The 207,534-nt window shown below is 38.0% G+C and overlaps 1 protein-coding gene across 6 annotated transcripts; it reads right to left on the bottom strand.

The window, feature by feature from the left end:
• Positions 1 to 2,735: 2,735 nt before the first annotated feature.
• Positions 2,736 to 138,960, bottom strand: PTPRZ1 (protein tyrosine phosphatase receptor type Z1). 6 transcript variants are annotated; one of them, XM_026112984.2, is made up of 31 exons: positions 138,536 to 138,959; positions 99,792 to 99,857; positions 66,828 to 67,007; positions 64,825 to 64,976; positions 63,221 to 63,316; positions 62,895 to 62,961; positions 59,990 to 60,147; positions 59,251 to 59,401; positions 51,732 to 51,916; positions 50,826 to 50,952; positions 44,049 to 44,092; positions 38,107 to 41,680; positions 34,276 to 34,420; positions 27,053 to 27,144; positions 23,654 to 23,739; positions 21,530 to 21,550; positions 21,271 to 21,367; positions 19,034 to 19,116; positions 18,149 to 18,283; positions 16,674 to 16,808; positions 15,732 to 15,895; positions 14,954 to 15,037; positions 13,039 to 13,174; positions 11,961 to 12,107; positions 9,757 to 9,850; positions 9,365 to 9,438; positions 8,219 to 8,347; positions 7,170 to 7,316; positions 6,394 to 6,536; positions 5,634 to 5,769; positions 2,736 to 3,777 (listed from the first exon to the last, which is right to left on the bottom strand). In XM_026112984.2, exons 1-31 carry the CDS (start codon positions 138,591 to 138,593, stop codon positions 3,637 to 3,639), a joined length of 7,047 nt encoding a protein of 2,348 aa, XP_025968769.2. In that variant the 5' UTR covers positions 138,594 to 138,959; the 3' UTR covers positions 2,736 to 3,636. The 6 variants fall into 6 exon arrangements, with proteins under 6 accessions (XP_025968769.2, XP_025968771.2, XP_025968770.2 ...); XM_026112986.2 differs by lacking the exon at positions 14,954 to 15,037 and having other exon boundaries at positions 138,536 to 138,960; XM_026112985.2 differs by lacking the exon at positions 21,530 to 21,550.
• Positions 138,961 to 207,534: the final 68,574 nt, after the last annotated feature.

The raw sequence follows: 207,534 nt of genomic DNA on the forward strand, positions 1-207,534 counted from the left end.
CACAAAAAAAATCTTGATCCCATTTTTCAAAGATGTCTAACTTGGCTAAGGATACATTATAAGTTAACCCAGTGGACACTTGCCCTTAGAAGCCATCTCTCAGTCCCGTTCTTCCTGGACTCCAGAATTAGCAAGTGTGCAGGTATGACAAGGATCATAGGAAGAAACTTGTAGAACCTAAATAGTGATGTCTCAGCTCAGAAAAGGAGGTTTCTCCATTTCTATCAGAATTATTCAATCAATTGGTTATGGCTCTGAACTGAAAAGGCAGGTATTAAAATTGACAGGCAGATAGCTAGTCCCTGGCCTGAGGTTAAGCTGACTGAACAGATCCTGAGAAACTGCTGGGCATGACATGAGGAACTGCTGAACAGAACAAGTAAGAGTGAGAAGCTGACAAATGTTACAGATACAGCAATGAAGGTGGGCCACATTGCCCAGGGCACTAAGAGGGAGTTATCTGAGAGATCGCCAGACTTCACAGATAATTGGAGGGGAGTACTGGAGACCATTTGGAGGAGGAGAACTTGCAGGGCCAGCAGGGATCTAAGAAATGGTGTCAGAAAAAAACAACTTTGGGTACAGAGGTAGCAAAACTGGGACTAGTGAGGAAAAGGTAATGAGGGGCAGGTTGTTTATCTGGGAGGAAACAAGGAAACCAGAGTGGAGAAACAGAGGGCTCAATATGGATGGGGGAAGAACAAACATGGGAAAATGGAGAGAGGAGGGAGTAAAAGAGCCTGCTCACGTGCAAGCAGGTTGCTGGTCAGTACCCATGTCTGGCTGTGCCCTGATCACTGCAGTCTCTTCTGTCTTCTTATTAAAACCCTTTTCTAACTGTCTTCTGTGTGATGAATCCTGTTTCTAATTATTTGCTGTGTGATATCACTCTAGTGGGGGCGGGGGGGAGGGGGGTGATGACAGGTATGGGCGCCAGCAGCTGGAGAAGGATAATAAGGAACTGTAGGTCTGGAGGCCAGCCTGGAGGCCAGCCTTTGGATACACTGTGTGTCCAGGGCCAGCTGTAGGGTGTGTGTGTGTGTATGCAATGCACTAGCAAACTTCGAGCTGGACTATCTAGCTGGTAGGAGGAGACCCACATCTAGAAATACTCAAGGTCTGAGCTTATGAGGGCACAGGGATCCAGGCACGCATACTGGGACAGGGAGCCTGTGCCAGTACACAAGGGACCCATGACTGATGTGCTTGTGAATCTGGAGTGTGCATACATGCATGTGTGTATGTGTATTTCGCTATTGAACTTCAGTCCTGATCAGCTGAAGAGGAGGAACAGGATCAGGTCACTTGCATTCATGCTAGGTGAGTGCAGCTCGTGATTATGGGATGTCGATAAAGGCACTGCTCTGTCTGTGTTGCTGTGTGTGGCCAGGTGTATGTGTAGGTGTTTGTGTGAGAGAGAGAGATGTATGTGCCTGTGTGTGCATCTCCCTCTGTGGAATACCTGCCCAGCCTGGCTCCTGACTGGACCTGCAAAGAGGAACAGCACCAGCCACATCCATTGGACTGGGACAGAGAAAATCTCCTGGATTCAGTTCAGCTCTGGTGGACTTGGAAGGAGAAATCCCCCAGGTCCCAAAATCCAGTGGATTTGGCCACTCCATAATATCCAGGACCACATAGCTATGGTTATAAAGAGAAGTGGTCAAGTGTAAAAGGGAATTCAAGAGCATTAATACATTGGCACACTTTTATAAGACAAACTATGCATTAGTTTCAATTATTTCATCTGTATGGTTAAAAAAATGGTCAAAAGCAGGAACTAAATCCACGTGCCATTCTGTTTTCTTCACACTGACTTAGCTTATCAGCAATAGTAGGATTTTTCAAGTTGTTATTCTCCAGATTCTTCTAGACTTATATTTGTTCACCTTTGCACTTTATCATTCCACATATCCTCTCAGGGAAGTCCCGCACTGCTGAAGGGGACCTACATCTATCTGCTGACACATACTATGTACTGAGATCCCCCACACCCTTGTCTCAGGGCATTAGTCAACAAAAATCTCCAAGCTTCGTTTTCCCATGTCCTGGGTTTTCAGCTAAACCATCCATTGGTTACCATGGCCTTCTGGTCCAGAACCATATCCCTGCTCTCAACATTTTTATTTAGCAACCAAATGCACTAAAGTGCATCATGGTCTATGTTAGTTTTAAACAAAGATTCATTCTGCTTCCGGTTCCTCCATCCATCTAAATGCTGCAGCCTTTAGTACAGGCCAGCATCTTTTCTTGCCAGTTGCGAAGGTTGCAGAAAATAGTTGAGTGGCCAAGCTGAAACTTTTTGCTTTTGGCCACGTGGAGATTACTCCTTTTATTTTTTCCCAGCGTTTGGCCTTTGCCTTGCAAAAGGAGGCAGCAAAGAGCTCATCAACTGAATGAATAATCTGAAGCAAAACCAGCATGGAGAAGTTTTGCTAAGGGGCAATTAAGGCAATTTGGAGGTCTGCGACAGCCTGTCAGCCTGCAGCTGACAAAGCTGGGAGACCTGCAAGGGAAGGTTAAAACAGGCATTGATTTGGACACTACAGGTATGGGTAGAAGTGAAACAGAGATTAAGTAACAGAATTTAAAGCATTCCAAAATTATCAGAACTCAGAGCATCCATAGAAACAGTAGGTTCTTCAGGTCACCCTTGAGTCCTTATTCTTGTAAGTAAAAGCTCTTCCCTATGACAATGCAGACTGATTACTGTATGTGGTAGATTGCTATGCACAGACTGGAATATTTATATTTATTTTTGCAATGCCATAGGTAAAAACAATTTAACAATGCCAAGTACAGATGTTATTCTCATAAAAACTTCTCATTTCAAAACAAATGATTTCTATTATTTCCCACAAAAGTTAAAATTACATGCAGCTATATGAAGGTTAATTGCTTAAGATGCACAATTATATATCAGAAGACTTTGTTAAAATAAAAACATACTGGACTACATCATTTTAACAAGGCAATTACACAGAACTAGAAAACTGACTCTGTAGTAAAATATAAAAATCTACAATTATAAATATAAATTTGGTCCATGGAATCACTATAGAAGTAGCAGTATTTACAGTAAGTATCAGATTACTATTCTAAATGTCTAATTGAAGTCTTAAAATGTTGAATGTTATGCAGAACAGTATTTTATTTACATTCTACTATATTAAAAGTTATATTTCTAGCAAATGTAAGGTTGTTATAAATACAGCAAATAAACTGAGTACTAAAACCATGATGTGTTTTTCTGTAGTTGAGAATCCCCTAACATCTATAAATATGGTAGTTTTAAGTTAAAAGTAAACCCAGATAAATCAAAAACTAATACTGAAAAAACATACCACAATTCAATTCTTAGAAACACTGTAAAAGTCAATCAAATTAGTCCAGACGTAACAACGTATTACAAGAAATCTTTCAAGAAAAGGCACACATTGTTAATGATGTAAGTTGTGCAGTAAAGTCATATGCAACAGAAATAACTGCTTGAATGAAGGATGGGAACTGATTATATATATAATGACTGAGAAGATTCCCCTCCCCCCCCAAAATATAAAATTGAAAATAATAATGGTAAACTTCCGGTATGACTGATGTATTGTAGGTATGTGGGTGTTTAATTTGCTTCGTTAATTAAACTAAAGATTCCAAACTTTCAGCTGCATTTCCGTCAGGTAGAGCTGAGCCATTACTGTCCATAGATGCTGAGGGATTTTCTTCTTGCCTTGTGCTAACAAGGCTGAGAATAGCTTTGTACAGAAACTGGTACTGTTCCTGGAGAAGAGAAGAGGATATTTTCAATGTGCTTTCACAAATAATAATGCTAGATTTTATATAACACTGTTACTCAATTAATAGCTAATGTGTCAGTCTGGTAACATACAGTCCTCCACAGTTGATTGACAGTGTTACTCAGTAGATTTATTAATTTTCTGACTAATCACTCCCCCTGTACACAGTGTGGACCACATATTAAGGAACACAGTGCACATTTGTTAGGTCGGGGAAAAACAATGTATTTCATTAAATATAAGGGCGAAAACTGATCTTTGTTTAAGTCAGTGGAAAGTTCCCATTGAAGGAATGGGGTCAGGATTAGGGCTTTATCTGTTTGCTTTTTCTTCCTTGAATGTGTTCTCATTTTCTGCCCTGTGAATCCTATCCTGGCAGACTTTACTTTTTGCTTTTTCTGTTTGGTAAATGTGGTTGGTGCTTATGATTTTGAAACCCCTGACAAGTGTAGAAGGAGAGACTTGATTGCATTGGATGATGCAGTGAAGAGGCTGTTGCCTAGCTGGAATGGAGGTCTCAGCTAGGCACAATAGGAAGTGGGAAGTGCCAGCAGCACCGGCCAGCAGCCAGCCAGACTGGGTGGGAGAAGGAAACGCAGGAAGCTCAGTGCAGGGCAGCATCTGCGGAGAGCAGGCACAGCAAAGGCAGTGCTGCACTAGGCAACAGCAGATGCTCTGAAAGGGCAGAGGAATATTTTGGGTTCCTGGATGGATACATGAGGAGAATAAAGAATTCCTGGGGTGGAAGGAGCGGAGAGCAGTAAGATAGACTAAATAGAGTGAAGGAGATTTGGAGCTGGAATATTACTTTGGGCTCAGAGATCTGCGGTGGAAAGAGCAGGGAGTTGGAAACCCTGCAGCTGGAAGAGGTGGGAAACTGGAATCTGAGATAAAGGACCCAGGCCTTTGCTGCAGCCTTCTGGGACAAGCAAGATGAAAGAACTGATGGTGCTGCTGAGGTGGGAAGAGCTCTCATTGCACAGCACTGTCTGCTGGGTGCCTCAGTCTGGGCTGGCCGGTCAGGGGAAGGGGTGGACACATTTGACTAAAATCAATGGCAAAGTTCCCATTCTTGGAGTGGGGTCAGGATTAGGGCTATTTATCTGTTTGCCTTTTTTTCCTTGAATATGTCATATGCCTTGAATATGACATGGATATGTCATATATGAACATCTGCCAATCCTGTCATGTCCTGTCTTTTCCGTCAGAAATGTAGTAACACTATCGCTAATGTTTTACTGTTCAGGCGTTCTCTTTATCACACCCATTTAACTCTGCAGTACTTGAACTAGCAGCGGTGTGACCAAGGGCAGGATTCATAATTTCTGTAAGGCATTTTCATCTTTATGGCACAGACTTAAGTAGGTAACTCTAATTTGCTATAGTGGTTTTTTTTTTTTTTTTTTTTTTAGTTCTTCCCTTCTGTAAGTACAGTGACACTGGTGTCAAGTGATCATTCAACAGATCATGAAAGTTCAAAATCAGTCCTGGACTGGAAAACTAGGGCAACTACTTCAGGATCTACTCAGAATACAAATTTACTTCTTGATTAATTAAAACCATTATTTACATGACATAGCACAGACTTTTTATGATGGCGGCCATTCTGCACATTTTGAATAAGCCCACTTGATAACCAACTAACCAGTTTTTCATGTGAAACACTTTATTTTGGACTTAGCTATAGGTCCACTACCGCACTCCTGGAAAACAGGTCCGATTAACTCATGAAGAAACTAACTCACGAGTGGTGCAATAAAGTTGCCCTAACACCTAAGCATGTTAATAATACTACACATATATATAAAAAAATATGTACACATTTTGCTTATTACTTACGATATCTGTGAAGACTCCAGGCCTCATCAAATTTATCATCTTAGCTACTTGATAAACATCCACAGAGTTCTCATTTTCTAGCTGATGCATGAGTGTTGTTAGTGCACAGAAAGTACCTGCTGTCACCCCTCCATGCCTTTGGAAAGGGAAAAAAAAACCCACAAATAAAAGTCTATAAACTGGGCCAGATTCCCACAGCTGGAGAAAATACAAGGGCGAGGGTAAATAGGTAAGATGAATTTCCATGATGTGATCTTAACACCTGTCTGAAACAGGGCTGCACAGCAGTGCCTTAACATGACCTTCACAGTATTTGGCTACAACTTCTGGGGAGTCTTTAAAAGTCAGTCTTAGAAGTGTTTTCCCACAATCAAGTACTAAGAGCATCACAAAGGCTTTAGGGCCCATTTGCAATATTTCAGTATTTTCGGCCATTTTTCAACAGCCGGGGCAGGGTAGGGCTCCTCAGCTAAATAGTCTTATTTCTCTCAATAATAAAGAATGAAGCCCTGATTGATTTCATTTCCAGTGCCCAACTCAGTAATGATCCAGAGTATCAAAAATGATCGAACTGAAAAGACAACATTCAGTGTGTTATTAGACTCAAATGTGTCTCTTGTTGATGCACTTGAAACGGAAGCAGCAGCACTAGTGTTAGGTGCAGACTTTCTGCCTTGTTTCAGTGACTCTCATTCTAAGTGAGCAGCAAATATGACTCTGGAGAATAACATCAAAACAAATTGAAAGCTGCGGTTCTTACTCATCATGTACAATCATGGGTCCATCACGGTTGGATGTTTCCTCTTTGATGATGCTGATCAGTTCAAAAGTTTTACTAATAGGACTATCAGGATTTGGCCATTTTGGACACTGAAAGTGCCTCACCTCGAGTACATAGTCATCCTAAAAGAGCAAAAAACCCAAAAACATAACTAGTGCTTAACATTTTAAAAGCAAGAAGAAAGGAAAAAAATGACCTTTTCCCTTTTGGGGCACTGTTTAAAGAGACCAGAGTTTCTAGGGATCCTCCACATTTTTTTTTAACAAAAACATGACTTTTTATTCAGGATTAAGGACTCAGCCTTCTAGCTCTGGTCCAGCTGTAGACCAAAGGCTACAACCCTCCAGGACACTCCCATTCCCTTCTCTTGAGAAATGGCAACAAGGTGCCCAACACCCAAAGTTCTGCTCCGGTAAGTGCAACGCAGTACAGAGCCATCTGTGCACACCTGCTATGCTGAAGGGGTAGAAGAGACGAAAGCACCTCTACCCATCAGTAATCCTAATGTTATACAGTAAAATTTGGCCCCTCATGCCCCACCAGCTTCTGCCCTCCCCATGCAGGCAGAGCACCCAGCAGCTCCCTAACTCTGTGCTTGGCTAGCCCAGGCTCCCCTTTCCCTTTCTTCCACTCTATCCAGCCCCGCTTTCTTATAGCCTTCATTCCTCTCACATTTGCCATAGAAAATATAACAAAATGTAGGCATTACCTTCAACAAATCAAATCCTGAGAATTACAAGATTTATGACAGTTACCTGTGTAGCTTCTAAAATAAAGTCTTGGATAATGAGCTTTTCCTCGTTAGACAGACACTTGTGTTCTTCAGCAATCATAGTAACTTTAAAACTCTCACAATTTATTGGCTCATCTTTGTTTGGCCAGTAAACAAATTCATCTTCAGCCTCAGAGAAGAAAAACAAAGTAATTTTCAGACATCAAAATAAAACTTAATCCAACATAATACATAATGTGCCATGTATGTAATCAATGCACCCAACTAGATTTAAATTGACAAATCAAAATTTGAGCAGGATTACAAATGTCTGAAGTAATGGTTTTCAGACACCTTCCTTACTATTAAAGCTAACTTAAAAACTGATCCCTTTTGTAGGAAGTGTAACATTCATAATGTGTTTGATGAGGGGACAAAAATATAAATTGTCTTGGCTGCCCTTGTTTTTCCAGCCATGCAAGACTTCCCAAAGCATTTGCATGGCTTTCCTCCAAACTCATCATCAAACACGATGCCCTGTAATGCCTCAAAATTTCTGTAAGTACCAACCTAAAAGCTCTCAGATATTTTTATGGCCACATCTCTAGTAACTGAAAAACACATTCATTGTTTATTAAATTATGCATACAGTATCAACACTTGAGTTTCTTTCTTAGTTTAGAGTCAGATAAATTCCAACTACAAAACCCTTTATTTGGAACTTTAGGACATGAGCTAGAGAAACAACATCACATTTGCCCCTTACCTAATAATAGCTGACGGGGCTGTATTACACTAAAGTGTAAGTCTTGCAGCAAAACTAGACTTGCTAAAGATGACTCCTGCTGTTTAACTCTTTTTATAAATGATATAGGAATAATGAAATATCTTCTCATTCCAACTGAAATCTGCCCAGATGAGGAACTCCAGATCAGCTAGGTGACTTTGAGTATTTTGCACTCAGTACAGTATTATTAATTTTTAATTGGGTTTGGCAAAATCTCAGACATTGTCTCATGTTTTTCATCTCTTAAAATGGTAATGCTAATAAAATTCATAGATAAAACTATACCAATCAGCCATGAATCTTACCATATTCTGGCTGTCAGGAAGCATGACTATCAGTTGGGCATTATGGTCCCATATCATTCTCCAGAAATCCTTGATAGTGTGTAGTAAAGGATGCTGGGTAATAATGAATTCATTACTCTGATAATAACCCTGGAAAAAAAACCTGCCGTCAGACTCAGAGTTGATGTCCAGCTTTCAACATTTAAAGGAAACTTTTACTGGGCATGTCCAGAAACCTAAAAAATAAACTCCAGAACGATGCCCCGTTTTGCAGAAAAGATAACTGCCATCACAGTATTTTCCAGATGAACAGAATAAAACCAATTACACTGAAATAACTTTTAAAACTTTGAAAAATTCAAGCAACCAAACAAAAAAGACAAAAGAAATCAGTGGAGAGTTGACATTGAACAGCCAACTCAGAATGAAAATACTCAGACAAACATCCTAGAGGATGTGACATGAAACAAATAAAAGAAAACCTCTTGAAAGATCTGAAAAAAATCCCAGGAAGTTTTTTGATTTGTATAAATGTCACAGACAACTTCTAACCACAAAAGATACCTCCTTTGCACTCATGCATCTGATGAAATATCATGCATAAACAGCACTGCAGGGAGCTTTTCCCTTTCTTTCCTGAATGGACTTTTTCCACGTAAAAGACAGGCCGTACTCCTTCCTTCAGCCAAGAGGGGAAAAGAGTTGAAGGAAACCCACAGAGCAAGAAAGATAATGAAAAGATGATGACCTATGGTGCCTGGGCTCTGCCAGTTGCAAAAGCCATTTTAGATATCTGCAAGCAGGTACCTCTGTAAAAGGAGGTAGGAAGGAAGTTTGGTTTCACGGCACAGCCATTAAAAAGTAACTTGTTAGTTAACATGTGTTAGTTACTGTCAGAAGATCCTTCCATAGATGATATTGAGCTTTACTGGTTTTTAAAACTATGATAGGACTTCTGGTTCTACAGATACACACTTACATGCACTTAAAAACAGTAGTAATAGTAATAATAATGCCAGGAGAAGGTAAAGAGTAAATAATGGAGGAAAGTTCGGGAAAAGTTTTCAAAATCAGAATTATGTCACTATAACGCGGACCCTTGGCAGCTCTGAAAACAGCTATACAGTGGGGCACAGTATTTTTCATCAGCCCAGTTAACTGACTTACCATGATATAGGAAGCATTGATGTAGTCTGTCCCTTCACCAGACAGTGATGAGATACCAACTCGAGACCTTTCCACTGTAAAAAAAGAGTCATAAACTAGTCTGTTCATTGAATAACACATATTTTAGTAATGATCTCATACATTATAGTAATGTTAACAAAACTAAGATCCATCAATCAGGATGAAGTGCTATCCAGCCATCTCTTTCGTTCTCCTCAGTGTAGCTATTTCGCCAAATCATTTCTTCACTGAAAGTTCTTTACAAAACTTAGGTACTCATTGTCCCACACCAATGCAGAAGTCCTCAGACCATGCTGAGGAACAGTTAAACATTTGACACACACTATTCATAAAAATTTTGCCACCCAAGAAGCCAATTTGAACCAGCTTACCAGGAATGATGGATGAAGTTCTGTTCTTTTCTCTGTTACACTGTTTGAGTGCAGTAGAATAATCACACTGCTGTATGTTAGATTGGCTCAGTAACTGAAACAAGAAAGTTAAAAAAAATCAGGTCGCTGTACAAGAACTATTCTTTCATTAGCTGCATTAAACAGAGGGGTGCACATACTGCAGCTTAGCTGTATTGCTTAAATTTAGGCATCTAGCTATCTGGCTACTAAATCAGTTAGCTTGTCATCAGAGTCCTTTCTGTTTGCTGTTTTAGCATTTCAAATGATTCTTGGTCCCTGGGTCAGTGAGGCACTTGATGAATTGCCAGTTTAAGTTGTTCCTATGGCCAGCACCTCACCGCTTGTTGCCACCCCGGTGTCACTTCTTCCATTGTGCCTGCACAGCGTTAAATAGTTTGTGTAGCTTTAAATAGTTTTCTCAAACAGTAAATAACTTGTCTGAATTGGGTGCAGAAAAATCTGCATTGTTACTCAGGCAATACAGATGTCAGTACTGATGTGACACCGCTCTAGATATCCCAGTTGTGAGCTTCCTGAGCTCCAAATCTAAGAGCAGTACGAGACTGAAATGGAGGTCATATTAGCCTACTTGTTTCTACTAACACAATTCAAACAGACAAGTGTGAGAAGGAATGAGTATAAATGTGACAATGACCATGCCTAAGCAGGAAATAAGTTTGAAAATCAGCTGTTTCCTAGTTTTTAGTTTTCTGATTGCTAGTAAAATCAACTAGATTAATCAGAATGTTCAAAAGAATTCAAAGGACTTTTCTATGATATTTTGTGCTGACCATATGTAGCCCCCAAAAGCTACTGCTTTGGAAGAACAGATAGCAAACCAGAGAATTTCCATCAAAATGAACTAGCCTACTTGTTTTTTTTTTCCATCCAAAACAGTTCTTACATAAAATAATGCTCCACATTTATATTCATACATTAATAATTTTCGCTTTCAAGGGAAAATGAGATTGAAGCAGACCTGCCCCTGTCTGATATTATTTAATCTCTTATAATTTGAGCTCTACAGGTGTCCTGCAACTTACAGTGCATATTATGTATTTTATTTTTTCATCTGTGTAAGAATGGTGGGATGTTTATTTCTCCAAACATATCACAGCTGTGACAGGAGAACCTGCTTCTCATTAGAAAAAAAAAAACCAGTACAACACTGTGTGAGCCAGGACAGTAGCAACTGTGAAATCCTTTGACTCTGTTCTGTAGTTCATTATCCTGCAGAAATACTAGTTACTGTGCCTATGTGACCAAAATGCTTCAGAAAAGAAATATATTAATATTTATCATGGCCTCATTATCTACCGACATTATCCAGTGACTTATCTGCTTGAGTTTTTTATTTGTGATCCAATAGTTAATTGTGGAAAGAATATACATCATCCCACACATTCCTTATCAGAATTAAAATATTTAGAGACAAAGCTTCTAACAAGTCCTTTCCTGGTAAATTAGGGAAATAAAAGCCTGTTATGCCACATAACACAGAAAAAAAATAACTGTTATTTACTTCCCTGAATTCAAATTCATTTGAAAAGGTAAGATTTTCCATCTTTATTTCTTAAGTCACCCCAGTGAGCTAGCTAGATTTCCCATTCTCCCCATGAGTGAATGTACTGTTTCTCTCCTAGGTCCTGGGTTGTTATCTGCCCGGCTTCTGACCTCTGGTCTTTCTCTGGGTGGCTGAAAGTCATTGGCATGTACACATTGATCTCCATATATACAAACACTGGATCGTCTATTTATTGCCTACTGAGGAGATATCTGCCTCTACAGCTATTGCTGTATATTGAGGTGACTATGTCGATTGACCAACATAGAACATGATGTTTTCTGCCAGAATGACACTGTTACAGATAGTTATTTTACCTTTGGGGATCTTCATGCAAAGGTATGTAGTAGTTTTATCCAGCATCTGCTTACTGGACTGTTTCTTATGCTCTTGTTTTTATTAAGAAATAAAAAAATCCTGTTTAAGAGTATGTAAATAATTCTTTTGTCCCAACTGACTGCATGCATTTGTGAAATTGCTCTGAATCCAGGTTCAGCAGTTAAATTATATGGAGAGAAAGATGATGAAAGTTGAATTGAGATACCTACTCTAAAAATCATTCAATTTGAGAACGCTTACAAGCCAAAAGATTTTCATTCTAATATCTCAGAGAGCTCACCTTGAATTGTTTCTCCAGCCTGGTCTTTCCTGTTGGTCCAGGTATCAAGAGCGAATTAACATAGGCATGAATGTGAGTCTCAAGGACTTCTGTTTCTTTACCGAGTATCGCTTCGACCAGTGCGTCATGAATGAAGATGTATTGCTCCTAGTAAAACAAAACCAGACATCTGAGCTCTAATTATTTTCAGATTTTTCCTGGGCATCTTCTTCGGCTAAACTGCCACTTCTGACTCGGTCAGTATTTCTTTGCGGTTTGCTGCTATAGTAGTGTTTTCTCAAATGTGGTCCTCTACAGTAAAGGCTAGTCCTCTGTAGCAACAGTATATATTTACAAGTGCAATTGAACTACACATGCAATGTATATGTGATATGATAGCCTCGAATCAAATTTCCAAGTCAGCTTCTTATTCAGCACTCCTCGCCTCTTCCTTACAATAAAGTGACCACTCCCAGTTCCTACTCCTTCCATTTTCTCTCTCACATCCTTTTGAACAAGTGCTCATGCTGTTGTTGATTACCTGTTCTTCTATTGAAAGGCACCAGGGAATCTAACCCCTGTTCTTGAAATTTGAAATAGGCTTTTCAATGCCCTGCTGTTGTCCTTATTGTTTCCTTCTGGTCTTTTACCATTCTATATATAATCTTCTGTTTAAAACAGCTGTATATAATCTTTGCTTAAAACAGCTTTTTTCCTACTTATTATTGTCTGATATCAACTGTTAGATCTGAGTCAGTAAAGATTCCTAAAAATGATGTTTCCTTAAAAAAGGACTATAACAAAAATGCATGTACTGCCAAGAAAGTGCTACTGTGGGAAGCATGATTTATATAGACTTTCTCTCTTCTGATTCCTCCCTAATAAAGAGACAAGAGCCCACAGATAGGTCATTCGCTAGCTCATTGCTTTGAGTGAGCCTAGAAGGACTGCACTATGGAAATGGGGGAAGCAAACAGGAAAGTCCAGTCTGGTGACTGGTTCCATTCTGCCTGGTGGCACCAAGAGGGTTGTATCATCTCTGCTACTGCAAACAAAACTATGGAAAGTAATATTCTCATTAAATACATTTTAGTCTTACCTCAGTTTGCACCAAGTAGTTCCTTTGGGTACGTATATGTTTTAAGAATCCAAATATGTTGACTGTCCCTTCATGCTGAATTTGCTGCAGCATGCTGTCTAATACTATGTATGTGCCTGTCCTTCCAACACCAGCACTATAAAACAAAAAAACATTCTTGAGTCTGAAGTAAAACAACCATGAAGAAAACTGTTTCTTATATACAGCTTTTTCAACAAATTGGTGTGTGAGGAAGGCTTTCCTCTGCAAATTAGATTATTATATGAATATATTACTTTATTAAAACTTCAAGATTGGTAAGGAAGAAAAATCTTTCCTCATCTTTTTTTTCCTTATGCAAGAATAGGTCTAAAGATCATTTTTTTAAACCATTTTTTTTTAAAGTATCAATTGAAATAGAACTAAACGGCTTCCTATTAGACTGCAATTTTCAGGCTGCTGCCACTTCCGATACTACCGATACATATGGAACTTTGTCAAAAATGTTGAGCCAGTTAGAAAGTGTGGCGCATGTCAGCATTTGGGCACATTTAATGTGCCCTGGTTCTATGCTGAAACATATGCCACTTTAAAGGACAAGCTGCATTATGCCACCCCTTACAGATACTGCCTATGGCGCTTTCAGAGATACTGGACTGGGGAAAATCTTAGGAAGTGGCAGAGTTGCAGAAGGTACATCTGTGAAAGAAAAAACTTAGTACTCTTCAGACATGGTTAAGAGGGAAAGCAATGGTTGAGACCCTTCTTAAAGAGAGAAGATGCAGAAGAAGAAAGGGTTAATCAACAGCTGGTGTCATGGTATTGCCACCATTTTATGCTAGACAGATTTTGCCATTGTGTGGGAAACTCCCAAATGTGGAAAGCTCTGTATCCTAAGTATATCAGTGTTGAGAGGAGAACTTGCCTCTGAGAAAAGTCAGCAAAAAAAACCAACAAAAAACCCCAACCATTTGGAGCCATGTTGTATTAAAACACTTAGGCCTGTTATGAACTCAGACTCATTTAGCATAATGATGACTGTGTGGTAAGAATCTAGACTAACAAACAGCTTTTTCTTTCATAAAATATCTCGGTCAGAAGTATTAAGTCAAGAGGCAATTTTTTGTTATGTAGTCACACATGGGAATTAGTCAGTTGTAATTCCCCTGTAAGTTATGTGGAAATGTTATGTGTGTTGGTACATAAAACTTGGCAGAAACAATATGATGGCTTTACATGGTCCTTTAGAGGCAGATCCAAACTCAGTCTGTCCACGCTAATGCAGCCACCTCATTTCTTGTTCAGAGGTGGCACAAAGCATGGGTAGATTGAGCTCAGATTGCCTGTAATTCATTGCCTAAGTAAACATGATATAAAGCGGAAAAGTCCAGGTTATTGCCACACTATTACACACACAAAATTACAAAGATTACCAGGTACCATCTGTACTTGTTAGAAATGGCAAAGGCAAAATATGAAAAGTATCAAAACACAAAAATAACTACATAAGCTGTCAGGAACTTCCTCATATTTGTCCTCCATATAGCCTGTAAAGATAAGTAAAAGTCCACAGTCCACAGTGACAAGTGAACTTAAAAGCCGTATAAAACTGTCTAATAACAGAAGTATTTGAATTATATCTATGACCCAATGGAGAAGTCTGACTGAAGCCATACAACTTACCACTGTTCATTGTTTAAAAAAATTAATTTACTTGATTTATATCATGTTGCTGATTTCTCAGCCCACTGGCATAGATCACAGTCTTTCAGGGAAGCTCTTATTTTGAACTTCCCAAGAACAGGCAGGGTGCAAATATGGCAGAATAACCAAAATGTGAAAATTTCATTTGCCAAGCTAAAAACAGCTTTCAGTCATATTAGATCATCCCAGAAATAAAATATCTTCATTTTCAGCATTTGTGAGGCAACTTTACCTGTTGGCTTCCTCAGAGTCAGCTCCAGAAGGACAGAATTCATGAGGAGGTTCTCTTTCCAAATGTTCCATCAAAGGTGAGGTACTACAGTGGAAAACCAGAACCTGCTTATATATTTTACAATAACCCGGTCCTTCACGGGCATTGTGAAGCCATTCCAGGCCCTACAAGCCATTTTTAACCAATTTTCCCTGGGCTGCCCAGTTTTAAGGAGCACTGACAGAACACCTGCCTGCACACTGCAGCACATGCAGACCTCAAACCGATCCCCAGAATGCTCCTCCATTGCAATTGAATGCTAGAGCGCAGAGTAATGTTAAAAACGGCAGAGTTGTAGTTCAGCCAGGAATACAGACAGTCTTCTTTTGTGCACAAAGCTCCTCTTAGGATTACAGAGTATCCCTGCACCAAAGAAAGCATGAACCAAAAACATCCTAATGATATGTATATTTGCAGAAATTAAACAATTACTGCTATATACGTATCTGGTAAGCTCATAGCAATCAAAGAATAGTATAGAAGTGTGCAAGAAAGTAAAAAGAAAAGCATTTTTTGCAGAGCAGCATCACCTTGTTTATAGCCATTATGGAGATTTATAGAAGTGGCACAGGCAGCTGATTAGTTGACGTTACCGAAGATAGAAATATCAGCCAAGAACTTAATCTTCCTCCATCAGCAATTGTTAAATATGAGTCAAGTTTTGCTTAACCCACCACTGAAAATTCATTTTTTCTGCAAAGCAAAAGTGGAGTGAACTTTACTACTGTAAAAACCACACCTGCAATGAACCACAACAGGTCCAACAGCATGACGCTTGGCATGCGATGCCTTCCGCACAAAGGTGAGCACAGGTAGCGTGTACTCTGGAACGCCCATATCAGGCCACTGGGTATAATGGTACTGAGTTACTACACGTCCACTAGACCTCCCTTTCTGTGAACCCTGCAATATAAAAATAATGCCATGAATAAGTATCCCACATTTAAAAGGCATTATTTTTCATAAGCTTATTTATGTAACTAATGGTTCTTTACTTAAATTAGTACAGTCCCTATTTCGTTAAAAGCAAGTCAAACATGCCAAAATACTTTCTAGTGCTAATATTCCAGTTTTCATAGAGAACAGGAAGGGCAGGTGCTTCTATTAGTGCTAAATGGAAAAGTGATCTGGCACTGCCCCTTAGAAAGACATAGTGAAAGGCTAAGAGCACTGGAAGGATAACAAATACAGCTGTTCTTAAGATCCACCAGTTATTTCTGCCACTCTCCTTCTCTGTCAGGTAGACACAGTAGAAATCATCTCATCCAGCTTTACTGATCAAAAAAGGAATTAGTTTCGTGTAGATTGGATCTACCTGTTTTGCAAAGGGGTTAAAAATTCAGTCCTAAAAAAGGAAAATTCATAGGTGGAGGATTTAAATCATCCCATATTTTCTACTAGCTGCTGTCATTCTGAGAAGTCTTCCTCCTGCTCATCAGGAAGGTAAAGTCCACATCAGCTGTCTAGTGTGATCATAACCTTTTCCCTGCATCATACCACCACAGGCCAGAGCTGATCAAGCCAAATTAACTCCGAAGTTGATGAGCATCTTGGCTGGCTGAGACCTACAAGATTCAGCTTTATCTCTACAGTGGAAAAGAGCTGCCAACTGTTTTAAAATATTCTGAGCAAATTTCAACACTCTCTTTTGACCAAGGTATGTTTTCAGGATGCCACAAACCTTTTTGACCTTGGTGTTTCTAATAGTAAAATTCCTCACAGTGTGATAGGCAAGTACATGAACACTCTTCTGAGTAACCAAGAAGTTCCCATATTCTTCACTACCTTCGACAGGCCAGTACTGGTCACATTTTCTCTGTTAGAAAGACAATGAGAAACAGAGAAAGAGAGAAGCAAAACAAGTGTCAAACTATCAAGGTGAAATGTTCAAATTTAAGAGCATAATCAACCACAGAAATGTACAGGAACTTCCCATACACCCAGTTTATAATATACATGGTCTTCATCTCTAGAGAACAAAGAATGTTTATTTGTTTTGTACTGTAAAGAGATCTGGCTGTGTGAAGATATTCTTTATTTGGAATATTCCAAAAAACAGAGGTTTAAATCATGCTATCAGAGCTAAAGAATTCCAATATTGTAGAAACTGCTATTCTAGACACTCTAAATAAAGACAATACCAGATGACCTATAGGAATAACAGGAATACATTCCACGCAAGGGTGAGTCTGCTCTGCCTTTGCTTCAAGCCATTAGTCATATGTGGCTTTTTGGTTGGGTCACAGAATGGGTACAATATACTTATATCTGATCAGAGGGGAGAAGAGTGAATCTGTGTGTGGCCAGAATAGAGCCTTTTGGCTGGGCAGCCATTTAAGCCTTCTCTAGAAGTACTAGAGTACACATTTATAGTTTGGTATCATAAACGAAACAGTACTTACTGTGTGGCCTCTGGTATCGTAAATGAAATAGTACTTACAGTGTCTGCATCTGCCGTGTCTTTCACCTGACAGGCACTTAATTGGTCATATGACAAGAACGCATGCATTCTAGGTCAAGTGACAGGCACACTTGCTGCCAGTATGTGGCAAGTGTGATGCAGTGACTGCTCATGTGACCCCAGTGGGCATGCCTATCCCCCTCAAGTAATCAGATGAAGACACAACCTGTGATAAGAGATTACCTCATTTTTGCTCATGGGACTAATGCATATCTAGTCAAATGATGGGGGAGGAACTGTGGGTGCCATGGAATGTTAACAGGGAGTAGCCTGTGAACATCCAGAATACTTAATTTCATTTAAAGTTGTCTCCTTTCCAGAGTCTAAGGTACCCTTGGGAAAGAGACTGACAGAAAACAGATTGCTATCCGAATTTGGCCCATGGTCCACAGTCCGGCCACTCCTAAATATATCCAGGAAGGCATTTTCTAGTATAAGACAATTTTTTATTTATAACATGGTATTTTCAAGACCTCAGTTGTTGTAAATGGAGTTTGAGTGCTTTCCTTAGTTTCATACTACAAATCCTCATCTTTATATTTCTATGGCCAATTCTAATACAAGCAACTACTACAAACTATTGCTTTTTTTTCTCAATAAATGCCTAAAAAAGACTTTTAAAAGAGAGGAAGGAGCCTGCTAGAGGTAGATCTATCAATATCAGAGAGATAAATAACAGACAAAGGTACTCATACCCTTCCTTTCTCAACAAGATTAGTTATCATCACAATAACTTCTACGTTATCTTCCCATATCATTCTCCAGAAATCTTCTGCTGTCGATTTTAGTGGCCCTTGAGCTGCAATGTAGGCTTTTGGCTTGTTGTAGCCCTAAATTGAAATATAACAAATGACACTTGTTAAATCACAGTCCGCAAGCAAAAGAAGGTTGGGAGGAGTACATGACATTTTATATATCTATTTTTAAAGAATCTCAAGAGCTTTTAAGTACTTTTGAATTTATAACTATGCAATTCACAGAACACCTGTGGTACCAGATGACATATGAATGGAACTGTTATGTCAATGTTTATCATTCCAACAAATAGGATATATATTCAAGTGCCCGTGTTCCGGGAGAATGTTGACATGATAGTGATTATGAGACATCTGTTATGATAGTGGTTTAAGAAATGAATCAAGATCATTCACACGTTAACGCTACTGTGTAGCGAAAACTGAATAAATGGTATCTCTATGAGGCTCTCAGCCAAATACCATCTTCCCCTCATGAGATTATCCCAGGGAGAAGCATTAACCACTTACCGAAAATGTATAAAAGAATAAACATTCACAAGTGAAATGCTTCTGAAACAATTCAGATGTGAAAGAACATTTTATGCTTCATAAAGCTCTTCACTAAGCTGTAGCTGCTACAATATCAAGATGGATTCAAGAAAGAACTGGAGATTTACCTGCACTTCACTTTGTGGGTTTAAGTCAGATCAAAAAGTTTTTTTAACAAAGCCTTTAATATTATGATGCATTTTTTATTAAGTCTATTCACCTCCATGCCTCAGTATTTAGAGAAAAGACTCTTCTGACAGATGAATGGATTGGCAGATAGAAAAATGCACTTACATCAACGTAGTTGGCATTAATGTAATCAGTCAGTTTTCCATCCTTTTCTGCAAGTTGTGCTAATTTAACCCTAGTATGATCATCTGTATTAAAAAAGGACAAAATAAGCATAGTTGTCTGCAAGGATCATATTCTTTCTGTAAAATGTTTAAAAAATACTTAAACAGATTTTTACAATATTTATAAGCTAGTACAGTGACAATCGCATATGCAAACACCCTGCACTTAGGTATGAATCAGATTCAAAGTTCTAGCTTGCAGAAATATAACCTAATCAATCCATGGATTCAGAAATTTATTTCAGAAGTAAATGGTAACACTTTTAAAAAGAAAAAAAAAAGATCTTCTCTGCATATGACAAAAGTGTACAGCTCTGTGAAGACCATGGAAGTTCAAAATGTGCAACTGTTGGAAATCTGAGTCCCTTGAGAAAAACAGTCCTACTGTGGTAAAGATGAACAAAAAGGATGATAGTGTAAAGTGAGTTTGTCATAACTGTACAGTAAAATGTCATGGTAAAAAAGCCTAATGTTATTTGCAGGTATTCAGTATTATATAGTGTGTACAGTGATATTGAGGTGCACAATTTATTTGCCTGAACAGAAGCATCTAGGGTCATTTTAGGCACTGTTCCCCTATAACCTCCGTCTGCCACTTGTGAAGGGTACAGGTGTTCTCTAAGTCCTGTGTTATGACTGCCAAGCCTGTACAGCAGTCCTGGATGCCCTGTGATATCTCAAATGATGGTACGCACAGTGCTTAGGTAACTGATTCCTTTCTTGAGAGAGATTCATTTCAAGGTAAAGAGAGTGGAGCCTGGAGCCTGGCGACCTATGGGAGCCTATGGAGCTGGTCAGCTGAAGAGCTCTCAGCTGACTGTCTATTCAGTCAACTAGGTGACTACTTTAGGGTCAGCTAAAGCTTTCTGTGGCCTCCATTGTTTATAGGGACCTGATTCTGCTGCACATGGCACTTCTTGCTACTTCAGATGCCCTAAGATAGCTGAGACCTCAGAGAGGGGCTTGAAACTGTAACGCAGGACCTGTGGGAGATCCACACCCCCTGGAACGACAGCAGAAAGGCAGGTACGATGCCCTAGGATATCTTGGATGGCCCTGGTCACCTGTGCAGGACAATTGAATGTGCCCAAGAACTCCATTGACTATAATGAGAGGTCAGACACTGACTTGCATGTAAACTCCTACATGTAAAGACATTAGTCTCGAACTGTATCACATCCACCATTTCACAGAGCCAGTGGGCAAAGCTTTTACTCCAGACTTGACCCTCCTTTGGGTCAAAGTATGCCAACATTCATAAAACCTTCACTCATAAAACCTTCATGAAGCCAAAGACTGGTGCAAAACTTGATAAGAAGAAAAGCTGCCACAATACTCTTTCCCCATCCCACACTGCATGAGCATTGCCCTTTGATAGCAAAGTCAGGTTACTGCTCTCCATACCATCAGGTACAAACTCACAGAACGGCAGAGGAACCTCCCTGACCTCCCCTCCCTCTAGAGGTATCTTCAGCCAGGTGGAATGGCTGCTGCTGGTGTACAATTTCCTTTATCTTTTGCCAGATGGACTGATCATGTCTCTTTATCTATAAAGCTCTAGTACCATTGAATGTTGAACATATATTTAATTCAGAGCTTCTTGTTAGCAGAACAAAGTTGAAATACTATAGACAGTTGAGTATATTAAGACACCAAAATGATCAAGAGGTCAGAGACAATGGCTTCAAAGAGAGGGCAAAGAAACTGGAAAACGTGTCCTGGCTAATGAAACGGATTTATTACATCATGGCTGGGCACAATACAATGTAAAACTGGTAAATTTATATTTATATATGTCAGTAAATATATCCTGGGATTGTGCAGCTTCTAGAGAGGATAAATAATCATTATTCCAGCTTAAAGATAGATTAATTTTGCAATCAAAACACAGCTTCTTTGGCTTTATAATGGCATTATAAAGAAATCTCCCATTCCCTTTGGGTCATCACAAAAGACACAAATATGTTTTGCTAACAAATGTTCATCCAAGAAGCAGAATGTCAGAGGCCTAGCTTGAAGAAATGTGAGATCTTGGTCTCTTCCTTTCCAGGCATTTTGCTGAGCAGTACTCAGAGTTTTCAGTCCAGAATTTTTTCCCCCCCTCCTCTAATACCATATAAGTCTATACTTGTTTACAATGATTTCTTACACAAAATACCAAGTGAAGCATTTACTTACAAGCAACAATATTTATATATCGATTCTTATTCTTGTTGTCTGGGTGATTAGAGCTGTCTGATGTAATACCTAGATCTACAGTACAGCTCTGGATTTCCTGAAAAAAAAAATGTACATCACAGTATAGTAAATATTAAGATACACACAGTGTCTTAAAATACAGTAAGCTAGCATGAAAAACCACAACCTTACACCCAATTATCTATGATATTTTACAACTACTTCATTGCTAAAGAAATGCAGTGAAATAATTCCTTACCTGATAAAACTCTTTCAGTGTCTAATGAGGGAATGAATGCAAAAAAAGTAAAAAAAATCAAATTCCACAGCACAGAACAATGGATAAAAGTGTTTATATAAATTACAATTACTATATGGAAAACAGTTATGGTCATGCAATATATATCTCCATAATAACAACAAAGCTGAATATTTTGACATAACTCTTAAAAACAAAATAAATCATCAATTCTGAACTTTGAAATGACTTTCCTGTTAAAATACTGATATCTGTTTTCTTATCTTTAATGTTATACACTGGGCCTGGGAAAGCGCATGTATGTGAGCAACATCATTGACTTTAGTCAGATTATCTATGTATTTAACTGTTCATAGGATTTATGAAGACTTATTATTGGTCCTTATAACTGCATTAGTTTCTCTGACGAATGCTCTTGCTCTCTTTGAATTCAGTTGCAAAGTCTTCACTGGAGAACTGTTAACTACCAGCAGTTTCTCAGTGTGTTTATAAAAACTGCCTGCAGGAGACAGGCTTGAGAAGGAAGGCACAAAGTCTATAAAATTCACAGAATTCCATTCACTTTTTTGTATTTTATTGATTACTTCAATTCACAGGAAACTCAAGCATTTATAAGGCTTACAATGTTATTTAAGAAATATGTTGCCATGAATAAAAATACTATAATAATACTTCCCAATGTTTTCTCAGATTTATTTTAAGATAAAATATCTTCCTCATCAGCTATTTAAATATATATATGAAAAGTGGTTACCAGCTTTGCTACAGACTGCTAAATTAGATGTTAAATATGAACTGTATCATGCAATATAAATAAAGAACTGAACATGCCCATGCCCCCCTCTCCAAGTGTATGCTGATTCTGCAAAGACAATGGCTATATTTAAATTCTTATATAACTTGTAAGTTCTTTATTGGTAGAAAAAAGGTCAGGTCACTAATTCTGGGGTATTCTGTAAATCAAAAAAGGATTTCCAAGAGAAGAAGAGAACAGTGGGTTCTTTGTCATAGTTATGATAAGGATGAAAGATGGTATAGGCTCAGTGAAATGCATTTCCTCTTATTAATAGCCAGCCTATATGGAGCCCAGTCTTGTCAGTGCCTATGCACATGATTAGCTTCACATATGAGCATGTAATAGACATTTACAAGTATTTACAAGTTTCATCCCACAATCAGATGGATATTCTGAATGTTATATGAGTTGGAGAAGAAACGTTGATGAAGTAGCTAGTTTAGATAAATGACACAGAGTTTTTGGTCTCTTAGATTACAATTCATTGGATGGGGAAACAAAAGCAAAACCAAAAGATGTGAAAGTATGAATTACTTTCAGTATTGTCTTAGCAGCAGGACTACTACAAGCATATTTCAAATTAACAGAGATCTATACACAATCTTGTTTCTGTCTCAGTGGAGTGATTTTATTAGAAAATACATGTCAAGAATTTTAGGAACACAGCTCTGATTACAGAGTCGGGATTTATAATGTTTATTTTATAAATGACAAGGTAGAACAAACATCTATCTTTAACTTAGTCATAACGTGTATGAATGTGAAAAATAATGAAGTTCATTAGTTACTTTTGCTGATATTGACATATTACATGATAAGAGTATATGTTTCAAAGTTTTGAAATACCTCATATGAACCATATACTTTAGGAAAGGAACTGTAAAGCTTTCACTACCATATATGAAGACTCTACATTAGCTCCCCTGTTAATCAGAAGTCTTGTCATGTGTACTCATTATTACTTCCATATTTTTTTCTCTGTAAATGGAACAAGCAAATGTGGGTAGCTTCTGCAAAATTCAATTGGCATTAGTGTTGGAAAAGCTTAAGTCTACATCTATATCTGATGAACTATTGTATAGGTTATTCACACAACCTTTAACATTTTTTCACAATGATAACCATCCCCCTCTGCATCCCAATCCTGTTAGCTTTAATAAATCGCTCTAGCTTTTATACATGAGCAGTTCTACTGGGCTCAAGGTTACACGTTTGTGAAACTGGTCACTGAGTCAGAACGTAATGCCCAGTTCTTTGTTTCCATCTGCATTTAAATCTAAAGTTATTTGTATGTGCTAAAAAAGAAAGATGACATCATAGAGCCATACCTCAAATTCTTCAGAAAAACCATTACTTGCATGTAAATCTGCAACATGTTTTGGAAAATGCTTTATTGGAATTGCTCCAACATCATCTTAGGAGTGGGAAAAGACAAAAAATATATTTATGAAGAACAAAAAGCTAGAGTGACATATAATGAAGTTCATACTTAGGCAATCCACAAAACATCCTGAAATAAAATTTATACCATGAACTTTGGATATATGTCTCTCCTTAAAATTAAAATCACTCTCTAACACTGACAACATTTCTAAAACCATTCTCTAACACCTGTACATTTCTAAAGGGCTATTCTGAAAGAAGACATGGAAAATGCCCACATAGGTCTTTCTCTGTCTTTAAACCTCCAAAATCAACACGCTGACTCTGCAAGATGATAAGTTTGTCTGGAAATTGAAGAGCATGCAAAACTCCCTGCGAAATAAAGGAGAACTGAGAATCTTAGCAATTTTCTGCAACGTGTTGAAAGGGAGACAGCAGGAGCAGAGCTCTGGATAATACTGGGAGAGGAAGAATGATCAGGCAGAGGAGTCAGGATGCTTTAGGTTGATTAATGTGACACTGGGACTCTGAGAGACTATTTACATAGTCCCAAGCCTAGGAAATTAATCCAGCATTATGACAGCAGCACAGTTTTTACTGATGTGTTGCATGTTTGCATTTAAATCCAAAGGAAACAACAGCAAACCTTCCTCTTTTACTCCAAGAGAATTTCCAGTAGGGAAGTTCCCCCCCATTTCCCCCTTGATTCTATGATATTCTAATCATTGGCAATAATGCTTGATCCTGGGAGTATCAACTACAAACTCTTACTTCAGGCATTATACTTCAAGTTTTAAGTGAAGATCATTTTCATCATTTAATCTATGTAAATTGGAATTGACATGCATACAAGAACATTTTCTGGATACCCACAAAGAATATGTCTACATTCTCAGCCTATAAATGTGCCCAGTGTGTCCTGATATTGAGTCTGAATTTTCAGTCTGATGTTTACATTTCAGGAAAACTCCTTCTTACTTTATATAAACACAGAAAAAACACTTTTGTGTAGAATATTCATTAGGGATCATGTCAAAAACCTTTGGGACTTTTAATCTTTTCTTTCCTGCAAATATGTTATGTAAACAGAGTCATCTGTTCTGTTAATTACCTGTTAAAGACCATATTATTTTACCTAGTTTTGGCTTTCAAGAATAAAGATTTTCTTTAAGTGTTTCACAGATTTAAAACATTTCTATTTCACAATTTGCAATTTCATCACTGTTTCATATGAGAAGGAAACATTAAAAACATTTTACAGGGACCTGTTATTTATATCAACAGATGTTCATCATTTAGGCCATAAAATAATTTTAGCTTTCAGTTACCAAGAATTTGTTGATTTGTATTGAGATCCATCTGGTCTTCCACTTACATGAATGGACCTGAATACAAAAAGTGAATTTATCCAGTCAAGCCTAAGAGAAGCTGAACAAATGTGTAACACTATCTCACACTCCGGAGAAGGAACCTGGCATAAAGTGTTTATTCTATGATATGCAAACACAAAACCCAAAGGGAAAGTAGATGACCCAATGAGCATGGACAATAAGGAAAAAAGAGATCTCAGGTCTGATGCTATTACTATTTTATTTTCTGGCCAGTGCTAATTTCCCATTTAGTCACCTCTGGCTCCAGGAATATATTCGACTTCTGGATGGTAGGTATCACTTGATACTAATTAAAGGTTGATATTGGCTCCTAATACTACCCAGTAATTCATTATTTATAGTAAATGCCTCCTTTAATGATATTATGAAGTGCATTTTCTCTGCATAACTGTGAATCTTCTACCTCTGCCAAGAGAGCTCCACGGAAGGAAAACTGAATATATAATAATAATATCTGTGGAATGTGTTTGTGGTCATAGTTATAATAAAAAATAAAACTTAGCAGTTACAGAATGCTCTTCCTAGGTTCTTTGCCAAAATAATATCATGGTTAGCCTCAATGGTTGTAAAATTATACTGCTGAAACATTATGCGGTAGAAAACACGAAAACTGCTCACTTGACATCTGCTGCACACAAAATGAAACAAAGATATTTCCTTGGCACTTGGAATTTTTCCATAAAATACTTCATGTGCATTTCAGTCATTTAAAAACACTTTTAAGTTAATATTTATCAGCTTTGTTAGAAGTAAAACCACCAGCATCGAAACACATATTTTAAGCACTCAAAATAGCGGTAAGTGTAATTCTGTTTCAATGAATGGAAAACACTATCTCCCTGAGGTGAGTTGGTCAGAATAAATTGCAAGGAAATTACACAGTTGTACTGCAATACAGTTACCGATAGAGACTAAGAACAGAAATTTCACATAATGAATGCCACTTGACATTCATACATAATCGCATATTCTCTGAACATCAAGCTATGTCCCTGCCTATTAACCATTTAGAAAAAGGTTATGTGTCTCTAACAATAGCAATCAATGCAAGACACATTTAAAGATGCCTACAATTTAGTTACAAGAGAAAACTAAAGTTTGGAATTTATTTAATTAAATGTGTTCACTAGATACCTACACAAGGGCTGATTTTGCTTCCTTTAGTCATTCTGAGGGCACTCATTTCCCCATGTAATTGCACCATTTGAAATAGCGTTACTTATGCAGCAAGATATTCTTTTCTCATGTGTGAAAATGTAGCTCGGGATCACCTGCAGAATTAACCTATTTAATGTGTTTTTCATTCTACTTGGCCTGAAAGGGCTGGGGAGTGCTGCATAGCGCTCCTCCGATATTCTTTGAAGAGAGAAAGAGAAGAAGCTTCTCCAAATAACTACAATGGAAATGGAAACAGGAGGGGCTAATATTTTGCATTCGTGTATCATACTTTATCTGAGGCTCACAGAGAATTTTACTACTGGCAATATATACTAGTAAAATATATCAGCGAGTTAAAAACACCCATGAAAAGCAGACAGGTGAGGCATGTGCTGATCCTGCTGGTAAAAACAAAAGGTAACATTCTATACATAGGTTATACATTCAATGATTAAGAAGAAATACAGCAGAATATGTTCGTGGTATAATCCTCTGCTTTGGGACAGTGAATTAGAGCTGACTAGTGTAGCTCAAATGTGGATGACACTGGCTAGAAGATGCAGCATCTCTCTGAAACGCTGTAAGGGAAGGATATTTCTCTTATGCGTTCCTACAGGAGAGAATATTAGTATCACTAGTCTCTGCCTCCATCAAGTGTACCTGTCTTTATTAGTGTAAGAGGACACAAATATCTGATTTACAGATGTTAAGGTACGTGAAGAATTCATACTGGCACATGCAAAGAGCATCTTTCAATAACTAACACCAATCCACAAAATAGTTGACAAAAAATACCTGCGACTGGGAAGATTGGAGCTGGTGGAACAGAAATTACTCGAGGTGATGTATTATCTTCTAAGTAAAAATGAGCTGTCTGGAAACATTTCCTAAAGGGTAAGAAACACAAACAAATATTGCAAACATAAAACATTAGCTGAGATCTCTTGGAATTCTGTCGTTATTAAGTCACAATAAAAATCATGGTTTTGAAAACCAATTCCCATGGAACGTCAAATACAACTGCTATAATATAAATAGCCCCTCAATACCCCACCAAATTATGTATACAACCTGAAGATACCACATTAGCTCAGCATGATATACAGTTTATGCATCTTTACTTACACCGGAGGCAGAAGATAGAGCACACATCAGACATAGTGGAGGCTGAGAGGCACTCTGTATCAGGAGCTACTGTACATGCTGCATAACAATTTCAAGTATAATAAAAAGCCACTGTCTTCCTTGCTTATCCAAATTTGCCCAAATAATCACTGTCCCCTTTCCTGCTAGCCTGAAGATGGTGCAACATATGAGATCAGTTATCGTAATTCATGAATAGATCCTACCACAGACACTGAAATGTAGATGGCAACATGCCCTGCAACATTAAAATGGAGGCTGTGGAACTACCATGACTGGGACTAAATGATCTTTTCATAATGTAGTCACAACACTGAGGGACACCTTAACCAAGGAGGATTTCCAAAAGCTGACAGACAGAAACAGGGGAATTTATGACTCCAGGAGGTGCTAGCTCTGTTGCAGAAACATTGATGTAAGAATACAAATGGAATCAACCTTAACCCACAATGCTATTTGTATCCATACTGCAATCCAGATGTGAGGATAATAAGAACAGCATCTGTTAAGAGTCCAAGCTATTTAAGGGACTAAATAACCAACTGCTGCTGTAAGCATTGCAAAGCCTCCTTAATTAAAAAATCTCCAGATGATTAGACATGCTAATAGCAATCTTTACTCTGGGTCACTTAATCTGTTTGAAATATTATTCACAACTGGTTAAAATTAAAAGGAAATATATGCATCAGGAAAATATTAATCTCATTTTATATTTACAAGATTCTGTTCTTTGAAAGCTGTTGTCTTAAGCTATTGTATGATCACTGGTATTTTATGTAATCAGTGTTATTGTAAATTCTCCTTCCATACTGTTCCCGTGAATGAGTAGCACTGTGCAGATAAAATCCCCCATATGGTTGCTATAATCAAAGAGAAACATTGAGGCTACTTTGAGAAACAGGTGGAGAATAAAGGTTTATGGGGATATTATCATTATTTCTGGGACCATTAATGTAAATCATAAAGACTTTGCTAAGCTTATTTGAATTAAGCCTCAGGGAAACACACAGATACTCCTGGAATGTGTTGGGAATTTTCTGCCTTTGTGTACAGTGAAGATTCTCTTAAAATGCAAGAGAAAGTGGACAGTTACACAAACAAGAAAATCTGGGCATGCAAAATAATTCTAGTGATTCACATGAAAACCATATTTGTAGTCCAGCTAGAACCCTCTGAAAGCATATTTATGACAGTCATGGAGGGGCTTTTGATTTTTCCATGACACACTTGGAGTTGGACTATTGATTATGTACTTTGATATTTTGAATGCAGACCAAGATCACATTCAGGATGTGCTAGGGAACATCCTTCTACATTTAAAGAGGTTCCAAGATAAGCATCCCACAGAATTAGCAGCTCGAATGGCTACTGGGGTGGGAGATGCTGTCTCTCAAGGCTAGCATAATACTCAAGAGGCAGTCTCAGGAGGATGTGAAAAATGGTAAACATACTAAAATACTTCAAATCACTAATAACTTTTGGAAAGTCTGACCTCCCGTGCACTGGGCACTGTGAATTCAAATCTAGTATGTTTACTAAAATAACAACAACAAACTAAACATACCAACCACCCCAACACTAAAGCACTAACACAAAAAAATGTGCTCCATCAAATAATAGAATGCTTTTGAACAATGGTCATACATAAAGTTTATGTAATAACATTACAGAGTTATCTCTATGCATGAAAAAAGTTTAATCTAAAAATAATTTAATTAGTGTAATGATTTCTCACATCTTAAGCCTTGCTTAAAACGCCCTCATAATATGCTGTACATTGACTACACCTCATTGAGCCACTGCATCTTTAATCTTTAACAAGTTAATTGTGGCTGAAAATAAATTACATCCTTAACACATTTGGGAGACAAATTCATAGCAGTTGATTTAACCTATAATAAGACTCATAAATAGGTACTCCATCTGCTTCTGCGTCAGCAGTGAAAACCTTCATGACTAAATCTAATGTTAATAATCATGTCTCCTGTTAATTATCACTCGTCGTTAATAAAAAAAGCGATGACTGTTTCAAACTTGCAGACAAAGGTCCCATTACTCAATGTTAACCCGATTATTTAATTTACACCTTATATCACAGCATTTAGATCTCCAATCTAAAACTGTAATTCATAATTTAGACACTGCACTTCTTCAAACACATACTTTATTCATGAGACAGTGCTAAAACATTGAATTAATTACAGTCTGTATCTGTACAGGAAGCCATGCAGCGACAGCTCATCAGTTTAGCAGGAGGGATACTAGATCTGAACAAACACGTAAATGTGAATTGTCTGGGACAAAACCATGCCTCAAACTGCAGTGAACATCCTTTTTCTTGTGTGCAGGCACCTTGGCTGAGGATATGTGCTCCCTACTTCACCCCTGGGCAGGGATTGCTCTGAGCTTGATCCTGACAGTCAGGGAGTTGGGCAGCACAGCGTGGTACTGTGTGGGGGTGGGCGGGTGTGCTTGTGCGTGTGTAGGGTTTACTGCTAGTGCACACTGGCTGGAAATTGCTCCTCGAAAAAGTTAGCACGGAGGAAGAGAGTCAGACCTCAGAAACATGCCTCTGACACACCCACTGCTCACCCAGAATGGCTTTAGAGGAATTATTTTTTTTTCCTCTGAGAACTTTACAAACTTTTCTGCTCATAGAATATTGGCCAATAGGTATTCTCAAATACTTATTAGAATTTATTTTTAAATGATTACAGATTATTGGCTGGAATTTTAGTCTTCAAATGTTATTAACTCTTTTATTTACAATCTGATGTTATATAGTTGAGCAGTTTTTTCTTTCCTGGATGCAACCTATGTAAGTTTAAATCCATTTTTAGCATGTCTCTGCATGTACAAGTTTAAATATCCTTATAGTGGGTTCTCAATTCTCTTTCCATAAAACTAACACAGGATTCAAGGTACAAGCTTAAACCATGGATAAGAAAATGAACATTCTCTAATAGCTATGTTTCAAAGATGTAGGATGGTAGGGGATAGCTAAAACTGCAAATGACTGCTCAGGGTGTTGTCTGCCATTGGGTTGGCAATTTCTGAAGCACTGCTGTCATACAGCTTCTAGGAGACTCTGTGACAGCTAGCGGATATCCAGTGTCTCTATAGATAGGCACGTAGCTGGAACTGTATTAGCAGTTTGCTATTCACAATGTTATAAGAGCTCGTCTCTTACTGAGATTCAAATATACACAAGAATCCTGGATGGTATAACTCCCACTGACACCTATTATTTTACTATTTTCCAAGCCCTGCTTAAGATAACCATTATGAAAACTAACTTGCACAAATAACCTGATATCTTCCATAAATCATGCCATCAGGTTCAATCTCATTGATCAACTCTATGGACTGTTTCAAAATAATACACACACACTTAAGCAATTTCCAGTATATGTCAGCACAGAGATACTTTCAAGTTCAATCACCTCAACAGATAAGGTTAATTCAGCAAAATTGGAATGATGATGCCATCAAGAAGTTAAAAGAACAGAGAAGAAGATTCAAATATTCCTGATTCATCTATGTTACAAGGACTCAGTCAAGTAGACAGATATATAGAGAGATGGAAAGACTCTAAGTTTGAATAGAAAATTCTCTCTAAAGCTGTAGAAAAAAATCTATCCAGAACACAAGGCCATTAAATGGGCAAAAGAATCTCCTTGTTATTCCACTGTAATCTTAAGCAGGCTAGAGAAATGAAAGGAAAATGACATTGCTGGAAAATTGATCAAATTACAAAAGATTTGATACACAAAACTAGAGTAGTTTAAAACTGTGTGTTTTCTTTTACTACCTGCAATTAGACATTCTTTAGACAATATCACCATTAAATTCTTTTATCCCTATCAGATAAATGAGTATTTTATCACAGAAAGACTGTACTTGTGTTTAATGGGATAGTGAAGAGATTGGAGAATTTCCTCAAGTGCCGATTAACAATTTCATGTTAAAAAAAAAAAAAAAAAACAAACAAACCCAAACAACAGATGGTACAGAATTATTCTCCTGATACAAATCATTTGAGTGAATAACAAAATAATTTTGCTTTTTTTAACCTTGAAAAACTGAAAACTGTAGCTCTTGCTAGTTATTTGCTTTTTTAAACCTTTTTTTAAAAGAACACACCTTTTTCATATTCAAATCAGGAGCTATTGGTGGAAACAACTCAGAGTACTATTCCCTCACTCACACAGCTAGGATATACCAATGCAGTTTTTACAAATACTGTTGCCAAAGGAATATATGATACCTCCTTGCAAACCTAAACTTTTTATGAACTTTAAAGAGTGCAAATAATTGACCCACATAAAAGAGAAAGCTTTTAAAGTGCATTTTAAAAAGAAAGGTTGATAGCTTCTACAAATTATTTCAAAATTTGCTAAAATTAACCATAAAAATGCTTATATCTTTTATATAAATATTTTTCAAGCACAAAGAAAACAATATAACACTAAAAATAATGTTCTAATTTTTCCCACATTTTGAAACAAGGCCACAAAGTCTTACCTACAATACATACTATTTATATTTCATTCCTCTGAAATAAGAAATATGCTGCTGATGTTATCATAATGCCCAAGAAAATTTTCTGGAGGATTAACAAAAAAAGAGCTCCATATTTTATTTTGTAGTACACAAGAAATACAGGAAAGATTAAATTCAACTTCAAGAAGATATTATTGCTAACGGGATTTTTGTTTTATTTTGAAAGACCTATGTTACTGAATTGTTCATTCCCAGAGAAAGAATACTAAATGAACACAATGTTATTTGACAAAAACAAGCTTGTAACATGTGTAGGATTACTCACTATACAATCTGGGTCTTAAAATGGATGGTGTTCTTTGGCAAATAGAAGAGATTTTAAATACTATTTAGCTTCAAGGATGAAACTCTTTGGAAGATGAATGCTCATGTTGCATAATGTAAAAGAAAAAAGAAGGTTCTCAATATGAAAGTGGTTAACTGGTTAATCCTGTGGTAAGAGCATAATTATCCAACTAGAAATAAAGAAACAAATGAGTTGTGCAGTTCTTCCTACAATTAGCTACTTTTTTTGAAAGAAGAAAAAATCCTTCTGAAAATTGGTTGTTAAAAAGTGTCTTTAATCATGCCAGAGGCTGGCTGACTAGTGAGCATGCTTGCCCGGAACAAAGGCATCTCACGCTCAGTTTCTTAGTCCATTGAGGGAGGAGACATGTCCTGTCCCCCTGTGGGACGTAGCCTGCTGGTCTGACAGAAAAAGCAATGTCAGGAGACAAGGAGAAAAGCTAGTAAGCACAACTTTGACACCATAACCTAATGATTCGGGTAGTGGCTGAGACAGGCTGGCTGTGTTCTAGTTCCTGGTTCTTCACAAGTTATGCATTTTAGATTAAACAAGATTGGGTAGAGAAAAAGAAAAAAAAAAAAGAAAAACCCACAAAGAAACGGTCCTGGAAGCATCTGCAAGATGTTCGAGCCTGCCTTTCCTCTTGTTCGTATAGCACCTAGAACACGGTCCTGCTATTGCTGTTTGCACGTTAGCACTGTACTGTACGAGCAACGTTGGAATCAAGTTCCTGACAACCACGACATAGCAGGAATCTCCACAGCAGCAAACTGTTTTAACTAATTCCCCCTTTCTGGTCCACTGCCTTTCCTTCTTGGCAAGCAACACACTAAGGAACATGCTAGGGTTCTGCGTGGATTTTGAAAGCTCTACGACAGCACGAAAGGACTGTCGCTAGGAAGACTCCACCTTTACGGACAAAGAAACAGAGCCATGCAAAAGCTTGAGCACTCTCACCCAACTCGCGATACCATCACATTGCTAACAAGCTTCCTGGTATGTTTTTATCCCAGGCCAACTCGCATTCTTCCACACAACCCTAGCCATAATTTGAGGTTAGCACCTGCCAGAGACCATGCCCATCAGGTGATTCGTATGCAGCCACCCTGTTTTTTGAGGGAAGAGACTTTAGCTGTATGGAAGTGAGCTGTGGCCATGCTGGTTGGCCTCAGGGCTGGAGAATGGTCCCTGGTTGATTTTATTTCACAGGATACAGTCTTTTATCCTCACTGGATATGTTATCAGGGTTTTCTACAGCTATCACTTCTCTTTAGCTTAACTTCTTTCTTATCTTCTTACCAACTTAGCAAATCATGGAGACACATACCCATGAAGGAAACTGAGTACGTACGTGTACATGAAACTCATCCTTAGTTACCTGCTGAATGGTTTGAATAGTTGAAGAACAAATTTTGATTCTGAGATTGGAAGGATCCCACATAAGGAAAACCTTCTAGTCACATAACATGGTAAGGGCTACTTAATAAGTGATCTTAGACATTTATACACTATCCTATTCCTAGTTCACACAAAGTGTGAGCTACAGCATACTCTTACAGTCCTTTGTGAATTGCTAATTGCTGTTGAGGACCACAGATTCTTGTCTTAAATCAATAATAACTGTTTTTTAATAGTTTCATGAATTGGAAATATAGGAAAGGAATCCATGTTATTTATTTCTCCTCCCCCTCCTCTTTCCCAACTGCTCCCTCAATTCATTTGGTTTCTAAGCATTAATAATCATAAATCATTTATTTATTAAAATCTCTCGATATGGAAATAAATTATTTGAAACAGTTCACCCTCTGCAATCAAAAATGAGAACTGTAGCTGAGCACTTTCGAAAGAAACCATCTCATTGCTTTATGCCACCATAGCACATCTGGGAACACAAACACATTGTGAAAGATAGGATCTAGTCTGGTGACTAGATTATTGAGCCTGTTCAGGTCAATAATGTCAATCACTTTTTAAGATCAGAGCTCTTTAGAACTGAAACAAACAAACAAACAAACAAACAACTTACCTCCAGTATATGAGAATACCCACAAGAATCACTAGACAGATAAAAGTCAGGGCTGATACGACCACAAGTGGTATAACTGTCTTCTTCTCTGATTCCAGACTCTCAGCTAGACCAATACGAGACTCATGGCTACTATTACTTGCCTCTGCAGTCAGAGAAAATTGAAACAGTCCACGTTTAAATTCTGACAAATGCATAGCACAAGTGACTGTGTCTTATAATGAACCTACTTAATAACACTTACCTCTCTTTTTTACTATGCACTGCAAAGAATATATGCATTTGCAAACCAGCTTACAGAAAAAAAGCAGACAGAGAGTAAAGCAAAGTATTCAAGCTTATGTGACTCAGCCTTCCAGCAGCAGACTTCTCTTTGTAAGAAGAGCAGACTGTTGTTAAAATATAATTAAGAGAAGAAAGCTTTTTATTTTCATCAATCTATTAGCTGAAAGTTAATGGCATTAAGGGATCCGAATATATAATATTGGAAAGTGCAAAGAACACTTTGATATTAAACTGCCACTCATAATGCAAATCACTTCTCTTTGACTAACAATGTAATAGGACATTTTTACTACAATGGAAAATCACCAAGCAATCTCTGTACTGCAGTTATGGCTTTTGTATTTTAACACATTGTCCATTCTGTAATTTTCCATATAGATACATGGAGAAATCCTGCTTCCTTTGTATTCAATTACAGTACTCCCTCATGACTATACTGGAGCGAGAATTTAATTTTCTCCTTTTCTCCTTACTGGGAATCAAATTATTATTTAAATAGCTATATTGTCTATAATTCACATTTCTGTCAGCCTTCTAATGCTGGATGACAGAAATATTTGGGCATAGAAATCTACATGAAGATTAACACAATATATTTTATAATCTCATTAAAATGAGAGACCATAGTGGGGAAGAGACTAGTCCTGGGATCTTAATTTTGGCCATCCCCCTAAAAATAAAAACAGTGATTTTGATACAAAATGACTGTTTTTTTTTCTCAGTCTGTGCAGCTTATTGTGACTTGTGGCCTTTACATGAGTTAAAAGGCAGAAATGACCGTTTGCACACTTCTTGGAATTTAACCTCAGGATTAAAAAAATAATAATTAAATGGTTTCTACATTTGCGTTCAATCGTAATTCAATCAAAATGCTGTATGAGAGCAGAAGTTTGGTGTCCAGAAATTAGCTGCACTCCACTGAGATTTCAAGGAACCAATTCTAATTCATACAGGGATAAAAAGCTTTCAGACAAAAGGAAGGAGGGAATGGAGTTGGATCTGAAAAAATGACAACAAAGCAAGTGTCCTAGTTAAGATGTCAAAAAACAAAGAGCGGTTAGCTGCTTCTATTTTCTTGAATTTAGGTGCTTTATGTATAACAATGTTTTGCAGACAAGACCTTCTGCATTTTATTTCAAAGTGCTCAAACATCTAAATCTCTCATTGCTCTTTAAATCCTGAAGCTCAATGTGCAAAGCGATTGAAGGCACAAAGTGGTAGCCAGTGTTAGAAGTTGCTTCTGAAAATCTGTCCCCAAGTTTCTAGTGAGTATGCTAAAATTAGTATTTCCTAGTGATTTCAGTGGAAACCACATATACGCAGGAGAGATCAGAATATGATCCCTTTGAAGCATTCATATTCATTTATCCAACTCTGGACTAATTCACAGGGTAAAACTCGGTCATATCTGTGTGATGACAGGATTCCTTCGAATTGCATGATAAAATTCCATTAGCCTTCCTTCTATGGGGAATGAAAAATGGTCAAACCTTCTCTTTTAACAGGCAGCTTCTTGCCTACTTAGCCATTACTCCAACGATGACTGCCGGAAAGGCAGACTCATTTATAGTGGATTTCTTTGACCTTTAGTAATCAGCATGTTTAGAGCCCTTGTATTACTTATTCTCTATTAATTTCTCTTACTGCTTTAAAACTGAAATTGAAAGGTTTAGGTAGCCATAGAGGTGCTATCAAGAAAGTCGTAAATCAGAATAAGCAAGAATATGCATCAACAGCTAGGAAGAGTTGGAAAAGTTATAAATTACAATTTTTCTGAAATATTAAATAGTCAAAACAACAAAACATAACTTCTGATGAATTTACTCTGATGTATACAGACATTCTCAGCTAAGAGTTTTTGTTTGTTTTAATTGCTTTTTAATTGAATTGAAGGAAAGACGTCTTTGATTTGCAGAGGACTTCATGTTAGACATGCTCACATATAATTTTCAGTCTATTAAAAGACAATACTTGGCATCATTTATTGGAAAAAAGTAAGGTACATGGAGTGATGCTGTATAGCGTCATTCAAAAATATCTGGAACACAAACTTTCAGTCAGTTCTACTGCTACTCCAGTCATGTATAATCCTTTTGAATTACTATCAGTAACAATTCAAGCTCATGGATAATTGAAAATGACACCTTTTATGTAAATTATAAATCTCTTATGATAATATCCATTTACTTCAGTAATGTAAGTTTTGAAATATTCATGTTATTTTTGCTGAATTTTAAAGAAACATATTATGTGTTTTATACAACTTGGTAACTACTTACCTACTGGATTAATCCACTTATAGATTCAGTTTTACAGTGACTACCGTGGTAGGAAGGTAGGACTCCTGTTAACTTCAGTATGTTTTCTATTTTATTTCACATTCCATTAGCCCCAACTACACAGAGTGCCAGTCTATCACCTTGTCATATTAGTATTCTTTTACTTGTGAGTAACATGACCTCATGTGATTTAACTGGGTATTTATAGGACTAGGCTTAAAATATCACATACTTTATGGATTCTTTTCCTTAGGTGGAATTAGTTGGATGATGCTGCCCTCTACAGATACCCTGAATATTTAACGAAATTCCCACATTCAATTTATTTTACAAAACACCACTTTAATCCTCTTTTTTTATTACTATAGATATTGTTTCTGACTTTATTCTTGGATTTTCAATATTCTTATAAGAGGCAATCCAAATATGTGTCTGAATAGTTCAAGTTTTTCCACAACGTATTTTTAAATGCAAAATAAATGCTTTAGATTTATTATGTTCTTATCCATATGAGGTGCAGTTTTGCCTTCTGTACTCATCCTTGGAATCATTGTTCACAACTAGTTTCACTAAGTTTACGAGGACTAATTAGAGAGGAAAATGCTAATACATATAAACAGTGCAAGAGGATCTGGCTCTAGTGTTTTGCACATAAGCCGATCTAGTATGAATTGTCGGCATCTTACAGAAATTTGAAAGTGGCAAAAGCACTAAGAATGAAAATGAAAGTTTTTACAAGATGAATCAGAATCTAACTGAAACATCTTTTTCCTTGCTCAATACAACTGGGAGAATACAAAATAAAACATAATGAGAAAATGTGCTGCCATAATAAAAAAACCCCAGAATCTCAGAGGTATCTTTATTTGTGAAAGATCAGCACTTATCTTTGTGCACAGAGCCTGGGGCCCTCTTAAACCTTAAAAAATAAAATTAGACAACAGTGAAACAAATTCTGATTTTAGATGGTGCACCACCCAACTTCTGCTGACAGTATACATCTATCCAAAGGCAGAATGGTAACCTTATCACTGAAGAGTGTTTCAGGCGCTGTTTTGAGTAGACAGAAGTAGCATCTATGAGATAGCCGGCCCAACACGCACCCCCAGTTCCCCAGTACTCCCCTTAATCCCCTTAATCACACCCACTGGCCCTGTTATGTTCTCCTTTCATTATAATATATGTAGAAAAGCTTCTCGTTCTCTATGGCACAAAAATATCCCCTCACGACTTTCCATGGTACGCATTAGACTTATCCATAACTAACCTGCCTCAGAGATGTTGAATACTGATGAGTGATCGCTAGTTACAGATGAGGCTGATGACTGTGATGATCCAGGAGTTAATTGTGAGTTACCTGCTTCAACTGCCCCTTCAGAGTCTCTCTCATTAAGGTCAGGAAAACTGAAATCTGTTGAAGTCTCATTATCATTAAGGCTATCTGAGGTACCTTGGCCAGAACCACTTTCTTCATCACTTGTCAAAACAGCCCAAGACTTAGACTCTGATGTGTTTTGCAATGAGACACTAGGAGTTTGAATGTGGTTCTCCAAAACTCTTGTGTCGTTGCTCTTCTTAGGTATCACACTTGCTGTCAAAGTTGGTCCTGATGTGTAATTATGTCTGTCCATGCCATAGTTTATCTGACTGTCTGTTGCAGTGGTTGAAATTTTCTCTTCTTCTTCAGGTTTCTCAGAATGTGAACTTATAATTAGGTTACTCTGATCCTTGTTATTGTTTACCTTTGTGTTTTGTTCCTCTACTACCATGTCCTGAGTTTCTCTATGGGAAGTGCATGTAATACAACTACTTACAGGGAAGCCATCATCATACTCATCGTAGTCATCCTCAACTACAGAAGGCCACAAATCAGCACCGGACATGATACTGGGAGACAACCCAGAGGATTCTCTGGAAGGAACCAGCAACCTACTCAGAGTTACAGGGATCTCACTTTTGGAAGAAACAGCCATAACAGAAACATGTACATTTGGTAAAGGAAGTGTGTGATGAATGGACACATCAGAATCAGAAACAACTGCAGGCATATGAACAGAATCAAAACCAACTGCAGGACTCGAAGAGAAACTGGTAGCCTCACTTCTTTCAAAAATGCTGGAGGAGATATGGCTGTTTGGAGGAGCAGCTACATTATCAGCTGTTAGGAAAGGAGCTGTTACAGCACTTGCTGCCTGGGGGGGAAAGGCATTTGTATTTTCTAAATTGGTCAGCTGGAATGAAACATCACTACCGTACAACGAAGGCATAACCTGCTGAACTTCTTCACTGTTAAAAAAACTGGATGAAACATATTCCTCACTCGCATAAGACACAAATAAACCTTGAAGTGATGCTGTGGGCTTACTAAAAGTGTTTGACAACATGTCAGCAACAGTAGGTGCAGATGTAGTATGCAGCATTGTTTCATTTGTAGCAGAACCTGGTGCCATTTGATGCAACATTTGGTCAAATGTAGAACTATCTTTATAAACCCTGGAGCTTTCAGCCAATATTGGATCACTAGGCACAACTGCAGCTGTGTTAAGTAGAGTGCTATTGCCAGAAGATTGAAAGGAGGATTGAAGTAATGCTTCATTATATAATGTAGCTGAGGTCTCATAAAGGTACGGCTGAGTTGAGGGTAACATTTCACTATAAGCAGGGGCAGAGAGAGCTTGATCTGAGATTGCACTAAGCATAGGCTTAAGCAAAGTGTCATCAAAGGCTGGAGATGTAACATGCAAAGGCTGAACGGAAAGGTGATTTTCGGTAAGTTTACTAACATCAAGATCAAATATCTTAGTAGTGGGGAAAGCAAGAGAGACTGGAAGGATTCCCTTTGTGCTAGAAACAGGAAGTGTGCTTTCTTGCAGAGGCATATTCTGCTTAATTATATCATTATTAGAAACATATGTAGAAAGCTCAGGTGTCACTTTACTTTCAGCACTGGAAGCCATTTCACTTAAAGAAGAGGAAATCTGCAGTTCTCTTTCATCTCCATGTATAACATCACTTTTATGAAGCATCTTATTAACATCACTAAACCCAGATGATTCATATGTAATTTCATCTACAAAATCAGATGAGGAAACATTAAGTATGGTCAAAGTATCTGTATCAGGCAAAAGGGACTCACTACCAGAGTATGCTTCAGACCAATCCATATCACTAGATAGAGAGTGTGTAGGCTGCAGCAAAGTATCAGCTTGTGATATTACAGAAGAAGGTTTATGCACCAGTACATTGTTATAGCTGCTAAATAAAGGATCTTGACGAAATACATCAATAGAATCATGCACAAATTCTGCAGAGTCATAAGAAACAGTAAAGCTTTGGAGGGATCCCACATTACTAGATAAAGCATAAGGAAGTTCAGACATTGTAGACAGTGCATGCATACTTAAATCACTGCTGGATGGTTCAACTTGAGAAAATATGTGAGTTCTATTATGACCAAATATCAATGTCTCTGAAGCAGCATGAGTAGTCTGATGTGACACCACATCAGCATATTGAGCAAGGCTTGGTTGTATTAATGTATCACCCTCTGCCAATGTCAAAGAAGCATGCAGGGACACCTTATCACTTGTAACAGCTGGAGTAGCACTTTGCAGAAACATTTGAGAAATTGTATACAGACGGTGAAACATTTTACTACTGGATGAAGCAGAGGAAAATGTAAGCAAAGGTACATCATCATAGGAGGACAGGGTGGGTTCAAATGACACATCAACACTGGGAAATACAGGTGTAGCATGCAAGGTCACATCACTACCTGATGCAGCAGGGGTAGTGTCGAGCATCTGAGAGTCAAACAATAAAGGGGTGACTAGAGGAAACACTTCACTACTGGAGGAAGGTTGAAGAGGTATCTCACCATTATAGACTGGTTGAGTTGTCTGAGAGAGTACCTCACTGGCAGCAGAAGCAGAATCATATTCTCCAGAGCTTGAAGAGAGAGAATGAGGTGGTAACTCAGCAGAGGAGAAAGCAAAGGTAGAGTAATGTGGCAATTCTAAATCCGCATCTGAAGCGTCTTGTGAAACCACTGGGCTGCTGGAATAGGGTATTGTAGCTGGCTTTAATCCCTCAACATAAGCATCAGTATAACTGGTCTGAGACAATTGCCTACTATCCGATGTATCAGTAGATTGAGCTGTCAGATCTGTAGCATTATAAAACCATAAACTGCTGTCAGTGGAGTATGCACGCTTTGGAGGCTTATCAGAGCTTGTGGGTGCTACACCTTCCGAAACATATTTAATGGAGCCTTGGGAAAGGACTTCATGCATGCTTATATCTGGGCTTCCTGAAGGAAGGATGTCTTCTTGGGAGGTCTCCTCTGTAACCAACTGTGCTGAAGAGGTGGTAAGCAAGGAACTCCAAAAGTCATCTGATTCTTCATCAGGTTTAAATGTAGACAGTAAGAAATCTTCCTCACTATGGCCAGTAGTGGTTATTCTTGTTGGATCAGTGCCTGAAGAAAGGTATATGTATTCTTCTTCAATATCTTTGGTGGAGTCAGTGAGTTGAGGAGGGGTTCCAGTAATCGTGTGGGATTCCAGAAAAGGATCTTCCTCTTCTTCAGAAATTTCACTAACAGGTGGAGAAGTTGGATAATAAACTGCTTTGAAAACATCATCCTTACCATGCAATTCTTCTTCTCTTGTTAAGTATCTACTTGTTTTAGCTTCATTAGATTTTGCCCCCATTTTCTCTTGACTGTAGCTGGGTGTAGTCACCTGGAAATCTTTCTTCCTTATTTGGTTTATTGCACTATCACTGCTAGGAATCACTGCAATTTCTTCATCCACCTCTGTTTCTTTTTCATCAACTTCATCCTTTGAAAAAATATCATAGCCAAAGAGAGCTGAAAATGTCTATAGACAATACACAAACCAAAGCCAAACACTGCAATAATACATTTTCCTGGATCCATAAAAACAGAAAACAATGGAGACAAAACTAGAGAAACCTTTGAAAAGGTTGTTGCTCTTAAAGAAAAATGTTTAGCTGCAACAGTATGTATCCTGTATGTATGTTTCTTTCTTGAAAAACACTATTTAATTGCAATACCATCAAAAAAAAAAAAAAAATCCTGTCACAATAACTTCTAAAATGTTGTGTTACTTTTACTCTGTTTGGGAGATAAAAACCACTAGCAGTATTTGTATGCTTTATTCAGAAAGCTCTAGCTTATTTTCCACTAATAAAATGCAATTGTAGGTGCGGCACATCTCAATGAAAAATAATTTTGCTATCAGAATATCTCAGAGTTTTGTATGAATATTCTGATATTGATTAAACTGTCATAATAACAGATTTTTTAATGCGTTTATGGTCTGACTTTAAATCTGATGAATTTTCCTAGTTCCCTAGACAAGAAGATTTCAGGATGCACTTATCTCACAAGATGCAATTATCTCACAAGTGTTGTAAACAATATCACCTAGTCCCTGTTATGGCCCTTTGTTTGCTGAACACGATTAATGATAATTTGTGAAAAGTGTATGTTAGGGTTTTGACTTCTGAAACCATATCCAAAAAGAATACATATGTCTAAATACACTCAGGATTTAGGTGGAGTGTTCAAGACCTAAGTTCAAAATCAGCCCCTCCCTCCCTCCACCCCAACTCCAAAAATGTAATCTGGAAGCATCTAAATTGTTCAGTGGTCACTTTCTTTTTGACCTAGACCCAGCAGTATCTGCAGGTCTGTGCTGTGCACCCATCCAGAACTGCAGCAGAACGAACCTTGTCTGAGCACAACTCTAAAAACAAGATTGAGCGTCACCTTCAGTTTTTGAAGGGACCTGATTTGATAGGCACACAAAGGCCTAACAGACACCAGCAGCAGAGATCCTCTCACAAAATACAGTTGCAACTGTTGTTCTTTTGAAGATATGGCTCAGAAAAGATGATGTAGTGGTAACACCCATTTTTTTTTGGGGGGGGGGAGCATAATGTTTAGAGAAAACACCCATAAAACAGGAGACAGTGTTCTCCTCAATCTGAGAAATCCTTAGTTTCCACTATAGGTCTTGCTGAGCAGACCTCCCACTCCTGCACTGAAGTGAGCAAGGCACAGCACAAAGACAAATGCAAAACTAACAGTCTTGGAGAGAGAGTCAGACAGCAGCATCTAGATTGTGTGTGCCCAAACCTTTTATTGGACTGGCCCTTGTTTCTGAGAAACAATTCTCTTAAGGGCAATGCCTGCACTTTTAAATTATCTTGATTCAAGTAAAGTTCAATTGATATTAACTGGCATTCAGCTACTGTGCTGTTAGAGGCAATATAATAATCTAGATATGTAGCTTACAGTACAGACTATCTCTAACCAAGCAGGACTTGCTGCCCATGAGAAGACTGTGGATACAGTTTGAATCTATAAAATAAAAGTTCTGAGTGATCACTTGATACAAACACAGATCTTACTGAAGGAACTGGCCATGTTATAAAATCAGTATTAGAGATTGTTAGAAACTTTATTGTGATATTATCATCTCTTTCTTTGCATGCATGCCAGAAAGCTTGTCACCAAAGGTATCTATGAAGCCTGCAGAAAAAAAGACAAAAAGTCCAAAACGGTGTGGAATAGAGATATACTGTAATAAACTTTAAAGTCTAACTTGGGTTCAAGAAGTAAGGGTGACTGACTCTCCATGAATTCTGGAATTTTCTGGTTTGAAATGACAGCTGTTAAAGTCAGTTAATAGCAGTCTGAAAGGCACACACAAATCTCACTCTCTTCCTCAAAAGTGCCTTTCTCCCTTACATTAGTTTACCACAGTGCTAAGACTTACTTGTTATACCAATACCAAGACACAGCACTCTTCAAACAGCACTCAACACCAACTGTGATTCTCCTAAGTGAACAGTTTTGTCACTGATTTTGCTCAGAGTTAAGACTTTATCCAGTATCCTCATGTCCCATTTTCAAAAAATATTTAGGAATATCCTGTCATTTCCTTAACTTCTGCATGTATCTCCAGCTCTAAAGAACTATTTAGATGGTCTAGAGTTATCTAGGGAGATACACCTGAAGGAGCAGGCTGCATATGCATGCATGTGTATGTATATGGAAATGCAGATAATATGTTCAGTTGGTAACATAGTTTGGTAAATTTTCACACCACAGCAGCTTCATTTAGTTTAAATAGATGCATTACTTTGAAATACTGTTTTAAAAAGAAAATAATGCTGTACCTCATATTCTTCAGTTTCGTTCAGTTCAGGAATGAGGCCAGCCTCTACAAAACAAAAAATATATATGATATCATCCAACATTTAAAATTCACAGAATTATTAATTCTGATAAGACTCAATTGACTAGTTAATACATTTATTGAAGCTCAGACTAAGATGTTTTAGAGGATTCTGTCTGAAGAAGTGGCCAACCGCTTGCACTGAGGACTAGCTGTGAGGGTAGCCATGCTTGTCCAGGCAGGGTATGCTTAGCCACAACATTTCTGACTGGCCTCATCTTGATACTGCAACTCATGTTGAATCTGCACTGAGGAACCACATCCTGGCCAGAAGAACTAAGCTTATGAGAATGTTTTCTTTGGGCAAGTGGCGTTTAATGCAGAAATGTCAGAAGAGAGAGAAAAGGTAAATCTGGGAATCAACTATTTCTCTACATTTAATCTGAAAGATTCATACTGCAAATTCCTCATTTGGGCACCACGCTTGGAGGTTGGTTCTAGTGCAACAGTCATCCTATCATATTCAGCCTAAAGACTGGCATCCGATCTATTGCAGGGCAGATCGAAGAGATCCACACTTATTATAGCCAAGAGTTCAGTGCTTAAGGCATTCACATAATAGCTAAAGGTCCTTTCTTTCAAACTCCCACTCTATTTAATACAAGGACCTGAACCAAGTTGTATCGCATCTCACAAAAGGTCCCTAACAAACAGTTACCAGGCACTTTGTGAAGAGTTCCTCAAAAGGCTTTGAGGCTTCCTCACTTTTTATAAATAATAACTGAAGCAGGATCAAGATATTAATCCTCTACAACAGGTGAAAATCCTTATCTCTAAAATTAGAGGCAGTCTCTCACCTTCTTCCTCACTGTATTTTTGGCCAGATCCAGTATTCTGCTTCTGATGGTGCTCAGCAAGAGAGGCTTCAAAGCAGGTTGCAAGAAACCTTCAAATCTCTGATAGGAACTGGCATGGGCCTTGAGTGATGAAATCTAATACCCCTGGCACAGCATTAACTCATTTTACTGCTCCTTTATCCACAGAAACATCCATTCTACATTTGAATCTGAGACTGTCCTTAAGTAATCAGTAGAACTGAAGTTCTACTTCAGTATTTATACTCAATACTAGTATATATTTTGAAGACTGATTTGTATTAAAAGAAAATGTGAATCTTTTAGTCTGAGAAGTCATTGTAAGCATAGCATCACAGAGTTCAATGTTTGCTTCTACTTCACGATTCCCAAACGAAGTTTTCTCAACATGCTAGTATAAAGATGTCGTCTTTGTACTTCTCATATCTGTGATGTCAGATGGGCATCTGTGACTTAATTTGTATTCTCTTTGTACTGTCCATATCTATGTTTCAAAATAAACTGAGACATGCATCACATGCACCATACAGTTAGATAAATTTATCTCACTAACAAGCTCAGATAGTTTTATCTGTAGATTCTAGAGCATAAAAAAAGTATTGACAGAACAATCCTACACAAAAATTTTATAAGTTTTCTTTTATAACAAACTTCTATACATTATCAAGTACTGAATTAACCACTTGAGATATTTCATGAACAATATAGAGAAAAATTATCTTACCTTTCCTTCTTGGAAGCCTAGGAGGCTCCAGGGATGGGGGAGCGAGGAAGGGGAGGACAGATAATGATATTCCCTGGCTTCTCAATGATATACATCAAAAATTGTAGACATTAATTTGAAAAGTCTTTCTACAGTAGACCCATAATGTGTATTAGGCACTTAACAGACTTCTCTGCATAATATTTTTAATAAAGAGAAGTGCTAACTATGCGTTTTGTGGTCATTATTCTTGAGCAGAGCTTTAATCGGACAATCAGAAAAATAAAATGTGGTGACTCTATTAAATTATACAATATAGTATATGCCCTCTAATTCCACAAGCAGGAAACTACAGTTCCTCCTGCTGTGTCCATGGAGAGGCATTTATATATATATATATAATACATATATAAAACCATACATATTAACAACACTAAATGTCCAGGCATTTTACAAAGCCTTCTACAATTTAGTTGGTCACAAAAGAAAAGTATTTGTCAGAAGCATTAGATGCACACTTATAGAAGTTCTATTAAATCCTGTTATGGAGTTTTTGATTGAATAGCATATTAGTAATGTGGTAACATTCCCCAGCTAAGGAGAGGAAACTCCCTCCTCCCCCCAGAAAACAACCCATTGATGTAGGTCAGTAATCAGGCTCTGTTTATTTTTTTCTGGAACCACACATTGATTATTCTATAGCTTACATTTTTAAATAAAATAATTAAATGATTAATTAGAAAGTTTTAAAGAAGTGTTTTCACATAATAGTGCATTTTAATGATAGATGAAGAAGTGATAGAACACAGACCAAAAAAGGGTAACTACTTCCCTACATTTAAGCTCAATACAAATCTTGAAAAAAAATTAAAACAATCTAATTTGTAATTGTATAATAATTTTCATACCACGAACTGTTTTCAGTTCTGTACTATCTTATGTAATAAATGACACTGCACGAACAAAAGTAAAGCCTCTTTCTTCCATTTAAATTAAATTTCAGATACCCACATTCATCAGTACAAAATTACAAAAAGCATCCCCTAAGTGAAACATTTAAGATATCTCAGTGTTTTTTAGGACAAAAAAAACACTCACAAAGACAAGTTACAATGAAATTGCATAGTTAGATCCTCACAAAGCATTGCTGACAGCATGAGTTCCCATGTAGGAGACAGCTTTTGAAAGCCATATCCCAGCACGGGTTTTTTGATAAACTCCAACCAAGGTCTCCATAAAGAAGGATGAGAGGAGAGATATTTATTTATTTTCATTTCCTGTGTCAGTAGAAGCATGTAAGCACCACTGGTATTAACTACACCACAAACTACTGCAGAGCTTTCAGCACTATACAAACTTTATCTAAAGAGTCAAAAGCACACATTTAGATAAATATTCAAAATCTGATTCTAATAGCAAAAGACAAGTTGGTAAATAGTGGTTGGACTTTTCCCAGAGCTGACTAAGACATTATGCAGACAATTCCCCTCGATTTCAGTAGAAGTTGGGTAGCTAAGTCACGTAGGGCAGCTGATCACTGTCACTACTGGGAAACTAGTACAATACCTGTGCACAGGCATACTATATGCTACCACTCTGAAAAGTTTAGAAAAAAAACAAAACAATGATCATTTTCACACTGTCACATCAGAGCTCCTTACGGCTCCACAGATAAAACCGATTTTAGAAATCAGCAGTGGAGACAGAAGGTTGCAGAGGGCATGGCCCAAAACAGGTCCCTCTGCTTATGAAGTATTCCCGAGAACAAGAAGGTTTAAATCTGGTCTGTGGATCATCTAGAGCCTGCAAAGCCCTCACTAACCCTTCACAGCATGACAGACACGGTGGGGAGAAGGCATGAGAAATGCTTTCTCTTGAATGCTTTTCAAAAGGAAAAGGCTAAAACGATGGTAGAAATAAGTTTTCTGAAAATCAAATTTGTGTTGCGTAGTGTACACAAACTTCGTTCATGTTAAAAGTAGCCACTCCAAGGGCAGAATTCTTCCCAGAAAAGGGCCTTTCTATTGCTTCTGCATGATTATGCTCATTTAAGCTCTTAATAGGTAGATTAATTGATCTGGAGGTGACTGCAGTGAATTTCATCTTAATTAAATTGTTTTACTCAGAGTAATTCTTGAATATGAATGTTTATTTTATGCTTTATATGAGTCAATTTTATTTCATGTCTTCATGGTGAAGATAACTTTTCTTTCATAAATTCACAAGCAGGAGTTCCAAGAAATCCCCTTTTGCCTCAAGATCTATAAAGCAGATCACAAAACCAATTTGATATTACAGTTGTAACCAGCAAGTTGCTCTGAACAAATCTTTCTCATTAGATATTTACATTCCCGTATCTCTGTTGTTTAATATTTGCAATACAGTTAATTCAGATTTAAATAATTAGTAAAAATAAGTATGTAAATAAAACATTAATATTAGAAATGAACGGAAGTTTATTTCTTATTTTAAAATCATATCCAAGAGTGAGACATCATTTGTAAAACTTATGTATAGAGCAATGTACAATCATAGTAATCATACCAGTTACATGAGAGGGGTTTTTCCGTGATCTTTCCTAATCCACCACTTTCAGATATACCACTGTGGGAGAGTCAAATTAAAACAACACAAAGTACATTTAATAACTTTGTGTCAGTTTCAAAAAGGAAGCATAGCAAAGGAATAAATTTTCTGAGACACTCAAAACTGAGACACTCATTTTGCTCTTTCATTTTTAGTTATAAATGTCTTCCTCTTTGTTTCTTTTCTTTTTTTTTTTTTAAAGACGTTAAAATATCCCTGAAACCAAGTTTGCAGTTTTCATTTAGGGCCAAACAAAGCTCTGCATTTGACCTGAAATAATTCTCCTCAATTTTACAGCTCTTGACAGATTAAAGGTTGAACTGAAACAATTAAAAATTTCAGAACTGCTTCAAAATTGAAAACACAGGTGTGTATATAGTTCTAATATGCAGATTATTTAACTCTTCTCTTTATAATGCTTTATTTAAAAGAAGAAAACTTAATATAATAATATTCTTATATACATTAATTTGCTTTAATGCAACATTAAGGAGACACTTAAATCCTCAAATGAAAAGAAATGCAAAAAATAACATTTTCGTAATTATGCTAACTTGTTCATATTGCACATAAATACATGTTTACATTATCATGTCCCCTAGGCTGTACTGTCCCATTTCTCTTTCAAAATAAAATTAGTGATGTGCTTGTGTAAAAAGGCAGGAGAATATAAGACCTTTTCTCAGAACTGCTAAAAATAACATTTATTGCACCAAAACTTCTCTTATCAGGTTTGTGTACACAGCTTAGAGCAGTTTCTGCAGACATACTGGAAGGCAAAATGAGTTTTGCGGTATATATTCCGAAGAAAGGCACTCGCTCATCCTTCTGTTGAAATTAATGCAAAACTATTGCTGACTTCAGCAGAAGTACAACAGGGATGCAGTTGCCAGTGGCTGTGACTACACTGCTGGACAGTTGGGGGCTGCTGAATGCCCCCAGTAAGCCTCTTCCCAGGTTTGTGCCCCCGCAGCACGTCAATGTGTGGTGGGGGCACCGCATGGTGCTCTCCACGGTGCTGCCTTGGTGGCCATGCAGCCCAGGAGCTGCAGGAGGAGCTTCCAACTGGGTCTCACTCATCCCTGACGGAGGGACACAACCATGGAAGAAAGGCGAGGTGTCCTACAGATACTACCTGTGCAAACCGGCAATTTTTACAATGTCCATCTTCTGAGTTTTGGAAACACTGCACTAACTATGACTATTGAATTGACTATTGTTTAATAAGGAAAATGCTAAGCTGTTTATTTGTGATCAAGTGTAGAAATGGATATAGGTACATAGATGAAACCTCTTAGACAATTTTTCAAACACAAAGTGAACAAATTCTGGAAAGGAAGTGGAGGAATGCAATATCAAAGAGGTAGGTAAAGGATAAACAGAAAAGTGAAACAGGCAGAATGGCAGAACCTTGTCATGGACTTGCTACAAAAATGAAGAGAAATATGAAAATTCTGGCAGATATTAGCATGAGAAGACTCCACAATACCCTCCTAATATGTTGTGTTTGAAAGTTAAATGTTTCTTAAAAGTTTGTACATGCTATACCCTGAATTTTCCCTCCCCCGCTGCTTTCAGCCAGACACTCCCATGCTATTTTAAGCCCACTGTGATCATTAGTTCACAATTCATGTGGCAGAGATTGTCAAGAATCATATTATTTCTCACTGTGAAAAAATGTGGTTCCCTTGAAACAAAAAACGAACCTGTTTTCCCACGTATATCGCAATATCACTAAGGACTTTGCCATATCTACACAGACTTAACTAAATGTAAAATTAAACTTATACAACCCACAAATGAACAACAAAAATAAATAAAAAAGTGGTTTGTTGCATGGTCAAAAGGATTTTGATTTGTTCCTACAATTAATTGCAGAGTACTTAATTCAGAAGACAGCTCTCACTAACTTTGATAGGAACCTCGTCTAATGATAAAACTTCCACAAATTTTAAGGAATTATTAAAGACCAGATCAAGCTTCATGTTATGGCTTCAAATTATTTCATATTTACCAGCAGGCTGAAAAGGTAAATCTGGCTTTGAAATCAGTAAGATTTGATTGTTAGGCCTTTTGATTTTTGCGAGGCAACATTAAGAAGCAAGGGAATTCCATCACCGCACATGCTTTGAAATCAAACTCCAAGTAATCATAAGTAATCAAATTTCAAAATCAATTGATACAGATTTGTAAGTTACATATTTGGTTTACATTACTTGTTACCTTAATACTTTAGTTATGTGGATTCATTTTGGGCATCAGAGGGATGCTTTAACCATAGAGAAATAATACCAAACATGGCTTTATTTCCCTATATTATATTACTAAAAGATTTACTTGTGAGATTTGAAATCAGGTGGGTGTTTTTCAGAATATTTTTAGAGTTAAAAATTAACATGCAGTCTCTCACAGGTAATGTTTACAAGGAATGGAGAATTACATCATGATAAAATATCAGTAGCAAAGAACAAGCTGAAGGTTAACTGCAATGATTTTGAAATTTCATTCAAGCATATTTTGATAGTCACGCATTTTAACTGGTTTGCAAACAAAATACTTCCCTGAATACAAATTTTCAGCTAAAAGTGAGCACTAAGCTCAGAACAACACTTACCTGGGTCTTCTAAAGGCATATCAACAATGACCTGGTCACTGTATTTTCCATATAGACCATTAGAACAAACAGCAACTATTTGAAGAACATAACTTGTATTGGGCAGCAGATTATTTAGAATAGCCCCCTAAAAGAAAAACATTGTTTAATCATTTACTTGTGAATATTCATCAAATTTTTGGAAGCTAATTTTTTCATAACACATTTTTCGCACAAACCATAAAATGCTTTCTACCAGTATTCCAACCTATGCTTTTTACATTTTATTGTCAGAGATATTTGTCAAGTAACTTAAAAAAAAGCATCTTGCAATTTTTTTAAACGGAAGATACCAAACTGCAAAATTATTTAATGCTGAATATTAGTCTAAGTAATATTATCACCAATAAGTTTATGCCTCTTTAAAGAGGGTAAAGGGAATTGGTCACATAAGTTAAATATCATGAAACCAAAATCAGCAACTTAATACTTGTACAGTACCACGCAGATTCTGATTCGTTCCTCAGCTGCTTGTGTGGATCATTCTTTACACATCAGTGAACACTGGAGTACAGATCACTATTAATTGACTAAGGGTTTTATGGCTAAGGAACTCTGAATTTGACATGCTCATAAAGTTTTTTGGGAGATGCTACAGGCAAGTAAGAACAGCTGTTTAAGAAAGCTTTCTCTCTCATCTGGACAAAGGGAGGCTTTCTGCATGTGTTTTTCCTTTTCTTTTCTTTTTTTTTAAATTGTCTCTGTGGCTGCACAGCCAAAGAATGCAGTATGGCTTCTGTGGGTTGCAGCCAAAGAAATAAATTTCCATTGAATCAGCTCCCAGCTATTGTTTAATCCCTTAAAATAATTAACAGTGAGTGTTTTGCCATCACTACTTTGTATGAAACATGAAGAGTTTACAGTTACCAAGTCCTGATACCCATCTGTCAGAAACTCATGCTTGGTCTGGTCTTCTCCATCCAATTGTTGATAAAAGACAGCAAATCTCTCAATCATGGTATCATACACAACCCGAGGTCTTTCCCATGTAACAAGAAGACTAGTATAATTCTTTGGATCAGATTGGACATTTTCAGGTTCTGAGCTGCAAACTGAAAGAAAAAAAAAAAGAAAGAATATGATATTCATTAAATTACTCTATTGAAATCCTGATCCAACTCCTGCCAAAGATAGTGCAGGTCTTTCACGTGCCTAGGTTTTGGCTTTCCTCTAAAATATTTGAGATGCTGGTTGCACTGCCTATTACAGCAACAGAGCTAGGTTTTTAAAACTCAAAAGCAAGTTAATTTGAGGACTGAGACCCTACCCCCTGCTCTTTTTTAATTCCATATTTTGAGAAAGATTCATAACCAGTCCCCAGGAAATAAAATATAAAACACAAAACATGAAGGTTCATATGTATGTCCTAGGGGGAAAAAAAAATCTCTATCATCCTGCGTCTTCATGGATCTACTGGAGAAGTACTAGAAGAGCTGCATGCTCTCCCCGGCTTTTATAACAGATTGTTTTTAAAGTTTAAAGCTAAACCTCTCATACTTAAATTTCCTTTCAAGGGTGTCTGTACTTAAAGAAGGGACAAAAAGAAAATAGGAAGAGGCTAAGAAATGATCAGATTGGCTGGAGGTGATCTCATGCTATTAAACTTCATGGCACCATCCAGACAACTACAGTGTGCAAGGTTACAAAACCATCCAAGCCCACGTCCCTCACCCTTTCACACCTTCATCCAACCAGAACCTACTTTTCCTTATATTTTAGCTTGGCAAACACATGCAAGTAGTGATAGCTGCAAAGAAGCTGGCTGAGAGGAGTGAGAAGGAGGAGATGTGAGGCAGGGGGAGCTTGGGTTTGGTGAAATGGGAATGCTCTCTGGGCCTTCCCAGCCTGTTCCCATTACGAGGTTCCAGGCACGGCCCTGCCTATCCCAGCTTCTTGCAGTCTTGGCCCCGGTTAACATACACTGCCTTTGTGAGCCTGGAACTTGCGCGCTAGAATAAATCTCGTTAGGCAGCTAATGCCACATGTCTCCCACTACTTCCCACCCGATACCCTTTTCATATTATTCAGGTAGGCTGAGCATTTTGATAAACTTCCAGTCATACAGGTGTACTGACTATCAGTATGCTATGAATTTACTGACACTCTGCCACTTGTTTTTTAAATTACCCATGTACCTTCATGTGGCTTAAACATAATATACAAGGTCAAAGGCAGATAAAGCTTGTATGAATAAACTGCATTAGCAGAAAATGCAAATTATTCTGGCAAAGATCACTGAAAAATGACTGATAGATTGTGATATGTGAAAGATTAAAGCAACATAATAAACAGCCAAAGTACCCTATAACATTCATGGCCAGTTTGGGTTTGAACTGAGAGTCCATTTTCCTTCCTTGTCCTCATCATCCCTTGTGCTGGTTTCAGACAGGGAGCTGAAGAATGGAGATGACTGACTGTCAAAATTTTCACTCAGTTTGGTTCCCAATTTGAGACCACACTGACTAGATTTGTTCTCATATATTAGAATGAGAGCTAGGGGTCCCTGATATTTCCATCTATTTAAAAGTGCACAGATGTAGCGCTTTGTTGAAACTCTTAGACTGGATATCTGTCCTGGCCTACCTTTTGGAAATTTCCTTTAAAATGAATGACATTCATATATACTGAAAAGGCATATAACTTAGTCTTTTGCTGAATTTATTACATCATTTCTACTGCTTTATTCCATCTATTAAACTTCACAAAATCACTAATTAGATGTTATGAAATTTACAATTTACTTAAATCGTATATATTAAAATGACTATAAAATGGATACATTTTTATTACAAACTTTAAATCTTGGCTATTTTGCACAGGTAATCATATCACCATTCCCTATTTGGAGTAAATGAGGAAAAACATTTTTCAAATCTAAAAATCTGTTTAAAATAAACTGAGTGCCTAGCAAAAAGCAAGCAAAACAAATTACCTCGCTAATTAAGAAAGCAAGAGTTATAGATTCTTAAGAGCTGTCTTAAAGAAAGCAGCACCCTGATAACACAACACCTTTGGTGGCCTGTACTACAGTTCTGAAAGGAAGGGAAAAAAATGCTTTCAATTAACTTTGCAATTTCCCACTTGAACACAGGAGGGCACTCAAAACTAAATATTTTGCCAGACCAGATTTCTGTAGTTCTGTGCGCAGGTGGGAAGTTCTGTGATGCTCTAGTCTAACCTAGTCACTGAAAGGCAAGCAGTGATAATTTTGGGGGGGGGGGGGAGCTAACAGTGGAGGCAGTATTAGTCTCTGTAATTTAGTTTGAATTCTATTGCTATGGCAGGTTGCATACTTTGAATTTATAGTGCTATGTATTGATGTGTTATTATATTTATTATATTAAATTATTTTAATAGAGATATAAAGAAAGAGCGAATTAAAAAGAATAAACACTCGAGTCCGTGTACGTGCTATTAACTTACTAAACCTTGTTTTCCCACCTCATTTCCACCAGATGGCGCAAGGAAATCATTAACTCAGCAAAGATCATTCCCTTCTCACCTCTAAGCCATACCGGAGGACCTAAGCGCTGATATTTTTTTATTTTTATTTTTTTTAACGAATTAGAACACGCTTTCCAGATATTTATTTTGGAAGGTGTTTAAAGTAACTCTTAAAACTCTTTTTCATAATAAAAGTATAAAGTTTCTCCCTGTTCCAGACTTGCATTCCAAATTCTTCTCTGCTGTCCTTTTTCCTCTCTTCCTCTTTTTTTGCATATGAGTGAATTTGTTTCTAAAAATCTTGGACTATGCTCAGGCTGAAGTCTCCAATATAATTTCTTTCTCTTTCACTCTGCCTCCTTTCCCAGGTGGTTCTTACAGCTATTTTTTTCCAAGCGAAGAAGAAATGTTATCTCCCCTTTTGTTCTTCTCCTTTTGAAGCTTCATTTTGTTCTCTGTGATCATCCCAACAGGGACCAACAATATTCCTACACGATATTACTCTCCATATTTCACTCTGATTCCTTCCCAAGCTGTTGTCCTTTTCCTTCCCTTCAATGCCTTGTCATCACTCATTTTGCCTGTGCTGCTCCTTCCCTCTTCGGACAGTCTTACCCACACAGACACTCCCCAGAGCTACTTTGCTCCTGCCTTCTGCCATTTTCCCTCTGGTCTCTCTGGAGACTGCGGAAACCCAGGAGATCACTTATCAACTTACCTAACTAGTGACTTCTGGTCTGACACTGGCTTTTTTGAAAATCTGGGCAGAGAGACTGCAAAAAAGGAACCTGTTGCTTAGTCTGAAGTCACAGATATTCAGTTGTGTTTTCTTGGAATTTTTTTTTTTAAGTTGCAAGCACTAAAGAAACCCAGTTTTAGGGTAAGGAGTCATCTGTGAATAAATGCATAATCTTTGCTTTGCAACTAAGCAGTGTACTGGATCAATTCTCCCCACTCAGAAATCCCTGTGGGCAGAGGGAACTAAAGGTAGGGAAAAGTGTGCAATGGGTAGGAAGGAACAGGGTATGTATTCATACAGCCTACTGTATGCAATGGAGCCTTTTCCTCTTCCCATGAGAATGCAGACCCTTTTCACAGTGGACACAAAAGAATGCACTTGTGTCTAGCATGTGTTGCCTATATATTAAATGGTTAGCAACTCTATCAAATGAACACAAGGGAACAAGGATTTTGAAGGATCTAGGGATGAAGAAACTTTAGTAAGTTGAAATAAGACAGAAATGTATGAGAGCTTTCACCTTTAACCTGGAAGGTGTTTGCTTCTCTTAATTAGATAATTTGTGATGTGTTAACTGGAGATCAGGAAGGATTTAAGCTAAATATTAAAACTGTCTGGATACCTGACAACTGTTACAACGATAACTTCATAAGGCTGAGATGTTCTAACTTCAAATGTTTGATACATATCTGTAAGGTTAAGTAAAGTCATCTTATGGCATGAATGATACTGTAACATAAATGCAAAGAAAGTAATACTGAACCACCAGAATAAAGATAAAGCTCCAGAAACCCTTTCTGAGTTGAGCAAGGTCAGCTAAAGCCACTCACAGGCTATGCAGTGACCTGGTGCAGTGAACTAATCTGTGATAAAAGTAATTTCAGAAATTAAGCATAAAACTACTATTATTGCTTGCAAAAGCTTAGATTCCTTTTCCAACACACCTTGAGCTTAATGTGAGGTCACATACACCATAAATCATTTGATAATGAATATACAAATTAGATGCATAGGAGATAAAAGGGATGTGAAGGGATAGTTTTTGGAGCTATTTCTCCAAGAAGATATTTCAGTGCCTATTACTTGTTTTGTTCCTGCCAAACCAACATTATAAGAGAAATTACCTGCAGGTTTTGCTGCTAGAAAACTGTCTGTCATTTTAGCAGAAAAGATAACTATTTCATTACTAAAATAAAGACTAATAATAAATAATGAAATAAAATTACACCTGTATTTAAGCTTTCTCTAAGCTCGACACACAGTTTGAATAAATCTAGGTATAGTTTAGAGGGAACATTGGATAACTCAGGATTTTTTTCACATTTGTTGTTTTCTTTTACTAATTATTTTCTCTTACATACTTTTCAATTCACAAATAATGCTCTTGGACCCAAAAGACTGTAACATTATAACCATAGAAATTTTGAGATTTTGCTTGGTTTGAGTGAGAAGTGAATCTCTACAGTTTTGGCTGAACGTGAGTTTGAGTTTTTTTCTTTAAAAAACCGATTTTCAACTGTGGAAGCCGTGAAATCACTGCATATAAATTAAGCCATCACTGACTTTATAGATCCTATGTCACAGAGTGTGGCATAAAGTAGTTTTTTTATATTCCCAGGTTACTCTACCTCTGTGATGGAGGTGGAGAGGCAAGGCAGATACGTCAGCAGAAAGTATCCTAAACCAGAGGAAATGTCTTGAGTTCTTGAGTCCTTACCCATGTTCTCGCATGAGAATTTACTGAAAGTAACTGCTGAGTTTGACGCATTTCCATTTTTCAGGGCAAAATGAGTGGACAGGTTGACAAATATTTTTTATCAACATGTATTGTCAGTCTTCAGTTTGAAGAACCCATTTTTCATATATCTTTGCTAAATCCAGGAATATTAACAAGAATCATATTTCTACACTTACCCATAGGACATTATTATAAGAATACAGTAGGTGAAAAGTTATGTAATGAGCCCAGTATCTATCAATATGGTTCTCAGGTTTATAGGAATAAATGATGATTTCTAGCTATAAATGGATTTCCATGCAAGCTGAGGCTGGTGGAGATAAAGGGCTAAAATTTCTAAAAGCTTTTTGAATTGAATCGTCAAGGATCTTTTGTCAGGATTAGCCATTTTAATCTAGTTCTTACACACATACATGCATATATGCATATCACATAGGAAAATTACATGTATCACTATGCAGGCTTGGAGAGCAAAATATCTCCCATATCCTCAGTAAAGCAGTTCTTACACACCAAAAATATTGAGTTTGTCCTGTTTGAAAATTTCTTATAGTATATTGCTGAAACTTGTTTAATTAAACAGAGAGATGATTTCAGCCTTTCTAAGAAAACTTTGCTCTGCTTAAGAAATGATATATATCAATAACAGCAATAAATTAAGCACTTAGTCTACTGCCTAATAGGAATCTGCATTGAATACAACAGGGGAAAACTGGGATCCTAGGTTTCACAATATAAAAATCATTTTTCAATTAGGTACTTGAGTAAGTCCGACTCTTGCCATTTCTCTTGTGTTGTCTAAAGGAATTTCATTTTTTTTTCTGTTGACTACAAGAACTTAGTTATATCAAATAAAAAAAAATGTAAGCCTATTCACTCTTAGAGACTTATGGAGGTTACAGTTTTTAACATCTTGGCATTTAAGCTTAATGATTCCTAGGGCTTTTTATTTACCTTCCATTAAAATGCAAATGTGAAATGAAAATGTAAATGCTCCTCTAATGCTGTATATTAAACAAATCCAGTAATTGCATTTTGTGTCTATATAAGCATGCGGTATTTTGTGTCTATATATGCATGTCTGTGTACATATATTTGTATATGTATGCGTACATGATGTTGCACATACATAGTGCATATAAATATTAACATACATGTGAAGTATATATAAACAGGAAGATTTGAAATTTTAGTGATCTCCTTCTGTTCCCCGTTGCCTATGGCCAAAACAGAATTTTTAACCTGCAATTAGTTACTTTAAATACCTAGTTTGGAATCTTTAAATACCCAGTTTGGAATAAATGCTACATGTGTTTGTTGCCAGGGTGATATGAATGCAGAGCACTTTTTCTTAAACTCAGTAGATTGAAACCCCTTTGTTCTGTGTTATACAAGTCTAGCAGTCAACCGTGAAAAAGCTTATTGTCTACCTTGAAACTGGAAACTATAGTAAAAGAAAAATTCTGTGCTCTTGATATGCTAAGTATGAAATTTTAATTGCACACACAGAGGAATTTGGTATGCTCTGTACAACTTATTTAATCATTACATGAAGCTGAAGGTACTGCCAATTTTAAATGGTATAACTGAATGCAGAAAGGTATCCTAATATCTTTAGGCTGGGACATTCCTTCCTTATCTGTATGGATACTGAACTCACAGAAAAGATACCAGACTCACAGAAACTCTCTGTCACAGTGCAGAAACGGGCCTGGTTAGAAGCAACCTCCTACACAGCTTTAACTCACACACTGCTGTAGGGAAGCTCCTTCACACATGGGAAGCTCCTTCAGGTGGTAGCACATGGAATGATAGGAAAGGAGCAGGGGCCCTTTGCACACAGTATTATCCAGCTTTTACCCGTGTCAGTCTCCATACAAAACTAGGTTAGGGTGGCACAGCTGAAAGTGGCTTCTTTCTATTGCAGCTCCTGAGGGGTCAAGGCCAAGGTCAAAGCACTAGTGCAGCTATCTAGGAGGCAAGCGGATTAAGAAGGGCAGCAGAAGTCATGGTCTCTGTCTTCAAAGTCCTTTGTCCGTGACATTTCTTCACTGTACACTGACTGCTATTTGCAAAGGACTGAGAAGATTCATTTCTTTCCTACAGCCGGGACAATAGGAAAGGTGGTCTGCATTACAGCATGACTTGTCTCCCAGAGGCCTTCATTAAAGGGAGAGATTTAGGGAAGGATTCTTTTTCTTCAAGTAAGGCCAAATCCGCAATATCCATGGGAGATATATTTTGAAATAGCAATTTATTTGTTATAATTTGCTTAACTGTTGCAGCTCTATTCTGACATGTTTTATGAGTGCTAGCTTTTTCCTCTGAAGTGATAGATTTATGAATAATAATAGAGTGTGCTGCTTTCTGCCCAATTTAAAATGAGTACCTTGATACTGGAATGAATTTTGTACTTAAAATTGTCTTTCCACCTGTGAAGACAGGAATGACTATTCAGTAAATACCTGCTTCATGAATTTCTTCTTGTCCAGTGTAAGAGGAAAACACTTGCCCAAAGAACTTATATTGCTGTTCTCTAAAGTTGTTTTGCAGATAGTCCATCAGCATAACATAGCCAGACTGCTGCATTGTAAGGACTTCACAGAATACAGCTAACTAAAGAAAGTGAGAAAAAAAGAAATGTCAGAAGTCATAGCAAATTAACTAGATTCCAGCAACAGGCAAAACCCTGGAGAGGAAGTGTTGTGTAAACTCTCCTCGTTGATTTCTCTCAGGCGGTACTGAACTTTTTTTGGTCTGTACCAGCAGTGAATCATTACTCCAACACCACTCCACTTCCCCAACCACTCCACTGCTGGAGCTGTTCCAGGCCCGTTCACCACGATTTAGCCAGGGGAATATGGAAAGAGTGTTTTGCACTCCTCTTAATTTGGGCCAAAAGTTGTGATAGCCTTTGGAGTTAGGAGGTACATTCTTACTGCCTTGTAAGGAAAGCAATGACTCAGAATCTAGTCCTGAACTCAAAAAGGCAAAAGATAACATACTTAAATAATATATAGGTATAGATATAGATGACAGATATAGATGTATTTAATGGCTTCATGAAAAATTAAAAACTAGATAAAAGAAATGTCAGGTTGTTGGTCTAGTAATGAACACCATGAGCTTTTACCATATACATAAAAAATGTTTTTCTTTGGAGTTAAGAAGAATTGTTTAGATTTAACACATTAAATGAATTACCTGGTCTTCTGAAATAGTAATGGTATCTTTAAACACAATCCATTCAACTGTTTCAGAGCAGGGAGGAGTTGATAAAGATCCATTATATGTGTAATATTTGTCTGTTGCATTTGGTAAAAGGTTCAGCAAAATAAATGGCTCTAAGGCAGCCTGCTTTCCTGAAAAAAAAAAAATCTTTCATAGTCAGATAGTTAAAACATTGCAGAAACACTGAATAAATGGAATTACAACTCTCCAAAAGAGCTTCCGTTATGAAAACAGGCTAATTTTGAGTCTATTCAAAATTTGACTTCCAGGGAGATTAGCATACAAACAAATTATTGGGCCTTTCCCATCTAGTTTGAGTAAATATTGTTCAATAACAATTTTGTATAGTTGGGAAGGTCTGATAAGTTACATCAGTAATAAAGTAACCAGTTCACTGGTTCCCAGTAACTCCCTCACCGGTAAGTGTACTAGTACATGTCCGAGATGCCAAATCTTTGTCTCACTAGTGAGCTTCAAAGAAAAAAGAAATACTTTAAGTCCTTGTGCTTGGTCTCATGAGAAAGTTTCAAACTCTTCCTGAATTTGGGCAAGCTGTTGTAATCTCACAGGATCTTAACCTCTGTAGGAACTCACTGCCTACAGAAAAGTCACCATGTTGGAACTGAGTTATATCACTCTTGTCTATGGAAGCATCCCTTCTACAGATCAGGGAGTTTTAAAACATTGATAGTACAGTGAAAAGCTGCAACAGCTTTACACAAAACGAAAAAAGAGGAAAAGACGTCCCCCAAGAGAGTATGATGTTTCTCTTTGTTGTCCTGTGAAAATAATGTCAGCTTTTTCATGTCGTCGGTTTACCTGGTATCTTATCAGCTGGGAGTGTGCATGAGGAAGAGCTGAGCGTCCCTCCAGAGAAGGCCAAGTTCATGTTTGTATGGCAGAATTTTTCAGTTTGGGACTATTATCAAGGATCTGTTTTATTGTCAGATGCATCCAAAATAGTATTTGTTCTTTACATCTTGGAATAAATGTGGATCCTTATATAACTCATTTCAATTCAAAGTCAGTGATTTTAAATTTCTCCCTCTTTAATAAATATTCACTTATGAATATTAATACTGTGTGTTAACTTGCGGTTTTCCAGATATATTTCTTCTTGAAACCCTTGGATGGATTTCTGACCTGTCCTTGTCTTCATAATTCCTTCCAAATTTAGTGAGAACAATGAATTACATCAACAATTTATTATAAATCACTGATGGTTTTTTCTGTACAGTAACTGTTGTTCCATTGCGTTAAGCTTTAGAAGCTAGTTCTTCTCTCCTCTCTTAGCCACATATAATGAAAGGGAAACATATAACAGTGTTGAGCAAAGCACTCCTGTTTCTGCTGTTTACATGTTAGCCACCTTCAGACAGCAGCTATTATTGCTATCTGGTAAGTGTATAGCTAATGCATTTCTCTTTCAGGAAAAATGAATGGCTAACCCATTTTACACAGAGGCTTGGGGACATGAGACTTCTCATTTATACTAAGAATCCTGTTACAAACTTTGCACCTTTGGATTTAAAATGCCATTTAATTTGATTGACAATCTAGAGTCTAAAACCAAACATCTAAAAAGAATTATGAGAAACAGACAGTTTGTCTAGAAGGAACAAGACTGTTCCTCTGTAGAGATTGAGAACCCAGCTACTCTAACTCAAATATGCAAAATACAAGATACGACTGACAAGGATAGATCACGTATATAGCAGACAAGGATAGATCATGTGCTATACATGTTTCTTGAGGATGAACAACTTGATTTATTCATGACCTGAATTTTCAGAGCTCATTCACATTTTATTCAAGAAAATCTCATTTTGCTCATTGTTGAAGTGTCATGTACTAGCTGTATTTTGAGTCTTGGTGCTTATTGCTCCACCCAGAACTGTAGGACAGCATCTGCCTTGATGAAATATTCTTTCTCCTCTGTGTTTCATGTAAGAAGACCCTGAAAGATAATGAATCCTAACTGCTTTATGTGCCCAGCCCCTCTGTTTTTGTAAGTTACAAAAGTTAGTCCTTGTAATATTTATTGAACATTTGTTTTCTGGAGATGATCAGCTGCAATTTTAGCATCATACCTTCAAAAGCTTTTAAGATAGGGACACTAACAGCCTTTAGCACTTTAACCTCATCAGCTCTTAAAGGGTTTTACAAAACATAAGTATTATTAAGTATAGGGAAACTGAGGCAAAGTTAGCCTTTTACATAGGATCACAGCCATGATGCAAGTAAATATCCCTGCTCAAAACAGTGCACATTCATGTTTTTCTTTGAAGCCACAGTGAAACTGAGTTAGAAATAAGCCCAGATCTCATTATGCACTACCCCATAATCTCTGTACTCTGATGTAAAACCATGAGGAATTTTAAAATACCAAAGTGTCAACATTTGGTTTCAATACTGCTAGTGTAAATATAATATAAGTGGATTATTTCAGATTTACACAAGGGTTACTGCAAAAAGAATTCATCTCCACAGAGTGTACAGAATACTAATATTCATACAGACTCACACTTGTAAGACATCTTGGATTGTTGCAACGGTGTTATTTGCCTTCCAACAGTATATAAAATTCAGAAATGTATGACTAAGAAACCTCATAAAATAAATCAGACATTTCTCTTGAGTTAGCATTTAGAGTGTTGTAAATTCCTTGTGATAGTTATTCATTTACACTTACTGCTGTTAATACAAATACTCAGTTTTGGGGTAAACTAAATAAATAAATATTCTTGTTTCTAACACAATAGATCCAGCTAAGCTTTAGCAATCTGTATACAACAATCCCTTCAAGAAGGTTTGCATAATTATGCTGAAATGCAACTTAGTCTAATCAATAATCAATAAAATGCAGGGATAAACTTACCAAAACGACTAACACTATCTACTCCATCAATGATTGGATTATAATCTGGATTGTCTTCTGGCCCAATCTGTTAAAAAGAAATTTCATTTTTTTCTTGAAATACAGGCTTCATGAAAAAAACTGAAGGTCGCATTTTACCACCAAAACTATAGATGATATAAAGCAAAACAAGCATGTTTGCCTGTTTGCTTTTTTGTGAAAATAAATTAGAAAAATATGTGCAAATTTTTGACTCACTGATCATACGCTGGAACCAGTTAAATTCAGTTTGAACATCTGCTGTATTTCAAAGCTTATTTAATGCCACAAAGATATATTTTGTTTACCTCAAACAAAACTGATAGAGCTCTTAACTTTCCATTTCCTTTAATTGCCTCTTCAAAATTTGTAAACTGATCTGCATCATAGCAGTATATTTGCATCTGTAAATAAAATATATTCAAATGTTACATACATAAAACATATATTTAAAAAAATAATCAATGCAGTTCCTTATATTCCTAGTCTGAGAAAAATCTTCAAGCAATGAATTTGATATGAGTACATGAATTTGTTACACATCTCACATGCATTATCCGAAGACACAGAATGGAATTCATCAGCTTTTAGCTATCTACAAACTATCTGTCTTAGAAAACCATTAAGTTTGCAGGAACTATCCTTTCAAGGAGCATGTCATTTGCTACCAGACATACAGTAAGTCTAGATAACTAGCTTATACTGGACATCTAACCTAGGGATGAATCTTTAAGTCGGGGTAACCCCCTCTTAAGTTTCAGTAAGGCAGAATTTCCCTACGGTATCTGCCTCACAGTAAATTTAGAGAAGCATTGGTAGTAAAAAATTGCCACATATTTTGGGACCTCATTTAAGTGTAGTCCTGGGCATTGGCCTCAGCTCAGCCACCTCTCTCTGTTCTGATGCAGTTGGGAAATCTCTTTCCACGCAAGGTCACCAACAAGGGGTGGGAGTTTGCTACTCCTACTTCCTCTTCATGAGATGGTGACGGAGGAGAATCTTCTCTTCGATGCCATGGCAGGAGTGTGAGTGGAAATTTTTAAATGGCTATGAGGTAGAGAAAGCCACACCATCCAGGGGATGATCCTGGCCACAGCTCTCCATGGAGCAGAGGAAGAGAAGAGACCACCATGGGCCCATGGCTTTGCTCTGACAGACAAAGCCACAGTGCTTCGAGCGAGGAGCAGCAGGGCTGCGTGCCACAGCTGCACCTTTTTGATCTGAAAACGATCCCATAGCCACTTCAAGAGTTAAGAGTATGTATTCAGAGTGCCCCCGTGGCACTCAGCTCAGCAAGAGCTGCTCCTCTCCTCCTCCCTGTCCCTGAACTTCTGCAAGCTGGGAGGGAGAGTCACTAGTCTGTGGGAAAAGCAGCCAGCCAGACCTTCTTCAGCAGCAAGGCTGCTGGCGTGGCCGTGCTGGGCTCGGTGGGAGCCCCAAGCTCTGCTTGCGTGGTGGCTCCTGGCTCGCCCTCTAGCTCCCAGGTCTGAGCTCAGCCAGGCTGACGGGGCTTTGTCTCTGCAAGGCACAGTGGCTCCTCACTCCTGCTGACTCTGAACAATGCCCCAGCTTTGAAAAAGCTCCTTCACACTTTAAATAACCTATTACTGTAGAATAAGATGGGCCAAGCTCTTAGGAGTTTAACCATTAGTGGGAGTTTAGCCTTTATCGGATTAGCTGGACCAACTCCTAATGCACTGTTAAAATGCATGTGTGAAAATGCACAGTTTAAACATCTTCAGTGTGCCTTACATTTTCGTTTTCAAATGCATCATTTAAATATTATCAATTTTGATTTAATTGATGATTATGCACAGAAATAGACTTGAAATAAGTGATAAACGAAGTTGTTAAATAAACAATGTGATTATCCGCAGAACTACAAATCCTGAAAATCTATTCTGTACTTTACCTCAAGAGGAAATTTTTGTCCTTCCAAACTATGTTCTGATCCATCTGATGATATGTTGCATTTTCCCCAGTGAAATGTGATCTTGCTTGCTTTAAATATTGTGTCTAAGCCACCTCCACTTACATAATAATCATTTGTCAGGTTTATTTCCACTGAAGAAAGAGAGAGAGAGAGAGAGAGAGAGAGAGAAAAGGAGGGTCAACATAAAAGCCAGCCAAGGCATCTATGACTCTAGTATTTCAGTGTTTGGTGCCAAAAGGTAAATACGTTATAGTTCTTTTCCTGCACTTCATAAGCAATTTGATGGAAAGTTGATTATTTAAACCAAGTAAAAAGTGTGTTAATCTACTATTAACACAGAGAAATATATTTCATTTCATTTCATGCTGCAATTCATAAAATAATTATCTAGTGAAGTGAAGTATTTTTATGAACTCCTATCATCTGAAACTAGCCACAGAATCACACTAAACCAAAGCTCAGAAAAACTGGCTTAGCCATGAAAATGTCCTTCTAAGAAAAGAAATCCCTAAAATACAAACCTTCCTGAAAGCATATGCAGTTGTAAGAAAAAGAGACCCCTGCCATTAATTATTAGTATAATTCTAGATGCATACCATGAAGCAACACTACAAAAAGAAAATCTTATTCAGTTACAAGGAAGACTGTCCTGTCTGGGAGAGCCCATAGTTGTGGAACATTTTGGCACAGAAATAAGTCATGATGAGTCTTCATCACACTGTAGTAGTATGCAAACTGTTAAAAGCCTGTACATTTTTCTACTGGAGGGAATTAGAAGGGTGGAAAAGTCTGAAACTCCACATTTGGCTTTTCCACCTTCAGCGATTGTGGATTGTTTGACCTCTCGCTAAAACAGTGATAGTGGAGTTCAGCTTCCTTTCGTTCCTCTCCTCAAGACCTTGAAGTCAAATTTAACTGAAAAGCTTAGCAGTTCCTTTTATAATATCTGAATTGCTATAGGGGACAAAAAGCTCAGATCACTTTTATAGACTTTAAAGAGTTTTTCCTCAGAGCTCCCTTTAAAGGAGAAATAAACTATTTATCTTAGCTAGGAGGGCAAGAGGGCAGTAAACAATTTGTTGAGTGGTATGTAGGAACTACCTGATGGTGCCAAGAACAGAAACCAGGAATAATGACACTAAAATAAAATAAAATGGCTGGCCAAGGGTCCTACAGGATTTGGTAGAAGCTTAGAGACAGTCATTAAGAGATTCCTTATTCCATACCTATGCCTGAGAGAAGAAAAAGAACTTCCAGCCAAGCAGTCTGTGGTACTATTCTAGATTTATACAGCGAAGTCGTTCTAAAAAGATTCATTTGGCAATGCAAATGCCACCATAAGCTTCTTTTATAGTTGGTTAAAATAGGCACTTGTAGGCATACTTCATCTCTTCCTAAAATACATTTCTAAGATAGGTTAGACCACTGGACCATAAAAGCACCTATTTCTCTTCTTTGACTATAACAGGAAGCTGAAGTGAGTAATTTAGATGCAAGTGTTTACATTATAGGTGTCTAAAGATAGGTGAGGTGAATGCCATACTTCATGTTTGAAACCACAGCTAGTCCATGAAGTGCTTCTTGATGGGTAGGTAATTTTATTCATACTTTAAAAAATCATTTTTGCATTCTTACTGCATATTCTAGATATGTAGTAGTAGTAATCATCATTTTGCAGCAAATGCTACATTACTGTTTAGCTTCAATAAAGTACTCATGACGAGATGATAGTAATCATGTGATTGCCCTGGTTCTATCTGTCTGTGCGTATATTTCCATTTGTGTTTTGTGTTTGAGTGACTTCTCTCTTACGCTTGGCCACTGTCATCATCTGTTTTTTTTTCTTTTATGGATGAACTCAGAAACGCAAATGCTAAGGAAAAATAAAATGGAAAATGAAAAATCATTAAAAGCCCTTGGTTGACTGTCCTATATCAGTTTTCTGACTCATTTAACTCCACACATGAAATCTGAGATTTTACCTGTTTTGCCAGTATTGTGAATGAAAGTATCTTCCAAAGTTTCCCTTTCCCACCCATGGAATTTAAGTTTCTTCAGATTCACATTTACTTGGGTAAGATCTTCATCTATATTAATAGGAGATTGTTTGGCACCATTGCAGGATGAGTATTTCTTTCCCCAGTTCTTTTGGTTCAAAGTTCCTAAAATGAAAACATTTGGGGTAAACAGTTACATACATTGAATGGGACATTTAAAACCTAAACTGGTTCTAAATACTATTTAAAACTTATTTTTTTAACATAGGAATGTTAAGACACAGTTTGCAATCTGTGATCAGAACACTTTTCCTTCTTAGGCCTCATGAGTAGCAAAATACTCAGCACACAAACCTTGCACCCTACCTTTCAGAATTAGGTCACCTTTTTGATCATTTTAAAAGTCAAGCATGTACGATTATGAATGCCCAGGGAAAGAAGAAAACAGAAAAACTCACATACAGTACGCAAAAAATAAAATAGGAATGAAATAAACTTTCAGATGAAACAAACTGTAATTCAAAAATCTTTGGGAATTGCTGCAAAACCTTCCTTTCTAGACAGCTGTTTTTATCATAAGAATGTTGCTAACATCCCTTCTGCCCGCGGAAGTCAACCAACCAATAAGATTTTTAAATAAACAAAAGCAGTAAGATCTTTAAAAAATCCTTATGCAAAGGAAAGAAGGATAAGTCATTTCACCCTGAAAAGGGAAAAGGTTAGTGATGCTATGGCTAGAGAGCGTGGATATATGGCCTGGCTTTGACCAGAGAGAACTCTGTGCATAAGTTCTCCAGCCACTTCTCTACACTGCAGCCAGGTGAAAGCGGATGGGAAGCCTTGTGCTTCAGCAGGGCACATTTGCCAGGGGACAGGGGACCATCATGGCATTTCACTGCAGACAGTTTTGTACACAGAAAAGATGGACACAGACTGCAGGTCCTTGAATTACACCAAAATTTTTTAAGAAAAATGCTCAGGTATTCAAGAGCTTAGTGCAATGGGTTCAGAGCTGTTCTGAGAATCTTTTGATTACATATTTATATAATACAGTAATATATATAACACTATATTTTTTGTGTATTTACATATACACACACACATAAAAATAAATACTTTTTCCTGGTAATTCTGGTAACACTTCAAGAGGCTAATTAAAAACAAAGGTTGACTGTGCAGACTTACAAAAATATAATTGCTTCAGTTAGCTAGTAATTAAGAGCTAATATTAGTGCATCCAATGCACACATCTGAATGCTATTAGATGTGCTGAAATGAGGCAGTGCTCATTTATAGGCTGCTGTAGTACATCCCAGTCTGTCAGCAGAGGATTTGCTGTATTGTACCCCAGGCAAGGACAGGCCTCATATTGCACACAGAAAACTCAGAAAAGGAGGCGAGATGCAGCCAATACTGTAACCATGACAATAGGCAGTAATACAACATGCTCATCTGGATAGCTAGCTACCTAGAAACAAAGTTGGGCTAAATTATTCAAGTATTAAGTAAAGCAAGTTACCAATATCACCTTGCCACACCAGAAGTACTGCAGGTCAGATGGTACGTAAACTCATTTATGTCTTTCAAACAGGAACAGAAGAAACTGTTAGGCATAACATCCGAGGGAACCAAAATGAGTTTTAGTCATAAAGTTATGAATCTGAGTTTCTTGCAGCTGACAATTACGGCTCTGTACTGGTGCCCTTGGGAATATACTGTGTAAGATTTCCAGCTCCTCCTCAAGTAATGCTTTTCCTGGACATTAACTATGAGTTACAGTTTATCACCTGGGAAAATAATGTAAGATTCTGATTTCTAATGTATGTGTCATAAGAAAAGAGTGGCTAATAATATTCCACTTTCTCTCTCAAAAGCTCCCTGAACAGATTTTGAGTTCAAGTCAACCAAAACTTGGAGATGAATCTGCTAAGATCTCCTATAGCAAATTTCACAACAATTATTGATGGCTTTTAAACCCAAGAAATCCAATTTTATTCAAATATAACCTAGAATAATTAACTTTTTAAACAGCAGAGCTTTCAGACAGGGTCAGACAGAACAGAACAAGCATTTGTGCAGAGTTCTCATCTTGCCCCTTGCATCCTTTCAGACAGGCTCTTGTTTCCAGGTTTGGTTTCAGCCAACTCGGTGATTTTCCAAGCTGCAGCAAACTCTTCAGAGCCCTCCCTGGCTCTTTGAAAGGCGCTGCCACTTTTGGCCTGGCTGGCTGCCTACGGCCTGGCTGGCTGCCCACGGCCACCCCTCGGAAGTCAGCCTGAGTCCCCCGCTCTGTGTGGTGCCTCTTTCCCTCCTTCCTTTTGCCACAGCCCATGATTTCCAGAGGCTCCTGCAGTATGCCCCAGGGAAGAGCGATCTCCTCTCTCTTTCCACTGACCTACTCACTCTCCTTGCCCACATGCAACCTCTCCTTTAGAATATCATCATGAATCTTTTTCCAACATGTGTTTCCCTTATTCTGTTCTTTCCACCAGTGACATTATAATTGATCAAGAATCCTACTTGTTTCTCTGTCTCTCACCACTGCACTTTCAGGCACTTTTCTTCCATGTTTATTTTGATGAATGTAAATTTTGTATTTTCCCTTTAAATTCCCTGCTAACCACCATCAAGTTCAATTGAACATACTAAAATTAAAGACATTATAATCTCCTTCCACTTTTCCTAGTTTCATATTTTGTATTTCAGGATTTGTTATGTAGAATGCAAATTCTTTGACTCAGTAGTACTACTACTATCTGTGCCTCAGCACATTATACAACAAATCCCTCGTGCAAAGTTAATAATAACAATAGTAATCCTCACACATCCCAGAAGACAGTGTTGTGCCAACACTATAATCCATCACAGCATCTCAATTCAGGGTATGTGGAATTATGCAGGACGCTAGCTGTAGGCAGTACAGTGATGCCTGTGGCCCAAGTGAGGAAATTTGTTCTTTCATTCTGGATGTGAAGTATTGTTAGTATTGACAGGAAGAAAGCAGAGAAGTTAGAAGGCATGGTCTGACGAAGAACGTTATTTCCTGTCTCCCAGGAAGACCTCAGTCCTATGAAGTGGACTTGCTAAAAAAGATTTGATAATCTGCTTTTTCTTCTATGTAGAAACAATGGCAAATTAGTCAAGCAACTTACTGTATAAAGAAGATTCCCCTTTCATAAAGAGCTTTGCAGTTTGCCCCTTATTTATGGCATCTGCGAATCCTTCTGCCCCAAAGAAAATTAGAGCAGTGACCTTCATGTAACTACATATTGCAATACACTTGCCAGTAGTCATGGTACGAAGCTGATCTGTGTATGCTATGAAGGAGATGCAAATACAGTTTGTGCTACTCTCTGGTTGACAAAAAGAAAAATACCTATTGCAGTTCTATGAACATTAATTAAAATCATCCAAGAATAAAAGAAAAGTACTTTCACAGTTGCAAAAGACAAGAGATAAGACTTCCCACTAAGACAAATTAACCAACCCCCGCAGTGTTCCTGCTGGCAAATTTGAATAAGTATTTGACAACTTTTAATCAGTTTTCTTCTTTGTGGTCCAGCAGTTGGTGTAACTGAAAAACCAAATAAGCAAAGGACAATATTATTGCCTACAATTGCAGAATTACACACAAGTGACCTTAGCACGGAGTAACACAGGCAACATGGAAGCTCTTTTTTGCAAGTGTGATGCAAAAACTTCTCTGAAGTAGAACAAGCTATAGAAAAAAATGATACTGAGTCACTAATGGGGACCAAGATTCCATGTTCATTCCATATGTCAAGAGCAAAAACAGTCGCATAACTACTGAGAAGTTGTATCATTATGAAAAGCTACAGAATTAAACATAAACAGGCCTGTAGCAGGAATACAGGGAATTCCAGAAGGAACTGGAAGTTCAGTCATGTTGGTTCACATTATGTTTGGACAGTAAAATACACTTTGTTGCATAAATCCTGCAAGTGTTGGAACAGATATTGGCTGTGTCAACGTTAGCAAGTAGCGGAGACCAAGAGAAGTGGATTTATTGAGTGAAACAGTGGGGCTGAGGACCAGGTATCCACAGTATTTCAGAAGGTTTTTACCTCAGAGACTAGCTCTGTGTGGTCCCACAGGCTGAATGCCCAGTAGCAGTTGAAATGCATTAGGTGCACATTTCCTGTTTAATTTCAGCTGAGATGAATCCAAGTCATACACTTTGAGACAACTTTGCCTTGTGAACCAAAGCCTGGTGAGTGGGGAGCAAGCAGGAGATATGCTTCATAAGTCCACTCCTGATCTAAACTAAAACATTGTAAATGCACTCACTGTAGGCAGCAGGTGGTGAAACTGCTCTAGTTTACATGACTTGCACAAAGCCAAAGAAAAAGAGAAAGAACCAAATGTTTTTAAACAAGAGCAGATTGTTTTACTGTAGGTGTTATAATGGAAATCATAAATCAAAGCAATGATGTGAGCCATTTTGAAAAATACTGTTGGAACTGAGCTTTAAAAATGAATTCCCCCAAACTGTGCTTTGCTCAGGAAGAAATCCGAGAAGAATAAAAATGTACATGATACAACTCGAAACGTGCACAGAGAAAGCAATGTTTGTCAAAACTGTCAGCTCCAAAGAAGGAACTGACAATTCTCAGTGAATGAAAATGAGCCTGAACGCAGTAGATTACAGGTTACATGGAAGACTGCTTATACCGTAACACCTCTTCTTGCCGAGGACAAGATGTCCAAAGAAAATTTTCCTGCCTTTTTTTTCTAGGAATTGTTCATACGCAGCTCTGTGCCTCATCCTTAGCCCCACTGATCTCAGCTCTGCAATGAGAGTCCAATTCCTGCTTTGTACTCCGCTCTTTTCTGCTGCAGTCTTTTGAAAATCTGGCCCATAATACGTTACCACACTTCTGTCTTTTGTTAAAATACTTGAAAGAAAAGTGTCTGTCAAACAATTCTGTGTGTCAGCAACCTAAGCAAGTAGAAAGAGAGAGCTGTGAAGCTGCGTGGGCTCTGGTCCCCTCAGCAGTTTGCCAGGAGCGGTGTTTCTCAGAGTGCTGACATGCTACTGTGCATATGTCCATTGGGCTGTAAACCATCTGTGAGTATAGCTGTTTACTACCATGTATTAGTGATGACTGCATAGAATAAATAATTTACACAAAATGGAAGATACCCTTTTAAATCGGTGGAAGATATATACAAATAATGGAAAATTTAAACCTGAAACCAAAGGAATCTGATTCTGAATACATTAAACAAATACTCTGCATTTCTTCTTCTTACTGAACATACTTGCTGTAGAAACAGGATGTTAATAACAAAGCTTTGGCTTTATGGGACTAATAATGATGTCAGAAAAGTGTATTAGTGAGGAGACAAGTTATACTTGGAAGCACTACCTTTCAGTAAGTGTTGTTTTCACACCAGAGTTTGCATTCTTAAGTCTCATTAGGATCATGTTTCTTGTGAATGAAGGTACGCTTTGCATGTGTGCCCTGAGGAACTGTAAGAAGCCTTAAAGTTAATGACAGTTACAGAAAAAGAAATGCTTTAAACATATGTCAAAGGGAAGAAGCCATACTTTGTAAGCATAAGCTTTGAAATACTAAAAGGCTAAAACCATTACGGTTACGAATAGTTTTAGTTCAAAACTCAACTCTTATCCATTGCAGAGTCTCTGCCTCTTGCACTGCCCCTGCAAGTGGCAATATAGCTCGAGTAAAATAAGGGGTAGTACAGAAACAATCATAAGACTGATTCACGTTTTCTATTGCTCCTACCTCACTATTTTGCAAATTAAACTGATGAGAACCCTACGGTTTATGTTATAGATGAAAGAAAAAGGAGATGGATTTTTTACCTCTACTTAATTTGTTCCTACTCCATTTTGCATCGGCTTTTGCTTCTTCCATGAATATGATTACTTTTATATAGACAGTTTGAACATGTATGGGGAATGAAGGATGTCCCCTCTGTGTGGATTGCTAGAAATGGCTCTGCCTTAGCAAAAACCTTATTGACTTACCACTTTGAAACGGTTAAGTGATTTCAAGGGTGTTTTTCTTTCTTTCTTTTTTTTTTTTTTTTTCCTGAGTAAACTCATTTTAACCCAAGATAACAGGAATAAGGTCATGAAAAGATGCGGGTACTTAAAATGGGACAAAGTTTAAATTTAGATGTCCAATCAAAATCTGTTCTGAATAACAGACTTCATTTCTTACCTCTTTGTTTCTGACTCACTATTTAGATTGTGCATACAAACTGGATCACTAGAGCAGACAGAGAGCAACACATCTCAGTATGCCTCATATAGTAATGGCTAATGTGTTCAGCTTGTTACGGAAAGGTGTACAATGTAGTTTTTCATCCTCCGAGTTAGAAGAGTAATTTCAATTCATATTTTGGATTGAGTGCATGAAGAGTTGGACCAAAAGAGAGGTGCTGCCAATACCAGTCTTGTGATTCTAGCTATAGCTCATATTATAGCGGTCCTAACATGAACCATTCTATCTGGGGAACCAGCTTGGTCTTCAGAAATGAAAGATCTGTTTAACATACTACTGAGTAAAAAATGAAGTTTCTGTTTCATCTTTACGTGCATTAGAAGCATTCTGGGGTTTCATGTGTTCCCCCCTCCCCCAATTTGGCCACCTAACCAAAACCCCAATGATCCTCACAGCCCTCTCCATTAAGCTTTCTACAAGTCTTTCGGATTGAAAAAAGCCCAGACTTTAAGGGGTGAAAAGACTTGCCAGGACAGTGTCACAACTACAGAGAAGAAATTTTGGCTTCCAGTTTTCAACTTAGCCAATTATTATGCCTGTCTCAGCTATTTGATTGCTTGTGGGTTTTCCAAGATGAGATTGTTTGCCAGCATGTGGGTCAAGTGTTCAAAAATGAAAGTAATTATACTGGTTATGTTAAGGAGAGTCAGATCAAAGATTAACCGCAAGAACACTCTGAAAAACTTTCATATTATTTAAACTATCAAAGTTCAACACTAATAAAGTAACTTGCTTTTAAATGAACAGGAGCCAAATATAGTTATCCCACAGATATTTTTTCAGCACATATACAGTGACAGAAAAAATTTACACATTTTTACACATTTCACTAGTGTTAAGATTTAATAATTCAAATGAAGCAAACAAATGAACAAAAAATTCTTGTTACTTTGCAACTAGATGCATTCAGGCAACCAAAACATCTAATTTACCATTTTGTTTAGCACCTTATTTGTAATTTTCATATCTAAATATCACCATACCTACTTTTTATGTTAATATACTTCAATATGTGCACACAAAAAGACAATACACACTTTTCAAAAACAGACAAATATGGATTTAACTTTAGGAGAACAACCTGAAAGATGGCACAACACAAATCTGAATTCTGATATGTTCATCTTCTGTGTTCCTCATATAAAACATGCTTGATCACTTACCTCTTATTGAAATCTAACTTGCAGGTGAGAAAAAAACTGATGAAACTTTTTTTTATCTTCAGATCATCAGACCTATAATTTTATAGATTTTAGTGGCAAAACTTTCTGGAATATTATCCAGAGCAGCTCCAGAAACCTGGTAATTTTGTGTGTTTGCAAAATGTTTCCACAAAAACATTTGCAGAAAATAAACAATGGTCCAGTGACATAGGTGCCAGGAAGGTTAAATTAATATATATGTACATATTCTGAGTAGAATAAAACAAGTAAACAACACAACATTTGTTTTGCATGAATGAAAACATTTTTTGCAACCTCAAATGAAATATTGGGATTTGTATTTGAATTTTAACCTTTCCCCCCTGATTCAACGCTAGCAATTTTCAAAATGAAAACTTTGTTTCCAGATTAAAAAAATTACTTTTTGCTTTGATAATAATGAAATAAAACATTCTGGATTTTTCCATATTTTTTCATATTTCTGTCTTACTTATTTGCACCTTAACTTTGTGCTTCCTCCACATCTCCAGTCACTGAGACATTGCTCAATAAAATAACCCAAAACCAACTGAGGGAGAAAATATTTTCTTTTTTTTCATTCCATCTCATAGAATAAACATCATCAAATTATAGTTGTTGAGATAAAAAGGAAAACTGTAATCAATATTATAAATAAGGTGGTTGTCTGGTGATTTTTCTTCCTGGAAATCAATCTGAAAATGATTCATAGTCAGACTAAGCAAATTACTGAGCAAAATGTGTAGGAGGATAAATGCCAACGGACAGCTTTCTTTCAATATAGTAACTATTAGCTGTTCTTCTTCTCCTTCTTTCATTCCTGTATAAATCTGGCTATTGTTGGATACTTAGAAAATACATAATCAAACGCTTCTATGCTAGACACATACAGGAGATAATCACTGATGCTCCATTTGCAGTGCACTCAGTGGGATAGATGTTTAGATTAGGAGAAAGATTATGGGAGAAAGTCACTCAACCATTTAAGATACCTCCTCTCCATTATTCTCATCCCATTGCTCCTGAGCTTGCACATAAATGTTGCCAGAGAATCATGTAGCTATATAAAATGAAAACTTGCCAAGTATTTTTGATAATTAACATAGTTCTGATAGCTTTGAATCATAGTTTTGATAATTGACATAGATCTAAACTATATTTTTCAAGTAAGTTTTAAGCAGAAAATTTGGGACAGTGTTTTGATAATTAACATAGTTCTGATAGCTTTGAATCATAGTTTTGATAATTGACATAGATCTAAACTATATTTTTCAAGTAAGTTTTAAGCAGAAAATTTGGGACAGTGTCAATTGGGAAAATGCCCAGTTAAAAAAAAAAAAAAAAAAAAAAGAGGAAAAACATATTCTGCCTTCTGTTTTTATTTCTCTTTTGACAATATGGGAAGTTCAATGGAAGCCTTGATTATATCTAAACCTTGTTTTCCTTTACCTATAGTAATACTTCAGAACATGAAACTGAATACAACGTTGTTGAGTGACAAAGGTCATTTTAAAATCACAAATAATCAGAGCTGAAAACAGAACTGGAATACATGGAGCTGATTCACTTTCAGTTTAACAAATACACGATGTCTTTTGGCCGGGTTGAGGAACACAGCCTGTGATTTCATTTCATACACCTTATAGTTGCTTTTTTATTTATTTTATTTATTATTTATTTTATTAGCTGTTTTTTATTTATGTTTTCATGCTGGGTATCATAGATGTCAACTAGATGCCATGGCATTGTCCAAGGCCTTTTTGGTCTCCCACAAGGAAAGGACTCCCTACCTGTTCCTGAGGTGTTGGGCATACCTCTACTAAGGAAGGATGTAGAAAGTGAGATGGCCACTTTGTCCCCTAAAGCCCACCTGATTTGCAAGATACAAGCAAAAAAGCTTTCCAGTGCAGGAACAGCCTCACCACAGTTCAGCCGTTCTTCCTGGAAGTAGACCTAAAGCTTACTCCCTTACTGCACAGAGAAGAAATGGATATATATCATTCTTCTATTGCTGAATAGGGGGATTAACGGAGTTCTTTTCTCCCTCTCCTCCATGTCATACAAGTAACAGCTTATTTGAAATGTAATCACTGCGTATGACAAAAAACGTGTAGAATCAAAGCTTGCACCAATTTTAAACAGACCATAAAAAACGCTCTTTAAAGGACCATCAACTAGAGCAAAGAAAGAGGAAGCAGTAATCAACTTCAAGTGCAGCATTTAGCATCTGTCTGGTAAGTGACAGTTGATGTAATCCCAGGAGATGAGCACAAAGAAACCCATCTTCAGTGGCAAGGGAGTTCATTTTAACCAGAGTGCGGTTCACCATTTAAGTCTAATGAATTGCACGAGGATAGTCTTGGCTTTTCACTCCTCATTATTACAAGGTAGATTCTGCTGTATTTTAGAAATGATTTTGGGTGGTAGAACCAGGCACTCGGTACAGAAACAAAATGCAACCATGTATTTAAAAAGAGATCTGCCATTTCCTTCTCACCTTCTCAACAGATTAACAAATCTAAAAATGTTTGTTTCCACTGAGAAAACTGTCTCTTTTTCTCTCCTGTTTTGGTGTGCCCTCCCTCCTTTTTTTTCCTCTTTCCTTCCTTTCCTCCCTCCCTCCCAGAACATTAAATTTTAATAAACAGCTTCTTTAGTTTCATGAAAAAGTGCTCTGGTATAGCACAAAGGCACTTTTTCCTTTTACCAAAGACTTGCACTATTATGTTGTTATCACCTCCAAAAACAATTTCTGTCAGTACTGACCTATCTACAAGACTAATATTTTTAATAACAGCCACAGTCAAAAGTTATGATCCGAAGCCTGTTAAGTATATAAATAAATGACAAGCAGGTTCAGTGGGCTTTGGATCAGATATGCTATGCATTCATAAAAATCTCTACTAAATAATACTATTGGAACCTTGGATGCAAAAATTCCACAAATAACCATGAAAATGTTGGCATTTACCCTTGAATATCAAGAAGGCATTTATCTCCACTCTAAAGAATAATGTAAGGATCCTGAAAAGCAAGGACTAGACAGTAATAAACCAAAGTAAGACAAATATAAGGATAAAAAAGAATACTGGATTACATCACTGCTCAGTCAGCCCCAGCAGCTGCCAGTAGATATATTACCCTTGCATCCAAGAGAGCATAAAAGTAATTCTCTTTTTTTTGCTCCCTGGATTCTCATATTACAAAGCATTAATTTTTTTATACACTGAAGCCCCTATGTATCTCGAGAACAACATACTAACATACGAAAGCAAGCTCTTCTAGCATCTAGAAGACATGATGAGCAGGAATTTGCTTTATAGTACTGTACTGCGATATACGGATTTCTTACACAGAGCTATATCTGTAGGTGTGCTAAAGTACATGTTTCCCTATTGTATATTATTTTTTACCTCACAAAGCCAATTCTACTTCATAAAATGGCTCTTAAGCAAGAACTTCAATTGCAATAGCAAAAACTCTCTTCCCCCTCCCCCCAAAAAATTAAAGACAACCTTTTGAAAATGTTAATGAGCACTAACTTTTTAAAGCAACAGCAAAGGACTCTTTGGAATGTACTGCAACAAGCTATTGTCATAGCTAGGCAACCAGCACCATTGGAAAAATAAAAAGTTACACGTTTGTAAATAATAATAGTGCACTACTCTCAGAGGAATACAGAGATACCCAAGAAATTTAAATCTTTATGTTTGAGGAAACGAGCTTCATACACCCATAGCTATGATTCTGTGTGTGTCCTTTTTAAGCAACTTATCCTTTTTTTTCTAATTCAAAGTCACTAAGATGGATCACTTAACTAAATGTATCACTGAACTAGCCGGTCTGTAATGCTTGTATTTCTAATGATGCCCTGAGTTTGCTTTTGAACCGGGTTTCCAAAATCAGTGGGTTATTTTGACTGGAGAGACAACCTGAATATTTTAAAATGTACAAAAAATATATAAGTGGCAAGAAAATAAAACCCAGCCCCCTCCCAGTATTCCACAAACCTTTCTGGACTAACACTGGGCTAAGCATAATTTCAGTGTTATTGTTATGTTTCCATTTTTCTGTAGATATTATAACTGATTCTTTCAGAACTGCAACAGCAGTATCAGTGGACGCATATAAGATTCTTCCTCTGATAATGCTCCGTGTTACATTTCAATAACGCTATTATGTGAGTACTCTTTTTTTCAGCCTACTGTATCTTCAGAAACACTCCCTACCAACTCTTCCACTGAATGGGGTTTTACCAGGCTTGACATGACAACAGCATTATGTAAATTACACAGTAGAATTTCTTCCAAGTTAAAATGTGTTGTATGAATCTATTTTTTTCTTCTGCAAATCTATAAAAAGGCCTAACCGGGTTTTAAAAATCTTTCAGTATTAAGAACTTTCAGAGTTACGTTCAGTGCTGAGCAATTGTTCTTAATTATGCATTGTTAAAAGCAAATGAGCAGTGGGTATAACTCACCTCAGATAGGGAACTCACGGTCCCTGAATAGCATTTATCCTCACAGCTTTTCCACTTTATCCTGCAGTACAAACTATGCTTGTAATGGATGGAAGCAGCATTAACTGCTACAGAGATGTGCACTTAATGCACCTCTGGACAGCTGTGCCCATGCATCTCTGGGCAATTGTGGTCTTACATCTACCTCAGTCAGCTAGTAAGTTCTTGTCCCTCTGTGAGTCTTGTGGTGCTACATGTCCTAAACGGGTTTGCTGCTGTTAGGAGCCCTGATGTTTGCATCATATTTTCTGAAACTAAGAGTTAAGTCATTGCATAGTTTGTATAGAGAAAGAAATAGAAACAATAGCCTAACCTACTCCTCCCCGGTCACAGGCCCGCAGTGAGGAATCCAGTTTTTTATCAGTACTCCTTTAAATTCACTAAACTCTTTAATGGCTTGGCAACTGTATTTTTCTTTCCATCTATAGCTAATACACAGAACAATCAACTTCTATGAAGATTATGTCATCATTTTTCTCTTTTATTTCCTCTGTGAAGAAAATATTTTTTTCCTTTTATTTCTACAAGTAGAAAAATAGAAGAGGATCAGAGGAGCATATGTTATTTTCTTTGTTCACATTGTTACCTAAGGATCAAATGTAGGGCACTTTTTATCATTTTATCAAATATACTCTTTAATTCTTTTCACTAAGCCATTTGAGGAGGAAGAGATCTAGTGTGCTATACCAGAGTTGGACAAATTAAAGGCGTGTTTCTTGGTTTTTATTATTTTAAGCAGGAAGCTGCTATGGCAGAAGCAAGAGGAATTTATGGTATTCCTCATGCATTAACATCATCTAACCATCAACCCTCTCCCCAGTGCGGAGGAGCACTTTCTTTCTACCACAGTCTTACCTTATGCTACCATTCATACAAGGGAAATCAAGAAGTGCTAAAGGGAGATTGGATGCAAACAAGTGCATTTAGTATCCAAGGAACCCAGCAGTTCTAGATTTGTGGAGGGCTTCTATTTAAGGAGATGAAGATTGAGCTTCATTCTGTGAAATTTTATCTACTATTTCCTCTTCCTCCCTTTCCCCTCTTGGTGGCAAGTATCAATTTTATGCCAAAGGAAAAAAACTTATGCTATCTAAACAATCTTAAAAGTTTAAGTTATCTTGAACAATAGACTTATAATTAATGAATTACTCCAGAGTAAAAATTTTCTGACAAGAATCTTCTCTGTTCAGACTGCTAGGAATTGGACAGCCATAACTAAAATGATGATACATGGAATTTCATGTACTAAATAATCAGCTATCAAAGAGGGTCCCTCAGGCCAAAATGTCCCCTGAAGTAGACACATGTATAGTGTGCCAATCCACATTAAGACCAATCCATATTAGAGTTTCTAGGTTCTCAGATTTTCACCAAAAGTTTCCTAAGTAGCTAATTTCTACCACAGTCCATTCCCTGAGGCACTGTCAGTTTGACTAAACTGGTGATCACCATCAAAGCCCATTCTGGATTCACAAACTATTCAGCCCTTTCCTCAGTCTCCCAAGGCATCTATCTAGCTGGCATGCTCCAAGCGACACTGGGCCAACAGCACTGCAATGAAACCAAAGCCCTGCAGCCACATGTTTCCATTCAAGAACATGGGATGTGGACTCCAACTACTAAAATACAACATCTTTGCAGCATCAGGCAGTAGAACTGGGGACCATGCATCAAACTCCTTCCTCAGCCAAAAAAAAAAAAAAAATCCTATCCCACATTTTCCACTTCCCAGGAGAAGGCCTGAAGTACCAGGCTACAGATTTTTTAAGATGGAAGGGGAATGAACTCTCTTCACCCACTCCACCAACAACACTATGACATGGTGGGGCTAAATACTCAAGGGTCATTGGTCCAGAAGAAGATAAGGAATTGGAAGTTTGATTTTGTAGCCCAGTAGTTGAAGTATTTAGCAGAGAAAGGGCAGGGATCAAAACAAACAGGGTGACATAGACATCTTCCTGCCTATCAGTGAATCTCATTCTGAAGCAAATAACTCCACCCTCCTGCTGCTTAGATGACTAACCTTTAATTGTGAACTTCAGGCACGATCTTTATTCCTTTTAAGATCTGGCCGTCAGTCATCAGTGCTTTCACAATGGGATATGCTAAACCTTTGCGCACTGTCAAAGTCCATACAGCAAGTTACTGCAAAGTATCTGTCACATTTCAGATTTGCACCTTAAATTATATAGCTTCCTTGGGCACACAAGACCTAAATCATAGTCTAATTCTTCTGCAGTTTTTGTCCAGTCTTTTTGTTCTCATTTGACTTAGGCCTCAGTCCCACAAGCAGATCCACACTGGCAGCCAACTATTGAGATCACAGAATGTATATGTGGCTATAAAACACTTCATATACCATTAAACTATTTATATAAATAGGTCATATTTCTGAGGCAAATTAAAAGTTCATTATTATTAAAGCAATTAAAACATTTAATTTCTATCAATAATTAAATATGAAAAATTATGAATTGTTTTGTGTTTGCTACTCAAATGCTATGGCTAGTGTTTGCTACGTGGCATTTAGCTCCAAATAGCAACACATGCATCAAGAGATTTCTGATGCAATTGCATGACTATTGACTGAAGTCTGTATCAAAAGACAATGTCTAATTTCTATATTGTCAAACAAGGAACTCAGAATTCTGGTAAAAAATAATAATATTCAGGAAAATGAGTGATGAAAACTTCACCTAGGTTATGTAAATTCTAAACCAACCAGCTACTTTTTTAAAGCATTTTTTCTATTTCTTTTTCTAGATTAATATTCCTTGTCCTCACCTATATGCACTGAATACCACAGGATATGTGTCACAGTCATAATTCAGTGTTCCCATTCTTTGAGGACCTATGTATGACTTGTCCCTAACCAGAGTAGGTGTGGATGACTAACATAGTTCTTGATTGCAATGCATGGAAAGTCTGGCAGAAGACTGTGATGGTTAAAGGGAAGGTACAAGGCTGGGTTGGAGATGCCCAGATGAGCAAGGACAAGCTTATGCTGCAGCCCAAGTACTGAATCTATATCTCTCAGTATAATTTTGAAGATATGAAAGGATTAGTCTCATTCGTGAATGACTTGCATGACATATACACAGAGATTTCCATCTGAAGAAGCTGATCAAAAAACCCTGCAAGTGAATTATATGATTCTTCTCCATCAATTCTAAGATCTGGAATAACAGATTAGAAGCAGGTGAAAGTTCAGGGGTGGAATAACAAGGCAAAAACATTATGTAAATGAAAGTTGCTGAGAGAATGCCGAGACAGCTTATTGCAAATGCAACTGCGAACTCTTTTTTTTAATAATTCTTGTTGGTTGTAGGCAGCAATAATCTTTCCCTTCATCAGAATCACCTTTATCTTGGAATAAAACCCAGAATCTCATGTTTCCAGTGCAGCCTATTCCCCTGTGGGAAAACATCAAATCTAGAAGATTCAGTTTGTGGAGTTTCCATGGAATTGTTCCTGCAAGATAAAGGAGTTTTGGGCTTCACAGAAAATACTGCCAACCAGTTGCCTAAGCCTGTAGGTCACAGGAGATCAGCTGAAAATGAGCTATATTGCCTCCTTATCTTAACTAATGTCCTGGCACACCATCGTTCTGATGAATAATTCCTTGCCTGGTGATTGTCCTTCAAGCTCTTACTCTGTGGAGACTTGCCATGAAGACTTGTATTAAGCAGTAAGACTCCCCTTATTCCTATAATCTCTCAGCTTGTCCAGGTTCTTGCATTTCCTTCCTTCCCTAGTTTACTAATGATCTGTCTTTTGCCTGAGAATCTTACTCTCCCTAATGGGGATAAGCAGGAAAAAAGCAAGTGGACCAGAGAGTAACATCATCTTTCCTGTCTATCCTGGACCTTGCATAGAAAGAATAATATGGTCTTGAGAAGCCAAGTCAGAGAGAAAACCTCTTCACCAGAGTTGTATATGCCACACCAGGGTGTAGAGCTTCTGGAGCATTGCAAGTCTTCTGCATGGCCATCCTGGCCTCAATTAGGGATCCACAAAACCTGAGGATGCACTGTGCACACTGCTCCACAGGCTGGAAAACTATATTCCATGGCCACATCGGGAATGTCAGTAAGTGGAGCCTGAAGAGCACTCTCCTTGCCAGCCCTTGTACTGTTGTCCTGGAATATTACTGCCATCCCACCAAAGTGAAATATTGAGGGACGTTCTGAGGCACTCATGACACTAACGCTCAGCCTTCCATCAAGAAGAGATTTTGTTGACAATTGTCTCCTTCTTAGCTGAGTAGAATGACTGAGCTGAGTGTCCCACTTCTTAGTTGAGCAGAATTTAATTAAAATGCATTTCATCAGAACATTTGGTCACTGTTCTGGTAACCCTGAGCTTAGAGACACAGACTTTCTGCAGTCAGAGGAGGAAGCAAGGGAGCTTTACTCCTTGCCCTTGCCTGCTCAGCATTCCTGTGTCATTTGACTTGATTGCAGCTGTGTTTCTGCATAAACTCATCCCTTCAGATTAGGTATGACAAGTCCCTGTTCTATAACAAATAGAGCACATTTAAAGATATAAGGCATAATCTTGCCTTTAATTGGTATGTAATTTAATTTGGTATTAGGACAAAGTGTTAGTTGCATAAAATAAATTTTGCAGCTACACATACCATAATGGTTCTCTTGTTAATGCTGCTGCTGGTGATTGCTAAAAATTTGGCAGTTGTGTGTCTCCAGATGTTCTAGTTAAATGGTCATATAGGACAGAGAGTTTCCATCCTCTATCTTGTACTGTTTTATAGTTCTCATCCATGTACACACTGGGGATTTGATGGGGTATAAATAAATAATATCTTACTTTATTTTGATGGGTTTTGAAAACAAAATGTTTCTTTACAGAAATTGCTGGAAACAAAGTGACATCAGCAGTACAGTGTTTTCTTTTCTGTATCTGGCCAGGACTGAAATGGTGGTAGCTGACACTGAAAACAAATTTACAAATTTTCAGCTCTGTTGGTCTAATGAGTGCTTAAGGGATACCTTGTGAGGGAGCCAAGGAAGGAAGAACTTGCACTCAAGAAAGGCGATTAGTGTTGTGGATTCCTGTGAAGCATTAACCTGACAGCCATGCACAAGTCAACAATATTCTGGTCTCTCCTCTCTGCTGGGGGTATTGTTTCAAAGAGGGTCATCGCTCTGCAAGCCTGGCATCTACTTACATTGTTTAAAAATCCTATAAGGTCCCCATTAGAATAATGGGTCCTGACACATATTTCCTAATTTGCTGTATGATTTAACTACTGTGGACAACTGTAATCATACTCCAACTGCTGCTTCAGAAAGAAGTTTTTTTTTTTTCCTTAAATTGCTCCATTGATCTAAGATGTAATCTGCATCTATGATGGTATAAACAACATGTACTGTGGGATGACAGCATTAATATTTTATTAAGATCTCCTTGTACTGCCTGCTACATGAGCTGTGGAATGTAAAACAACCTTAATTTAATCCGTTTTATGAAAAATCTGAAGTGGATTTACAAACAAACTTTAAGAAACATTATATCTACATAAGCTGCATATCTGCGAAAGGTTTTGGCTTTTCAATTGCAGTTTTGCTGCCCTGCATAGATTTTAAAGGATGCTTACTGCCACATTGAAATCTGGTCAGTTATTTTCAAGAAAAGCAGACAACTTGGTTTGAGTGATTACATTTGCCAGCCTTTAAGGCTTGACAATCACATTGCTTATTTTTACAGAATGTTTTTCTCCTGAGCATCCATATGTTGCAGTTTCACTCAAAAAAAGAGGAAACTGAGAACGGAAATACACTGACATCTCTCTGTGGAAGTGCACAGGGTTAGTTCAATACATCTAACATAACTGGTGAAATATGCTACGCAGGGGAGAAGACCTACAGGGGGAGATCCAGTGTTTATATGTTAAGTGCCTTGCTCTCTTTACTGACTATGTTGAATGGAAGTGCTTTTCAGAAGGCAGTCCAATCTGTTGAACTCAATTGGTTCTCTCCTAATGGTGATGGGAAGAGGTTCACCAATAACATAGTGCTGCCTTTCTGCACAAGTGGTTAGAGCACTGTGAGGAAGCAGTGACTTCAGTTCTTGGCTTTATTCTTCCTGAAGCAATTATACTAAGATATGAGGAAAAGGCCTAACCAGTAAATGAAACTTTCTGAAAAGGATGGGCTGCTGTGGCTCCTGCATAGCAAGATACCTCAGGTCACAAGGCGACATAAAGGACCCTGACTTTCACTTAGTGCTTATAGCATTTAGTGGAGAGGAAGGAGGGAGAGGGAAGAATCTGGTCTCTGCTTCTAGGACTGTTTTTTGCTATTTTTCAGAGATAATCTAATTTGAGAGGCACAGAAGCTGCATCTGGAACCTCAATTCCAGTGAGCTGTGCTAATTTGCAATAAAATTGCACCACACTCAAGGAAGAAGAAAGGAACTGTAGGATACAGTCACAGTCCATATATGAGCCTGCGACTTTGGAGCTTGGTGTGTAAGATGGAGCATGCAGATATGTAAAAAGAAAACTGAAAATCTTTCAAACGGACTTTTTGATGGAAAAATATTGTTTGACTGTATTTTTTTATTTCAGTTCAACTAAATAATAGCAGTGGATGCTTTCTTTGAAAATTATAAAAACCAAGTGATATTTGAGCCTGATGGACATGATGCCCTTATGCAGATACAGTCAGCCCTGCTCCTCATACACACCAGCATTTATGTGCTCTGCCTCCAGACAAAAGCCAGTGATTTCTGACAGCAAGTATAGCCACTTTATGGGTTATAGAAAGATGTCATAGGGGAGAGAAAAGATGCTTGGGAATTGACAGCAGCATTTTTTTTCCTGACTGCATCTCTGTCTTTAAATCAGCCAGGTGCATAAGCCAGTAAATAAATTGCAGTGTCTTCAGCTCCTGGCAGTCCTCAAGGGACTGCCTAGCCAGAATCAGCTCCTAAATGGGTGTATTATTATACCTTAGGTTAAAAGAGCACCTACTTAAATGTACTGCTATAACATACCAGTTTATTATAAAAGCATGCAGAAAACACACAATTATGTGATCATTCTGAGCTGCTCAGCAAACAGAAGGTGGTTTGTGTTTTAAAAGAACACATACAAAAGGGTGATGAGGATATGCAGGTGCAAGCCTGACATTTAAAAAATGTGATTATGACTGTTTTTTCTACATCTGCTGTTGCTAGATTGATTTTGTTTGTAACTATTCAATCCTTGGGTATATATTCCAGCTCCATTATGCAGTATCATTATGACACACAAAAGAAACCTAACATTACACACCCGGGGACACAGATTCATCACAGAACATGGTGCAGTCACCTCTAGGAATGTTACAAGGAGCTCATCAGCTAGGCAGAGAGCAAAAAAAGCATGAAGGAAACTGATTCACCAAAGACAAGTGTGCTAGCACCAATGCACTACATAGCTTGAAGAAAGCTGCGGAGGTGTCGTGGCAGGCTTGCAAAGCTGATTTCTCATACTCTCACATTAATATAAATCATGGATGCTAGGACAAATACAAAGAGTCCACTAGTACTCATTAGTTGGCCAAACGGGTGATACAGCTTGGCTGCATTGCTATGCAAAGCCAGTGGAAGGCATGATGAAATGGCAGGTGGTCCCAGTCCACACTGTGCCCATAAATATAGTGGAAGCTAAAAGCAATACAAATTCAGAACATAAGACCCTAGGGCTGCTCTGACAGGAAAGTCAGTAGGTTCCAATTACTGAAAATCCAGCTGGTTGGAAGTTCTCAGCAGCATGAGGAAGAAAGTGCTCATAGCCCTCAGTTCTCTACTGTAGAAAGCTTTTGCCTCAGACAGAAGTAATGAGCTAGCATTACTGCAGTCTTGCAGTAGTCCAAGAGGCAGAAAACGAAATCAATTTAATCTCAAATTGTCTGCAATAAGTGTCCAAAGAAGAGCAAAAAGCTTTTTAACACCCACGTAAGCCAAATGAGTTTGAGTTTCAAAATCTGCAACATGACCTGAACAGAGTATGGGATCTAAAAACTTTGGAGGAATAAAGGATTGAAAAAGCCACACTGAACTGCAAGCATAGAGTCACAAAAAATCTGCCTTGTTAAATCTTATTTGTAGGCATAAATCAGCCAAGCCCTGGAAATAAGTTTGTGTGGCTTAAGAAGTTACTACCCTTACACAGAAGCTTCTGCCACCTCAGATATAACGCTGTCCTCCTTTTTTTCCACTCAAAGTAAATCATATTAGTTTAAATAACTTTGATAACATTGTATTAACTCAATACATATTTTGTTATGTGATGACTTGGTGACAAGAGCTTGCCCAGGAAACACTTGCCCTAGACGGAAAGTGAGTTGATAAAATAAAAGCTACCTCAGTCTTTCATGTTCCAGCTCCAAAACGAGGACGTATTCGAGCTTTCAGAGAAAGACTGTCAACATTTTTCAAAAAAGCTATGCATTTTTTCTGGGTTTCCTTATAAAGAATATATTTGTCTCTGGAATGCTCCCTACGTCCCTCCTCTCAATCTCAAACTTCAAGCTGGGGAAATAACCTAGCATAGAAAATCACTCTCTTAGCTAAATGGTTGATGACTGACAGAATAGTAAACAACTGAAAGTTCAGGCAACTTTAGGAATAGGTGATCTATAGACCACATATACTAGGCACTATTTGAAAGGTGATTAAACAGGTTTTTAAGTGGCCCTAACATCACAGATGTGTAAGGATGAAAGGTCATCTGTTTTTTTTTCCTTCATCACAATATCAACTATAATTACACTATCTTTCACAAATCTTTGTGTTTGCTGTGTAAAAAAAAAAAATCTTAAGTGAAAAGGATTCCAAAGTCTTCCTTAGTAACCTGGTCCTGAGTTCAGCTATTCTCATTGTTAATATTCCCTATGATTGCACCTAAATCTTCTCTTGCAAATTAAGCTGTAAGCTGATTCGGCCTTGTAACTTCAGTGGAATGGAGAACAATTGATCACTGTCTCCTTTATAACAACTTTTAAATAATTGAAGACTATTATTATAACTCTTCTTTCTAAACAAACAGTTCCTTCAGTTTTTCCAAGGAGTTCAGACTTTCTTAGATTTCTACCTGCTTCTTCTCTGGACCCTTTCTCAGTTTGTCACCGTCTTGTCTTCAAGTGTGAGGCCCAACAATGAACAGAAAAGTACAGCTGAGACCTTCCTAGTGACAAGTAGAGCAGAATAATTGCCTTCCATGTCTTACATACAACAGTCCTGTTAATTTACCCCAGAATGGGGGTGACAGCAGCATATCATTAATTCAGATTCAATTATAGCTAACTGCCATATAGGTGCCTAACCAGGCAGCCCCCAGTTTGCATCCATTGCTTGGTTTCCTTACACAATTGGAGTATTTTGTACTCATTATTATAATTGTATCGATAAAATCTATTTGATTGACTTCAGACCATTTCTCCCATTCACCAAGCTCATTCTGAATTTCAATTCTATTCTCCAAAATTCTTGCAACTTCCAGCTTGTTGTCCTCCATGAATTTGTAAATCCCAGATATTGAACAATACTTCATCCAGGAAGAAATTTTGTCTTGATAGGTTCTATTGAATTGTTTTATACTTCCACATAACTGTGAACTGTGTAAAAATCTCCACTTTTCTTGGTTGCATAGAAAAAGTTACTCATGTGGACTAATTTGGATCTGGTATTATGACAGATTGAAACAATGGCTTTTCAAAGTGTAAGCTGCCTCATTCATCTTAGTGAAATATTAAATATGAAGTCTCAGGACAATTAAATGTCAATATCAATTTTCCCTGATGATCAGCTTTGTAGAATCAAGCTAATATGCTGATAATTTTTCTTTTAATGTCAAATAAAGAAGCGCCTGCACAGGGACAGGTAATTACTTACTGAATTACCAAAATTTCCAAGTTTTCTCATTTCAATTTTTCCAATCATTTCATAATTTTTGCACTTTGAAAGCAGAATGAAGGTTCACAATGCATTTCTGAGTACTTCTGATACCTATTCCATGACTGCTAAAATCCATACATTTAGATTTTGTTTATTAACATACTCCATTGCTAATGAGACATAAATTGATTTTAGCCATAAGGTAATAGTTCAAGTAAGTCAAGGGATACCTTTCCATTAACTTCAATTGGCTTTAGCTCACTCTGCTAGACAAAATTTTGAAATCTGAAAAAAGGTAATTAGTCGCAGTTGTAAAATTTAGCAACTTCACAGCATAATTTAAATATTATTTATACTGAAATATATAAAGTTGAGATTTACTTGTGTGTGATAGCATGCTACTAACAGAGCTGCTAACAAGGTATTTAATATTCATACAAGAATTTATTTGAAGACTATAATAATCATTGAAAGTTCCTACTGCTTGGACAGGAAATAAACTTTGGACATAAGAAATATTCTGTGTAGGATACAGAGCACTTTATAACTTCCCTATATTGATTCATGCTCATAAAGTCAATCTGGTTAGAGCAAGGCTGAATTTCCCCACAGAAGATGAATGAAAACATAGTTAACTGTTTAGGTATCCAGGTTCTTCTATCTTGGAAAAAAAAAAAACCCACCACCACCAACAAAGGATAACTATAGAAGCTTTTGAAAAATTAGAAATTGTGCTGGATAGATCAGTAAATATCCAAAATTGTTACCACAGTACCTAACAAATCAATGTTTTCATTTGTTTAGTAAATATTAGAAAAGGAGAAAACAGTAAGTAGTATTAAAAGGAAGGAACGAGGGGTGTGTGGGGAGGAACTCCTGAGTGACTGGAACAGAACTTACTGGTAACTTAATATTTGGAACAGAGGCATTTATTCATGTTTATGTTTGAAATTGTTTATGAACTGAATGAAATCTTGAAGGGAAAACTGTACAACTCATTTACATGAGATTTTCAAATTAGTTTTATAATCTATTGGTATTTTTAAAAGGATCATGCTGTTTCAGCTGCAAATGTATGTACAGATAGCTAGCTATAAAGCTGATGTTAAAAAAAAAAAAAAAGCTTTCCTATGGCTGGCTGCAAGATGCATTAAATTTGTACTTACTTTCACACCAGGAAACTATATCAAATAAATTGTTTTTTGTTAAAGATAATATTTCAGATTGAATAATCAATTATAAGGAATCAGATAACATCTTCAAACCTTCTTAAGGAAGGTAGTGAAGGAATACAGCACAGTGTGCATATCATTGTTCTTCAGCATTTGTATTTATTGATTGATCAGTTGAGTTGACAAGTTCACCAGCAGGCTTATGTATGTATCATGTAACACATCTATATCTATATCAACACACTCACAAAGGGAGGGACAACGAAAGAGACTATTCTGAACTGATGGATGGCTTTCAGACGGCACCAAATTGGGGCCAACTCTATATAAAATGTGCACCAATATGCATCTTTCGTTATGTTCTATTTAACTGTGATACAGTAGGTAAATGGCTTCCATCTTAATATGTTCCTGCAAATGTGCAGTTGATTTGTTGGCTTTTGTGAATTCTCGCAAGCGTTCCAGCAGAAAGCACCATGGTAACCACACTGAAGAGTGTCCGTGACATTTAGGAAAACGCAGCAGGGAGAGACTGAGTGCAAGATAGTCAAGGAAACACTCAGCTGGCTCTTTCTCCATTAGTTTCTTGGGAGGAGAAAGAGTTTCTCCTGGAAACACAGGAGACAAAGTAACAAATTGGCAATTATTTCATGCATCCATTAATGAATGTCAGGGAGAAGCAGGCAACAAAACACTAAACAACCATTTGATCTGTGGAAAGAGAAGAATTTTGTCATGCAAAAAGGAAACAGAAATATTGGAACAAATAAGACAATTTGACAAAAACTGTCAAATGGAAAGGGTAAGAAGATTGATCTAGAGAAAGGGATGGCATAAGAAGACATAGGGAGTCATCCCGAAAAGCTCTTTTTAGAGCTTTTCCACAGCCTCTCTAGATACAATGAAGAATTTCAAAGGGAACTTCAGTAAGTCATCAAAACACTGCAGTAAATTATCACCTGTTCCTTTTATGCTGAGGAGGATGAATATTGTTATTTACTTGAACAGATGCACACGGTACGGTCACATTAGAACTGACAGATGTACAGTTCCCTCCTCATTATTTCAAATGTGTTGGTAAAGATTAGTTATGGTAAGACACTGTTGTTCTATTAAAAGCAGGTACTTATAGTTGAATAAAATGTATGGTTGCATTATTTAAGTATGTGCTCCTTCCGCAATAAAACATGTTACACAGCATCTGTTCTGCTTTGTGCTTGTCTCCTTTAAACTGTCTTGGGTATTCTGAAAGCAGCTAAAATACAGATTAAAGAAGTAACGAGCTAATGCTCCTTTTTAGCTATGACATTACTTGAGATTTCAAGGCACTATTCACACATATCACAGCTCCTACCATAAAGTTAGCTTTCATAAAGATGTTTTCAAATTAAAAAAGAAAAAAAACCTTTGTGCTTATAATTTTTCACTAAACAGCACTCCAGCCATAGGTATTTGCTTTCATGAAAACTGTCAGGAAAAAATATAGATGGAAAAAAAGAAACCATCATGTATATATAGAAAGTGGTCAAAACATGTGAAAACAGACAAAAAATCCACTATATTCTGAAATAGTAGCACAGAATTTATGAACTGCTGACCCATGGGTTCCAAAATACTCCAGCAATAGGGTTTTCTTTTTTCAATTTTTCCTTTTCAGGTAACCAAGCAGGGTAATTCAAGGTGGGCTTTTTGTTGTCTGCTTGCTTTTTATCATTAGCAAAACTAATATAATTAGCAAAACTAACTCAGCAAAAATAATTATTGTCAGTCTGTGGCCATCTGCCCATGCCCTGAATTGACTCCTGGCATAGCTAGGAAACATCTGAAGTTTGAAAAATTTCTCAGTCCTTACATATCAGTAATTCTTCTTTCCCTTTTCCAGCATTTAATACACTGTCTCTCTCTTTGCTTTTCCATTTTTAATATCTTCATTTCCTTAACTGCCTTTTAAAAATTTCTCTAGTTAACACAGTTTTCATCAGATAAAGATCACTGACAGGGAAGGCACTGACAGAGAAACACCACATTCAGGGGGAAAACAGCTTAGCTCTGACATGCAGAATCTATAATAAAGGATGGAAGAAGACAGTCAGTTGTTTCTGTGGCTCCTAAAATAGGATTAGTGCCAGGCAATATCAGATCAAGCCATAGTTTAATTTCTCATAAAGAAAGCTCCTGCAAGAGAGCAAAAGGAGGCCCGCACAGGAAGGATAGGGAGTTTGTTGCAAACACAACTGTTAAAGCATAGCAGGAACCAGCTAAATCACCCTGCAGCTAGATGCCCTGGCCTGGCTTGTTAGCAAAAAGGACTTTATGCACCTTTCACAGCTAGATGAGGTGATTGGCTGAGAACCGAACTTCTGCAATTCTGGCAACCAAATGATGGAAGGAACAGCTTGGCTGACAAATCCACGCAGTGCATATGGCCACAGCCAGTGCCCAGCAGACTCTGCGGCAGGAAAACAGTTTCAGACTTTAGTAGCTTTCAGCTGGACTCTATACAAAAAGATCACTTTGAATGGGGAAGAGTGGTCTCATACAAACCAAAATGGTAAAACAGGGCAAAGGGAAGTGAAGCTGTGAAATTCAAGTACAGATATAAAGATACAGAGCCGTCATTTGTAATCACATACTTCCTTTGGGATATATACAGTTTTTAGTCATGCCCCACTATTTCTTCAGGGCAGAATTGAAAGCTTGTCACCCTGGCAGAGAAACAGGGCACAACCTTCTTCAGAAAAACTTCTTAGAATGGATCTTCCCATTGGAAATAAGCTGTATAATTCTCCTGAATAATTCAGGTTTCTTAGAAGTTTGCTCATGTGCCAGTACAAGTCACGACACTACACCTAAACTGTCTGTATATAAATAAACACCCCAGATAATCATCCCTCAGAGACTCCTGACAGAAAGTATTCTGTGTACAAATAAAAATTATTCACGGCCCTTGCTAATTTATCCTGCTTTGTCGTGAATCAGTACCACCTGCAGGAAGCCTGCAGATCAAACTAGCTATTGCTGATACTTAGACAACCACACAGCCTACATAACAGTGAACAGGTGGAAAGAAACAAAACAGTTGTGCTATTGCTTCACAAGGGAGCACAGAGTCCAGTCACCTAGCTACCAGGTGCTGGTTCTGAATGTACAGCTGAAGAGAAGTAGTAGCTTATTTTTGCCTCTGAAACAAGAAGGTGACATTCTTCATATACAACAGGGCAGACCAGTGGAAATGAAAGTGCCATTTCTACAAATTAATTTTAGAAAGGTCAGTATTTTTCAGTGATTTAGTTTTTTCAGCAAATGCTGATTCATCCAAAACAAAACTGCTGTTGGGTCTCTTTCATGGGAAAAAAACTCACATTATAACATTTGAAAATTAAATTCCAAAATACATTATTCCAGAATGGAAATGGATTTTTAAAGTTCATTTACAGCAATTTGCAGAAACTTAGCATTCAAAATTTAGGAATTGAACTATTATGCCTCAGAGTGAAATGTTCCAAATGGACCAGCTTTGGAAAACAAATCTATTTTCCTTCCAAGTTCATAAAACTTGGAAGTGCCTATTATTTTGTTCAGTGTCTATTATCAAAACCCACTCCAACCCACTCAGCCACTGTTCCTCCTCCTCTCTGCTTAGCTCCAAGTCCAGCATGCTGAAAGATACCAAGCGCACATTCCTCACTCAGCTTGCAGCAGTTGTGATTTTATGGGCACCTAAGCCTACCTGGGAACTTTCTGCTGCCAAAAGGGGAGACCACACTCCTCCAGGCTCCTCCTCTGGATCCTTTCTCTTACTCTCCATGTTTCTTTTCTCATGCTCCTATCCAAGCACAGTTGCCTTTCTCTTAAGTTGGCCCTGAATTTGGTAGAGCTGCCTTAATCGTTATCGACCCACGGAAGAATGATCTAGAAGGGTTTTCTACTGAATTAGTGTGTTGCAGCAAGTCATGAATGGCTTCAGTGGGTGCTAGTTCAAGGTAACCAGTGGAAAGGCATTGTCAGGGAAAATGATCCTTTTTCAGTGTTAGCGAGCTGTTAGAAGGGTTTCTTGCATCTTCTGGGAATACATGAGTTGATGATTGCCTTAAGAGAATTTTCAAGGCTTGGATACCAGTCTGTACCATTGGATGTTAAATTCGCGAGTAAATTACAAAGACTTACTGCCCTTAGTTCACCTGGTCTGTATTCATGCAAACTGGGCATGATGAAATGAATGGTATTTGAGTACAGTAGAAAAAAACTCTGAAGACTATTATAAATACAGTAGAATAGTAGTATAACTAGAGTAGAATACCAATTTGAGTAAAAATGTTCAAAACCAGGTCCTAAACAAATAGGCTGTAGCAAGTGAATAAAACAAGGCCTTCTTTGAACATAAGCAGGGGCAGACCTTATTTTCTGGGCTCTAAATTTCACAGATCCATAAATCAACTTGATACGGTGGTGATGATGATCTCAAAGTAATCATCTGTGCATTGCTCAAGTACATACCCTTCCCACCGTAGCACAGATTGAACGTGCTCATAAATGAGAAATCATTCAGTGGTATATGTATGATGATAGATTTATGATTCTTTTGAAGGGCAAAGATGCTTAACTAGAGGCTGCAGTCTTCTGTGAGATATCCTCTATCTGCTTTTTGCCATTTATTTTGGTGTATTCCCAAAGACAGTAGTCCTAAAAGAGCTTTTAATTTCAAATCACATTTACTTAATTGGTAGACTCTACATCTTTCTGACCCTTGGGTCACACCTTTTCCTATCAAACAGCAATTTCACACTTTGTACAAAAGCCTCATGCTTTGACTCTCTGCCTCTCATAAACAGACCCTGCCACATCTGAATAATCCAATCAGTGTTTGGAATGAGATGATGTACTGTTTCTGAACACAACCTCACAGGTTCCTTTTTTTTATGAAAGGGAAAAATGTGAGAAGGAATAGACCTTATCAGTGCTGGAAACTCTGGCAGACAGATCTCTGAAATCTTTATTGTGAATTGTAAAATGATAAAAAAGGGATATGATTTTATCTGTTAGGAACCCAATATGAACATCAACATGCCATTCTTCATAACTGTGTAAAGGCATCCAACTTTAAAAGGTCCATGAATATGAGGTCCAACTGACAATCTATTCAATACATCTATTTCATATCTATTTCATATATTCAGTTTTCCACACAGCTTACCCTAAAAATGTTGACTGAATCAAAGCTAAATAAATTGCACTTTGCTGATATCAGCCTACTAATGTTCAAAGATCAACTCTCCTATGATTCAAAAGAAGGAAGGCAGCTGATGCTTAAAATAGACTCTTCTGAACCATAGAATTTCATATGAATTCAGAGGCCTGAATATAAATATACTGAATAGCTTTCTGGGGTTTTTTTTGAACAACATACTTTGTGTTCTTTATTCAGTACACTGAGATATCTTAAAAGGGGATTTCTCTATGTCCAGCAATGCCAGCATGTAGCTCCCTGCTTGAGGACACCTTGTTTCTTTGGTGTGGGCAGATGCATAACACTGTAATTCCTGTTGCTGAATCATCAGCCTTCCCAAACCCATAATAATGTTATCAGCTTTTTAATTAATGAGTCTGTAAATTTAGTGACAAAAGACTGGAACCATCAGAGACTGTGTGATCTGGGGGAAGTAAACACATATAATGAGCTATCATGCAAGAAATGGTATGACAGCCGCTGAAGCTTAAGGTCTACTGAAAACAGACACCCTCTGCAGAATTACTTTTATATGAGTTAATAAAAGAATGCATGTTATTTTGATTTCATATGCTGTATCTTTTATAGAAGGAACCCCCATAGGGCCCAAGAGCATAAGCTTTTCTTTACTGTTCACAATTGATTATTCATTTATTATTCACAACTGATACAGCACATCACTCATGATTATATTTTGGGATTATAAATCACAAAGTGATTTGTTTCATATGAGGTGATAAAATCAGATCTTCTCACAAAGTTATGTCAATACTGCCATGATAGTTAGCTAGCAGGAAAAAAAATGAACTTAATTTGATATGCATCATCTCCCCAGAGCAGTTTTTTCTGGCCAATGATGCTAAGAGGTTTCATCAGCTTTTGGCCAGGGCTGTCTTGGAGATGCTTCAGTTTGGTCTGGTAGAACTGTTTATTAAATCACAGACAGTTCAGCCAGCAGCTGCTGGCTTCCACCTCTAGCAAACTCCTGCTGGTGCTACCCATGCTCCCACACAGCTGGTCTGTCAGGATTTGGCTCGCTAAATGGCTCCTCTATCAGACTCCACCCTGACCTGTAAAGGATAGGATCCAGACCCTGTGACTCTAGCCTTTAACTCCTTTTGGAGTTAATTCCCTCCCGGAATTGTTTCATATTCTTTTGGAAACAATTCCTTGCCACTGGCCATGCTAAAACTGAGATTCTCTTATACCAGCACTCCAGCATCTAGCTCTTTTCCATGTTCCTTTTGACACAGCTACGCAGTTCTGAAGCATCATATTCAGCATTAAAAGCTTCTCTGCATAGAAGGGACAAGACCAAGGAGGCAGGACCATGCATGTGTGTCCATGTTCACACAAACACTGCAACACAGCTTCTTCTCCACTGCAGTTGCAGGGCAGAAGGCAACACTTGTATGCCTAGTGTTGTGCATCCTTCCAACAGATGACTGCTGAATAGGCAGACAGGGTGAGGATGAGGGGAGAGCCTGAAATTTTCCAGTTTACATGGATCAGATGGTGGGGTAATAGAAAAGGGGTTCCTCTTATAGGATAAATAAAATCAGCTGCCAGTGTCAAAATTGTTTTCTTGAGAAATAGTTCAATTGATTCAGATCCTTACTAACTGAAGTTATTTCTCTAGTTATGTTTTACTTCAGTCTCATAGCACCATCCTAGTACAAAAATGTAGTGATCTACTCTGGAAATTTCTTATTTGATACAGAGAATGAAACCTGCTCAAACTCAGACAGAGTTAGTTTTTTCTAACTCATGGCTGATCAAACTCTGTGGTTGCACTTATAAAACTTCACTGGCACACAGAGGTTAATGTTTCAGGTCTTTCAGTCAACAGTATATAAGACAGAAGAATATAATTGGTGTCTGAGGAAACAATGAACTGAGAAAGTATAGGCCATCTACTCAAAAATGTGCATGTTGATTTACATCTCAAAACCATAAATCCCAGATTGGCACAGTAGTTATACATACTAGTACCTGCTATTGCCAACACTTTTACTCTAAATGTTCTGAGCAGAGCACCAGGAATAAAATAATGAGATTAAAATATATGAAATAAATAAATTAACATAAATGACTGACATCAGAATAAGTATGTCTCAGCCTCTGGACTTTTGTGTCTCTAATATACACCCATGTTAAAATTGCAACTTCACATTCATGAAGACTGCATATTTTTTAAATGAAAGTTGAAACATTCCTGTAATCTTTTTGTGCTGTGAACAAAATACATTGCATTTAAGAAAAATACTATGTATCGCAAGGCCTGTAATACAGGTGCCAGAGCTAGAAACTGAGCACCTGACTTCTATGCAGCCCCTGAAAAGCTTTGAAAATCCATGTCCTTCTGAGATTAGAGCCAGCTGTGATATGAGTCCTCAGGGCACTCAGCTTCTGCTGATACAGCCCAGGAGACTCCCCATGCAGGGCCAGGTGATGAAGAAGGACCAGCAGCAGGGCACTGCAGTGGCAGGGAGCATGCTGCCTAGCAAGACTTCCCTCACATTTGGAGACCCCATGCCCCAGATGCCACTGAGTATCTGGGTCTGGATGGGGAGAAAAGCTTTGCCAACATCAGTAGAGGGCAAGCAATGTGAAGTGAGATGGCCAAATGAAGGTGTTTCACACATTAAGTGAGAGAAGCAACAGGTCTGGATCCTCTAGCTTGCAGAACCTGTGCAGTCGTGCTGTGCTTGGTGGTCCCAGCACGTCTGGGTGTAATGCTCTCCACCTGGGTGGTACAGCTCCAGCAACAAGAAATACCCAGCAAATGTGACCTAAGGCTGTTGTAGCACCTGCACAGGAGGCGCATGTTCTGTGTGGGCTAGGAAAGAGCTCAATCCTTCTGTGATACCCTATGCAAAATCCATTTACTGATTCTTTAAAGAAAACTCATAAATAGCGCTCTCATCGCCTGCAATCCTAGAGGCTTACTCCTGCATTTCTCTAACTGTAATATTAAAAATGGATAGATTTTGAAAAGGAAATATTTTATTGATTGATCTTATGCTTGGATTTTGCAGTACAATGAGTGTAAGTGGGAGATTTCATTATAAATCTCATTTTGAAGGGTTTATGACTTGCCTGTTTCAATTCTCTCTAGGATCAAAACTTGTTAGATGTTTTACCTTGAAGAAATAAAACTGTCTCAAAAATGAGAAATAGAGTGAGAGAAAGAAAAAGAATGGTGTAGCTTTCTTTAAGTTCAGGAACGTATTTTGAATGAAATATATAAAATGTGGAAAGCTGACAGTCCTTATTTCTTCCTATAAATTGGTCTCCTTTGAAACTGAGTAACTTGAATTATTAAAAATGTCAGTACCTATGCACAACCACAGGAAGTCACTTTCTATATTCATAATTCATTCTGAGTAAAATATACATATCATTTGAAGATAAAATTACTTCTTTGGTATGACTGAAACTGGTTTGACTTTTACAGAAGAATCTAGGAGTCAAATTGTGAACATCCCATAGTCATTCTGTAATTAGGAAAAGGTCATGCAGAATTTAAGGGTATATCTTTTTTTACTGATACAAATGACTCAGTGCCAAAATGTCAGATTTTTTAGGATAACTGAGGTGGGACCTGGTGTGAAAAGAATGCTGAGCTGTTCAAAAGCAAAGTGCAGAGGTTCATATGCAGTATACAGATATATCTTATCCACGTACTGTGCTGTGCCTTGCTTCAGCCTTTCTGTCTTGTTTTCAAACTTGCCAGAACTTGCCAGAACTATCCTGGAGTGCATTAGGTAGAGTATTGCCAGTAGGTCAAGGGAGGTGATCCTCCCCCTCTACTCAGCCCTGGTGAGACCACATCTGGAGTGCTGTGTCCAGTTCTGGGCTCCCCAGTACAAGAGAGATATGGAGCTACTGGAGCGAGTCCAGCTGCTTAGATGATGAAGGAACCGAAGCACCTGACATATGAGGAAAGGCTGGGAGAGCTGGGCCTGTTTAGACTGGAGAAGAGAAGACTGAGAGGAGATCTTATCAATGTATACAAATATCTGAAGGGAGGGTGTCAAGAGAATGGGGCCAGACTCTTCAGCGGTGCCCAGTGACAGCATGAGAGGCAACAGGCACAAACTGAAACACAGGAAGTTCTGTCTGAACATGACGAAAAACTACTTTACTGTGAGGGTGACAGAGCACTGGAACAGGTTGTCCAGAGAGGTTGTGGACTCTCCATCCTTGGAGATATTCAAAAGCTGTCTGGATAGGCTCGTGGGCAACATACTTTAGGTGACTCTGCTTGAGCAGCGGGGTAGGACTAGATGATCTCTGGAGGTCCCTTCCAACCTCAACCACTCTGTGACTCTGTAACAGTAATCTTCATATGATAAAAGACTGTCTAACAATATATTGGCTCAGCCTTCCTCAAGTAAATCATGTCTCAGGATTAAGGCCATATGGATGAGGACTTGCTCTTTCCAAAAGTTATATATATAAGAAACAAAAGTAGTCACTCCTGTCGTGCAGTATACAGAGGAATACTTGTTCCTGCAATTTTTCAGAATCTATTTCCTACTTAACATTTCTGCTTTAGCAATGGTTTAGGTATATAGGTTATACATATATAACAGGCTCTTGAAGTTCTAACAATGAACATGAAAATATCAAAACAAAATAAGTTCTTCAATAAGACAATGTTGCCTACCTGTATATGACCAATCAATCTCTTCAACCAATTTCCGTTGTTGTCTATAGTATCCGTACACCAAATCTGCAAAATATTAATGAATTTACAATATCAGAACCAGAAGCCTAACAGGAATAAGAAGTGTAGATGACCCCCGCACACACAAAGAATAAAATAACTATTTTGATTACCAATAAATTACTTATGTCACCCTTGCCTTGGACTTTGAATGATAAATATACATTAAATAAAATGCAATTACCATCATCATTCAGGTCACAAATAAAGTGAACAGAAGAACATAAAATGTGCAGGTTTTTTGTTTTGTTTGTTTGTAATTTGTTATTTAGTTTTTAAATTTTATTTTAAGACTCAACACATATATGCTAGCAGGATGAATGTTCTTTCTGAACTTCATTCCATCCAGGTTTCTTTCTTTATGTTCACATCATGTCTATTTTCTTTTCTTCTTTCCATTTTTCATCACAACCATATTTTCCTTTGTAAAATTAATACAACTAGAACCAGACATCCCACTTGAAGAAACCATCTTCTGTACTGTCCTTCAAAAAGAGCCAGTTGGGGCTATTTTAAATTCAGTGGTCAAGACATTTTTTAATATATGTAAATTGGGTATACTGGTTTTATGAGACTGTCATATCTTGGGGCATAATCTTAAGAAGCATTAAGAAGTTCTAAGGAAGCACAATATAACCTGTTTCAGAAATAACTGCATATGAACGTGTTTAGCATACATACAGATTATCTCCTTGAGAAAATTCCACAGAATTCTTTTCATATTCTGCAGTAAATATGATTTCATGAAACAGTCCATAGCATTCATTTCCTTTTTCCTTTAAATGTTTTTCTCCTCCCCTCCCTCTCCGTGCCAAAAATACCCTTGCAACACTTACACAACATTCATTCATAACGAAGATTTTTGCAGTAAGATCAAACCTTTTATGCGAGTAGTGTAACTGAAGGCAGTGGCAAAGGGATTTGTATGTACTAGCATTGTCTTTGGACCATATTTTCAGTCAATGCACATTGTTCCTCTTTCTTTAATTAATTATGTAAAAGAAAGTTGTTTAAGTTCTGATTCACAGGTGTTAGCTGCTGTCTCCAGTTTCCTCCTTTATCCGTTGTCCTCCTAATTGTTACTTCAAACAATCAGTCCAGCATTCATATGCTAACTAAGCAGGGTTTGGGCGTGAGAGCGTCCCACCACTTTTTAAATTCCACATGGAGGTCCGACAGACAAGGAGTGATAGCTTCAATGAACAAGAAAAAAAGGGGCAAGGTTCACTTTTTTGGTGCATTACACACGTATAGACCCAGTAAATCTTACGGAAAGCCTGTATAAATGCCAGAAGACTTTGGGAGTGCATACACCTTCTTTACTCCGCTATTCACCTATTGTGTCCGCACAGTCTGTTCACAGCACACTCACAGACTTGTGCATTCTCACATTTGCAGTGATTGCCAGTGGTTTTGGTATTGCCTCTTTCCATTCAAAATATGTGGCAAAAGGGGGGAAAAAGAAAGCAAACTTCATGTGCAGATGGAAGTGATTGAAGAATCATAGCTATCAAAGGAAAAGTTGTGCATTTGTGTGTGAGTGTATGGGCACAAGTCAAGGCAGCAATTCTTCCCCTGAACTACTGGTGTAACATTGCAGCCACGCATTGTATAAAGTGTTGTCACATAAATGCTCAGTGTTGACCAACTGACAATGCAGAGACAAGATGTAAGGAAATTATTTTCTTTTCAAGTCAACAAAATGACATCCATTTTGCTCTTGGTATACAGTAGATACCTGTTTTAAATAGTGTATTTACATGCCTTACATTTAATTTAAACAATAATAGTGATAATGTGAGAGTCTTCACAAAAGAGGAAGAAAAACTGCAAATTTGCCTTTTAGCAGAAAAATACATCAGGCTTGGGCTTTTAAAACTATCAGCTTGACAGCCAGCATCACCCTTGTGACACTGACTGTCTTCAGCCATTGCCTAAAATAGTTTTAATTCTATTGGTTAAGGAGATGCTTTATGAAGCAAAAAAAAATCCTTCATCTTCTCTTGTGCTTCCAGGCTTTCAGGACGCTGGTGAACATGTTTCCATAGATTGTTGATTTATTCATAGAACAAGGCAGTTCAGTTGCAGGATCATGTGTTAACTGATTGTATGGTTATATTTCTATGCAAGTCAAGGAGATGTGCAAGATATCATTAAATGCTTTTTGTCCCCTTTTCCTATCCTCTTTCAAAGCCAGAGTCTTCTGTATGAGGCTGTGAGACCTGTTTCCTTTTATATTCTGTCCAGCTAGTACACACTCCAGCCCCAGAGGCCCATAAGGTTAGGAAAAATGGCAACAAAAACTCTGCTGTTCGTAAGAGTCAGCTGGACTGACTTATTTATTGCTGACCTTCTCTCATGTTCCACTCTACAGTCATGGGAAGAAAATGGAGAAGAGAGGTTTCTGGTTAAAGCACAGTGCTGGGAGTAATCAGATCTTGTAGGTATTTTTTCCATTAAAAATATATAAATAACCACATTCTCTTCCTCCTGACATATTCCTTTTGTGAATGAAAGAAACATCCAGGTCCTCAATATGTATTTATTCATATGCAAAAGTAAAACAAAATTAATACTTCTCAAGATTAAAATAAAGAAATGTCTGTGAGTGACAGCCTCTTATTCGGCACTCTGTACCAGGTTAAATGAGTCAAAGGAGTGGAAATGTGATCTTAAGTCTCTGAATTTTGTCAGGGAAAATCCTCTGACAGATGCTAAGGCAACAAGCCTCAATATCCACCAGAGACTCCTCTCTAATAAAAAGGGTGTTCTGAGGACAGTGCCTTAGACACAAGGCATGTTTGGGGATGATACACTCAACATGCTGCATTGGTAGGCAGGATTACAGCTCAGGTGTAATCTGGGAGTGCAATGCATACCAGGCTGTTGTAATTTTACCAGGCCTTTACGCTTGTCTGCTGCGCCACTGTGGTGTCAGGGATATCAGTTGCTAGAACCAAGAGGCCAAAAGGACAATTGAAAGCCAGTTTAGCCTCCTGTCAGCCTAAACTATGCTCTGATGATACGTACAATGCTTTTTCCATAATCATTGTGTCTTTATTTTAGCTCCTTCCAGTGGTAGGAAGATCACAGGACCCATCTCTCTATCTTTCATCCATATTATGATGGCATAACTTTATTTCCTTAATGGAAATAATTCTTGATTCATACTGATGGAGAAAAGAGAAGATTCAGACCACAACCTGCTAACAGCCTAGAAATTCTCATTGAGAAGTATCTGTAAATCCCTTTGAGGCGATGAGCTACATTGGTGTGAATAGGGTTCTACAGATTCATTTATTTTGGTAGTGTTATCTGTTATCTATAAAATCCTTAAGAATACCAAAATGATTTAATAGCTCACCTCTACCTTCTCATATATTCTTTTTCCTGAAAGTCAATGCATCTTTAAGTCTTTTGTCAAGATGGGTCTGAGAATTCTAACAGCCTCAGAGAAATGTAAAAGCTTTTTTTTAAAAAAAACAACAACACACAGTTCCTTCTGTGTAGGCTTATTTCACGCATCAATACATGTCAGGATACATATAGAATCAGTTCTATTCATTATGCTGGAGTATAGGTTGCTCATTCCAATACAGACTGAGAAAACGGAGTGAGACTTTCCCTAAACCAAATATAATGCCAAAGCAAAACTCTTCTTACAATTTGACAATTGCCAGGTTTATTTGCTAATAGTGTGCATTTACTAATAAAAAAGTGTTTGTATCTAACAAAAAAAAAAATGATTGGGTTAATTTAAAAGCACATATCACTGAGCACCAGTAAAGAATGCCATGAATTAAAAGAATAAACCCTATGGTATCAGCTAAGGTTTATAAATCACATTTGAACATAATTTTCTAGTGCATTTGTATATGAAAAATGCAACTAGGACTTTAATTTGCCTAATAGACACTCCACCTCTGGCATTTGACATGCCTATGGCTTACAGAGGCCCCTAAATCCCGATGCAGTCAGTGGAAAGAGGGAAGAATCGCAAGATACTGCGGAGTATAATGCAATTTGCTTAAGTTGGCTGCTGACACATTCACTGTTACTACAGGGAAAGTAGTAGGAAATGTTAGGTGTCTCCTTCCATCCATGATCCCGTATCCCTAGCCATCATCTGAAGATGGAGCACAACAGTTTGATAGACTTCCACTTCTCAGACACCCATTAGAGGCCAGCTCTAGCATCAACTACGTTAACGCTGAGAATTTATGTAGCATTCAGGTGCCTGCTCACCGAAACCTAGATGGCAACGGAGCTTTTAGGTTAGAGACTGGCGCTTGTCTTTTCAGAATGGATATTTCTCAACATGCATGGGTGACTGAAATTAAGGCCCTGTGAAGCTTTCGGGCCAAATACAAAGATATCTCAATAATTTAGGTACCTACAGAATTAGATAACTCAGGAACACAGGATGACTAGCTTGCTATTAAGGACATCAAATGGATTTTAGGTATCTAAAGCCAAATACAGAAGTGACTTAGGAAGACTGTAATCTTTCCAAAGATGCTATATTATTGTCCCATGTACATACTGAAGAATGTATGAAAAAGCAACTATTTTAGCAAGACTGAAAGAAGAGAACTTCTGTATTAAAAAGCATATATCTAGCAGTGATTTCCAGAAGACACTTTCATATAAGATATAATGCTCTACCCAGATAGCTTTTCCCATGCTTAGAAAGAGGCTACATGTGTAAGTTAATGGAATGGCATAAATCAAAAGTTAGGAATAAATCCAGACCAGGTATAAACAAACACAAATTTAATCAAGTCAGTGAACCGCAGGCATTTTGTTTCAAAATGAATTTACTTCTCTGATATCACTACCAGAGAAGCAGAAAAGACATATGATTCAACAGAACTGGACTTTGATTAAACATAAAGGGACAATAATAATCTATTTTCATGATCCTCTTCAACCTTTTGGATATTCAACAGACAAACTGAGGAAAACTTTTAGGATTTTGATTTCTGGAAAAACTGTATGCCAAGAAATATATTACATATAATTAGGAATAAAATATATGTTTTACTTCTTACATTTAGCAACCAGGTGTAAAAATATTTACAATTTCCTTTCCAAATTGGAAAGTTGGTGCAATGGACACTTCAGAATTGCAATGATAAGAAAACACACATTTTTTTAAAGTCCTATAACAAAGATCTCAGAGTTCACATTTAACAGGCTTTTGGAAAGGTTGTAAAAGATCTTTAATATCTTTCTCCAATGCCTTCCCACCCCTTAACATCTGTAGATCAGTAAAGCACTACAGCTTTGATAAAGTAATATCTACCTAGATCTCTCATGAGCAGACCTTATGCAAGTCATCCCAAAGGAACATTTACTGAAATAAATGCTATTCAACACAGTAGGGGTTGTAGAGTAGAGCTCTTAAAAACTTTCTTTTGCACACTGTTTCAAAATTTAAAGTCATATTGCATCTGTAATGGACAGCCTTAGACTGAAGCCTAGGAAGGTCAGGGGGAGACAGAAGATGATATTTGCTGCAGTAGGAAGTCTTTAATTATTAAATGTTTCCCTTTCCCAATTATTTGATGCTGGAATTGCAAATTCTACTCAACCATTATCCCTCCAGTCATGTTCCAGCAAGTTTCCAGAAATGAGGCTCTTCAGATATTCCCCCCCCCCCCCCGCCCCAACCCGGGAGGTATTTATGTGAAATGTCTTAGCAAAATTCTTTTTCAGTTAAAAAAAAGGGGGGGGGGAGGGGGCAGATTGCCCTGGATGATTTTGGTATAAGCATTTATATAAGTTTAGAGATTGTATCATCTACCTTAAAAAACAAAACAAAACAAAAAAACAAAAAAAACTTTGAACTCCTATACAGAAACCTTACAGTTGCAATATTAAGACTGAAAACCAAAGCACCTGACTGTTAGGAAGTTCCAAAGCTAATGATGGACAATCAGTATCAATTGCAGATCTATACAGATACATGTCTCATTATTTGATAAATTATATATAAACATAATGCAAACAATACAACGGAAATCTTGTAAACAATGTATGTATATATACATAAGGATTTGTCAGAAAAAGTACATGATTTTTATATATATATATATATATAAAATATATATAATTGTGTGTCTCTGTGTGTGAGAGACACAATTTTATATATATACACAATTTTTATACATACAGATATTGCAGTTTCTTGCAGTTATATCGGGCCTAGAGCATCCCGGTCCTGCTGAAGTTTTCTTCTGCATCACTTAGACTCTTCTGCACAATGGCACAGCTTTAACAGGAACATGGGGAGTACTTCTCACACCTGTTTCTGCAGATAGCTTATGTCTACATTTTGGGCGCTGTTCTGGAGCCTTTGCTATGTATATTTGAACCTCACCAAGCAGAGGAAGGAAGTGAACCTATGCCTCCCGATTTCAATAGAGTTGAAAGGGTGCAGTGTAAAGGAGAATTAGCATCAGTAATACCTTACATAGAATTTAACACTACAAATGTGTGTTCGAGCATGTTCTTACAAGGTTTAGTCTTGAAAATGTGCCTGAAAGATGATCAGTTCTTTTAATTAGAAGCATGTTTTAGGTACGAAATAGGTTCCAAGCTGCTCCATAATATCTAGACTGAGAAATTCACAGAAAACCCTAAAGCAGTCGTTTAAGCATTTGAAAGACTTTCAGGTCAAGAGTTGGGATATCTCCGAGGTCAGACAGCAACAGCACAAATGATTTCAGGACTTGGGTAATTTTGGATTTCGGTGTCCATCTTCTGCTTAAGTCTCACTTTTCAATCTGGCTCTTGGCATTTAAAATTACAGAAGCCTTTGGGAAACTCACTGCTGAATAGATAAAATGATGATTGTTTGTTCTGAATATATTCTGGTACTAATAAAGATTTCATCTGGACACACAAGGCTGGAATTTAGCCTTTAAGGCACAGTCCAATATAGAAATGATTGGAAAAAGAGATACATGTCACATAGCATCAGAAGAAAAATCCTGATGTGCTCAACGAGAGTTTTTCCCAGATCTAAAACAGAATATTTTTTCTTTGAATGGAATAACTAGTCCTTTCCTATTTAAGCTGGCTCTTACATGGAATGAGAACAGCACTCTCCTTCACCTCACCTCATTTGGGATCATCATTACTCTCCTATTACAGCCCTGCCATGTGGCTGGCTCCTGAACAAGGAACAGATGTGAGACCACTTTGTGGAATCTCCCATGGCATAAGTTCTGGATGTGTGCTCTGCAGCAGCAATGCCACCCACATTAGTCCCCATTAAATTCACAAACATGTGGTAAATGCAGAAAGACATTATTTGGAAGACAGTAAATATCAGGGCTGAGCACTGCATATACCTGTGTAGTAACTTCTAGGAAGTGCTGCTTTTTCAAGATTGACTCTCTCATTTATGGCTTCATTTTCAACTGCTGTATGTGCTAACACAGTGCAATGTAATCTGTTGCCTGGGGGCTGTACCTATCACGGTCACCTCCTTGTCCTTAAGGGAGGTGGGAGTACATGCAGCCCGCAGCACTGAATGCCCCTTCTTGCAAAGCCACGTTAGTGACAGAAAAGGAGCAGTGGCAGCACTTGCTCTCTCCTTCCTACATCAACACTGCTACACTGTGCCCCTTGGCTGGAGCCCCACCACAGTTCAGAGTTTAATTAATTTAGGCCTCTGCTCTTAGTGGCATAAGTAGCAATTTCACTAGAGCAATTTTAGAGTTTTTTCAAAAGCTTATGAATCAATATAAACAAGTCAACATGTACATAACTTTATTATTCTACAAATTTGGGGGAATGTTATATAATAATAAAAGAGAACACAAAAAGGATTGTGAAGTTCCTTTAGGAATCAAGAAGTAATCCTAGCTTTTACAGGATTTATGGAAGAATGCTAACTCCACAGGGAAGTGAATGAGATGGGCTTTCCTCTACGTATTGCATAGGGCATTGGCAAGGCAAGTAGAACACCACACCACAGCTGTATTTTCACACATTTCCACCAGTTAGTGCTCATATTAGGCTCTTGGTATCCAGCACATTTTGTTCTTGTTTTGGAAAGCAAAAAATAAAGAATGACCAGTATCTCTGCTCCATTGAACATCCGCATGTGGTACGTTTTTATATAGAACAGTATAGAACAGTATTGTTGCTTTTACAGAATACTGGAAACAAGAAGGTGTACTGATTGCTTCTGGCAGTGTTGTAATTAGCTAAAACAAATAACCAATGTTATTAACACTTGAGTGTTTTTCCAGTCAGATGCTTTAATGAAATATGAGAAATCATCCCCTCAAAAAAACATGTCATTTTAAAAATCTATTTTCTTTGAATTTCTTTTCCTCAGTGTTTATTATGTTCTTCAGTGTTTGTTATGTATATTGCTTTTACCATTTGGTATAGTTTTGAGATGAAGTTCTGTTTCATATTTTAAATATGTTCAAGAGAGCACCATGAGACAAACAGTGAGGCCCATCCCAGATCTGCCCTACATCACCCACAAAACTGGAACTTCACAGACCCTTTCTGAATTCAGATACACAAAAATATTCAGCGGTGAGGAGACAGGAGTTTGTCAGGTATTTGGTGTGATTTGTGTGACAGCTTTGTGATTTCAGGGAAAGAAAAAAAAATTTTTTTTGAATGCTTAGTTTAATTCATATTTATCTAATCTCTACTGAATTCTGCCAGCGCACACAAACCTAGTTGAACAAGGTTTGACCCAAAATGTGGAAATTACAGCCCAAAAAGATGATATACACATGGTTTAATCAATCACTGTAAACATGAAATTTCACCTTACTGCAATAACCAGTTTCCCTGTAGAAACCAACCTTTTGCTAACATTGTAAAAAGCTTTTCTTCAGGTCTCAGGTGGTGGTGGCCCTCTATGAGAAGCCTTAATTTGTGCACTGAACCACAAAATGGAGGTTCTGACCTCTTGTTACTTGCAATCCTATACTAAGTGTATAACATGGTTTGAACTGAAAACCTCATTGCAGTAATCCTCTTCCTAGGTTCAGATTAGTTCAATACAACTGAAAGTTCATATATTGTGGCAGTCAGCTGTCAACACTCAATAACCAAGCACAAATGGACTGCAACTTTCTAGCACTAAGAAATTTAATCTTTGCAACAAAAATCATAAAGCCTGTGAATGTCCTTATAATTCATAGGCAAATTTTTACCACAAGCCAAACATTATAACATGAAGAAATTAAATACAATGTACCTATTAAATTCATTTCCAGTTAGTTACAATGACTCATCTATCCAGATTAAGTGATGTTTATTGCCAATTAATACATTAATTCCTTTGTCAATTAACTTCAGCGAGAATTAGAGGAAAAAAAATTACCTAAAAATGTATAGCAAGTTAATGGTTTGACACTCTTATATCTTATAAGTACATTTCAATACACCTAAAGTGACTTGTAAATTTGCAGCTAGACTGACAAAGTCATTTCCACATTGGGAATTTACACACTTAAGGTCTTTGCAAGTTTGGATCTTAACTCTCCATAGCACTAAGAGCTTTAGGCTCTTAAGTGATGAAGACTTTATTCTACAAAAAGATTTTAGCACTGAACTGCTATTTCATACTCTCAAAGGAACACAAGTCCCTTGCAAACAGACACCTGCCCGTGGTCTACATGCAGAGCACTAAAACCCTGGGTAAAGGCATTAATTAGCAGAGTCTGAAGCATTTGCCAGTCTCTCCTTCTTATGAATATGTATTTAAAGGTTTTATGGTATGGAGAATAACTTCAATAGGCTGGATTGAGAATGTCTTCCCTGAATATTCTTTGGCCAAGTAATTAGGATGCTTTGTACTAGAGCCATTTAGGCACTTCTGCCATTGTGCTAGGGAGGAAGCCTGGCTTTGTGATCATGTTACACATCATGCCTAGTAATGGAGAGCTATGAATAGGGGATGGCCTGGATGTTTACATAGAGACTTAGAAGAAGCTCTCTCAGTAGCTGTTTTCTTGTAAAATGCTTCCAATTAAATGTGCAGGCCCAACTAGACAAAATGAACAGAGTGCTAAAAGCTCACTTCCTTGAATGAGTAAGAGGAGTTTAAACTTAATAGACCCTGGAGAATATCTTAGGGAAAAATAAGACTGCTGAGAGGAGTGGAACATACAGCTGAATCTATATAAAAGCTAACTCTAAGCCCTAATAATTCTAATATATTAGTATGTCTATACTACACAGAGTCTAGCAAAGAAAGGCAAACTGAATTCATAAAAGGAAGCAAGATCAAACAAACAGCACGATCTAACAAAACAGTAAGATTTCGATTACCACATGTAAAATGGCCAAATGGTCTAAGACAACAAATTGACATTGGAGAAACAACACAGGCACAAATCTTTGAAAAGTAGCTCTTGAATACAAATGAGTAGAGGCCTTTCTTGCATACTCATAAAACACATGTAGTAGCTAGGTCACAAGGCAACAGCAGCTGAGCCATTAAATAGTGACGAATGCAATATAATTTGACATTAAATAGAGAGCAAAGGTGCCAAATTAATGCACTGACGTCAACCTTTAAGAAAGAAAATGCACAAGCTTGTTAAAAGGCCCTAGAAATAAAAATAAACAATATTCCCTGGTTTGATAGGGATGCCACTTGCAGAAATGTTTCCATGTGCCAATGTCTGTTATTAAGGTTAGGCAGGACTATAGTTTCAAGGATGCTCAGAGAGATACAACAAGTAATGTAAACATAAAACAACTGCAAATGATGTTCTACTTCAATATATACATAGAAGCAAAAAAATAAACAGAAAAATATGCACACTGAAAAAAAAAAAAAAAGAACTACTTTTAGCTTATTGGATTTTCAATTAATTGTATAAGCTGAGAGAAGAGACCAGGGCATCCCCTTGGACAGCTGAATGAAGATTTTTATTCAATGTATGATTGTATTCAAAGCTGAAAATGTGGAATTATATAAGAAATGGTGAGGAAATAACATTATTACCCCTTAACATAAAACAGTGCAGCTTCATCTGGAAAACTGTGTTCTGCACTGGTCTTGCCTTCTCAAAAATAATTCTGCAGAATTACACCAGAGTGAGCAATGAGCATGGGCATAGAAAAAAATCCAAATAAGGGGAGATTGAAAAGATTAAGAATGCTTGTTTTAGGGAAAGAAACAACTATGAATAATAATCAATGTTCTTGATATTAACATTGGGAACTTCTGTTCTCCCTTTCTCTTGAAGAGCCAAAACATTGCAGGGCATTCATGAGAAGTAAGAAAGCAAGAAAAAACTGTGAAAGAATATATTTTTTATTATATATGTGGGACCTCCAGAAACCGCTGAGGCTAACAGCTTCATGAAGATCAAAATAATATAAAAGATATCATGACTATTTGAAGTTGCCCCATCCTATTTTTAAGGGGACCTGACATACACCAGTATATGTGTGAGGAAAGACCAGGGAGTATATCACTTTTACCTACTGCGGGATTTTGTACCATTCTTCTGAAGCATCTGCATTGGCCTCTGTCAGGCAATACTGAATTCAGGTCTGACCCAATATGGCTATCCCTGCTATTTGCATAGTGAACATGAATGATCCATGGTATTTGGAGCAGTGATTGTATTTGTCCTAGATGAAATGCAGTCTCTATTAAAGCCTTTTAACATAAATATTACTTCTTATTCTGCAACAGACACACATTACTTACCTCTAAGTAAGCGAAGAAGTAAACTTTAATAAGCCAGCTGGAGAAGTGGACATGACTGGCTATTCCCCTGCTCAGATTTAAGTGTGTGCCTAAATGTTTTTTTTAGAAATGTCTCCCTTAACAGTCTGAAACAGCATAAGGGATAGCAAAACATGACTGTGAATTGATATACCCAGTAAGCAAGAAAAAGACAATTTAAGCCTCCAGTAAAAACACCGGCCATTATAGTACTTGCCTAACCATTCTTCCTCTGTTTTAATGAGATGTTGTTGTTGCTTAGACTAAGACCATCCATCAGTGGCTTTTATCCCTGTACCTTGGGGTGTTACTATGTCTCCCACTATAGCTTTAATGGCCAAATATCTCCACTGGTGAGCATGCACAGGGCACAGTAGCTCTTATGAAAATAATTCCTGGAATTTATAGCTCTTAAATGTGATTAGGGGCAAGTACCAGCTGTTCTTGCTGTGTTAATTCAGAACTCTGCACTGAAAGACCTGTCTCTTCCCACTGGAAAGCTGTTGGATAATGCCATTTTCAAGGAAGGTCAGGAAATGTAGTTACAACGCTCTCTAAATGCGGCTTCACAAAGCAATAGAGCAAATTTATTTAGCCTACAGTGGTATAAAATGCTCACAGTAGCGCTAGACAGATATCGTAGAAAAACTGACATGAATTATATGGAAACTTTTCATTTTGTTACATTATTTTTAATCTTGTCATCCTCCTACTCAAAAGCGAGCCATCCCTAAAAGCAGTCTACCATCAAACTGTGGAATATATGATACCAGTATCATATTAATTAAGATACAGAGCAGAATGATCTTTTACTTTCACTGGCTAATAGAGATGAAGCTAAGACGGGTATTAAATACTCTTGCAAATTAAATCTCTACGGACTATACAAATAAATATAGGTTGCCTAATGTTACTCTTCCTTGTACTGTAATATAATTTACACGCGGGAGAACCCTCCAAATGAGGCTGCTAAGTATAATTTCTTCTTGTAAAGGTGAAAGTAAATATAGTTTTAACTACTTTCATCTTACTTGAGCACCTTACCAGCAGAAGCATTTGTGTCTAAGGAAGAGTAAGCTAAAGTGGCAGAGCTGACATGAATTCTAACCATGTGAGGTCTATATAAGACAATGATCTATATAAGGCAATGGTATGGAGAGGTTCTGAATCCTCATGTTTGAGGAAGTCCCTCTGCACCTAACCTCTCAGGTCTGATGGTCACCCCTGAGCAGGACTCCCACTCCACCCAGGAAGGCAGCGAGGACAGGACTGCTATTGCCAGACTTCCAGTTCCAAGGAAATACTGCACGAATTCACTGAGTTTCCAATGGCAGAAGGCAGGTAACAAGCCTTGATCGTTATGGCATTTTCATGCTTCTACTTGCACAAGTAGAAGTTGTAAACAACTTCAGGATTTTTTTGCCTTTTATTTCAGGGATGTATCTGTTCTTCCACTTTTTTTTAATGCCCCTTTACAGATAAATGACATATTTTGACTGTAACAGGTGACCAGCATTAGGCTTTTTCAAAGAGAGACTCTTAAAAAAAAATGTAAAAAGGATGTCTGGCTCTGATCAAGTTGGTGATCTGAATGCAAAGCATGTCTTGACTGTTTTCCATGAAAACAACTGATTCTTTTCATGGGTTAATGCCATTGTAACTTCCTCCACACATCGAACAGATTACCATGGACACAAATTCAGACTCCTTCCATTCACGCAAGGTCCCTACAAATTTACATAAGTCTGCAGAGAAAACAGGCAGCTAAGCTTTCACTGGCATGAATATTATGATGAAACTAACAAACAATACATACTTTTGTCTCCTAAAACACAGTTTACAGTCAAAAACTGCAAATTAGTTAAATAGTAAAGAAAAATATTTTAGGTGATTGTTTCAAATGGTCTTTTTAATAAATAATCACTACTTAAAACTAATTTGATGCAAAACCAGTACAGTTTGGAAATATAGTTATGGTAAAAATGCTATTTTGCTATGCCACGATATCAACTTTTTTAACATAAAAATATTACCTCTGTAGTCACAGTGGTGCAATTGTTATGAACAAAACTACATAAAGATACAATACCCACGCTTTGACCAATAAGGTACCCTCAATACAGCTTGACTTTGCTTACCTTTTTAAAAATGACAGACATTTTTGCCATAATCAGATTCCTCTAAACATAAGGAGGATATTATTTTTGCTCCCCTTCAAACCCATTTTTATAAGTCTTATTCAAAAAATTTCCCTGAAATCAGTTTTGGTCACTCAGTCATCACCGTAATTTTGCATTCAAAGATTTTGCATGAGGAGAAGCTAGGACAGGCTCTTCCAGATGTAGGATTTATTGCAACTATATTTCCATATCATTATTAAGAATTATTCTTAAAATGAGCCTAGGAGATTTCAGTCTTCCACATTCAAATGTTCCTACTAGATCTCATGCACCTAAATGACATATCTGCTTTTTTGGTTTTTTTTTTTCCTCTTCAAATGCTTCCCCTTGCAATATCCCTGCTGTTATAAAACGTCTCATGAGGAGAAAACCAAATCTTTCAGAGGAACCCGTATGGGTCTTACTGAGCTAACCTTTTGGTGAATGATAGGTTACATGATTAAAAAAAAAGGTCAGTACACTTACCTGAATAGTCTTTTACTCCACAGGAACTGAAAGAAGCACAGGCTATCCCAAATGCTTCAGTTTATATTTCAGATCTGATCACCATCTAATCTTTACTCTCTCACCCCTCAGCTCATTTAAGACTGACCTACAATCTGCCCCTCCACAGAGCCCTCCTACTGCTGGCTTCAAAATCTTTCTCTCTGCAGCTTCTGCACCTGCAAAACCCTTCCTGTGACTCCGTTGTGGTACCAGTAATTACCAATAATGAAACACACATTTGTTTTTTCTAATACAATCACACTGAGGTTTTAAATCTACCAACATTTTGATGATAATGCCCTTTCCAGGGAACAAACTCATGGCTTTTAATGAAAGGAATTCTATTTTTTCTTAATCTAGAATCTACTTTTACAGTCCATAAAGATAATTACAAATTGAATACATTTCTCTTTTATATTTAAGGATGAAAATTTTCAGAGTTCAGAGTTAATTGCTAGTTTCTTTGACAAGCTGTGAAATATTTTAAGTCAGACTACCATATAACAATTCTAATCATAAAGCTTGTTCTTGCTTTCCTGATGCACCCAAGCCTCTCTGTGATAATTTGTAGTTTCATCAAAGGAACAGGAAGTTTTGCCACTGATTTTGGTGAAAACATTAAATTCAGGTGTGATTTTAGAGTACAAAGAACTCATAATGTTATCAAAAATGCCCTCAACTAAAACAAGTTACAACAGAGCTTCCTCAAATAAACTGGAACCAACATTTCCTTTTGTGTCTTTTGAGTGTAACAATTATTTCCAAAGCACAGTGAAAGAAAAGATAGTATTTAGTAAGCAAAGGTAATTCATCCTTAGCATCAGTTATTCTGAGTAAATTATTCAACCATTTTCTCAGTGTGTGAGAGAAATCTAATAAGTGAAAATCCTTAGGCTGACATCGATAATCATGCACTGCATATATGTGGTGACCTTCATCTGGGAATTCAAAGCTAATCTCAAGGCTGTACCTTAAAGTTTGCTCTTAAAACAATCTGGGAAGAAATTAAGCATTCTGACACTTATGTGAAAAATATGAATGATTTTTTTCTAAATGATTTTTGCCCAAGGGCATGCACAGAAGAGATGACAGTTTGGAGTAGAAGCTAAAACATCTTCCTTTGGTCCATAAATCCCTACCACTAACAACAGATATATTTCATACACCTTTATAGCCTTCTGTAATTCAGCATTCAATACTTCATGCAATATTCTCTGGTACTCCATATCATTAACATGTTACTTCAGTTTTACCATCAACTTCAAGAGACTTCCATGAAAATAAGTTTCTCCATAAAGAGAAAATAGCTTTGCTGTGAACAAGCAATATATAACTGTTATAATGCTTCATTTATGGGAAATGCAAATTCCCAAGTTACAAGCATTGATGATTTGAAAGTATATATATAATTTATGATGAAAAGTACTGCCTCTTTCCAAACCAGAGGCTTCTGCACAAGTATATCAAAGCAAAATAGGAGCAGAAACTGAGAAATCAAACACTGTTTATTTAGAAAATAGCACATGGAAGTAAGCAGGAAGCCAGTGATATCTTTGGAGATTGAGTAAAGCTTACCTGTCGGTGGTGGTATTCCAGCTATGGTCTGTGCTACCTGTGACTTTCAAAGGTTCTCAAGCAGTGCATGTTACAGATAATTAATTCACCAAGAAATAGATAACTCTATCAAAGTCTACATTAGAAAATAAAAGTTCTAATCTTCATCCCAAAGGTGAAAAATATTTGGTCCTTGAATGCTTTGAATACATAGATATGAATTAACTTTTCCCTCTGAGGCACAGCAGAGGCCTGTTCAGAAAGGACCCATGGCAGCATGAGTCATTTAGGCAGCTTACAGCTGAGGTTAGAAAAGGAAAACTAGTAAAGGTCTAGCCTTCTGCTGCAAATTCCAAGTTTCACATAAATGTGTCTTGGCTTTCATTAGGAGAGTGCAGCATTATGAAGTTCTCGGGGTACCACAGTTTTTCATGGACCCCTGAACCCATTCACTTTGAGGCCAATGTGCAGAGTAAATACCTGGCGATTTTTATTTCTCTATTGGTAATGTTTACTCCAGGGCTGTAGATCAACATAACACCTTTCATCACTCCTTTCTTCAAAATAGGACATAACATTTCATATTCTTTGTATTTTCTCCTTTTCCTTCCTTGCCTTGTCATCTGTGAGGACAAATTACACTCTAGATACTCCTCCTATCCTCTCTAGAAACGCTCCGTGATATCTTTTTCCAGGCCTTGATAGGGCTTTCATGGAACATTTTCATATCCCTTCACACTTCTAAAATTTCACTTTGAAAAAGTGCAAACAGAAATATTTCATCAAGTTAAAAGAAAATGCACTACATGTGTATTCTAAATAAATGAATTTAGATAACTGTATTAAAACAAAAGATAATAAACTGTGGTCTTGATGTCTGGATACAGATGAATTATGTACAGGATTATTTTTTTAATTACTTATTATATTGCCTCAGTTTTTCCTCAAGGTAGAATTCACGAAATTCCAGCCCAGTGTACTGCCGAGTATATAGGAAAAATGAGAACTAGTTAAGAAGCTAGGCTATTAAATCAGATAGCCTATTATAGTCACATGATGACCCAGAGTCAGAGACAAAACAGCCAGAATTCCATCAGCTGAGTGAAGGACAATATACAGTTCGGAATAAAATTATCTTAAGTGAATTACGATATGGACTTTGAACTGGTCCTTGGAATGAAGGAATCTCTTTCCAGAGGAGAGGATTTAAAACTATAGAGAATATGTCACTTTTGTGGAACTTTTAGTCCAAAAGAAAATAGAGCTTTGGCGGGGGGGGGGGGGGGGGGGAGTGTGTCTTCTGGAGGAGGAAGCTCTTTGTTAATTCAGAATGGGACCCAACTCTTCACTCTCCTCTCTCCCAGTTTATTTGCTTCTCCTCTTCTCTTTTCCTTTCATTCCCAGTTCTTCTTTTCCCTCCGTTTTACAGCTTATAAATTTTTATCTATTTCTTGATAGCTTCAAGTTTTAACCTTCCTGCCAGCCACCATTCCACATGCACTTCTTTCCAGTTTTCTAATGCATTAATTGTTTTATTTCATCTTTTTTCACAAATTTTATCATGCAAAGCCTGACCTAGTGGGCAAGTCCCACAGCATAGTCTGCTGTAAGGGAAGGTTCATACAACACTGAAGAATCAAACCTGTAAATGCAATTGCTGGAAGATGGCTGCAAACATCAAAACAGACAGATTTTTTTTTTCTAGGTTCACCTTGGGATCAGATCAAGAGGTTTTTATTGGCCAAATGAATTCTCTGGTCTGCTCCTAGTGGCTATCTGTGCTCAAGAGTAGGAAGAAGCCTATTTATGTGCATGAACTGTGTCAGGCAAGTGTAATTAGCTCAGCATCATAGAAGGAGGCTTCTCAGCCCTGGTAAAAATGACAGCTAAGGGCAGGCTGCTTCCCTCAAATTAACTCTCTACAGAAAGAAACCTGCCAGGAATGGGCTGAATGATGGATGAATTGTTCTGTGGGGATGCATAGAACACATGGTCAATGGCTTGAACACTCCCTTTTTCTTGTATCAAATTCAAGCTCCCTTTCTCACGTATATGTTTGCGCCTCAGCCCCATCTCATATTTGATTTACCCATCAGTATCTGCTTAATCCCCAGGGTTTCATTTGTATCTCATAATTACCTAGATCTTTACAGTTGTCTTTTCTCAGCATACTCTTAAACTGCTGATTTGTAGGCTGAGCTCTGTCATCATCAGCAAAGCAGACTCCTTCATATCTAAGCCACTAATTTATTAATTGCCATGCACTTACTTTCTCAAGGCTTGCCATTATTAATTCTGTCATAATTAGATTAAAGGTGAAGGAAGATCTTATCTATGCTAAGTGCCAACTCAGTGCAAACTAACACTGTAAAATGACAGAGGGTTTTTTGAGTAAATAATAGAAATTCTATTATCAGCTCTAATTCTGCTTGCTATGAAGGTATGTAAATGAAAGAGAGATTAGAGGATTAATATGGAGAAATCACACTCTATATTCTCTAATACGTTTGGCACTTTGATATTAACTAAATGCTAAATCAAGGAGTGATGAAAGGGTTGCATTTTAATCTATCCATCAATACCTAACTTATTGCCAAATTAATGGACTCACTGCTCTTTTACTGGCAGCGTACTAGTTTATTCATGTCAGGATTAAGTCTCATTTATTCATTCACTAAAGTATATCTGGTCTCTTATGGTATTCAAAGTGACACTGGAGGGAAAGAAGATGGGAGAATACAACTGTAGGAAGAAAGTTCTACTGGTTTTATGGGTGTCTTCATTTTTACTTTTATCTTTATAGCACATGGGATACCATATACACTGACTAATAGGTGGTTCCGATTCAAATAATTTAATACTCCACATTTTATGGCCATGTTTTGGACTTTCCTACGTTAAAGAAGAAAAAACAGGTGTTTACATAGTCTAAGAATCAAATATTGTTCTTCAAATTTAGTTTGCTATATAAACTGCCATTTGCATTAGCAGTTATATTTTTTCTAATTTCTTTCTAGATATAGGAACCACTGAAATCTAGCTCTGTATCTGAGAACAGAATGAGTTTCTTAGGCTGGTACAATTTTCTTCAGTTCCTACTGAAGGTGTTAGCAGAGCATGAATCTTTAAACATAAAGATATAATGAATTGACTAACGTAGTATATAGCTGGAAACAGGTCTTGTGAAATTATAACTTTTGTAGATGCCCGTGTCTCTTAAGGCATTATTTTAAAGTCCCAATGCTTCCTATTCCAGTAACAAATGGAGAAGAATCTCACAAATATAAACCTCTTAAAATACTTTGCTACGGAACGTCTTTCCTCCACCCTAACCAATTTTCCTGCCCCCAAAAATTTTCAGCCCATAGTACCACTGTATGGAACACTATATCTATTTTCCATCATTTTCTAAATGTCTACTCTGCTAAATAACAACATGACATGAGAAATATTGGAAAATTATACATAACACCTCCCCTTTTTGTCATTCTCCAAAAAAATTAAATTGTCACCTTAAAATAAGAAGGTAAGTCAAAGCTGACTTTTTGCAGATGTACATATATCAGTGTGAGACTGGTGACTGCAAGTACGAATGTATCAGTGATATATATCAGAAGAAGAAAAACATCCACTCTACTCCAAATGCTTGAAATAACATGGGGAAGCTCTTCATGCACTTTTTAACTTTTTGACAAGGACAGCTGAGTATGATAAGATATCATCTTGTTTTTTACTGGGTTCTTATTGTATAGACTAATATTCTGAGAACAACATCTGTCTTGCTAAATTAACAATAGAATACCTGCTCTGTATAGTGTTCTGCATGGGGGTTCTATTTGTAGATATTACCAGAAGTTAGACTCAAGTGCAAAAACAGGGCTGCTAAAAATTTGCTCTCACCATGCTATGTGCCATTGTTTCAAATTCTTCCCTCTGTTCGACACCACAGTGAAATACAGAAATTCTGCCTTGGCCATCACGCAACAGTCTAATTCTAGTTTAGTCTATATCATAACCCTTGTTTCTCACTGTAACAAGGTCCCTCATCAGAGTTGATGCCGAGAGCCCTTATCCTTCTATTCCATCCTTTGGGAGTTTTCCCATGGCATTAATAACGTGTAACAACGCTTGTCTCTTTCAACTTGTCATGCTATCAACCTGTTTTCATTCAACACTGTTCTAATATCTCACTTCCTTAGTGATGCTTGATAACTAACACACCTTTAAATTATTTATTCACTTTTGTGGTGTTGCCAGTGTGTCTCCTCTACTTCATTTCTAGTAGCTCATGCTAAATAAAAGACTAAGAAATACCAATGAGAATACTAGTTATTATCTTACTATTACCTTAGTCTTACAATTTTATTTCTTTTATAACAGATGTCAGAAATCTGTAATGCCTAATAGATGTATATCAGAAATTTTACAGATACAGCTTAGAACTGAGTAGAATTTCATTTGATTATGATTTGCATGAGAATGATTTTTCCCTGCCAATATCATTCTAGAAAATTTTTCTGCCATAGGAAATGATGGTTTGTTTCTCTTCTGACTTCTTCCATAAAACTAGGATATTCCTAGCAGCCACCAGGGGATTCTGGCTTGGAGGAAAAAGAACAAAGATTTTCCCTTCTGAGCTGCAAGAGTAGAACATTGATTTTATTTTCTAGAGTGAATGCAACCAGTCAAGCACATGTTTCTCAATGACTAGAGTCCTGCATGGATTCTTTAAATAGTACTCATTATAGATATTGCATCAAAAAGAATTTAGAGTTATTTTAATTCAGTTAAAATCGTTGTGAAATTTAAGTAAAACATATTTCCAAATATTATCTCCCTGAGGAAGAACCTAAACTTAAAGAACTTTACACGCCGTTCAAGCCTGTCTATGCCCACTTGCAAGCTAAAACTCTTCCCAGCCACAGACAAGTTCAAGTTTTTAGTTCTCCTTTAGATGTTCTTCCCACAAAACCAGCTATCAGAGAAGCTCTATACATTTTGGGGAAAACCAGCAATGTCCCTGTTTTATCTATAATGCACAACTATGTTCTGTCCATAGAGGCACCAGTCTGCAATACTCAGGAGTTGTGAGTGTTACAATCAATTCCTGGTTTTGCATATTGTACAAGGGGGCAGCATTAGACTTGGGTACATTCATTATAGATGAAATGTACTATTCCAACCAAATCACCTTTCAGCATAAGCATACACATTTCTGTATTAAAAAGAATAAGGATCCTTGATTTTTCGGGTTATACTAATCATTGTGGCCTTCAGGCCACATCAGCACATCATCACTGTCAGCACTCACTTATTAACAACTATTACTGTGATTTATTTGTAATATTGCTAGCATACCCACAGAATTCGAGCAGACAACAGGATGCTGGGACAACATGTTGTATAAACAGCATTTAAATAATAATCTCATACACGGATGCTTACCATAGGGAGCAAGTGACAATAACGCAGAACCTGTTTTGCAGGGTTCCCCCCTTCCCTTTCAGGCAAGAGCTCTCCTTGCCACTAGAAAAACAGGATTTTCTGAAGGGGAATCTGGGTCACATGCGGACCCAGGAGAAGGAAGGGAAGGGGAATGTGTAAATTCACATGTGAGCAGGAGAAGAGAGGAGGGATTTCAGGTCACACACAGATGAGTGTGGAAAAGCAGTGTGCAAAGCAATGTGGAAGTGTGGATATGGGGGGTGGGGGTGTCTTACTTTCCCAAATCCATGACTGCTTCTCTCATTATATCACTTAACTTCTCCTTGCAAGTCTCAACAAGTGTCTTTCTTTAATTGTTCATTAAAATCTTGTTAAAAGTATTACATACCTATAAACCTTTAAAGCTTGCTGTGGTGCCAAGAAAGTTATACAACCAATTCCTTTTAAAAGCAATTATAGACAAGACTCCTCATCTCTTGCTCTGGCCAGTTTTCACTGCTGTGGTGAATGAGTATCTCATAAACTGCTCTGCAATGGACTCCACCTAGCTGGTTTAAAAACAAATAACAAAATGGTAGCATTACCCTGCTCATTTCTCACACTCCTTGGAGGAGATACGTTAAGAACAGTTGAGAGAGAAAGTTTGGGGCTCAGTCACTTCACTGCATTTCTCTCTCTGTTTGATGACATGATGCCTGTAAAAGTGAAAGTGGAAGTTATTTAACCGCCTTCACTGGTCTACTTTTGTAGTAGTTAAAAATGGTGAGTAGATGCAAACTGAAGCAGCATAAAAATTTAGAAGGATGAGATAAACAGAAGCTGTACAAGTGACAAGTGTCTCTCATTTGCAAGCTTTTCTCTTCTTTTCATTTCTTTCTTTTCTTCTTTCATTTTCTTACTTGCTTGCTTGCCTCTTTTGCTTCTTGGTTTCTTTCTTGCTTTCTTTATATTTTGCACTTTCTCTTTCTTTTTTCTCTTTTACCTGTCTCTTTTTTCTCCCTTCCTCTCTCTTTCTATGAACTATTGTATAAGGGCTCTGGAAACTACAATTAACACCTTTTCTCTTGGCAACCACTCAACTCACCACTTTTTTGGGGCCATAAGTCATCAGTTACTGGAAGATATTAGAAATCTGGAATGGTCCCTTTATTAATTTTAAATGCATGTTTACAGAATAAAAAGAAAGGCATTTTTTTCTCTGCTGCCTGCTTCTGCAATTTAAAGCTTTTGTTCACATCAATATTTGTCCTTATGGTCACAACTGAAAAGTCAACATTTACTACTGAATTTCAATTATCAGTGATGGATACAGAGCACCACCTCCCTGCAGTCAGAATTAGAGACAACAGTCATGTCTCAGGAAACCACAGTGTGTTAACTGGTAAACACTGAAATGTGAATGGTGACCCATGTCCCTTTTTACCTGATAATATGGATGGCAAAAAACATATAAACTGTACAGACATTAGGAACTACCTAGACAACATGTGTCCCGAGACCCTGTGGAACTGGGATGGTAGCTAATGGAAAAAACAGCCTACAGTCGTCCATCCTATGCCCATATTCACATACCTTTCCTTGTAGCATGAAGAAAAATGCTATCAGATATTATTATTATCAACAAATATGACACGTGTGGATCCAAGCTGTAACAGTAGCTGACTGCTAAACATAAAGAAAACCTAACTTTGTAGGATGCTATGATATCCTACCACACTTCTGGCTATGCACAGCATATGTATATTAAATTAGAGTAGTAAAATAAAATATCATTGGGATATCCCATTCAATATAACTGTTTCTTTTAGTGTGCAATAACTATGTTGTGATATGTTAGAGTTTTATTTTATATAATAAACGCATATCAGATTTTGTTACGTTTCTGCATGCTGACTCTTAGATTGGGGCTATGCGGTAACAGGGTTTGCTGGAATCTACAATTTCTGATATCTTTGGGTCACACAGGAAAAGCACTTCCATACAGGAATACTATCAGAGAGAATCCACTGTAAAATAAAGATCAGATCAGCTGTTTTGACCCAAGTCATCAAGCACAGTACATGCAGTCTCACATACGTAAAGCCATACCTCACTAGGATGTCTGCACTCAGGTTAAAAGGACTATGGATCATCAGAAGCAGTATATCTCAGCCCCTTACATGCCTGTGCTCACAGTATAATGTCTGTGCTCTCTAAAATTTATGTAGTGCTTTTGTTCTTGAAGTGATTTCAGAAAGCATGGGGATATTATCTCAGTTTTACAGAGAGTAAATTGAGGCCCAGGAGGATAAATAACATGCTCATGTTGGCACTTGCCTGCCAGGTTTAGTTCCTAGGTCTCATGATTTTCAGTTCCCTATCAAATCACTAGTTTACATTAGCTCTCCACGTGCATGCTTTGCCTCAAATATAAAGTTAATTGGGGCTTACATCATATTTAAGGGGACTGCAGCTACAGGAACCATTCAGCGTGACTATAAACCAACTCACCTGCATGTACACATTAGGTCTCACAGAGACTAAAGATGCCAACCTACATGATTTCCCAGCAGAGGGTTTCTGTTCTGTGTCATAAGGCTGAGACTTAACATACCATTTTTCCCTTGAAAGAGCTTTGGAAATAAAAACATGCTCTTGTTCACACAATACATCTTTGAGTAAGATTTACTATCATTATCTTAGAGATGAGGAACTTAGACAGAAAATCTAAATGACCCGTTCTGTACTTTTTCATAAATTATCATTTGCAGGAACGGCTAAAAAAACCCACAACAGACTGCTGCTTCATCAAGTCAATGTCTTTTTATACTAATACATAAAATAATTTTTTAATAGCCTCTCCCATCTTCTCTGTCCCATCAGAGTTTTTTTTGTATTGTGCTATATTCATAAATTACTTACAGTAGGGACCATATTCATGTTCTGTGTTTGTACAGTACCTTACACAGTGAAACCCTAGTCAATGACTAGCACACTGAGGATGTTAGTATAAAAATAATAAATGATAGCAATCTCCTGATCATTCATGAGTAAATTATTCAGCACCTCCACATGTTAGTTTAACCTCAGATCTAGTTTCTGGTTAAATATCCAACGAGTGTAGAAGCCCAGTCAGGTGATTCTTCCGTTCATAGAAGGAAATGGACAGACACTCCTACGTGTAATTTAAATGACTATATTTCTCATAATTAGCTATATTTCTCAAATATTGGTAAAATGTCTAAAGTATATTGGTATCATATAAATAAGCATAGTAATAACATTTTATTCCTAAGTAGAAAGTCTAATGGGCACATAGTGAGAGAATGTTTTTCTCACATTTTACTTGGACATCACTTTACTTTTTAAGTAAAATTTCAAAACCAGTTAAGTCCTCATACACTGCCACTTGAGACAGTAGGAACCTCCACAAGAAAGCTGCACTTTTTCTTCCGTAAAAACATTACAATAACATTTATTTCCTCAAGGAACAATTTGAAGAATATTTTTCTCTTAGTCAAACATGCAATAGGCAGAATTTATTAAGCAATTAATCAAAGTAAATAAAATGTTTCTGAAGAAGCCTTCAACTAGCACACATTATTTGCATGTGACAGGCCTACACTAGCTTGAAGATATCCATACATGCTTAAAATCAGAGTGTTTCTATAATGCCTTTTTTATCATCCTTAAAGATATGTCAATAAATAACTCTGACTGCTTTACACCAAAGAATCTCTTAATTTTGGTAATCTCATTGAAAATTAAATAAAATAGTGAAACAGTTTGTGGATGCTATTGCTGAACCCACAACCAGCACTAGTTAAGCAAAGAAGACAGCTTCACATACTTTGCTCTTGGAAAACACCACAGCAACATCAAGCTTCCAGGGTTTTATATGCATTTAGTTACAAAATATTCCTACTCTTGAAAAGGAAAAAAAATGCTGCTTTCAGAAACCTTTTTATCAGTACTTTTTTTTAATCTTATCAATTTTCTTTTTTAATCTTACTAATACATCCATTTTGGAACATAAGATAGGACAAGTCAGAACAGTTTATTAGGTTCATTTCTAGCACCGTATGGAATTTAGCTTTGTAATTGCATAGAAATTAAAAAAAAGAAGTGAGTAGGACATGAAAGTAAAATTTTCCAGGTATGTCTTATCTTCAGACCATAAGTACATGTTAACTGAAGACTTTCTAGGGCTTTTCACAGTCATTTATGCAATACAGAAGTTTTGAAATGGCTTCAAATTGAGTTTTGGGAGGAGCAACAGCAAGTCAGTCTTTGGTCCTCTGCCATGTCAGGGTATTTAGCAGTTTGCTGTTGTTCTGTCACGGTATCTCACCCATTTAAGTCATACATCCTGTTCCAGAGTGATCAAAGCTTTTCCATCTGAAACAGAAAGTTATAATTGCCAATTTCAAAGGTTTTTAGGGAGATGCTTCATAGATTTAAAATCATCAGCAATAGCCTTCATGCTCATCTAGTGAGTTATATCTTCTAAGTGTTACACAAATGTTAATTAATTATGGGTTTGATTGAGCCTTTAAGGTTTTGGCTGTATTGGGAGCAATGTAATATGCCTCACCTCAGCTGAAAGCCTTGGAGATAGAAGGCTTTGAGGAGACTTAGTAACTCACTGGGAAAACGAGTGTTATGTCCATGCCAGCTGAAGCAGCTGATGTGCTGCACCAGGGAGCACATGCTGTGTTCTCTCCCTGGACACGCAGCTGTTGCTCGTGCTGCTGCCATACCTGCCCCAGGGAGAAAATCTCCTGGTATTCCAACAGGGGTGGTGTAAATGCATACATTTCCTACATAGGCTAACAACACAGCTTCACTGTTTTCTTTTCTGGGGGAGGTACAATACACTTCTGTGGCTAGCTGGCTCAGTTTCTGCTAAACAAAAATAAAAACTGGTCCAAGACTGAAGGATGCATAGACTTCACGGACCAGGAGTAAGTAGATGGCTATTTAGAAAAAACAAAAAGATGTAGATGAGCATCAGACCAATCTATCCAAGAAGTAAAGAGAGCAGAAAGATAGCAATGTGGTGAGGTGTTGGAGGGGCAGGGGGCAGGCAGCCCTACCAGAAGTAGGAGCTGGGGATTAGTTGCTTGCAAGTGGCAGGAGTTGCTGCTTTTGCGGCAGGCTGGTGCGGATGCATTGAAGAAACAGATGTTAAAATACAGTCTGGCTCCTGAAATTGCTGGGCTGGACCATCTTGATGTACCCATTAGATTGGATAGTTCAGCTTTCTCTTTCAAACTTCCCTACTGTTCCCATCTTCAGCCTGGGTCCAGACAAGCACAGTAGCCCATCTTCAACTAGAGAATGCTCGAGTGTCCAGTGGATAATACTGCTTTCCACAGTTGTGGTTCAAAACTCCTTATGGCAGGCTTAGAACTCCCATCTCCTATTTCTTTAGCAAATCTTGTACTATTGATGATTATGAAAAGTATCTGGTATCAACATCATATTCTATGGCTGTTTTGGGGAGAAAGAAGCTTACCAAATTCTGAATTCCAATATATTCTTGTTGGGTCTAGGCATCTACACAAGAAGTTTCAGCTTAGGTATTCCCATATGCAGCCCTAAGAGGCACTTCACATTTTATTAATTTTTCAGACTTTATTATCTACACCAGTCTTCATTTTACCAATCAGGTTTGCACAGCCCAGCACCGAACACACCGGCTTCTACAAATTCCAATCCAGGTGCCTTAAACTCTCTTGTGGCTGGCTCAGTATATATGATAAATAGGATGATAAAACCCACCATTTGAATTCCATTGCAAGGTGACTAAATCTCTTCTTTGATCTAGCCATAATGCTGCTCTGAGTGGGTCAAATATCCTGTTGCCTCCAAGTGAGCAGCAGATTGCAGGGAATCAAGGTTTCATATGCTTAGAGAAACTCGTCCATATCCAGGGAATTCTTTAACTAATGAACAAATAACTTCTATAATAACAGCTTTCCCAGAAAAACCTGGATTAAATTTTTATTCACATGCACTGTTTCCAATAAGGACAGAATACATCAATCATATTAGATAAAGCTCATTAATTCACATCATCTTACATTCCAAGAACAAGACTACATTTTCTCATTGCTCTATATGCATTTTTTCTATTTCACTGAACTGCATGTAACCTGAAACTTTCCATTATGCATCACTGCATTATTATCTTCATCTGATTTAGCTGAACCCATCTTCTTCCATTCAGCAGGGCAATGAGGGTATTTTTAATCTGCTCGAAATTGCACTTGTAATTTGTTCTCATATGATAAATTCTTCTTCCCATGGTAAACATTTAAATAGTTGCAAAGCTAGTCAGATTGGATCATTTAAGATGTGCACATATTCCCAGTGAGCAGTATATGTCCTTTCCGGGCTGCATCTTTCCCTCAAGACTTTTTCTTAGTAGTATAGCTACTCAGACAAATCTTTAGCAGATTGTGTGTCACAGTTGTATCACCTCACATAAAAAGGCTGGAAATCCCCATACAGATGGAGAAGACTTGCTACATGGAAGTATATTTTCTTTGCTGATTCACACATTACAAATCCTGCAGATGATGGCACAAATCAGAAAAGACTCAAAACCACTCAGAGTTAAAGGGTAGCTATCCAAAATCTTTTTGCATGGATCAATTTTTCACTAATGGATGAGAAGAAAAATTCCTTTGCTGGTCTATATTTAAGTACTCCTGAATGAATTCTACTGAGTGTAATACTGACTGATCTCTGTTGAAATATATATGTTGACTACAGAAATCTGTCTTTACTCTCTATTCAAGAGATACCAAAAACTGTAAACCTCTAACTAAGTGATTAAACAATGGTGCAGAATATAAAACTCACCAAGAAAGAAAAATAAGGAATTTATATTTTTTTACCTACTATTTGGTTAGTTCTAAAAAGTACTTTATTGATGTGCATTATTTTACTGTACAGACAAAAGAGTAAGCAAAATATGAACACCTCTCTCTTCATCCCAAATAAAGAAGGAGAGAAAGTTAGTACCAATACAAAACGTATAAAGAAACACTGAAGAGGAATTGTGTCAAAAAAAGTAGGAAATGCACAAAAAAGGGGGCAGAAAACCTTTGAGGAGGAATCTTACAAAGTTTCAGGAATATTTTTGCATTAGCACATTAAAATGCAACAGCGTGTGTATTTGGAGAAATGTACATGTGGACAGGAGAGAGGTTCATTAGAAAATGTCATGGAGGTCATACCGTACATACGAGAATGTGAAAGAGGACATGGCGAGGATTAAAGAGAAATGGGCAGAACAGCAGATGAGCCTGACAATAGTCTCAGAATTTGGCCAGTGGTAAATTTGACAATGAAATATAACAATTCAAATAATGGTGCATCAGCTGGAAACATGAAAGAGAGGCAGTATTTAATTATTTTATAATTACACATACCACAACCCCGTTATCCCATGTAAAAAGAACTGTATATGCAATTGTTTTATCCAGCATGCAAAAGTTACAAAATGTTGGCATTTGCCCATGAATCTTGTACTCAGCCATTCTTCTGCATTACAATAAAGCTTTTCAGTGCATTATTCCTACTCTGAATTTCCCGGTGGAACTCCACACCTTCCAAGTCTGCAACAGCATTTTCTACTTTTTTGGTCCTTCCATTTCACAATGCATCATATTGATTGATTTGGAAAAAAAGTGCTTCTGAGGCAGAGGCAACTGTCCTGTATTATGAATAGAATACCCGAGTATAGACAAACCAAAGGACTCGTACCAGCACACCATGGATGTTTGTGGCAAAATCCCACTTCTAGTGCATTAAGTTCAACAGGATTTTACCCATCTCTCTAGCAACACATCTGAGCCAGCCCGGACTTTATGGGAGGGCTCTGCAGAATGGGTGGACATAGGTAACTAAGGAATCTTCCTTCCTCTCAATTTGCTGTGGTGTTATGTGAGAAAGTGAGAACATTGCCAGTTCTCAAAGATCTTCTAATAGTTAGCATTTTAATTAAAGCCCTAGCTCCAGGAGTCATACAGCCACCTGAGATTTCAAATACTTTTCTTCAAAGGACATCTCTTACCTTGTGCTCATAGAAATAATTTTATTTAAAATAGTGAACTGTTAACAGCCTCAAAATGCAATGAATATAACCCAAAATGCACATTTTAAAATCTCCTGATTTTATAAGAGACTTTTTTTTCTGGATTGATTTATGATATTTTAATGCTTAGTGCAATTTAAAATGCTGAGTCGTAATGGAGATACTAAGTGACCACTCAGTTCTCTAGTACCTTGGCTTACAAATGTATCCGTCCTGAGTAAGGAAGGACTGTTTTATGTTGTTTCAGCTGTAGACAGCTGGCTGGCACAGCCAGGTGCACATTGCTCAGTTTTCTTATTTGGCACAGCTGAAATAATAACAGAACTTACTGAAAGTGATTCTTACGTCACTGATGTGATTTTTTTTTTTTGTTATTGCAAAAATTCCCCAAATCTCACTGCTTTAATGGTTAGAAGCCTTCTTCTAATTTTCAGCTTAAATTAACACATTGGCAGTTTACACCCATTTGTTTTTCTGTCAGCATTATCCTCTAACCTAAATAGCTTTTCTGGATCTTTGCTCTGTGATGCTCATCCAGGACCAATTCATGCATAGTTCCACTGATATGAGCCAAAAGTAAGTCTACAGTGGCCAGTACAGCGATACAGCAATACAAGCCTGAGCTGTGTAAAAAAAGGAGAACCTGAATCCCTGGGATTTTCCTGCAACAAGCTACCACTGCATGATAAATGAAATGAACAGTTATAGTCCCAAAATCAAAGCAAGTTACAGAGAAATAAGTAGGCACAGACCATACAGGAATATCCCCAGTCTCCGTGTGGATGATGGGTGGATGGCATCATGTAACATGAAGCACTCCAGGTACCATAACAGAAAGTGCTGATGAGTAGGGTGGGAGTAGGGAGACTTCTTAGCCTCCCAGGAAATCCCAGCCTGCCAAACTTGTTAACTATTACATCTATAAGTACTTATCAAAATAAGAGTTACAAAGGGAAATTTTAGAAACAACCTACATAAACTTTGAACAAAATGGTTGTTTGTTTGTTTGTTTGTTTTAATGGGGAGAAATGGATAAAACACAGTTGGTCAGTTTGGGGATGCAGCTAGAAGATAAATTGCCTAGAGTAATATTAGGTCACTTTTATAAAGCCAGCTGTTACTCTGATCATTAACTATTTAGTCTAAGCAAGCAGCTGCTTTTCTTTTTGGGAAGTTCCGTTGAAATCATGGAATTAGGCATATAAAGTGAGTGAAGAATCAAGTCTTTTTTTAGACACTGATTTAAAGCCTTAATTTTCCCTCAAATACTGGCTTTAGCTTTCAGAAAGCTTTCAGTTTCCTCTATATCAGCTTCCTGTGTGGAACACTACAAATTTTTTCTTTTCCAAGGCTTTGACAGCTTTCAAAAATAGCATTATATTTGGAAAAGTATTTTTTCAAGTATTATGATACAAACCAGCCTAAATCTCAATGAAGTTACTAACTCCTTCCATTTTCTTCAGGCAAATTTTGGCTTTGGCCTGGATAACTTCTACAAAACACAAAACTAGTCCCATTAAAGAACATGTCATGATTTGTAAGGAGATTTTAAGTGAGTTAGCAGTTCTCTGTGAAATTCAGTTAGGTCATTTGCAGAAACATAGGTCTTCATTCATTAGGGTACATTTGATTTCATTTATTTTTATACATCTTTTATTTACATTTCAAAGATCTAATCTGTAACACTATTTCAAGACAGAAAAAGTACTCCAGATGTCTCTTATTTCACCCTTTTAGAAGCTAGTGTTTAATCAGATCCTCACGGCTTTTACTGTTACCACCATCTCAGCAAACAGACAAATAAGGAAGTAAAGATGGATGCCTCTTCTAATGCTACCTGCTCTATATTTCAGGCATCAGGCATCTAGAATTCAGCAAAATTCTTTTGACAATTTGTAGCCAAAGTAATAACATATACACTGCTCCTGAAAACTCTCAATGAAATCTCCACTAATCAGGTAAGTAGTCCTAATATCTTCATAAGAAATATTTATCTCAGCAGACACTGGACACATATAAATTTAGGCTAGGATTTGCCTTTGAAAAATGAAATAGAAGCTCCTGTGGAACATCCAGTATAGCATTGTATTTGTTACAGGGTTTCCCTTCCCATTATAATGATCTTCATAAATGTTTTTAAAAGATATGAGTGTAGGTAATAGGCTGAATGGCTATGGAATACAAGCAATTAGAAAATCCTCATAGCAGTGTGTTGGTGTGTGTGTGTAAAACATATACAAATACTCCCCCAAAAAAACCCTTTAGATCACTGGAATAGCCCATTTGATTTAGAAGCAATACTAGCACACTCCTAATGAGTCTGAAGGAGTATAAATTTATTTCTTTATACTTAGTGTGCTAAAACAGAAATGTGAATTGCTGAATGCCAACTGCAAAGTAGGATCTCTAGTATTTCAACATCACAGAATTTTCCAAGTAACTGAAGTCTACAAATTTAGAGAAATACCTTAGTCTTTAGCACTTTTCCAAAGTAGTAATAGCTTTGTCATGTGAAACATAAAGGACTCTACCAAAACAATTGCTACATCATATATTTGACTGGATGCTATACAAATCTCTACTTCTAGAGAAGTAAATACTGCTTATTATACACCCAGTAGCCAAGCCATGTCTAGCCTTTCTTTCAGCTGCTGAACCTGAAGCTACAGAATGAGCTATGGATTCTGGAGTCCCGACTTAAGCAAAAGCTCAGGTGCTTTCGGCTGAATCACCTGGCTGTTCAGCATCTGAAAGAGAGTCCAGAACTTGAAGTACCGGCTACCTTCACTGTATTTAGGAGGCTTAGGCATCTAAGTGCAGTAACAAGCCTGTCCAAACAGTGTTCAGCTGCCCAGGACAGCTCATGTAAAAAGCTGAGTATGGGTAAGCACATCCAAAATCTGTCCTCCTTTGGGAGCTGGTCTTTCAGAAGCATTACTAGAATTTCCTCCTGAGAATAAGTGTCTGCAGCTTTCTCCCAAAAAAACAAGCGGAAATTATTCTTTTTAGAACAGCCAGAGAAAAGGCAGTGGCAGTAATTTGTACATTGTATCCAGTAAGTGAAAAATGAAATACAGAGAAGTAGGAATAGGCCTAAAAACTCAGATTTCCTCCCTTGCAGTATTATCCTACTGATTCAGAGTCCTATATACGAAAGCCTGAAGCAGATGCCTAAGAAATAGTAAGAGAAGGGCAAACTTACATGATACATTTGAAAATTTCCTTGCAAACTCTCCAAAGTTCTATTTCCAAATCCCCAAATTTCTGAAATAGAGGTGGTTTCTATCTGCTTAGCAACCCTCAGCAGGCTTCTCTTTCAGGAACTTGTCCAGTACCCCTTCAAAACTTTTTGCTTTCACAGCAACCTGTAGTAAAGACTTCCACAAGTCTATTGCCTGTTGCAGGAAGAACTACTCTTTTACTTTTTTTAATTCTGGCTCCTACTGGCTTCATTCCTCAAAACAGATATCTGTGATCACCCCTGTTGTCCTTTTCTCCAGTCCTCTCTTTTCTAGTTCTCTCAGTTTTCTCTTTTCCAGTTCTACTCTTTTCTAGTTCCACTGTGCCCTGTACGAGACGAGGGGACCATAAACATACACAATATGTCAGTGGATTAGCTATGATTTTGTTGCTTTTTATTTTTTCTCCCCAAGGCAGAATGCTTCAGCTTACTCAAGAAGTCTGAAGAGTCCAGAAACTAACGCTTACAGACAGGAGAATTAGGTTAAAACCCCTTTCATTCAGAACAGTTCTGCCCTCCAGAATAGCTTTCCTTGGTAAAATGCTTCAATCACTGGGCAACAACATGAGAAGGGGGCACAGCCATCACTGTCACATCTAGAATAATCCATGATACTTTAGACACTGCCAAAGTTCTTCTTAGAAAGTCTGCTATTTAACTTTGACCAAATGGTCTCAAAATATCACCCTGTGAAGCAGTGGGATAAAAAAAAGTAAAATATACCCTCACCTCATTTCTAAAATCTCCACTAGATCCCTCATTTCCACCTGAGCCTCAAGACTGAATTGACTGGCATCAGTAATTTGTATTCAAGAAGCAACCTGCACCATACCTTCCTACAAAAGTACTCTACTGCCAGCAATTCCTCAAAAACCTACTGGAGCCAAGTTTCATTTATAGCCCCAACCTCTCTGAAAAGAAAAAAAAAAGAAAAGAAAAGAAAAGTTACCTTTCATTTAGTGGATTTTACTTATTTAATACAGTAAGACCTTTTCTTCCTGTTGATATATCTTTCTATTGCAGAACCCTTGACATGTATTCAAAAAGGTAACTTTTGTCTTTATGGGAAAAGAAGCTAACTGAATAGCCAAAGGATGTCTCATACAGGAAAGCCACATAAATGGTGCATGATGCTGTAAGAATCAAGCTGCTAAGTGGAAGACCGGGGCTCCGGAATTAACTCAGACTTCCAGGCCCTGGGGGGAATACTGAGAAGCACTGCACATTTGAAGGGGAATTGAAATTGTCAGCGAAAGAACAGAATCTGTTCATCCTTAAGTTCCTAATTAGACAACTCATAGTGGGAAGTGACCACTTAAATGATGAGCACAGAAGATGAAGGGAGCTGCCTTCCTTAAGAAACAGGCAAATGCCTGCATTAATAAATTAACATCCTGATTTATAATCCAGATTATAACTCGAATGGTGTCAATTCACACACACAATTGGCACAGCAATTTTATATTTATTATTTTTTCCATGAATTCAGACAGAAGAGTATATTTAAAGGAAAAAATAATGCTGAATGCAACTAAGAAAATTTTCTTTTTATATTGTGTTGATTAAATGTTGAAAATTGCAGCTTTAGCTTCTTTAGATATGACCCATAGACTAATGTGCTGAATAAATCTACACTGACGTTAATTTTTAAAATGTCATTAAGTTCTGCACAACTTTTCATATCTGCCAGTATTTGAACTTATAATAAATCCATACTGTATATTTATATTGTGGCTTATATCAATCCGTACAGTACCAAAATCCATAACATCAAATATAGATGGTTAAAATACATGGCTAACCAATCCTAAAACTCTAATTTTTGTTTTATCTCATACATTTTAGATATTGCAGGACTAAATTTCTCCACAGAAACTAAGTAATAACAAAAGCCTATCATCTTAGTGTAAAATAAACTACAGTATTAAAAGTAATATACAGTAATTACACTCTGATGTAATTTAGCTTGAAGTATGCTGCAAAAATAATATCACTGTAAGAGTTAAGAGATAAAAAATAGGATCTGATCCGATGTTCCTTTGACAGTCCAGGGACTTACTGAATCCAAATGTGCCTACATGAGAATGAACAGAATGTGTGAGTGGATTTGGAAAGTGTAGCCAATGCAGTCCTTCACATTCAGGTTATTATTAATTGGGGCCATTCAATAAAGAGTAGAGAAGTTCATTTTCTTGTTGGTAGTGAAAAAATATGCTGTCTGCTAGCTTAGAAATACAGTCCTAATGTCAGCTGTATAATAAAAAATAGAACATTTAGGGAAAAAATACTACTTTTGTCTGAATAATGCCACACTACTGGGATGCCAGAAAGAAACCAATAATGAGAGATCTTTTCTAGATAGCAAAAACTTAAAGTGATACATTACTAATTAAACAATTAGTAGAGTTTAATTAGTTGCATTTTGAGATGCAAAAGCCTGGCTGAGGTCAGACACTGATAGCAATAAAGTGTAGATGAGCTAATTTTGCAGCAACTTTTTATATTTTGGGGGGAAATCATGCACACCTTTGCCAGCGAGACTAGAGAATATTTCTTAGGCCTTGTCTAAATATTTACATCTCTCTGATTCAAATTGAGCTACATTTATAATGAAATTTGTTTAAACATCTTCCTGTTTCTAGTAACATTTTATTGCCTGTGGCCATTCATAGATAATCTAGTTATTGAAAAGACTCCAGATATTTTTCCGTAAGTATAATGAGACAAAATCTATGAAAAAGATGTACCCCACTGACTTTAAGTCAGTTGCATGGAATACATCAGTAAGTCAGGGCAGAATTTCAAAGAGTATCTCCAGCCTAAGATACTACTGAATAAATGTAATTACAGATTCATATATTTCTCATTAAAAATAAAAATGTAAAAAAGTAAGTGAACTGTCCACAAAGGGATTTTTTTTCTTTAATCTTAATAAGAGCAATAACTTCATAGGAAGTTATTCCTATATTAATTAAGTTATTCCTATATTAATCTATTCGAACTATTCAGTAGCATCCGCAAATAACCACACTACTCGTGCCCTTACTTATGATTGAAAAGCACCTGCCTCCACAGCTTATCCCATTGAACTCCACTGAATGCTCTCACTGCGCATACTGAGGTAATAATCTACTCCACAAGTGATTATATCAGTGCTGCTCTTGGCTTCAGCGACACAACGGAGGAAGGTGCTATTCATAACTCAGGAAGGATATTAGAATCAGGCCTCTAAGCATTTCTTCAGTAATACAGGGAACAAACTGTCACTGTCTTGTCATTCCCAAGGGAACTTATTGCCTTAGTCTACTCTAATAGTTTTTTCTTCGGTGAGGTTGATTTGGCTTTCTCATCTTTTCTAAACACATATGAGGCTGAGATTTTCCTGCTGAATCTACCAGAGGCAATAACAAAACCCTCAAACAGATTCACTAGAAAGAATCTCCTATAAGGCTTTGTATATGACCAGCTAACCACTCAACACCACTTTGAAATTACAAACAAATGAGGCTGCATTTACAAATTGACTTGCTCTCCTTTGGGCTCAAACTCTTAAACTAGTAAGTGTAGTCTCCAGGCGCACTGGAGATCGCCACACTCTTCAGCAACGACCCATTCACAGACCCCTGATTCCGATGTGACATGATTTCTTGCATACCAGAAATAACACCTAATGATGAGAACCAGTCTGCCCAACACGGTCTTCCTTTCTCACCAAGTCCTAGGAACCGTAACACTGGCAATACACAATCATGTTATTTTTGTCATGAGAAAACAAAAGGAAATTACATCAAATCCTAATAAAATATTTAATCTCGTGAAAAAACAGCATCAGGTGAGAGCATACCGAGCTAAGGGGAGATATTCAAAGAGGAAGATATTCAGATGAAATCTGATTAAATCTGTCTAATAACCTGTACAGTGTATTCATTCTTGGGAACAATCATGTCGTTGAACACACGAAGCAGTCTAGCTCATGAGTGTTCAGAACGAACTACCATTGAGACCAAATCATCCATCACATCTAGAGAGGGTGTCCCCTTCAGGTCAGGTCTGAAAACAATAGTGTATCAGTCTAGAGAAAAAAAATGTAGCAGCAGCTTGTATTATACCTCATATGTGAGTAAAAAAATGTTGGTTTCCCATACTGATGATCTTTTAAATTCATGAGTATAACATACATAAGCCCACCAAGTATTTGAATATTACATTATACATAAACAACTTATCTCTAAAAAGATAGGAGATGAAGTTACTAAGAAAACAGAAGTTTTATTAGAAAAGTTATGTTTGTGTCTTCCATTGCTTAAAACATGGTAGGATCATATTAGGCTCAAATACGGAATCATATTGTATTACATTACATCATAGTATGCTGACCTATATCCACACATTTTCATATACCTGTGCACACATACCATAACACCTAGTAATTTCATCCTTTAAATAGACTTGGGGGTACATTTGATTTTAGCAAACAGGCTGGGAACACAAGAAAGACATCATAAAAACTTATGAAAAGTTTTACGATAAGTCGTTCTTTGCCAGACTAGTATTAGAAAAGTGTAGTAGTGTATGTTTCCTGATTTCCTGGTTTTAGAAATACGTAAGTTTAGAAATGACATTAAAATGCAATAGGACACATCAAAAGTTAGCAATGCCTTTATAAAGATCACACATTTTCATTAAAGGTCAATCACATTCATCACATTTAATGTTGAATTATTCCATGAAACTTTAGGAAAGGAGGTACAAACCTTTTTTCACATCACAAAACATAAAAAATAGTATCTACTAATTGGCAGAACTTAGTACGAAATTGCTTTCACTCTTAGTAACCTAACACCGATCTTTGTTTATAAAGCTTGTGGTTTCAGAAGCAGCACCACCTATTGGATGAAGAATGTAGGTTAGTGTCTACTTTATCACGAGAGACCTATTGTAAAACCAGTTTTGTATACAGTGGGCTGAAGATCCTAAGTTCCTCGTACTCCAATACAAGCAAACAACTAATATTTTCTGGTGACCAATTTGATAGAAACTCATAAGTTCAAAGCAAACATTCAATACAACCCAAAGCCGTCACTTAAGCTCTTCATATTTATTTGACAAAGTATTTAAGACTGCGCTTCCAACAGCATCAACCGACTCACAGGGTTTATATATAATACTGAATAGCAGAACGCCACATGATTTTTAGGATGGACTCCAGTTGCACAGATCTGAACGAGTTTACAACTAATTGGGCTATATTAGCAGTCCTCTAAAATCAGTATAGGAATGCATATTCTAGATGGAATCTCTGTCCCGTGTGAATGAACGAATGCATCGTATTTGACTTTCAAATGCAGCAGCTATATCTCGTCTTAGGGCAATCACTCACTTCGCCAGTTCTTGGAAAAAGGGGTCATTTTTAGCCTGAAATGTTGCACCCATCGCTGGTTCTCTTAAAAACAGTTAACGTAAGAGGCTAAAGTAAAATTTCGCACCCCAAGCCGCAGAGGCAGGCGAAGCCCGATGCCAGCACCGCCTGGCAGGCTCTCCCCTCGCCGGGCTGCGCGGCCGGGTGCGGGGTGCGGGGCGCGCGGTGCGGAGTGCGGGGCGCGGGCTCGGCACCCCGCGCCGCGGCTCCCCGGCAGCGGCTCCGCGGGCGCGCGCGCCCCGCGGGACCTTCCCCGCAGGCGGCGTGGGGCCGAGACAGGGGCTCGTCCCAGCCCACCGTGTCCCCGCCGCGGGCGGCACGGATGTCCCCGCATGCGGGGAGCGCGGCAGCAGCGGGAGGAGGTAAAAAGGGGCAGGAGATGCATTCCCATCCGTGCTGCTGCCGGTGTGTTTCCATGGTGCGACAGCGACGGCGATTGCGCCTGGACCTCCAAGCAAGGGGCGTCAGCGGGAGAAATCCCCCTGGAGCCAGGGGAGAAAAGTTGGTCTGAAACGCAAAGATTAATCCATGCAAATCTCACTCACCCACTCGGAGGATACAGACGAGCTGGATACAGGCAACCAGGCGCCCTAGAATGAGCATGTCCAAACCGTCCTGTTCCTCCGCCGCCCGCCTGTGCGTCCGCCGGCCCGTCGCTCCCGCCGGCCGTCTCGCAGCGCGCCCGCCTCCCCCGGCAGCTGCGCCTCTGCCCAGGGGGAGCCGGCTCCGCGCTGCGCCCGCGCCCGGCGGCCGCCCCCACGCCGCGGGCGGGATAAGCTGCGCTGCTGCTGCCGGGGTCGCGGCTCAGCACATCGCGGGGGCTCTCGCGGAGGCCGCCCTGCGCCCGCGGCGCCGATCCACCCCGCGGAGCGGCCGCGCTGCCGCCTGCGCGGGGGCGTGCGGGGGAGCGCGCGAGGGGAGGGGGGCGGAGATCGCGCGGTGCTGGGCGGGCGGCGGGTGTGTGTGTGCGCGCGTGTGCGTGTGTGTGTGTGTGCGCGCGTGTGTGTGGGCGGGTGTGCGCGCGCGCGCGCGGGCGGGAGGGGGCGTGAGACGGACGGGTCCCCCGGGACACCCGTCCTCCCCCCTCCCCGCCCCCTCAGCTCATGCCCAGGAAAAGTTTATTTAGGCGCGGAGGTGGGTGGAGGGCCCGCGGGTTGCTGGGATCTCGGAGGCGGCGGCAGCCGCGGGGCTGCCGCGCAGCGCGGTGATGCTCGGCGCGGAGACGGGAAAGCACCATTAAAAAGCTATCGGCTGCCAGCGGTGATTTAAGGGCCCGGTCTTGCAGGCATTTAGTGCCGCGGGCAGCTGTGCAGGACCGCAGGGCGTCCAGCGGGCTGTGGGGAGGTGGCGTGTGCGGGCGGACCAGGAGGCGCGGCGGGATGCGTGTCCCTGGGAGCTGGCGGGGGAGCGGGGGAAGGGGCTCGGAGTAGCTGGATATCGTTATCCGCGGCAGAAGTGGGTCAGGGCGCGGGCACTGGCATCATTTCTGTGGGAAGATAAAACAAGACCCTTCCCCCACCAAAACCACCCAAACCCCGGGATAGACAGGTGAAACATTAAGGGGAACAAACACCACGTCCAGCGGCGGGGGAGCTTGCGGGGGTCCCGCGGGGCAGCGGCAGGGCGAGCCCACCCGGCCGGGGCTCCCCGCATCCGGGCCCCCGAGGCTGCAAGCCGCCACAGCCGCCCGCTCCTGGCGCAGCTCAGCTCGGCACGGCGGGGCTCGACTACGCGAGCCCATGTCGGACAGCGAGCTGGGCTGAGCCTGCCCGGGGCAGGGGGCTGAGCCGTCTTCACAGGGGTGAGATACTCGGTCTTCAACATGCTGGTGCCAAAATGCAGTTTTTAAAGATTTGAGTTTCCCTGCACACCCCACTCAGGGGTTAGAAACAACTCTGAATAATAATCTAGGCTTTAGGGCTGTTATGAGACACACGTGATCCTCTGCTTTAGCCTACGTCCTCCAAAGTGCAGCCCAGGAGTGGTGTGAATGGTTTCTATGTTTGCGAAACTGAACATCCCGTCTGAGTGAAACCATCTACTCAGCACGGATGTGATGTGACTTTTAATGGGGGGCAACCTAAGTGTAAAATCACTTAGTGCATTATAGGTAGGCTGCTCTGAGGCCTCTCACTCCTTAGGCATAGGAGCCACTTCTGCCATCTTCTGCTTCAAGGAAAACATGGAAAAGAAAAATCCTGTGTCAATTTTTCATTGCAATCTCCGCTTACTCTACCTGGCTGCTTAGGAAGCTATGAGCTCTCTTGACATGAAGCAGACTGGAAATTTCTGAATAAACAAAAGTTAAAGGAGACATTGCCAATGATGTTCAAGGAGTTGATTGTGTTTGGAAAGTAGACAGTAGACGTGTCTACTCATGCAAGGTCAGCTTCTTTCAGGGTAGCACAGAGTTTGCATACAATAGGGGTTGGTTCATTAGCAGAAGGATTAGCTTTGAATGACAGTTCTTGTTAAACTGACTTCTGGTATCATGGGAAGAAGCAAGTTCTGTGTGCTGAGCTTCCCCAATAAAAGACTATTTTAGAATAGTCCTAAGGGAAAATATCGTTAAAGACTTCAGTCAGCTGATTTTGATGTTATTAAAAGAACCCAGATGCCAGGAAATAACTGTAATGACCTCCAAACCTATATACATGCAGACAAACACACTGGCAGACATATGCAAGACTGTAAAATATTAATACCAGTAGATAATATATTCAAGATAAAACCCCAGCTCCAACACCATTGTACAATTTGTTTATTTTCTGAGTAGAAGTAAGAATTATACAATACTGCAAAGCAAAATGTATTATTATAATATACAATGTAAGTGGGTGTGCGCTATATACATCTTTGAAAGCCTACTAAGGAAGAATATGTGCTCAGAAGATTTTGTTAAAGGCCACAGATGGGAAAGAAAGCGTATGTTCAGACACTCCAGAGGTGATGCTGGCAATGCCTCAGGGACTGCAGTAATGCATGGCTCTCAGGCAAATCCTCCACTTGGCTTTCTCCCCAAGATGGCAGGTTGGCATAGCTGGATTATGCTGCATGTGAGTATGCATGAGCTTGCAGAAGCTGACTTATCCCTTCATCCTGGTGGGAACCACCTTGTCAGTGCTGCCTTGTGTCTAGGTCCTAAGCCTTGGTCAAAAGCTTTGTGACCAGATCAGCCCTGAAGGATCACCTCTAACAGCTATTAATTTGGCTATCATGACTGAGTAGATGTTGGAAAACCTTCAGGTGGGGTGGTGTGTTCCCTTTCCTACAGGGTTTCTTTAAGAATCCCCTTTTATTTAACCATGAAGAAGTTATCCATCATGAACACACCCACACTCAAGCACAAGCACTGCCTTCGTAAATGGCACAGCTGTTTCCAAGTTCTCCACAATAAATGGCTCTACAGATAGAATCTCGTCTTGACAGCATCTCTATGTCAATAGGTAATTTTAACTTCCAATAGCAATACACTGCAATATTTTACAAGGAGAAAAGTAAACCTTTAGGACAGATCACCAGTGAATGTGTCAGATATTTGAAAAGCATATGATATCTTTATATCAAGAATTTAGTGTCCTCAAAGCAAGACCACAAATGTGGTCTTGCTAAGTAACTCATGCAGTTTTGTAGCCTGTAATATATAGATAATAAGGATGGATTATAAGGGTCGCCTCTGGCCTTTGAGTGTCTATATACACCTGGTCAGAATAAGAATAAAAAAATAGTATCCTGATGTGATGGTATTTTGTAGCTGCTAGGAACAGTTGTCCATGAATTATAAAAGATACAAGACCAGAAGGCAATTCTCTGGTTCTTGCACTGGAAGGATGATTGGTGGAGAAGCTTTCTGTATAGTTTAGGAAACACTTGACTATGGTAGGGTGATTCAACTGTTCTTCAGCTTTAACCATAAGTCATGACATTTTAGCTTGTGCTAATGTATAATGACAGGTCAAATTCACTGAAATTTATTTGGAAATAAGAAAATCTGTCAAGCAAATCAATTTCTTAGTTATAATTACATGATTGCTATTACTGTTTCTGCTTGTTCTTATATAAAATATAAATAATCCACAACATGATACAGTAGCAAGCAGACATGAAAAGATAGGTTTATATTTAACATTTCAAGTTTCAATTTCTTTAAAACCTAAGGCTTATTTTCATCACTATAATTCAGTATTTTGGGATTTATATAGTACTTCTCTTTCATTAGTTAATATTTCTACTTGTCTTTTTGACAATATTAGCAAATCTTAGTGAGAAATAGGTCCCTCTTTTATTTCTGTGTTAATATTTTCCCCTTTTGATATTTGATATTCCCTTTTTATGTTTTGTGATTTCTTTGTTTAATTTTCAGCCTTATTTTATTCTTCTCATCTGATATTGAGTATTTTCTTCAAATCTGCTCTTTTTATCCATTGTTATGTTTATTCTCAGTCTAAATGAATCTCTTCTCAGTGTTGATACTGTATTTTCCCTTGTATTGTGACAATCTCGTTATTTTCCAGGGTGAGTCATTCTGTTTCTTGTTCAGCTTTTTTCTAGCTTGTTTTGAGTGCTTATGTTTTTTAGAATAATGCTAATTTCTTGTTGCATTTATCTTCTGTTTTTCTTAAGGTATATATTTTCATTTTCAGCACTGTCTTTGATACTTGTCATATCGTATTTTGAGTTTATATGCATCTTTTCTTTTTCGTTCTTTTCTATATGAAGGCTACTTCCTCAGCATCTCTTGATATAATACAGTATGTTAATGGGGACTTCCATTTTTAGTTTATAATATACTGGAGGAACAAATCTATAGATTCAAAATATTAACAAGGTGTGTACAAAATGTTGTCCTGACAATAGTCGTGATTACCCTCATTAGGAATGTCATCCAACCACATATTACAATAACCAAACCCCAATTAACTAAATGCCATGTTTAAGTCAAATTTATCAGATCTGTCTGGTTAGAATACTGTTTTTCAGGGAACTTTTTACCCTGAGTAATTAATGTCCCTTTACACAGAGGACTACCAGCACTGGATCTCAAACCGTATTTTTTAATATTAAGACACAAAATGGAAAATAAAAACAATACTTATGTCTCCCTCATTTTTTCATGTTTCCAGAGTTTCAAGATCATTAAAAACTTATAAATAAAATTTTTAAAAGGTGTTTTTTTGTATCATAAGGGAGTTCCATTTTTTATACTCCATGTGAAGTTGCATTATTTCCACTGTTTGGATTGGCATTACTCTCCCAAATTCAGCTGCCTCCAGGAACATGGAGAGAGAAGAAAAACTGTGACATTGAACAGCACATTTGGTCCTTTGATAAACAGAAGATCTAACTGAACTTCTTTTTATAGCTAAACCTCAGGACAGTAGATTGTGTATATTTTCCTCTCAGAGAAAAAACAGAATTCTAGAGTTTGGTAGTGGGCAGATGCCGTCAAATAATGGAAGAGCTAGGGGAGACAAAGTCTATTCAGATAATCTAGTTTTATTGTTTTAGTTCTCAGTAAGAATCAGCTGAAAAGAGCCAGGACGTTAGATGCACTAAAGATAGGGCAGTTTAAACCTGTTTTAGCAAGTATCTATCTCAACTAGCTATGGAAAAGGCTTCAGTACTGTCTCTTCTGGCAGAGCAGATGTCCCGATGAAAGGTTTGTGGCTAAAAATCTTATATGTTTTTCCTGGCTTTATCAGTTGATCTCGTAATAAAAACCATATCTCTACAAACTTTTTCTGACATAAACAGTCATACTTAGCAGATACCTTGAGTGGTAAAAGGGCTACCTCTTGTTTAATCTGCTGAAGAACAACCTTCTAACCCAATTATGTACAAAACAGAGTGGTTATGGAGATTAGTGGCATACAAGAAATAAGCAGTCTTGGGCTGAAATGCAAACTTTGAACAGTTTAGTCATATATATGTGTACATGAACACCGAATCAAATTTGTCTACATTCCCTTCATATTCATTTGTGGCTGTTCACTCTCAATTTACTTCTTTCCCTACAATATAGTAGTACACTTGGACAAGCTGTAACGTGTTCCATGAAGGCTGCACACCGTTTTTCCACAAAAAGACTAGCTGTGAAGTGAAAGATATACCACTGGCTGACTTTCTTACTGTGCTTTCAGTTCTGAGAACTGTGGACATGCTGTAAAATGCTCTAACTCCAATTACAAATCTCTTCCTATGTTCTAAACAAATGGATATGCCTCTAGGGGCATTTGGTTATTTTACCATCCTGTTATGCAGCAATAGACAAAATTAAAATAATATTTCATACTCCTATTTAGTATTCCTTTTCATTTCTGCTTGGATTATTAAATGGAAAATTGGAAACACAAGCACATCTACCACCACACTAGCATATCATCTTACTGCGTAGTTACCTGTTAGCAACACAGTAGTTTCCCACAGATACAGATAAGATTAACCCTGAAGTGATAACTAAAGAGTGAGGAGTACAAGCGAATTATTTAATGATGGATTCCTCTCCCCCAGTCTCCCAGTCCTCAAGCAGATGGTAGCATGACCTCCTGAGAGGTCTAATTTTTGCTTATCTTCCTATGAAGGGATAGATATGGAGGTAGAATTAGGTGTGTGTAAATGCCAGAGATGGTTACAGTCTAGTACAAAACCAGTCTGTTCCCTGCTTCTCTGTGAGAACCTGGTCTCTGAGACATGATTGCAGCCCACCATCTTTCATTCTATCCATGCACTGAGCTGTGTCTACAAGTGGCAGTTTCACTGGTTTGCTTTCCCTCCAGCTCTTACTGTTGGCAAAGCTCTCATTACAGTGTATACGTTAGCAGTTTCTATTCCAGTGAAAAAGGTTTTTTGCTCAGTAACTACAGAATAAGACACTGTTTTCAGAGGTGTTGGTGGTTAAAAAGGTTCTTTTCCCTGTTGCCTTCTTTTTAAAAGATAATATATGTCCTGATGGGGATTTCAGCAAGTCAAAACAGAATGAATATTTACAAAGATAATGGAATCTTTTCCAGAGTGGAAAAATCCAGTGCATGTTTAAAGTACATATTTAAGGCACGCATGCAACCAAATACTTGATCATTCAGACTAAACAAACAGGTTGCTAGGTATGTGACATGCTTTAACAGTAGCCCAACTGATTCTTTCAATCAACAAAGAAATTCCCCCCAAACCACCCATCAAACTGAGATTTACTAGCTCAAGCTCCAGCCAAAAGCAAGTTGTTTTGCCTCAATCATAAATCTAATCAAATAATATTTCCTACATTGATCTTACATTTACCAATTTTTTTCTCTTTCATTTTTGAAACTAGTGCCTTCTTATTACAGCAGCTGCAGTTGTACAAACACAATAGATATAAAGTCCCTGGAACAATTTATCATAATCATCGTGCTTGGGTAAACATTGTTGATGATGCTGCAGAGAGGAGTTTTCAAATAATGCATATTGAACAGTAGAACTAGTTTACTGCTAGCAAATGAAGCACTGACTTTCTTTTTCTTAAATACATTTATCATTTTTTTCTGCAACTGCACTGCCAGCAAATTGTACCACTGAGATAGATTTTAGAAGGCATGTTTCAATTTTAAAATTGGAAATAAAAGCAACTTAGATCATGGAATTGTCCTACTATCTGACTGCCATTATTCTTATTGTTTTTAATAAATCTTTTTCTCTTGAAATCTACTATTCAACTGGCCATAAAGAAAAATAGCAATAAAACAACAGGAATATGCTGATATGCAATAACTTATCTCAAAAATAGCCACTGTTTGTCAAAATTCAAGGCCTGTTTTGACAATATCACAGAAGATACTGTTGCATAAATAGGAAAATAAACAGAGGCAGAGATATTGGCTTCTAGCACATTAAAACAAATGACACAACTTTCTCAAACAGGAAAATGAATAGCTAAGTAAAGAATATTCCTCTTTAATATCTAAAAATATTCAAGGCAGTCACTCCTTTGCAATGGCTTTTGAGATCTCAAAAGGAAGGAGTAGCTTCCTAAATTTGAATGAAATTTAATTGAAAAACTTATACATATTTTAGTTTGGCTATTAAATCTTCAGAGCTGCCTATCAGTTTTGGCAACTGATATCTATAAAGTTCAATGTAAATAGAGAAAAATGTGATGCAGTAGGGAATAATGTTAGGTTCTGATAGAAAATGGCAGGCTCTGAGATTACTATTGCCACTCAAGAGTGAGATTTGGAGTCATGGTAGATAGTTCTATGAAAATATTAGCTCAGTGCTTGTTAGAAGTCAAAAAAAGCAAATATAATCACAGTAATTATTAGAAAGGGAATAGAGAACAAAACAGAGAGAATCACTTATGCAACTCTAAAAATCCTTTTCTGTATATATGGCACTTCTAATTCAGATTCTGGATACAACATGATTGTTTAGAAGTTCATTTTTTTCATTGCACACGCACAAATCACTATTTTATATTCTACATGTGCAGTTCCTGTCTTCTCACCCCAAAAATGACATAGTAAATTTGGGAAAGAATAATAGAAGAACAACAAGGGTGATAAAAGGTGTGGTGTGACTTTTATGCTTGAGGAACAGTGAAGATCTATATTTGAGGAATTTGAGTAAAAAAGAGTATAGGATTCCTCAGACTGGAAAATATAAAATAGATCCTAGAGGTCTGTAGAATCATAAGTAGTGAGAGGGTAGATGGGGATAGACTATTCACTTTCTTTTCCAACATTAGAAACAGTTGGCAGCAAATGAAGCTGGTATGAGCCAAGTTCAAAACAGACCCCCAAAACCAAAGATCTTCCTGTAATGACAATCAATCAGACCTGTGGATGTCCTTGACAATGATATTATGGACACAAAGAATCCACATGAGCTCAAAGGCAGACCCACCACTGTTTGGAAGAAATATTTATTACATGTTACTCAATAATATAGCATCAGTCTCAGGAAATCTCCTGAAATGATAATGGTTAGAGGCTGGAGGTTACTTGGGGAAGTATCATATATATGTCCGGTTCTTGCTCTTTCCCAGGCATTTGCTAACTGTTTCTGTTGGAGTAGGAATGAATGCCAAAAGACACTTTTGGATTACATTCTTATAGCTGCCGTCATCGCAGACAAGTGAGACCTTTAGAGGTCTCATTAAGTACAGGCATTGTCCTGGGTGAAGACATAAAATACAACACACTTGAATATGCCAGATAAAAGATAACAATGGTGTTTGTCATCCAAATGTCAAAGTATTTTGTCAGCAACTTATGAAGGTGCTATTAGATTATGCTTTAACCAAATGTCTTTTGGGGAGAGATCAGAATTTTGAATATTTTAAAATACAACTGGAAAAAATGTAAACATTTCCATGGAACTAAATTTCAGGAGAAAACAGAATCCTATAGGTAAATTTTATGGTTAGAATTAGGGTTAGGGATCAAAGAAACAAGAGCTAATCAGCCAAGTGTAAGGTATGCAGGGAGATGACAAGACACTGGCTAGAAGCTCAGCTACTTAAACACAGAAGAAATTGTGAGACATAATGAACAAGAGAACGAGAAGCTGACAAAAGTTACAGATAGCACTGTGAAGGCTGGCTGGATTTCACAGGTGGTTAAGGGAGAGTTATGTGAGAGATGACCAAACTCCACAGGTAATTGAGGTGAAGTAATGGGGATCTTTCAGGGAGAAGAACTTGCAAGGCCAGCAGTATCTGGGTAACTGTATCAATAAAGCCATGTAAGGCCGAGATTACCTAGGTAATGGTTTCAGAAATACCAAATATGGGTACAGATATAGCAGAACTGGGACCAATTGGAAAAATAATTAGGGTTGGGTTGATTATCTGGGAGGAGATCAGAGGGGAGAAAGGGAGAGATCAGGTGAATGGGGGAAGAACAAGCATGATAAAATGGAAGGGGAGAATAAAAGGGTCTGGTCACATGCAAGCATGTGGCTGGTCAGTCTGAGCCCCATGTCTGATCACCATAGTCTATCCTATGTTATTAAACCCTATTGCTAGCTATTTTTCTGTGTGAGTTCTGTGTTCTGTCTGTGTTTGCATATGAGACCACTAGTGAACTTCAAGCCAGACTAGCTGGCAAGTAGGACAGCATTCTGGATGCCAGCAGCTGGAGGGACTGGTATGCAGGGGCCAGCCTGTGGATGGACTGACTGTCCAGGGCCAGCTACAGGAGAGATCTGTGTGTGTGGATGTGTGTCTGTGTGACCACTACACAACTCCTACCCTGATCAGCCAAACAGAGGAAACAGGATCATACCATCTGCCTTGTTCACATTTATGTGAGTGCTGTTTTTGTTTAGGTGGGTGCCAGTAAAGGCACTGATGTCTCTGTTCATCTATGTAGTTAGATGTGCGTGCATGTGTGTGTGTGTGTGTGTCTGTCTGTCTGTCTGTCTTTGGAATACACACTTAGCCTTGCTACTGGCTGGACTGGAGGTAGGGGAACCACAACAGCCACATCTATTGGACTGGTCCCAAAGTTCACTGGACTTGGCATCCCTTAACACCAGGGAGATTGATCCCTGTTAGCACACCCGATTCCCATCATGTCTGGCTGATTCCTGTGAAACCCTCTTAGGGAGTAAAATAGTTCCCCAGTGAAGTTTGTTTCTGATTAAACATAATTTTTATTGGAAAACTGTGCCATCAGCATGTTTTCAAAGAGCTGTATGCAGAATAATAACTTTCTGACACATGCATGCTACTGACCTGTGTATGGAAACATAGATTCAGAATAAATATATAAAAGACTTCATTTATCCCACCTTTTTAACTGCCTTACAGAAATATCTTCTATAGCCTAAAGAATGGAAGACTGAAAAATGGTTTTCACACATACCACAAGTTGCTGCAAGGAATGGAGAAGAATACAGAGGAGCTGGGCAAATAAAGACACCTAGATGCAAGTGCCTCCAGGATGACTCTGCTCCCATTACAGTTAACAGAGAAAAATGGTTGGTGTTGTCTGACCAAATGCCTGTGTCTACTTTCCAGGGTCTGTTGAATAGCTCTCTAAATTCCACTGAGTGTATTGATTAAGTGGTCATTGAGTACAGTGAAAACTTTGCTTGCATACATGGAGATATAAAAGGCCTTGATTCAGCTTCCTAAATATAGTCATCTAGTGCCAGCTGAAAACCCAAGAATCCCCATTACCTGCACACTGTCCTGTCAGATCTGTCTCAGGATTTAGACAAGACATATGCCTTCAGGGAGTCACATGATAGCCATAAGGCATCTCAAGTGGTATCAGATGCTGTATATGGGCAAATGAACTCATCTATCATCTCCAAGCTGAAACCTCTCCCTGATTTGTCTCTTTGAGTGAACTGCTAGGAGGTAAATCCACAAAGGGGAGTTGGTCCATAGGTGCTGAGTTTCACTCTCTATTACCTTTAGATGCCTGGCTGTTGGAGTGAGATTTATGGTCCTGGGATAAGTGTTATGCCCTGCATGAGGTGAGGATGTGTGGATGTTCATCTCCCTCCAGATCTGTATTCCTCTGTGCAGGACTGAATTTGGTGCCCATACATGATCAGGATCCCAAACTTTACACGTATCTAAGATCAAGGATACTTCTGTCTGACCTCCTGCCCCTTCCCTGAAGACAAGAAAGATACTTCTCTCATCCTGCTGTGGTGCTTGACAGAATGGGATTTGGGTGCTTGTGAAGATGACTGGGAGAGAATGCAAGCAGGCTGATGGTGCCAGAAAAAAAGAGGAAGGAGGGAAATGCAGGCTGTTTGCACAGTGGGGTTAGAGAAGTGGTTGAACAGAGCACTGTATACAGAGAAGTTGGGCTACCCTGTATGAAAATGGGAAAATAGGTCAATGGAATGGCAGAACTGTCCTCTGGGAAGAAAGGGAAGGTGTAATACCTGCATGGGGGAGGAGGAAGAAATGGGCTGCTCTTGGTCTTGGAGAGAGGAAGGAGAAAGTCGGCTGCTTATGTATGTGGATGATGCAGGGAACAACGTACTTAAACCAGAGATGAATAAAGCCTCTTCTGGGTTCTTCTCCTTTTTCTGCTCTACAGGTCTCTATCTGCTCAGGGAAGATGATGGTGCCTGTCTACTGACATGGGGATTTTGGAGATAAGAACTCTGAAGACTGTTCAGTAACAGGAGTAATAAAGGTCTTTAAGATAAATATAGTCTGTGTAGTACCTCGTACAATTTGTGGCACTCCAAGCTCTATTTAGATTAAAGACTCTGTGAAAAGGAAGATTACTATTGCTATCCTACACCTATATCTAGCACAATTATATATAAAAGTATGAATAACCTTGTTGAAACATCTCATATTTAGCTAAATTGTTATTAATAGAAGACAGAAAGGCTTAATAAGTGGGATTAGCATGCATGAATAGCTACATTAATGAACCGTTAGCATAAATGAAATACTTTGAACTTTCATCATTTGGAACAAATAAGCTTCTTCGTCTCTTGAGTGATTTGTGAATGTACCAAAAAATACCCTCTAACCTTTGATGTGTGAGATAACTACTTTAAGAAGGAAGGGTGGAGAGAAAGGTGAAGGATTGTGTGTGTATATGTCTGTTTTGTGTGTGTATGCAGTACAGCAAGCTCACACACTTTTTTTTTTTGCCCTAATTCCAAGTTAGCTTTCAGACTCCAGCAACAGTCAAGAAAATGGGAGGAAAAAAAAACAAACTGAAAAGATTAGGACAGAACTGTAGAATTCTTTCTCTACGACCTACAACCAACTGTAGCCCAAGTGACATGCGTCGCTCCTACACTTCAGTTCACCCTGAGAGGTACTGAGCTGGACAGTCACTTTTGGTAAGGTCTCCTTTATCTGCTAGCTGTCCTGAAGTTGACAGTAGCTTAAAAGACTTGCTGTGTGTAAATGTGTGACAGATTCCATTAACAGAACTCTGAAAATCATGTCCCTTTTTCACAATCCTAGAGTCTCCACATGCTAAAAGCTTCCAATTAAAACGAATCATGCAATAAAACCTGTGGTTTGCGATCTACTTCTCAAATTAACTGGAAATAGACAGTACATTCCTGTATGTCAGAAAACAGGCTCATATCTCCAATTATTTTATTAAAATAAATACCACAACCCCCTTTATGATACTGGCAAGCATATTTGCCATGAAATTAATGATTTTTTGTAATTCAAATCTTTTTGTGAGGCTGGATTGTGAGGCTCCAATTGTCACAGGCAACAAATATGCAGTACCTATAAAACATCTTGGCTTTTTCATGAAAAAACAGTTGCATAGTTTCTCAGCATATATGGTAAGTAGAGGACTGAAATGTTTTGCTCTCAATTTCTTTGTACTCAGAACTGTGTTTTACAGCATGGATTGCATACATTGAGCAGCTAAGGGTTTTCTTCTCCCAGCTGCTCTCCTCTCCCCAAATTTCTGGGGCATACCTGACTGTCCAACTTTTGAACTGGCTGTGAATACATGTAATGTAAACCATGATAGTTTATGTTAAAATGCCACACTAATATACTTACTGCAGTGGCTGTGCAGTAATCTCCACTGAAGAGGGGACAGATGGGGAGGACAGCAATTTCCTTAGTTGCCCCAAGCTTCATCTTCTGCAGGCACAAGCAAAAGTCCTTATGGTAACTATTGTCTACTCAGCCATTGTGGAACATGGTTTTCCACAAGTGGCAGATCTTACAGCCATAAGGCATAGATATAAATAAGAGTGGAGGTAAGGGAGAATCAGGTTCCTGGCCTGTTAATGGCACTTATGTTTCAAATGGAAAATACTCACATGAATACAGCTTGGTGGATTTTAAGTCTTTAACATCCTGCTTTAAGGAAACATGTTCAAGAATGCATTGATGTGGCCATCTGTTTTGTTGCAGTGTGTAAAGGGAGGAACATTTTGCTTGGTGACGTCAGACAGGATTAAGGGTTAGAAAAACGGATATCTGGGAGGAGTAGAAGAAGCTACAAGAATGTGGATCAGTTAGCAGGTCCATCAGGAAAGGATGAGGTGGAAACTAGAGGAAATCTTTGAAATACAATGTAAAGTAACAAATCCCAAATGGTAAAAAAACCCAGCTATGACCATAATAGCAAAAGGGGAAACATAAATCAAGGGGAAAGTGTTGATCTTGTCTATATCCCCCAAGAAACATTCGTGTCATTTGTAAAGTTTTTGACAGTGATATGGAAACAAAGATAGTCAGTGGTAAAATTCTACTTATTCTCAGTAGGTTCGTGATTTAACTAAATCCATGGCCCCTGTAATGTGTATAATTATTATGTCAGTTCAAAATTGAAAACATCCTTTCTTAATACTTGAACTATTGAATGAATGGTTGCATCTGCCTTACCATAGGACTTTCTATAAATGATTCTGTGATGCACATAGATTACTGGGTAAAAAGGCTGGGTTGAAATGCTGTTGTGCCTCATACATCTCTCTCCCAGATACTAGAGGATTGTTTCTAAAACCAAGCTATCCTACTGGTGGGGACTGTTGTTTTTAGTGCTGCCTCTATAGTAGGTCAGGTCCGGAATAAGAAGGCCTCTAAAAATATGGATGGCCTTTTGTCTTCCTGATATTTCCTATATTATTATATAGAAATAGTCTCACAAAGTTTAGATAGGACAATGCCATGGGCAGGGTCTATCTTGTGGATCTTTCTTTTTCTCCATGCAGATAAGACACTCATTGTCTAGTCCCAGGATATATCTGTAAAAATACACCTCTAGAGTTTCAGGAATGGGATTGACTACATCTTCCCACTCCAAATCCATCTCCACTTTATTTCCACTCAACAGAAAAGAGAGCATTGAGGCTTTACAGGTTGCAGATTCAGAGCAGGGTGCATAATTCATGTTTAAAAAAACAACTCAGGTTCATAATTTTATATGGAGTACAGAATTTACAAATATGTTATGGGATGCAGTGAACATGAAATCCTGGCCTCTGGTGAAGTTAGTGATACAACTCCACCTATTTACAAGGGTTCATGGTTTAATCTAATCCCTGTTCATTGTAAAATAAACATTTGTGTATTATGGGTTCCTTTTCTTTAATACTTAGAGCCTTTTGTTCACCTTTGAAAATATTAGTAGATAAGTGGCTGTGCTTACCCTTTTCAGTGTTACCACTGCCTTCTGGCTTTGAAGAGTCCAGGTGTGAAACATGTTTTTAAAAGCCAGGTTGCAGCGACAGTGAAATACTCTCTCTAGAAAAGAGAGGAAGATTTATATACATGCCGAGACAGGTTTTTGTTCTTTAACAGCAAAAAGTGAAAGCATAGGAAAAACACCAGTGGAAGTATATATAATATGACTTACCCCTCCCTGAAATTTCCACCCAAAACTCTTATCTTTGTTTATTTTCTCCAGTGTCTCTCATATACTTTAGACAAAAAAAATCCATTTTTTTTTTTAATCTAGAGCAATGTCTGTATTATTGGATTTTCCTTCAAGGCAGAAGTATCAAAGAACAACTGGAATTGTTCACTGACCTTCCAAAACAATTACAGAAATCCTCAAAGGACAAAATTGTTTTTGTATTTTGAATATACCAAAGAGAGCTCTTGAATCAACACTTTTCCTTTCACTGCCTCAGTACTTTTTAAAAAAAATCTTCAATATGTAATTCTGTAATTCACAGAATCACAGAATTGCTGAGGTTGGAAGGGACCTCCAGAGATCATCTACTCCAACCCCCTGCTCAAAGCAGTCACCTAAAGCATGTTGCCCAGGACCCTATCCAGACAGCTTTTGAATATCTCCAAGGATGGAGAGTCCACAACCTCTCTGGACAACCTGTTCCAGTGCTCTGTTACCCTCACAGTAAAGAATTTCTTTCCTCATGTTCAGACAGAACTTCCTGTGTTTCAGTTTGTGCCTGTTGCCTCTCATCCTGTCACTGAGCACCACTGAAAAGAGTCTGGACCCATCCTTTCTACACCCTCCCTTCAGATATTTATACACATTGATGAGCTCTCCCCTCAGTCTTCTCTTTTCCAGGCTGAACAGTCCCAGCTGAAATTCTCTGAAATTTAGGAAATCAACTAAGTCTTACTAACATTGAGTAAAGGAAACCCATTTGTAGATTATTTTTATGTCAAGAAACAGATTTTGCTCTGAAAGCAAACTTAACAAAGTCATTTTTTTGCCCAGAAATGTTCAGTTGGTGGTAAGTCTTGTGTTGTTTCTCTGTGCATAAAAAAGGAAATATTTCATAAACTGTCCAAACTGAAATCACAAGGAGTTTTATAAAGATTGGCTCAGCACATGCAGAAGAAAATGCATCAGACTGTAGATTTCCTTTTTAATCTTAGAGAAGAAGTTATGTTCCCTGAGCTGAACAGTATTTAACCCCTGTGGACACAAGAGACATAGAAAAAACATGCAGGTACTTTATTCAATTTTCTTTTAGTTGGAGAGTCTGAATAGAATTAGTGTCAGTGAGATGCTTCAGCTGAAAGTGGACAAATGTGTATTTTTAAGCCTACTATCTCAGTAAAGGCCAGACTGTTCAAGCCTTTCTCATGCTAATGAGAAGTTGAAGTCAATGGGACTTGACATGTAAGTGCTCAACAGCTTCAGCAAAGGCTTCATAATCTGGCCCTAAATGCTTTTGCTTTGATAGGTCTCTGTCCCTCTGTCTTCCTGTCTCTCTCTCTCTTTTGAATACATGTTATCTGTAAAACTTTTGCTTGTGATATGAGAAGAGAGCCCAGTAGACTTCCTGCCACTTCTTGAAAACATGTTAACAGCACATATTAATTGCCATTTACTCCCAATTCATTATAAATATAATTTTATGCTGATCTGCAAGCTCCATCTGACAGTACTGAGCACCGTAACATCAAGATAGCTACAGCATCCATCAGTATGACTGACACAGATTAGGCAACTGGGCTTTTTATCAACAAGGTTCCTATCTCTGAAGACACTCTCAGCGTTCTGCAAAGCCAGACTAAATGCAAATAATGCAATGCATTCTACTAAAACACTGAAAAGGAGAGTGCTTCAATGTCTTTTTGTGTTTTTAAGAGAGTTAAACTTTGATCCTTTTAAGAATGAGGTTAAATGTTAAATGGCCAAGGAAGGTTCTTGAGATGAGATAGAATCATTCTGTCCTGGAGCTATATGCTATTGCTCCAGTGATATCTTATCTATGGGCTGCATGAGATAATAATGACTGGAAAAATGAAATTCAGTAAGATGCCTACAGTTAGATATCATGACCCTTACTCACTCTAAGACACTCTTCACATTGGAAGCACAAAATCAAGCCCTACTCTGTTTAATGAAGGGCAGCTCAATCTAACCTGCAGGACTAAGACAGTGAAAAATTAAAGTAATTTCACTGATGGAACCTGCTACTAATACCTGTGGGCCCTGCCACACCAAGCAGGTTGTGGGCTCAGATAGCAGTGCTGCAGCTGTGCACTGGGAGCCTGCGAAGAATGTATTCTATAAATCAAATCATCAAAGAAACTTAATTTTACTGGCAAGAAATGGGGTGCACCTGCAATTGCATGCTCCGCACTGAATGCTTAATGCAGGGATTAAGTGATATCTGTGCTGTCAGCAGAGATTCTTTCACTACCATCAGATTCAGTTCAATCCGTAAATGAACTCCATGTTCTTGGCCTGTATTTTTTCTCTTTTTTCTGTGACATAACAGCTGAGGTCACTATCAGGGCTTTGCCACCTTCTTCGTACTATGGAGCACCAGAAGGGACTCCTGACTGCACAGTGGAGCAGCTCCAGACTCAGCATTCTATATTTTCTTGGATAGCAGTATTTTTGCCCCCTCCCTTCACTGAAAAACAAAGGTAGAGTTATTGCCCATATCTCAAGCCATAGTAATCTCTTTCTCAATCCATCTGAAAGATGCAGGGGTCAAGCCTTGATGACATTGTGACTGTAGAGCAAATATTTGAAGATATTGCATAGTTCTACCAGAGACAGATTGGTCAAAGTGAGAGGTGAGCTGGGCTGCTGGCTCTGCTCAGGAGGCTTTCTGAGCTAATGCCACTTCCTTGCACATCCACTGGAGCCCAAAGATCCTGGGGACTGATGCTTCACGCAGCAAAGAGATTTAAGGATTGGTATGAAAAGTGAGTGGCTGGTCTCTACTTCACCAGTGGCTAAGCTGTGCTGCTTCCCAACCAATTTGCTGTTCAGCCATATCCCAATCATCCACATGCAGTGCTGCATATTTACAGACACTGATATGTCAACTACAGGAGAAATATACATTTAATAGGCTAAATTGAAGATCTAGGTGAAAAGCTTTCATAAAAACGAGGAGAAGGACTGCTATTTATTGCAGTATTATAGTATTATTATAGTATATATACTATACAGTGATGATGACTTCTTTTAAAAGATCTTACAAGTTTTTGCTAGCTTAACTCCCAAAAGAATAGAAAATGTTGAGTATATTTCCAAATTAAACAAGAAACAACCTCCTCTGCATCATCTGGAATCATCTGCATCATCTGGAATAGTCCTCTTTGTGTATTCATTACTGCAGTTTTACAGCTCCATAACTTAACTGAATTTATTGTGGTTTATAGTGGCATGAAATTGATGTAATGCAATGAGTCACCAGTCAGGGCAACACAGCCACAACTGAAACTCCACCTGCCCAACACAGCATACCACCGTCCTCTGTTCCATTCTGTATCCCAAGAAGTCCTACTGTCCTCATTCCCTTCCATGGAAAACCTTGGAAAACTGTCCAGGCAGCAGTTGAATGGCAAGGCAGTACATCTAGATTCTATATTTGCATTTCTAATCAGAAGCTGATTAATTAATTTAATAGCAAGTTAATTTACACCAAACTAAATTCAGGATGTTACCGTTACTATCAGTGGAATTACACCACATGAATGCTAGCAGAGCTGTCTGTACGGTTTTGTTTAAAGAGATTTCACACATGGAAAAGCCAGTGTAAATTGTAAGCACTTAAGAGTGCACACTATTCTTGAGAACTTTTTCTGCTTTTCAATGGTTGCTATAAGAATAATGAACTTAGTAAAAAATGGCTTTTTTATTTAGAAATACTGCATAAATCTAAGGGGTACAATTCAGTAAGCTTCCAGAAGTTAGAGAAGAAAATAAATATCTATTTCGTACTTTTCTTTCCAGGTATCATTCACTGTTTTTTAAATCTTGTATTATTAGGACTATCCAGAGGAAAAAAAAATCACAGTGAAAAAAAATATAACAGTTCTACAATTTATTTCTATCCTGAGGCAAAATGAAACCAAAACAATAGAGGACAGGGAATAGTAGGGCACTTTCCTTCATTGTGGGACACCAAATCTACATCTCTGCTGAATCAGATCTGCATCTTACACCTAAGTCTTCCACTTCTGTGAGAGAGACGAACCCACTAGGCTACTCTTCTGGGCCAAAGCTGCATCAAGACATCTTAGCAGTGTAGATGCAACAGAAAGTTACGCTTCCAAGGATTAAGTGCTAGACTGCTTCTCCACAGGAAACTAGGGATAAATGGGTTTGCTGCTCCTGCAGTGAAGGAAGATTGGATATAGGAGGTGCCAATTGCTACCTCTTCTTCCTCTCAAAGCAAAAGCCATTGCCCTGGCCCAGTATAACCAGGCTACTGCCTGAGGAGCTGCAGCAAACTCAGTTTGCTAGGGACAGGAAAAGGAGGCAGCAGAGCCCTGTCTATTTGCCAGCCTTCATAGTTGTCTGTTGCAGGTAACCACTTCCTATTCCTGAGCTCATGCCAAGGTGAGTAGTTCTCTGTTTTGACCAGAAATGCTGTGCTGAAGCTTGGAAATCTTTCTAATGATGAAGAACATCTGTACTGTAACATTTCTTCATGATTCCTGACGTGTATCCGCAAACAAGAAAAGGTATTGATAGACCGGTAATCTTTGATGAAAAAGATATGGCAGAAAAAATCCTGAGCAGCACTGGTATTTATCTTTAACAGCAAAACAATAACTTCTCTACTCCACGAGCATTTGTGAAAGCTTGATTAATGTTTGTCAAGAGCTTTGAGAGTCTGAGATGGAACATCTTGTATATCCTGAACATTGAAGAATACCTGTATTTATTAGATACTCAGCTCCTACCAGAGTTAGGATCAATGGGAACTTTGTCTATGTGATGACTCAGTAAAAGCTTCAGAATCAAAGATAGAGCCAAGGGGCACAAATCATGAAATGTTTTGATTAGAAAACCATAGAAATAAATTTTGTCATCTTCATATTTTAGAAAACAAAGAATTGGAAGAGATACAGACCATCAAATATATTTCATTGGATGCGTTACTTTTTATTTCTTAACTGCCTGTGACAAAATGCTGCATACACTTGTTTTGTGTCTCTAGACACACACGAAAAAGACTCTAAGAATAATTGTAAAAGCTTTCTGCAAGTTATTATGGAACTAGAAAAGGTCCCAGGGAATGCCCACAATATGTGAACTTTGGTGGCATATCATATTTATTTATTAATTTCTAAGATGAACATTTGCATAAAGTTCAGGTAGAGCTATTCCTATGAACAATCTTGCATAATGACATCAGACATCTCTACTAATCCTACAGAACATCAAAAGCAATGCTGGCTGTTATTCAGGACTGGGTTCAGTGCCATGACAACAGATGGAATTCATGGCTGAAGGGTTAAAAAAAAAAAAGACTTCCATCCCCCTGTCACTTTTTGTAAGAATCCCTAAAGAGAAAATTATGCAAACTAGTAGAAACTGAATGTAGAACAGGAATGCCTGTGAACGTGTGCTATCTGCCTTTACACAAAACAGCTTGTTTGTGAAACAGAATGTAAGTGGTAAAAGTAGATATGGAAATCTTCTTTAAATTCTTGCAAAGGGCAAAGAGGAGGAGGAGTGAGAATGGGCTAGATTCCTCTTCCTTTGCATTCTGGGGGAGCAGACTTAAACTCATAATATTATGGTCACAGGCAGATGACATGAAATTGGAATCTTGATGTTGTTAAAATGAATGTTTCTGTGTTTTGTGAAGAAAGAATTCTGAGACAGTTTAATCTAAATATGTATATTTGCAATAGCATTTTATTTGGCATTAGTGTGATATTTTTAGACTGAAAATGTTGGACATTGGTGTCCTATTGTGTGGCAAAAACTATGAATGAAAAGGTATCTGTTAACGTTACTTATTGGTTTACATCTTCCATTAAAAATAAAACTGTTGAGATGAATGGGAACTGCCGGTGTAAAGGAATAAGGATCTTGGATGAATTTTTGTTGTTGTTCTTTTCTTTAGTCAACAGCCCACAAAAGTATGGTGATGAGTCTGATGTGTCTACTATGTGTCTACTGAAGACCACTGTTACTTCAAACAACCAGGCAGCCTGACTTACCAAGTTTAGAAGAAAACATAACCAGACTTTCTGATACACAAAAAGATCAAGCAACAACAGGCTCAGTCTGGCAGGTGGAAATGAGAATTCTGGGAATTAAGATGAATGTGATAAAAGCAAAGGGAGTCTTTTAAGGGCTTGATCCAGCAATGTATTGGCCAGAAGGGAGTTTTGCCATTGACCAAAATGTTTGCATTATTAGATAATATATGTGAAATAGAATATGGAATAGAAATGGCAGCTCTTTAAAGGTACTTTCTGGTTACCTATCCCTGCATCCAATAGAAGCACAGTATTGCTTAAAAAGATTTTTAGAATTGTCTTCACATTTTCCTCAGCGATAATAAATGTGGCTTTGCATGAGGCTGTCTGTCAGAACCATCTGCAGTACAGAACAGAAGCATGAGTGTTTTTCTCTGCAAGATGGTAGTCAGAATTAACCATATGGTTCTGCATTCATTTTATTTTGAAAAGCTTATTTGGTACCCTGGTTATAAGGTAGTGCACGAAAAAAATGTTTTACCATTTCCTGGTCTAACTACGAAGATAGTAATCAAAGTTGCAGTGGTCTGCCATTCAATACCTAAGGAGCAAAAAGCCTAGGGGAATATCTTATGCCAGTATCTTTGACCTTTGAAGAAGTTTAGCTCTAGGTCTTCTTGCTTTGTGTCTTCAACTGCATTCTACTCAGAATTTTTTTATTTCAGTTTCTACATATGGTGAAAAGAAAAAGCCAGGCTTTGATATTAGGTGCAAAGTTGTTCCTTATTTTATTTTTCTACTTATTTTCTAATTCATTGTTAGCAGTTGTGCTCCTGAAATACAGTGGTAAAATTTCTTTCTGAGATACTCAGTATTTGGGTCTCATTCTTTGATCTGACCCATAGCAAGACACAAAAACAGATGTGAAAGACTTCTCTGCCCAGATAGTGTAATTAGATGTTCAGCTGTACATAGTTGCATTCAAGACCATTCAGTTGCAGATGGAAGATTTGCAGAGCATTTTGAAAACGTGGTCAATATTATCAACTGTGTGTCTGCTCTGGTTTAGATTCCCATCTGATGTATTATAAAAGCATTTATTTTGCTTTTAGCAGGGATTGCCACTCCTCCTGATGTTTTACATAAAACTTTGCATATGACTAAAGCACAGCCTTGTTAACCTTGAACATCAGCCATGGGAAGATCAAAATTAATCATGATGGACTAATAGATAAAGTTACATTTGTTTAAGACTATGGTGGAATTTAATGTGCTAATTAAAAAATGTATTCACTAACAAAGTTAACATTCTCATACAATGGAAAATGCCTAGTTCCATGATACACAATGGGGCAACCAATTTAGAAAGGGTCACTGAGTGTCAGAGGTCTCTTTCCTCCTTTCTGGAGGGGATAGTTCTTTGGAAACCTACCTTTTGAGGAAAGGGTGGAAGGCAGCAAGACCTATTGAGATGACAATGAGATCAAAAAAGGAGGAGTGATTATTCAAATCCCTCTGAGAAATAAAAGGCTGGAGGAAGAAGAACTGAACCTAGAAAGGATCAGGCAGGGTGGGGAGCGGGCAAAGGGAATGAGAAGCAGAAACTGAATGCAGAGGGCAAGGCCTGAATGGGAAGCAGTGAAAGAATTAGAAGTTGAAAAGGAAAGGAGGAGGGGAGAGCAGGGCTTGAGTGAGGAGAAGAAGAAAGCAGTGAGAGACACATCCCAGTGAATGAAGCAGAAATAGGAAGTTTTTCTTCTTACTATGTAACAGCTCTTTTGGAATACCTTATATGATAGGTTCTATGATGCTGAAACATAGCTTAATAATATTGCTTTTCCTAGGATCAGAGTTATCAAAGTTACCATTTTTACATCTGTTGTCAGAGTGGGCCACACGGACGAGTGGCAGGTAGTGTAAAGTTTCAGAAGGCAGAAAGTTTCATGAGACAGCATATCCAGTGCTCTGCTTGGTTGCTTAGATATGCTAACAAATTGTATTAGGAATTTCTCACCTCAGATTTGCACTCCCCTATCTTTTAAATATTGCATTTTGGATAATAAATATGAGTGGACTTCAGGCATATAAAAGTAACCTTTTTTTTTTTTTTTTTAATGAGGATGACTATGTGTAGAGCTGCTACAACCACAACAAGCATTTTAGCAATGTGCAGATAGATTGACTTCCTCATCCTTTTTCTAAACTCTTCTTTCTGCAAGCTCTGTTCCTTCCTCTAAATTTCATGTAGGTCACAATAGCCCCATTCTAGACTGACTGCATGCTGGAACAGTCTTCAAAAATAAATCAGAGCAGGCTTCAGGCCCATTGAAATATATGTCTGATGATGGGTGCCTAAAATAGGAGTTGGTGATGAGCACAGCAAAAGGAACCAATGCCTTCAATGCTTTGGCTATACCAGTATATCAGCAGCAAGTACACTGAAGAACATGTTGTGCTATCTCTCTGAAGAGAGCTAAGATGTTATTCTAAGACTGTGTTTTACAAATGGATTTTCCTAGAAGGGTGTCACAGAAGTGGCAAAACATATAATATTCTGTCTGTGGAGAAACTGTTAATATGTTCAGAGAAATATGGGGATTCAAGGAATGTGAGTTAGTCTGAAAGTATTGTCTTCAACGCAAAACAGAGGACAGATAATCTAACAATATGCACTAATGGGTTAATATTAAAGAAGTTTTTTTAACAGTTGTCCCTTTATGAAAAGAAATGGATTTATTGTTTAACACGATAAAGTCAGGTTCCTAGTGAAGTGGAAACCATATTGGTGGTTTTCTTTATAAGTAGTTCATGATTAAGGCAAAATACTATCCATGTATTTATGTCCCAATTGAGTTAAACTTAAAACAGTTAAAAATGTTCACTGTACTTATTAACTAAAGAAAAGCTATCTTTATCCCATCTTAATTTCCTTCCATTTTTTGAGCCTAACAGTACAGCAGCAAGTGCAATTTCCCATCTAGTATGGGAGTGTAATGACATAGAAGTCTGTGTCATCTCAATACATGGGCTGTAGTTTGCAGCGGTCTGACAGTCAACATACAGAAGACTTCAGGCTCCAAACACAGGTTAGTTCCTTTTGCGTCATTTTCACATATTGCATAATTTGGATCCGGATCACTCTCTTTTTGGCTGTGCAGAGTTATGCGAGGGTAAGACCTCCATCTTCATGAGTCCTGAACATAAATTGAATCAAACCTGTGTTAAGAAAGAGAAGACAAAGAGGAAAAGGAAGCTGGGAAAGGGAAAGGGAAAAAGAAAAGGAAAGGGAGAGGGAAAAAGAGGGAGAGGGAAAAGGAAGGCGAGCATTTGTTCCAAAGGGGTTCAGCCAAGACAATGACAGGAGAAATGATGGATTGTTTGGCAGTGAAAAACTCTTTTACAAGTGCTCAAAAACTAATGTTTTATTATCTCCTGTGAGTTTAGGAAAATGCAAGGAAGAAAACTTATTTTATTGTACTCTTTATAAATTTATTTACTTGCAAAGAACCAGCAACACTGTAATGGAAGTTACTAACATGTTAGTGATAGATGTAAAATATATTGAGTAATATAACGGGAAAAATGAGATAAAGTGAAGTCTCTGATTCAATGTGGGTTGCAAAGTCTCTGGAAAAACAAGAAAATTTGAGCATCCTGTCACAGTTTCTGACAGGAAAGAAGTTAACAAACAATGAGTATTAAAAAAGAACAAATGATTTACTGTAGGAAGAGCTGGAGGAATAAAATCACCTACTGCAGAAGTATCTCACCAAGTCAGCTTAGGAAAATATATTTTTAGATCATTATACAATATATTTTTCCATAGGTAAGAATTCATTCTCATCTCTTCTGTAAGATTTTTTTTTTTTCAAATTTACTTAAACTACTTAAGGGTATGTTGTGCAATCAAATTCTACAAAGAAATATTGGGAAACTTGTGTGAGATTTCAGTCTATTTACCTTACTTGAAGGAACAGCTGATGGCTACACCTCCTGTTCTTCTAATTTCAGTTGTAACAAGTGCAGGTACCAGTTTTCTGCAACAGAAAGTGTGCTTCAAAGAGCATCAAAGATTAGCATCCACAGACTTTCTTCTCCCTGTTAAAAGAAGGCTCTCTCTCTCTTTCCAGAGAAATTCCCTAATTTCCATTCATTACCAGTCTCTACCCACAAATTCTGCACTATATGTTCCTCTGTTCCTGCATGTTCATGAACCTAGAATCAGAGAAGCCTGACAGGGAGTCTAAACTGAGTATTAACTGCTTTTTTCTTACTAACTTGATTTGACATATGCATAGATAAAGCTGTAGTCATCAGTAGAAATAAAAAAAGGATATTGTCTAGAAATTTCTGAAAGCCAGTATTTCTTTTTTTTCCCACAGGATATCTTTGTTTGTTTCCTATTGATAGCAGGCATTAATAGATAGGTGGTGAGTAATAACTTGCCTCCACAGAAAAATTTTTCTGAGTGGAATTCCCCATGGCAATATCACTGCATGCCAAGGACTCCACAGATGTGTATACTAGGAATAAGGCTGCTGAATGGTCACTCTGCAGTGGCAGCAGCCACCCTTGAGAGTATGTATTAACTGGATTTCACAAATCCCTTCAGTCTTCATAAGCCCTACACAATAAGGTCCATTCTGTCTGTTCTGCTTGAGATGTATATAAAATACTTTAATAGACTGCTTCATTGGCTTAACTAATTTCTAAGCCAAGGAGAGGCTTAAGCAATCTTACAGCAGTTTACTAAAGGTATAATGACTCAGGGCTCCCACACCCCATCACATTACTATACTTAACAATTGGCCAAGCATTGGCTGAGCTGCAGTAATTGCCTATGTGCATGTTCTGGGAATAACAGGAAAAAGAAACATGAGTTGGATTAGGCCACAAAGAAGGGGTTGCAAGCTAAGTTGAAACACCTAATGCTTGTCCTGGGATCAGAGCATGCATATCGACTAATACAGCTGCTTGACTGACAAATGAAGTCAGCTGAGGTAACCTGTATATACACCCAGACCTGCAGAGTAACTATTGCTCCCCTGCTCCCCATGGCTTCCGAAAGGAATGAGGTTACTATAAAACTTCGAAGGATGCATGGCTGGTGTCCTAACCTGGTGAGAGACTGGTAGATGTGGAATAGAAAGGGTCTGGTCCTTGTTCAGCCTGCTTGTCCCACCCCTTCCAATTGCAGACAGAGGGAACCCCAAGGAAGGAAGAAATTGTCACCTACGCCAGGCCTGGATGAAGAGGAGCACAAGTGAAATAGGTATTTCATTCTCCGGCTCAGCCAGAAAAAAATACCTCTAACTTTCAGAAGCTTAGGTCTTCTAATATGCACCAAATGCACATTTGCTTTGCAAAAACCTACCTGCCTACTAACACTTGCCTCTAAAATGTCTTCAGTGAACACAGTTTGCCTACTGAGAAGGTATATCTAAATCTCACCATTCAGAAAGGGGTGCTCAGGTACATATAGGCTTCTGCACAGAGTTGTTAGAGACTTGACTGAAAACATATGGTTAAGGTCTAAAAAGCAGGAATTATTTATTTAACCAATGGAAACTTGCAAACCCTAAAAGAAAGACATCTGAAGACAATCAAGATTTGGGAGATGGAAAAGGTCAAGCAAAACTTAGGCAAACAGGAAGACAGAATGTGTTGAAAAGAAGGAAGATCTAAGGAATAAAGAGCTATTTTCATTCCTGTTTTATAGAATAGAGAAGTCTATAGGACAAAAATATGATGATTTTGGTGAAATAATATACTCCTGGTAAGGTCACCGTGTAAATAAGGTATGTAGCAAGTTATACAGTCTGTCTTTTCTGTGTGACTTCCATAAAATCCATATTCAGCAAGTCTTGTTTTCTAGCAAACAATGGGACATTCAGATTATATGTGAAGGGTGAGGGCATTCCAGTGAAAAGAGAGGGCACGGAATGGGAAAGAGAAGCAACTTTGGCACAAAAGAGGCAAAGAATGCCAATTCAGAAGGCGGGTGTGAAAGTAAAATCTGCTTCCATGCCTGCTACAGTATATATTACACAACTGGCACTTACTTGGCATATCACCCACTCAGGCACTGACCTTGGCAACATCACAGGGGTAACCTCTATGTGAGGAGGGACTGTTCTTCAACAATGTCTCCAAAATGTTTGGCACCAAAATACTTTTTTAAGAAAGCAAGCATTTCTTCCACTTCTTATTTCAGTTGAAAACCAGCATTTTCTTTTGGCTGCAAAGGAGACTTCCTGTCCATGACTTTCGGGATATTCTTCATATAGTGTTCCAGATTATTTGATATTGCATATAAATGCCATTTCACAACCATCCCATTTTGTGGATGTTCCCATGTTAGAGAGCAATGGGTGTATTCAGAGACTTGCACAATTAAAATAATCTCCTTGTTAATTATTTGAGGAGCAATGACAGAACGCTTGGGATTGCAGTGCCCTGGTAGAAAGAAACTGAAGCAAAAATGGCAAGCATTCCAAATACTGCAATGTGTCTCTCTGACATTCTCTCTTGTGCGCTGGGGTGCAAGAAAGATAGGAGATGTTAGTATCAGTAGTAGTCTTTCATTGCTTTAACAAAGTAAATCTGCTCTTCACTTTACTGTTTTGGTGGAGGTTATATACTTGTATTGCATACTCAGATCATGTAGAAACTGAGAGCCCAGTTCTACAAACATGAGAGTAAACTCTAACTATTTATTATTTGTGTGAGAAAAGTTAGGAACATGCTTAAGGCACCACAGTTCATGCACCCTTTGGGCAGTTACTTTAAAGAGAGATGGAATCACATGGATCCTAAAATGAGATGATTGGATGAGATTTCCTGAAGCACTTTCCAAGAATAAAAACTGGTCTTTTGGATGGTGACCTAAGACTTTTAGTGAAATTTGGTTTTAGTTTTAAAAATCACTGGAATTTTTATTGCTAGAAGGGGATACTTTATGACGAATTTTGTAAAGAAGTGTGAACGTGAATGGAGCCAGAGATGTTTGTTACAAAGAAGATATTAAATGAATTCCTATAGGCTTGATCTTGGTTTGCATTTGGTCTTTAAAGAATGATTGAAGATTTTCAGTGAAGGCAAATACTAGGATATCTCCTTGCTATGCACAACAAATGCAAAGTATTTGAACCAGGAGAAGGAAAGTCACATACAAATATGCAAGTGTTATAAGGGATTTACACTGGAGTCTGTCCCTTCCCAAAGTACTGATTTAGATGGAACATGGAAATTATTTTTAAATAATGTAGTTGTAAATGACGTTATGATTTTTAAAGGATGTACACTGAGGTAGTCAGTCTGAGAACTAGTCTGGCTAGGAAAGATTGCACTAGTGTACAAGCAGATCTTTTCAGGTAAACAAGAACAGTGTTTTTTACATATACATTCTCACACCTAATGGCATAAAAACAGCATAGCATGTTGATTATCTTCTATTCTCTTCTATTTTTCTCTTCCACTGTCACTCCTTTTGATGAATGGAGGGTCACAGCCAAAATGACAAATGCCTGGGGTCAAGATGAGGAAACAAGGAGCATATTTCAGGCCCCCAATTGACCTCCAGTTTAATGAAAAGGAATAGTGCTCAGACTTGATCAGATAGGATCTGCTGCTGGCTTTCACCACCTTCCTGACCTAGAATAGATATGAATGTCTATTCAACCTGGGGTGGGACCTTTAACATGAATTTCTCTGTGTCTCTGTGCCTGAGACTGCAATATGCCCTGTGTGGGAACCCAGGACTTCCAGACTGGCTGTGCAAGCCTAAACAGAGCTGGCTATAGGATTCCTAGAGGATTTTGTACATTAATTTGATGCCATTATCTTCAGAGAGAACATCTCTTTCCAGAAGACCAGGAATCTCAAAGGATTTTTTTAAAGGATGGGCAACAGTTTGCAGAAACTGGCTCTAAAACCCTAAATAAAGGAAATCTTAAACTCTGGAGTTTTGACAGATGAAGACTGCCTTTGTGGCTGTGGGAGAGACATTTAGTACCTTTCTTGCTGTGTCCATGTTGGAACTGAGAATATTTCTTTTACAATGACTCACAGAAAGATACAGTATCTTTGCATTTATGTGACCTGTCCCTATACTGGGGTGTTGCAAATTGCCCTTTCCTGTATCTCAGATTTAGAGGTCTCCGTAAGAAGTAATGATCCTGTACGTTAGTGTTAACACTACTTGCCAGATAAATAGAAGAGCTTGCCCTATCACAGCTACATTGCTGTGGATTGTAACTCTTGAACAAAGATCTTAAAAGAGAAGGTTTCTCTTCTCTGCCGAAAATAACCAAATTCAGCTTTTTGCATTACAGCTTCACAACCTAACAGCCATAGCAAACAAAATATGATGACATGAAATGCAACAAAGATTTTGATGAACGGACATCAGCAAGTAACTGTGGATCTGAACATGAGTGTTTAATGCTGCTATTTTAAGTTCTTGGGCTGCTTTCTTTACAGTCATTTCTATGTCTCATCTCTGTGGCATCAGAATGGCTCACACAACTCTCATGAGTGAAGCAAAGAATTATCCCATGGGGGGGGGGGGGGGAGAGGAGAAGAGGAGGCTTAGAGAAGTGGCAGTCACGCAGAGCGTTTGCAGAATAGCCAAGATCACAATCCATCCTTCCTTCCCTTTATAAGTTCCCCATCCTTCCTTCCTTCAACTAGATTGTTGGCCAAATAAATATGTGCCTTCTATCCAAAGGTCTTTCTCCTGGTTTTATCATCATGATCAAGCTAATTGGGAGCAAGAGGGTAAATGAGCCATAGCTGATGTACATGGCATGATGCCCAGCTGACGCTACTATTAAGCTGATGCCGGAAAAGTTAGGAAACCGTAGCCTGGCACTGAATAATAGGCCTATTGCAACTCAAGTGTGGGGCAGAGTGAGATTTTCCTGCAGCTGGCACCTTGTCTACAAGTGGTGCACAAGAAAAAGTAATGAATGACATGAGTCTTTATGTTTCCTATGAGTATTTTATTGCAGTTCATTGGGCACCCATGAGTCTGACTGATGACTCTGTGCAATGTATAAAAATCAAAAACCATTTTCCTTAAGAGAAATGAGCGACAGATGAAGAATAAGCTACAATCATAATCTCCCTATTCATGGGTTAGGCTGGCAATTTAACAAACTGTGCTCATTAACTGATTCAAATTCCAGTTCCCTGTTTTTATATCTGATATGACTATCATTAAGGTAAACACTGGCTGTGATGCAAGATAACAGCTTATAGCTAACATCATAAATAAGGAACACTGGAGTGAAACTAAACATTCATTTCAAAATGAATTTGCTCCATTAAGATAAGGTAGCTGGCACCTCTTTCCACTAAGAGCCCATGTTTGCTCAAAGGGGAGCATCTGTTAAGATCAGTGCTGCCACATGGAAGCCTTTTCCCATATGTACCATGTACAAAATGAAATGAGGACATTAATTTTTTTCATTGCAAATGAAATGCATGTGCTAAGTGAAAAAGAAAAACAGCTATGTAAAAGCCAACCTCCATCTGGTAAACATGGGTGAAATTTGCCCTTTCTCATTTATAGTCTGATCTTCTCCAAATATACTCTTAAGTACCTGACTTTGGAAGGGCAGGGCTGAGAGAGTCAAATCGCTGAAGATTTTTATGAAGCTTCAATGCTGTTAGTGGGTATGCTACTGCATCGTTGGAGATAGTGATGATTTAAAGGAAACTTGTGGATAATTAAGGGCTGCACAGGATGGTTTCCGTTAAAAAGCAATTATTTACCATAGAGTAGCATATTATGGTGAGGTTAATTAACCAGCGGAAAAACTTTTTTGGGGTTTTGACAGATTCTTCATTGCTGGGGATATTCTTTAAGGCTGGCTGTTTTTCTGAAAGATAGGTGCACATTCAGGCAGGAAATCATACCCAAAGTATTCCTAGCTTCCTTTTGTAAGGGGCTGTACTGTGAAAATACCACAGTATTTCCTTCTGGTTTTATTTTCTGTGGTGTTAGAGTTGTTGTAGCTTTTTCTTGTATACCCATAACAGAAGATACTGCAACATGTATTTGGGTGGCGTAGCCTCTGGTAAAGGGTTATTCTTTAATACTGGTTGTTCTGCATACATTTCCTTTTCTCCCTCACCACAGGCAGGTGCAGCTAGGGATTGAAGAGTGCAGACTGAGAACTGTTTCATGGCTCCTTTCTGCACAACCAGCAGCAGCGACTGCTACTGCTAATTGTGCGCCACATATAAAATGTCTTCTCAATGCAGGGCTATATATAGGGAACTTCCATATCAGGCTCAGAACTGGTTCTTCAAGGTTATTTCACCATCATGGGAATACACACATCATGCCCACACCATGCACATCATGGGGGGAATGAAGAGCCAAGGAGCAGAGACAGGACAGGGAGAGTGCAGAGGTTCTTGGGGGTCAGAAAAGTCATAAACAGGAAAATACCCTTCTGACCTTGCACCACTCCACTGTTGTGTCTAACAGCAGTGATTAATCCATGCTCAGACCTCTAGCAAGAATTTTAGTGGCACGAGCACTCCCCATACCATAATATTTTCCTACTCCTGAGCTTTTTCAGGTGTTCCCTGTCCCTCAGTTCCTTCCAGCGGCTGCTGCTGCTGCTGTGGACTTGCAGCTGTGCTTTCTATGTGGGTTTCTTTGCTGCCATATGGCACCATAATTCTCCCTTGCTCACCATGGCTCTGCCCACTCTCCTAGTATCCATGGCATTAGTGAATACTACATCACTTTCTTCTCTGAATAGAGTGGTATCTGTTTTGGTTATTAATCATCAATACGGTGTTTTTATTTCACAGACCTGAAGACTCAATGAAAGTGATGCTGGGTCTTTTGCTTTCAGTCCTCACTCCTTCTCTGCAGTATTTGGGAAATTTTTCTTTTCATACCTATCCTTACCCAGTCTGCAAAGCTCTGCTCAGTAGTCAAAAATATGCCTCCAAATCTGCCATCTCTGCAAAATATAGTTTTCAACAAAGCATATCCCAGAGAAAAATTGGAGTTGATTTGTTCAGCTGGGCTGGGAATGTTCACTCAACATGCTGTCCTATAAAATAAAACATCAGAGCTGTAGGTCATCTGGGCTCGTCTTTCACAGTCTATTGGTGCATTTGCCTGCTGTTTAAAATTTGTGATGTCAGGGTGCTCTGGTTAGGCAGAATGGTTTATCCACCTCTGAGTCTTGGAAATTTTCCCTAGTGCTACAACACCCAGAGGAGAAGTAATTCTGAGACAATAATGAAAGGTAGGGGAATTGAACTAGGTTTTTCTCTCATTCTCCTATGTTGTATGTTATGGTCCCTCTTAAAGTTTACCGCATGTAGTTAAACAGCTACAACCTCTCTTTTCTTCTGCAAAGACCCTCTATTAATGATGCAGCTGGCTCAGACATATAAGCAAGTGCTTTTGCCTGCCGACCTGAAACATCTGATATATCAAAGGCCACAGCAAGAGACACTGATATTGACCTGCTAAATCGTTATGGCCTTCTCTAGAAGAAAGGAGAAGACATTGTGTAGTTTTAATGCCAACCATCAGTAAAATGAAGACCATCATTATTCTAAAGAATTTCTTGGGCTCATTTGGTCACCTACCATAGGGTTAAAACTATTAATTGGACAATGAAACTCCTATTAAGCTGAGAGCAAGCTGCCTGAAGGCCACAGGATCCAACTTTTAAACTTTATATTCAGAATTATAAGATGTCAGTTGATAGTTTCTTTGCTTACTGCCTCTGTTGCAGCGTGAAGTGCTTCATACAGAAAACAGGGCTGGCATATGAATAATAAATATTGTTCAGTAACAGCTGGAGTTTCTCCAGGCGCCAGTGTCTTCTTCAGTGAAATGCTTCTCTGTATAATTTACTAGGTATCTCTCATTAAAAGCAAAGATAGTATATACAATTACAGTTAACAAAATGATACCTCTGAACAAAAAGGGTCACTGTGTTGCTTAGCAACTGTTTGTTAGTCAGTCTAAAACTAAGTACATACTACTGCAGACCTGTGTTAATTTGTGCTGCCTGTGACCAGAAGAAGCTACGGGAACTCAGCCCATGACCGAGGTGCTTGTTTGTCAGGGAGAGATGCTCTCCCAGAGCTAGGCACTGCTGCACTTTAGCCTGGCTTACAATATTTGCAGGCCTCCTGATTCTTCATGCAGGGTCACCTGTACAGTATGGCTGAAATTTTATTGCAAGCCACACTGCTACAGAGTGGCAGTAAATCCTTGATTCTCTGCATGTGAGAGTCAAGGGGCCTTTTATGTGCACCTGATATTATAAAAAAACATAGTTCTAGAAATGACATGGCTGTCAGGACTCTGCTTGGGATAGTTTCCTTTAGCATGAGCATAGCAGCAGCTTCAGCCTCTGAACAAGAGGCAGGGGTTTAGCTTGAGGATATTTTTTGTGCATATATTAGCATGCTTGTTTCTTTGGTTCAATGGTGGAGGAGCATTATGAACTTTTTCTTTTGATATAATGTCACAATTAGTTGTGAGAACCACTGAGCTTATTATAGGGAATATCTCATACAATCATGTTTACTGAAAAAATTTTCACGCTTGCAAGAACAGGAATATGTACACGATTATTTTTAGAGTGGCAATTTTCTCCACATGGATTTAATTAGAAAATGAATAAAGAGAAAGTAGTTTTTTGTTTGTTTTGCTTTGCTTTTATAAACTCAGGTTTCAGCAAACAAATTGCATAAATGTTGCTGCCTTGGTAGCCTTTAAAATAATAATAATAATAATAAAATCTTGTTCTCAGAAGGCCGAGAAGGCATTTGATGTAAATAGACTCAGCTCCATGGAAGCTCATGGATTTGTGCCAGTTGATACCAATTTAGAATCTGCTCTGACCTTTCATTCTGGGATATAAAAGTGCTTTGATGACTGCTCCAAATTTTGTAAACTGCAGAGTTCTCTTAAGACACATTTTAGAGAATAACTGGACCTTGAAAAGAGGAGGATTCAATGATAGAAAGTCTATGATAAGTGGGTTTTTTTTGGGGGGTACAATGAATCATACTTGCTTGAACGCCATGACTGTCACTCTTAATTATATTGAATAGAACCTCAATATGTGAGAAGACGTGATTGATTTTGATAGATTTACTCAGATTAAGGTGCTTATTCAATGACAGTGAAGCTGACAAAAGTGGATCTTGTGATAAGTACAATGAAAGGGTTTTTGAAAGACAGACGGTGAAACACTGTAGTTTCACTTCTGTCTGCTTACCTACCTAACTGCCAGGGCACTAATCTTCCTCGACATGTCACTGAAAGAAGGTTTGAAAAACTTCTGGACATTCACGTACACTTGTTCTGAGGAGACAGGTATCTATTTCCCACCCACAGCTGCAACCAGCAGTCATGCCCTTTTTTGCCTCATATGCTGCCCATTGGCATTCATTCTGAGGAATAAGAAACTATGAATCCAAATCCCTGTGAGTTAAAGAAGGCCTAGATTCATGGTCTAAAGCAGGCCTTCTTTAACTGACAGGAATTTGATTTCATTCAGCCCATACAAAGGGTGGCCAGCCTCCAAACCATGCAATATTCCAGATAACAGCAAACCTCGAAGCTGCATCGTGCAACCACTATCGTAGTTCCTAAAAGGCAAGCAAAGTCAATACTTTCCTCTGCATAAAGGGCAGCACCATGCCATTTGATGCAATCCTCTTTTACTCCCTCCTACCGAAAGCAGGCACCCAAAGTGTAAGTGCACCTATGCCTAAATTACATGCCTAAATTGGGTGCATAATCCTTGCATTAAAAAAAGAATGGGGATAAACTATGTGTCCAAATGGTAAATCCTCCCTCATATTGTAGTTTTTCAGAGGAGTTTTAAATGAGAAAGTGCTCTATATTGTTTCTTTGTAGAAGAACTGCCTTCATACAGCAACATAGGTCAATCTTTGATCCTTCTCCCACTTGCTTTGTTTTTCTTTTCTGCAGTGAAGAAAATTCATTCTCTTGCTTATCACTTCAGCCTCAGCCTTCTCTCACACTTCTGCCCGTTTTGTCTCTCTTTCTTAATATAATGCTTCTTGTTTGTCCCACTCTGCTAGGGCAACTGAGGACTTAAGAATTGCCTGAAAGCCCAGCTGTGTGCTTTGCAAGGTGGTTTGATAACAATAACCCGAGCCAGTGTGAGGTTCCTCCTATGAATGCACATTTTCATGTCTGTTTGATATCTCTTCATTTGCCAGTAGTCATGCCGAGGCTATGCAGCTGGAGAGGGGTAGTCATGGGTAAGCCTTATTTTGCCAGTCACTCCCTTGCCACATAGAGTAGGGTGGCAAGAATACCCCTGGCATAGGTCTAGTGATGAGTGATTTTCTGATTCCTGGCTTGACATGCAAGCTGTCAAGGATAGTGTCTATATCAAATAATTGAATGCACAATGTATGTTTTTCTTAGTTCTCTGGTTATAAAAACAAATCCTGAAAAGCTGTGGGGAGAAGGACAAGAAAAACAATGGGAATTAATTGTGGAAAATATCTATTTTAGCAGCTATGACATGAGTTGCAGAGTGGATGATTTCAGAAGCAATTAGAAGATTCTGTCTTTGAGAGAAAAATGACTTAATAACAATAGCTGTATGTGTATTGGTTTTATAAGTGAGCTGAAAGCTTTGGAGTTTGGTATCAGAGAGATGTGTTTGTAGTAAGACTGTGGAGTCAAGTAAGATTTATCACCAGGAAGAGACTGAACACAGAAAAACCAAGTTAAGGCAAACTTGTTGAAGGAGTTTTAAAGAGAAATAAATCTTGTAGTACCTAGGTAGATAGACTATAGTATGTGCAGACAGCATCATTAAATGGAGAAACATACAATGAAACATAAAGAGGCTGCATTACTCCATCAACAGATATTGCATTACCTGAGAATTTAAGTATAGGTAATAATGTGGTACACTAGATACCAGAACAAAAATTTAATTGCAATGAAGCTGAAGTATTGGAATAGAGCAGTGAGTAAATTCTATATTACAAACTAATCAATTTAGAGTTTAAAATTAAAAAAAAAAAAGGAAGAAAGAAACATAAGGAATACAGAATTAGGATAGTGCTTCATAATAAAGCATTGATTTAACAGGCTTCATCTTAACTCTGCTTTGGAACTAAAAAAAGAAAAAGAAAAAGGAAAAAAGAAGCAGATCTTCCCATATGTAGACACAAATATAATTTAACAAAACAGACTGAATCATGAATTTAATTACATAGCAAGTGCAAGTAAAGTGGTTGTAATGCTGTTATGGAAATGTGACTGTGATAAACTTATTCACATTACATTCTGTTGCTAATTCAATTTCCATGCACAAACCCAAAATGCTAGGTTTAACTCTGGCAGTACAGATATAGCAAAACCAGTATAAAAGAAGACATGTTTTCTAGCTCTTTGAATAGCATGGTATTAAAAAGCACTATGTTTTCCTTTCTAATAAATAGGCTATCCTTAACATTAAACAAACAAAACCAAAATTTTATAGCCCATCTTTGTGCCCATAAATGATAAATATTGCATTAAAAATAATTAAAATATTCAGAGTGTAATTGCAGTTGTAAAATCATGCTTAATAGGAAAGAGAGAGAAAGAAACTTGAGATTAGGAAATCTTTGGAAAAAGAAAATTCTCTCCCTGCCTGACTCTGCTTCTCAGCTCTATCACGGGAGTATTACCATACCCACACATCACAGCTACAATCATGTAACTAATTAAAATGTTAATAACTTCTTTAAATGAGTCTAAGTATCTGATACTCTTTGATTCTGTGCACTGTATGAACTGCAATCCATCACTGCCAGTTGTGAGGTTTTGCTACAGAATGGTAAAAGCTCTGGAAAATTTCTACACTCTGATGATCTGATTAGTTGTAGAATGAGCAGTTTAGGCATCTCTTGTCAAAACAACACAAAATTTGGTAGGAATACCTAATTTTGCCAAAAAGTGACAATTTTAAGCTCATTTGACTCCTTCGTTTCTAAGTTTCAGAGTTGGTGGTAGGGGTACACAACAAACAAGCTCCTGCTGCAAGAGCAGTGCATCTGGTAAACAGCCATGCACTCATATTCATCCACCAGTGGTATCAGAGGTAAATGCAAACAGAGACTGCACGTCAGCTGCATACTGTACCTGCAGTGGAGTAGCTGACTTTGGTAACTTCTTCTCCTGAGATAACTTGGTTATATATGGTTATATGCTGGTCATACCTCTAGGTCTTTCATAGAAACCCATTTGCAGTCTTAATGTCGGAGAAGCTGTGGAGGCCACTTAATATCATCATAACGTTGCTGCTGATGACTAGACTTTCCAGTAGGCTCTGTGAACTGTTGACTTTGTATTTTATAGGACTTAAGGCTGGCTAAATAACAGCTCTGGTTCCTCTGCAATGATAGGCCATTGGTGAACAAGTCTCTTCAAGGAAAAGACATTAATACTTTTGACGACAATATAAAGCTTCCGACCCTATAGTAGCAACAGGAGTATAATATAAAGTGTAATGCAAACCTGCTTTGCAAGAAAAAGAAGCAAGTTTCCAAAAATATCATCAGAACTTGAATATGTCAATATCATAGCCTAAAACACTTAGTAACTTACCTTGTAGGAGAGCAATAAATGGCCAAGTTCTGCACCAGGCAAAATACTGGGAAGCTAGTTCCAAAAAATAAAATGTTTGGGCTTTGATTTTTGATTGATGTTGGGTAATAGAAAATATTTTAGGGAAGCGAAACATCGTGACATTGGAGACAGAAGTGGTTTGTCAAATGTCATTTTTAGAGAAGCCCTGGTAATGCCAGGCTCTGGTCATCTGCGGCCCACAGAGCCTTGTGCATGACTCTTGGAGGGGCCACACATTAGACTGTGGTCATGTCCCAGGGGACTCAGTGATCACCAAGACTGGAGTCTTTTCCAGCTGTCCAAAGACCAAAGCTTGTGTCTGAACATGGGGCCAGGGTCTTCAGAGCTTGCAGCAGCCAGACCCCACCAAACTGTCCACCAGTCAGAGCTCAGAGAGACCCCAGGGGTCCACTCCCACCATGGGTGACTTTCTGGAGCAGTTTGTTAATGCCCACCACATTCCTGGAGAGGGTTGGATATCTGCCATTTGTTATGCAGTCCACAGACTGAGTGGTCTAAGCGGCCTTCTAGGAACAAAACTTTGAGGATCCCTCTCCTACACTAATGTTGCTTTTAAATCTTATAACATTTTTCATCTCCTTTATATTTAATCATCTCAAGTGTCTGAGACTTCTCTAAAAGAAAACAGAGGGGCAGCAATGCAAGAGGAGAATTTGCACAGTGATCACGTTAAACAGCTTATGATTTTTGTAATTTTCTCAAAATGATGGCTTTTGTGCCTTCACATATCTCATCCTGTGAAATGAGGAGGATCAGTGTTATTACACTTCTGGCTCTAACTGCTGATGTCTTTGTATCTGGCTGATCTAATTCCTTTTTAGTTTAAGATCCTTCTTCTTCCTCATCTCTTTCTTCATAGATGAGTTGTCCCAAGCTTTCCCTCTGTTATGCCCTCAAGTGATGATTCATCTAGCTACACTGATGATGAAAGCTATTCCTGTGTTTTTATTTTTCCCTAAAACCAAAGTACAAGGAATTAGTTACTTTTGCTCTCACTCCCAAGAAGCTGTGTTCCAGTGCAAAAGGACTGATGAGGCAAGTTAGTGAGGTGAGTGTTCCCACTGTTTTGCAAAAATGCTTAAAATGCTAGACCTAAAAGAAAATACTTGGGTGCCAATCACACTTTGGAAAGATTTCTTTATATCTTTGTTACATGTTGCACTGCTCCAATAGCATATAAAAGCATGGTGAATATTAGCTATTTTCATTTAAAGTAGATGCTTAGAAGTTGAGATACAAAATATCTGCTGTTGGTGAGAATAGAAAAGAATATTTGCCAAAATATTTCCTATCACTACGCTGGAGAACACTGCCAGAAAAAATAGAATTTTACGTAAGCAGAGTAGAATAAGGTGAAGTTTCCATTGTGGTAGGATGTCTCCTGTTCACCTTTAAGAACATGTTATTCATGAGACTTCTGGAATTACATTACCGTAAATGTTTTTTTTTGATTACCTATCTTAGATAGCTCTTCCAACTTTACAGTGAAACTTTGCTTTTTTATATTTTAATTGTGACTCTTGTGGCTTTTGATGAGAGAGTTTTAATGATTTTAAATAATTTTACATTATGAGAATAAATTTAAGAAAAAAATATTATGGTTTCTGACCCATAGACACTTCTGGGTTAACCAGGCAAAATATATCTGTCCAGAGGAAAGATTTATCAGTTTAACAACAAGAATATATCAGGCAGGGAAGGACATTTTCATTTAACCAACCAGTATGTGATAAGATCAGGATCTTAGGCACATCATCATGAAATCTGACAGGAAGGTTAGCATTAGGCTGTCTAAGGCAGGAATAAATGTAGTTCGGTGTTACTTTCCCTTGAAGAGGAAGGAAAATGTAAACTGAAGCCTTTGGTGCCTGCTTCATTTCAGGAGTCACCCAAAAAGACAAGAAATAATTGGTGCAGCCTGAAAATTTTATTTCTTCACATTCCTTCAGTGAAAAGTCTAATGACTAAAGAAGGCATCAAAATGCTTCATTGCCCTTCTTTTGTGTGCACACATTCACTTTAGAAACTGTGCTGCTAATACTTGGAACAGAATATAGGGCACAGAATATATGTATTTAATTTTATTCCTGCAGCCATTCATTTCTATTTGGATAAATTAGTCTGTATCACCTTCCAAGTGTGCACTGTTCAGACAGTTGCATATTTCCACTGGAATCAGGGTTTTTTGCTTCTTCTCAGTACAGAAGAAACTCAAAATGAATTGAAGCAAAGCACTAGAAAAAAGGGAAGTTTCTTCTATACACCTTTTCTCACAACTAATGTGAAGAGAGCAGATACATAGAAAATGGAGATAGCTTTTCTTCAAGCTATAGTTTTAAAAACATCATTTTAAGTATTTAAAAATACTTAAATAGGAATACCTAAAGAATTTGTCAATCATTCTAATTTTTGTGTGTGAAATTCATCATTAAATGTGCATTTCATCCTTCCAGTCTGTCTAATGGAGAGCTACAACCAGGGAAAAAGATCTCAGAAATTGGCAAACTGATGGACTAATATAAATAAAGCAAAAATAGGTTCAAGACTCTTTATCTAACTGATTTGAGCTTTTAAAAAGGATGACATTAGTCATGACTGTTTCAAGATTCACTTTAATACTTATTTGATAAGCTTTGAAGGAGCTCAGACTTAGCAATTCTCTTTTATTTAGGCTTTTCTAAATACTAAAGTGGAATCAACCATGTATTTAAGGGAATATTAGCTCTCTCCTCACATATTCTGTCTAGTCTTGTGAGAGCTGCCCATTGTACTCAAATACAACAGTTTCTTTAGCAGTGCTGAATCTTAGACACTAAAGACAGCCTCTTCTCAATGGGGGTTACTACAAGGGGAAAAAGAAATTTTCAGTGCGTCAGAGAAGGGACAATCTAATCCTCTTTGCTGGTACATCTGCTCTGGCAGTTTTGCTCTACAAATCAAAAGGCATCCCATTAATTAAAGTTCCTTTTTCTTTCATTTTTATTCAGCTTGTGAAATGTGACCAGTATTCAATTAAAAAAAAAAAAAAAAAAAAAAAGGGTTTCAGTCCACTTTAGTCACCACCACCAGAAGTGTATGTACTTTGATTTGTTGTCTGGTTTCCGCTTACTTTTCTTTCTTTCTTTCCTATTTTCTTTTCTTTCTTTCCTTCTTTCTGTCTTTCTCTCTTTCTTTCTCTCTTTCTTTCTCTTTCTCTCTCTTCTCTCTTTCTCTTTTTCTTCTTTCTTTCTCTCTTTGTCTTTCTTTCTCTCTTTCTTTCTCTCTTTTTTTTCTTTCTTATGAGGAACCTTCTCCTTTGGCAAAGTGCAATACATTCAGAGAGGCTTACAAAATAAAGCTTTCAGTTCTTGGTCAGCAACAAACTCATCTTTGTTCATGCAGCTCTATTAAGGAAAGAAGGCCAATTTTATGCAGGTTTCTATGGTCTGCAGCACAAAGGCATCTATCTGCATGCAAGCTATCTGGCAGGCACACAGCATACTATGAGATCATCTACTTTAGCAATTGCCAGCTGCAATGAGGAACTGTAAAAAATTATAAACTGGTTTATATAGTGCTTTTATTTTTCCAATCAGGCAGCACTACAGATTTATGCATTGTTTTGTGGACAGATAACAAATGCGGCTAATGGGATGCCTTCACATCTAGATCTCAGGATCTGGTCTGCATTTTCCCCTACGAGTCCAGGTCTGTTTTGATTGGATACTAATGTCATCTATCTTAAGCAGGAAGTGATGCTCGACTGCTTTATCCCTGGGGTTTTAACTGTTGTCTAAGGAATTCTGGTCCTTTATTTGATGGACTTTTACTGTGCTTTTGCAACCATCCACTATTATTCCACAGTGGGTGGCCAGCTATTTAACACTTGCCAGTTGCATCATACACTGCCTATAAAGACCATGTACTGTAATTTCACAGCATGAGGAAAATGAGAATGTTTCAGATTTTCCTCCTGATAGCAGAGGAAGATGTTTTGAGAAGTGAACTTAGATGGAGTTAGAAGGGCTTTTATATTAAAAAAGGTTAACATATAATTCATTTAACTCCAAAGATTTCCACAGCATAAGATAGGGCAAATCCAGCCCTATCCAGATCTCTTTGTGTGTTGGCCTATAGTCCTCAGTATGTATAACCCAAACTAAAACACAGTGGAAGGACTCCTTATCAGTCCAGTTGGGTTTGAACTGCGCCTTCAGTTAAGTTGACTGAACAAGCGAAGGGGCTGTGTTCAGGTGCAAAGTTCACTTGCATTGGTTTCGTCATGTATTATCATACTTGAGGGAGAAGTGAGTGCATGGGTAGTGGAAGAGTCAACTAGAAAATGCTTTCCTGAAAACACTGTACTCCCGCTATTCACAGTGACTACCTTTTGGAAGTGAGCAAGACACCATGCAGTAAGGTAGGGGAGGAAATTGCGTTACTGCTCTAGTGCAAAAATCACCACGTGCTTGCTTTTACTTTGCAGTGACTGCAGGGAAGCTGGTGCCTCACTGAAGGAGAGATTCCCAGATTTCTGTGCTATGTAGTTAAATTAGCACTTCTCTAAATTTGAAGGATACCTTCCCCATGTCAGAAGCATTCTCTTGACTCTATCAACGTAATTGTGAATATCAAAACACTGGATTTACATTTTGTTTTCTGAGAGCAAAATTTCCCAGAATATACCACCTAGGATTTCTTCTACATGAAAACATAATTCCCTGTAATTTATGCATATCATTGCTCTTTTTAAACTAGAATGACCCAAACAAGCATAAAAGAAAGAGGGAGAAAACAGTGTGGTAGTCATGTTGCATGGTGTATGTGAGATATATTTACCTGAGGAACAAAACAACACAAGATGCTCTCTTTCATGCATATTTGACTAAGAATTTTAATATGTGGGGATATAAAAAATTCATTACCTTTTGTTATCCAACACTGGCAGTTTGAAAACAATTAAGTTCTGTAAATAGAGAATGCAGGGTATCCTATTGCATCTAGTGCCACAGGAAAACTCACCAAGTTTATGAAAACAAAATCTTTCCCTCCAGGGTATTCTGGAGTGATTCTAACACATCCTATCTAAAGTGATCCTGCAATCAAAAGAATGGTCCTTCTGCACATGCCTCTTAGATCACAGCATCCATTCTTTGGTACAGAGCAACACATTCAGTACAAATGAATATACAAAATTGCGGCAGAGAAGCTGAAATAGTACAAAGGATGTTATTTACTGCCTTAGATAGGTGAATGTATTCTTTCTGCCTCTCCAGATGGAATCCATGTTCTGCCTTAGGATACACATTTGTAGAATCCCTAGATATTATAAATGTATTATTGTTTTGTATTATTAGTAAGATTGTAATATCAGTTTGTATTAACATTACTGTTTACTAGCCCCAACCCTGGTAGCAGATGTGGTACAAATCTGTGTGAGAACTCTATGTGCATTTGAGATGATGTCTCACTTTGCTTTTAGCATTCCTTACAAGAGCCAAAAAATAAGCCTTGTTTTGTCCTGAGACGTGAAAGAAAATTCATGCCTTCAGTATCACCTTTGTGAGTGGGTGAGAAATGAGCTTTATCTATCTCAGATGAATTATTTAACTACCCACACGAGACTTTATATGGATGATTAACCTGTTAATGTATCTTAGAGTGCTTCATGATTTGTAGTTTTAACACGTACACAGGTGCACGCGCGTGCGTGCGCGTGCACGTGCACGCGCACACACACACACACACACAGAAGGCACATATCTACCCCAAAATATAGGTAACCTGACGTGGTTAGAAGAAATAAAGGAGTAGAAAATAGCTACAGGCACTCAGTAAAATATACGATTTGGCAGAATATTAAGGTACACCCCTGTGCAAATTCTCTCTAGAAAATAAGTCAAAAACTTCTCATGAGTTGAATTTACATATTCATAAATTCTGAGGTCCCATTGACTTGATTTGCTAAGAGTTACTACAACTTAATCATCTACCATGTGCCAAATAGGCCTTCGTAGTAAGCCACCTGTACACTCCATGAGAAGTAAGAAGAATTCAGCTTCACTTAACTTGCAAAGGAAGAGTCACGTAAGCCTCGCTTGCATAGCTTAACAGTGCAAGGATAGCAGTTATTGCTGCTCAGCTGCTGTGAAGTAACTTATGCTACAGTAATCACGAGACTGTACCTTAATGGGATTTACGTTGCTAAGTGCTCAGTCACTATTGAAAGTGGAAGCACAACATTTAGGCACTTTTGAAGATGTTACCTTAAGCAACAGTAATAATGACTTCCAGCTTTAGAGGTATTAATTTATCCTGAATTTTTACATTGTGCTGATCTCTGCAATGCTGAAGGATGCATTTTTCTGTTGGAGCTATACACTGTGAAGACCTTATGATAATAACCCCTACCCTTCTTTGCAAAATAGCACCTGGGAATAGAGCCAGAAATTTTTATATGGCGGGAAGGCTTTGTTTCTTGGGGTCTTCTTGCATGATGTGATGTTCAATTCCATAGAAATATCTAGGCAGGAAAAATAGACACAAAAATCAAGACATTCCACATTTCTAAAGTAATCCCTTTATCTGGAGTCCAGAAGTCACTTCAGTTTGTTCTTTTTCTCCTAACGACAGGTGCTTTCCAATCTGCAACAAAAGAGTATTATCTGTAGCCAGTCATTCTCCTACCCTGGTAGAGACAAAGATACTATCAGGATTTTTGTGTGCGCTTCATAACTAATGTTCAGCCAAATACAAGCTTTGAAATTACTGGTCATATGCAAAAGTCCATAAAGCTTCTGTAAGGATCTAGCAAGCCAAGGCCTGACTTAGCAACTAGAGGCACATCTAAGCTGATGGTGTGACTAGGCTTCTGCTCAGATCTGTAACAATCTGGTATTTTATGTAAGGAAATTTTGTGTAACAGGATTGATATATAATGGTAATGCATGGAGAGCAAGGAATGAAGGTAATGTTGCCACATGAGGTTTTTTTAATATATGAAACAATCCATTGAGATTTTGTGTGTAATAAAATAAGGCATAATTAATATTTGTTTATTTAACACCAGATATTCTGATGCTCTTTGGAAAAGTACATAGAGCAGCAGAATTATCTATCACCCTTCGAGCTCTATGTAGTTCAAACTGTCTGACCAGGGCAATACACATTCCCGTTTGCTGTTCTCTTAGGAAATAAGTGTATATCTTTTTCCTCACAGAGGATTTGCATAAATCTTATGGATTTAAGGAAGCTAGTTATGAAGAGAACACATCTAAAGGTCAGCTAAAATGGGACTAACACTTCCTTCACAGATAGAAGAACCAGCAGCAATTCTTGCCCTCAGATCCGTACTAGCTGTAAAGGCCAGCTTTTTAGGAGATGTAGCTGGGTTCAAAAAGAAGCTCTTACAAGATCTCAGTAGACTGGAAGAGGATGTTCCTTGTACCTTGAGAGAACTGAGAATCTCCAGATTTACTGAAGAAGAAATATGATGCAATTCTGCTTTTGAGTGGCATTGTGGAAGGCTTTTCTGGGCTGCCTTAGTTGTAAGGTAAGTTTTCACGTACATATTCCATGAATAAAATGCCCTTTGGACACTTGCATTTCTAAAACCAGCATGATTACTCTTCAGCTGTTTTTGGCTCGCTTGAGCTTCATGATGCATTCACTGTAAAACTTTTCTCCATCTCCTACCCACAGTAGTGTGCATTGTAACAGTCACATACTGCCGAACTATTATTTTGGCAAAAATTCCTTCTTTCTTAGTGTCAGACAACAGAGCACATGTTTATACAGCAGCTTGACTGCTCTGTGGAGGGAGTGGGAGGCTTAGATGTGCATTTGGAGAATTAAAGCTAAATAGACCTTTTTGATCCTATTAAATCCCGTTTGCTAGAGTTTTAATTACTATCAGTAAAGCTAGATCTACAGAAACTAAAAGCTTAGTCTTTCATTGCAATGAACAAGGTATGAAAGTTCCATTTATATTTTCTCCCAGTCAGGACATCACATTAAAACAGATCACATTTGCCGCCACTTATAAGAGAGGTAACAGAGTTTATGAAATGTTCATATATTACAGTAAGGGACTTATCCTTAATTTATTTAGCTGATCAAAAAGAACATCAAGGCACAACTTGAATCTTATATATTTACATAGACACACACACACATATACATATATATGTGTACACACCACCAGAAGACAATAGTAGATATAATCAGTCTTTAATCTAGCAGGGAACAGCAGTGTCTAGAAGTTAGAACAGATAACTAGGTAAGGGGTAATTTTTTTAACAGTTGGAGTTAACTCTTTTGGAACAAAATTATTAGGGAAATGGTGTCTCTGACTCAGACTGGAAGCCTTGCTGGTATGCTTGAGAAAGATCTGATGGTGTAGGGACCATAGATTATACATGCCTCCAAAGTCTATTCTGGTGGGGTCCTGGAGGAATACCAGATGAGAAGACTAAGGCATTGACTTTAGCTCAAGCTCTGTACCAACAGGGAGTGTGCATGTAATAGATGTGAGCCACATGTTTTGGCCATCTAAAACCCGTCAGCAGCAAAGGTGTTATAGACATGGTTTATCTGAGTACTTTCTGATTTTCTTCTACTTTTCTTCCTTGCCTTCAGGTAGTACCACAGAGATCATTGTACAGTGTATGTTTCTTCCTCTTGCTTTGCCTATCCCTAGCTTCCTTTCTTACCTAATTCAAAAGCTGGAATAAATGACTCCAGTCATCTGTTAGGAAAAGTTCTGGGTCTGGGGGAAGAGTCACTGGGTAATGTTCTGCAGCTTGTGCTGGGCAACAAGTCATGCTGTCTTATCATAAGCCTCCTTAGGTCTCAGGGACTTCTGACTGACAAAAATAGGGATTCATCTTGTCTAATTTTAGGCATCTACACTCTTGTACCTATACCTGAATTAATTGTCCATGGCTCCCCTTATGTCACTGGAGTGAAGTAGGTATTCTCAGGATGCAAGTCATCAACCTATGATAAAACACCTTTTAGAATAAGAATATAAATAAATAAATAAATGGAAAGACACAAAGACAAAACACAATGTGTTGAACTTTCCAGGAACAAGCGTGTTTGGTGAGAAATTTTGAACTTTGGTATTTTTCAATCATAATTCATAGCAAAAATTAATAATATAACACCAACATTTCTTTAATCTTGAACAATTCTACATCCAAGAATGTACAATTTTGAAAGTCATTGCTATAGGACTTGAAGTTGTTCCACTGAAAATGAAGGCTTGTCATTAACTTCAGGGGATTTAAGATTGTCTTAAAGCATCTGTTTTTCAAACATGGTTTGCACATGCATCTGCCATCAACTTAAGAGGTTTCTGTGACAAGCACCTCTGAAATCTGGTTGTTGTGTTAGGATGCAGTTATCTCGCTGACACAGAATCTGATATATAAAAGAGCAGAATATATTTTTCCTTCTCTTTCATCTCATACTACTTAATAAACAATACCTGTTACACATCAAGATCTTCAATAAAAGAACAGGCAGTTTCTGACTCAAGCTTCCTACTGTGATGAGACTTCAGAAATGAGTCATGGGCAGTAGCATTCAGCATTTAAGATCAGATGAGGCTTCCATGTTTGATATCAAATAGCAAATAAACTGGATTTTAAAATGTTAAGTGATGACTAACCTTTTGATCTTTGTGTATGTGTGTGTATACTGACTATCTTTGAAATGAAGATGACTCATAAATTCAGCACACTCCATAACATCAGCACAAGCACAGTCACATGGGCACATCAGTATGGTTCCAGTAGTAGAGTAAGGCTCGAGACAGTCTTGAAAAAAATATTACTGAGGAAGTGTTGGTTTACTTTAATAACTCATGGAATTCAGCGCTGAGTTGGTTGCAGACCCTGTAATGATTTAACTTCTGCTGAGTTTGGTAGCAAATAAGAAGTTGGTTAAGTTGGAGAATTATTAGATCCTTTAGAGTGGAGAACCTGCTGGGAGAGGAAAAAGCCAGGCTAAAAGTAGAGCACCTGAGGGAGGTCTTGTAAAGATAGGTACAGTGGGAATCCTGGGAGCTTTGAGAGAAAATGCAGCAGTGGAGTACAGGGAGTAAGGAATATGTTTGGAAAGCAATGTAAAAGTCTTAAGAATTGGCTGGGAAGGGATGGAAGACATGTCCCAGGTCAAACAGAAGCATTGCAAACGACTCTGTGGAGATCTGAAGGCAAGACATGGATCCTGGCTCTGATTTATGTTAGAATAAAGTATTAAAAGTAAACCTGCTTTAAATTATTGGTGATATAATTGTGCAGAGGCCTTCTAGTGGCTGTACAAATAATTAAAGCTCTGGACTTGTGGCTTCTGATGTGAATGGAACTTCTTGATGGGATACAGACCTATAATTTGCAGTGGCAGGCTATTTATTGTAAAATGAATTAGCCCCAGCATATATAAATACACGGTAGTTTCCATTATGCTACAGCACAATCAATTCATTGTTGTAACAGTTATTTTGTTGTCAGGTATAGAATGTGGAATTTAAGCTATGAAGATGAGAATAAGTAAGTGAATGTTAAAAGAATTATTTATTCAGAAGTAATTCTATAGAATATATCCCAGCCCAGTATGTGCACAGCAATTGTAATACTAAAGCCATCTATGCAAGCATTCAGAGTTTAGTAGATTGCTGATGACTGATCTGTTTTTTTTCCGAATCAAAGTGTGTGAGTACTGGCATCACAGAGTTGTTTCCTGAGTCAGAGCTGTCTTCCTAAGAAAGAAAAAAGTTCAAAGAAAATGTAATCTCATTTGATTACCTAAAAAGATACTGTCCTGCAGAGCACTACAAGCAGCGGTGATCTTGTGTAATTCAGGAATTACAATTCTAACTGTGTTTTTGCTGAGCTATGGAAGTGAGATTTTTGGGGGCAACGGAAAAAATGGGGAACTGACTGTCCCATGTATATAAGGACAACAGTGCTCATCAGAATAAGGACGGGGTGCTAGTGAAAGCTGAGAGGCGGAAAGCTCTGACACTGGCTGAAAAAGAGGAAGGGGTTTTTTTTTTATGATTCAGACTGACTCTCATAGCCTGTTCTTATATAAACTCTATAAATGTTAACTGCATCATCTCCAGTTCCCACTTACTATAATTGGAGGTTGTAAGTCATTAATTTCCGTTACGCAAAACATCAGTCCACCTCTCTCCTACGTTTATTTCAAAAGTTAAAAGAATACAGTCATCCAGATAGCCTGCTTCGAGCCTGAATCTGTCAGGTATGGTGCTAACCAATATCAACAGCCCCACAAATGAATTGCATTGGAGGGCATTTAGCATGTCACATTTTACCTCACAAACTAACTCTTTTGGGGGTTAAGAATGTAGCTAGCTTTCTTGAGCTTTTAAAACCTCCAGTTACTTCTTATTCGATTACAATGAATATGACATTTCTATTCTCCATTGAGAGTGGGTAGAAGTGCCTGAGAAGTTATCAGGTTGCATTTCACTTACCTATGTCAGAGGAGTTGAAGTAAAGCTCTCAGTACAGAGACACCCTGTGAGTCTATTCATTCAGTTGCACTTTGGAAATGAAAGATCTTAGAAACAAAGGACAAAACCCTGAACATTTTAAATAACCTAGCTAGAAGTTATGGAGAACATGAGATGTGGTTCAGTCCAGTCTTGGAACTAAAATAATTCATTTGAAAATGTTGAAATTGACTTGTTGAAGTAAATTTGCCATCCAGCAGCTTGGAATAAAGGACTCTCCTTCCCCTGGTGTTCCTAAAAGACCTGTAAGGCAGTATACCTATAGGAAGTAAGGCAATCCACCTTATTTTGCTCCTTTTGTACAGAAAACATGTTTCTAAATGTTCAAATGGCACAGATGGATTTTGACTTCAAAGTCACCTAAGAAAATCTTTTTTTAATCCTTCTGGTGAAGCCTAATAGACTAGGAAGCAATCATTTGAAGATAAAGATATGGATTTTATAACTTAATATGTCTTCTCCCATCTATCTGCTAAATAGTTTGAGATTTTCTGCTAACTGACATAAAATAACTATAGGCCTTATGCAAGCTGAGCTGTAGCAGTCCTAAAGTGATAAAGGGATAAGGTGGTTTCTGCCCATATTGACTTTCTTTCTAGATAGTAAGACTTTGATTACACTAGCCAAGGTTTGCATAGCATTGTCAATAGTGGACACCATAATGGTATTAAACTGGGTTTCTTCATATTTTGGCAGATTTTGCAGATTATTCCTTCTGTTATTCTCCTTGATTCTTAAATCTTGTTAAAGAAGAGAACCTTCTGCAAACATTTTATAGTCTCTTTCAAGCATGGCCTGGCTTGGTGTTATATTTCTCTCCCTTGTTATGCTGATTCACAGCTGGAGAACTCTGTTTTCCCTTTCTTTTCCTAGGGACTGTTGGTTTAATTGTCTAAGGGAAGAGTGACTATGTGGTTGTTAATATAGAAACAATTGAAGACAATTAGATAAGGCTGATGAATACAAATTGGACATTTGACAATCTGTAGTGTCAGCCTGGCTTTGAAGCGAATGGGAGACAACTTTAGGTGCTGAGCGTTGAACCTCAGGCGTTCTCAGAATTTATGCCTGTCAGAGATGAGTGGCTGCACCCTACAGAAGGTAAACGTTTTGTATTGCCTCAAAGTCCAGACCCATGCAGGAGTAGTCAAATATATATTGCTGCGACTGGGTCCTCACTGGAGAGGGTGGGATGTAGTGTGTCAGCCATCAAAGGTGGTAGAAGGTGTTTTGCCACCTTGTATTAGTGACTAATCAAGTCAGGAAACTGTTTTGGCAATACAGTTCTCAAGGTGCTCACTCTCTTCTATCTCTGAGAACCAAGAAGCAGCAGATTTAACTGTAACTTGTATATGAGACAGCTTCAGAGATCACATTGCTTGAACTATTTTGGTAGCTGCAGAGTTGTCCTAATTACAAGGGAATGTAAAGAGCTTTTTAACTCATGATTTGTCAATACTAAGAACAGATGAGTTCCTTGCACATAGCTTGTAGTCTACGAAGGTGAGATCTCAGGTAGTCCTTCAAATATTTACTCCACTTCACTTTCAAATAATAAGGCCAGTCTTTTAGGCAAATATAACTGTTTTCCCTCATGAAGATTTGGTTTCAGCAAAATTGTCTAACTCGGCAAGCTACTCTAGTCTCAAAAATAAACAGTTTTTAAGTTATGCTGGGTAAAAAAAGCAGAATACTAAATTCCCTTTAGAAAAAAAAAGTATTCTTTTTATATAAGTGTGTTCTCATTTAAAATAATTGACTTTCATTGGGAACTACACAGCTTAACTGTAGTTTATAATCTTTGCAATATTTTTTCTGTTCACAGTGAGTACACCGTTACCTGCTGTGTGTTATCCATGACTTTGAGCATGTAAAAATGTAAGCAAAATGCATAAGTAGTTCACAAGATTTCTGGCTTGATTTTGATAAGGCCCTTCTTTTCAGCAAGGATAGATGTGTTACTCTGCAGGGAGAGATTCTGCCTGATATTGATACTAGAATAAGACTAAAAATCCATCGGGGAAGTCAAATGGGACTCAGAGGAACTTCAATAAGAGCAGTTCTGAAGGAAAGATATTCTTTAAATTTCTTTTAATCTTCCTTTTAATTGTCCCATTTGCACACCAGTGCCTCAACATTTATGCTTCTGGGAAATTTTAGACAGAAGGAAGCTGTTTTTCATGAGAAGGGATTTAGGTGTGCATTTGGGTTTTAAATGAGCTTAGTAAAAAGATCTCCTGTGATGCTGATGATTGTTGGAAGGTTTTGCTCTTTGGTCTTTATAATTGCAGTCTGAGATAACATCTAAGTATTTTGGTTTGCGTGTTTTCATTTAATTGATTTTTCACTACCAGTTCCTAAAATTACTAAAATTACCAATAGCAGGTTGCTCTTTCTGGGGCTCAGATTTATTAGTTTTCCAAATCATATAGAGAGACTCAGAGGGAAGGCCCGAATAAAGCAAATCTCTTGAATTTTATTTCTGTGCAAAAGCCACAGGATATTTTATGTGTTCTCTGTAATAATCATTGAAAAGCCTGCTGCATATCTTAGTGTGTTTTTTTATGGAGTACCACAATCACACAAAATCAAAAATTCATCCAGTTTTTCAAAAGAATAATTTTTTTTGATTCATTCACATGGTTGTAGCTGAATTTGAATAAACTTCAGAGTGCTTGAAAATATTCAAGCACTTTACCCCTTGAACTTTCACCAGTCTGCATATGAATTTCTGTTTCACAAGAACTCTGAGATTTCAAAATGCTTTGATTTGAAATGGGATAAAAAGTCAAATAGTATCAAATTCTAGAAAAATGAAATATTTGGATCATCTTGAGCTGTTTCATCTCATACATACAAAACATTTGCTACGATAAGAACAGTCTGCTTAATTCCAGTGCTACATCCACTTTCAATAATGCACAATAATTGCCCTTTTATTTTTATGATAGAATACACATTGTCATTTAATATAACAATTGAAATAAATTTAAAGTGGAATATTTGACTTTTATCAAGACAAAACATATCAGCCCTTTTGAAGTGAATATTAGGTAATACTGGAGTTGTGCAGAGAATAGGGGGAAAGATTACCAGTTTCTGCTATACCATAGCTGGCCACATCAGAGCCACTCTGTCATTTTTTATTAAGATCCATTGGCTGCTCGCAAGAAGATAGTGATGGCTCCAGAATGACATTTACATCAGTGTGAAATATTTTACGTAAGTCAAAATCATCATTTTTGGAAGGAATATTGTTCCCTCTACAGTCAACTTTGGCCCTCAGAAGCCACATCAAAAACATCAGTAACTGAAGTGGGATGATAATTATAGTAATTATGTCAGTAAAAAAGCACGAGGCAAAATTTTAGAATTGCTTTCTGAGCGGGCGTGGTTCAAGTAAACCAAACAGATCTCTGAACTTTGAAACAACAAAGTTACTACTGGAGAAATAATTGCAACCGCAATTAGCCTACATAATTACATATTGCTTGCATCTGATGAGTCAGACTGATCCTTGGATCTGGCATTGGAAAGGTGTTTTACCTCCAGGTAAAATTACCTGGGGATGACTACCTGAAACATAGGCATTTATATTATAGACATCTTAAGTGAGGTGTGAGGAATCCCATCTGTGGGTGATTTTGTATTTCTTATTCTTCTTTCTGTTTCTTGAAGAAGAGCTGCCAAAGCTCTCTTGCCATTCTCTGCCACGAAGGTGCTTGCACAGAACCCAGCTGGTTTTCAGTGCCACCACCTTGCTGCCTGTTAAAAAAGTCTTTATACATTTTCCTAGTAGATCTTAATAAAAATGAATATAGTAGCCCTTATCTTGTGTGATCCCATTATACCATGGGCCAGTTCATATTTCCTCAAGTTTCTAACACAATTTCAGTGACTGTTATAGTAATTTATTCCTTTACAGAATTTAAACAACAACTAAACTGCTGAATTTCAGAGGTTAAAAAGAACCACCGTTCCCAGGTCCCAAAAGGTTTATGAACTCATTTTTATGGTGTTTTGAGAAATGAATATAACAAATGGTAGGGAGAATGCTAGGCAAAGAAAAATAAGTCCTACAGTAAAAATATCTCATATTTCCTTTTCTCAGGTGTCTGGGTCAAAAATAGGTATCTGTGTAAATATATATATTTTGTATTTTTTTTATATCGTGTGTGTATATATACATATGCATGCATATATACATATATATATATGCATATAAAATTGGGTGACTCACCCTTCTTGCAGAAAAAGGGAACCTGAAGACGGAATCTAAATGCAAAGAGAAAATGGTTTTAGTGAACAAAACTGATGCTGGAAAGAAACTGATAGCCAAGGCATTGTTTAGTGGGGAATGAAAACTAAAGCATCATGTACTAGCCCTTAAACAAAACCTCAAACTATCAGACTGCAGTTTTCACAGTATTTTTATTCTTCTGTGATGAGAAGACTGTAATAAAGCCCCAAGTAGTTTCTGTCCAATGCTCTCTTTTTATTAGTAGGAGAAACATTTTAACATGTCTCCTCTGTGTTAATCTTCCATTGGTCACAGTCAGACAAGGATCGATACTATTAGTTTTCCCCTCTTTTTATGGATTGTAATTTCAGAGGAAGATTCATCCGCTTAAATCGGCCTGCCAACTGCTCACCTGAGCTGGATTGTGGCAGAGAGACAAAGAAATGAATCTGTTCCACACATCTGAAAAAGAGTGACTGTCCTCGACTGGACACAGAGAAGATGTTGTATATTCTGTCCTACAACCAGGACTATGGCGTGGGAGAGGAAGTTTTGTAGAGCTTGCTTTATATTGAAAGACAAGTGCACGGTGTCCTGTTATGGTTATGGTTAGATAATCCAATGTTCCCTTCAATCTGTTCTCACATTTCACTCATACTTCACCTCGCTCTAATTCATACCCATATTATGAGAAGGGGAAACTCAAGACCACTGCAGAAAAATAATGAACAGGCATAAAGAGGCAATGGCCAAGATTGAGAAAGCAGCTGAAGTCTGATGTTTCTAATTATATGTGGCCTTTCCTCTGATGTTGGTAGTGCCTGGAGAGGGTTCATGCTTCCATCTCCATACCCCATCACTCTCCAGCAAAACACTTACATGTATTTAAGCTTAGTTACAAGCTTGTATCTGCTGTCACCAATGGAACTGAACCACACACTAAAATATAAGTGTGTGTTTAAGCAATCTGTTGCTCAGCAATGAACCTGGACCTCTGCTTATATTTTTTGCTGATCAAAGGACTCTGGGAGACAATATAAAGCACAGCAGCAGCTGTTTCATACATTTACAACAATTTCCTACTGTTATGTCATGAAGAAGCAGTTAGGAGGAGAGAGGAACAAGATTTTAGAAGAATTTCTCTTCTTTCCTGTCACATCTAGCACTGACCCGTGGCTTAAAGGAGCACTCCTATCCTCAAACCATCTTTTTCCTCTAAATTTGACCCTGAAATATTTGTCTTTGAGTCTTATGCAGTTAAGTTGTCCGCCTCTTATTTATAATTTATTATCCATTTCTTCTCCCAACCCCTATTTCCTCAACAATTTGACTGAGTCATAGATATTTTTTCACAAAGGTAACTTCATTGTCATTCTCACCTTGGGGCTCTCAATTCCCGGCTGTTTCAGCAAAGAAGCCCTTTTCCCTGCCAAGGGAGTCCTTCGTAGGAGACTATGACCCACATAAGGGATCTGAAAGCAATCAGCCTGGGCCATCTCAAGTGCCTGTTAGCCTGTAAACTTGGGGTTCAAGCTTATCAGTAGGTGCTCCTTCTGCTTCCAGCAGGCCTTCAACATCATCAGGTACCTCGCCACTCTGGGGAGCAGCACAAGGCTGAACCTACTCTAAAGTGACCTCCTGGAACCCCACATAGTTGTCTTGGTAGTCTATTCTTAAAACATTAGATTTTACTTTATGTCTTGCATGGCTTAATTTGCCTTTTTAATCTTTGTCCACAGTTTTTTTGTGTTAATTTCACTTCTGTGTTTGTCAGATTTAAGGCCCTTTGACGAGGAACTGGGAGTAGGAGTTTTGCTACAGAATTTACAGACAGCAAGACCAACTGCTTACTTTAGAAAGATTTCACTTATAGAACAAAGTCTTTCCATTTAGGAAAAGAATTTTGCAAATTAATTTTAATTGTCTTTTAGAGTGATGCCAATCTGCTCGTAAGAAACCACAGATTTTTATGCTAAAATTTATAAGCTTTATCTTCCAAAAATGTTTTGCATCATATTAAAAAAATTCAAGGTACAACTGCAAAGAATTTTCTTTTTTCTCTGCTTAGATACATAAAGCTGATTTTTAGCTAGGTTTATTATGTGACAGGGAAAATTTTCTTACTACAGTTGTAGTCAAACTGGTAAAGAGGATCTGGCTTCTCTGCCCATTTTTACACTATGCTTATACTCTCTTGTCTTTTCGACTGTCTTTTGAGACCTCACAGATATTTTTGTCAGAAATCATCTCTTATTCCTCTCAGAGTTTCTTGACACTTCTTTCTTAATGCTGCTGCCATTCATTTGTGTATTCATTTTACGTGCATCAGTTTGCCAATGAAGCTACCAGACTGACAATCTAGAAGTTGAAGGAATATATTAAACACTTGAGAAGATGTAAAATGTCAGTATATTGCCCTTTCACAATGTCCTCTGAATGAGGCTCAGGCCTTTCCTGCAAGCATTAGCAACAGGTCCCTCTGTGGTGTCCTTTGAAAAACTATTTATGGGGAAGCTGAATAGACTTTTTGCAATGCTATGACCTCCTTGTGGAGCAATTAGACTGAGATCATTATATATGAACACTACCAAATGGCTATGAGACAGTAAAAGCACCTGCTTTATGATAGGCTAGTTTTGAATGAATGGCTTTGATGTAAATGCATGCCTTTTCCTCTCTTTAGTTGCAAGAAACTTATGCCAAGTGTTGGTGCCCAGCCTTTTGCTCTGCCCATGGTCAGAAGTGTCACAGATGGCTCCTTTCATTTGCTCTAATTACCTTTGATCATATTTACTATAAATCTAATAGTTATAGATTTTGCAGCACCCAGAAATAATGGCTGGAATCTGACAGTCTAGTCTGCCTAAATTAACTAGGAGTTCAGATCTAATCCTGTATAGCTCTAAATTCAATTGCCAGTGTAATTTGAGTCGTAGAGTTTCTAGGTGCCTGGGCATAGGGCATCAAACCTGTTAGAGTAAATCTGTTGTGCAACAAAGCCATAGAATTCACAGAGTCAGTTCATAGCTCTCAGATTAAGACACTTAAATCTAGGTGTCCACTTATAAGCCTGAACTAAGTGTTGAAGCTCCCAATAGAGTCAGTGGAGATTCAGTAGACACAGGTGATGAAGAACAGAGTGATGTTAAACAGACCTATATTTGCTCAGTTGAGTTGCTTTCTATTTTCCACTGCTTGTGTCATCTAGATCTTCAGTATGGGATTCAATTGTATAAACACAGATACGATTTTGGGTATTTTGGAGTGCCCCACTGCCATGCTACCTAAGTCCGGATTCATATCTGCTGGCCCTGCACAGGCATCTAAGAAACCCTAAAGTATCTTAAATGACAGTAGGTGCCTACCTTTAGGGTAATGAACAGAGCTGCCGTTGACTATAGGTGGAGCTCAGACACTAGCTCACGTGTAGAAATATACATGTAGACAATTACATTTTGGGCAATCTATGTGAAAAAGAGAATAATCGAGAGACAACCTGACTGAGTAGTCTTATGATACGGGGACTCTGTTGCGAGTGGGAGGGCAGGTCCTGTGCTTCTGTGCTATGCCACATGCTACTACTGCCTGTACTCCACTTAATGTTTATTGGACAAATGTACTAAATTCCAGCACTCTCTCCCACCTAAATATTGCCCTGACCTCTCAAGAGTCAGGCTACCTCTAGCTTCTTTTTGCTTTCTGTCATTGTGAACTTTCCACAGTCATCAGTCCAAGTTAGTCTGTAACCTGGCTGTTAAAATCTTTCATAAGTGCATAATTTGAAAAACTATTTTGGCAGAAGAGATGGGAACCAGCACGAAATATGTAAGAAGCATCAGGGGCAAATGCAGGCCCTGTTCTTTGTGAAGATTCCAGACTCTCGTACTGTGGAAATCCAAGCCCAAGGTTTTGTTCTGAGTGATGTGAATAGAAGATTTTTTTGTCATGGAACTCAAATCCAGACTTTTTACAGTCTAAATCATGTCATGTGACAGGACTGATGAAAATTCACATTATGCTTGTATGAGTCAGCTGGATTAGTCTTTTCTTTCTTTGTGACTAAGCCAGTTCCCGCAATACTACATCATCTTCAAACCTTGGGAACATTTGGTTATGCACTGCCATTGCTCTATTGTTTGTTCTACTCCCTCGCTATTACACATAAAGACAGGCAAGCACACACAGAGTGAAATCTGTATTTGACTGACTGATGCTGTTACTGGAATTTTAACGTCTGTGCCTCCGTGGGATACCCAAACTTTAAATGCTTGGGAGGCAAATTAGTAATGGTTGAAAGGAAGGAGAAAAATATGTAATTCAATTAGGATCAACAATGGGAAGCCATGAATTGTCCTTTTAATATCAATGCGTTCTGGGGTGAGGTGGACCGAAGCTTAGGACTACTGTGGGGAGCTGGCAGGGACCTGCTTCTCCACTCAGTGACGCCTAGGGCTGATCCCAAACCAGCAGAAGGAAGGGAAATAGGAGCCACCCACACACCCAGCAGAGGAGACAGCAAGGACTGGCTCATTCCTCACTCAGGAACAAGGATTTCCTAGCCTCAATCCAGTGAGGAATAGGGAAGAAGAGACGAGGATGCCCAGTTTGCACAGACCCATGACACAGGTACCAGAAAAGAGGCAGCAGTAGGGGTAAGGGTTCTCCAAAAGCAGATTTTAACAAATGGCTTTGGATCTGACTGTAATTTTAACATCCAGAACTGAGCTTTACATGCCCTAAATATGAGCAAACATTTCTACCCTTGTTATCAGCTGCAGTTCAAGTGTAAAGGAAATAAAGGAAAGAAAGAGAAACATAAAGAAACTGAAAGAATATAAAGTTGTTTGGGCAACTTCTTGAAGCAGCTTGGAAATTACCATCACTTTTTAAAAGTCCTGCATACTGTTAATGCAAGTGGCAGCCAAGATTGCTAAACCGATAATATCTTAAAGAACACTTTTTAATGTTCTTTAGTTTATTGATTTTGTTCAAGTGACAAGGCCAATTTTCCTCATTCCCTGATACCATTGATTACTGTCTGATCGTAAATCTTCTAGTTTTTCTGTAAAGGGTTATGTACTAGGGAGACAGTGGGATAAGAATAGTCCATAACTCCATAATGGCTACAGGTTTGTGCTATGTGATCTTCAGGGAAACTGGCTGACCTGATTATAAGGGCTGAGAGCTTGACCAAAGTGTTCCTTGGGTCTCATCTAGCCCATATGGCTTGATTTCCTCCACATGAAAATCAGAATGTGAGGAGGGCTAGTACACAACCAAAGGTCACCTCAAGATAAAACCAGTTTGTGGCAAGAGTGTGGCTCTAGCCACTGGAAATCAGAAGCACCCTGATGGCTCCCTTGTTAACAAATAAGCAGAGTAGATCAGGAGCTTATAGACTGCCCTCTGTCACTTTTCCTTCAGTGTGTCCATTATGGGAACCCCCAACAAGACAGAAGAGATTTTGGAAAATACAGAAAAGTTGCTACACTTATCACAGACACTGATATGGGGATACAAATGCAGGAGTAAGCTGCTGAATTAATGTTCAGCTAATTTTTTTAAAAACTGACCTAGTTTTCAAAAAAGAAATATAAATTCTGCCCTGCTTCAGCTCCTTATCTTTAAGCACATACACAAGCGCTTTGATGATTCTGGACCTAGCTATATTGCTCTATTTAAGTGAGGGCAGAATTAAGTCTGATAACTTGAAATTAGGAAAGAAATTGTTAGTGGCTTTTCACAGATATCTTTTCAGTGGAATTTGTGCCTTCATTCAAATAAGAATGGGAAACAAGCTTACACAGGAAGAGAAGTTTTAAGTCTACCAAAATGATTTGTAGACTTTGAGATCAAATCCCAAAATTTTGTTTGGAAAAACTAAAAGTTCTGATGAATGTTCTTTGCAGAAATCAAATATTATTTAATTTAGGGGGGAAAAGCAGCTACAAATCATTCTCATAAATGTTAAAAGCACCTTAAAACCAAATATTGTTGCTACTGGTTTTTATTTTGACAGGAAGAAAGCAAATCCATTCAGGGTTGACTTAAAACAACATAAACAGTATTTTTTAGGTTCAGACACCAAACTGAAAAATCAATTATTTTCACATCTGTAATTAGGATTGTAATAAGAAACGTTAAAAAAGAGGTATTTGAACTATTTTCACAGATCAGTGTTTTCATTTTTTGCTGTAGTTGCTCACTGGCATTGCACAGGCATTGCCATAACTCTAGGCATTGCCATAACTCTTTCTGTTACAGTTAGTTATGCAAGCTCCAGTGCACCTTTTGCAATTATTAGCAGTACACAGTATTCAAGCTGTATCTCCTTTGAGTCCCATTATTAAACACAAAAGGGATCTAAGTAGCTCCTTGGCACTGCACAGACACAAGGAGGCAATTCTGCATGCACGGTTGCCTGGTTTCAGTGGGTGTGTGGCTGCTCTGTTTATGATAACCTATCTGTGAGTGGATATGCTATGAATAAAATTCAGGTTCTAATATTTAAATAACACATGCTGAACTCAAAAGCTCATGACTTAACTTGTATTACTGTTGGATTAAAAATGCTGGTTTAATATTTTATCAACCACATTGTCAGGGTACTCACGTTACTGGAGCTGTTTCCTGATGTTAATGTTCTTGGGCAGTCTTTTCTGCTTAATCGTGACCTTTTGGAAGACCTGTACTGGGGCACTATTATTTTAAGCTAAATCTTTGCACTTGTTATATTTCTGATTCAGGCTGGAATTACTATCATTTTGGCTGTATGTTCTGCACTTGAATCTCTTCAAGAGAAGAGCACAGGTTTCTTTCTACATAGCTGTTTTTAGCCCATTCCAAACAAGTTTGGTTTTGCTTGTTTTCACAGTTCTTAGTATCTCTGAGAGGCTTTCCTTAAAAGTGCTGCAGTGCCCTCTGAAGTTTTCTGATCCCTCTGATTTGGAATGGTGATAGTGTTTCTTTATTTTGCTGTATGCTGTGCACTTTTTCATATGCCACTTCTATTTTAAATGCTTTGCCTAAATTGTTTAGGATTCAAAAAAGAAGAGCACAGAGAAAATCAGAAGAGCTCTTCAAGGGGTTCTCATTTTGATAGTATGGGAGACGTCTGGTCTGAGTTCATCACAAGTTGAAACATCTTCCGCCACTGTATTTAGAAAGTTTAGTGTTCATGTTTCTATTTTAATGCTGTCTTAACAAGGCGCTGAATAGCCAGCATAGACCCCTTGAGTTCTTAATAATGAAATGTTCTCTGCTCTTGCACCTTTTATGTTTCCTGTTAGAGTGTATATAAACATTTTAAAAGATCTGGGAACTCCAGGAGCTATGTAGTCTTATATTGGCCTCTTCCTATATATTATTCTCTTTTGCATCTGTTGTTATCAAACTAAAAAAAAAAAAAAAAAAAACTATAAAAAGGGGTCCAATGTAATTGTTCCCTATTTTGCATCAAAAAATAGCAAACCTCCCCAAGCCTTGTGTATCTTTTAATTCCAGGAAGAATATCAGATTTTAGGTTGCAGTAAACACTTCTTCACAAGCTTTCAGATTTATAATTTATTCCAAGAGCTATTTACACTTCATAGTGAAATATGAGTATGAATTAGCTGTTCCAAAGGTTTATAAAAATAAAAAGCTGTCTACATTTGAGCATTACTTGGTTTATTGTTTTTATTTTCTCAGCTATATTGGTTCTTGTGTACTCCATCTCGTTATGTGAACAGCCTTGTAGGTTAAGTTTGCTTTTTTTTCAATTTTTCTGCATTTGGAATAGACAAGTCCAAGCACATCACAAAGGCACTGCTAGAAAGAAAAACAGAAAAATATTTTAGAACAATATACAAAACCCCACTGAATGACTGGTAACTGGGAGGGGGGTATGGAGGAGAGGAGAAAAGAGATATAATGGTCAAATGACAAATCCGGTTGTAAGTTGATAAAGCAAACACAGGTGGGCTTATCACCTATCTCCTGAATGCGTCTAAGGAAAGTAAGAGAAAGTGTGTATCTAGGCACAGTTTTCAGGTAACAGATGCTCTGCCTCAGTAATTGCAAGATATGTTTTTACGGCCTGTATTCTGTTCTTTAATGGAAAGCACAGTACCTTGGTAGCCTGTTCCTTAGCATTAATGACTTGGCAGTCCAGATCTGCTTATAGTCTGGCTGTTAAATAGGTTGCACAGTGACTTCCCTGGGGCATGAATCTGACAGTGAAAGCTTGTGACTGAAATGCTTAAACAACAGCATGGTTACAGTACCTCCAGGAGTGAACAACTGCTAGGTACCTTTCAGAATAGGTGTAACAGGCTAGTATTTTACAACAGCAGTCCCAGGTGAAAAGAGAGTCTCTGGCTAGAGAGCTAATTCTGCCAAAGTGATTGGACTAAAGGAATTACCCCTTTTCATAGGCAAATAAAAGCACCTTTTATCCAAATTTTTGCAGTGGTAACAACTTTGCAGAAAGCGTTTGTAAATCTCCTTCAAGAAGAATCTCACAAATCAGTACGATCTAACATTTTCTATTGATTAATTTAGTTGCAGCCTTTACTCCTGTGCTGAAAGCTGCTGCATTTCCACTTGAAGCTGTGGAACAGTCTGAAAGGTACCCCGGGGGTCTGCGGCGAGGGGTCGCTCTTTGTTACCTGTTCCTGGAAGGAGGGGTGTTCTCTGTGCCTGCCAGGAACAACTTTCTCAATACAGTCCTTGGCACTCCCAGGCCCCGGCCGACCCTTACAGCGTGGCGGAAAGCATTCAGCCTCATGTCAGGGTGCACCTCACGGGGGCAAATGTTAAACTGAGGCTTGCATACTTTACCTCCAGAGAGAAAACGTGAGCTGAATTTGTTAGCTTCCCTTGGCCTCAACTCTAGGACCAGAGAAGACTAAGGGGCAAAATAATGCATGTTTATTCTAGCAAAGCAAAAATCTCCAACTAGTAATTTCAAGACTGGTAAAAAAGTGGCAAAGAGGGGGGAAAAAAAACCAACATAAAGTAATTCTATCATATGTTTAACAAAGTTCCTACTTAACTAACCCAGTCTCTAAAAACTTTTGCCTTTTGAATGTGCTTGAGAGTTGTCAAGGCTGTCAGAGCCGAGGGAATAACATCCCAGTAACATCCCCTAGACCAGATGCACCTCACAGAATTGGACCCCAAAGCTACCAAGGTGACTCAGCTGTCTTCCCTGTGCCAACTGTCCTGAGCAGCCTGCTGTGTATTCTGACTACCTTTATGTTCAAAATGAAATTTCTCTCTCTCTCTCTGCTATTTATTGCACACTGAGCTTTATATTCCTATTCGAGAGCAGTGTACCTATGCTGATTCACACTTCTGGTGCCCTCCTCATCAAGCAATACAGCTTTCGTGACTCACATCTCTCCCCATTGACTTCTGGAGCTGAATTTCAAGAATAAAAAGCCACGCATAGCACGAGTCCTTCTCTCTCCTTCCCTCTCCACATAAATTAAGAACTCATTGCTTCCTTCGGAACATCCCTAAAATACTTCTTAGGCTGCTGCAATGTTTTAAGCCTATGATAAATACCTATAAAGAATATATCATAGAAAGTATCAGCTGTATAGGTATTCCAGCACACCATGCCCATTCTCTATCTTTTAATGCTACATTTTGTATGGGAGCTCTGTCATAAGTAGTTCACTCCCATTTTCTGTCAGTTTTGGAGACTTGTGAGTGCACCTTTAAGGACAAGAAGAGTAGCACTCCCTTGCAGTAATGAAATTTATTTTAATAGATATAATGCCAGCAAAGTTTCAAACAATGTCTCTCAGTTGCATACCTGAAACCTGCACAGAAACAGATGTCCTAGCTTGAAAACCCTGCACTAAAACATCACAGATCATGCTGAGACAGAGGACAGGGATATTTACACCAGACCTCATGCATGGAAAGCTAACATGTACATAACTTCTTGTGCATGCCTGTACCTTGCCACCTATGAGTTTGTGAACTAAGAAAGAATATAATTACAAAAACATCTGAAAAATGTGTTGCCATGGAACAGAATTGTTGCCCTGGGATGAGCTGCTAAAGCGTAGTTGTATTGCAGTCAGAATAACGGTTCTGTATCACATGAAACTAGGCCAAAACTGTAATAGAAGATGAAAGGAATAATGCTTATCACGGATGAATGCCAGAGCATCAAAAGGCACAATATCAAACGGCAGCAGCAAATTGTTCCCTTGGAGGAGGGTGCTATAGGGAGCATAGCTTCCTGGGGGTCACTGTTTCCTCCACTGCCTAAATTATGCTCTGGGCACATTGAAGACAGTGATGCCACTAAAGGCATTCAGTGTTATTGACCCTAACCAAGAGGCTAACCAGATTACTTAGCATAGCCATGTTTAACCTCAGTCTCCCTAATGTCGCTGCACAGAGCACAATGTCTTGTAATTTTGCCTCTATTCTGAGATGTTAAGAAACAGCTTTTCTCCTCTCTTACTCACCTTCTTCATAAGCAGTCTCACAAGTCTGTCAAAACACACATATTTAAAATTCTGAATCTTTATAGCAATGGTGCTTATACATGTACTGTCAATGTGATAATCCAGCAGCACAAAGCTCCTACTTAAATTTCTACCATATACTTCAAGGAGCTGTATCACTTCACCTCCTTCTAGAGAAGATTTTTTTTCAAAAGGTGCACTCATGTTGTACTCTGAGTCCTCATGCTGGGAATCCACAGCTAAAATTTGCCACCACTTTCCATAATATCATTTCTTAGAGAGTTCTCAGTGTCCCTTATTTGCTGAGGAAATCCCACAAGCATACTAATCTTGGTAGTAGAATCACTGCTGATTTTATCATGGCTCTTTATTCTGCCAAGAGTTTTCTTTTCTCTCCTTCAGTAAGCTTGAGATAGCACTCTTCAAGCAGCAGTTTGGAGTGGCTTTCTATGAAAATCCTACTCAGGAAGAGGGGGAACAGAGCTAGCTCACACATCTACACAAACTTTCTCAAAGATCTCAATGTAATCAGTGAACAAAAACACAAAACAGAACACTTGATTATTTTTCTCTCCACACATTTGTATTCAGAAGAACTTAAAGAAAACACCTCCTAAATCCCTTCTGAATAATTTATCTTGAAATGTTTACCCTGACAAAAAAGCACAAAATAACTAGGAGATACAAAGTGCTGAAACCATTCCCAGAAGCCACCATTACATACACAGTCTACTTATTTCAGTCCCTTTATGCCAGGCAAGACCTTAGGCTTTCTGTTCAGCCCAGGGCACAGGGAACTACAAAAGACACTCAGCTCTCCTTCCTCATGGGAATCTCAATAGAAGAGAAAGGGGATTGGTTCCCCGTGCAGGAAGTTACTTTAGCTTACAGTGAAAGTAATTATCCAGTGGGCATTGAGAGAGAGTCAGCATAGCTGGAGTTCTCTTTTCTGTAAGTGAGTTGCAAAATGATACAATTTTTACTATTTAAATTTTTAATGTGTTTATGATTTTATGGTGATTTACCACTGGAATGGCAATTAGTTTTCTATGGGACCACCTCCTTATGGCACAAGAATATTCTGTTCTTTAGAGTCCCCTCCACATTAGTACTTAAGCAACAAATTAAATAGTAAAGACTGAAAAGGGTGATATTAATATCTTACACATTTATTCTGTCTTCTCCCCTCCTTATTTCCCCAGTCTTCAAGCATTTCAAGCATACATCATTCTGTCATCCCTAAATGGTGGGCATAACTGTAATGAAATATAAAGCAGTATCACACAGCACAGCTATCCTTGTATTGTAACCAGCCTCAGTCAACTCAATACAGGTGTTGAACTTTGCTAGTCCTTTATGTTTTGTCACATGTAGGTGTAGCATGCATTAAGAGGCAAACGTTGTAGATCCTCCAAGTGGTACGCACTTCAGTCTCTAGTGCGAAAGGGTCCCCGTAGACAGAGAACATAAGAAAATCCAAAAGCAACTTTACTGGAGCAGCCAGATGTGTTAGGATGCATTAGAAGTAAAAGAAGGGAAAAGAAAAGAACGGGACCAGTACTTAACAGGAAAGGCAAGTGAGAAAAACAGCAAAACTGCAGAAATAAGAACCCAGGTTGAAAAACATTTAAATATTTGAAATATGTTCAAATTTCAAAAGTCCTGATGAAGTATACTCTATAATATTATAGCAATTCCCAACCTGCCAGGAATTTTCTTCAGTAAATCATGGAAGCCAAAGGAATCTGATGAAAAACGTATTTCAATTTTGAAAAGGGTAGAATGGAATTATAGAAACACCCCATTTTGATGGATAGGAGAAAAAAGGAAAGCAAATTATTAGAAGCAATTTATAAGTATCTAAAGGATACTTAGGTAATAAGAAAAAAAAAAAAAGACTGATTTATCAAGAACAAAATATGTCCAGTCACTGCAGTTCCCTTCTTCTTCAGCGTAAATGGTCTCAGGTAAAGAGAGAGCCTGCAGGAGGATGTATCTTGACTTTCAGACTTTGAGAGCTTTCTCCCAAGGAGTCTTGTATAGATGATGAATGGCAGGTTCACAGCTAACAGCAGGGCTATTTGTCAACCATTTGTTATCTAGTCAGGTTTTCTAGGACTCTGTCCTCTGCTCAGTATTTTTTAATATTTTCTAACAGGTTGGATAAAAGAACTTTCATTAAAAATTGAGTGAGTTGGGATGGCAGGCATTGCTAAAGATGGACTTGACAGTCTGAAGAGTCATTTGATATAAAAAAGATGAATTGCAATAAAGGTAAAATCTAAAATACTGCATTTGGGGATTAAATACAGAAGAGCATATAACTGATAGACAGCAGTAACACAGGAAAAGACCTGGAAGTTAGAATGCTTCAGATACTAACTCCGAATAAACTATGCTAAGCTATTGTAAAAAGGTATGTGTGATTTTGTGTTGCCTAAGAGATAACTGTTCTGCCATATTTGGTGTTGGTGAGGACTTAGCTGAAGTACTGTACTCAGTTAGGTCATCATGTTTTAAGAAAAATGGAATAAAATAAAATCTAGAGGAGGCCAGCAAAAATGATAAGAACTGTGGAAAACAGGATCCATGATACAGGTTAGAAAGCTATGATTGTACTTAGCCTACAAATGAGCAAACTAAGCCAAGGAAGAAAGACATGAAAAACCTTCCAGTCTTGTAACACTTTTTTTAATTAGGAAAATAATTCTCCACTGTACTCCAAGTCCATAGAGAGCAAGGCAACAACTAAATAGCTTAATTTGCAGCAAAGGAGGTTTTTCTTCTAATTTTAAGACTAGTAAAGAAATGAAAAAGATAATCTAAGGAGGATGTGCAATCCTAGTAGCTAGAGAATTAGGTATATCTTTAAAAAACCTCTCTCAGGAATGGTCCATGTTCCCTTGATCCTATTGTAATAAAGGTACCCCTTCTCAGCCCATTTTGGGGGTGTATTATTTTCGTGCTCTGTGTAGACCAATGGATATCAACAAATGTAAAATCACCATACCTCATTCAGCCCTAACCACAACACAATGCCTGAGTTTAGAGATGGACTTTGTCCAGCCAGCTCCCTTGAGGTCATTATCTTACTACAGCATATACAGCCTGGCAAATCTGCAGTCAGGAACCTCCTCCTTCCGCCAGCCTCCTTCAGACCTAACTATAACTCCCCTTCTTAGTGGGCCACCCACAAGGCTCTTTCATGGCTATTCTGGCCCCATGTGCCAGAAACATATTGTTCCTCATGCCAGCTCTCAGCCTTTCATCCCAATACCCAGGTCACCGAGCCTTCTTTCTGCAGCCAGCTCCCAGGCTATTTAACCTCTGGCTGCTACTCCAAAAGCTGCACAGCCTCCGGATCTCTGCAACTGCTGGTGGTACTTCCCTTCCTGTGCTGAAATTGTGTTTTGCTCTCTGGTGCATGGATATGCACCAAAATGGAATTAAATAAACATGGTACCACACTGCTCATCTTGGTAACTGACTTCATGGGAAACTGTTATTCCCCAGGTTAGAATTTGGCAAGGTCACAAAATCGTCCTGAGGGGAAAAAAATGTCCCCTGCCAAATTTGGCACTCTAAGCCTGTCTGTTGGAAACAATTCTGAGTTCTTAAGAGCCTGGGGCTTCAAATTTTTGTATCAGGTGCAAGGTACCTTCCCCCATCCTTTCTTATAGAAGTAGAAACCTCTCCTTTTCTGTGCACAAAATTAGCCTCAACTTTTCACTGAACCATTCCTTCAAGCACACTTGCTCTGTTAAGGCTATAAATAAATAAATAGTTTCAGACATTCAGACATGTCTGAACTATTTTCTATGCCTGAACTGAGCCTTAAGACAAGAATCACATTTCCCTCAATAAACAAACAATAACAACAGTTTCTTGCACCTTTTCAGGTGGAAAGTGAAGGAAACCATATAAAGAAGAAAGATGCCCACAGAAGTCAGACTTTCATGACTATTATATTGAGGAAAACTTACTGCTTTGGTGGTAAAAATAGCTATTTGTTAAGCACTGGAACAAAAAAAAAAATTGTTCTTTGGAAACAGATCTTTGGAAAAGTCATTCAGATGACCTATTTCAGGTGCTTCATATAGATAAGATTTCCTTGAAGGGAAAAAAGCAATTTGCAAACCTGTGTGTTTCATGGCTAGGGGTTAGACTGAAGGCAGTAAGCAGAATTGCAAAGCGCTGGCATTCTGAAAACCTGTCTTTTGTTTGAAAGTTGTGGTGCTTGTCTCCCTAAAATGTTCTGTGTGTGAAGATGCCAAAAAAAAAAAATATTTCTTTAGTTTTTGACAAGTTTTAAAATTACTAGTAGAAAAATATTACTATAAAAAAAGAAAATAATATACATCCTAGAGATGTTCTTAATAGTATTTTATATTAAAAAGAGAGACAGACAGACAGATTTTTTATTAAAAATAATTAATTTGTAATTAAAAAAGGTCTGGGACTCGGGAATCTTCTCTGTCAGTATGGGCAAGCTAATTAGGCTAATGTTTTCAAACTTGGGTGATTATGACAAAGCACCAAATAGAAATATTTTGTTTTTAATCTCTATACCTGAAAACTCTGACTCAGGTGGGGGAGACAGCTGGGACAGTTCTGGTACCAAAACTCCAGCTCTGCCTGTCCCAGAGTTTTCCATCCCTGTAGCAAGTATAACTGAGCAAGGTGTTCAGCTTTTCTATTGCTGCAATCTGTACTCTGGTATATTAACACGAAGTACTGAGCAGTAAACTGCAACAGTTGAGGGGGACTTAAATATCTGATTTGACCATCCAGGAAGAACTGGACAGAGAATAGGTAGCAATTATCACTTCAGACTTTCTAGGTAAACTGAGCTGTGAAAATGATTTGGTGTTCCTTATTTTCCCAGGTTAAAATAATACACCAATATAGATTTTTATTCAGTAGTTACTTATCCTCATAGGAAAGCAAAGATACTACAAAGCAAACATCTATTGATACACTGTTGTCTTTTCTCAGTTTGCATTTTGTTCAAATATTCTGTTTATAAAGATTTAATTTCTATTCAGTACTAGCTTGAAACAGGAGTGACTCCACCAAAATCACTGGCATAAAAGTGATTCAGCTGAGATAGGAAGTAGGCCCAGTATGTCAGAGTGTCTACATATCTTGCAGGTTATACATGCAGATGGCAGAGTAAATAATGAGAGAACAAGAATTTACAAGCTGGCAATGGCTGTTCAAAAGCTTTGAAAATTAATTGAGCAAAAAAGTTGAGTGAACTTCTATAACCACAAAATTTCTCCAACCTACTTTCTGTAGC

The sequence above is a fragment of the Dromaius novaehollandiae genome, chromosome 1 (assembly GCF_036370855.1).
Source record: "Dromaius novaehollandiae isolate bDroNov1 chromosome 1, bDroNov1.hap1, whole genome shotgun sequence".
NCBI classification, from domain to species: Eukaryota; Metazoa; Chordata; class Aves; order Casuariiformes; family Dromaiidae; genus Dromaius; species Dromaius novaehollandiae.

Bases quoted from the DNA above. Each gene is read 5' to 3' on its own strand.
- PTPRZ1 (XM_026112984.2), bottom strand. From the start codon at position 138,593: ATGCTCATTCTAGGGCGCCTGGTTGCCTGTATCCAGCTCGTCTGTATC. The intron at 67,008-99,791 runs GTAGGCAACATT...TTTTCATTTTAG, and splicing joins GATTGATTGGTCATATACAG to GAACTTTGAACCAAAAGAAC. The intron at 41,681-44,048 runs GTACAGCATTAT...ATTTTTTCAAAG, and splicing joins ACGAAACTGAAGAATATGAG to GATGAAGTTGATGAAAAAGA.